Source organism: Numenius arquata, chromosome 14 (genome assembly GCF_964106895.1).
Source record: "Numenius arquata chromosome 14, bNumArq3.hap1.1, whole genome shotgun sequence".
Classification (NCBI taxonomy): Eukaryota; Metazoa; Chordata; class Aves; order Charadriiformes; family Scolopacidae; genus Numenius; species Numenius arquata.
Window position 1 is genome coordinate 15,623,616 of NC_133589.1, and position 287,763 is coordinate 15,911,378.

Consider the following 287,763-nt stretch of genomic DNA (forward strand, 5'->3'; position numbering starts at 1 on the left):
CTTTATCTATCTTGACTGTCTTAGTTGTTTTACGATACCAGATAGTTTTAGGTATCTCTGATGGCTTTTAGGATCATGGAACTTACTTTGTTTTGGAGGAACGTCTCTCATAGCTTTGTGGTCTACTTCTGTCCTCCCAGCTTTTTACTCTGCAGCACAAGAGGAGCAGGCAGATGGTCTGATATTATGAGACTGCATTAACCAACAGATGGGCTGACTGCTCAGAGCCGAGTCCCTCCGCCAGCCACAACAGCATGCTCAATGTTTACTCCTTTCACCATTTTTTATTGATCACTCCAATATTACTGGCTTGTAATTCCCGGTATTGGAGAAGCAGAGATGAGCAAATGACTAAAACCATCACAATGCAACTGGAAGAGAAAGCGTGAGATTTATATGGCCCTTTCAAGCTTACTTTAACGCTTTTCCCAAACAAGATGCACAACATTTCTCAACGTGTACCCATTTGTGTATCTTTTTCCTCTCTTCTCTCTTGGCCCTGAACGTGAAGAGGAGAGATTAAAGTGAGATCCAGGTCTCAGTTCCATCAGAGCGGGTAGGTCTGGAAAAGCAAAGCAACAGCAGCCAGTCAAGAAACAAAGGGACAGAAAACATAGACCAGGAGCAACAAAGCAGACAGATAAAATGCCATTCTACATAGGCAAACAGAACATCTTAAAAAACAGTACTGTGAGAAAACCAAAACACCCACTAGGTCTATGGAGCACTCACCATAAAAACCGGCACCTATTACGTGTTTTGCAGCTGCCAGTGAACTCACAGCATCACGCTACCAGCTGTAGAACTGACTATTAAAGAAATAGATCTTCCCTGATGTAGCAGAGCATCGTGGGTCCCACAGACTATGGACGGTCAGCATCTTTCTGAGAACTAGATCTTGATAACAAATAGAGAAGTGCAAGAGGACCATTAGGGTCACTCTTTCCACAGCAACCTTCTCCTCTTCCCAGGAAGGGTGACAAGGCCCTGCCCCAAGTCTTTTAGCCACTACAAAATATTCTAAGTCCCTCACACACTGTCTAGGTGTAACACAGTAACCTACAGAGAGGACTTAGAGTTTCATCATCAAAAAACAAGCCAAGGAGAAGGATCCATTCCCATCTAGCACACAGGGGCTCTTCCCTCCCCATCTCAGTGCAAGTCTTATGTTCATAAAGCAGGACATACAGACCTGAGGCTGTCAAAGACAAGTGAGCATAACTTCTTGCTGCTGGTAACATGGGTGACAACCCTCCCATCTCCCAGGCTGCCACAGCATGCACAGAGAGCAAGAAGAAGAGTGAAATATTTGTGCACAAAGAAGGAACAAGACCTGCACCATGGCTTCCTCAGTGAAAGTTCACACCACCCAAACCCCAGTTTTGCCCTCATACATGGTTCTTTTCCTCCCACATTGGACGACATCTGTCTAGTTGACTCTCACAGCCTCTTGTGGTTTCCCTGTGCTGTTCAGCAGTTCAGAGACCTTGGGGACAATCATGGTAAACCACGTGCTAACAGAACCACTCTCTTCCTCAAGTGACAGTGTTATCTAGCAGCAATGCCAATGAGGAGGTGAGAAGGATGCACACTCTCCAGGACAGTGTTGCGGGGACACTGATGTCCCTTTCAGTTGCTCAGCAATGCAGCCCCAGCTTGTCCTTTGGGTGCAGCGCTCTAGATTCCATCTCAGCCAGGTCTGATAATCTCAATAGTTATGAAGGAACGCATGGTGCTCTGCTCCATTGTTTCTAGCACATAAAAGTGTTTTGTTACATCATAAAGTGTGATGTAAAAAAAAAAACAACAACAAACCACAGAGCCTCCACCTGCTTGTATCAGGATTTCTAAGGTTGAATTGACAGAGGAGTGACTTGAGATGATGTCTCATCATAGTTCAGAGACTCCTCTCACTATCAGCACAGATGTGCAACACTGAGTTAGGAGGAACGTGACAAGTATAAACCTTTTCAAGATCTCTTTGGTCATCTGCACCACTGTCCAGTCTGATTACTTGCTCGAGGACAGCATGGCACAGTGTGACGGTTCAAAGGAGGCTGCTTTGGTCAGATCCTTGACCTCATCCCCAGGAAGGCAGTTCTGCTATTAGAAGGCTGGTGAGTGAGCAGTAACCACAGATCATCTTCAGCAGGGAGCAGGGACCGCGGCCGTGGGTGTTTCTAAGGAAGATGAAATCCCACGGAGGCATTCTGCATATGTGTTTACCCCAGCCAGGAAGCTAATTTTCTGTCTGAAGGGGGCATCAGAAATCAATACAGACTCTGGACTACTGCTCCTTGGGCATTGCTCAGGGAGCACTGGGGCTTTCAGCAGGCAGTGTCACCTAGCTTGGCAGGTAATACATTCATTTATGGGGTCTTTTATGCTGGCATAATTTCCAAGCCAGTAGCCAAAATGCATGACTAACATTTTCATGCACACAGTTCCTGCCTATGCTGCATATAACATAGTTAACGTGACTCAGCAATCTCCTTCAGGAATAGCACTATGATTTTCCCAGAAGAGATCCTTTACGAGGAAACAGCTCATGTTTATGGATTAAAAATGCTTTGAACTCTAACAGCAATTTCTCTGTTGGCCACCTCTTCAGTGTTGCCTTGAGAACATGTACTAATATTGGATCTTTGACAGTCATTTTCATGACCTGACCAGCCCGGAGAAGTAGCCAGAAGGGGATTTCAATATCATTATTTCATCTGGAGATAGGACCTCACAATCTGGCATCAGAAATTGTTGGCATACTGAGCTGGCACCAAAAAGAAACTTTTCCAATTTGCTGACAAGTTTGCAGTCATACATATGTAACATAAAACTCCGTGGCAGCATGTGAATGTAGGCGGTTGGGGGTATAGATGTGTATTTCAACTCTCTAGAACTGGTTTGTTGGCTGTATTAATCTCAGAAGCACAACAGTAATTGAAATTATGGTTCCAGAAACAGCAGCAAATGTTTCTTTGTCATCCTGCACGTAATCTCATTCAGATGGTATCCAAGTTCTTGGTATTTCAGTCCAAATTGCTAATGAATCTGAAAATGGCTTTAATAATGCAGCAGAAGACAACTAAGAAGCATCTTTCCATGGTGTGGGGAAAGAGCACAGAAGAGCACGTCAGTAATTTCTTGACATTCTTGAGGTCAGAAGCTCTCTCACAGAAAAGTTGGACTCAGCAACTGCTGCTTTTTTGTGCCAGGAAATTGCAGTGGATTTGAACAAAGCATACTTGATGTTTTGATGTGGATTTTCGCTCAGGGTATTGTGAATGGTCCTTAGTTTTTCTTACTCTGAAGGGAAAAGGCCAGATGCATACCAACAGCATAACCTCTGACAACAACAGCAGTTACCCCAGTTTCACATTTATACTCATTAACTTAGATACCAAACAGTCAAAATCAGCTCAAAACTCCTGGAAGTCATTAATCACACTGTTCTTTGGATTCCTTAATCGGGAATTCACTGACATGCGGTACGATGCCTCGAGTTGTTTAAGCAGAATTTCTATGGCTTTTTTCAGAATTCCTATTTCAAAGGAAAGTCAGCACTGGAGATTCCTGACTCAGAGTGCTCCTAGGTGAGAGGTAATAGCGTGTTCATTTACAGTGCCTTCCCTGGTGATCATGGCTGACTTGAAATAAATTCAAGTTTTGCAAAGAACTTTTGAGCCCTGAGGCTCATTGCAGGCCGAAGTAAAGTTTCTTTACCTCACTGTCAGGAAAATAGTCAGTTTGGTTCATTCATTCAGAAGTGTCTGCAACATCCTTTTGTTAACACGCTGTCTCTGGCAGATGCACTTAACACGATCACCAGCTTTGCAGAATTGCACTCAGTAGCTATACATCTTTCAAAATGTTGATGCTGCCCTCCACTGCCTGACAGCAACGCAAGGAACGGATCTTGTCAGATAGTTCACGATGTACTTGAGTTCCTGAAATTTCAGCAATCGGGTGGGTAACAGTTATCTTTTCAGGCACAATGGAGAGTATGTTCACTTCACCTGGGGTTGCGGAAAATGAATTTCCTTGGCATGTAACAGTGCTGATTGTCAGTGGCTAAGTCCATAAGGAGGTGGCACTGATGCTTTCCACCATGAACTCCACAGAGAAGACAATTTCTTAGCACACTGTTGAGGAAATAACAGTAGCTCAGAGACATGAAGAAGTTCAGTTATGTCCCAGCTAATTTACTGATCTTGTGAAATCGGAATCTCTGGACAATGACAAACACAGATGAAAAATGTGCTTTCAGCAGGGCTATGTTCTCACATTTTAGGCAAAGCTGGTGATCATATAGAGTGCAGATGATATGAAGGTGGTATGATTCCTTCTGAGGTATGATGTCAGTTGACGTATGTGAAATTTTTTGGCGAGTCCCAGCTTTGCCATCTCAAGTTCCAGGTGAGCAGCTCAGCCCAGGTCCTGTACTTCCAGTGCTTTTGCTTCGCAAGGAGGTTGTCCTGAAGACGGTGACCCCTTTACCTCCAGGAACAGCTTCACAGTCTGTGGTGTTCAGCTTCAGAACAATCCCACCTGTGACATACAGGATAACATCTGCAGGGCAGGAGCAAAGACCCAAAGTACACAAAAGTAACTCTGTCATTGTCAGCTACTCTGTCGAGGATGTGATAGACTGGTTGGTGTAAAGCACCAGAGTAAAAAATGGCAGGATAAGGTGTACTAACATGTCAGGTGTGGATGGTACTGAAATTATTGGGTCACCAGGATCTGAGTGCCCATCTACCTGCAGCTTCTCAGACACGAGGCTGGGAGCTACGGGCCAACACGTAAATCATGATGTGTAACAGAGACATGAGAGAACAGCAAGACAGATTACAGTCAGCTTCCGGACGGGACAAAAAGGAACGTGCAAACCTAGCACATCTTTGCTAACCTATGAAAAGCCCAGAAGACATAAGGAGGACTCGACAGCTGCCATCCTCTTATTTCAGGGAACCCTGGAAAGATTGACTGAATACATGCATCTTGGTGCTTGCATGCTGGATGGACTCCTTGCATGCACTCATGCCTGTGAGAATGTGTGTACGGGATTGTAAGTGAAATCAGTTTTGATTTAGTTTTGTTTTAAAGTAAAAGACTCTCCTTTCCCAGGAGGTCTCACATTGCTGCCGCGATGTCGCAGCATTATTTCCTACAAGGTGAGCAGGGATGACACACCGTCTGACAAACGCTGCCCAGAGTGAGGAGAAGGCGGTTCAGAACCTGAAATCTTTCTGAATTAACAAGGAACATCCTTGGCATAACAGGCGCAGCCCAGCTGAGCTCTGTACACAAACTCACAGCATTTTCCCTGCACACGTAACAGTCAGTTTGATGAGCAGGCAAGGAAAAAGCATAAACGGGATGAAGACCAAATAATGAGAGAAAGCAGGTGATTTATAAGAATACAGACAACTCAGATACAGGCCAGCCAGGTAGGAGTCTCCAAATGAATCAAGTGCTGACTCTTCTGAAGGAGAGATTTTTTTCACAAAAGCTGAGTTAGGCCAGACAAATCCCCAGAGCAGAGGACACAGGCTCGTGGGAAATAAGACAGACAGAAAAGGTGACAGCAGAGAAGACAGGAAAAGAGAAAAGTCCTCTGGAGAGCTTCTTCCCTGTCACCTGGAATGACTGAGGTCTCCTGAAGAGAAGAAGCTCTCTTCTTTGCAGGAAGGAGGCTTTAAGAGATTGTAAGTGGAAGTAAGTGATGCCAAGTGACTGCCTCATGAATCTCATGTTGAGAGAAGAACAGTGGGAGATCACTTCACCATCAGCACAGAACAGAAAGACACTGTCTCCTGAATTAATAACCTGAATCAACTGTTCTGCTTCTGGAAGCCACAGGAAGATGCAAAATCCAGATATAGCTTGCATTTTCTGGATGTTATTAGTTCAGACGAAATTCAAAATCAAAGCAGGCGGGACAGGACATACTCAGAACTATGCAAACACTGCATGTGTGACTTACCTTCCCCCACATTAAACGCATTTCAAAAAGGCACAGAGCAGATAGTCAGTGTACACCATGAAATAAGACATGAGAGTTAGACATAGAGCTCCTTTTCAGACAGGAACAGGGCTCAAAAAAGAAGAAAGAATTGCTTATGCCTTCCATGGGAAACTCACCCAGTCTTTGTGTCTCACTGGAAAAAAGTTTCACAGGACAGCAAAACCGGGCCCCTCTTCCAGTGTTTGACTGCCTCTTTGCTTAGCTCAGTCTGGAATCTCTGATGTTGCAAATTTTGTCTTATCCTATTCCTGTTCAACATTAAGAGTCTGGCTCTGTCACCTATATCCTTCCATTAGGTAGCTGTAGACAACAAGACCTTCGCCTTCTCTTCTACAAGATAAAAAGGTGAAGCTCTCTCTGCCTTACCTGGTACGCCATGTGCTCCAGCTCCCTCACCCTTCCTCACTGTCCCCCATGCCATTACAGCTCTTCAAATTATGACAAGCCTTCTCCAACAGATCAGGTTTGAAGATCTCCTTGCAAGGTTATCCTGCTGGGAAAACCACTCTTGTCCCCTTTGACCAGGTGGATCCCGTTCCTCTCAGCAGTCCTTGTTCCTCAGAGGGCCCTGTGGAAGCCAAAGCACTCCCTGTGACAGCAGCCAGTCAGCATTCCTTCCTCCTTCGCCAGCAAGATAAAGAACACCAACTGAGCCCCTGTACCCTCCACCCTCATGTCCCAGAGCTCTCCTGTGGCTCTGAGTGTGCCCAAGGCTGCCTCTAGCAGCGTCCCCTCACTTGCCTTCCGGACATGTTAATGTGGCCTCTCCCATGGAGACATATGTGCGCCCCTTCAGCTTCCTGTTATTTCTCAAGCACACTACACTTGTGTCTACAGCATCCAGCTTCAGGTACTCTTTCATGGGTGGGCAATAGATAAAACTCATATAGAGCTGATGTGCATCAACTGAACCCCCAAGTCACCAACCAAACCCCCAAATCCCTTCGTGCAGAGCTGCTCTCCAGCCTCTTGTCCCCCAGTCAAAACACACATTCAGGTTTACACTATCCCAGAAGCAGAATCCAGCATTTGTCCTTGTTAAACTTCACGGAGTTGGTGATTTCCCAGCACTCAAATCTACCAAGATCTCTCTCTAAGGCCTCTCTACGCTTGAGGGACTCAACATCTCTTCCTAATTTAGTATCACCAGCAAACTTTTTTAACGTGCACTCAACTCCTGTGTCCAGGTCATTGATAAAAAGATTTAAGAGAAGTGGCCCTAAAACAGAGCCCTGAGGAACACCACTAGTGACTGGCCACCGGCCTGATGTTACCCCACTGACCACAACTCTCTGAGCCTGACCCTTCAGGCAGTTGTTCACCCAGGGAAGCAGAGGACAGAGCCACACCACAGTCTGGAGCTGCAGTCACTGCTGCAGCCCTGCCCTTGTGTGTAGATACCAGCAGTGAGTATCCTCAAGAGTCCAAACAGGGCAGATATGTTGTACATTACTCTTCAAATTTGGGCTGAAACATTTATGAATTAGAGCTCATTAGTTCAGGCTCTCTGCTGCCGCAGTTGATAGGTCAGGTTTACATAATCTAACTCTTTCCAACTCGTACCATTTCGTCATTCTCAGAGAAACTTCATTGTCATAGAAACTTCTGTTTGTGAGAAAAAGAGGCAAAATCCCTTCTTAATCCTGCTGTATCTCAGAACAACACCCTTGCTGGCTCTCACTAGTATTTCTTTTTGGGGGAGTGTGCCAGTTGCCCCGATACCAAATTGACTAATAGGAGTGAGATAACCAGCTGTTTGCTGTTGATAGATGCAATATTACACAGAAAGTCACTGTGAGGAATTAAAGAGTTTATTTATTACTCTCTCTGCAGTATTGTTTAAAAACTCAAAAGGTCAGATACGGTACCAACAACTAATAGCACATATTAATTAGTTGCAATTATAGAAAGACAGGTTCCCAGACAAAAGGCAAGCTGGGATCATCCTGGTCACTAAGAGGACACTCAACTATTTGATAAAAGTGAGTCTGCATAGGTGGTTTGATAAGCTCAACCATAGGCATTATCACATATATATTCTGATAGTGAGGAGAGAATGTATTAATCCAAGTGAAGCCTGTAGCAGTCTCTATGGTTACAGCTAACGTTTTCTAATATAAGCCATTGTCTTCAGATGCTTAGCTTTCCATGTTTCAACTGCTTAGGCTGAAATTTTCCATCACTGCTCATTGTTTCCAGGTGAATTCTCTAGCAATCAGGTGAGCAAATGTACTGAAGAATTCTAGCAGATTCGCGTGCTGAAACAGCGATTGGAAATCTGGCAGGGGCTCAATATTATCGTGTTAGCATCCTCTCAAATTTACCCCATGGCTTGGGGACTTTAAAAGACTCAGCAGATCCTGCTAGAAGGCTTGTGTTGAATTTTCCTAATGTAATGTCTACAGTGGATGAATTGGTCTCAGCCGGTCGCTACCAAATGCTGCCAGAACCACTCACCTGCGCACGACCCAAAGTCCTGCAGAACGCGTGGGTCCAACGGGGCGCAGCAGCTCTCCCTGTCACCCGAGGGGTTGTACCTAGGGGTTGAGAGAACAGAAGGCAGCCCAAGTTTTGTATCTGCAGCTCTTCAGCTGAGTGTGTTATAAATAACTGGCTCCACCCCACAGGTATCCTGGCAGCTCTTGTGTATAGTCCCAGGGACAGAGATCTGCGCAGCGGCTCCAAAGGCCCCGAGTCAGAGCAGCCATTCTGCAGGACACCAGTTTCTGGGAAAGAGACTATGCTGTGATAAGCATTTTAAAAGCTGGACTGATTCTGCTCATCTAAACCATGACACAGGGACGGAAAATGGATTCTGTGTCCTGTGCTTTGGGTCATAGGAGCCAAGAGGTTCTAGATATACCCAGAGAGGTCCTTTAGCCAAGCCAGGATATTAGGCAACAGCTTGTTCTTTCTGCAATATCTTTACCACCCTGCCATTATTCAAATCTTCGTTCACCACTTTTTCTATTTTTCTAGAGTTTGGGTGGTGGTTTGCTAAATTTAAACTTTCAGATTACTCAATTACTCCTAGATATTCCTGATTTCCTAATTAATTTTTACCAACTTTACCTCTTGAATGTATTTACCAAGTAAGTGATGGGTTGCTGCTCTTGTTCCTTGCAGGTGTCCTGTGGCTATCGGTAGTATCCGAGGTGTTGTACATCATGCTGTTAGTCGTCGGATTCAGCCTTATGTGCCTCGAGCTCTTTCATTCAAGCAGTGTGATAGATGGGCTCAAGTTAAATGCCTTTGCTGCTGTCTTCACTGTCCTTTCAGGTACGAACCTTTCCTTTTCCTTTTGCCTGAGGAGCCAAGACAAAACTTCTAAAGTTGCGAAAGAATAAAAACTGGGGGCTACAAGACTCTTTTATCCCCATTTAACTATCACATTTATCACACAGGGATTGCAAGATAAATTTGCCTCTTGCCCAGGAGAAGCAGAAGTACATGTTCCTGGTTTCACAAGGGCAATGCAGTAATTAGCCGCCCCCTGGCCCACCCAGCCATTCCACACCCACAGCCTGAGCCTCCATCTTCTGCATCATCACACTTATTATCCAATAGAAAATGAAAAACAAAGAGTGTTGAAAATTATTCTTTCTCTGTTAATTCTAAAAGTAGGTGATGGCTTGATGCTTCAAAGCAAAGAAAGAAGCCCCATCTTGTTCATTAGCAAAATTAAGAATGAAAAGGGTTCTAGTAATCTCACTTTGGAGCAACCCCAAGAGTAATCTGGGGACACGTACATCCCTCAGAACAAATGTTTCGGGCTATTTTCACGCTCGGTCGGTACTTGGAGCCCTTCAGTCAATGAACTGGAGGAATTCACTTCCCTAAAAGAAGTTATCAAATCTATCCATGCAATTAAATGCCCCTTCACTTCTGCGCTGGCTGAAAACTCCCCAGGATTTACACAAGCAACCAGGCACAGCTGGCTTTTGTGAGCGCTCCTGCGTGGACCTCTCTGGCAGAAAGAACTTCTGCAATAAAAGTGCATTTTATTCTCCTGTATTTCAAGCTGAAAGAGATTATAACATGCAGTGTACGTTTCTGCAAACGAGTTTCTATCTTCAGGAATAGCTTCAAATTGTGAAATACAGTTAGTGGTATAAAACTTAGATTAGAAGTGGAGCTGAAAGGACAAAAAAAAAAAAAAATCGAGTAAAAACTGCCAAAGCATATTTTTCATCTTTGGATGTAATTTGGGTTTTTAAAAAATCAGTTCAATTTTCAAAATCAAACTATGTGGAATTCTTCAGCATCCAAACAATTATTTCCATACTGTTTCTCTTTCTTGTCACCATTTACCGCAGTTTTAAGTTTTGTAAGATTTATGAAATTTTCTTTCCTACACATCTTTCTATTTTTATTTTTCCTTCCCTCTTTATAAGTACATTGCCACGATGTTCCAAATATAAACTTTAAAATTTTACAGAGAAAAGTGATAGAAAAATAGGAAGAAAAAAAACCTCACCAAAACCCCAAACCCCCAAGCCCCTGCTAGTTGGGTTTTTTTCAGCGACACAGATCTCAGAGGAAAGAAGACAAGCATATTTATTTAATCTTGGCGTATTTATAATGAAACAGCTTTACAGAAATCAGATAACAAAGAGGGCTTTGCCTTGGAGCAACACACCTCTCATTAGATTCATGCTAGAGTTCCCTCCTGAAAGTGCAATGGGATCTTCAAATTCTCATAGCTCAACATCTAAAGGTTAGGAAAAATTATTCTTCACAGTGTGGCCATTTGTTACTGCTACTTAACCTCTTATGAGCCATTAAAAAAAACCACCACAACACTGACGTTTTGGTATTCTTCATAACCTTCTGCAAATTAAACAACTTACATAAGAAGTCTCTTATGGAATATTTACAATAAAGAATTTTAATTAATGTGATATATTCCATAAATAGTATTTTTAGTAAAGGTATCTGAAAACGCTTTAAAATATATCATATTTCCCAAATTTAGTTCCTTAAGCTCTCCTAGAAACAGCTCTGGTCCTGCAAGGCTAATGATCTTAAGCCAGCTATAAGTGGTGAGTGTTTCTGCACTCCCAGTCACTCCAGTCCACCATTTGATCAGGATTTTCCACCTGGGAGCATCTGTTGCCCTGGACCCCAGGGGTGGACAAACAGGCATTTTGTCCTCTTTGTCCAGCCTTAAGCAGCCAGTTAGAGGAAAAGATGGTCTTGTAAATACAGCATTTGTTGATTTATGTTACAGGCAGGCCATTTTATCCAACACGTGACCATTACATGTACAACATAAAATATCCTAGGATATCCCCACGGAGTGCTTGGCAAAGCATATCTAAAATAGACCAAACTGATGGGTGTCATCAGGAACAAACCAAAGCAAAAGTGCATGAAGCAGCAGAATGAAAGAAAGACTCATTTTGCTATCGCTTGTAGATGGCACAATGCCACTGACAGCACAGCCAGGTACCTGTCTGCCCCCGACCCTCCTCCCCATTAAGGAGAAAAAGCAATAAGCGCCACATTTTCACTGTGATCACGGTGTTACAGCAGGACTTGCTGGTGACCTCCTACTCACCTGCGTCAGGGGACTGCCATCCTGGCCTCCCACGCGGAGTGAACATTGCTGAAACCCCATTAAGGTTTTGCACAGCAGGCCGGAGCAGAACAGCCTCGCCGAAGGTAGCCCTGGCCGTGTCAAGCCTCCTGATGGCTCCGAGTGACTGTGACATGTCTCAGGGCAGTCTGTAATATTTTATTAAGGTTGAAAAATTACTGACAGTAGGTATAGGAACAGCAACCCCCAAACTTTTAAGATCAACGCCATAACTGTCAGCTGGAGAAAAATCCACTGATATAATAAGTACAGCAAGCTCCCTATGAATTCTCAAAATTAAATCTAGCCAGAAACAAGCAAGGTGTGTACTGGTTTCCTGTGCTCCCATTAGGCCGCCCACCCTGCTGAAATATCATTTCTTCCAGTGTGAATTGCACTTTCCACCTCCTGACTTCCCAGTCTGTCACACCGACACGAAGCCGCTGAGCAAACCACCACAGCTTCTGGTAATAAAATGTCTTCTTTCAGCCTCTGCACTTGTTTGTATCAAATATGCCATTTGTCTCGCTGAAGGTCCTGCTTAACATACCCACAACACAAACATGACATTCCCCGACTTCCCTCCCCCAGCACTGCCCTGAATCATCCGCATTCTGGTGAGACTAATGAAGTGCTTTAGACTCTGAAAGTCAGAAGGAAAGGAGAGCCAAAATTTGGGTCTGTGTAGGAAAAATCAGGATCTTCCATATGGAGGGAGGGGAACTGTGGAAAAAATTAGGTGGTCAGAGATATCAGGAAATGGTGACTTTGGTTAAGGAGCAAAGCGTAGCATATGGGCCCACGTTGTACCCCACTGTGGCAGAACATCAGTATTTTGAAGTGCTTTGAACTGTCATTGCAGCACAAGGGGCTTTTGGCATCTGTAGGTCCAAGGTCTGTTTGGGAAATGAAGATCCTGCCCCATGGTTTGGCCAACTGCCCGAACCCCTGCGTGTCGTGAGCTCGGCTGGGAGCATCACTCAGCACCGCCTGGGTACTAAAGCAGATACATCCCGAATTACTGTAGCTAGAAAATTCTCCAAGTGTCAGAGCTGCTACCGGCCACCACTTCTTGGAAAGTGGGGTTTGATGTTCCTCAGAGGGATGTCTAGAGCTAGAAATTCAGGCATTTTTTTCTGCTGAAGGTGGAGAACCGTGCTGGCCAGCCAATTGGCAGAGCAAACTCAGTGATCTAACTCCAGCCCTGCTCTTCTGCGTCGCGGTGAGCAGAGTCTCTAATACAGTCTTCACCCAGTTGTAATTATCTCAGCAAAATATAACGATGTCACAAAAGCAAGCATCATCAACATTCTACCATCAAAAGTATTTCTAAGGTATCCTCTCCCCGAGCATCACCAGGAATGCGGAGTTAACTTCCTTCTGTAACTTCCAAGTGGTTTCTAAGTGTTCAAATTTATAAATCTTAGCAACTGTTCAGATAAAATGTCATTGTTTGGCTTTAACACGTGCAATCTTGCAGTGCCTACAGAAGCCTCTCTCCTTGTTTTCTTACCTGAGACCTGTCTGTGCTGGGCTAAGTGAGATAGCTTGTGGGTGGCATTACCCCTGTTTTGCAGCAGCAAGGGTGGTGGTGATGCTAATCGTGCAACATTTTCTTCAACGACTTTCTTTCTTTAACTCTTCTCTTAATTGAGAATTCAGTATGATGTGAAATAATGAGCTCTCAGTCACACCTTTCCTCTGCCCATGCAGCTCCCTCCTCCACGGTAGAATAGGAGGCATAGAAGTACAACAAAGACTTTTTTGGAGCTTTCAAAGCACTTCCAGCAGTAGATATCTCAAGAATTATAAAAAAGAAAAAACATTAGCACAAAAATTCTTATTATAATCCCTGCTTCTCAGGTCTCTTGGGGATGGTGGCACACATGATGTATACTCAAGTTTTCCAAGTGACAGTCAGCCTTGGGCCAGAGGACTGGCGACCACATTCATGGGACTATGGATGGTCCTTCTGGTAAGTGTCACCACCAGTTAATATCTTTTCATTTTCGAGTTGTTCCATCAGTCTGTGGGGAGATTGTACGCATCATCTCAAATTTCCAGGAACACGCATGTGAATTTCCAGCTGCCAAAATGGTAGGAGCAAAACGCCACCAGGGCCGTATGACTGTTGAGGTGTTAGAGGAGAGTTATCAGTGACTGCAGCAGCAGCAGCTGTGCCTATCAGCAGGTACACAGCATTTGTAAATAAACAGCAGCCACAATTACCAACACAGATTGAGCACTCTCATTAAAGTTCAATTTAGGTACATAATTGCCATGGCATTTCAGAGACTTTTAGCTTTTCTTTTGGTTTTGTTTTGTTTTTAATTAATGTCTCAGTTGAACCTTACAGTGCAAATTTTAACACAGCCGCAGAGGAAGGCACAGTGCTCCTGGCACCATGATACTTCCCTGTGGATGGTGGGGAGAAGGATTGGGAAAACCGGACATGACATTTTGGAGACTGATTTTATTTTTTTTTTTTAACCTTTTCCATGTATCTTCTAAAAAATCACATAAAAATTATTTGGCCAAGATACATCAATTGTGTTGTATCGCTTGCAAGTTTATAAGAAGCTTAACAAGAACAGGATGCTGTGGAGAATAGAAATACCTGCAAACAACATTCACATCCCTCCAGAGGCACCAGCCTCTCCGGATGGCTGGGGAAAATACTTCCTTTTTTTCATTTCTAAATATAGCGTATTATTTTCATTCTATCTCAAAGCAGAGACAACAACCTTTGCTAACACCAATAAATAAATACACATACTTCTCATGCACAGCACTGCAGGGAATTATTAGTCCTTCCTTCTCCCCTGACTATACTGTGTTTCATGGGAGGAGTTACCAACACTTTAGTAACATGTTACAAAATATAAATGGCATTATATTTAAAATACAGCTTCTTTTGTGTATTAATAATGAATATTTATTGCATGTAATGATGAACACATACTACATTCATATATTTATAATATTTGTATAAATATTTATAACAATTCTGTCATATCAATTGTATAATGATTAATGTATTTAAATAATAGGCGTATTCTCTATTAATTTGTCTTTAGTAATCCATTTTATAGTTCACTGCAATACTCAAAATTCAGAATGCTGTTAAATGTCTGGCATGATAAAACACTCTTTAGATTACTCTCCTTCACCTGGTGCGAGACAAGAGTCTCCATGTCCCAGAAGGGGCACTAGAGGCTGGTGGGTGCCACAGGGTGTTGGGAGCCTCCCCTTCCCCTCTCCGTGCCTGGGCTCCGAGCTGTTGGGGGCCCAGCACCCCATCCTGCCATGGCAGCTCTGGGCCCAGAGGAGACCTTGCACCCCCTGCCTGTAGCTCCCCCCAGAGCCAGGGCACAGTGGGCTTTGCTTTAAAGAGCAGGACTGACCCTGGAGGATGCTGGAGATGATACCCATAAGCAGACAAATGTGTGGGAGCAACCTCAGCTCTTCCCATATTCCTGAAGAGGGACCTCAGCTTCACTCTGTACAGTGACTGTTGGCTCACCCTCACCTGATAAAGCTATTGCTGTCACAAAGCAGCTTCTCAGACTGGGTAATCTCTCTCCCTCCCCTAATACTTTCCAAGGCAACACACTTACCTATGCAGGACACCGGGCAAGGTGCAAACATCGGCTCAGTCACAGCTCCCCTGGGACAGGTGTCAACAGCAGCAGCATTTCCAGCCTGCAGTGGTGCTCAGCAGCCCGAGGAATGCCATGGCGTTCCTCACACCACGCCAGTGACTTGTAGCAACCTGGAAAAGGAAGGTCTGAAAGTCAAATGCAGCAAAGCCAAGGCCTCTTCCTTCCAGCTAATACTGAACCACCGCTGCTGTAAGGACTACAGAGCCACAACCTCCCCTGGCACTGCCCAGACTTGAACTCCTTCTTTAAGAAGGGTTAAAAACAAATGCCCACCCAGCCTGGTGGAGTTTGGAAACTCTGCACTTGCAGGAATTTCTTTCTCTTCCATCTGGGTTCAGGTGATGGCCTGAAGCATGAGCTTTAAATACCCCTGAAGCAGTAGTGCAAACATCAGCATTATTTACAGCCTTCTGTGAAAAGTACCACTGCAGCATCCTACCAGACAACCCATCAGAGCACAGAGAATTGTAACACCTCTGAAAAGTGGGGCCAGAGAATGGCCTACCCGTGGCCAAGAGATCTAGATTGCCTTTCCTTTCCCAAGTGCCAACGGGAAAACTATCTTTTCTGTGACTCTATTTCCCCTCTATTGAAAGGGAATGATAAAAATGCCTCTCCTCAAAATGAGGAGGGGCTGCTTGTGATCTGCTCAGACGTCCCGCTGCTCGTCCCTGTTATCTTACCCCTTTCCCAAGCCGTTGGCAAAGCCTGAGCTCTGGCACAAGCCAGGAGTGGGCCTGGGGATTCTCCAGGCAGGGGGTTTCGGTGGCTCTGAGGATCAGGGGATGTTCAAGCTCGGCCCCTCTAGAAAGAAAACAAATACAAAAACCTGAGCCACAGAGGAACTTGAGAGCACAGCCCCGAGCTCAGCTCCAGAGGCACCATAGGTGCAGTCCCACCATGGCTGGGGCACAGCTGGCGTGGAGGGGCATTGCTGTTAAAGAGGTCTTCACTTAAGATAGGATGTAAGTCTTACAGGTGGGAGAACCACACTTAAAAATAAAAACATTTAACCAAGGGCCATAAAAACTAAACCATATAAATCCTAATTGTCTCATTATGATGATTTACCAAATGCCAGACCTGAAGTCACATTGAGAGTCTTTATTCTGTATTTCCTTCTCTGAACCTTTCAGCGTTTCTGAGTTAATGATTAGAAATTACCAGAAACTTTCACGAGAAGTTTTTCTCCGTATGTCATTCCCCAGGCACCAACCAGGCACAGTGAAGAGTGTGGTTTCAGCTGGCTTCTTCCATGACACTGTTTAGGAGCCCAGCTGGAAACGTTTGGAGGGGTTGGAGTTTTTCCACACGCTCGAGTAGGAGGAAGACACTTGCCAGCCTTCTCTGTGCCTGGACACTCGCACAGAGCACGAGTTCCCTTTCCACTTCTCCACCCAACCGTGGGAACCTAAGGGCACTTCATCACCCCAGGGTTCCCTACACTCCCTTCTCATGTGATTGCATCTGGCAAACAGGTCCAGAAATGACTAGGAAAGGGCTGCCTCCACACACTTCATTGCCATGGGAGTCCCTAAAGGACTTGTTATGCACTGAATTTTGAAATCATTGAAATGAGCCATTTCTGTTTACTTGAACCACTTTTTTTTCCAGATTTTTCAGTTCATGAATATGTGTTCTTTTTCAAGCTTTTCCTAATTTGAAATGAGAAACTGTTTCCTTGTCTGCAGATCCTTTGCAGAATGGGAAAACAGCTCACGCTGAGGGTTCTGTTGGTAATGTGTATTTATAAGATAATGCTACTGTGGCTGTGTTCTTTCTGTTCTGCATAATTTATAGTAATGTTCCATTTGGTTGTAGAAAAGGTGAAAGCGAGGCGCAGGTAAAGACTGTAGCCGACACAGATGATTAAGTTAATCCCAATTCGTTAGGAAGCCACTGTGAACTCTATGTAGCTGGAGCAGGTGGGCTGAATGCCAAGTCAAGGGGAGCCTGAACGCAGATAAGCTCTGCAAGCAAAAGGGAGAAATTCAGTGCCTTTTTATTGTAGCCCCATTTCATGCTCAAAAAGCACCTAAACTCCTTGAGGCCATGAGTTCCCCCCAGCCACATCTGAACTTGAGATCAGCAAGGTAAAGGCTGGAGGAGAGATGTGCAGGGAGAGCAGAAAGCACCCAGGGGGAACCCAGTCGAGGAGCAGGGAGCAGAGCAGCTCCCAGCTGAACGTTCCCTGCCAGGAGACCCCAGGACAACACTTGCTGCGGCTCCAGCCTGGCATTGGGGCACTTTTTTTACTTCCACTTTCCTTCTCCCTCTGCCTCCCCATGCTTTTGGTCGGGATTTGCAGGTGTCCTGCCCCTAGCTGACCAAGATAGGCTGGCACTGCCTGCATGCTTGGGCACTGCCCTCAGATTGGGTCTCTCCACAAAATGGAAGTGTTCTCTTCTGTTCTGATCAGGCTTTCAGAGACCAGAAATAAGCCAGGAATTCTAGAAATGTCCATGAACCAGGAAAGAAGGAAATACAGTAGTCTGATGAAGGCATAAAAAAACAGAATAGAAACCATCCCTGCAGTAGTGCAGTACAGAGTCGGTCTCCCATGGATACTGGAGAAATTCCGCTGGTCCAAAAGAGGTGCTCTCTGGGCCATTACTTCTTCCAGGAGGTCATTACTGCTCCATAGGTTTTAGCACTTGTCTGCAAGGCTCTGACACCTTTCAAAGGGAAATCAAGAGGCCTTGGACTCTTTTGTCAGAGGGCACCGAGTGTTCACATTATCACTCTGCCACACGGTTCTCCACGGGATGGCAGTTTGCCCAGCCCCCTGCCTGAGCACGGGCCACTTGAGGTAAGGTGAGGAGAAGGGGTTTGTCACCACGGACTTACCTGCCTAATCGCACCCTGTGTATGTGTGTCTCTTGGCATCAGAAATATAACGTGAGCTGCTGTCTTAACCCAGCTGTCTGCTGGTTTCTCTCTCCACAGTCTGGCATGGGGCTCTTTCACCTGCTGCATGGCGGCCTCCGTCACTACCTTGAACTCTTACACTAAGACTGTCATTGAGTTCAGACACAAGCGCAAAATCTTTGAGCAGGGCTTTCGAGAAGAGCAGAACTTCCTAGACCAGGAAGCCATGAAGTACTTCAGAGAAAGGTCAGTGCAGTCAGTCGCTTGATCAGTGGAGGTTTTCACGGACTCCCCTAGTCTCGGAAAATCCAGGCTCTCACCCGTCTCAGCACATGTGGGTGAAGTCTCTGAGATACTTGGAGAAGATGTGTGTTAAAGACAAGCACAAAAGATCCACCTTGATTTGTTTTTTCTTAAATTTTGTGATGTCCCAGTGCCTGCCTTTTCTTATATACTTTAAAACACAAGACTCACAAGTCCTTACAGTATGCATCTGATTCATAGGAATTCATAAGAAGTTATGCTGCCAAAGCAAGCTGATTTTGCCTCTCTGGAAAGGTAAAATTGTGGGAATATAGCAAATGTTGCAGCCACCCTTTCTCAGCACGTGTAATAGGCAATTCCCAATAACCCTACCGGCTGCTGAGACATGTTCCAGCCACCACTAGGCCACTCTGGATTTGCCATCTTCCATAGTCACATACCTACCACCCATCCTAGGCTCCTCCACACAACCCATCATCCTCCTGACCTCCTCCACACAAATACAGTGCATACATCATATCGCACTGCAGAAACATCCCCGCAGTGCCACCCACGCTGCTACCAGGGTCTCAGATGGACTCTAAGTCCTGATGCTCCTCCACTCTGCCCGTCACCGCACACTGCCCACCCACCACGCTGCTGACCCCATGCACTCTTAGTTGGCCCATGAGGCAGCACTGGGCTACTTGCTGCCCTCGCTCTTTCATGAGAAGGTTAAGACTTTGCTTAAAATTGCAGAATGCAAAGAACACGCAAATATTGACCTCACAGAGCAGGCAAGGTATGATGGACTCCATAGGGGTACCTTCACAGAGTGAGGAGCTGATAAGTACAGAGAATCCTCACTGAAAGCCTGTTTTTGGAAAGAATGTAAAGATATTTTGGGGATAGAAAACAGGAGGAGGATTCATTCTTGTTCTTCTGACCAATCTGACCATTCCTTGGTGGTGGAAGAGAGTGGCTGGGAAGCTCTGAGGAGACAGAAGATTTGAAATGATCAGACATTTCAGCAACAGAGCGAGGAGCTCTCCTGAGCAGGAAGTACTAGAGAACTCCCATGCATATTACTTTGCTTCGGTTACCCCAACCTTAACTAATAGTTTCTGTTGTTACAGTTATTCCTCTGCCAACTTCCAAGGTTTCCCTCTACCTTTCAGACAGCCTGGAAGGATAAGAAAAATTATTCAAACAACCTAATTTTGCACTTGGAGATGACAGTGAATTTTAAAAAATTCTGTGTGTGAGAAAAAATCCCCCAAACAGAGTGAAAAGGAAGGGGTCAGCATATGCCTTGGGAGAAATCAACACTCGGTGAGGGAAAACACTCAGCTGGATTATTGAAGTGAGAATTGTAGGTGAGAGACCGGCAGAATTTTAAGCAAAGAGAATATGTGGAGTTATATTGGGAAATGCTAAGGAAACTTGATAAAGTACCACTACTGCCCTTTCTGCAACAGTAAATAGCAAAAAACAATGGCATGGAGGACAGTAACCCTCTTTATCTCACATAGGTATTGTGTGGTTTGATTCCGGTTCCTCTTGCACTCACCGTATTACACAGCCCCGTTTTTACACGCATGTAAATAATAGCACATAACACTTTCAATCAAAGCCATGTTGGACTAGTTGTGAGAGACCTTGGCCCCAACACGCTGCATAAACACGGGAAGGGCCCCAAAGAATGACAACAAGGCAAAGGCAGCATCAAGGCTTTTTCAGGTCTCTCAGGAAGAAGGTTTGAACTTGCCCAGGCAACTAGCAGGATATTTAACACATATATGCCCAAGGCAAGTGACAAGTCCCACCGTGGCCAGTACAAACCAGCGTGATTTTTAATTTTTAACTCTTATGTATCATTCAAAACAAGCTCCATACTAGGCAACATGCAAACAGAACAGCCTGCTCCTTGTGTCTCCTCTGCATACCGGTCAGAGCCACCCTGACCAGTATACAGGGACCATGCTTTGTCCCTACCACTTGCTTTACGACTGAACTGCGTATTTTGTTCTGTCCTTCCGCCTTCCTTGCTGATTTTGAATTTGTGTGAACAATTCACTTGTTGGTCATATCCTCCAAGCCCCTCCACACACACTTGGCAAACACAGCTCAAGCACGTGCTGTTCCCAAACTTCATGATTATGACTTTCTTTTTTTATATCGCATTATTTTAATTGTTGTATCTGAATACATAATAAGAAGCCCAGAGACAGTGTTACCATGGGATCATTCCAGAGATTTAAAGCTGTGCAGCATTACTTCCTTTTTTTAAGTTCGCATATTCATGATCAGCTTCCCTACTGTGACTGGGAATACTCTGAGACTGCAGGGGGTCTGGGGATCATCAATTACCAGCACAGCGTTGCTCCATGCTGTGGGTACCAGCAGTCCCAGCAAACACACAACTTCCCCTTGCTCCTATCTCCCTTTGCACAAATAGAAAATAACTTAAAATTCTCTTTCCTTCCTGTGCATATACCCAGGGATACTTCACATTCCCTCCTACTACTCCACCTCCATGTTCCTTCTCATATCTCATAAATAAAACCCTCCAGCCTTTCTTCCTCCCAGCTACTTTGTACATATCACTACCCTCTTTGCACGTTCCTTCGCCTCTGTACACATCCAGCACTCACTGTACACACACATCCAACCTCTGTGCTGAACAGACTTTGTGCAATAGGCAGTTTTCTAAGAGCAATATATTTCTAGTGAAAGTTGAAGCTTTATCATTATTCCCAACAGCTGCAGTTTACCTTGTGGGAGACAGGGAAGAAAAGCCTTAGCCCCGTTTTGCCTGATAAAAGTTTTTTGTTGGAGTATTCTTCTACAGGCCCCCGCTCCCAGAGAAGAAATTTGCTTTATGAAAAATACTGAGAGTAAATTACTGCTAATCTTGCAAGTACTTTGTCAAATATAATAATTGTATTTCACCTAATTTTAATTGCATGTAACTGCACGTAACAACAGAGGATTTAGTAGAGATGCACTAGATGAAGGAGCTGAAATGCTCCGTTGAGAACTCCCAATTTGATAAGTGTGCACCATGTGCAGGAGCCACAGGGGATGAGCCCCACCAGTGCCTGGTTTGCTGCCCTGACCCCCACCGCCGTCTCCATCAGCTCATTCCATCCCCTCTCCTCGCATGTCAGCCTCTCACAGCCCACGTCACTGCTGCTTGATAACTTCCACATCCTAAGAACTGCCTCAGCTGTGAGGAGCATAGGAAAGACCTATAAAATCACATGAATTTATGTGTGCACCCCAAATGCTGCTCCACAGCCTGGTTCGACTCCCCCTCAAACAGCACACATCGGTCTCCAGCCCGACGTCCGCACATAAGCACAACCAGGTTGCAGAGACAGTTTACACAGAGGCAGACAAATTCTCTGACCACCCCCAACCACAAAGACACAGACTTTGTCTCTCAACAGCTGAGCATCTTACTGTTTCTATCGGTGGGAAAATATTTAAACAGCTGCTAAAAAAAAAATATCAAAGATTCACAGCATTATATTCAACAATTATTTCCTTCCCAGGCCTGGGATACTTGAAAAGTCCAGACAAAATAGACTGTGTAGTTCACACCATAACATCAAAAGATATTATAGCTCTTCAGATATAAAAGGTGTGATAGTCCTCAGAGTAACTCTAAGCAGAACAAGTAAATGATACAGGCTTGGAGGCATTATTCATATATTAAGTGTTCTATAAAATTATCAGTAGAATTATCTGCAACATGTCTGCTTTCAGTCTTTGTCCTGTTACTGGTTGTCCTCCCTTTTTCTCTGGTTTTCCTTTTACCTGAATATTTGTCTATAACATTTGCTCATCTATTTCAATTTTTTAGTTTATTAGGTGTCAGTTCATAATAGGTACCTCTCTTCCCTCCCTCTCGATTTCTTTCTGCTCTGTTTCATATGAATACTTTTGTCCCATATGACCTTGAGCATGGTCCGTCATCTACAGTTCACCCCAGCTAGCAGAAGAGGAACCCTCCACATACCTTCTGCTTCCTTTGCTCTCAGGATCCTTCCAGATAAGTCAAAGGGATAAGGATTCTTTGTCCTCTCCTATATAGTCTGATAAGCTCTATGTGACCTTCAGCTGAAGGAATGTCAACATGCCAGGACCTTCTCCTCTTCCGCCGCCCAGCTATTTGGCTTCCACAAAGCCCTGCTGCACGCAGACAGTGGTTCCAGGACCGCTGTGCCTTTGCCACTGCCTGCTGCCAGGGAGGTGTAGCTGCTCCCCATGGGGTCATGCCGTGACATCCCACACTTTCCTCCCTGCCCTGCACAAGTGTTCCTCTCAAGGCCATGGGAAAACAAGGCCCACAATAGGGGCCTGGGGTAACCCTTCCAGCGCAGTGCACCCAGACTAGCAAATCTTCATCTTCCTTAGTGTAACATCTAATACATGTGCAACCATCCAGCTTGTGCACTCGAAAAAGGCAGTGAGAGGCAGGCAGGATGGGAATCAGTAGTAGATGTAGCAGTTTCAGCAGCTTTGTCCATATGGCTGTGTAATAATTAGGACACATTCACAAGAACCGCGCTCATTTAGACCAACCGGCTACACCGACACTGTCAACATCCATTCAGGCCAGGACAGTACAGACAGGTTAGTCACATTAAACGCCTTTCCCAAGTTTGTCCTGAGTTTCTCACCTTCCTTTTTATATATATTAAAAAAATCCCCTTTCAGCCACTCCCCACCATTTTTCCCTGCTCCCAGAACTCTGGTGGATTTTGCTTTCATGTAAAGAACAAAAACTTTCCTCTCTGCTTCTTTGGTATGCTGGGGGGAAAGCAGAAAGTGTTAGTGGGGCAGATGGAGACGCTGGGGCAATAGTCACAGCTGCTGGAGCAAGGATGGTTGTAGCTATGGGGAAGAAGACCTGGGTCAGGGGAATGTAGAGGCTTGGGGTGAAAGTAGGTGAGGACCGGAGTCTGGGGTCAGGGACAGGGAACCTGAAAGGGTGGAAATCAAATCCAGGTGAGCTCTGCATGGAGAGAGAGTCACTGCCTTGAGCAAGGAATAAAAAGTTATCCCTCCAGCACTTACAAGGGGCCTACAGGAAAGCTGGGGAGGGACTCTTGATCAGGGAGGGGAGCCATAGGACAAGGGGGAATAGTTTTAAGCTGAAAGAGGGGTGATTTAGATGAGACCTCAGGAAGAAATTTTTTATCCTGAGGGTGGTGAAACCCTGGCCCAACTTGCCCAGAGAAGCTGTGGCTGTCCCATCCCTGGAGGTGTCCAAGACCAGGTTGGATGGGGCTTTGAGCAAACTGGTCTAGTGGAAGGTGACCCTGCCCAGGGCAGGGGGTTGGACTTTAAGATCTTTGGTCTTTAAAATCCCTTCCTACTCTAACCATTCTATGGTTCTATGATGTGAGAACACTTGAAATACCCATTGCCCCCTTTTACTGTTGACAAGAGGAGGAGGAGTAGCAGCTTTTGGAAATGCATGCTTGCCTGGTCCGGCTGCGTGAGGCCCAGGGTGTTGGGTCCCATTGGAACTAACGCTACTGCAGAGAGGGGTAAGGACGTTTGCCTGCCCTGGCACCAATGGGAGAGGGGACCCTAGAGATAAGCGTAGACCTGTCTCCAGTCTGACGTCCAGCCTTGTGCTCCCCGTCAAGCAAATCTCACTTATTAGGTGCTGTTAAACCGACATACAAATTTAGCAAGTAAATCTGGAAGATTCAGCCTTCCACAGTTCACTCATCCATAGCACAACATTTGCCAACTTGCAGCTGTCCATTAACAGCCATTGTGGCATTGCAGCTGATTTCACAACATTTTTCTTGCTGACTGAGCCCTTACTCTGATCTGCAAAACCAAACCAACATCAGGCAGATGCTACTGGTGAGATTCTAGATTGAACTGAGTTCAAACAGCCATAGATACCCGTGCAGACAAAATGTCTCTGCAGGAATAGAAAATGCAGTTTTGAAGTGCTAGGAGCAGTTTGAAAGAGACGGCAGGACCAAAGCCATTGCAGAGACAATAAATCAGGACTATTCCAAACACTACGAGAATCAGAACTTTTCAAATCATCATTCACATAAACTGTTGTTTCCTTTTTTGTACATTTCTCTAATGCATCTTACTCACAGCTTGCTTTCTCTAACTCCATTGTACTCATACCAGATGTCGTGCAGATCATACCGATGCTTCCCAAAGACATGGCAGCCTTTTGCTCAGATTTCCTCTTTGGTCACCTGAACAGGCTTTAAGCTACTCACCTACCGTACCTCCCATTGACAGAGTCAGTATCTTTTCATATGGACATCAATAAGAATTGCCAACCTGACCATTCACCTTTCATTAGCACACAGGGGTGAGTGTAACGTTCTGCCTTGGATTTATTCTGTACTTTATTCTGCAACACAGGAAGGTTTATCTGCAGAGCTGTTCCTTCTGGAAAATTACACGGACTGGCACTTAAATGGTGTAGCACTAACAACATACCCACTTCCAACACACACGTACTGTACAATGCTGTTAGTCCCCGACGCTTAGATTCATCCTGAAGAGTGAAAGAGCGGGAGAGACGCAGCCCTGAGCCCCTCATTTCTATTCCCCATGGCCTCTTTACATGAGCTTTCCCCCGAGGGGGGCAAAGCCAAAGGAACCGAGTCCTTCCCGAGACCATTACGATCTCCATAGTGGGCCTGGCTGGCTATAGATGGAGGAGCCCAGGTATGTTGTACTCTTATTGATTTTGACCCTTCCATTTCCGTACATTTGGGAGCAGCCTTTGTTTCTGTTAAAGGTGCTACTTCTATATTCTCTTTTCCAGGACTGAGGAGGAGAGGGCTGAGGCTGGGGACCTGAGGTTACAGTGCCTCCATAGCTGCTCCCCAAATAGTAAGTGACCATGGCTCGAATATGTCCGATGCACAATGGCTTGTACCGTCCCCACGCTGGCTCCTCGGGGTTAAGAATAAGTTTTGGAGTAGGAAGTTATTTAAATAGAGGTTTGTAACTTTCCCAGGCAGCATTGCCTAAACGATAATCAGCTAGCATATGAACAGTACCAAATTCTCCAGGATTCAATTTAGGATGTGCACATATCCTATAATTTTATGTTATCTCAAGAAGCTGTGACTTCATAGTAGTTTAAAAATATGCTCTAATTTACACCTGTATAACTTTCATTATCACTACCTTTTTTCATCTATATTTATCACCAATTCATGATGATGCATGCTATTGAATATAAAAAAAGATTGAAAGCAGCTTTGGTAGACAATAACATTAGTATAATTAATGCCATTTCTTGCACTTACTTAGAAAATTGCTATGCTTTTATTCAGCGTTTGCAAAAAATCTTACTTTAAGCTATGGGAGTCAGTTGGGGGAAAGTGGTGTGCAGTTTCATGCATCTATTTCCTTGCAAGGAAAGCAAGTGATTCCTCATTCAGCAGGAGGGAGACTTGGGAAAGTGACTTGCTGACTCTGCGCTATTAAAATTTGGAAACCTCACAGCATTTTGCTGCCTCTGACTTGCCGAGATGCACATCTCGGCCACATCCTCATGGAAGCCTGGTGTCCATAACCCTAAGAACTGAGGGTCCTGACCCCTCATCAGACCTGCTGGAACAGCTCTCCAGTCCCACGTCACTGCAGGTGGTCTCCCCACAGGCATGAGAGTGCCAGCACTGCTCTCTAGCTTGGGTTGTCATCACCTCACTTATTAACTCCTGCTCCTTGAAAATGTTATGTCAGTTATGGACCTTTCCACAGGTAGAGCCACATCCTTCATTTTCACAGGCCTGAAAATGTCTATTAGTACAAAATTGATCCGGGCCGTATTTCCCAAAAAAATTCCCTGCCTGCCAAGCTACTGGCTAGCGCGCAGACATGCTTATTTTGTTATGAAGACAGTCCAAAGGTCTTTTTTCCAAGGAACAAATAACAATTCTTGACATTAGGTGTTCCAAGGAGTAGCAACAGGGCTCTATTGGTCCTACGCCCAGCCCTGCCCCAGTACTTCAATGTAAAGGACACACAGCTTACCTCCAGAGGTGCTGGCAGCACTGTGAAAGCAAACTGCAAACGAGAAGTCCGGTCTCAGGTTAAAGAACAGTGGCCGTGCCTCAATATTACACCAGTTTCAGCTTCACGTCAGTTACCTACCATAATGAAATCAGATCAATATTAATAAAATAACAAGTGAAGTTCTGCTCTCAGTTCACAGTTTACTTATGAATCCAACTTAAGCTTCAGAATCTTTATTATTCATGCTTATTAGGAAGGAAACACCATTAGTTACTGCTGCTCAGGATGGCACAAAGCCTCATGACCTTCAGATGAAAGTCTCGTCCCTGGAACAAGCCTCACCAAGCCATAGCTGGCCTGTACCTGACCAGAGGATTCTCCTTAACCTCGTTCCTAACTTCATTCACTCCCACCTTCCTTTGTCTCATTACCCATACACCGGGCTCATGGCCAGCAAAGAACAATTAATGGCAACGGGAGAAGTGCTTTGCTCAAGTCCAAGCAGCCACAGAGGTTGCACTGGCCCGTTGGTTATCCCAGGACCCTGCTTGTACGAGAGAAGAGGCCACATCACCTAGAACAGGCCAAGTCCTCACTGTTGCTTGGTCAACTCACCACCTGCATTCTGCTGGCAGAGTAAATGCCAGCAGATTGTTTTGAGCCCTTTTTGAACCCTTCGCACAAAGGCACTCCTGTACCAGTAGGACAGAAGGACATATCACCACAAGTTATTCCTGCTGCTCGCTTCAACCAGCATGTCATTCCCTGGAGGACTTGCAGCTGCCCTCCCTTAGAAATGCTCTGAGGCTGCTCTAATTTGAACCAAAGAGCATGTAAGGAATATTCACTCAACCTTGGACACCATGATTTTTTCCTGTCCTTCCACAACGATAAAAAAGGGAACCTGGTCCTTGTTGAGAGGCAGGAATTTTTGGGGAGTGCTACTGAAGAGTGACACAGTAAAAACTTTAAATAAAGGAACAAGACTGAGCAATCGTAGAAGACAAACACCAACTGGCCAGGTGATTTTAGAAGAGAAAATATTAAAGGTTTGCGAGCAGCCCAGGAGCACTGTGAGAGCATAGGTGGCACAAAGGGCCTTATGCCAGGCCAGGACCAGGGCAGGATCTCAGGTTTCTCTGTTGGCAAGACTAAGCTATCTGTTTTAAGAAGTGGCCTTAAATTATAAATTTCATCAGAAGCTTGATTCCAGAGGAGTCTTGATCAAGGCAATGCAATATTCATTCCTGGTAATTCTATCTTAAACCATTTAATGTCCATCACTAAACTATAATTTTCCTTTAACAGGGTTTAAACTTGCCTGAGCTGGGCTAAGAACAGCATCAGGGAGCTCTAGGTATAAATTAGCATCCTTTGCTCTCACCAAGTCGCCTTCCTGTGCAAACATATGGCGCTGGCCCCTATACATCTGAGATCCCCAGCCACGTTTTGTTCATACCAAACTTAGTGTTTTCATTGCAAAGCTCTGAACACTTTTAATAGTCTATTTGCTGTCATTTTTGACCTTGGAGGTCTCAACTTTTTCTTTCAGATGTGCAGGGCTGGGAGACCTCAATGTACTGGCTGTGCGGTTGCTACACAAAAATTTTTTGTGAAAGCAAAGTTTCACATCAGGATTTTTTTTTTTGCTATTATGCAGTTATTTATTACCAAGAAATTCTCGCTGTTACTAGGCTCCAGACAGCAATTGTACCCGATTTCAGACATCTGTATGTCCATGTCACTTCCACCCTCTCCTCCAGTGTTCTCCCACCACTAGGTGTTAATATGATGAACCTTCTGCTGAGATCAATGTGCCGGGGACCCACGGGGCAGATGGGAGAGGTATGGGTGACAGAAGTAGAACAAGGTGTAAGAAAGATGCAGGAGAAATGTCACAAAGGGTAAAGAGGGACAGATGTGGTGGCAAAGACAAAGAGGAAACAGGTAGCTCAGAAGAGACCGGACCCGAACAGAAGACAGCATACTGTTGCTGTCTGTGGCTAAAAGCCATGGTTGTCATTTGAGTCAGATAAACCCAGGGTCCAGGATACCAGCTTTTCTTTTAGAAAACTGGAAGACTATTCAAAAATGTATTCATCATTAAAAAAAATAATATAGTCACTGTTTTGGCAGTGTGGGCATTTTAGGAGGGTCACCTGACAAAGAGGAGGCCTTGAAAAAACCTATTTTATTCTCATATCAACACCCTGCAGGCATTTCCCCTGGGTCCATCCCACAGCTCTTCTACCATCCTCCCACCCCGACTGTCTACAGTGAGATTTATGCAACCAGCCCCAGTCCTTCGCCGTAAAACATATTGTCATTTTTCTCTATTCAAACAAGATCATCAAAAGAACTCTCGATTTAAAACATGGTGGAAATGATTCACAAAAAAAGAATATCCACTGTTTTTTCTCGGTTGCAAGTGCCACAGAAGGAAAGCGGTGCTGGATTTGCAGGCAACTTTCAAATATCTCCAAATTCTGTGCTACAAAAAGTCTATTGCACAAGCTCAGCTGGAGAGGGCAAGGCACAGACGGCAGACAAGGTCACTCTGACAACGGGGAACATGCTTTATATGCTGAGCAGCACAGGGCTGGAAGGAGGCAGACAACAAGGGCTTGACGCATTTGAAGTGTCGCTCAAAGTTGAGTCAAGGTTTCTCCTCATGGAGGTACCTGACAGCTGCAATCACCTTCCTATTTCATGTCAGCATTGATTTCGACTCCAGGTCTTGCAATTCTTCCTGTAATTTATTCACTTCATAGTGACTCACTACATAAAAACAGGTGGAAAAAAATCCCCTCTGATAAAGCACCATGGTTACAGATCTCAGATCCAGCCTTGCTGTACTGAAAGCAATGGGAATTTCACTCCTGTCTTTGGCCAAACCCTTGCCCACGAGCAGACTCCAAAGTTACAGGGCTCAGTTCCATCCTCCTTTACCTCTGCTAAAATCCAGACTGACATTTTGCTTTAACAAGCTTCAAATTGCTTCTTAAGCACCCGGCTCCTCTGCTTCTGAGATAAGCCTGATGATAAAAGTAAGTTCAGTCCCATGTTTAGCACTGCAGCCAGTGAAAATTAAAGGATGGAAAAGGAAAGCAAAATGAAGCGATAGTTTATAATACTTTTTTGTTTCCTCCAGTGCACAGGTGAATTGGAAATGTTTCTTATATAAATTGTAGTGAGATTAGTTATGAAACACGCTTTCCGTCACTCTTTTAAAATTGCATCTCCTACAGCTAATCCTGGATTTATGAAAAAAAAAATAAAATCCAAACCCAAAAACAAAACACCACAAAAAATCCAACCCTGTCCAACACTGCTAACGAGGTGGAGTCTTTCAGATTGTATGTGCACCCAAACAGCCTTTCAGTTACTGTGCGTATATCTGCCCCCCAGAATGTAGGTAGGGATCATTGCTCACTTAATGTTCAGATAGTTTAACACTGTAAAATATTTGAGGACAAATACGTATATTTTTAACAAAAAAAAAATTACAACACGCATTTATTTTAGTTGCCTTAAGCTGGGGTTTGCTCTTGTTGGAATAAGTTTCCTACACTTTGCTACAGCAAAAGGTATTTCCTGAATGTGGGGTTCTGTAGTGAAGATCAAGGAATGCCTGAGATTCGGCTCTGATTTAAATAACCAGTAATTTTGCGTCCTTTGTACCAGAAGATCACCGTTTTCCATTCCTCTCGGTCTCAGAGCAGCCCACGAACCAGCAGACAGCTCTCTCCCCACCCGCCCGTGCGGGGATGCACTCCTTCAGCCAGAAGCTCTGGCTTAAGATCCTCACAAGTTTACCAGGTTCCTGGGGCTCTCTGGTAACAAATAAATAACCAGCTTCACCTGGGCCAAATTCCAGCTTTCTGAACATCTCCACAGCATGACCAAACACGCTACGAGCCATCCTTCCTTGTCGTTAGGAGAGACTGAGAAACGGCAGCTCAGTTTACAAAGCCAACACAACAAAGGTGCCCAGCTCCAGCTGCCCTCACTCCCACAGCCCGCTCTTCCAAAGGCCTGAGCTACCCTTTGGGATTTATTGGTAGCCATCCATCCGAGCCACAGGGCTGCAAGTAACACTGGGTTTCCTTTAAAAACCCTCTTATTTACGAGGGACCCTCCTGTAACAGGCACTATAAAATCGGTATGGAAGGGGAAGGCTCCAATGGAAGAGAAGGATGAGATGGGACTCAGAGGGGAGGAAAAGTGAAAGGAGAAAGGGAAACTGTGGGGGAAATAAGTTATTTTCATAGTTAGGCAGAATCACTGAATCACAGAGTAACACAGGGCAGAGAGGACCTCTGGAGAGCTCCAGTCCAGCCCCTTGCTCACACGATGTCCATTAGGCCAGGCTGGATCCGGCTGCTCAGTTCCTTGTCCGGTTGAGTCCTGAATACCTCCGAGGATGGAGATCCCAGTAACTCTCTCTTGGCCTCTGTCCCAGTGTCTGAACACCTCCAGTGTGAAAAAGCTTTTCCTCATATCTGGCAATTCTTGTCTTCCACCCCTGTTCAGCCAGTTTATGAAAGCCAGGCAATTCTGTGGAAGGGTGCTCCCACAGACATGTATGTTCTTGTTTTCTCTCCTGCCTTTTATATAACTCATTTTATGCTTCTTTTTTGGCTTGGGTTTTATGCAATAGCTCTGCTACTGTCTGCTTTTCCAATTATAAAACCTCTAAATTTGATTTAAACCTGATAATTATGCTGTGATCTAGCAAAGGCCTTAATTAGCCCTACTGAAGCCTAGGTGTGAGGCATGCTCTTTAGGACCTTAAAAAATTGGGATTTAATTGCATCCAACACTGAGAAAGATGCAGGGAGAAGTGAATATGTAGCGAATTCAAGCCACCGGTACTAACAGGACAGGACTCCACGCACTACATCTCGTATAACCCATCCAGAGCAGGATTTTCTGCTGTCTTCCACCACAAGAGGAAGATGACTATACCAGTTGGTCACTGGTATTGCTACAAAAGTTTGTCATGTCCTTTGGCTGTTAGAAATCCTGAATCATGATCTGCACAGCGTTCCCCTTCAAGGCAATGCTTCAAGGCATTTCTAGCTGTATTCACTACCCATCAGGACAATTCCGGTCTAGGGGGGTACCTCTTGCTCTCTGGCCATCAGTCTTGTCAAACTAAGTAAAACTTAGCCATAGGAAAAAAAAAAAAAATAAAGCATTGGGATCTCTCCTGCCTGGCAGCAGCCAGGAGACAAGTACAGGAAGAAATATTCAGGAGGGGTAGGCTGGCAACCCATGCAGTTGGCATTTCCAGCCACCTGAAGTAGGTGGTCAGCCCCGTACACAGTCTACAGGTTAGGAGGGGGGAAAGAAAAGTCCTTAACACGCCGAACTGTATAAAGGAAGTGTCCTGTAATGTCACCACAGGAACAATTATGTCATTCTGTGCTGCCCTTCTGTTTTTATCTTGCCTGTTTGTTCATCCCCTAATTCACCGTGTAACCGTGCAGAGCTACCAGGAGACTAAAGCCTGTGGGTCCAAGGTGAAGGCAGGTCTTCACACTTTGCAGGGATGATCAAGGGCAGGTGCTGTGGCCACCCACAAGCCAGGTTTTACTCTTCCAAATTCTTACTGGGATTTGTCACAGTCAATATGCCAGTAGCTTTCCTCCCTTCCTGTCCTTCCCCAGCACCAGATCCCTGGTTGTCACAGAGCTGTGTGACTTTTGGGAAGGAGAACACTGATGTGTCAGTGATTATCACACTGATGATAGCTGGCGAATGCTTAGTTGGCACCAGGGAGGAACACATCCTGAATTTATGTGCCTTATTCTCAAACACTTTGTTCTTGGTCATGAGAAGCAAAGAGTTTTATACAGACATTAGAAGCAAATCAGCCTATGGGGAAATGCAGTTATGGGAAACAGGCTTAAAATTGTCCCAAAAAAGGCCTAAAATTGTCTTATAAGCCTTTAGCCCAGTCCAGAGGAAAAAGTCTGTGTTTGTCTTTCTTTAGGGCTTCACAACACCCAGCTCTAAATGTCACTAGCACGCAGAGGAACAGGAGTGACCATAATGCTCAGAAAATACCCCCATTTGCTACGTCAAGCTCTTCCAGCGACATATCAAGCAGCTCTTCACTTTCATCAGAACCGACCAGCCAGATCTCCATGGTTCAGGATCAAACCCTGCTGGACATTGCCTCCATCGCTAGATCGGCCCCGGGAGAATCACCAAACCCTCAACCATTTGAGCAAAGAGAGGAAATTTTAGCAATATCGTGTTCCAGTCCACTCGGAGCAAGGACTATTCCAGCATCTCACCCAGCCAGCCCCAGGCTCAGTCTAACCCCCAGCTCAGCCAAGCCACAGCAATACTCTGACTCCTCACCGGTCAGTCCAGGGATCAACGCAACCTCCTTCTACACCTTCTGTCCTCACACAGCACAGAACGTACGAGCTTCAGCATCGGATCACACACTGACCCCAACCAGGACAAGCACAAGGCCTCCAGCAACGACAACTCCTGAAGACAGTTCCCAGTCTCCTGGCTATTCTAAAACTGGATTAAAGAATACAGGAAAGGGTTTTGAATCAGATCTGGAAGATCCTGATCATGAACGGTATGTATCCAGACCATACACATGTTTAAGTCCTCAAATGGCTCAACTTTGTATAGGGTCATTCAGAGCCCCTCATAAAAAAAAATTAAATATCTTTTATGATTTAGATGTACTCAGTCTTTGTTTTCCAGTAACTACCCAGTGCTCCCACTAAACCCTGTTATCCAAGAAGCAAAACACCATATTTTCCATCCATTCATTTAGCTCTCCAGACCTGATTTCAGACCATCCCTGGGCCCAGTTGTCAACCTCAGCTCCTCTAACAGGGCACAGCTTTAAGATGCCTCATTTCCTTCCAAAGGAGAAAGCACATCTCTCCCTGTAGTAGCAGAGAGAAACTCTGCTGGTACCATGAAGCCTGACAGATAAGAGCTGGGGATGGTATTCGGTGACATGGCCGGTGTCTCCCTTCCCAAACCTCAGGCTCTGCGGTCCGACCCCAGAAAAGCTGGGCCGATTTCACTCCTCTGAACTCCACACTGTGTCTGCCACTTCTTTCCTTGGCAGGAGATTTGTAACCACGAAGGAATTCCAAGCCATGGAGAAAGAACTTGAGGATGTAAAAGAAGAACTGAAATGCCTGAAGTGGAAAGTGAGACACATTGGTGAGACTGTGCAGCCACTGGCCGAAGACAGCAAACGTTACAACGGCTACACGCTGACGGAGCTCAAGGCGATGGTGCAGTTTGAAGATGACCCTTACAAGGCTGCACACAAGATCCTAACCGCACTCTTCAGCGATGTCTACTTGCTACAGCACTCAGTCACTGAACAGGCCTGCAACTCCCAGTCTCTGCCCAAGCCCAAACTAGACCCAGAGCTGTACACGGTGTACTGTGACATTCTGAAAAGCATATTCCCTGGAATTAGCAGCCAGACCTTGAGGGAAGAGACACAACACGTGCAGAAAAGCACCCAGAAAGAAGTGCAATAACACCAGAGCCCACAAGATGTTCTGCAAAGTGAGAAGTCTCTAATGATTTTAGAGGGCTGAACTGTGGTAGGTACCATTGGTTGAGTCTATCCCTTTTAGGTGTGAATCATCCATAAAGGTATTGGTGAGCTCTGAGCCCTTCATGCCACTTGCCCAATGAGACAGGGTGGGAAGGCATTCTGCATATTTCCCACTTTTTAGAAAAAAATTGGCCCCTTGGTGTCTCTTTCAATGTATAGACATTTCCTTGTTTCCAGCAACTACAAATGCTGACAAAAGAATCCAGAGAAGGCACCTTATGTCCAAGCAAGGGCCTTCTCCCAGCCCCAAACAGACCAACCAACCAGCATCTGGGTAGTTTCTATTTTCTAGAGTATATCATTCATTAAATAACATTACTTGTTAGAAAATTGTGCCTGTTCTTTTTTATTGATTTTTTTTTTTTGTCTAAAAATGCTTTGCACATCAAATCATAACTTGAAAACACACTGGGATGAGACCTGGGCATGCAGCAAACCACCTCCCCTGCCCATCTGCACCCTGGGTTACACAGGAAGAACATGGACGGGGCTTTGAGCAGCCTGGTCTAGTGGGAGGTGTCCCCCCATGGCAAGGGTTTGGAAGAAGATGATCTTTAAGGTCCCTTCCAACTCAAACCATTCTATATTCTATGAACACCAGGACACAGATGTTGGCAGCTGCAGTGCACCCCAGCAGGTCTCCATGCCAGGTAACTGGGGGCCAGGGTTTAATATGCCATATGTCCCTAAATCACCAACCCACCAGTGAAACAGGTAGAGGTCTATGACCTCCAGCTCTCCCAACCTCCTATGACTGAGCTGACAGAGCAGCTCACACGCGTTAACAACCATGCTTTGCCTTCCTGTGACAATGACACTGAAAGGCTGGTCCCTTGCAAAGGCCCCACAAGGTGATGACTGCTACGGAGCCTGCCCCAAGGAAGGAGGCTGCTGGTCATGGAGAACAGAGGAAAATGTCCCTGAGCCTCCTTCCTCCCTGTCTGGTACCCAGCAAAGCACAATGGATGAACAACAGTTTGTCTGTCAGGTTCTGCTCACAGGGCTGGCCTTGGAGCCTGTTCTGTAAAGACCTGGAGAGGGTGGAGGGATGTCCCTGTGCCGTTTTGCTCAGTACCAAAGGAAGATATTGCTTCCCTACCCTACTGGTTCAGCCACTCCCTTTCAGAGCCTCATTGACACTTGTTGGAAACAGTCACTTCCTGGGTCTCAGTATGACAATACAATACATCAAAACCCAGAACATGTCTGTCCCCAGTGCCTTACCTGCCACAGCAGCCCAAGTGATTGGCCGCAGGGAACCAGGGAAAAAAGCAACAGGCCGTACCCACTACAGATTCCCTTTCCAGACTCCCTGCTTCCTTCTTTTCCTCTGCTGAGTTTGCACCTTGAAGGCAGCTCTGCCTCTGTGAAGATGGTTTGCTCTTCAGTGACTACATTATCTGCACCGTTGTGACCATCTCCGGTACTTGAGCCACTTTCCTCAATGTTTCTACAAGGAGAAAAATACACTAATTTTCTATTCATTTTCCCGAGCTTTCCTGTTGTTTGTATGCCTGTGCATTACCAAGTCCTTTAATCCTTTTACAAGCCTTAGCTTTCCTAAGATAAGCTGGCTTTGCTTACCTAGGTTTGCTGGGGAGAGAAGCTCAGCAGTCTTCCCACCGTTCTGAAGAGCTTTTCTGCGTCCAGTCTATTTTTTCTATAGTCACCCATTCCTAATGCAAGAGGAGGACGAGGGCTGGACGCCTACACCTGCAGAAAGAGACCTTCTTGGAGGGTGACAGAACTGAGTCAGCATAACAGAAATAAGACAGCAATGTCTTAAATACATAGGCCTGAAAGCTATTTTTTTGCTTTCACTTTTAGCACCCTGTGCTTGCCAGAATTGTGTCCTGTTACAAGCATACTCTGTCTTAAGAGTTTAGGTCTTGCTGCTTGCTATTCAGACAGAAAGGCAATTACACAGTCCCATTATTCTGACAGTTAAAAAGATTCTGCCATTGTTCTTCCTGGACAATTCACACTGATTTGCACTGTGCCTGCATTGCTCCTTAGCCCAAATAAGCCCTCTCTCCAAAATGTTATCACCTTCACTTGTATAGAGACAGGCAGGGAAGGCAATCAGACACAGAGTGAAAAATTAGGCTATAAATCCATGTTGCATTCCATCTATTCTCCAATAAACTATATAACTCTATTTTTTTTCCTTGAACACCCACTTTCAAGTCTGAAGACCCAATACCAAACCAAATGATTTTTTGATCTCCTTTCTTAACTACAGGCATTATATTTGCTATTCTCCAATCACACCCAGGCCCAGAGATTCATTAGTGTTACTCTTATTCAAGCGACATGCCCTGTCTGCTATGCATTCATCCCTGCAGGAAACCCGGGGACCTGAGAGCCACAGCACAGGTTGTCTTTCCCTGTGCCATCTCCAGGAGCAGGCGTCTAGTCAGAAGTGTGAGGACATAAATACTTTTTCCAGCCCCAGGCGAGCTGTACTTTGTACTGATTGATTGTGTTAAATAAGCAACCTGTTAATATTCACCATGCTGTGGCTCGATAGGCTTCAGTTGGCAGAAGAGATTCTACAGCAGTTAAGTTGTGTTAAACAGAGGGTCCTGATCCATACAGGTCATAGAGTCACAGAATAATTTAGGCTGGAAAGAGCCTCTGGAGGTCAATCGGTCCAACCCCCCTGGATCAGACAGTATTCCAGTAAAAGAAACCAAACAATGAAATCTGTGCTTCAAAATCTGAACCATTGCAATACAACAAACATCTGACAAGAACCAAAAAGAAAAAAGAAAGAAAAAAAAAAAAGAGAGCAGCCATACAAACAGCCTGCACTGGAATCGCTTCCAGATCAGATCCACCACAGGGCAGTCTGAGACGTTTTCTTCTCCCGGCAGCGCTGTGCTGGGACATCATCTAGACAGGAGCTCTCCCCAGGCTAATCAGCCTGTAGAAACTTAATTTACATCTGCATCAGCGGATAAGGAAGATAAATGGCCAAGTTTCTGTGGCATTGTTTTGGAGGGCTCTTTACTATGGTTAGATCTATATGCGTTGCCAATTCCTTTTTCAGACTTCTCATTAATATTTGTAATGTATAATTGCAGTCAGTCACTGAATCATACCTTTTATGACCTCATGCTTACCCCTTCGTACTGTTAATAATATCCCTGCATAACGTGAACCCTTTCTGCAAAACAAGTCCACCAGCCCTTCTGGTTTATGACATAAAATATAGCAGAACTAGTTTTAGGCAACTGTCAACATCTTTATATTAATTATCAGCATCATCTGTACTGAAATGTGAGTCACAAGGGTTTGGGTGGTGCTATTAATTACCATTAATCCCTTCTCATGATGTGCACTCTATAGATTTATACACCTAGTTTCTCTTGCACACTCCAATTCAACCTGTCTTTATTTTCACATTAAATCTACAATCTTTGTTTCCCAAGGAGAAACTGCCTCTGGGGACCCTTTTCCATTTCTTATATCCGTATGCTTCTATGAGCTGGAGCCCTCCCCTAGAGCCCTCTCCTCCCCTTGGAGTTTGACAGACAAACAAGTGTCCAACAAGTCATCCCCAGACCCTTATTCTCAAACCACCAGCAGATGACCAAGGTGCAGATCTCCCTAGGGCCTTACTGCTACTCCCCCAGGAAAAAGAGTGACACCGGGAGATCCCAAAGGACTTTGGACAGAATACACAAGGACAGAACATGCACTGATCTATCCAAGCACTGTACTGACAAATGCAGATCTGAGCTTCCTGTACATTTATTGTGAAGAGTACATTTTCTCAGTGCCCCAACGAGAGCAATTAAAATACGTATCAATGTCTTGCTGGGTCAGTAGGTTTTGATCAGATCTCTCAGTTTGTGTTAATATTCAGATACGTTACCATCCCAGAGAGATGAATAATAGGAGCTATTTCGTGTCTCTAACAATATTAAACATAATGAAGAGTCTTACTATCATCCCACATCCTTCTCCATGAATTCTGGCCACAGACAGATCTCGTGTTGGTAATGGAAATGTCAGTTTGATTCATCTGTTCACCAACTAAACCTTACCAAATAGTTTCTAGTCTATAGCAAGCCATCCAAAAACATTCCTTTGCAAACAAGTCAGAACCAGCATTCATTGTAGATTAATTTTTTACTACTGATTAGGCTTATACCATTTCAGGTAGCTTTGCTACTTACTCTATTTTTAGCAGTGCCTCCAGCAGGCCAGGAAAGAGGCAGATCATAAGACTTCTGCTAATCTGCAAATCTGAAATTATAGTCGGGAGACTGAATTTATGATTATACAGCTAGATGACGACAGCAGAGATGACCTTTCTGCAATGCCAAAAGTCTTATCCATGCTGATCTAGGCCTTTAATCAGTGGGGGAAAGTATAGATTATTACATGCCACAGGAAAAACTTTTTCCCTATTAGGACAGGCAAGTATTAAACCAGACTGCCCAGAGAGGTTGTGCAGATTCCATCCCTAGAGTTTTTTCCAGGCCGAACTGGTTGAAGCCCTGTGTAACCTGGACTGACTTTTGTAAGGTGAAGAAAAAGAAAAAAAGGGTTTGTAATTGGAGAAAGCAGCCAGGAAAATCTTTGATGAATGGGAGCACAGAGCCATGAATAACAGGCAGGAACAGCACCATTGGTGTTTTACACTTGCTAAGGCACGCTCTAAGCAAGCGGGGTGACAGCCGTCGGTGCCGCAGCCCGGGTCGCTGTGCTGTTGACTCATTTTCCTGCCAACCACGCCGTGCACTCGGTAAAGCTGCTGTGCCCGTGCTGCCTCAGTCCTCGCCCTTTTTGACAGGAGATGAAAGCTCTCTCTAGCTCAAGAGAAAAGTTCTTTCCCCAGCTTGTGACAGACAGAAACGTCTGTTCTGGCAGCCACCTTACGCTGCCATCGGGCAGAAGAGAAACCTTAGTGAAAAAGGTAATAGGGCTCAACTGCTCCCAGTTCATTGTCTTTACCACAGGAACCAACTCTTCTCCCAGGTACAATGATCTCCTTGGGTGAAGAGTCATTTCCCTGAGAAACCCTCACAGCCATAGCAGCTTCTGTGTTCTCCCACCCTTACGCCTACCCACACCTGCTTTCCGAGCCTTTGACCAATACCTGTTTCAGCTCCGGCTGTACCGACTGGGATACAGTATGGAAATGAGTTCAGTCTGTAGTACTTAGTTGGGCTCACACTCTCAGGAGGCAGCAGCTGAGCATCAGGCTCCTCCTGGCCCTTACAACAGCTCTGAGATGCAGTGTCCAGAGCTAAAACTTCTCTCTATAGTGTCCAGAGCTAAAACTTCTCTCTATATATACTTGCCCCCTGCCTCCTCCAGGGCCAGAAGACTTTCAGGCAGCCACTGGCTTCTTCAGTGAGAAGATGGAGACTTCGCTATTTCTAAGTTCCTTTAGCTTTCTCTGACCTTCACCTCCACAGGCTCAGCCCAGCATGATGACCTTTCAACAACCGCTGTGAAAGGTCCTGTTCCAGTTAGATCCAGGTAAGCTAAGGAACACAAGCAACTGAGCTCTGAAACAACAGATCATGTGTGAGGAAGAGGAAAGAGTTGAGCACAAGTTAATTGCATCTATCTGATATATCTCCTTAGACTTATGGTTCCCCAAAATGCCCATCCTCTTGGGAAAACTGCACCAAATCTGTGCGTGCTGACATTTTTGGAAGTCCCATGAGCAATAGAGCAGAGACACGCACTAAGAATTTGTGAGTCAAGTTGATTTTAGTCACACCAAAGAGAACCGAGCGAGTTGAAAGCTAAAGGCAGGATTTCACTGTGGTCTCACTGTATAATTGGGACCTTCCAGAAATAAACAGCACACCTGGGGAAGGCTGCCAGCAGATCATGAGGTGGTGGTTTTCCTCTCCTAATTAGAGACAAAGCAGTGAGCTATGGGTGGAGGACCATGTTGGAAGCAATAGTCCAGGCTGGGAAACTCCTACCTTGTGGATCATTGGGACGATCAATCCTCCCCTTCAACCAGCAGCTAAGAAAGGGAACACCAGAGAGCCATCAGACAGGTCTGTAGCCTTATTTTCCCCTTTTCCAGTAATTTCTAGGTCAGTAAGAAAGAAGTTGCAAATTGCAAATGTTTCCTTTTATGCCTAGATCTCAACACCGCAGCACTTCACAGGGTCCTGAGCCAGGGTGACTGGAGCTGATGGTATTAGACAAGGGTGGAAAATTGATCTCTTCCCAGCAAGATTTAGAGGCCAGTCGGACAGGAAATTACTCCAGCTGGGCACTCTGTGCCCATCTCTCAGCTCTTCCTGCAGCTAGGAGATTCACTCTATAATTGCTTTCTTAGTCCACATTTTATCCTCAGCTGACAGAATTCCATTAGGGTGATACAAGCTGCGTGATAAAGGGATGTTTGTGTCTCACATGGGCTGTAAGTCATTTCTCAGCAAACAAGCAAATAGTCACAGAAACGGGCAAAGAGACCACTGAGCCAGGAACCCTCCTCCTTGTGCTCCGAATACCAGGACCTCAGCACTCAAATGGAAGCAAACACCCTTCCAATATGTTATACTCCTCCCTGTTCCTCCGAGGAGACACGTCAGTGCACATCTCCAAAACGAACATTTATCGCTGCAGCATTTTTGAACGGACAATGATCAAGCAGGCAGACATACAGCCCAGCACCCTCTACAAACGAGGGCCCCGTGCAAACAGAAGCCACTGTGGTTGGTGACACCACAGATAGCAAGTGGCCTATGTATGGGAAACTAATGAAATGAATGAAATTAATACATGAAAATTAAATGAAACTCATGTTGTAATACATCCGAGCACACACGTCTGAAGAGTAAAACAGGTTGGTCACACCTAGAGCAACGATTTTGAACAGGACCTTCACGACTGTTTTGGAACACAAAAGGAGTGACCTTCTAAGCATAATGATGCAGCTAAAAGATAGACACGATGAATAAAGCTAAAAGGGAATACAGGAAGGTGCATCAAATGCTGTAGTGTGCATAGTTACAGTATCTATAGTACTGGTGAAGCCATTACTAGTCAGTGTGTTCTGGAGTTTACATTTTTTGAAGGCTATTGGAAGAAATCTGGCTACTCTAGTGACTCTTACCAGAAGAGTGGCTCCTGTTAGAGCTCAGTCTCCTGGATCAGCAGCCCCAGAACACTGAGGCCAGCCTAAGGCATCCCCCCCCAACATGTCTGCTCACACCAGTGCTGGTTCGGACTCTAATCACTCGCTGTATTTCCCAGGCCAGTGCAGAGGTGCACCCAGCAGCGAGGATCGCCAAAGCAGGCAGCAGCAGGGAATGGGAAATGCTTCTGTCTTACAGAGTAAAACCCACTGATTCAACTGAAGGGAAAGCAGACTTCATCCCCTGCATGAGCCAGAATTCAGGTGTCAATACAGCACTTTGTGTTTGCTCTTACCTGACCTAGGCTGATTAGTGAGTTTTTTTCTGGTAACATAAAAGGGTTTAAAGACTCAACATTTACCCTCCCTCACCCATTGCTCTAATCCTCAGGTCACCACTGGCAGCGAGTCCTACCTCTGGCGGTGCTGGTGTGTTACCTGGCATACAAGATCTCTGTCCAATCTCACAACACCCAGTCACTCATTGATACTGTTGGGCTCTTGCAGAAGTTATCACTCTGGCAAACGTCCCTGAAATGACAGGACCAAACATCACTATGGGAAAAGACCAACACACCAGGAACACGGTAAAAGCCCGGAAGGACCAGGAAATCTTAGAGAAAACAGCATCACCTAAGCACGATGCTGTGGTGCAATTTTATGTCCCGGTCCAGCCTAAGCCATAAGGGCTCAGTTTAATTTAGCTGCTGTATGTGGCTCCTCATGTAGCTCTTAAGGGTTCATCCTCCAAAATGAGGATGAGTCTCCTGACGCAGTAATACACAAGCTTCCATGTCTTCTACACACCTGCATCACTGCTTTCTCCCTTGTCCACAGGACAGGTGCTTCTCGCTGTTGGTTAAATCCTACTGCATTAAACCACAAAAAGGCAGAAATTGAAAACAGAAGCTGCAGGCCTTCCCAGGCACCCTGGTTTTCAGATTACACTGTGAAGACCGATAAAAATATCTTTTTAAAGATCAAAAAGTAGACAGCATGACAGGTACTTCCTCACAGACTACTTCTTTATCCTCTGCCCTTCTCAGTGTCATTGTGGGACAAACAAACTCGTTTCTGTTATCTTGATCCAACCCATTTAAAGCAAGTTACTACAGGTAAAAGTGAGCAACTATAACATTGAGCGGCACAGAAACTGGAACTGGGCAAAAGTTTAATAATTTACATCAAAGGCTTCAGCAAGAATTCATATTAATCCTTCCTTTTCCTTTCTCATGCTTTTGACAATGTCGAATGATGCTACTGTGCACATTCTTGCTGAACTACTCTTGCTGAAATTGTGCCTGACATTGACTGAAGTGCTCCGTGGGGATTTTCTTGATAGCATGTTTACTCTTCCTCTTTTCCCTCCTGTAAATGCTAGCCTGACATCAATGTACTTGTGAATAGTTAGTTAAAAAAAGGTGAAAAACAGAATAAAACTTTTTTTTTTTTTTTAACCCTGATTCACTGTGGAAATGGGTCAAGTATCTATGTTTGAGCATATAGGGCTGATAAGGACACTTAATTATCTTTGGTTCTATAAGGGGTCATTGTATCTCAGCTCCAATTAGGAAGGCAAATGCTGACATCTCCCACCCCACAGAGATTAATGAAGTATTTTCTAAACATCATGCTACTTTCTATATATGACTGACTAGAATCAAGGACTTCATTAGGCCTTGCCTTGGTGATGTGTGTCATCCCAGAGCAGACAGCTCTGGCAAACCCTTCTGTCAGACAGAGACACTGCAGGGCAGGGTGTTCCATGACTTCACAATTTTTTGGAAATATTTTAAAGACTTTCATGGTCTTTCCATAGGGTGGCAACTGTGGGGAATCTCTTGCATGGGTAAAAGGAGCTGCTAGGAGAGATTGTCAGAAGGTACAAGCCAGTGCTCTCTGTGCCAGACCAGCTGCACTGGATACAGATTTCCAGAGGCAAAAGGTGTGAAAACTGGCTGCACTTACCAACTGACCAGTGAGGAAGAAGTGGTGGCAGACAAACAGACAACAGACAGAACTGTGACCCACCTGAGCGTGACCAAGTATTTTGCAATTTACGAAACCTGGACTTACGTCAAAGGATTAGGATTGAAACATCATTAGTCCATCGCATAGGACTTGAGATGCTGCAGACAGACACAGGGAAGACAGATGAGCATAGAAAGCCCTCTCCCCCTTACCTTTTCTGATCAATAAGAAGGATGCTATTCTGTGCCAGGAAACACGACGGGTTTCATTTCTCTTCACATTCAATGCAATTTTCTCTGAAGAACAAATAATGCGACAGGCCTCATCTAGAAATTGCCTACATGAAAAATCTGTGATTGTGCCTTAAGTCTTAAAACCCTTGCTGTAGTCTCTCCTCTTCCACACACATACATTTATACCTGTTCTTAGCCCGACCAATAACCCTCCTTTCAGTTCCTCCTCTTCCTCGTTTTGGAGTTGCATGTGACGGTTACCTGATTTGGAGAAAAAGTTAAAATTTGGTTCTTGGTAGAGCTACACTGGTGAACACACCAGTGTTCTCAGAACAACAGAGGGTTCTTCTGTCAGCGCAGTTTGGGAAGAGCCTTTAAACGCAATATACTCACACATGCTATAAAGACCCTTTAAGTACAATATACTCACGTACACTGTTTTACATTTAGAAGTAAAGTGTTTTGTATTTGGTACAAAATACATTTTGTTGCTCCATCAACACATAGAAACTTGGGAAACGCATTGCTGTCGTGTCTTTTCAGCTTAGTCAACAACAGTTAAGTAGTACACTTTTTATAAGCAAATATACAAGATACTGCACTCCTCAATAGCGCAGAAAGGGAAAGAGCACATTTTGATCCTGTATCAGGAGCTGCAATAGTGTATCTCTGTTTTGCGTCTAAAAGCATATACTTACTTCAGTGTTCACTTCTCTCATGAAACAATGAGAGAGTGCTAATGACAAAGGAAGACTCTTCTATAGAAGAGATTTACAGGTTGTCACAACCAACAAATTTTCAGTGAAAAGTACATTTGCATAGCTACAAATCTTGCAGCATAATTATTCGGTTAGAGTTTTTGTTTAAATGACTACATACGCAGGGTATTTTGTGTTTAAAAATGCAGTTCACTCCTTACCTTCTGCTAGTTAAAATGTGTTTACCATTTCTCAAAAGCGATGATCTGTTGCTGGCAACAGATCTGGCTAGTGCAGCACAGGGGTAGGGCCTCCTTGTTCATATAACCAAATTCAGGCAAAATAAGAGAAAAGAGCATTGCTCTGTAGCAAGGGGACTCTGAAGAATGTGTAGAGCACCTGTCAACGGCGCTTCAGGCAAAACACCTATTTTGCTTTTTTCATAGTAGTGAAATAATGCAAGAAACAATGACTTCACTGCAAAAGATGAAAGAAGTGGCAGCTGAGACTTACTTACTAAACTTTGACAAACCTACTTCCTGATCTCCTTTTTCTAAAAGCATTCACCACACTTCTCCATACGCAGTGGAGCCTCTCCAGATGTCAGAAACAGCGTCAGCCCCTAGAGAGAGCAACGGCATCAAAACATACAATGGCAGCCCAGAAACAGAGACGTAAAGAATGCACTCTAGTAAGTGCATTTCCCAAAGAACTATTTACAGGCATCAGAAACAAAGCAAACACTTCCTTCTAGTGAGGAGCTTCGTGACCATCCAAGCCGGGACTCAGGAATTAAAGCTTGAGAAACGCTCTGAAAGATCTCTTGTTATAACCACCCTGCTTCGCCCAACGTCTTGGTACCTGGCAGGAACAGTCATTACTTAGCAATAAGGTTCTCACGTACTCCTTTATGTCCCTTCTTCCCTGGATTTTCAATTAAGAGGGGGGAAAAAAATAATCAGACAGATAATGACAACTAAAAAAACCCAGGAAACTGAATTCATGCTTTAAATTTCATTACTGAAGAAAATTTCCTCTAGCGAATAAAACTTCCTCTCGTAAGACAGGAGGTGGTTCAGCAACAGCAGATGTGGAAATCTTCCATTTGGATGAAACATATCTCGGAGATCTAGATTGCAGTTATTTAGTGCTGGATGTATTCAGGACTTTTCAGTCACAATCCCTTGTTATCTTTTCCTCCTCTGCAGTCCTTTTTCACATATGCAGGTTTTTGGACGCAAAGCTGTTAGGGAAAATTGAGCGCTGTTTTAAGACTGTACCTGTATTAACAGTGAAGCCACAGACTAAAATAAGGAAGAAACATTCCCATTTTTCTTTCTATCCCAGAATGAAAGCAAGCAAAGCTACTCTTCTCAGTAGTGGTTCTTACACCGAGCACTGCCAATTTTTTCACAGTCCCATGGAATCCCTTTCCTGTGGAATCTGGTCCGAATTCAATGTTGACACTGTTCTGAGTGGGAGGTTGGACCCTCCCACAGGAGGGGACCCCCTGAGGTCTCCTCCAATCCAAATCATTCCACAAATCTCCTCTATCAAGCACTGCAGCTGATACAGTAAGTGCTACAGAGGAGCCATAGGACATATGGCAATAGGCAACCCTCAGCTTATGACTTCAGAAGCATTCTGTGTCCTTAATGCCTGGACAATTGATGTGATGGCTGTGGACACGACAGCTATTCTTTATTGGACATCGGGTAGGTCTGCACTGGAGCTGGATGCCATTAGAACAGACACAGAGATGTTCAAAATACTTTGGACGTGGCTAGTGCTGACATACTAATAACTTGGAAGCTGTATTTGTACAAGCAATGGCATTTCAAATCCTTCTCCTACAGAACTGTTATTAAAAGCCATCAAACAATTTCTGCAACACTTTCTAGAGGAACTAATTGGAGAAAGTGTCATGCTCAGGAGAGAAAACCAATCATGAATATACCAGCTTGGCTGAGAATTTGTAATGTATTTAGGGAGCTATTCTGAGTAATTTACAGTGAATGACTAGGACTCTTCAGACTATAAATACAATCTACTCTGTCTCCTTGGGAAAAAAGAGGTTGTCTTTTTAATTATCACTTTGTAAGAGAAAAGACCAACCAGAAAGACAGTGGGAGGAATAAAGTCAACATGTTTTCCCCCTTGTTACACTTATCGTGATTTTTGTATTTGCTTGAGGAGCAACAAGCAGCTAATTCCGAGACACACACGTATCATCTCTAAAGCTGCTTAAAAGGACAGCAGAGATGCAATGAGCCTGTTATTCCAAAAGCTATCTATGAACCTGCAGAATTAACACCAGTTTTCAGTTTATCTTCAGTTTCTTTCCTGAGGACTTCTGTGTATGTGTTTTATAATCTATGACTACATGCCACATACATCTTTGATTTATACAATCCACTTTCAGATTTAGACATAGAATAAAAAAACACCAGAGTATGACATTCCGGGTTTGCCTTCCTGTGGCAGAAAAAGTAGAGCTAAATATATAAAAGAAGTGTAAGTCACCCCACTTTTCCCAGTTTAGGTCTATAAGAGTGCTCATTATCCATACTGTCTCTGTAGACAGTGAGGAGAAGAAAACTGGAGAAGACAGAACTAACCTGGATCAGCCACAACCTGCTTCTTTTTGCTGTTGGTGACAATCTCATTTTCATTCATCATTCGTACATCCTGATCTCCCACATGATTGCTGAAAAGATTAAAATGAGTACAACAGCCAAAACAATCAACATTGTGAAAAGTTATGAGAGCCATGGAGAAGGTTACCAAATAAGTTATTTAGGTCCCGGAGGCTAAACAAAGCTATGAAGCACAGCCACATTATATGAGACTATCTAGAAAGGAAAGGCATTGTGTCTGCATCCACCTGAAGGATTTCTTGCCAGTTTTAATTAGTGGCATTCACTCAGGCACATACTCCAATATAAATATTATATTCACTCTACAATTTTCCTGCCTGCCTACACAGCTTGAACCACATTAACCAAAGTGAGATTTCAAATCAGTGCTGTACAAAGAGGGTATAAAAAAATCCCTATATGGAACTTAACGCTGTTTTGTAATGTTGGTATAGCATTATTTGAAAATTTTCTGAACTAAACAAAATCTATTTACTGTGACAACTTTTGTTTGCAGGCTGCTGCAAAATTTTAACAACTTGTTTTTGGGAAAGAAGCAATAACTTCAAAGTTAAATTAAATTAAACAAATTACAGGAAAAAAAAAAGTGAGCTGAATGGAAAGTTAAAGAAAACATCACTAATAACATCTCCCTTTCACACAGACAAAAACAAAACATCCATGCCTTTGGAAAAAAGCAGCGTATTTTTCTTTCCTCTACAAATACTGCACAAAATAGGTTTCTATTTTTGGAGAAAAATGTAATGTCTCCCAAACTGTCAGAGTGAAACAGGAGAACCAATACTGAAGTAAATCAGAACTTACGCTATTGATGATAATATCAGACTCCGGTTCAGAGTTCATAAAATACTGAACACTGACATGTGAAAGAGAATAGGCCAAAAATCAGAAGCAACAAGAGCATTTTTAAAATAGAGGGATATTATCCAGCACGTAGTAAAGGATTTGTCTTCTACTGCTGAAGTACCCTATATTTTAGCAAGGTAGTAAGTGGAAAAAAAGGAAAAGAACATTGCAAAACAGCCTAAGAAGTTAAGCCCAAGAAAGCTCCTGCGCAGAGGTCTAGAAAAGAGCCTCAGCATGTTCTTGACTGGAAAACAGATCATGCAGTTTGCGTGACCCCACAAGTATACGCCTCTTAAAACTAAATCAACAAATATGTCTTCTAAATGTGTGCAAAGGAAGTTATGTGAAAAAGATCTATGATTACAGCTGGTGCTTCTCTACTTCCAATAAAATAACTTTACTCATAGAAAGATGTTAAGCTGAAGAAAGTAAAGGTTCATTTTTCCTCCTCCATTTTGTATCCAGCTGAAAATTTTCTCAAAACCCTTATTTCCTCAAGACATTTTCATTTCAGTAACTTTTTCACATGAAAAATTGCCTACTTCCAAATTTAACCACGACAACACAGTCACTTGTACAAAAACATGAGGCTAACACAATACAGCCAAACAATAACAACTTATTTCAACATCTGGCAGTACCAGTGGCCAAGAGCCAACGCTCTAGAGAAGCACTGGAAAACAAACCCTGTAGGTAAATGTGAACTTCTGTTCTCCATCAGGGCAGCTTACGTTCCTTCCACTTATTTCTAAATATTTGAATATTCTTCCGAATGAATCGTGCCATTTTTGAATGCAAAACTGTCACCTTTTTTTCCAAGTGATGTATGTGCAAGACATTCTATTTGTTAGCTGTGCAATGTATAAGGAAGTGTTTATTTCTATAAGCTTTTGATTTTTTCACTTTTCAATCTCATTTAAAATAAATTATTCTTTCAATCTTTATTTTCCTTGCTAGGGACTGGTTTTTAGATCCTATCAATCCTGACCTGCTAAATATAAGTGCGTTTTTCACCGCATTTCATATTTTCTGTGAGATTGCCAACTTAGTGGTTTCAAAGTGTCATTCCTCTGAATGCAATTCATTTCTCATTTACGAAGTTTATTATTTTAGAATGTTTATGAAATAGTAGAATTCTGGTTCCTTAATTAGTATCTGTGTCAAATCAGGGGACTGACTTTTCTTTACTTTTGATATTTGGTTCTTTTTTCATTAACTTCTTTTTTTTTTTTCTCCATGTAATATCTCTGAGTTTTATTATTTTTTCTCTAAGGAAGCCTAACTTCTTTCTTTTGTGTTTATTCCTATAGGCTTCCATGAAAATATATGTAAATATGAATCATAAATCCCAGGAAGCGCTTAAAAATGCTTACAAATAAAGCTAGTAATCTGGTATTTAAAAACCTATCGGTTATTTCTCATTAAGTAAGGCTGAGTATGCTTTGGAAGGGAACTTTCTATAGCAAAGAAAAAGAATAGCAACTTTCTATTGCTGACATCAGTCACACAAAAACATTTTCTGAAAACAAGATTCTTTCTTCCAGTCAAGATCCACTCACATACCTGATAACAGTTCTCTTCTCCTGATGGCAAATCTTCTCATCATCTGTAAAGAGAATGGTATGATACGGGACCACTGGATCACAGGTTGGCAGGATGCCCGATACTACATGGGTCACCATATCCAGAATCCCATTGTAGACCAGCAAGTCATCCACCAGAAGCTAAAGATATTTAAGAAACAAACAAACAAACCATCTAGAAATCAGGCAGTGCTTCCAGCAATTGTCTCTCTCAATTAACTAGAAATCATTTTGCCCCATTTGTTTCACAAGTCTGGTCATAAGTTTAGCTTTTGGTCCCTAAAACTTCCCTTTCTTTCTATCCGCTGCTGCGGTTTGATTATTTTTTTTCCAAGTTTTTGTCTTCTCACTGATGTTTCTAACACAGCTTTCAAGGAGGTAATTAAAAATGTATTTCATGTTCTACATAATTGCCATTCTATTAACTGGAGTGAATCACTCTTAAATCTAGAATTAATGAATCTCACCTCACTTCAGCTGTCTAAAACTTGGATTTGTAGTTTAAACGAGTTTTCCAGGCCTGCTCTACAGTCACTGGAAAAAGAAAAGCATTATCCTATCTTAAGACAATTATCTAAGGAAAAAAATAAATCAGATAAAGTGTTCTTTCCCAGGAAAAGAAAGGGAGGACAGATGACTGGCATAGATTAGTCATTTTAGTATTAAAATGCAGAGTTAAGTAAGATGAATCCCATCCTTCGAGATTATATGGAATCACACTTCTGTACTCATTTTTCACAGTTTACTGCAATCAAGCAAGCTGACTCACCAGAACATACAAAATGCATACAAAAATTACTTACACCGAATTCTTTCACACCTCTCTGAGGTGTTTTGGCATAATTCCATAACTTGATCATTGACACAGTAGTAGGTACATCAAAAATGACATATACTCTATTCACCTGCAAAAGAGAATTAATTTATATTTATCAGCACAAATTCCCCAAAGAAATGAAATTCTTGTGTATGTAGCATCAAAAGAGGTCCGTATTTAACGAGCTCAAGGACAGGATCTAAGTTCAGGTATCATCCCTGTTGGTAACTCGCAGATGTTGTCTCTACCCCAGAGCTGCCCTCTCAAATGTAGGTAAAACTCACCAGAAGATGACATTTACACCTCAGCCTGTCATCCTGGACTGCTCGTCAATCGGAGGAGACACTTTCAATGAGTATTTCATCAACCAAACACAGACACGTGCTTCAGGATAAGACAAGCTGGTGTTCTGTTCTATTCCATTCCATTCCTACTGAATACGAATGGAATCCACCTTTCTATTTGCCAGACTAAAATCTCTCCTATATCCCCTGACTTTGAAAGCTCTTGCACTAATTCTGCAATTTCTGCGTAAGGTACACTAGTAGGAATATAGACACAATTCTCCAGATGCTTCCTAAACAGTTATTGATTGAGGTATTGTTCATTTTACTTTCAGTGACGTTAATGTCAAGATGTTAAGACCAGAGATCAGGCTGTAGGAAAGCAATCTCGCCTGTTACAGTTAATTCTATGCTATCTCTCTTCCGTTTATGAGCCATTATATCAACTTTGGGTCAAAATATCTTAAGCTTCATCTCTAGCATCCTCTGAAGTCTTAATCCTTTGATGCACTGGAGAGATATTTAGTTGTATTAAATCATTATGCATTTTTTCTACTGGAGAAAGGCAGATGTTATCGATAGAAGTGTTTATATCTGATCTTACAGAAGACAATTTGGGCATAGTCTCCAATAGCAATTGTCAGTCTCACGGCAAATGATAAATTTGATGGAAAATACATTCAAACAAACAAATAAAATAACAATCAGTAACAGGGGAACAAAGAATTCACATTGTACTTACATTAGTAATAAATTTGCAAAAGACAAAAAAACTTTTAGAATTAGAAAGGAAGAAATATATTCAGAAGGGAAAAAAAAGGCTATGATATAAAATTTCCTTAAGGCTTTCGAACCTCCCAATATAACAAAGAGTTAATTTAGCTTTCTAGGCAAGTGGCAAGTTTCAAAGCGGCCTAGCAATGAGGATGGGAGTACCCACAGGCTTTGGTTCAGCAGCCCAGCTACCAGGAGGGTCAGGAACGGGCTGACTGCTGAATGCCTCTGCGCTTCCTGGCTGTACAACCGTTCCATGGGAGATGGAAGAGAGAAAAGTACTATGTGGATCTTGCAAAGATATAATTTGCTACAGTTTAAGGACAGAAAGTGCCAATAAATTGCTTACTCTTCCCTCCTGCATATCACACTTTATCAATTTACCCTTTTATTACTGATATCTTATGTTCTTCTACAGTACTTTGGTGTCAGACACGAGACAGTGTATGATTTTGTGCTGCAACTCCAGGTACTGTTATTTTCCTTTTAGCAAAATGAAACAGGCTCTGCAAGCGTGTCTTTTATAAGGACATGAGCAAATTCAGATGGCTGTCAAATCAATCATTCGTGACGATATAATGGATATCTGAGCATCCCATCAAATTAATTACCAGGATTCAAGGTGTGGGATCTACACAGTAGGAGCCTCAGGCATTACATACACCTTCCATTTCCCTAAGAAAGGCAAGTGGTCAGTATTCCCAACTGTACTTAAAAGCTTTATCTTAATTATACCCACTGCATTACAACATGCAATGATATATGAAGTATTTTCAAAATTGACTTAATTCTTTGCTTTTAATATTTTAATTAATAACTGTAACATAGGGAGTAAGGATTTTTCCAACACAGTAAGCTACAAGATATCACATGTCAGGTTTACATTTTGTTACTTTTCAAATCCACCCACTTCTAAGAAATAAATACATCTTAATGACGTCCATAACAGGCCCATAAAAACGTCCTCTCCCAAAACAAAGTCAGAACCCATCTAAGTTTATCTACTTTTCCTGTTTAGATATTTGATATCCCGTATTCTAAACACGGGGCTTCTAAAAGGGCTGAATCACTTGGGGCCTTAGGACATGAAATACTAAGCCTGTCATCTCTAATTTATGAATTTGAATTCAACATGGATAATGAGATTAAAAAAATTCTCACTGCTGGAACAACATTCATTGCTTTTTGTAAAAATGAATTTAGGATCCCAGTCTTCTCCCATCTGAAAGGTGTTTATTGCATAAAACATGCATATTAAACTCCTTTGTCAGTATCTTTATCATAGTAACTGAAAAAGCTTCTACAATGGAAATTCTGCTGTTGCACCATGGAGACAGAAGGAGATTACAAACCTGGGAAATCTATACAGCTGCTATCTGTGCAGTGAAGAGAAAAGGGAATAAAAAGAACCTCTTCTGAACGGCAGTGATTTAGCATCATTTACTAATGTCAAATTTACCTTAAAATTATGTATGCTTCCCTTTTGCTTTATGCTTTTAGCTACATCTACGCACATCAAAAAAAAAAAAAAGGGAAAATGTACCAAACCAGGAAGAACTGGTGCAAGCCACATGTGTCTGCCATCGGTCGTGTCATTTACTCTGTCAATGAGTTTGTCTGGAGTTCGGACATCTCCAGATACATCTTCTAAAACATTGACACTATCTGGAAAAGCAGCAATATCTGAAAAAAAAAAACTTTAAGCAAAAATAACCAAAAAATACATTTCAGAAACACCATATTTAAAAGTTCATGCTTGCTCTTCCAGACTCCACGAGCAAGCATTTGCCAGTACAGCAGTAAAACTTAAAAATACTCGGAGTACTTCACACAGGCAGCTGAGGAACTCGGGGACATGTTTTTAAAAGCAGGACAACCCTTACAGATTCTGGCATTCAAAATTGTTTTTAAAATAGGAGTAAATTAACTAGCTGCATTTAATTTATTTTCAAATGTGTGTTTATGACTTTATCAATGAAGTTCCCTTATCAGGAATAGGCACTTCCCAGCTTCTTTGTGACAAAGCCCCACTTTTTTTAGCACAAACTTGTGAAAACTCCTCATATGAAATATATTGCAAGAAAAGTATCCTTGCAGGAGGTAGTCATCAGTCAGACTAGGTTTTGCTTGAGCTCCTCAAGGTTTTTGATAAAAATCAGTAACTGTTGAATAAGGCCTTCTTTCAGTTCTTTGAGAAGGAAAGATTAAACCTTCTATTGAACAGGCTTTCTGGGTTACCAGATTTTCTCCATAAGAGAATGTTTATGTTAAACACATATGTATGTTGAAGACATACAAAGAAATGTGGATAGATAGCACTGTCTTCAGAATTATAAATCCCTTGCAATCCAGTTTGAGGGACATTAATCGCCCCTTGTCTTGCTTTCTAAAAAGCTTGAGTCTGTAAGTATTTATAAAGAATTTAAGCAATAACACAGCAATGCCTCAACCGTTTAAGAAAAGCTTGCTCCAGACTCAGTACTGAATCATCACATTTAGTACTGCAGTAAGACAAATATGCTCTTTTTGGGATCCTAATATATCCAAGCAACACTGCTGTACAGGCAGAAACGGGCAATCATTCAAAACAAGCTGAGGTATCTTTACCTGTACTGTAAAGACATACCATTTAAAAGCTAAGTTAAAGATCCCCTGCTCTTAAAAACAATCTGTTATCACTTCTCAATTTCAAAATGCTTCTTCTCCATTACTGATGTTTCAAGTTCATCACGCATCATACAAGATACCAATAAAAACAGCTCTCAGGAGAGAGCCTTTATTCCTTTTTCATTGTATCCTCTATTTACTAGGCAATGAGGACCCTCAGAGATGTACAATTCATGCAGCTTCCATGCTCTTTACCTAGTTGGCCGAGAAACTCTGTTTCTTCCACGTGAACGAATTACATGAATTACACGTTGGGGTATGAAGCTTTCAGCTCTAAGAGGCTTCAGCTGATACAGAGCACCGAGGTGTAACCCTGATGACCATGAATCTTTCAAACACATCCTTCATTCCCTCTGTTGGTTACCCAGGGAACAATGAATTAAATTCAGTCTCAGCCCTTATCTTCACGACTGGATCAGGTGTCTAGAATCGCCTAAGGCTCCAGAACAAGATTTATGAAAAATTTATTTCCTGTGGCACAATGAAAGATTCCACAACAAAGAACTGAGCTCCACCTTTACTTATGAATTTATAGCTCATCAAACTTTCTGCTCCTTTCATACTGTAGAGGAAATAAATGTTGATAGCAAGAAGTACCATATCCTTCTTCAACTTTCCCTTCTCTAACCCTGTCCTGCTTTGTTCAGAGAAGAAACATTCTGAAAGTATATAGAATACATTAAAATATATAGAAATAAGTATTATCACTCAAATACAGAGAAATACAAGCAGCGTAATCACAGGGGATAAACTGGCAATTTGGAAGAAGCGGCAAGCGATGCCATGTGATAACGTGCCAGGGAGCAAACTGTGTACGTGGTTGGTAGAAGGATACTGTTTTCAGTTAGTAGGATCTGGTCTCCGTGTTCATTGAACAACTCAAGTCCATTCAAACCAATGTAGTATGGATCGCCCCAGCTTGTCAGAAGCTGAAACTGGAAAACAACTAAAAAGCAAAAAGCTGCTAAGGAAAATTTTGATACTGATACTTTGTCCTAACAGACTACGTAATTTGCAGTTTCAAAAATCACTGTGCAGCCCACATCCCGATGTCAGACACTCTTATTTGCAGTTTAGGAGAGGGAGGAAAGATCCGTTTTTCACTTCTGACTTCACTATGTCTTAAATCTCTCCAAATGTACTATTTTCATTTAAGACCAGAACTCTGCCATCTCTGACTGATAATACGCACACAAATAAACATCTGCAGGTGGCACAACTAGGCAAAAGTCTTACCTCTATGTGTTTACATGTATACATGTTCACATATACATATATGTTCATATATGTTCTTTCATCACATGAAGCACTATTGAATTTTTTTTTAATGTGTGTCTTACCTTCTTGTACGCTGAAACTTATTAACACCACAGCTCCTATTTGGAGCCTTTAGTGCCGTCCTGTTTTTCCTGAATATGCCTTTGTCTGGTTCTGAATTATACGGGTGATAATCAGCCAGCAAATATGTCCCTAAATTGAGTGGCAGAAAATGAAATGCTGGAGTCTGTGCTGTCCATGTCTCCAATGGAGCATTTGTTTGTATCTCTTTGCTCTACCCAGACACTGTTTTTCATGAAACCAGCAGGAACTTAGTACTCCTGAGACCTCATTGTCTCCAAACTTGGTTAGAACAGTCTAAAGGATTTAAAAGGCCTGTCAAACAGATGGATGGCATGACAGTAAGGATTATCACAAAAGGCTGTTCTTATCTAGGAAAATTTAAGATTAAAAAGCCACAAACATTAAGAAAAATGGCAAAAATATTACACAGTTCTGGTCAACCTTAATAAAGATATAAAATGAAACAAACATTCAAAAATATGCAAAACCAACAAAGATTACTTATAGCTTTGACAGGCTGGCTGGATACTGTGCTAATGGACCTCTAGCTCCAGCTTGCATGGATTATAAAAGGTGGGAGAAAAAGCTATGAGAGTATCTGAAAACAGGTCACACATTCATATATTATGTTCCATTTATTTATTCTTAATTCACACTTAAAAAGCTCCGGACTCATAACCATAGTACATAACTCTAAAATATTCTATATGACAAGTAAGAAAATGACAGAGAAGGATACAACCACACGGCATTAATGGTGCTTCATAGTCCATACTGGCTTGTTCCATTCTCTTTGAACCAGTCCTGCCAAAAAACCCAAGACAAAATAGTTTCTTCGTATACCCTTGGCTCATTCAGAAAAGAAGAGAACAAACCCAAAGAGCTGAGTCTCCACAAACAGCCCCTCCCACCCCCTCTGCCTGTGATTATGGACTAGATTATCCTCTGATCTCAATAAAATCTTGTTAACAGAATATAGTTAAAATCCAATGGAACATTATGCTCTAAGGACTTCATATTTTCTTCCAGGTGCCTCATACAGTTGACTTCAACAGAGAATATAAAAGAATACTAAACAGTTAAGAGAAATTGTGTGGTTCAGATAGCAAAAATGTCCTACTTTACCTCCTTTGTACTTTATTAATCAGCTGGGGCTGCAGATAGTCAAGAAAGAGAATTTCTTGGGCAAAGTCAAAATGGCAGTTGCCCAGTCCCTTGCGGATAAGAAAGCCCTCCGGTGGGGAGATGCTGTGACCATCCAGCAACACGTGGACTACCTTAGCCTTGTTTAAAATAACATAATGTAAGATTAGATGACATACGTTACATTAACATAAAATAAAAATAGATCCAAAACAATTGCATTCACTTCATAGGCTGAACGAATTTCCATAATTTTGTTGTATTTATTTGATTCCTCTATAGTATGACATTCTTTGGCAAAAGAAAGCCTAAACCAGCAGATACCAGTTGCAACCCACAGCGTGCAATTCAGAGCATCATAGCTGACACTGATGAGGATGGGAGAGGTGAGGATTTGGGGGGAAAAAAAGGAAGAAAAAAAAAAAAAAGAAGTGTTGAAGAGATCCTTCAGTTACTGCATCGCACTAGATCTCAGCCAACTGAAGCTTCCTTTCTACACTGAAAGGGTTATCAAGCATTAGAACAGGCTGCCCAGGGAAGTGGTTAAGTCACAATCCCTGGAGGTATTTAAGACGTGTAGATGTGGCGCTGAGCGATATGGTTTAGTGGTGGACTTGGCAGTATTAGGTGTACAGTTGGACTTGATGATTTTAAAGGTCTTTTCCAACCTAAATGATTCTATGATTCCTGAGCCTGCAGCAACACATACATGTATCCACAGAATGGAGAGACGCGGCTTTCACGTCAGCCTATGTCACAAAGGTGATTTGAAGAGACAGAGTCGTCCTTCTCTAGAATGCCCTGCTGGATCAGGCCTGATTGCCCAGCACTGGCTGAAGCCTTTAAGAAATCGCATAGCCTGGTGCTCTCTCGAGAGCAGACTCTTTTGGGTCTCTGTTGTATTTACAGAAAGCCTGTGTTTCAACACTTATATTTATCTTTGTGGCAGGTGGCACTTGGACTTTTCCAGGATCACGCAAACTCGTATTCCAAGCAGCGCTGTATGTAACCTAAGGGCATATGAATAAAGCAAAGGTACCTGTATCAAGCAGGAAGAATTGAGCCTTGTCACATCCTAGACGCATGAACGTCATACACAATCTCTGAAGATTAAACTAAATAATTCAGGCACAGTTATTCAGATGATGCAGGAGCCCTGCCTGGCCCCTTTCGTCCTCCCCAATTAGCACCATCTGGTGTTGTACACGTGATCCCAGTCACTAACAATTCAATCCTGCAGCAACAATTATCCCTGCTTCTTGCCCTGAGATACCTTAAATATAACTTAATGTTAATCACAAGCAGCATTTATTGCACTCTCTCACTAACTGCTGGTTAAGGAAGGAATAATACCTGTAAAATATAACAAGATGGCCTTATAACTGGCACTATGATTAAAGCTTACTGATTAATGAACTGAAACAAAAGAGTTAGTTAACAAAAGACAATTCAGTCTAAAGGTAAAGTTTTCTAATCTTTGGATTTTATACTGCCTGATGTACATATGATAATTTGAGGTTACCTGAGTTTTGTATGCAAATATTTAATTTTCATTTTTATTACTATTTCTATTTAAAAATACATGTAATATTGATAGTTAAAATTCCTATTTCAGGTGTCTTTCTGAAAAGAACTTAAAAACATTCAGAGTTTTCCACAAAGCCTATATATGTATATTATAAGTGACCTGATATTCGTAACAGTTCTCGTATTTGTAAACGACTTCTTATTCAATTACCATTTCAGTAAGTTCCACACGCAATATCCTAAAAGCAGATAATTTTCAGGAAGACTTTTTTTTTCCTACACAAACATTTCTTGATTTGAAAATCTCAGGTACTGTATTAAACTAGAGGAGGTGCCCAGTTCATTTCCAAACAGCATGAAGATTAATTAGGAGGGAACATCTGTATGAGTACCAAGTATGGAGAAAGAACTATTTCTTGTTTCATCTTTAATACGTTTGGGAGCAAAGAAAGGAAATATCCTTTTCATATCAGAAACTCTTCTGCAAGTTACTTCCCAGCTGACTCAGTCTGCCAGGTTAAGGAGAGGAAGTGAAAAATCCACTGAAATACACTTTAGTTTAGGAAACACGTATTGAATGGGAAGTCTAGAGACTTAGAGATGAAATCTTACCTATTATACCACAGCTGCTTATATTTATGTGCCCTTTACAGCCCTCATTTCTAAGTAATTTTCATCATCTGAGAAGGCACTCAACCGTCACACATAGCATTTTACAAATCGCATAACAAAGCTTTCACAAGGTAATTTTTCATAGAGCTGGAAATAGCACACAAGCCTTCATTTTGACAGTTCATTGCCATTACCCTCTCGTACTAAAGCTGTGAATAGAATCCACCAGTCTACAGCTGCCTCGCAAATCACTGTATCTCATACCCGGGGACTGGTTCTTAGAAGGAATGGCAATACTTCAAGAGACAGATGTCACGATGCCCCAGGTTTACAGTCTAAAGCCTCTTTACCGTGACCCAGCAGATACCTTGTATCTTCAGTTTTCCAAATAATTTATTTCATCCTTTACAGGACTGCAGGTATGAAATCATTTAAATTGTTCCCACTAACTGTTATGGGACTTACAGGTGTGCCACCTGCATGTGTTCTTTAGCAGACTCACCTCTATTTTCTACCTAGCAAAGTAAACTGTGAAAACATACCTCTCTCTCTTTCTTTGACCTCCAAAATTCCATGTTAAACTTTAGAGATTTGGCTATTTCTTTCCCTCCTTTAATAACTGAGACACACATACAAGGATTTGATTTGGTACAAAAATTCCCGTTCAAACTTTTCTCCTCTGCTCTGCCTCGGAGAAGCTTGGGCTTACAATGGTGGTGGAAAACATCCCACATCACCACTTTGTGTTGCATTTTGCACACAGAATCATAGAAAGATTTGGGTTCTATCCAATCAGAGCTTCTTCTCAGAGCAGAGGAGCCTGCAAACTGCAATCAGGTGGCCCTGGGCCTTGTCAAATTCAGTTTTAAAAGTCTCCCATCCCTCCAATGCTGTCCCAGAGCTGGACCACGCTCATCGGAAAGAGTCCTTTCTTTATGCCAAATCACATCAATCAAGTAACAGATTTTACTAAAACCCCCTAGTTGTTATATAGGGGGTATTGTTTAGATGGTAAGCTCAACATGCTCCTGAACCCTCCCATGCGTCAAACAGGTTGGGTTAATGCAATGTACTACAAAATCAGGTGCCATATATTAAAATCTCTATATCAATGGTGACTTAAATGAAAGATCTTACGCTCTGGCCCTCTGGGAGTCTTTGACCAGTCTTTGGCACTCAACACCACCTCATGCTGATATTAAAAGATGTTAAGGCTCTGTTGTGGAGAGGGAACCCTCCTATTTAGGCAGTGTTCATGTTAAAGCAATTCCTTGGAAGGTAAGCTGACGTAAAGAAGCAGTTCTGCAAGTTTTGCCACTATCTTTCCCAGTCCTATGAAGGATCCAGACCTCCAACTTCAATTCTAGAAGTTTTTCCAGAACTTTGCTGATGCTTTTTGTCCTGTCTCTATTTCAATACATACCAACATTTTTCTTCTTATCTATTGACTGAGTTTGGACTCTCATTAAGAATACAACAGTTATATGTGAAGAGGAAGATCTGGAAGCAAATGGATTCATAAACTTTCTGTGCAGTGAACAGCAACTACGTCTCCATTAACATTATAAGTGCACATACAGCTTCTGAGAAAAACCTGGGGAACGAGGGACAGCCAAACTCAGAACACCAGTGAGACCTGACAGGATCTCCACCAGATGTCAATTGCCAGTCAATTCTGAGAATTCAGTATGAAAAAATAAAACAAGCAATTTGGAAAAAGAAGAGAGGAGGTATGTTATACAATTTTAGCTAAACTATTTTAGCCAAACTGTTTGAAGATGTCAACTTTCCCTAATAAACGTTACAGCTCTAGAGACTCTCCTTGCTTCTTGGAAAAGGCAGTATTGATTGACTGGCCTTCTGTAACTTACCTAAACAGAATTTCATTTGGAGAAGTGTTCTATCATTTCCTGTGTTCCAGGAAATAAAGAATCATATGGTAGGCCTAAATACTAGATACTGAGAGGATACCACTTCAGAATCATATATCTTGAAAATAATATGTGCTATTGTACGTGTCTCTTAAAAAAATCAGCTGTGAAGATTTCGTTAAACTATCTCTGGCTTTTTTTTCCAATATTTGCTGTTTGTGGAGACAGAAATGCATTATACCTGCCACAAAATTCAGACTCAGACAATCTAGAAAGATTTATGGTGTTCCATTTAGGCAGCTATATTCATTCATCACAGTACCAATTTTCCAATGCACTGCTGTATATTTTTGCTGGCAGTGCTCCTTTTCTTTTACTTACCCCTCTATAGGTATCCTCCGGAGATTTATTATAGTTCCAAAAGCGAAGCCCTGCAATACTTTCAATTTTATCAAAATGGATTGTGAGCAGATGATCTTCCCCAAAAGAGAAGGGAATGAGCCACATATGGTCATCCTCTACTGTGATATTAGTCCCATCTATTAATCTACAAAGAGAAAAATCCATTAGCTGCAAAAAAAAGGGAAAGCTCGCTTTTCTCATGAATATCAGGTACTTTATTAGGTGTTAATTTTTTTCTAGATGACACTTCCAGTTTCCAGGGCTTATTGTGCCCATATGTACACAATTAAAAAAGCACAGTAAACCTGAAAAATAATATGCAATTGTTCAATTACAGACAGTGAGGGGAGAAAAAGCAGTATTTCGTTTAGCTGGGTGCATTTAGCTGGAAATCCTTTGGTTTTCCCTGTGTGAACAGGGGTGGGCAGAGGGAAGCTCAACTACCTTCATACCAAAATGGCTGAAGGCAAAACTAAGGTCCAGACACAATATAACTTATTAATATAGTTCCATGCCTAAAGCAGTAGCTCTGGCTCTCTGCAGTGTGTTACTATGCCAACGCTACTCTACTGAACCCGACAAGGAGCTGGATGGCAGCTGGATAACCCAGAGCAGAAGCAGTTTGTTCACATCCTTCTTCGTGCACTAAGGCACATTCCTACTTTTCTAAAAGGCTTTCTACCGGCATGACAGTCTTTTCATAAAAGCACAGACTTCAGGCTGACTAGACAAAGTTAATTCCATTCTTTCCTCATCCTGACTTTAGATTCTTCCACCACAAACTACAGCACACAAAATGGAGTAAAGGAGAATACGAACTAATTGTCCACCGTAATTACTTTGGTACACTCCCCTATGTACTTACTGTTTATGTAAAAGTTTAATGGAAGAATGAGTGCCAGACTTGGCAGTTCCTTAAAGAAAAAGATTTGAATAATGACTCTTTCACAGAGGAACCGATTAGGGAGCCCATGACAGAAGATACAATCCTTGACTCGGTCCTAAATAATACACAGGACCTATTCAAATACTACAGTTGAAGAGCACTCCAATGTACTCAAATTCAACATTAAATATGTCAAAAAAAAGAGCAACAAAATAAAATCCTTACACACAGCAGAGAGAATATTAAGGGATATTGTACTGGAAGCACAGAACAAATGTATCGTACTTACTAAGAAAGATGTTAGAAAGAGGGAGGACTTGAAAAATCAAAGCCAGCCTGGCTCAGTGGAAGGATAAAGAAAGTTATTGCAAGTCATCTTTCAACAAAATTCATGATCAAAACCCCCTAAATTGATAGGACCATAAACCCTGAAACGCTAAATGCGTATGCACAGGCCAAAAAAAGCATGAAGGCTAGCAAGGAAAAGGTATCATAAATAAAACTCCTCTAATACATCAGGAGCAGAAAAGCCTGCCAGAAATTCTGTAGGATCACCAGATGACCAGGCTGTAAAAGGAGCATTCAGAGAAGATAAGACAGAAGAGCAAAATGAATTCTTTGCATCTGGGTCCACCATGGTGGATTATGGAGAGACTCCACCACCAGAATCTCTTCATCACAGGGGATCTCATGGGAAAATTTCTTAGATCTTGATGCCTACAGAAGAGATTTTCATACAAGTAGGCAGAAGAACTGAGGAATTACATACAAGTAAGCTTGACATCTGTATTAGTCAGATTAGCAGAAATTACAAAGAACAGTGTTAGTGTACGTGTAGATAAATACAAGATTCTAAAGGAAGATTCAACAGACTTTGAAAAGAGAAGTCCTAATTCATAAATCTATTCAGACCCTAAACGTGCCAGAGGACAGGATTACAACTGAAAATACCCTTTAAAATGGAGATATGACTCAAAAACATCCAAATGCCAAATTCTCTCCAGACCTATAGCCTATGATTTCAATACTGCTACCATCTAAGAAGTGCAAGTTAATTCAAGGAAGTATACTTGTCAATGAATAAAACTTTCTTGGAGTTACCAAAAAAGAAGCTGCAGAATTGCCAAAAGAATGCCTCCTATTCATGCAATTCCCTAATACATCCTCATCCTTTGCTAACTAGAAAATTTTCATTGAAATTATCCAGAAATCCCGCATAAATATCACTGCATATGCATAGACAGATGCTACAGAACACCCACGTTTCTTCCTGGAAAGTCCTTAGCAGAGATACCAACCCGGCAAGTTATCATCTCCCAACTCAAACACCATCTTTTGGAAACATGTCATTCATGTTTTTACAACAAGCTGTTCCTGGGTAACTTGTGAAATCCAAGAATGAGCAGTGATGGTATGAAAATCGTGTTTGCATTTACATGTGTTAACATAATAAAAGTTTATATAATTCTGTCACTTTATAAAGTCTGATGTAAAATGCATCTAAAATTGATAAAATTCCAAAACTGTTGGTGGAAACAACAGGCACAAAGGGAAAAAAAATAAAAAGCACTCTGCAGAAAATGCTAGGGACAATCCAACTCTTTTGCTACTTACTTTTCCAATGTTCTGGAATCTCCTGTATACTCTGGAAGATCGTTTAAGTCTTGAGGTGAAGCAGAAATCTGTTCTGTACTTATTTTTAATGCGTGACCATCCTTTCCTATCACTTCAAGTCCTGTCAGTCCGAGGTAATGAGAGTCTCCCCACGTCATGGTAAAATTCAGTTGCAGGCCTATATAAAAGAATAGACATATATCTACATATGTATTTACTAGTGTGAAGCAAGGAACCAATATAAGCATGCATGCAAGCCCCAACAATTAGCAGTATATGTGTTTTGTTTAGATTAAATAATGTTCTATGCTGTATTTGGATACCTCCTGGTCTGCGTGCCTGCCTCTGTGGAATAGCATAGTTTCTTCTCCAAATCTGTGTAGATTTAGAGTATCTTCTACATTTAGAGTATCTTCTCTACATCCGTGCTAGACCCCTTCAGTGGGCTACCAACATCCTGTTCACTTGTAACTACCCAGCCCCTGATCAAGCACGTTACTGTCTCCTTACATAGATTGTAGGCTGACAGTAATTCAACGATACATTTAAGCAGTTACATGACAGATTTTGTGATTATGCAGAGACAGAGAAGGCCTATTAGTCTGAAGTCTATCACCTTTTGCCAGCCAAATGGCTATATAGACTTCTATAAATCCACTCTCACATAAATCCATAAACTGTTAGAGAACACCAACTCATAGTTAAACCAAATCCCAAATTTGGTTTGTTTAAGCTAACTAACTTCACATTTGAACTGGACACACAGAAGTATTTTAGTGGGACAGTATTAGTGAAAAGCAGCAATGTTGATTAACCTGCATCTCTGGAAAATAAATAGGAAAGAAAAATTGGGCAGACAACAGATTGTACGTGTATCCACCTGTTTCATGCCTTACTGAAAAATATAAATAGCATATACAGATATAACAAGTAATAGTCCGATCTGATCAGGTTCCATAAAAATCCATCACTGTAAATTAAAAATATCTTTCATTTCACATGTTACAGAAGCCCAGAAATAATCAGGTTGGATAATGTCTAAAGAAGCACCAGTAGTCATGATACGCCCTGTAAAACAAACAAGCATTAAAGCTATTAAGCCATCCAGTCCAATTACCTATAAATAGCCGTAGCAATTTACACGAGACTAAGTCTTGATATACACATAAATTCACTTGGGTGTAAGATCTCTTTAGCATTTGCAAGGACATGAAGAAATAAATAGTTCCATTAGCTGACAAGTTTGGAGATATGGCTACGTTAATATTAGATGCTATTCCCAAGGCCATCGCTAAGACTAAACCTGCTCAGTGTACAAGCATCCGAGAGTTCTCAGGCAAAACCAGAGTATATTTTCAAACAAAAGGGAAAAGTGAGGGTGAAGCAGCTACCCACACAAGGTTTAATATTCACAATATTCACCACGCCAATGCCTTCAGAGAATCTCAGAATGATGCGGGGTGGAAAGGACTTCTGGAGGTCTCTAGTCCGACTCCAACCTCAGAGCATATCTATCAGATCAGGTCTATCGGGAGCTTATCCAGTGGAAATTTGAATGTCTCCAAGGCTGGCAGATTTTCAAACCTCTCTCAGCCTCTGTTCCGGTGCTTGACTGCCCTCAGGGTGAAAAAGATTTCCTAATATCCGGTTGGAAATTCTTGTCTTCTACCTTGTTTGTGCTGTCTCTCAACCCAACTCTATGTGCATCCCTGAGAAGGGCCTAGATCTGCCCTCTCTCTGCCTTCTCAATAGCTGTAGACAGCAAAAAGATCTCCCCTTCACCTTCTCTTCTCCAGGATGAACAAGCCAACCCAGATCTCATGGTTTTCTCACATGCCAGGTACTCCAGCTGCCTGATCGTTTTGGTCACCCTCCTCCACTGGACTCACACTAGGATGTCAATTTGCTTCTTGCCCTAGGGAGCTCCTGACCTAACACCTTATTCCAAATACAGTCTCACAAGCGTCAAACACAGGGGGAGAACCCCCTTCCTCGCCCTGCTGGCTGCACTCTGATTTTTACATCCCAGGAGGCAATAGCCAGTACTGCAAGGCCGCAATCCTGACTCTCGTTCAACTTGTGGTCTTACTAGGACTTCAGGCCCTTCCATGCAAAGCAGCTTTCCTAGAGAGCTGGCCCCCAGCCTGTGCCATGGGTTATTACATCCCCCACACAGGTCTTTGCATTTGCCCTGAACTTCATGAGGTGACGTTAAGTGACATCATGAGGTTATAATTTCTTCAGCCTGTTGAGGTCCCTCTGAAGAACAGCCTTGCCCTCCAGCTTATCAGCCACTCTCCTGTTTGGTATCATCCACAACCTTGCTAAGATTCCACTTTATCCCATCATCCAAGTTCTTTAAAAAAATACATTAATCAGAGTAGACTACAATAATGATCCTGGAGGGACATCTCTAGTAACTAGTCACTAGCTGGACTTCGTACCAGTGATAATTTGGCACATATAAACCAGATAAACTTTGAGGCACTATTTCTCTTTGACATCATGACTGGCAGCAGGATGAAAGAGACAAACACTGCCTACAACAGGTCAAGGATACAAATCCTCAGTGACTCCATGCACCATTTATTACCAGGAGTCCCAGATGAAAAAGGTGGTACTGATTCTAAGTTTTGCACAATTCCCAGTAATTTCCCAAAACAAGAAGCAGAAAGAGGACTCTCAACTCCAGGTCTAAGGGACCACCCCACAGCATAAGGAGAACAAGGAACAATATGCACAGGCAGGACAGGGTACAAAGAAATCATTGGCAAAAGTCAGCTCGTAGCTTCGAGTTGGTTTTTTGCTTTTGTGCAAGGTAGTTTGCTACAAATTACTATCTTTGTAATTAACGGCACTTTTTTGTGTGTAAGACGCTAAATTGGAGTTTTTTTTGCATTTCATAGAACATGGAAAGCCTCCCTGAAATGCACCTAGCTTTCTCCAGCTCTTTCTCTGCAAGAACTCATGGCTACTAGGACCTCTTTGTCTGGCAGAGAAAAATTAGCCCATCAGCTGATTAAGAATATCTTGTCAGTGCTATAGACTGCATCTGCCGAGCTCTGAACAACACCCTCACTATCTTTTTCACTCACTTTGAGAAGCGGGAGGAGGGAAAGGCATCTTAAGTTCACAGATATGAATTGATTGTAGACATGCTCATAGATCTAGAGACAGGTCACAGATTGCAGGTATTGTTCACAGATATATGGCCTCAGAACCCAGTTTCTCTTGTGCTGGTCAAAGGACCAAGAACTGATACTGAAACTTCTGGGCCATTCAGAAGCTCTCTGGAAAATAATTTAAAGGCCCACAGAGAGTTGGTTTTGTACAGGATAAAGAAATCAGATACTTTAAGTATGGATGTAACATTCTGGTGTAGCTTTACTGTAGGGTTTCTATTGTCAATCTGATCTGAGAAATTCAGTCAGTCTATATAAATATATAGGATTGGGAGAGAATTACTTGATAATGGACACAGCTATTACAAATCCCATTCAGGGACTAGGCAAATGCCTAGTGCAATTTTTCCGAGATTACAAGCCAACTGTTACGATATAATATTCTAAACGCCATAGTAAACAAAGCTTCTGCCTTAAATATTCAGTTACTTTTCTTTATTCTAGACCTGACATCTGTCACAAAATTCTGAACAGCTCTGACGAGTCAGATCCTCCTTGATAACATGTTGGGGGGGGGTGTGGTTAAGCAAGAAGTAAATGTACCAACTTACATTTTCCAGTAAATATTCCCGATTCCTTGGATATACATTCAGAGAGAGGGTCTGGCTCTTGAACCTAAAAAGTAAACAGACAGGTACAGTGAACATGTATATCATATATACATTACAGACATATCATTTATAAAGTGGGGGGTTTTGTCTATTTCCTTTTTGGGGGTGTTTTGGTTTTTTGTGGGTTTTGTTTTGTTTTTTTATGTCCAGCCTTTTGTATATTAATTGCCCTTTTGCCTCAGCACTCAGGCTGTCCTGCAAATAATGGAAAACATGCCCAAAAATGCAGAAGATCATATGGGTCATTAGAAATTCAAGACTATCAGGGTGGGTTTTTTGTTAGCGCATATACAAGTGTTAAATGGGAGATTCCCTAATGCGGGCAACCTATTCTCAAAGAGCCTGAAATTCTTAAGTCACTCTTATTTACTTGCAGACTGCCATTAGCTAATGATGATCTGCTGTATTTGCAACATGCTGCAGAGACAAGAAGTCTGGAAGGAAGTTAAGATTTTGGAGAGTGCCACCAGAGTTTCTTCTCAAGAATCAAGGGGCAGAACAAACAAGCAAACTTGTCCAAAAGCTTGCATTTGTTCTCTAACAACACTATTTAATAATAGCGTATGCTATTCAACACGGCAAACCCGAAAGTGAATAAACAGATGATAAAATTTGCTGATCATGCAATTAGGGTAGTAAAGACAAAGGACAACTGCAAAGGGTTGAAGATAGATTTCATTTCATTGAGTGGGCGTGATAAAATGGCTTGTTATGTTCACTGTAGGCAAATGTAAAAATGCTACACACGAAGAAAACAATCCTAAATTTATACATACAGTATTTGGCTCCAAACAAAATAACAGCAGATTAGAATGAAGTCGTGGCATTATTATAAGCAGTTCTAGAAAAACATTAGCTCAATCCTCATTAGTGGTCAAAAAGCCAAATAGCAAATTAGAAGTCCAGACTCATTCTCTATAGTTTCATTCATCATTAGACTTCCTGTCATCCAGAATACATCAAATGGACCCATATTGTGCCTAAAAATATATAAAAGGCTTGTCAACGCTTTCCCCCTACTGTTATATTAGATCTCTGCAGTATAACCCCTGACATGCTGGATCTTACGCGCGTGTGTTCCCAGACTGCGATATACTTCATGCAGTAGCAAATGTCTGTCTGGTAATTAAGTAGGTGAAACTGAATAAGAACTGTGCACTGAAATAACACACACAGATAACCTACAGAAGGCAGAAAAAAACCTCCTATTGGGAGATACCTTCCTCACAAAACAGGGACTCTCTCTTTGATGTCTGATGCCTTTTCCTCAGAACGACTTTAAAAGATCAGTCTGGGAATTAAAATTTGCAACTCTACTGAATATCGAAACCCATGGATGCAATAAAGCTACCAGTTTTATAGAATGCAGGATAATGCCCTCCCGTGCAGGCCATAAAGCATCTGTGCCAAGCCACCTTATCACCGCTTTTCTCCCTCTCTTTTTCTTCCCTTCTTGGCCACTCAGATCCCTTCATTCCACTGGTGCCCACTATCTTTTCTTTCAAATACCGTCTAATTTTCTATTTCAACTACTTCTGCTTGTGAACATTGTTCTACTTGTGTTCTGAGATCCTTACGGCTAGAACAAAATACCACCATAGTACAGGAGTTATTGGAAAAGCAATAAAAAGTAGAAAGTATTACCATGCTCCTATGCCTGACCTTACTGTACAGCACCTTCCACGTGAGGAATAGCTAAAGTAGGACTAACCATTCTGAAAAAGAGGATTTCAAAGAGGTTGTAACAGAGGGGCATAAACCTCTCGAGTGGCTTGAAAAAGAAAACGGGAAATAATTGCTTAGTTTCTTCCAACACAAAAATTACAGGACATTATAACGAACCTAGAGACAAAAAAAAAGAGGTTCTTTGTGCCATGGTGGGAAACTTACCCCTGAGCATTGCACCTTGTAAAAGTGCACATGGGTTCAAAAAGCTAGCGGGTGAATTAACACAACAAAAATCCATGGCAGGATAACAACCATAAAGGTTAAGTCAAAAAGTTCTCGTGTGACAAAATTTTGAGGGCTGGACCAGCGTTTCAGAGAAACACCACTGGATGTTTGCTCTATTCTCTATCAGCTATTGGCCCACAGTCAGAGTCGGGTCAAGTGCACCAGTCACAGCTCTGACCTGCTATAAAAGCTGAGGATTACTGAATTCATGGGAAAGCCAGGTGATCATGGATAACATTGACAAGAAAGCAAGACACTTCTGTAAGAGCTTTTGAAAAGTTCTGTAGTCAGTGCACTGAAATACTGTTTCACCCACTGAACGTGATATAGGCAAAAAGGGCAAATGATCAACTGGTAGAGACTGTTTAAACGCAACACTAGTCTGAATGACAATGTAATACTGGGGAAGACAAGTCATCTAGTAGATCTGTATCGTTCTGATAGTCTAAGCATCCACCTACAAGGTGGTGAAGGTACCAGCAAATACATAGTGACAGGGAGATCAATGGCTCAGTCACAATAGCCGTTGTTATTTCATTGCTGATACAGCATGTTTCAAAGTTAGGAGTGTGAAGAGCATCAGAGCTGAACAGCAAAAAAAAAAAAAAAAAAAAAAAAAGGCAGAGGCTCTGAATAAAGAGCAGACAATCCAGGTCTAGGCTTCTGCAATGGAAGATGTCCTGGTGAATGCTCACAATAAACAAGCGACCAAGAAAAGAAAGATGAACTTCAATTTGTGTTCATGAACTCCTGCATGTACGAGATATCTGAACAGTTTAAGATACCCCAAGCAAAGAGAAGACCAAAATTACTGTTGCCAGTGTTAACTAGCACTGGTTAGAGTCACTGACTCATGATCTCGGCAGCGAGATCAAATTCCAGTGTCATGACATTGCCTTTTGTCTTATAAGCCACCAAGAGAAGAGGACAAGAGAGGACAGGAAGGCTTGACAACAGCACAAGGCTCAATAGGAACCGTATACCAGCTGGAATTGGGATTGATTCAGCTTTGATCTCCTCACAGACTTACAAGAGCGTGTCCTCTAGAAAAATATAACCTCATTGAAGCAACAGCAGGTGCTCATTAACGTTCTAAGAAGGTAGAAGATTGGATGGAAATCAGGTCAAATACTGCCTCACACCATCTTGAGCAGAAAATCTTGCAAGATCTTTGCTTAAGACACTGGATTGTTGGGCTGGAATGGTATGAGGCAAGACTCCAGTGCTTGAAAATATAGCCTTCCTCCAAGTAGCAAAATACCCACTGTATGGAATAGTAATGGGGCGTTTTTATACTGCAAAATGCACAGAGGCCTGTGGAGACTCTAGTCAAAAAAGAAGAGATGAAAAAATATGGGGAGGACTTGACAGCGGGAGATCCTTCTCACGTAAGATACTTAATTTGCAGAGGAAGGAACAAGCAACAGTATACTCTGTGTGGAAAATATGGGAAAATCTTTGTTTTGGAGTAACAGGGAGCACAGCTCTCATTACACAAATAACTGCATGGTAAAAATCACCAACAGTGGCATAAAACTTCAGGAGTGCCTGAATTAAGAATTCCCTCTAATCTCTGTCCAAGTAAAGAAAAAAACCCCAAACAATCCAGTATAGTCTTATTAATTAATCAGGGAACCCAAAATTTGAAGGACCTTTGGGGCTTAAAAAAATTGCATAAATTATTGAGCTGGTATATAGAAAAAACAATCTTCAAAGTAGACAAATAGGTGCATTAGTTGTTCTGCAGAACTTTACTCCATCATGGAAATCAGTGTCTAATATTTCTATGTCATGTTTCAGAAAGACATTTATAGAGGGTTCTGAACAGAGGCCCCTACCTGTTGGTTCTCTGTTCTTAACCCCGCTTGTGTAAAAGGTCTTTCATCTCCCTCCCTGTCAGCAGTCGTGGGCCTCTTGAGCTCTTCCTCGTATCTCAAGGAGCTGGCATTTTCCATTTCTCCATCGTAAGTCTCATCATAGCAGTATATAGCTTCAAGAATGTCATCATCGGTAGTGAACAATATAGTATCCCCAAAGTGCTCTGGAGCTGAAGGCAACGTACAGAATTAAATGGAGAAACCACACAAGAGAATATACAAGGGTGAATATACAAGAATTATTAGAGTGATAAAATTTAATTTCAGTCCTTCTTTACATTTAATTTGCAGTACTGTCTAAAGATAATATATGGTAAATTGATACTGACTACTGATATAATTAGTGCGTTCATTCCCAAACTTACACTGCACAGCAGAAAAACCTAAAGAACTCAGTCAAATTTCAAATGCATATAAAAGAAAATGGAAGAAAAGCTCCTCCATCACCTTGTCCAAAACATCCTATCTGTGAAAACAAGTAAAAATCTGCAACTTTTAAATGTCTAGTGACTATCTGATGCTATTGAAATATAGTCTTGTTATTAAGACATTGTTAAGAATAGAGATTATCTCTATATGCTACTAAAATTCACAATATCATTGAGGAATTAGCGGGTTTTGTATTACATTATGAAATTAAAAGAATTAAGTACTATACAAAGTGCCAGCTTACTTTGAAATGGGAAGTGATAACAAACAAGATAAATGTATTTGTTTGTACTGTACTGTTGTTTCCACAAAGAAAATAAGAAATGATAGCATACCTCCAGACAACGTTCCTGAAGCTTTCGCAATTTCTCCTTTAAAGATGCATTGTTCATCTAACACCATTATAATGTCTTTCACACCTCTGAAAGAGTGTATGCGAGATTTATTATAATTCCAAATCCTAATCATAGCTACTTGACAGGAATTCGCAAAGTCAATAAAGATGAAGTGAGGTTTTCCAGGGGTAAATGGTGCTAGCCAGAGATGCATATCATCCTGTGTCCGATTTACCCCATCAATTAGGTTGGTTATTATTCTGGGATCGTTGCCATAAGCTGGTAATATATTTATATCAGGTGGTTCAGCCGTTATTTTTGAAATCTGAACAGGCTCTCCTTTAGAACTGAAAACTTCAATTCCATTAAGACCAACATAATGTCTGTCCCCCCATGTTGTTTGAATATCTATCACTAAGTGCTGCCCGTAAGGTAAAACAGGAATTTTAAAATCATTTCCATCATGTGCCTCCATGACATTTTCTTCTTCTTGCCTTTTTGGTAGTGTTTGTAGTCCCTCTTTTCTCACTTGCTGATATTCTCCAGGTCGGTTGATTTTCTGTTGATGGAGAAATTCATCAAAGATATCCCCTTGAAAATCCATGTTAGAGATTCGGCCACGATGGGAATAATTAAACTTTACCAAGGAGTTCCACGACTCCTGCAGAGTGTCTTCTTGTTCACTGTGCCGCTTTGCTCTAGAGGTTGCTATGTCCTTGACAGAAAAGTCTTCATCTGAAAACAACATTACACTGGCGTTTAGTACATAAACAGGACTGAAAGCAAACCACTGCAACAAGGACTTTCCAGAATTATGTTGGTCAAATTTGTGTTCCCTTACTGTGAAATTCTGTTATCCCAGCACTTTTATATTGCCTCTCTGTTATGAGGGCTACATGTCCCAATTTCTCATCCCCATTTAGACATAACAAAAACCGTCACTTTTAAATATTGAAGAGCAGAGCACGTGCCAAGAAACAAAAAAGCAACTAAGTTTGAGACTGCGAATTCTTGACTCAACACTAACAGAAATTGGGATTTTGCCCAGTGATACTTATTGTGTGGCTGTCACAATAGTTTAAATCGTCTGTCTGCATTTCTGCACATCTTTCATACAGTTGGAAATGGCTGAACCGGTGAAGTCTCTAAAGCATTACAGAGAAAAGCTAGTGCTTCTCAAAATCAGCTATGTGTATAAAGAAAAGTGAGGAGAAAATAAGGAGGTTCTGCGTACAAGGAGCATGAGGTGAGCGTTGAATTCTACGCAGGTAACGTCCAAACATTTCTCTCACTTTTCAGCAAGTGTGAGATGTACAAGGGGGATAATGACAAAATATCTAATGGGAACGAGTGGGGCAAGAAATTAGAGGGGCACAGTGGGAGCAGAGCATGATCTCCTTGTGACTGCACTGAGGAGTTGCTTAATTTCCATCTCAAAACAATTAAGAGCGGATAATAACAAAGATAATTTTCAATAAAGCTGTCACTTATGTATTTTCTTCAAATAAATGAAGAAAAGCGAGTGGAATACTAAACAATTACAGGCCCACGGGCTAGATTTTACTTCTGTACAACGTCCTTGAGTGGATACTAAAACAAATGGTTATCAAGAATAAACACCAGTTACGGTAAAATGCAAAATAATGTTTTCCCAAAAGGCTGCTCAAGACTAACTTTTAACTTTGTTTCTGGAAACACTGGGAAAGAGGCAATGTTCCTAATCTATCTATGGCCAATAATCATTTACGCTGGAGACAAGCGAGATAAAAATAAGAATTTTAAAGCAGATGGGAAACTACCTGAAAGAGGGTTGTCTTCCAGAAGGAAAGGCTGGAGACCAACCTGGCCACCTCTCCCCACCCCACAAGGGAAACACAGATAGGAAGCAAAGACACCTATTTCAGAGAATATCAGTCATTTGGAAGTCGCTTTCTTGTTCAAACCATTGTCCTTATGGATACTCATGGGGTGGGTAATCCCAACCAGTCCTTCCCAGAGCCTCACAATTTACCTGAAGAAGATACTGTGTGTATATATATATATATATTCACCACTTTAAAATGACAACGCTTGAAAGTATCAGGATGAGCATGTGTAGAAGAGTATTTAACATCCACTGGCTTTCCTTATTTTGGAGGTTTTTTCCCTTTTTTTATTAAACTTTTTAAAATGTTAAGTACTTCAAGCAGTACAGAGGTTACAACTCTGGAGTGCTTCTACAGCAGTTCAACAGGAGGGATTTTCCCGGGGAGGTGAACAGGTTTGTTAGCTACATTAAGGAGTGACAACAGAAGTGGAGCTCTGAAAGGAAAGCCGAGAATAGCCCGAAAGCAGAGGTCAACAGCTAAAGGCTTACAGAGTTTGGCATTTTTTTTAGAATCTAAAATTTATTATTTTTATCAGAGCCCTGTGAACAATAAACTCTGCATGTAGATAAATAGTATCCCACTTGCAGATGTTACAGACGCATTCCCAGCCTTCTGCATGCCCGAGAGGATTGTATGATGGAAGCTATCCCAGAGTCCAGAAATAATGACACCTCAAACGTGCACCTCCCCTAGGGGTTTAGGAGGGGTGTCTTGAATCACAAAGTCCCTTGTCTGGTTTCTGATGGCAACATGCACCATACAATTCCTCTCAAAACTTTAGTAAACTACATTTTGGGACAACACTATCTTGGAAAAACCCCACCTTTCTTCTCCCCCCGTTTCGTTAATCTCATTTTTATTCCCTGCAGTTATAAATAGCAATCATATTTCCATGCTGCAATCACACGTTTCGTTTCCCAAATCATTCTAAAAGCTCCCTTCTGTATCTGTTCCACTTTGTAATCAGCTTTCCTGAAAGTGGATGATCAGAACTGCAGTTTTCCAACTGACGTCTCACGAGTGCCTGTGTTGAGATATTAACATTTCCCTAACGAACAGAAATGCCTCTGCTGATACATCCTGGGAGTGCATTGCTGTAATCACGCCTGCGTCACTCCAGCATTTCATAGTTAAGCTGTTATCAACTACTTGGCTAAGATCCTCCTCTTCCTCAGTCATTTGCAATTGATGATTACTCAGCTTACAACTTAATTTTTTGTTATTAGTCCCCAAATGACCCTGCAAGCAGTACTACTGAATTGCGTTCCGTCGCTATTACTCCAGTCCTCAAGTTCATCTTTCTGTGCAGTTCTTTAATCTTCTTAACTCATAATATCCCAAATTACATGCTGTTTGCAAATTTTACCAGCACACTCCCATCATTTCCTTTGCACATTAAACCAGTTATCAAAGAAAAATTGTATGTTTTTATAGCAACATTAAGTCAAGGCAAGTATGCACGTACGTGCTATTTCTAATTTCCATTGTTCTCGTTATTCTTCACTTAGTGACCAAAGGGGTGCTGTGACATTGCATATGAGCTTGCGCAGCCCCCCCTTTGTCACATACTGCTCTTGGGAAACTGCAGCTCCCCTGGCCCCCTACCAATTAAAATTCCCCACTCTTAGGGAAACACTTAAAACTCTTTCCCTGTTGTTAATGCTCACTCAGCTCCACTTTGAAGCTGGTTTTACCCTGCCCAGCACAGCACAGCGAGAACAAAAGCGGCCGGATGGCATGCAGTTTTCCCAAGGACAAACACATATGGGGAGTTTTAAGCATCAGATGACAAAACCTGCTCTGAGCAAAATTAGAGGACATTATAATTAGAACCATGATCACCCCCATCTTACAGTTTACATTAAAACTCCTAAATTGTTACCACTTTTACAACTCAACAGAAATGACTAAGGTGGGATTTATTTAGAGTTTCCATAATGTTGACAAGTTTTTTAATCTAACTGAGATACTGTAAAATGTGTGAAACAGTAAACGGGCTGCAGTGAGTGGGTGGGTGAAGGGAAGATGGCAGTACTTTTTTTTGAGGTATAATTTCAGATATATTTATGAAATTGTTGTTTTCTCCACAGAGGAGCACAGAGGAAAAATTCAGACATTCTAAGTTTAGAAAGAAGCATTTTCCCCGCCTGTGTCTGAAAATAATCAGGCAGTACCTGCTGTAGAATTTGAACTGGCATTCCTGCATTTAAGCATATTTCCTGTCCCTTATGACCATCACTTAATGTAAACACCACACCCAAATACAATATAGAGAAGCTACACTTTCATGTAAATTGTTCTGATGCTAAATCACTCTCAAAATTGCAATGTGTATTTTTGTAACCACCTCTTCCAATTCTCTGGGCCTTGTTGTCCTTGTTCTGCCAGACTCTTCATTTGAGATAAGTCATTGAATGCTGAAGAATTCAATTTGACATCGAATGCCAAAGAAGGGGTATGAAGGGCCCAAAAAAAGTCAGTGACATATGGCTTGAAACTGAAAAAGGGAGATTAAAAATATACCCTGAGCAATAAAAATCCAAAAAAAGTTGGTTAAAAGCGAGACAAAGTAGATCTTGTAGGTAAAAAGTTGTATTCTTGTGTTATTTACAGCTGTTAAGCACAAAAAAAAGCCCACGCTCAGAAAATTTCTTAGCCATAGATTGCTGGAGGTTGAGAGAGAACAGGAACCTCAGAACGTGCCCAATTTTCATACTCTTCCCTGGGAACACACAGTTGGCTATGGCCAGAGGCAGAATGCAACTTCCAAAACTGGATCCTCCATCTCCACCAGGATCCAGGAGAACTAAAAAAGGTTTGGAGAAGGATGACGAGGATAATCAAAAGCATGGAGCAGACAGCAGCTAAATTTACTAGGGATTTGAAAGAGGTATGTAATGTAACAAGCAGAGAAGGGAAACTATGGGCAGTTTTCCACTTGCTCCGAGTGGAGTATATTCAGCACATATTCTCATTGAGAAAGGCACAAACCTACTACACAAATAAACCGTAAATTTACTCACTACCTTGAGGTCACACCCTTCTTTACCTTTTTGCAGATTTTCATTGATATTAGTAAACATTTGCTGTCTGCAGGACTGTTAATTTTTAGAATATATTTTACTGAAATTTAGTCTTCAATCTTCTCCAAATAAATTTAAAAACACTAACTCAGAATGTACATTTTTCAGAAAAAGAGCATTTCACATCAGGTATAGGACAAGGAGAGAACCTCTGAGCATTGTCATAGTAAGACTGAGAAAAACTGAATACTGCCAATAGCAAAAGTGAATTCCCCTTTCTATACCTCCAGGAATCTCAAGAGATCCCTTCCCACCCAAACAATTCTGTGCTTCTGCAAAATGGAGAACACATCAGCGCTTGCACTAGGGTTGCTCTTGTGAGCTCTTACCTTTGAGAACAGCATCATCTTCTCCAAGATTTATAGTGTTTAATCCCGCCTTTTTTACACATCTGACACTTCTCCTTCCACTTGTAGGGTACTGTAAGCTGCAGCAATTTTTGTTAGAAAGCTGCTCTGAAATGTCCAAGCCCACATCCCCATCCTTTCTGGTCAGCATCTGGGATCTCTCATCCCCATTTGCATTTCTACTACTGGATCTTCCCAGTTCATTTCTCTGACATTTAACATTCTCATTAGTCAGATCTGACTGTGTTTGAAGTCTCAAGCCTAACGCATATTCTGTAGCAAGCCAGGGAGGCTTCCGCTTACTGGAAGCGATTTGATTATTCTCTGTTACTTGGGAAGATGACTGTAACCAAGAAGGAATTGCATCTGTAGAGTCAGACAATTTTCTTCCTGTCAGCTTTTCCATTTGCTCGCTCAAAGTTAGTTCATCGTCAGATTGAACGTGCTCCGTAACTGCTTGTGCTGTTGCGTTCTCTTTGGCATCTTTTATACAAATTTGAGATGGTAACATTTTTGGATCACGCTCCAACTCAGTCAAATTTTTCTTTGTAAAGCTGACCGAGTTCATCTTATGCTCAAGAAGATTTTCTTCTGGCAGAGACTTCCAGTTTGGTGAAACGCTGTTTGACTGTGAGCATTTAAAATGCAGGTCTGTTTTCTTCTCTGCGACTGCAGGTGTATTTCCTTCTTTCCTTTCGTTTGCAGAATACGCAGAGGGATCTTGCTTGTGATCTGTGAGGTCAATTGTAGTGCTGTGGTCAGTGAGGGGATCTCCAGAGGCTCTCTCTAATTCACCGTCAAATACAAGGTTCTCATCAACATATAACTTCACCTTCTTTGCTCCAACATTAAGGTCCTACAAAAATACAAGTATGAAGATTTCAATTAAGCTGTTGAAGCATTCGATATCACTGTTCTGTAACTCTGACATTTGAACACTTAATCAATAAACAGATGAAAATGATTAGATGCCCATATCAGTAACCTGCTTTGACTACTTTTTAATCAAATGCTCAAACAACTGAAAAATACCGTGGAATATTTAAGGTTTTATTTACAAGGACTGAAAACCCTGCTAGACAGTACTATGAACCATTTTGGCTGACAAGGCTTAAATATTTAGAAAAGCTTGAGTAAAGAAGCCTAGATTAAGTATAATTACATTTGATAAGGATATAAATTTCAGAGGCACATTTTGTTTCAGCATCTTTAAGATTCACCACTTTCATGACAACTTGCACAGCGAACAACGAGCCAGATCAAAGCCATGAGATTTAAGAAGAGTTATAGAAATATAGGGCTGAAAAGGACATACGAAAAATCATCTGGTCCATCTCTTTCTACTGAAGAAAGTAAAATATCCTATACCATTGTGAAGAAAACTGGTTTTAACAGTTTTCAAATGATCTGCCTTGATGGCTCATTCCAACACTTAACCAGCCTTTTAAATAGAAGGCCTTTATCTCAGACACAACTCTGCCACTCACAACTTTATCTCTATGTTCTCCTTTTCCGTGATACCCACTGAAATCCGTTTTTTTTCATTCAATTGAAGTCAGAACTAATGTTCTTTCTATTCTTTTTATCATTTCCATCTAACCTTTCCTCCCTCTTGACAAAAATACTGGTATCTCCAAAGAAAATATGGAAGATGAGACAAAATCCATCTCCTTTCTACCCACTAAATTTCAGTAACATGTCCATCACGTGGAGTCTTTAAAGACTCTCTGTTCTTTTCTTATTTTCACGGAAACTGAGAAGCTTTTCATGAAAAGTAAGAAGTTTCAGTTTCATTCCTCCTGCTTATCTCCTGGGTGTCAGTTCTCCTTGAATACTAATTTAAATTTTCCTCCACTCCCAGCCTAAACCAGTTACTCTGTCACCTTCAAGTACAAGTGTCTCCGGTTCTTCGCTCCTGCACGCGCTCTTTACCACTTACAAGTCTTTCTAGTTCCATTCTACTGCTTTTCAAATAATAACATGTATGAGGCAAAAAATGTAATATAGACCTACAACAGAAGATGTGGGCATAACAAGAAAGCTCCAGTTGAGGGAGGGGAGTAGGTGTAGGAATGCGAGTCGCATTCCTGATACATTCCTGATAGAAAAAGATAACCTTCACTAACTTCTCAGAGAACAGCTGTAAACCCAGTTTAATTGGCCATTATGTCATGGTTGCCTGTGCTACTCCTAGAGTATCATAAAGCGTTATATGTCTGTACTCATGCATTTAGCCATAAAACATGATATTTCTTCCCCTTGAAGAAGGACACTGCTAGATTAATCTAATTGGGGATCAAAACACTTTAATAATTACATATATTAAAAACTAACTACATGGCTTTGCCTGAAATTACAATGGGGAAGAGCAAGACTATAAGGATGCCCAACTAATGTTATTTTTTGAATCTTTGTATGTCTGAACTGTTAATGTCTCCCTTAAATGCTAGAGATAGTGGCTATTCACAGTTGAATTTGGGATAACGGCAATGTTTTTACATGATACCCTGGTCTTTTCTGCTGTTATGGATACTCAAACCTTAGTTCTGTGTTTTCACCTGGAAACAGATATAAACCGCACGGAATACAGAAATATACACATGTATATTTTGAAAAGTATTTGTCAGTTTCATCTTTTTAAGTCAAAATCGCCAACCTCTTAAGAACAAAATGTTTTTAGATGAATCCCACTCCACCCACCGGTACCAGAGGAGGATGGGTAGACAGAGAAAACATTACAGAATTACATGATGGAGCTTATTTTCCCTGAAAGAGGGACAGTCAAGCACAGAAAAGGGCCAGTCACTTCAAAATTACTATTCTGGTCAGTAGGAAATGACTTCCTTTCTCTGAAGTTCTGGATTATCTGGGACAGGTATCATAGGAAGATTCCCCAAACATGGGATCTGGACTGTATCAAAGTGAACCAACCAAAGCTACAGATATTTCTAAGGCAATAGTGACAGAGTGAACTGGGGCAGGTGAGAACCACCTATTAATGAAGAACCAGTAAAAGCTAATGAAAATCTCTTGCACCAAAATTCTAAGCAGACTGAGGCTCTGGCAGGAAAAATATGAACAGAACTCAGGGACTCCAAGAACAAACATGTGCAGACACAAGACTAAGAACTTCAGGGAGAAATTTTTCACTCTGGGAGTGGTGAGACACTGGCCCAGGTTGCCCAGAGAAGCTGTGGCTGCCCCATCCCTGGAGGGGTTCAAGGCCAGGTTGGATGGGGTTTGGAGCAACCTGGTCTGGTGGGAGGTGTCCCTGCCCAGGGCAAGGGGTGGAAACTAGATGACCTTTAAGGTCCCTTCCAACCCAAATCATTCCATGATTCTATAAACCGTTCTTTTTCATTTCCTCCACCCCACTTCTGAGCTTCCGGTTGCTTAGTGATCAGATGTGGTGCAAGAGATCAACAGAATGGTTGGCTTCTCCCAGTACCACCGGTTAACTCTCCTCGAGAAAAAGGAGGATGGAGAAATCCCTTCCTCATGAGTAATTCCATCAAGAAGCCACCCCGGAAACCAACTCAATACTTCACCCAAGGCAGGTTTTTCTCCTCCCAGAAGAGTAATTAGAATAGCACGATGTCTCAGAGTAAGCAAGTAGGTATGATCAACTTCAGAGAGAAAAAAATGAAAGATTTTGGGCAAATAGTTCTATGATTTTTCTTGATGTTCCTTCCCAGCTTGCCCCTTCAGCCCTCCCACAGTGCCTGCTGGGATAGTGCTTTCCAGTAATGCAAGAGGAATGGGATTTCTGGCTGTTTCTGTGATATTCGTGCACAAAGGACAAAGCTTAAAGCCAGAGGCACTTTTCTGTGAATTACACCTGGACAGAGGACTCGAAGTTCCCTCTGCCTGACTTCCCACAGAAGAGTGAAAAAGAAGGAGCAACAGGAAACAAGTCAAAACCTAAAAGAACTAAGTTCTTCTAGAAAGCTAACTCTGCTGGAAAAAAAGCTGCTGCATCCTTACAGGCAAAGCACCCCAGTTGTAGCCCAGCACTGAAAAAAAACCCCCAGCTCAAAGGAGTGGACATGAATATACATGCAGGAGGAACAGGCATATGGGATATTGCTCAAAGGAGAAAATGATCCAATTGGAGGGCAACTAAGACATTAATGCTTCTTAGTATTAAATCCATTCACAAATTTGTGAAGAGGCATTATATCGGATCTTATGAAAAGAGTTCTAATAGCATCAAGTAACGATGTAATTTCAAGGCTGCAGCAATTATTTACAAAATGCCTGAATATTTCAGACAAACTTGAAAAGAACTGGGTGCCCTCACATAGACTTCATCTGTTCCTGCAGACTAAAAATTACCTCCTTTTTCACAGACCTCATCTGAAATACATAAACCCAAAATGAAGCATTCTCCGAGACCTTCCTTGTAATACACTGAATCAAGGAATCCATCACAATGACGTAATCTGACTTTCACAGCTTCCTTCAGCCATATTTTTTCTACTTCCAGACTCAAGTTCTGAAACTCAAACATTTTCAACAATCTAAAAGCACTGGCCCGAATTAATTTTCTGTCTTTTTTTTTGAAGAACTACTAGGGCATCTCTCACTTACGGGGTTTTTAAGGGAAAGGAGGTTAGAATGATTACCAAAAAACTACACAGAAATCTGGCTCTGGATTTACATTACCAGGAAGAAAATTGTTACCTAATTGTATTTTCGGGTTTTGTACTTCTCAGACAAAACTTCCCCATGACAAATTACAGAATTAGGCAGAACGGCTTTGTGTTATTCTCTCATCTTAAGGATAATGACACATTTCTTTAGTTAGTGTCTGCACTGCCACCAAAATCCATGGGATTATACTCCTAATGGATTTTACAGCTTGCCTCATAGTGGTTTATTAAAAAAACAGTGCCTTAAAACACAGAAACACATTTATGTGTATTTCCTGCATTATATTCAATAGATTTGGTAACAAATCATACTATTACCTCCAAAACCAGCAGTCCCTTTTGCACTCTCTAATGATGATGGAACATTCTGTAGCCCACGTTTTAATAGAAAAAGCTATTAAAACTCCAGAAAATAAATATAAATCATGTTATAGCAAATTTGTTTAAGTTGTCCCTTCCATGGTCATTTCCATATGTATAAATTACCATATGTGCTTATATAAGAACATAGATGAGAGCAAAACCAGAGGAATAAAGCCTCTTATTTATAATCCAGGACAGCAAATCTTCTTTGATCCAGTACCTGGGATTTTTTTTTCTTAACATTGCAGTGTACAAACAAGAATAATTTCCATGGTGACATTCAAACACACAAACAAGAGACCATCTGCCATGATATGTCTCTCTTGTAACACTAGATTACTTGTTTTGTTATGAACACAGTTAGTATACTTTTTAATTAAAGTGGCAAAGCCAAATCGAGCAACAGTCAGCCCATTTATACCTATATACATGAGAAAACACATATTTAAACACATATTTATTTATACTGTGATAAAACAACTGAAAATCCTGAATATTAAGATGTACTTACCTTCGTATCTTTATTTCTCGCTACAGTAAAGGATTAACTGACACAACATGCAAACCTTTCATTACGTCTTTGGAGATCTTTATTAGCTTTGAAAGAAAATATTAATTGTACCTATGAAAACGTTAACACTTACGTTGCTACCACTTACAATTAAGACAAAAGCTAATTTCACAGTAGATATGGAATGCTTCTAGCTCCCTGTTTCACTAGAGAAAATGGTATCTACTTTGATTTCATACTTTTGGAAAGAAGACCAATCTGAGTTTCCCTAGGCAAAGTAGAGCATACAGACAGAGGAGTTGAGAAAAGACTACTTACGCAGGGAGTTGTTGCGCTGTAATTCCAAATCTTGATCTTGGATATACCAAAGCCATGTGACCGGGTGGGATTGCGGATAACAAAGTAAAGTTGGACAGGCGGATGGAAAGGGCACATCCAAAGGACGGTTTCCTTGGTGGTCTAAAAACATGTACAAGCAGACTGTCACTAATACTCTTTCTCCTAAAGAGGTATACTTAATTAATGTACCACTCCAAAGAAAAATATTTATCGATTAGAAAAGTAAGCATTTAATAAAATCTACTGTATTAAGAGCAAAATCTTAACCTCATTTCCAAGGAATAAATCCGACCCTCCTGCCTGCTCACAACAACCTGACAATCAGATAAAGGTCAGCTGCTTGCTGTCCCAGTGCGACATCTGCACACTCCCAAACGGCAGGCTGCCTGCCATGCTTTGTAACGGCAGGGTCAAAGCAAGCCCAGTTTATTTTAATCAAATTAATCAGCTTTGCAGGCACTAGAGGGGATCACTGAGCACAACAGACACTGTATAATCATTTTACGATTTCTTAAAGTGCTTACACTTCTGTTTTGCCCTCTAAAGAGGGGAATCTTATAGAATTTTATTCCATTCCTCTATTTTAATCAGGCTTTGCAGACAACTAATTTCACTTACAGATTTATTTTTTAGGGCTATATATAGGACTCTAAACTTGAAATATTATAAGAAATTTTCTAAGATATCACAGAAACTCCCAACATGAATCTGGCAGACAACTGACAATCAAGACATTTTAAGTACCAAAGAATACCTAACTCTGGACACTGTTCAGAACTGCTACCTCTACATGTTCAGAAATGGAGGAAAAGGATGTGTGGCAGCTCAGGAAGAAGTAAAGAGTTTCAAAATTAAAATGTTGACTATTAATATACTTGATGTCAAATGTTCCCCCAAAACAGAGACAAACGAGAGTACAAAGTAAATATATATGCAGACAACATCAGTGATCTGAGTTTAGCAGATAAATTAGCTCCCCTTCCATTTTCAAGGATACACAGTACATATAGTCACACAGTAGGTACACAAAGGCAGTATTTTTCCACATCCTTTCACTTTGAAATAAGACTTTCAGTTTTTCCAGAAGGCAGTAACTACAAAACTTTCCTATCAAGTACTTTAGATGTGTGCCTAATGACAGTAAGGACAGAGCTCTCTACCAGGTTCTTCAAAGGTATCATCAACAGATCCACTTCTGAAAGTGGTCATCTACATATTCCAAGCTCTGATGGCTTATAATGTCTCTGTCCCAGAGGCCTCTCAAAATGCTTTGGGAGACTGTTGTTGTTTTGAATGCCAGTTTGGGGCATAAACAGCCTTAAGAGTGCCAGACAGGTTTAAGCTTTTCTGTATAAAAAAAGAAAGAAGCCTCTTAACATCAAAGAAATTAAGGATAGCCCTCAAACCAGTGTGAGCCCAATCCCAGATCAACTTCAAAGCTATATCATGTTACTCAAGTGATACTATAAAAAAGAATGATTAAAAAAATCACTTCCTAACAGGAGACAATATCTGATGACCATCCATCTCCAGACCTCTCAAGGTGGGACAATCAATAGGTTCTGGTGTGCACTGACACAGCACCAGAGGTGGGTTCACAGGAAGGCACCAGATTCGGCACCAAAATGCATCTGGAGAGACCTACTCATGCTTTGTACTAAGTTTCTCTGTAAAGTTGCACACGATCTTCCAAACAATAAAAGGCATATCAGAGCCAGGCCGAGGATTGCATCTTCAGTGAGAGGCAGCTCTAGAGATCATGTTGTTTATCAGTGGAAGTAACTGCTTAGGACCAAGGATACACAAACTCACAAGTGTTATAGTCTCTGCATGTCACAGATCTGGCACCGGAAACTGAAGGCACCTTGATGAATACATTTCAGAACTCACAAGACTGTGGAGGACTCTCACGTTCTATCACTAAGAGTGAAGGTGATGTCTTTGCCTTGACATGATGTACTCGAGTCTGGAGTTACTGTTTTTGCAACTAGCACTGAAAAAATCTAGCCCCAAAGTTCTTTGACCCATCAGGGTGAACCTGACATGTTCAATTACATTTGAACTGGATCAACGGAAAAAAGTGAGAGTGAGAACCTTTGCTCTTAGATTTTGGGGAGGCTGGCCTGAGACACCAGTTTGTGTGGGCACTGAAGGTACACCCCACAGAGAGTAAGGAAGGCTTAAGCACTGTGAAGAGGAACGATGCGAGTCTGAGGGCTCACCACTGCAAAGAAATGCCTTTGTTAGATATTTCTAGAAGTACAGTTCCCTGTCCTTGTTATTATGAGGTTTAAAAGACATATATATGCATATCAGAATCAAAAAGGTTTAAGGAAAACACTTTCAATGAAATGCCTAATCTCTGTCTTATTAGGCATAATATCCCATCAGGCACTACTTCCTTAGTTGAGAGCACCTGATGCTCTGCCAAGCATTTTTTATTTTTACAGCATAACACGTAGTACCTGGGAGGATGCAATTTAAGTGTTCTTCTTAAAAGTCTGCAAGGCTAATAAACAAACTAATAAATAAATACAATCCGTGATCTTCAGTAAGAGTATGTCTGTCCTCTAAATGATCAAAGATCACAGAATCTTCTTGCTTGGAAGGGACCTTTGAGATCATCGAGTCCAACCACAAAAAAAAAAAAAAAAACAACAAAACCACAAACCAACAAAAGACCAAACACCAAAAAACAAAACAAAAACAAGAATCACACAAAACAAACACCCCCAACCCCACACCACACCCACCCACAAACAGACACAACCCAACAATTTCGGGCACTAGAGCACGCCCTGAAGTGCCACGTCTACACATTTCTTAAATACCTCCAGGGATGGCAACTCCACCACCTCCCTGGGCAGGCCGTTCCAGTGCCTGACCACTCTCTCAGTAAAGTAATTCTTCCTAATATCTCATCTAATCCTCCCCTGCCCCAACTTCAGACCATTTCCTCTGGTCCTGTCATCATTCCCTTGGGAGAAGAGGCCAACACCCACCTCTCTACACCCTCCTTTCAGGTAGTTGTAGAGGGCAATGAGGTCCCCCCTCAAGTGGAAGTGTTTTAACCGTAGCAAAGTGGGTTTTCCACAAAGTAAATTTTTACATTAGTTTTCATTCTGTTGAAGATATTAGTTGCTTAGAGATTCTTTAATTTCTTGGCTTTTTTCTAATACACCCAAAACCTTTCCTGTACGGTCTGAAACGTACACAGACTGGAAATGCTGGTTTGACTTCCGAAGGAAGCTGCAGTTCAGTTATTGCATTCTAAGGCCATACTCCCTCTCCAGGTTGCATCTTCTCTGATGCAATCCCTTTCCAGCTTCAAGAGAGATTACAGTGCCACAAATCAAAGGAATATATTAATCCACAAAATATAAAAGCTCATTACTTAAGAATAATGGGATACAGAAATATATGAGAAATGCTGAGAATAACAGGTTTATAAAGGATTAATGAATATATTACTACATAATTTATAATTATCTAGAAAATCCAAGAGTCACTACTACTACTGCTGTTATCTGCAGCCTATGAAGGAAAACAGGTATTTATGACACCCAAAAGACAAATTTCAGGATAGAGTAAGAAAGATGTTTCAAATAAAAATATTTGTCTGGAAATAATACTCCATACTGAGTTTCAACTAAATTTCAAAATAACCCGTATTTGCCCTCTTCTATTCTCATTCACTCTGCAAGCAGAAAAGTATCACTAGCATGAAATAAGTTAGTCTATTAAAAAAATATAAATTCTAAGTCATTTAGTGTCCTCACCGCACTAAAATCCTAGTAATTTTCCCTAGAATCCTATCTCTGGAGGCCCATGGAGACGAAGGACATACAGTGAACGTGCAGCACAAATGAAATGATGGCTGTATGAGGGGCTATGGACATTTGGATCAGGATTTCACCCCAGTTACTGCCCTCTGTCCACTGTCTTCAGTACGAGCACCTACTTCTCGTCTTATCTCGCAGAAGAGCCATGAAATACTTTTATCACATCACACATTTTTCTTAATCCCTTCTTCAAAACTACCTACCTATGCATTCTTATTCTTTCATGATCCTTCCCTAGGTTAAAGGATAACAAGGGACAGGAGAAAATAAGTACGTTTCCTTCTTAAGTGTACTTAAATTCATATTAAGCAACTGGAAGAAGTTAGCAGTGAAGCTCCCACACCTTTAGATCACAAGAATTACTTAAGTTAATCAGCAGACATACTGTAAAAATGTAAAATTCCCTGTCCTTAAAGTTTTGTGATCTTGTTCTATGGTTATTATGATTATATTACAGTACATTAAAAAATGAATGTGTTCTCCCATCCAAGACAATACCACAGAGTTCATATGAAAGGAGGCAGAGCTAAGCTGCCTCCTTCCAGTTGCTCAGTTAATTGTCAGGCAAATTAATCAAAACCTGTCCTAAAACAAAATTATAACCAAATACCAACATCTTGGACAGGAAATCTGAATTTCTTAATTAAAAAAATGCATAAATTATTTATTATTATAAATAATGTTATGCATAACTTGTTATGCAAGTCAGGTTCAAAATGCAATCATGTTTCTAAACAAAAACCTAGTGATGGAATATTAAAGAATTATTATAATGAGAAATTGTCACATCCAGGACTAAGCTGTCTTACATTTAAGTTCTTATTGACCAAGCAGCACAAATTCCCTGGGTTGTCAGCATTTCGAATGTCCACATCATGAGGAGACACAAATATCTTTTCGTTGCATAAATCAAAGAATTCCACCTCGCTCAGGCCCACGTTTATTGGATTTCCCCAGTTAGAAAGAAGTTCCATGGTCACATAAATGGCATCACGTACTTCCACACTGGTTGTCATCTGGATTGAAATGAAATATGGTATAAACGTAAGTGGCAAAACAATAAAATGTGGAACAAAATAAATCCTGGTTAGTCAGAAGGAAAAAGCTTGCAAACTCAAGGCTATCTGGATGACATTCAGTCATTCAGGGTTCCACCAATTCTGCCCCACATGAACTAATAAATCTACGGCAGGGTAAGAGAATAGAACTTACCAGCCTCTTACAAAGCCTACAGATAAACCAGCTCTCTGTTCTTTGCCCGGTTCCTTCGTCATTCTGATGAAGGGTGATGAACCCTGCTATAGGTTTATTAGTTGACGTGGGGCAGAATCGGTGGAATACAGATTATTCAATGTACTTTGATTTCAGTAATACTGGGAAGCATCAGTTATGGTGCATATACCCACAAACCTTCTCTCTCAGCGTGGAATCTGCTTCAGGTTTGTCATCAGGCAGGAGTATGTCATTAGCACAGGCAGAATGGCTCTCGGGCTCCGGAAGGGCTTTCAGAAGCTGCTTCTGTTGTCTGAAACATACATATTCTTCTATGTGTTACTTGCTCATAATTCTTGTATTTTTAAGAAATAGTTTTGTTGGTGCAAAGGTGAAGAGATGAACCCACACACCCCATGGCAGAATCCCATGTACCCCCATCCTGAATGACAACTGTTGCAGCATCCCCTTTAGACACACCGAGTTTGGTTGAAACACCGAGCTCCACTTCTCAGCTGGTTCTGAGGCAGCCTGAGAAAGCAATATTCAGGAGATATAAGGACAAACAGAGGGAGATGGTTGGCAGTTCCCCAGTCACAGATACTGGCCCCAAGGCTGAAATCTTCTCCCTGATTTGCTACTACTTCCATGATGTCTCAGGTATCTAAAGGTTATCAGGTGTAGTGGTACTACACTACGTTGCACTGGAAAATACCTCCTCAGGAAAGGAAGCTAACCTTAAAGGAAATATATATATACCTGATTCCAAAAGGACAAATTCTCTCAACAGCTTTTGTCACTGCAGTCCGTGTCTGGCTTTTTTCTGGAGGTTCAGCCATCGCAGAAACAAGAGACGACACAGAAAATTTCTTCTAAGTAAGAAAAAGATGAACATGTTTTATTCATATCATTCTCCACATAATGAGTATCAGTCTGCAGCTCTGGAATAAATAAGAGTTTAGGCCCAGCTCTGGTCTCCGCTAAACTGTAACTCCATAATGAGTTAAAGCACACTTAACAGAACTGGTTTTAATTTGCAATGAAAGAGCTGAGCTTGATATTCTACGGAGAAGAAAATGAATGTAAAAGCATTCTCTGATTACTATTAAAAATATATACGTATATGTCTGAAATCTCATTGTATAATTTGGTAAGACTCAGAGTTGGCCAAAGCTTTGGCACAGGTCTGCCTAGACTTTCTCCTTCTCCAAAAAAGGATCATAGAGACTTTAAACCCCCCAAAAAGCTCAGGTTCATTAGAATAAAATCTTGATTTATTGTTTTAAATCTAGAACTCTCAGTAGTGACTATCTAAAAGAAAACAGAGGGAAAGTCCTGCGATTCTTACAATGTTATGGGCTCTTTCTCTGCCTGTACCCCACTTTGTAAGTGTACCCTGCTCCCTTTGATATTTTTCCTAAAAATGCGTTGGTAGCTTGTCAGAGACAGAACACCCAGCACAGTGAACAACCAGTCAGATGAGGAATGGCAGTCCTTCTTTTCTTAGGTCACTTCCATTTCTATAATTTTTGAAGAGTAGGAGAACTTTAAAATGCTTAGAAGTTAATTACTTTTTTAGTATTAAAAATGCTGCATTGTTATATATTTAAATATCAAAGGCCAAGTTCCACAATCCCTTAATTGCAAAGTTAAATTACTTCTGGAAGATCATTTAGGTCAGCTTTAAGACTGAGAACTCACAGTGGGTTTTTGAAAGTCCATCTCAACTGCCAGGGTAAAATTACATCTATTTTAAGTATTATTTCATTATTTTTCATTTAGGCACAACAATATTAAAATAAGCCCTAATATTAGCAGTAAGATACATTATGTGAGAATATTCAATGGAATTTGTTCTCTCAATCATATAAATAGCTATAAATATCTCAAAACTAAGAGGAATAAGATTGAAAAGTTGACATAGATGGTGAAATCATATGTAAAGTACTTACCTATAGTAAAAGAACATTTTCACCTTTGCTCCTAACCCAAACTCCCCAGAAACCTAGTGTTGGCTGAGTGATGGCAGTGGATACATATTCATCATAGCATCAACTCACAACTTCAGGGAGCAGCAGCTTCGCTTAAAGTAGTCAGCTGTCTCTCAGAATTCAAAAGAGTAACTCCAAGAATGTCTAGGCATCTCTCTTTTCCTTCCTATAAAAATGACTCTCCTAAACACCAAACTGGAAGCAGTCTTTGAGTCCACAAACACTGTCTGTGACAGTTTTCTAAATTTCAGTTTATGCTCAAATTTCTTTAAGTACTTTCTTTCTGTTAAGAGAACTGGATTATTGGTTATGCTCAAAGTTTAGCTAGGATTGTCAACACAAACCTCCTTATTCTTTAACTTAAGAAGAAATAATGGTTTGACCTGAATCAGAAGGGAATGGATTTTTGCAGATTTCCTTATGTATGAGCTTTTAATTGCTTTTAAACATGGTTGTTGGAGATAAGAGACGTACACCCATTGGTGCAGAAAACCCAGGCTAGCTCCTCCTCACTAAGAGCTAGCTAGTAGTCTCCAAAAGCAGAGCATGGATTAACAGGGAACAGCACCCATATTAATGAGTCCAGTAGAAAGGTAGGATTTATTGGTATGGAAATCACACATTATCTTTCTTAAGAAGCTTCCAGAGTGAAAATGGTTCAACTGGGCCTGCAGCTGTGCATTTGACTGTACAGACATATCATTTGCTTGGTCTATCAGTCATGCAGCGATCCCTGAAATCAAGAGAGTGCTGTAGGATGCTATCCTGAGGAAGCAGATTAAAGAAAACCACCCTATGGAAAAATAATACAAATTCAATTGCACTTAAGAGGCATCACCATTCATTCACACACAATCCCAACGTATAAGAGAGATTGTAATTCAAGGGGGGTTTGCTACTTGATCAAACAGCCCTCTCCTGTATTCTGTTGTACCTTTTGAGGGCTTGTGAAAACCGCCTGCCTTTGCAGATCTCTCTGCAAGACTTCATTTTCCATTTGCATTGCTTTAACTACAGCTGAAACCGAGAAATCAGGATCCTTCTCACACACGTTCTTTCGAGTTGCTGAAAGTGGTCTTTCTGGACGACTGAATGGTCCTGCCGCCAAAAGAAAGAAGGAACATTCATTCATTTGACTGGACATACAAGTATGGGACGTGACAACAGCAAACATCTGAAACATCCGATTCAGTTACTGACACGGGGCTTTGCTAGTAGTCTGTAACCATCCTAAGCGAGGCCGAATTGCTCCAATTTGTTTTTAAATTAAGATTCCAGGTCACATCTACTTTAGACAACACCTAAAACAGTATAGTAAGAGGAGGAATACTGACAAATGAGAAACATAATTTTTATGCTTTAAGATTTTTTTGTACTTGCTTTGTTCCAGAATTTAATAGAAACGCCTTGTAACAGTTCATTGAAAAAGAAGTATATATAATTTCAGCACACCAGAATTTTTCAATGTAACTGGGGTGTTCAGCTATTTTGGAGGAATCCCCAGAGACTTCTAGCAAAACAAGGGGAGTCAGGAGTTGCTACTTGCAAGACAAAATAAATGACCTTATCACTTAAGTAGTCATCAAAATGCCCATACGCATTCCAATCTTCCCAAACATCACGGAGAAACAGAAATGTCACAGCCTATAAACAGGTTTAAAAGAAAGGAAATAAAATTTAACAATAGAGGATGAGATTGAACTAAAACAGAAGCACAGTGGTTATATTCAAAGGAGAAGCACTGAAGGACTTCAAAAGTCAAGGGAAGAAAAGAGACCAAAGTTGTACAGACATTTAGATCAAGGGAAAATATTGAAGAACACGCTGCTATGAAAGCGTGCTCATACCGCTGCAGTGAGGTTTACTAAGCAGGAGAGTAAAATAGCAGTAGATGCTTGTGACATGAAGTCTACCTTGAAAAGACAGCAAGTTAAAACTGAACAGAGATTTGCCTGCATTCACACTCTTTAAGCCCTGTGCCGTCTGTGCTCATAAAAACTTTCAACAAGCATTAGTCATCTCTGCAAATACAGAGAACAGAATAAAGTCCTTTTTATTTTTCTGCACTATACCATCCTCCTGAAAATAAATTCATTTAAGGATTTAAAGTGGTAGATGGACAGAAACAGTTCTAACAAGCACTGTTATAACCTGAGAAAATGCTACACACATCTTTGGAAAGCCGTCAAAGCGAGCATCTGCTCAGACAGATGGTGGGTGAGGGTCTCAGTAGCTACAATAGGATTTATTCTGAAGCCAAAAAGAATTAGTTTCTTTTCCTCAATTTGGTTTGTTGCCAGTTAAGAAACTAATACTTTAACTTTTCAAAACCATTAGCTTTACTGCTTTCTTGGGACACATCGGGATATTGCTTTTTTGAAGAGCATCTTAACCACAGGGTATGCTAAGTCTCAAAACTCAGTTTGACTTGTTCAATTAAGGACTGTACTGAAATAGCAACTGCAGCCATGATTTCAGCCACTAGACTTGGGGTTTGGTTTGGGTTTTTCAGCCCAGGAAAGACCACACCTTAGCAGCAGATTTCTAGAATAAGCAGCAGTGCCTTCAAAATGGTGTTCTCCAGTCCAGGAAAACCATTTTCCAGTATGGTCCTAGATACTGGCATATCTGCCTGGCACTAGAGACCGATCTGCAGTGTTCAAGGTGTGATTCAAGTACAGTCCCAAGCAGCAGAGCTAGTTTTGCTGTGCTGTGGAAAACGATGCCTTTATTGCTATAAATGCATTGCATTAAAATCTTCCACCAAAGCATCAATTGCTGATTTTGAGAAGACACGTGTCTGTTAATAATATAGGGAACAGATCTCCAAAAGCAAAGTGGGAAACACAGAGCAAGAACAAGGACTGAAAGGGAGAGGAAAAAGCCTTACTCTGTGGAAGCCAAAAGAGAAGGAAGGCAGTAGATGTAGAAGAAGGTAGAAGATGTAGCAGAAGACTAAAGTATACAGGCTCTGGACTTTCCCGCAATTCTACTTAAGTCAAAATGCTAGAGGTGGTAAAAACAACAAAAAGCCTACCCACCACCCCACCAAAAAAAAGTACAACAGCTAAGAAAAATCACATAATGACAGATGTGTGCTGAAATTACAGCCGAACCAGAGAGGAAAAAATATGAAAACTCTCCTTATTGACATTAGATAATCTTATTTCTTACTAGAACAAACTCTTTCATGTCTTTCCTGCTGCAAGAACTCAGCAGAGAGCGGCCGAGTGATTTTATTTTTTACCACAACTGGTCTGACAGGAATGTACTTTTCAGCATTATCTTTTCTTTTTGCCGAGAGAACTCGTAGTGGCTTCACATCTGCAAGATAATAAGGGAACAGAAATAATCAACTTCAGAGCTATTTAGGAGCACCTAGCCAGGGAAAACTGATTGGGTCTTAACTGTTAAAATTTCGCTGCTTTAATTATGCTGGCAAAGTGACAACCGCCATCCTACCTCCCTTTCACTGATACTGTCCTATTGGTGTAGAAGTACATATAGAATGATAGAATCTATATGCATGGCTTGCACTGACTTTGTGAAACAAAATAAAATATATCATCATAAGGTACCAATATATCACATTAGTACCACCTGCCTTACTGTCAAGAAAAGCAAAAATAAAAATGAAGTCCCAAGTCACTTATTAACATCGTTATACCATTGAGACATCGGAGGCTTCCAAAGAAGACCTGACAAAAATAAGTGGCACAGAGCCAGACAGATTTGTTTTCTCAAATTAATAAATTTTTCATCAGAGATGAATAGCAGGTGCTATGACGACAGGTATCCAGCACCCAGGATGGGAAATAGAGGAAGCTGAGACTGGGAAAATTTGGCTGCCTGGGTTACTGCAAAAACAGTTCAAAAATATATTAAAATAATAATAATAATAATCTCTTGAGAAATCTCACAGACAGTTTGAGACAATCTTAGTTCAACTGTCGAGGCCTGATGGTGCAAATGGGTTAACCACAGCTATATCTTCGTCTCTGCAAAGAAAAAAACCAAAAACATTTCTTAACCTAGTACTAAGAGGATCAAGTCTTCCAAATCAGGAGATTAAAACAAGAAGTTTGCAGAAGAGCATGAAAACTCCTGAGAATATGGAGTAACCATTAACGATTAACCAGCAGCAATTCCCTTAAAAGTAATGATCTCCAAGGATTATTACAGTACTGTAGTAGTGCATAATACACAGAGACTTACTACTTTGATCCTGGTTGAACTCCAACACAGTAAGGGCACCAGAATCAAGGCTAGAGCATCTCCCAGCATCCTGATGTTCAGAAGCTTCTTTCTGCAATGATCTACCACTATGCAACTGGAGGCCTCCAAAGCTTGTGATTGTTTCCTCAGTGGGAGATGGCTCTGAAAACACATCCTCTTCAACAGAGTCATAATCATCACTAAGAGAGGTTTCTTCCACCCTTTTCTCTTCTACACTGAGTTGCAAGCTTCTTCTCAATTCCTGGTACAATTCAAAGAGATTTGTCAGAAAAGCTCAAACATGTATTTCAAAATAAACCAATGTGGCTGCCTCTTCCTCCCATAGGAGAAAGAAAAATCTTTTCATGAACTCAGAGCCATGATGCAGCTCAAAATATTCACATTCCTCTGTTGTGTCTTCACTCCTCTGATGAGGAGTAAAGAATTTTTCTTACAAAATCTTTACAAGATTTTTCTTGTAAGGAAAAATCATCACACAACTCCTTTGTTCCTTCTCATCAGTTCTGTAGGCCAAGGAATTTTTACGTGCAAACCCAATTTTTAGGAACGAGCTACAAACAGGAGGTAAGTAACGGAAAGGGCAAGGGAATATATTTTCACAGTCTCACACAGTTAGGTTTGCTATCTGAAGACAAGCTGCAATCCAGATTTTCCAAATGCCTTCACAAGACTGCAAAGCTAACAGAATACCAACTTCTTTATAAGCAATTAGATAGATAATAGTCCTGTCTTGTAAACATCTGTACTTCAGAAACAGTAGAAAAGAGTTGTGGTCTAATGGACTAAGCTTCCAGTTTGTACAGATCTTTTTAAGTGGACACACTGTAGCAGGATTTTATATAAAAACTAATCTATTTTGAAATTTACTGTGGACAGAACTGCCCTGCCTCTCTCAGCATGTGCCATAAACAGCATAGATTATGCTGGAGAGCCTTGTGTTTTTACAAATGCAAAAAGAAAAGACCTTGCCTATCTTAAATGCTCTTTTTTTTCCTACTTCGTTGGTATTAGAGTTTTGAGATAAGGATAGGTAAGCAAACTGTACGCGTGAAATGAAAACCTGAAGCTATCTTAGGTACAAACGAACTGTGACAGCGTATGTGCAGTTTGCAAATGAAAGCTTCAAACTGCTCTTCTGCTACAGATTACACTCATTAGGAAATCCATGTTGACAGAAACATATTACAAAGAGCAGGCAAACTTAGGTTAAAAAGAAGGTCTATAAGCAACCTGAGGCTTGATATTGAGCATGTCTTTACAACAGTCAAGACTAATATTTCTAGCCATCTGACAGGGAATCGTACAGGCTTTCTTTTAGTTTGAAACCTCATTTTAACAAGACATTCAAGAAAACAAATTATAGCTTCAGGAAGAAAAGTGCGGTATTGGTTTAAAATTATTAGCTTACTACTTACACATAAATGATTATAAATATCCATCTCTGTAAAAAAGTTACTGGTTTGTAGAGTAAAAACAAATCATAGTCTCAAAAGCAATACAGGAAAGGTAGAAAGATGCAAGCTCAGAAATACGCTTGGGAAGTTTGTCTGATGTCAGTGGTGAGAACTGAAAACAAATTCATATGTAGACACTACTCCACTACCCAGAAGAGCTTTACTGATGTCATTAATTGGTTAGGCAGAAAAATATTCATACTTTTTTGTTCATTTATTCATTTTTTTAATGACAGGACATTTGTGAAGTGTGCTAGAACAAACTGCGATTAGTGACCAAATGGAAAGCTGAACTGCCAAAGGAGTCAATACAATAACAACCCTTGACAGAAAACAACTGTATTGATTATAATATTTTTAAAACTTTACTCTGACTTCTGTTAGGTAAAACAATGACATGCAGCAATTTTAGCAGGATAATTCAAAAATTAACCTAAACTCAGAAAAAGTTGTTGCTTAAGCTTTCTCTAACCTGACAGCCAAGAGAAACGTTCATGTGGACACCCATTAAGTGAACTGAGTCTCCTTGCATGAAATACCCTGGTTCTATCCAGCACAGACCTCTTTGAATTAGGACTGAACACGTTACAGCATTGTTGACTGAGATAAGATCTGCAAAGTAGTTTTTCTTCTCATTTTTTCCTTCCTTGTGTCACGTCTCATCAATGTGAAATCCTCTAGTGAAAGAAACACTACATACTGGGTCTGCATGCTCTAGTCAGGGCTGATACCTGGGCCTGTTTACATTTCAATTGACACCACCATGAACAATAATAGAAGGCAACCACCAATTGTACCTGGGTGCAAGGGAGAGGATCATCACCGTTCGTCTCCACGCTCAAGCTTTCATAAGGTTCAAAATCCTCAGAGTAGTCAAGAGGAGGTTTAATGCAGAGTTTAGCGCCCCGTTCTGTTTTAATCTCCACAGTTTTCTGTTAAAAGAAGCATTCAAAGAAATTAGACATCTTTTGTGCTATCAGCTGTACAAAAAGAATAATCAGCACATTTTACACACCAATATCTAGATCAAGCAACCTTTTTCCCTTCTGTTCCATAGCAGGTTTCTGTCCTCTCTGAGCTCACCTTTGGGCACCTGCATTCTGGTTTAACTGCTCAAGTCAAACTCCCCACCTGCTGCTGTGATCCCCAGAGTGGGTGAGGCCCAGCATGCATCAGGTGTTTGGCATCAAAGTGAGTGGGTTCACCCCCTCACCTCACCAGGGAAGTGAAAAAAAACAGTAGTAGGAGGGATACAACAATCAACAAAACAGCTGAAGTGCAATCACTTAAAGCCCAGGCAAGAAGTGCTGGTGGAACAACCTTATGGCAAAAGCTCTCAAGCTTCTGGGGAATCAGCATCCCCTGAAATGCATCTGTGAAATTCATTTACATAAACAGAGAACACATGGGGAACAAACACGAGGAGTTAGAAGCTTGTATCTCGTTACAAGGCTATGACCTCACCGAGATTGCAGAGATATGGTGGGATAGCTCACCAAACTGGAGTGCGGCAATATATAGATACAGGCACAGGCTCTTTAAGAAAGACAGGCTGAGAAGGTGAGAAGGAATTGTCGTCCCTTATGTGGGTCACTCATTACTTAATTATCTGGTGTTCATGCACTCCTCTGCCATTTTGGAAGCACCAGGAGCAGAGATGTCCCAGATAGAATATCCTAAGGCAACCTGGCTTTGGATAGAGGGTGTTCTTTCAATGAGTCTATCTTCAGGCCTCATAGCACACCTCAGCACAGCCTAAGTTGGACAGTTTTGAACATGAATTTCTAGGTCCTCTAGCCAAAAAACCCACAGGGAAAAATTACCAGGGAAGTAAACTGCTGTCTGGCACAACCTTAATCTTATTCAGTGGTTGCACATTTCCTTAGCTAAATAATTCCAGTTTTTTATTAAGATACTATAAATCTGCTACCCTCCCATCCAATTGGATAAAAGATTTTAGGTATCATTCTAAGGTAGTCTTAAGTAGTAGCTTGTTTTAAGCAGTACAGCTACCTACATTTGGCTAACTTTCCAATCCAGGCAAGAGGAGATACCTCCTCCTTCATCTGGCTCTTGTGATCAGAATGAGGTGGGTTATGACGAGCCACACATTTGGCAAATTTAGCAAACAAGTTGTGACAGGCCAGTACGTAAGCAGTGATTTACTGAGAGAAATAACAGCTGAGAACATTAATTCAACTAAGCAGGAAGGAGAAGAAATAAAGTAATGCAGCCTTAAAACTTGGATGTGCAATATTTGCTGAAAGAAACAAAAAGAGAACCTGCATGACATGATCCACAGTGACACAGACACCTGATCCCCAGTCACTCAAGCACAGACTGGACATCCAGCCAGGGCAATTCCTAGTCAAGTAGGGTAATTATTTGGGTGACATGTCTCAGTTGCTCAGAATTCACATTTGTTCTGTTAATTAAGTCATACTCCTTGACAAGGGTAAGTCAGATCCTTCTTTAGGCCAGGAGAAAAAAAAAAGTCATTGAGGTTTCTCCAGTGAACCCACAACTATGCAGCTAATGGCTCCAAATTTCTTATAGGCCAGATTATTTTTATTATCTATATGCATTTTCCTCTCTTCTGATCTATGAGAATCTGTCACAGATTATAACTCAAGCTATAAAAATTACACGTCTGTGTCCCTTAATTCTATTGCAGGGTGGAGGAAAGCAGTGACAGGCAGGGCTGTATCTCCAAAATGAGATTTTCCATGCTTTGCACTGGATAAGCTCCCTAGGCTTCCCATCAAAGATGTCAAGCAACAGCTATTCTGCTGGAGGACAGACTGAGCCAATCATGTCAAGGCTACAAAAGTTTCCGTGATGGATGTCACTGAATCTGGACCCTTTCAATGAGATTTGCCTCTTCAGGCTTCAAAGCAGACAAGAAATTGGTCAGGGTATCATTTCACATCGTCACTCAGTGCCCAGACCAAATCAAGACTCAGATTCTATGAGAGTCCCAGCTGCCCACTGTCTACTAGTTGCAACCAATTTGCCTTAAAATTACTTACGATCTAAGAATTAGTACAATGATGCATTCATTCTAACTGTTTCTTACCTGAAGCCAAGCTCTGCGTTGCATCTTGCTTGGTGCAGTCTGTGTGCTGCATTCTTGCAACTCACTCTCTTCTAGCTGGGCTGCTTTTTCAGAACAGAGAGACGAGAATTAGAAGACAGAAAATAGAAGTACAGTATTTGACAATATACACCTCAGTTTGCTTTTTTTTTTTTTCTCCTCTCCCCGGATGAGGACAGAAGAGAAAGTCTTTGACATGTGAATGGTATCAAAGGCATTCCACTTGAGATACTGGCTAGTTGTGTATTAGTAGCAGGAGTTTTGAACCTCTTTGGGGACAGTCATCATCATGTGTATTCAAGAGAATAAATTTTTCTAAAGTACATTAGCTTAACTGCAAGTGAAGCTCCACATTCATTGATATGAAAGTATAGATATATGTTCTAGGGTAGGGGCACACATCATTCTAACTCCTAACAAGCAGGCTGCCTTAGGAAGCCAGCTGAGCTCAGAACCCATAGTACTGGAGGCAGACTCTGATAGACAGGGTCCCGATGAACAACAGGTGATATGCTGGGTTTACAAAAGAATTATGTGTATTTACTCTCAAACCAAGGAACCATAAGGTATTGGCAGATTAAACTGAATGTATTAGGTATTTAACATACTGTGCAGAGAAGGATTCTTCATGTACAAGTCATAGATAAAAGACAAACAATCATTTTCCTTCATTTCTAAGGCAAGGAAGAGTTGGTTCCTGAACTTCTGTAAAAATTCTGTGTATGGTCAAGCAGAACTATGGGTTCCTGTGCTGGAAATGGTCCCAAATTACAGTGGGACAGTGAATTTTTGAGAAGGTGCTTTGATTGAGACAAAGAGACAAACATCTTGCAGGTCGCATCAGCATCCTTAATGTAGCAAGGACATCACCAACACTCTCAATAGCATCCTAAATAAAAGCATCTCATTTCCCATGTCCAAGACAGATTTACAGCTTCCATTTCTTCTCAGTGGAGAAAAACAGCTGATGCAAAACCTTTTTTCTGTAAGCCATAATTTAATGGTCACCCTAAGCCAACAGAAACCGGCACTACCAATAAAAGAAGCAGTCGTCCTACAAAGGTCACAGAATCACAGAAAGATTTAGTTTGGAAGGAATCCCTGGAGGTCACCTAGTCCAGCTTCCATTCAAAGCAGGGTTTACCTCAAAATTAGATCAGGTTGCTCATTACGGCTCTCAATACCACATTTTCTTTTTTGGGTTGGACAACACCACATGCACCTGTGCAGTGAACTGTTCAGAGAATTGTTATGGGCAAGTTTTAACCGAGGAAAAACAAAAAAGGAAGATTACTTTTAATTGCAGTCACTTGTGCAATCTGGTTCACCATGAGATTGCAAAATGCTGGTACAAGTGGGTAGGAGAGGACACAGGGTAGGACCGTTCTTGGGCGAAGAGTGCACGGTTATATCAATTTAGAGTGATCATAAAATTAGAGAGCAAGAAGAACCAGATGTTGTTCTTGCTTCAGCACAGTGTCTTTTAGGCCTGAAACAGGACTAAGAGTGGAGGGGAAAAAGAATGGACTGCTCCAAGGAAAAAAAAAACAGCCCTTCCACCTAGAGCTCCTGCTAGTCCATTCTGCTATTCCTAAATAACTCCAGAAATACTTTGCAGTCATTAGCATTGGTGCTGATTGCTACGGGGCTCTTCCGGCACTGAGGGTGAACTGTCCCAAGATTACAATCCTGGAAGTGTGGTCTGATTCAGTTACTGCTTTGGGGCAGAACTGGAAGCATCTTTCACTTCCTAAGAAATCCATCTCTTCTAAGCAACTGCCCAGAATGTCACTCGTGTGTGCTATAAATGTAAGTAGGGAAAGGGGACAGGCACTCACGCTACCACTGCTGAGTATTTGGTTCTCAGAATTGTTTGAGTGGTTTGTGATTGGATTTATGCGACCAGGTCTCTCTAAACCAGGAAAAATAGTAGTTCAAATCCCAGGCAGAAGCTGATGGAGCTGAGCTAGTTGTCTGTGCTACAAACGTTACTTCAGAACAAAAACTTCCTTCTCACAGCATGGATGGGATGTGAATATCAACGACTACTTGTTTCAGCACACAAAATAGATCCACTGGTGTCATTCCCTCGAAGACTTGAGCTGACCGTGCCTATTCTAGCAGCCAAAAACTAAGTAGCACACCACCAATATATTTGTCATAATCAAAGGAGATGCCGTGCTGGCCTTAAGCCACGTCTTTGTGACCACGCTGACATTCACTGAAGTACATACACGGTTGTGAAACTACGTCTGGGTTCTGCACCCTAAGAAATGACAGTTTACCTAGAGAGTATACCTAGAGTATACCAGCTTCACCGCCTTATAAGTCCATCATTTACTTTAAATTCATTTTCCAAGCCTAAGTGTTAAAAGTTTATCAATCACTATTATCATTAATTACTCCTAGGGTACACAGACAAAGAAAATAGTCCAGACAAAAAGATTTACGATGACACTTTCAGGAACCACAAAGAGGGATTTGTGCCCATTCTGCATTATTAAGTATCACACAATCCTAATTTTTCAGTGAAGACCAATCCCATAGATGGATGCTTTAGAAGTAATAAATGATGTAATAACTCTCATGGGAGATGGATAGGGAAGAAAATTCAGTGCTGTATCTCAGCTAGAAATCCTTTCTGTAAGTAAAATCATATTCAATCATTGAGAGGAAATGCCTAGAAATGAAACAGACCACAAAATTGCTAGGGTACTACCCCCAGGCAAGAAGCTTATACAGATCACCAATGACTCCCACTCTGGACTCCAGTGGTAAAATCAAATGGAAGAAGAAAAATGACAGGATGATGATTCAGTCAGTATCTTTCACTGCAGTTACACATTTAAAATAACAGCATCAGAAAGCTAAGAAACAGCAAAACACTGAGTTCTCTTCTGCAGAAATAACACTACTGTCTCCGAGTTGATGGAGCTGAGGGAAGGAACAGAGACTGCCACTGGATTCTTCAAGTGTCCCTAAGACAAGCTGGAGTGTTCTATCCTAACTGAATCAAATGGCATTAAGCAACCATAAAAATAAACACCTCCGGTAAAGCTTAGAGATAACAGCTGCACAACAAACTTTTCGAGGAAATTTCTCTTGACAGAGTTCTGTTACAGCTGCTGCCACAATATCCCTGTACAATGTTGGGACCAAAAAGTCAAAGACGTTGCTTTACACCCTCTTTAGCTACCTAAAGGTATGTCATCCCAGGGTGACAGAGAACACAATTTCCTTCTTTTTCCAATATCCAAGAACACGAGCTTTTTTGCCTCCTTACACACAAGTTTTTACTTTCATATAGAACAGTGAAGGTAGGTGACCAGCTGATTCCCCACCACCATCCCATATAACCTGCAAGAAATTATACAGCAGACAGCTAAGCCTGAACACACTTAAATTTGAAAACAAATAGTGTGTACCCAGTGTAGCAGGAAAACAGAGACAAAAGAGATCAAAGTTAGAGTCAAGGTTACTGAAAGAAAAGTTAGTTTCTGGAATTGTTGAGATTAATACACTTCAATCATAATAAATTCTAATATTAAGTAACCTTTTAAACTCTTTGTCTTCATTTTTAAGTGAAAAACTATCTACACAGCAAGAGATTAAAAAGATAAACTCTAAGAGACAGGTTGTAGGAAGCATGAGGATAACAGACTAAGGTTGGTAAAGTGCTTTACACAGGGATTTAGTGAAATCAACTTTATTTTCATTATGCTAAATAGATTAGAAGGCCAGTAAGCTCACACTTTATACCTTCATACATGCAAAATTATTCCTGTCACTACATTGCTCTCTATGACTGACAGAATTAAATTAGAAATAAACCACACATTTTTAAATAAAGCCAGATAATCACTTGCAGAAAATGGAAAAAAATTCTTTACTTAAAATATTTAAATAAAGATTAGCTGTCTTTTTAAGATGACTATTACAACTTAAGCATAATTTATGACCTTAATGCAGCTATTACTGGATATAATTTGATTATAGTCTGTCATAAAACATCATTTGTCTACAGGACACCAGACTTAGATACCATTAAAGTTCATCAGATTTTTAAAGCCTATTAACTGTGTTATGTATCAGACAAAGGTATATCGTTATTTTACACTGATAATTTATGTACATTTCTAATCTTCTAGTTTTAGTTATAACTGTTTAACAGATGGAGAGGCGAGGAAATTAAACTTTGGAATTAGTTAGGGATCAACTAAGAAATTGATGGGCTGTTGCAGAGACCATTTCTTACATACCACCAGCTTAATTAGTCTGGTGAGAGAATCCCATGGAATTTCATTCCACCGAGCTCAAATGCTGCTGTCTCCTTATCACAGCCCGACCAGTAACCTCACCCACTGACTTAACTCTCAGGAGTAAATGTTTAAAATAGTTCTAGACTAGAACCTGTGTAAAATTCTCACATAACTCACCATTTGTCCTGGTGATCTTTGTCTCATTCTTAAGGGAGCCACGTGAATTGATTTTTTTGCGGTAATTTCTCAACTCTGAATTAGCTCCATTCAGATACAGAGAAAATCCTTGTTCTAACTGCTCCAGTTTGATTTGTATGGGATCCTTTCTTTTTAAACGTCTCAGTAGCCTGAAGTAGAAAGGATAATAATTTGTCATTACACAGAGCATATACAGATGTCAGATTAGCGATAAAGACAAAGACACACAATGACACAAAGCTAAAAAACATGCTCATAGTTCAAACAACAATTTCAGAATCTAGCTTCCAGGACCTGTTCCCGTTCTGTAATGCTGGTATGAGCACCCGCACACCGTGACAAGAAATTTCACCAAGCCTCTCCCTTCTGAGGTTTTTATCTTGTTCTCTCTCATTTCACACTATTTTTTCTGTTTGGTATTTAGTATATTTAAACATTCTTCTTGAGAATATTTAAGAGTTTTACTTAGAATACCAAAAAACTTAAAAACGATTGAGCTTTTGTCAAGAAAAAAAATAAGAAAGAAAAAAGATTATTTGTGTTTTGAAACTTGAGGGGAGAAACCCCCAATCAATGATGCAGTTAGAGATACCAGAAACTTAAAGTCCGGGTAAAATAATAGTAAAACAAATGCCCTTCCCCAGGCTCAATTTCAGTGAAACACCTACCCTCCCTCTTCCAAGTCTTGCCTGCCCTCCCGTCACCATGGGTTATGCTCAGTCCATCCTAACTCCTTTGGTGAGGTGACATTCAGGCCAGGAGGTTGGGGCCACGTGGGTGACAATTTCCACCTGCCCCTGCACGCTACTTCCTGGTTTCCCTCTGACTCCAGGGTGGGTCAATCCATAGGCCAAAGTCCCCCAGGGGTGTATCATTAAGTAATTTGTTTTAATCTTTTTCTAAAGCTGCTTTAGGAGAATACATATGAAAGAAACCTGTGTTCACAAAAATTGGCTGTTCTTCTAACAGAATTGTTGCTGTTGCAGGTTTTTTTTTGGTGTTTTCACCAAACCATTTAGTTTGTTATAGAATTTGAGTAAAAATCTTATGGCTTGTAGTGAAGGAGGGGATCCAGCAAGAAAGTTCTGCAAGCCCTTTTGAATTAACCTATGAAATTCATCTGTCTAGGGCACAATGACAGGAAGGTTCATATGAACAAAGATTAAAAGAAATATTTTGAATTTGTTTGAAAGATATTGAAGTTGTCCTCACCTCCCACCTTCACAGAATCTGACTTTGCACATTTAACTTTACCAATTTTTGCATGCAATTTTCTGTATTTTTGACAACGTAAAAATTTTGCCTCATAAAAACATCCTCACACAGTGTGAGCTTCCAATTATTTTGAATCTAGAACCTCTTGCTCTATAAACAAAAATCTCCCCTATAACCCATGGAAATAATTACTATTTTATTAATAAATTTACCTATACTTTCAAGTGTGCTGAAGAAATATTGTAATCTGCTCTAGAAATAAGAACTTTGATGTATTTGGCAAACAGAAGACAAGAGAATCACCTGAATGCTTTAAGACACAGCGACTCGGACTTTGCATTACATGTTTAAAAACCACGTTTTAGTTGGTTTGGTCTGGTTTTTAAACTAATATTCACAACTGCTGAGATTAGATACTATATGAGATAGTAAATAACAGATATTACATACTCAATGGTGGTAACAATTCTGTATCTTACCGGTTTCTTTGCTGAAGGGATATTAAGTATTCATCATGTTTTTCATCAAAGTCAGTCACCATATCCCTAATATATAGCTGAAATTAGAACATAATTGTCACTCTGAAGTATAGAAATGATTTATTATAGAGTCCTACTGGTTTGTACCCTAAATAGACAAGAATGCTATAAACTGAAAAAAGTTCCTCCTTCAACAAAGCATAAAACTGTCAGCATAGTAAACAAAGTTCCTGAAGAACAGAGGAAACGTTACTTGTTTTCCTTCTTTTTCAGAACCCTTCACAATCTACTGAAGAGGCTAAGAATACTAAAAACGGAAGGGATATGCCACAGTGAGTTTATTCTCCAAGAACTGAACAAGCAAGTCGATTTTGGGGCACAGGCTGAAAGGGCCACACCCAAAGCCCAGCTGTAGGAGAGTTTTCCTGAACTGCTCTTGCTCATCCGGTCAGGTAATTCTCGCACTTATTCGCTGCAGAGGTTGTACAGGTTGAAAGTGTTTAATTAAAGATTTTACCTTGCTTGCTTTTCAGGAAATATGAACTTTTCCAGCAATTCCCCCCACGTTTCCCAGAGTCGCTGCTGCACGTTGTGGCAAGGTGCCCTCTCATACGCTCAGAAGTTTAAACTTGCCGCTCGTACGTTTAATTTAGTTCTGTGCCAAAGAAAAGAAACCCCATATTTCGTCTCTTACCGACCGCAAAGTCTCTCCGCTAACACACCGCCCCTTCCCGCGCCCTCTCTGAGGTAAGGCGGCGCTGGGGCTGACCTCTCTGGAGCTTTCCCGCACGACCGAGCAGGACCTCGGGCGAAACCCCCCCGCAACCCCCCGAGCCCCCCCGAGCACCGAGCCCAGGAGAAACCTGGGGGCAGAGCCCCCGCCAGACAGAGACCCCTCAACAGCGCGGCGGGAAGGAAGGGCCGGGCCAGGCCGCGCCGCCGCTGCCGCCCTGTTTGGCCGTTTCCTTGGTAACCCGTCGCAGGCGGTGTCCTCACTTCCGGCGCGCCGGGCCGTACCCGGAAGCGGCGGCGGGGATGGAGGCGCTGTGGGCGCTGCTGGACGAGGTGGCCCTGGAGGGGCTGGACGGCATTACGCCGGGCGCGCTGTGGCACCGCCTGGCCGCCCGCTCGCCGCCCTTCCCGCTGCCGCTGGAGCCCGCCACGCAGCAGCTCCTCTGGGCCGCCCTCAGCGCCCAGCCCGACATCAGCTTCTACCTGCTGCCGCGGGCCCGCCCGCCCCTCCGCCTGCACGACCGGTGAGGGCCGCTCCGCCGAGCAGAGCCCGGCACGGCAGCCCCCGCGCCTGTTCTCCCGCGGGCCGCCGGGCGGGAGGCTCGGCGGAGGGCTTGCCCCTCGGCCGGGTATAGCTGGGGCCTGGTCCTCCAGCCGCCCCGATGCACCCCCGCCGCCCCCGGCTCCTTCTCCGGGGCCGGCCGGGCCTTGCTGAAAGCAGCCGGCTGACGGGGGGCCAGGCGGAGAGGGGTCTGAAGCCTGTGTAGGAGTCCCGGCGAGATTTCTGTTCTAATGACTGTTTCCATTTAGGCACAAGCAGAATTTATGTGTCCCAGTTCACCAGGGTGGATGTACCCGTTGTTTTCTGTAAACTAGTATTTATATATATTATTCTCACTGCTTCGATATCCTTGAATTCCTGGACATCGAGTAATGTATTCCCCTCCTCTTGCCTTATAACGCTGCAGGCTGATAAGCTTTGGTTTTACTTGAGGAGTGCAACTTAATGTTTTCCCAATTTAGAGGTTTCAAAAGAGTTTCATTCTTCCAAGATATTTCAGAGGTATCAGCGTTGTTGGTGACAATCTTCTATTTCTGTTCCAAATTCCCCTTGCTGGGTTAAATGTTGACTCTGCTTTTGTTTCAGGTACGAAGAAATAGACCTTGAAACGGGGATACTGGAAACCAAAAGAGATCCTGTTCTTTCAGATGATATTTATCCTGTCCACATGATTTTGGATAATAAAGATGGCATACAAGGTTCCTGCCAGTATTTTAAAGAGAGAGTAGATATCACTGATCAAATAAGGAAGGAGGACTTGCAGCCGTGTTACACTTACATAGAAGCTGTTGAAAAGTGAGTGAAATCCTTCTATCTGGCATTAAAAGACTTTTAACTAAAGTTTTAAATTTAGTCCTCACTTAGTTCGTGTGGATTATGTCAAGAATGGTGTTTGGGGGGAGAAAGTGATTGATTTCTGTGTTTTTATGAAACTAATAATTTATTACTTTCCCTTCTGTTTCTTAGATGGGGAGAGAAACTAGTCATTGTTGCTTCCCAAGACCAGCGTTACAGAGCTTTGATAGGCTGGGAGGGAGACCCTGACTTAAAGCTCCCCGACTTCTCCTACTGTATATTGGAGCGTTTAGGTCGTGCGAGGTGGCAAGGAGAGCTTCAGAGGGACCTCCACAGCGGGGCTTTCAAGTAAGTTTGTATCTTGCTGTATGAATTAAATCAAAGCTAAGAAGTTCCCACTGGCTATTTATAAAGACCTGCCCATTTAAGAATTCCTGTGTATGGATTGAAACTTTTCTCTGTATTGGTAGTGTCTCATCCTTACTACCAGGAGCGCTTGGTTCTTGGAGCCTTTATTGCTAGAAGTATCCTGGTCTCTTCCTCGAGTTTGTTATGCTTCCTGATATTTTCTCATGGAACCAGAGATGGTCTATTGGGTCAATACACGTTTCTAATTTGTGAAAATTCTTGCTTTGTCTAAACCATTTTCTCTTCAAATTTGGGATGGAATGATGATTTCCATTTCCTTTTCTAAACTGCTGAGTAAGCATCGTATCCTGCCCAAGTTGTGAAGAGATTCTTGGGTGCCCACCTTTTCTCTCCCACATTTCCCCTGTGTGACATCTTCCTCTGTAGGACCTGAATGGGAGCCTGAGTTACCAGCCCCCAAACTAAGCCGTGTATTTTGTTGATGGAGGAGCATTACACGGCGTCTTAGGGAACTTCTGGGTTTGTAGTGCAGTGCTGGAGAATATTAGCATTCCTGGTAAGGATTCAGTGCTTTTAGGAGATGAAACATATGTAGCTCCCAAACCACACTGGCATTGGTTTTTGCCACTTAGGAAGCTCTTGTAGGTAACCGAGATGATGGGGGCGGAGGGGAAATCCTTTTGTGTCAGCTCACGGAGGAGCGAGACGAATAGCAGAGCTATTAGCAGGGGAGCAGTGATTGTGGTGTAGCCATGAGGTAAAGAGAGGGTGGAGAAGGAGGGCATGGGGACACAATACTGGTTCAGCTGTCTCATCAGACTGTGTCATGACACTGATTGTGCGTAGAGACTGTAGGTTATATTTCTCTCTGTTTCTTTGGATTAACTATGAAAATCAATTTCAGGTTATCTTAATTTGGGCACTTCCTAATTTTGAGAGTGTCGCTTTGAAAGTTAACATTATGTATATCGCTAAGACCGTGGGTAATTTAGATAAAGTGTTTTGGGGTACTGCATAATTGGAATTTTTTTGCAGAAGTGCCTATGCCTGTAGATATCTTGCCATCTTTTCTTTAGAGTGGATGCTGGAAAAATTCATTATCACCGGAGAGTATTGGACAGAAACGGTCTCATAACAATGCAGTCCCACGTCATAAGACTGCCAAGCGGAGCACAGCAACACTCAATTCTTCTACTTCTGACTCGCTTTCACGTTGATAGGTACGTGCCACTCGGGTGTCGTACAGATCTCCTGGGCAGGCTGTGACCTTTGACTATGAGGAAAGTTTGTTCTGTTGTCACAGAACCATCAAAGTTTCCTAGGGTTGACTCTTCCCAACTTCTTTATTAACTCCTCTTCCAGATGCTGGATGGTTGAAGTTTATATAGTCTTGGTGCTGTAAACAATATGGTGTTCTAGTGCCTGTCACTTGCCTACATAAGCGTAACACTGCTTGTAGCACTAGTCATCCTGTTAATTTTGAGTGTTCTCACTTCGAACTACTGGAAAGAGTCCAGCGAAGGGCAACGAGGATGATTCAAGGATTGGAGCATCTCCCTTATGAAGAAAGGCTGAGAGAGCTGGGACTCTTTAGCCTGGAGAAGAGAAGGCTGAGGGGAGACCTTATCAATGCTTATATGTATCTAAAGGGTGGGTTGAAGGAGGAGGGAGCCAGACTCTTTTCAGTGGTTGCCAGTGAGAGGACGAGGGGCAACGGGCACAAGCTGGAACACAGGAGGTTCCACTCACATATGAGAAGAAACTTCTTTATGGCGAGGGTGCCAGAGCCCTGGAACAGGCTGCCCAGGGAGGTTGTGGAGTCCCCTTCTCTGGAGATTTTCGAGACCCGCCTGGATGCAGTCCTGAGTAACATGCTCTGACATGCTCTGGGCAATCCTGCTTCGGCAGGGGAGTTGGACTAGATGATCTTTATGGTCCCTTCCAACTCTAAAAATTCAGCGAAATTCAGTGAAACACGTTTCCAATAGATTTTGTTTGTTTGTTTGTTTGTTTGCCTTTCTTGTTTATAGTTAGAGCTTGTGCTTCTGTGCATTGGCAATGAATGAACAGCCTGGATTTAGTCACGGTTACCTCAGTTGGGGTCTCAGTGTCAAATTCTCTCACGTGCTATTCACAGAAGAAGAAGAAAGCTACAGTTCCTAAACCAATCTGAGAACACTTCAGCATACTTTCTCTCGTGACTGACATTTTTTAAAGGTACAACTCATGTTTATAAAGCTATACACATGCATACACGTAAAATCGTTTTCTTTTCTTAATTAGGAGGAGCAAATATGATATTCTGATGGAGAAGCTCTCAAGTATGCTAAGTGCTCGTTCAAACCAGATGGAAACATTAGGAAACTTGAGAGAAGAATTGGTGAGATTCATTACTCTCCTCTAAATTCTCAGTTACGTAGAATCTAGATGATTAGTGTCAAAGACAGTCATTAATACTGCCTGTTTTTCTAAAGTTGCACAATATTTGGGGGTAGGGCATTGTAAGAAGGATCTTAACCTACTAGATCAAGTTACTGTTGCTGTTTGTGATAAGCAGGGAGTTCTCTTTGATCCACAGTTTTAGAATAGCTTTGTTAATGGATATCATTGTGCAATTCTTACTTGCATGATGCTGCTGGTGCTTGTTTGAACAGTGGAGTTGAAGGGATAGGACACGATCCAGAAGCACCTCATGCTCTGCCTGCTGTCTGCACTAGCAGGCTTTTAAGATCCTTCTTTGACTACCTACCCCAAAACACTGTTTCAAGAACAGGCAGTATGCATGTTTTTGATACTATTCACCTAGAGGTGAGACTTTTGGGCTACAATGATTTTTGCCATTTCCCTTTCCGTTAGGGTCTTTGTGAGAGAACTTTCAAACGTCTCTATCAATATATGATGAATGCTGGCCTAGCCAAGGTAGTGTCCATCCCACTGCAAGATATACACCCCAATGGAGGACCCTACAAGACAAAGAAAGGTAACTAGAACTGTATTTTCCCTTTCTTTTTATGTAACTACATTGATGCCATTCTATCTGTAAGCTTCAAATCTTAAATTAAAAGATGCGTAAGTGAAACTCTGTCTGTGCATTTATGTGGAGAAGTGTGTTAATAAAGCTACAACGCTGCAGCCCACTTGAGTTAAGCCTTTGTTCCAGGTCTTTAAGAAGTGGCTGCAGGGAAGTTTGTTGTATATCAGTGTGAGCTGTTTCAGTGGATTGTGACTCTTTGTAAGACTGCTCGAGCCCATACAAAGGGAGCGGGCACAAAGAGGAGTCTGCTGACCTGTCAGGTTGAAGTTGAATGACAAGTCAATAAACTTGACAAAAATATATAAAAAGTTATATAAACAAAAAAAGACTATTATGAAATAAGAAGCTAAAGAAACAGACCATCTTAGTTATGCCTTTTGCTGAAATTGTGACTTTTGCTGAATGTCATCAGAATGCAAAGTTTTTCTGGAAAGTTTCATATCAAATTATGAAAGTAAGCTTCTACTGTGCTACCTTGGAATTCTTTCAGTAAGCAAGACAGCCAGCAACTATTATTCAAAAAAGCCATAGTCTACTAAGGGATACTTTAATGGATAACCACCGCTGAATTCAAAGTTAATAGGTTTGCACAAACTGCTGATAGCTTCCAAACGTGTAATGGAAAGATGAAGAAGAGCAGAACTGCATGAAGAAGGGAACAAAAGAAAGCAGCTGCTCTCAGGAAAAGATGCAGATAAAACTTGCGTGGGGAAGAAACCTACAGGAATTAATAATAGAAAGTATGAGGAAGGAGAGTGTCACCAATGGAATTAATGCAATTGCCTAAGGAAATCTAAACCAAGTCTTTAATCACAGGAAATCCTAAGTGGCAGATTTGCCAGGGTTAAAAAGAAAATAATTCTAGAAGATGAACAGTGTGTTTTTCAGAGAGGTAGTGAACTGTTCGTGGGGGAAAAAATCTGATGTGAACTAAACATTGCAAGTTATATAGTCTTTGTGAATTGGAGTGATCATAAAGTAAGAAGTGCAAGAGCCAATAAAACCATGAGAAATTCAAGAAGACAAAAGTGAATGCCAGTTGCATGAAGTTGGATTAAGGTTCTTGATAAAATAACAAATTCCTTCCAATCTTTTAAGTCTGGGGGAAGGAAATCTCTCTGTAGGGAAATTGTGTTACGAACAAAGAGAAGCAGCAGCCAAAAGTAAGTGCAGCATCTAGCACGGTTCAGAGAGAAATCTCCCACCTTGTACTGAATAAATACGGGAATGATTAAACGAGTTCATTGTCATAAAATATAGAGGTCCACCTCTTTCCCATAAGAATATCCGAGGGAGTTTTACAGAGGAGAATTCATTTAAGTTCAGAGTTTCAAGGCGGCAGTGGTGATCCTCAAAAATGTTCTAGAATGGATCAGTATACAATAAAATATACAGGAAAAATGATCACTAAACTGTTACAAAATATGTATTGTACCTAGTTAATGTATTTCTGGTCTGAGCAAGTGTCTCAACGTACAGAGGCTTGTACAAGAGGGGTACCTGTAGCCACACCATTCAGCATTCTCGTTGAGAAAACCCAAGATTCTCTCTTACACTGTCTTCAAGTAGGTTATATTGCACCAAGCTGCATTTGTTTATAGTCTTTCTGACACTGAATTAAGTTTCAGAGATGTTCTAATGAGCTGGAGACATTTGCAAATAAACCCCAAAAGACTAGATAGTATTCCTAAAAAGTAAGAGTTTATAATCAGTAGTAAAAACACCTAACTTGCAATTAAAGTATTTACATAGAAGATAAGAAAATACAAATCCATCTATAAACTGATGATAGTCTTGATTTATAAACTTGGTGGCAATCCACAAGGCAGTCGACGTTTCGTGTTTTGTCACAGGCTGGCACAACGGCAGCTGCGTTTACTACTTAAGTTTGTCATGAAAAATGCCACCTGTTGAATCTTTCACATGAATGATAATCCCATCTTACAGACAAAAAAGCTGAAAATCCACATAAATGCCTTCAAAAACACTAGGTATTAAAGTAGGATGAATTAATAATAGCTGATTTTCATCGGAGATCAAGGCAGTTTAATCTCTGGAGTTATACAGGAAAGCAGATAGAAATATGTGGAGGATCATCACTGAGGATGAAGCCAGAGCATCTGCTATGGGAAGTACATTACTGGGCAGCAGGAGCTAAAGTAAAAAGAATTGTTTGGGCTTTGGTTGCTTGTTTGTTTTAGAGTTTTTTTTGGTTTTGTTTTAGGTTTTTTTTTCCAAATACTGCTTCAAGTGAAAATTAATGGGCTGTAGAAGTACAGAGGATGTGATAACAGTGCCTGCAGCCTTACCAAAATGTCAGCACTTAATTACTGTCCTAAGCAGTGTCTTAGGGTACTGGCAGGGAAAGGATTCAGACTGAGCAAAAATAATGGAATCACGTGGCCTGGAGCTCAGGCACATGATTAAGTTACCGTGGATTAACTTCATGTCCGCTGGGCTTCAGTTACTGATCGTATATATACATAAGATAAAATTCATTAACTAAAAGGTTAATGATTTCACCTAAGGCTTTCACCTGGCGTTTCTCACAGCAGGGCTGTACCAGAGGAGTGGAGAAGCTGTAGATGTTCCCACCTGCTGCTACAGGATGAATTGGCTGCTTCTGCAGTAGCTGCTGAATCACTGAGGCTTTAGGAGCCAGCAGCAGACACTAACCTACTTCTGGCTTAGCACTGGTCTCTGAAAGCGTTCAGCAGGAGCTGAATGACACTGATGGTAGTGGGTCATCCTTATATCAGGGAGCAGGATCTCTACAGCTCTGCTAATGTCATCTGTCCCTGCTCTTCTGTGAGATCCCAGAAGGGCCGTGTAGGTGGAGAGTCACTACAGCACAGCCAGTGCACAGGGACGTGTTAAGAGTGGAACTGAATCGTGTATGAGATACCTGTGGCTGGTGGGCAGCAGTGTGTTCTGCCCTTGGATACAACAACCTGAGGTTTTATATCTCTGTGTTTGTTATGTATAATTATAGTACGCCGTGCATGTTAATAAACCTGGCCATTCCCTGCGTGCAGGGAGCAGGACTTTGGGCAAGAAATCTTGTCTCCTCAAATGTATGGTTCTCTTGCATTATGCGATCTGCATTTATAGAAAGTAAAAAAAAAAAACCAAACCTTTGAGCGTTGAAAATGGAGGGATTTTAAATCCAGTGAGTGATGTCACACTCAGATCTATGTTCTGAAGAACAGAACTGCACATCAGCACTTAGTGCTTTCATAGATTTATTTGTACTACTGAAATTTCTACTGTTATTGCAGTGTTTCCCGTTCTGCTCATAAATCACTGTATTGGGCAGTCCTGATGTTGACACAGACACGTCAGTATTTTGACAGGTTCGTAAATAGGGAAAAGCTGTTGCAAACCTTTCCTAGAAATAAGCAGTTGTCTTTTGTCTTTCATGTTCCCCATTGCACCACTACTGCTTTGTGCTGCTGAAAGAAATAAAATCATTTAAATATGCACACCCCCCTTGCATTTTGTTAAGAGTTGTTACTAACATTCGTGTTCACAGGGACTGATGTCATGGTCCGTTGCCTTAAATTACTAAAGGAATTCCGGAAGAAAATGGAAGATTATCATGATGATGATGAAGAAGAGATCATCACAAAAGCTGTTCCACCTGTGGATATTGTTTGTGAAAGGGATATGCTCACCCAGGCTTATGAGCTAAGTAGGTGATGTAGTAAGGCATGCTAAAGATTTTTCTCATTGCCTTTCTTACTCCTCGTATGTATAAAAGAAAGGTATATATTGGGGGGTGTGTACGTGTGGTTAAGTTCTGATTGCTTTTTATGTATCAGAAAGTGTCAGTTTTTCATGGAAAAGATGAGATTTATCTTCAGATTAAAGTGGAGTTATACGAGCTGCCACCTGTTACCCCTCCCTGGAAGCCCATCAACTATTCAGTGCCACCATGGTAGAAACAGGACATTGGGGTGGGATGAGAAAAGGTGATGAAGAAAACATTGTTCCTTCTTCTCCTACCTCTTTTCCTTTCATAATGGTGAAGATAATCTGACTGTGGAAAGGTGACAGGGGAAAAAAATCACCCCTGTTTTTAATCTGAAGCTGTCACAGTCAAACCTCATTCTGCTGGGGCACTGCTTTACATGAAATTGTGTTTAATGACAGTATTTGACTGTATATGGTATATATTGATTGTATATGTCTATGAAAATGTCTTTAGTTGTTAGTGGTGAATGTTAAATTTTATATTCTGGCATATACAGTTATTCAGAGCAAATATGAATGTATATACAAATGTATGTGTATATAATTCTGTCCGATTATTTCCCTGAGCTGTTTTCTGTTTATTTTGTTCTGAAACAGTTGAAAGTAGGGGAACCAAAGGTATTTCTCAGGCAGAAATTCGCTTGGCTATGAATGTGGGGAAGCTAGAAGCAAGGATGCTCTGTCGCCTTCTGGAGAGGTACAAAGTTGTCAAGGTAAGGTTAAAATAAAATAATTTAGGTACTTATTCAAACTGGAGATACGGTTGTGGTTGCTGTGGTAGTATGTTCTAACACTGTTAACCTTAGATGATAGAAATGGCAGGGATTTGAGAATTGACAGAGTTCTGGTAAGATGGAAAAAAGTATTACTTCAGTTGAGGAAAAAGTATACGAGAGAAGTGTTCAAAAAGTACTAAAATTTTAACCTACTGTAATCTGAGGACTAGGTCTAGTTGTTAGAATGTAATGTATCTGCCCTCCTAGCATATTTTTTCTTTATTGTTTCCTGGTTGACACTGAATAGTTCGCTGACCCACATGTACAACTATTTTATATTGGTTTGTGACCGGGTGCTTAAGTAATAGAGCTTGAGGAAAAAGTGCACGTGGTCCCATATTTGCTGTCTGTTCTGAGCACACGTTCCGGAGATCCACGCCAGCTGGTGGGATTCTACCGGACGCATCTTCACAGCGTTCTGGAGGAGCGCTGTTCCCAGAGCCGTGACACAGGTCTGCCCTCCAAAAAGAGACGGGGCAGAGAAACTGGCCTCAGCCCTGTTTCACCCAGCCTCAGCCACTTCCCCAAGTCATTCACCATAATCAGCGGTAACCCAAGTGACCTGGGGGCTTGTGCTTTATGGAGATGAACATAAGTGTCTTTCAATTCAAAATAGCCACTTTGCTTCATTTTTGACTATTAGACAGCTTCTATTTTGCAAGATCCTCTACTCAAGGATCTTGTCGGAAACCCTCTGTACGTTTAAAATAATTTATCTACTTGACTTTTGAAAATACCAGCAAATTCTGGAAAAAAACCAGTTACTTTTGTAGACCTTACGGTGATTAGATTCCTTAATTTCAGATAGTTCAATATTTTTTTCATTTCAACAAGAGGAACAAATTCTGCTGTCACTTCTCACATGCACCCACTTGTCCCTTTTCACAAAGGCTGGATAATTGCCATCTTCCCTCAATAGAGATTTTTTTTTTTTTTTTTTTTTTTTTACTAAGATCTTGTCATTTGGTAAAAAGTTCTATAGAATTAAAACCAAACAAACTGTATAAACCATTGGAATATCTAAACGTACGTTTTCCTGAGTCACCCGTGAAGATGAAATCTTCCTTTATCGAGTTTGTAGATACCTGAAAGCGCCCGTTGCAGCAGACAGGGCCACAGCGGTTCCGCTCGGGTCTGATTCAGTCCGGTAACTTCTGCATTGCAGTTATTTCACAGAAATATTTTTTTTTTCTGAAAAGAAAATTGATTTCCAGTCTGAATACATATAGTTTGTTCTTCCTTAGACTTTTCTACATCCCACACACTGTAGGCGTTTCGTTCTAGTATGCGGGTAATGCAGTTTTACTTATTTTACTTATTTTTCAAGCGTGGTATTTCTTTTGATTTCTATATGTTAAGGTTAGTCAACATTTTTGTTATTTTAGGAAGAAAAGGATAATAACATGATATCTTTTGATGTGAGGGGACAACAGTTAGAAAATTTTCCAACTGTTGATGCTGGAGATCAGAGTGCAAGAATGGAGACTTGAAGTGGTAAAGTAACATTCTAACTATTTCCTTAGGGTTTTATGGAGGATGAAGGTCGGCAAAGGACAACAAAGTATATTTCGTACATTTTTGCAGAGGAGAGTGATTTAAACCGTCAATTTGAGAGAGAGAAGGCTCGGAGTGAGCAGTTAGCTACAGTTACTTTGGCTCTAGTGCCAGAAGATTCCCCACCTGTGGAAGATGTGTCTCCTGGAGAAGATGATGCTCCCGTCTCGGAGTCTGACAATGAAGAAGAAGGGAAAGATGGCAAGAAGAGAGGAAAAGGTCAGAAGGCCAACTCTGGTTCTCTGTTGAAATTAAGTTTCCAAGAGGATGCCCATCAGTCAACACCAGCTAAAGGTAGATCATGGTTCTGAAATTTGGGAAGAGTGTTTTTCTTGTGGATCCTGTTATTAAAGAAAAAAATAATATGCTATTAGCTTCTACTAAAGTTTTTGATCATATATTTAGTTTTACACTTACTTGATTATTTCCGTGCTTTTTTGATGTTCTCCTTCCACCAAAAGTTTCATGTTTTGGAATACTGTATGTGTGGTGATCTCTGGAGATTCTTAGGGCTGAAGTGTGCTCTGGTGTTTGCACCAAGGAATGTTTCTATCATCAATCACTGGGAAAGTAAGTCTCCTTACCCCTGTGTCATTTCTCCCCGTTTCCCCATGCAGATGCAATGAGCTCACACCCCTTGCTCCCTGGGTATTCAGTTATTTTTCTGGTGGCTTGAAGAGCTGCAAAGGGTCAGACAAATTCTCAAACTGTTGAATGGAAGAAGGCTGAGAGAGTGTAGCAGGGAGCCCATGGTCACTAGCGGTCAGGGTGGCTTAACCTCCTGAGACAAACACCATCCTTGGGTGAATTTTGTATCTGCCTTGGGTGTTCTATGATGAACTGACAAAGTATCTGTCATGGGCTCTGTTTTTCAAAATATTTTACAGCCCAGGCCATGCCCATCAGAGATTACCATCTCTGTAGATCTTTAGCTTTTAAAGTCCTTGAAGTCTTCAGAAGGGATTTGAAAATATTTCTTGAAATATTTTTCCTCACTGAGGAAAAAGGTGGGCTGTGCCTCCCATTAAAACGCATCATTTCATTCCATTGGAGATGTAAATGTCATCTTAGGTGTGGGAAACAGCACAGGAGCTGACAGACCAGCCAGTTAATGTTTTATGAATTGAAACATATAAAAATTCCTCCCCTTGTAGCAGCGGTTTTTTCAGTTGGAAATATCTGGTATTGAGCCTTAAAGTCTGTGTAAAATATCTTTGTTCATGTATTGATGCAAACCTTCAAGTGGGGTGAGTTTACGTAGAGTCACACTGACTTCTCACTCGCGACCAGATGCGATGGTAACTGACTGCTTTCAAGCAGTGATAGGTTTGGGATGACTTAACCCACAGCCTTACTCATCTAAGCATATTGTAAAAAAAATGTCTTGTCTCCTGAAGCTAATTGCTTCATCTTTATCTTTTGTTATTTGGAACACCTTAATGTGAAAGCTAATAGCCTTTGGGGGACATAATTTAAAAGAGCGGATGTTGGTTTAATTATTTATTTTAACTATTTGAGTGCTCCTACAACTTCTCTAATGAACTCCAAGGGCAGAGAGGAGAACAGATCTCCATTTCTTATGTAGATTATCTTTGGAGTAATATTAATTCCTTATTCTTGTTCTGCTTTGAGTCAGAAAAGTCAGGTTTCTGGCAGAACTTGAGAATCTTTTTGACAGAAACTCTCCTTTCTTCAAAGAGCAGTTTCTGGATAAGGTAATCCGGTCCTTCGTGGTCTTCTAAGCCTGCCTATGAAGAGGCTTCTGCTTGGAGAGAATTATTTGATGACAGGGAGTTCACTTTTTTAAAATCCTTACTTTTGGAGGCTGAATGCAGTCATTCACGATCAAACCACTGCTTCCAGCAGGGTAGAAGAATAAGTGAAAAATGTAGAAGAATGCTTTTAAGTGCAGTTACTGGGGTGCATGGGGGAAGAAGGCCCTTTATAGAGGGAGAAGCTGAACATTTACAGGAAACTGAGAGCAGAACAATTACGAGGCTGTTTGCTCTTAAACCAGGGTCAAAGCCAACAGCTGTGAAGTCTCAGGGGAAGAAGCTGCCTTCCCCTCAAATTCTTGAAGAGCCCGATGAGCTCCCAGACAACCTTTCAGGGGAGAGTTCTGCTTTGGAAACTCTAAAGCAGGAGACCAGTCTTTCCACCTCTGCTCATTGCACTGATGAAGATGGGGATGTGGCCGTGGTGGAGGAGGTCAGACTTGAGGACCCTAAGGTAAGATCACGTCTTAATATCTTCTTGTTCGTACGGCTGTCTGAGCTAAGTTAAGCTTTTACTTTTGAATTTAATTTCAAAGTACATTTTGGCTGCATTGTATAAGTGCAGATTATTCCAGGAGATAGGAAGGTAGATGTCTGAAGTACAGTTCTGGGTTACTTCCCTGGTGCTTTCCAAATTCCCTGTGTTGACTTAATGCTTGTCATCACTTAATGTCTGTCTGTGCACACGAGTGCTGCATATCATCTGGTCTGTCTGCTCTGAACCAGGAGGAATAAATGGGATTCAACATGAAAGCTGTGTAGCCTCACTGCTGCAGGGCTGAGCTGGGGAGAAGAAGCCTTTCTGAGAGACAGGTTATGTTGGTTTGGACTCAGCACAGTGTTAAGGCAGTTATTTCACTGAATTTCACTGAATTTTTAGAGGTGGAAGGGACCATACCAATTCCCCGTTACCAGCTTTCTAGGCCAAAACTCTCAAGTCCAAATGGGATGGACAGAGAAAGTGTGTAAATCTCTGCATCTAACTGCATGGAAATCTTAGTTTCTGCCTTGGTTCCCTGCCAGTGAAGGGGAGATAAAAGATAATCCCCATCTGACTAGTTTGTTACAAATAAATACATCAAAACTCTGAATTCCGTAGACGCTACTGTGTGAGGAACCAATGCTGGGCTGAAGACATTGAATGAATGTACATTTTTTATTTTGTCCATACTGTGCACTAGAAGATGTGTGGCCAAAAGAAGGAGAAGCGTTCCAAAGCTACAGCAGTGGAGAGATCTCATGAAACGTACAGGCTGCTGAAGCGCCGAAACCTCATTGTGGAAGCTGTTCGAAACCTCCGGCTAATTGAAAGCTTGTTCACGTGAGTCCGTCTGAAAACAACCGGGGGCCTGATGTGTTTTGGTAGTAGAAGCACTATTTTAGCAAGCATCTGTATGGAATCATTGGTGGCTTCTCTTGTCCCTGACGGCACTATCTGCAATAGTGTTGGAGATGATGGCACAAGGAAGGTGGGGAGGTTGGCAGTTATACTGAATCTTAGAAATTCATGAGCTGTTAGGAAGCATTAATAGATCTCTGCAGATAATTACACAAGTGAATTTCTATACAGTATATGTCCCATAAATAGAGATCGGAGAACTTTTTTCTCCGTTCACAGTATGCCAGTGCTTGGGGCCACATAGTAAGATACAGCACTTCCCTGCTTGAGGATTCTTTCATCTGCATAACTTTTATTTCCACATGGTTTCAAAAATTGTTCACGTTATTCTGTCATGGACTGTAGAGACTCATATCTTCCTGTCAGTCATCACTGGTCGCTGGGATTCTAGCAGGGTCCTGAAAGTTTGCTTTTCTTTGCAGTTATATCTGGTATGGTTATGTATCTTCTCCTGACTTGCCTAATCTGGACTAAAGATACTTCCCTGAATGTTACAACGTCTTTCAGCCTTTTAAGATTCACCTCCAAAGAGAAGTGGAGGTTCTGGTGCTCTCCTGGAGTCCTAGCTTCCAAATTGGCAGGACTCTGTTGTCACAGATAGGATTACACCATCCGTCTTCTGTGTCAGCACATAAGATCCTGGCATGTCAATACGCACAGGGCTGCCTGCTGTAGGAATTTAGTAAGAAATCATGTCCTTATTCTCCTCTGGTTTGAGAATTTTGAAACCATCTGTCACTTAGTTCAACTGCGGAGTGTTGTAAAATTAGAGCCTCATCTTCTGGTACCTACTTTACCACTGATTCATCTGGTCACATCTAAGTGCAGGCTCAGAAGGTATTTCAGATCTCTGCTGTCCCCTTCAGTGCTGTCAAAAGATAGCTCACAGGTTCCCTCAGCACCGGGGAAAGTTCTGCCCCTCCACAGGCTCTGCCAAGGAAATTTGCTGCTGTTGTCACTGCAGTTTTCACTAGCTTGTGAATGCATCTGTAGTTTCTGAGCTCTGAACGCCACTGAGTAGACTCGTTCTGCCCCAAGTTGAACTGAGCTCACAAGTGGAAATACAAACTGCATATGTTTAACACCGCTTGAAAAAAGCTGTAGGTTTTCCTGACGTTAGGGAGGCCAGATTCATAATTGCGCTATCACCACACACAGAGAAATCTGGCATCGAGCATTTGCTGTCATCAGAACAGCAGTCCTCAGGTAAAAAGGATAAGCTTGATTTCAAAGGAAACGCAGCTGAAATTGAAGGCTAAGTTACCAGTTACCTACAGCAAAAGGGAAAAGTGAGCGGTAATTGCTAAGTAGGGAAATCTCCATTCACCCCACATCCTCTAACAAACTGCTTAAGCCCAGCAACGCTCCAAACTGTCTAAAATGCAAGGTATTTTTTCAATCTTTTAGGCTTCAGAAAATGGTCATGGATCAAGAGAAGCAAGAAGGTGTCTCCACTAAATGCTGCAAAAAGTCTATCGTACGGCTGGTACAGAAGCTTGCGCGAGAAGGACTCCTCAGACTCTATCGTACCACAGTCATTCAAGATGGCATTAGTAAAAAGGTGAGGGCATAAACCCTGGCAGCAGAAGCAGCTTTTCTCATGACCTTCTGATTTATCAAAATGTTTTGGGCCGTTTTACTGAAATACGCGGATGACTACTTTTTGTAGCAGAAGCCACAGTCAAGCTGCCCAGAAGCTACACGTCCCAAACTAAGCTACTGTGAAAACCAGATTAGTGCTTTCAATTACTGTGCTGCAGATAATTGTGAGACCAAGGAATAGTCCAGAGATCAAAGTCTCTGAACCTCCCTTCTGAGAGCTTCTACTGCTTCTCAGTTAAGCAATTCCTGGTTCTCTCCTGGCACTGTCAGGCTGCAACACAGTTCTACTTAATCCCCTTTTGAAAGCCAGGAGCGTATGAGAAATTGTAAGTTAGCGGCTGAGTTGAAATTTATAGAATGTGATCTATTTTTTTACAAACAAAAATCCACTGTTATTGAGGTTTATGGAAGTAAAATGTCTGTAGTTGTAAAGCTGAGGCTTGTCATTGTAACTCTAGTGTGAAATGTTCATAAGCAGGGAGAGAATCTATTGCAAATCACCTGCTGCACAATTACTGTAGAGCACATAAGAAATCTTATTAATCTGAATTGTGTGTGTACGTTCAGCAGCAATATGTATTAGCTTGGCCTTCTGAGATACGGCTTTTCATTTATTCCTTTCAGCTGAATATTTGCAAATTTAAGTGTTTGTTCTCCAAATATTTCAGATTTTAATAACCAAAAAACCTGAGGTTTGTAGAAATGAAAGTATTTCTTTATTGATACAGAGACCATATGGTCTGGCCTCTTGCTTAATACAAACTGGCAATGGGGGGTTTGCTCCAGACGTGTTAATGTTCTGTGAATTATTAAACTTTTGTAGGTTTCAGCCATTGTTGCTACTGTTAATTAACTGTCTATTAATATCCGATAATTTATGCAGCTGATTATGAGCCATTATCCCCATAAATACCTCTTGTTTGTTTTCTGCTGCTCTGAATAGGTAGAGTTTGTTGTGCATCCTTCAGTGAGTCCTAATGACCCCCTTGTAAAAAGCGCCATTGAGCAGGTGCGTTTCCGGATCTCCAATTCAAGCACAGCAAACAGGCAAGTTGCACCCTTGGTTTGTATGGGTGGTGGGGAGCTTGGCTTATCCAGTACGTGCAAAAATATGCAGAGGCAATAAAGACAAAGTAAATAAAAGAAAAATTAGCTGCCTCTTTAACAACAGAGAAATCAAAGCACAAAGAATAAGCAAGATGCTGAGTATCTCTCAAAGTCAGGAAGAAAGGAATTGAACTCTGATCCCCTCGACTTTAAGCGTTAGCTTCAAGGCCTTGATTTCTCCATGTTCCTTTTGGTTCGTGTTTCAGAGGGGCTGCCTTTGCCTGGTGTCACACACCCAGCCAGTCTTCTACAAGAGCCCCGTTTAAAGAGCTTCACCCATTCATGGAGAATGAGGCTTACTCGTGGGCAACACTAAGCTGCTTAATTTTCAGCCGTTGGTTAGCAGCAGATTTGGGCCCAGGTTAGGTCTGTAATCCTGGTGCAGTGTTTGGAAGAAGTGTAGGATTCGCCGTAGCTACAGAGAGAGAAATAGAGGAATTAGGGAGAAATTCCCACTCTCTCTTTTGAGATTTAAGCACTTTCTTGTGCATGTGAGGTATGGGCAGATAAATCACCATAGGGAGACTTCTAACCAAAGTATAGGCATCAACTTCTTAATTTGCAAAAGGTTTGAACATCAGATCTGGCACTGATACCTGGCTGCTTGAGGGCTTTCTTAAGAGGAGGAGAATCTGAGGGTGTTCCACATTGAAATTCCGCTTCTCAACACCTTAGACATAAGTGTAGGCTGAGGTTGTCACCCAAGTGCTAGTCTGCTGGGCAGCAGAGAATACAAGATTTGTGGCTTTGGAGACAGAGCATAAGAAAGGAACGTGATCAGGGAGCCTCATAAGGAGACCAGTTCTCTAAGATGGGATTTTGGTTCCTTTTTTAGGGACTATTTATGCATTCTCAAATGAAAATCACAAGCTTCTATTTGCACTTTATGCCTGAAAAGATTAATTTAAGAAATGGAATTTCATATCAGTAGAGAGAGGTGTGTGTTAAATTCCAATGCCCAGCTTATCTTTTTGAATAAGCCCATAAAAGGACCTTTTTCTTTCTCTCAAAACATTCTTACTCAGTGTCATTTAGTAGGAGCAAGTGCTCAAGGTCATCCTCCTTTTACAAAGAGGAGAGTTGCGTTTCTTTTAGGTATCAGCCCTAGTGATGCCACCTCTCTTCAGCTTGGATAAAATAAGAGTGTCTGCTTAATTTTTACCAAAATGCTGATTGGTTTTAATGCAGGATTAAAGTTCCCCAGACGCCAACATCCCAGGACCATGCTGAGGAAGAAAACCTGGGGCAAGAGGCAGCTCCTGATTCAGGAGAAACGCAAGAAAGCTCATGTAAAGCTGATAATAATAATCGGGCAAGGAAAACTGATGAAAAAATGGGCATAACACAGCTAAAAAACTATCACCCTGTTACAGGTATGGCTACGTTTGTTATTTCTGTCATCTTCCGCTTTCCCATTTATTATTAATAATCGCTTTCAGAGGTTGGGCTCATCTACGATACAAGTGGGTTCTTTCTTCTTTAATAGAAGAAAAATTAGGTTTACGTTAAAGCAGTCTCGCTATCCAATGTTTTTCTTAGCTGCTTATTTTTTTACAATTGGGAACTGGAGTATTTATATTCACTACTACTTCATTACGACTTGTAACTTAAATTTTGAAACTTATATTTACTTTCAACTGCCCATCTTTCCTTCCAGTTTTCTTCACATCGCTTTTGCAGAGATGAATATTTCTCCTTTCTAACCCTCTTTTTATTTCTGTTTGGTACTTAATCTTCCCTCCCAGTTCCAGGCCTTGGGCGTTCTCTTGGCTTTCTTCCCAAAATGCCCCGTTTAAGAATGGTCCACATGTTTCTCTGGTACTTAATTTATGGACACCCTTTGAATGGAACACAGGACAAAGGAGGTAGCGATGGTGAGAAGAAAGGCAGCAAACAGGGGCTGGATGTGAGCACAGCTGTACTTGAAGCGCAACCAGATGGGACCTTAGAAATTACGACAACTGTGGCGAATCCTGAAATCTCTGCACAGGAGACTGAAGTAGAGCTGTCTAATCATACAGGTAAGAAGTGGCACATCCTGACTTAGCCGTGGCTGAACACTTGAAAAAAAGGTAAGTCTGCCTCAAAAAAGATTGAAAATCAATGGTTTAGATAATTTTCATGTCATTTTAGATTTTCAGACTGTGAACTGCCACGTGTTGTGCTCGAACACTCACAGTAAAGCTGTTAGTATAACTGTTGGGTTTGTCCTGGCTGAGTCTAAGCCGGTGTTCTTATTCCTAGTGTATGTGGATGATGTGTCGTGGATGCGCTATGTCCCTCCTCTCCCAGTTCACAGAGAGTTTGGATTTGGATGGGCTCTTGTTAGCGACATTCTTCTCTGCTTGCCCCTCTCAATCTTTGTTCAGATAGTGCAAGTCAGCTACAAGGTACAGTGCTTTTTTTATTTTACATTTGTTTTACTTTAAAGTCTGGCAACATCAACTGTACCTGTGAGCAGTAACAAATATCCTCTTAGTCTGTTTTAACAAAACTGGCCATTGGAGAGTAGACACTTTAGTTCTTTTACAGAAAAGTTAGTTGCTTTTACAGCCACACTGAAAAAAATGTATAGCCCTGTAATACTGCAAATTCTTAAACTTGTATTTTGCAAAGAGCTTTTTATAATCTCAGTGAATCTTCTGCCTCGTTGATTAACAAGAATAATGTTTAAGCATTTTACAAAAGCAGTAACATTTGCTTAGGAAATATTTCAGTAGACAGTTCTGGTAGCAAAGCCGAGTACCTTAAAGGATGGTTATATTTTGCATTTTGATTAACTTCTAAAATAATTCTAGGTGGATGGTCTGGAAGATTTTTTAAATGATCCACTAAAAAAGCACACTCTGATCAGATTTCTTCCAAGGTCAGTCCGACAGCAGCTCCTCTACAAAAGGTAAGCAGATGAGTCAAAGTAAGTGGCTCTGGGGAGGAAACAACAGCGGTTGACTGTTTTCTCAGTTATTTCCTGTTTGTGTCAAAGAGAACTTTGTTACTTAAGACAAGGATCATCAATCTTCAAAGGACAGCGTGCCAAATTGTATTTTTCTCTCCCAAATAGAAGGTAATAAGAAACTAATAAACAATATTCATGCACGCTGTCAGGCAGTGTTTGAGAGCTGGGAGGTTCTGTCCTTCATAACTCATCAGCAGGATGTTACTTCTGTATAAAACATGCTCCTGACTGCTGCTAAATTCAGAATTTAATGGAGTCTAAATGTTGCTGTCCTTCATAAATCTTTCAGATGATGCCACGTTTCCCAGTTCCTGCCTCTCACACATACCATTCAATGTCTGCTCCTGCTCTCAGTGGCGTGTCTGCCATTGTTTGCCATTCCTCATTTGGGAGATTTAAAAATTGTGATTGGACTGAAGATAGGAAGGGAAAGCAATATTAAAGTGATTTGAATACGTGGAATCAACAGCACCGTGTTAGTTTCCCCAGAAAGTCATTGCTAATGGCACGGATTTGGGTGGTTGGAGGCTTATACAGCATTTTGCAAACCTGCAAACGTGTGGCTGGTGTGAGTAGCGCCAAACAACAGCAGCTGTCCAGACTCGTGGCCAGCTCAGGTTTGCAATTCCCAACCTATTACCTGCTGAATATTTGTAACAAGGAACCTGAATTCATGGTATTTTCTGAAATCTGCAGGCTCCATCTGATGGGTTCATGCAAAACAGTATGACATATAACCAAGTTGTCTTTGTGTTCCCTCCCCCCCCCCCCTTCACTAAAACTTCTAATTCAGCCAAATTTGCATCAGTATTTCTAGGCTTGTAGAATGATCTTTCTGAGCCCCAGAGAAAACTCCTGCCAAAATAAAATTCCCATTGAACTGCACAGCAAAATGTAGATCTTAATGAAGTTAAATGTGGCTAAAGTTAATTTTTGACAAATTCGCTCTCAGAAACTACATATTGCAGAACTTCCCTGCAACTTCCAGAATTCTGCCGTAGAAGTAGATACACAGCACGGGAAATGTTGCACTTTTTGCTCTGCCAAAGCTTTAAGCAACTGAAAGCAGTGTCTTGGGGCAGTATTTCTGACCAACCTTAAATACAAGGATCATTGCCCAGTTCTTTATACATACACATGTGAAGGTTTATCAGCCCATATTTAGTAGTCAGGTTTTCATACTCGTGTCTTCTTTTCATTACATGAAATTGTCTGCAGACCTGCTGGTGTTCTGACCTTGTATAATTCATTTTTACATACGGTATTTCTGGCTAATATTGTTCTTTGCTAGCAAAATTTTAGTTAGTATTTGGCTAAAATGAACTCTGGGATTTGAGGAAAGGAAATTTGGAGCTTGGGGATACTATGTTTTCCATGGGCTGACAATTCAAACAAAAATACCACTTCAGAAATTCTAACACTCAGTATTTCAAAAAAGCAGTGGCTTCCTGAAACTTCAGGTTGCTGCATGAAAACGGCATGTTTTCTGGTATAATTTTTAATGTTTTCATGAATGCTAATTGTAATACTCTCAATATTGCTGCAGGAGGTACATCTTTTCAGTGGTAGAAAACCTTCAAAGATTATGTTATATGGGACTGATACAGTTTGGCCCAACAGAGAAGTTTCAAGACAAAGACCAGGTAATTTAAAAAAAAAACCAAAACATTTAGCCGTTATTCTTCATGTGTTTTGTCCAATGACATGCAAGATTTGGGGTTTGTAATGACCTTAAATAGTTAAGTAAAATACTGATGTTTTGGATAGATATGCAAACCTCCAGATTCAAGTGACATATAGCAAGTTGTGCAGATAGTTTTTACCTCTTTCTCTGGAACGACACTACCCAAACGTATAATGCTGAACGTTGCACAGAGTTAATGATGTAGGAGGTTCCAGGCTGGCAGCGCTTTATGAAAAATGAGCTTGCCACATTCTTTTCCATCAAGGTGTTGGGCATTGGATGTCTGACACAGAATAAAGTTGCTGATCAGAGTAAAATAAATGACAATCATACGCATCTTTTTATAAAGAGAAAGCACATGCAAAGGAGAAGGCAGTCCCAACATATACTTTATGAGGATAAGAAAGATAATTAGGCTCCAAATCCTGAAAGAGAGCTGGTAAGAAATAGTCACTCTTTGTGGAAACTTGGAATATCCTGTGCACAAGGGGGAAAAGAAACTGTACTAAATCTAGAAATGAAATTTCTGGAATGCTGGCAAAGGCAGTTTGGGAATACAATGCAATAGGGTGGGGATGGGGGTGTCTCCTATCAGTACTGGCTCAGAACAGCAAAGTCTGAAAAATGCGAGGCAGTCCTACAGTAGATTGTGTCCTGTAAATTAGGAGGTTTCAATGATTTTTACCTAACAGCTGGAAACATACTGTATTTGACAGGTCTTTGTGTATATGAAGAGAAATGCTGTGATTGTTGATACCACTATCTGTGACCCCCACTATAACCTGGCTCAAAGCAGCCGCCCGTTTGAGAGACGCTTGTACGTCCTGAATACCATGCAGGACGTGGAAAACTTCTGGTTTGATTTGCAGTGTGTCTGCCTTAATACACCGTTGGGTATGGTATCAGTGTACATTCTTATCACCTTTACTGTTTATGCTGCTCATACCACAATTCCTACTCCTTTCCTAAAACTCGAGGCAGGCTCTCCTTCGTGACTTCCGCTGTTCCATTCTGTTCTGTTGCCTGGTTGTGTATGAAGAAAAGCTCAAAGTTCTCTCTATGTAATTCTATGAAGTTGAGATCCACTTGAAATTTTCAGAGCATTGTTAAAGGAAAAACATTGCTGTCCTGTTAGAAGTATCAAATTTGATAATAGCCCTGTTAGATTTGAATCCAATTGTAAAAAAGCCTTTTTGAAAATAGTTACTAGTATATTTTTGCCATAGCTCTCAATCATTTTAAACAGACATGCCTTTTCCTTAGAAAGATGTTGCTAAACATTCTAACAGAGAGCCCAAGTAAGATGAGGAAAGTTAAGGGATTTTAGGCATCCCAGGTTTTTTTGAGTTTATTTTTGTGCTCAGTCCTTTTACATTTTTTAATAGGATATACAGATACAAGAAATATACTTTATAAAAAAGAGTTGGAGGTCAGAGATTTCTCCTGAAACCCTGACCAATGCTATTCTGTATGTCTGTAATTTAGTCACCCAGGTAAGAGGATCTATTTGTAATTTTGTCTTGCATTTGCATGGAAGCAGTTATGTACAAAAGGCTCCTTAGATATTTGTTAAATGGTAGCGTGTTTGTGACTGTTGCAGCTTTTGCAGGCTGGTCAGACCACGATTACTTCTGGCCCCCAAAACATGGAAATGATACAGTTTCACCAGTGTATGTGTTTATGGAAGCTTTTCCATTAAGTATTTTCCATGTTGAGCCTCGAGGGGAAAATTGCTCTGTCCTGGGTTTGAATTTATATTGAGCCTCTAGATCGGATACTTGCCTGCGATCTGGTCCTGCCGTGTTGTCTTTGTAGCATGGGCAGCCAAAAAGCAGTAGTAAGCCTGAAATTGTGGTGTTTTTCCTGCCTTTGAGTTCTGTTACTATAAAGCCATCCCGTGACTCCTCTGCTATATCTTGAATGTATCTCCAACATGAAGGTGTCAGCCGTGCAAACCGTTCACACTGTGTTTCATCAGTCACAACCTGCCACATCATTTCTTGAGGATTGCTGACATATTTGAGTATCTGAAAGGCTGTGATCCACGCAGAGAATATCAGTCAACTGTTGAATTATTTTGCTTATAAAGGGTACTATTTACTTCCCATTACTTCTGCTCTGAATACAATTTTGGACAAGTTAGTGGCTTGTACTGGAAATTAACTGGAACGCTGTTAGTCTCTCTAAGAAGGCAGCATGTTTCATTGAGAAGTGGTGAAAATACGAGTACTGTTTGGGAGCAGTAGTTTGCCGTAGCAGGGTGGATTCAAAATGGGTTGAAGTCTTACTTCCCATGCTGACAGCCAAAACCATTTATATGTCTAGGAGTTGTCCGCTGCCCTCGCTCAAAGAAAAGTAACCTTCAAGGGGAGGAGACTGCACTGGATGTCGAAATGGAACAGGAGTCGGCAGTGGATAAACACAATCTGGAACGAAAGTGTGCAATGTTGGAATACACCACGTATGTCATCTTCATCCTTCTTTTGTTGCTTGAATAGAGTGGGCATAAAGAACTGTTCTGGTTTTGAGGATGTTACTCGGTAGCAAATGCAGCTAAGAATCTAGCATTTCAGTTGGGGGTTGTGGGGTTTTTTTGTAATTCAGAGGCTGTCTGATTATAGATGTGTGGTTTGGTATCACGGTTACAAGTAACCTGTCTACCAAGCGAGTTTTCATGCTAGAGGAAGGGGTAAAACAGATTCAGATTTTCTTCTGAAGTAGTACAGGCAAGAGTCTCTTGTTGCAAGAGTCTTGGGGAAAGCAAAGCTGAGAGGGAAGGAGTGCTTCCGAAGTACACTTAATGCAAGGGAAAAGAATTGAAGATTCTCTGTTCTGTGCTTTATATCACGGTATCTCAACTACCCTGTAGCTTCAGTAGCTCCCCCATGTCACATTCTGAAATCTGTCCTTTTGTGTTCCATTCACTGCATGTTGTTTACAGATAATTTTTAATATGGTATCGGTGTATGCTGGTGAAGTCTGGATGTGCTCCCTGGAGCACTTCATCTCCTGCCTAATCACAACCACAGTCCTTGAGAGGGCTAAAGGGGGCCTACAGGAGAGATGGGGAGGGACTCTTGATCACGGAGAAGAATGATAGGATGAGGGGTAATGGTTATAAACTGAAAGAGGGGAGATTTAGATGAGATATCAGGAAGAAATTCTTTAGTGTGAGGGGGGTGAGACACTGGCCCAGGTTGCCCAGAGAAGCTGTGCCTGCCCCATCCCTGGAGGTGTTCAAGGCCAGGCTGGATGGTGCTTTGAGTAACCTGGTCTGGTGGGAGGTGTCTCTGCCCAGGGCAGGGGGGTCGGGACAAGATGATCTTTAAGGTCCCTGCCAACCCAAACCATTCTGTGATTGTCACCTGCAGCCTGGGACAGCCGTGCAGAATGTCAGCTATACTGCTTTAGATTGACCGTTGTGCACTGGGGTTTAGTTTTGTCCATATTCTATTCCATTTTAATAAACAGTGTGTTTTAAAGTATTTTCAGTTAGTTCAGCGTTACAGGTGGATATATCAGTCATCTTAAAAAAAATAATGGAGTTGGGGGAACCTAATTCCACTGATTCTTGCTGATAGAAAAAAAAACTCTGTTCAGTCCACTTGTCAGCTTTCACATAAGGTCTCCACTATATGGTAAGAGAGCTTTTAAATTGGCTCTCTGGGCTTGACTTGCATTTGGGCTGGAGAGGACTGCAACATCTTTAAGGTCAAGAAACGGTTTTTGGATTTAATTGACGGTGTAAAGTTCTAATGAAAGAGCTGTCTATTGAAAGCTTGACTGAAATGATTTTTTCATGGTAGCTTTCAAAAAGTCTTTTGTAAGGTGAAACAGGATTGAAAAAATACTCTTTGGTGTTATTACAGGATTGTCAGAGCTGTCGTATTTACTGCATATGCGAAGCTTATTCATAGTTTGATTTTTTTTTTGTTATTATTTTTTTTAGCAAGTAAGTTTGTCTCCACGATTTCTTGCAAAGTGTCGTATCTATAAAGATGAAAAAAAAATTCTTTTTTTTTTTCATTCTGCACTGTAACACCACACTAATAATTAAGTAGTTCACTCGCGAAGGGTATCAGTTCATCCATTAGACGCTATTCATTGTTAGTTTCATCCTCTTTCCAGGGAGAAAATTGCAATACGTTGTTTTCCTTGCTTGTATGTGCATTTAAGCAGGCTTTAATGTATTTGTTAGAAAACTGGAGAGCAGTGCTTGGCAGTTGGTGTGAAAAAGGGTTATGATTGCCTTTAGTTCTTGTGGAAGATTTTCCTCACACTCATCTTGAGAAAGTTTTTCACCTGAGCAGGTATTTTCTCTAGTCCTGTGGCAGGAATGGTGCCGAGAACAGAGTTTAACATGGCCATCAGAACTTAATTAACAATAATGAAGATGCTCTGAGTGTAAGCCTTAAACTGAAAGCTCAGTCTTTAAATATCAGGGATTAAAAATGAATGGAAAAGCGTTGTTGCGCTACTTCTGGACCAGGGTTAAGGGAATGAACATCTCTCTTTCTCTGCTTTCCCAGCCCTGTTGAAATTGTAAGGGCAAGGGGGAAGCTCTGCACATGGTACACACATCATTTAAGAGCAGCTGAGAAGACATTCCCTACAAAATAATTAGTGTATATCTTGTTGCTCTTTTAGAGGCAGCCGAGAGGTGGTTGATGATGGAACTATCCCCGGAGATGGCTTAGGAGCCGCAGGTCTGGATTCCAGCTTTTATGGGCACCTAAAACGCAACTGGATCTGGACAAGCTACATCATCAATAAGACTAGGAAGGTGGGTATTTTAAAATTTATATACTCTAATGACTTTTCCAAATTTTAAGATTCTTAAGGTTGAGATGCTGATAACAAAGTCTTAGTGCTTGCATGCTTTCTCAGTCACATGTCTCAGTAAAGCTTTGCAATGCCAAATGCCAAATGTGGTCAGTCTTGGTGCTGGAGTGAATGAAAGAACTGGATGTAAATTTTATCTGAACTGAATTTGATGGTACATTCAACCAAAGGAGAAATACTTCCCTAAGCAAGCGATTTAGATTAGTGAGTGGTACCTCTTATCTTTCTGGATAGATAGATATCTACCTTTCTGGATAGGTACCTCTTATCTTTCTGGACTTTCTTATCTTTCTGGATGTAGAATTTGTCAGATGAAAACCGACACATGCAGAATAAGGAAATACATGCAGAAAAAAAAAAAATTAAAAAAATAAAATCACTAGGAAGCTCAACAGAGGCAAATAAGAATGTCCTGTCTCTGCTGGTTGCCAGTAAAAGATTTGTAGGGAAGGTTGTAAGAGCAAGGGAGTTGCATAGTGGTATTTCCTCAGAATATTCTCCCAGCTGTCTGCACGTTTGGCTCAAGGCCATTTTAGATTTGGGGGTGATGTTTCAAAGCAGTTAATAGCTTTTTCTTCTAGTATTAATTTGTCTGATTGGTTTTTTTGGACACATGTAAATCTTTAGTATCCACAACCTCATGTAGCAACGTGTTTCAAAGTCAGCACTCCCTTTTGATGGTTTAAGCTCCCTAATAATTGTAGTACTAAGGGAAGCTGTAAAAAAATATCATTCTCCGTTAGCCTTCTGTTTCATTTGATTTTGTAAACATCTCTCATGTTTCCGATCATTATCTCTTTTTTTAAAGACTGGCATCTACTTAACTGTTCCCAGCATGGAACCTGTTCTGCCTTTAATCGTTCTTTTTGCCTTTCTTTGAACCTGTTCTAGTTTTGCTATATCCTTTTTAAGGTGGAAATAGAATCACATAGTGCTTTCAGGCTGTGGCAAACTGTGGATTTTTACAGCTGCATAGTCTTGCTTTCCTTTCCTTTCATAATAATTCCTTACATTTGCTTTGCTTTTCGACGATTACCAGGCATTGAACAGGTACTTTGACAGAACTGCCCTAAGTAGTGGTCAAATTAGAGCCTACCAGTGTGTATGTAAAATTAGAGTTGCTCGTTTTTGCCCTCAGGCAGGATCATTTCACTCTTAATTTCATCTGCTGTTCTGTCACCTGGTTGTTCAGCATTAACAGAACCTCCAGCAATTCTTCAGTCTCGGCTTTCCTCTCCACGTCTGTCACCAACTTCTGTCACTGCTGAATTCCACACAAGAGAAATGGGTTTTGCTGAGAATGACAGAACTCCTAATACATTGCAATCTGTTCTGGCGCAGGTTTCAGATGGACAGAACATGGTGTAGGAGGCATTTACTCAAATGTTTGTGTTTGCATTTTGGTTTCATGATTTTTAGAAGTTCCTTTGGAATGTAAAATGCTTGGAAAAAAATACCGTTTTACAGAAAAGTCTGTTCAGCCTCTGTAGCAATGAAGGAATCAAGCATTTCTTTTCCAGTGATGACTTCTTTTAAACTCGAGAACGTTTGCTGAAGTTCTGACCTTCATGATCTAGTGGTCATTACAGGATGATTTAAGAGAAGCTTTAGAGCCATTCAGATGTGTGGTAGTAATAAGACAAATGAATTCTTCATTGTAGCCAGGGATCTTCTCCTTTATACTGAAAATTTATTTCTGATGCTTCTCAAAGGATATAATGTGCAGTGTTGTTAAAACCAGTTCACTCCCTTTGCATATCACCTTTTCTAAAGCTGTGTTGTCTTAGGAAAATACAGTTTCTGAAAACGGACTGACAGTGAGACTCCAAACCTTCTTAACGAAACACCCCCTTCCGCTCAGCACTGGAGGTAAGGTGTGATGCTGGTGGTGGTGGCATCTCTAACTGTGTTACAGCTGTTACTGTCATGGAGGCTGTGGGTTATTCCCGTCTCCTTACGCTAATCTAGGATGCTTCTGGGGCAGTAAAATAGATAAATAATTTCCTTCCCTATTTCTGGATATATGGAACAATAATTTTTTTTTATCCAGTATTGATGACATGGGTTGTTCCTGTCTCCTTACGATGATCTAGGGTCCTTCTGGGGCAGTAAAATAGATAGGAAAATAATTTTCTATAGAGCAATAATTTTTATTCTTTGTAATTTCTGATGTGCAGTTTCAGAAAGTCTAGAGGGACCAATGTTTTGTATGACTAGGCACTGTTAAAATAGTATAGCCTAACATTCAAGCTGAGGAGGAGGAAATGCTTCAGGTTGAATATAAAGCCTCAAGTCAGTTCCCTTGTATTTGTGCACTGTACACTCTCTAGGTTTCCTAATTACTTGATGGGTCCTCATTTAAGTGGGATTTTATTCTGTGAGCTGCTGAGAAGTGGCATGAAATGACATGATTAACAAAGGGCAAGTCTGAGAGGGCATCTGTCTTCATATACTGAAACTTTGGCATTTGCTCTTTATACCTTAATATTGAAGAATATAATTGCTATAAAGCTCCATGACTGTAAATATCTGTCATTTTAGGTAACAAAATTAATATTTTGGGAGAAGCAAAGGTAGGATCTGAGTCACTTGTCCAGAAAGAGGAATGTGTTGAAATAAATACAGAACCAACCCAGGATCGAACCAAACGAGTGAGAGGTGGGAAAAGCCAGAAGAGGAAGAGGCTTAGGAAAGACACCGGAAAGAAGACAAAGAAGAAAAAGAAAGGTAGGTAACTAACACAGAAAGGAAAAAGCAGCATTCTTTTTCATGCCTAGGCCTGCTGTGGGGTGCTCTATGAAGGCTAATGTGACTGTCACAGCATGGGAAATGGAAACTCACTGGCCATCTCTTTGGGCGGCCTCCCTCAGTGAAGAGGTGGTGATATCCCGGGGCTGTTACTAGCTCTGGAGAGAAACAGCAGCCTGCTCCCACTGCTGCCTGTGTGCGAATCGTCATTGCACTACTCCCTCTACAAACTCAAGAAATTATAGTTGTGTCTGTTCCACATCAACTCCTTGCAATTCACCATCAGCTTTTGGTAGCTGGCTTAAAGATTCTTCATGGTATGATGCTCTGGGTAGTCAGTTTGCTAACTAAAGTGCTTGTTTTCTCATTCCTGGGAGAGGTATTAATGCATTTTACTTTCTGAACTGCTACTTCCTTCTCTGCTTTTGTCTTTCATTCTTACAAACCCCGGTTGGTGCTGATACAGCCTCTGATAGGAGTTTGAATTAATCAGAATATGTAGTACTGAGATAACCGTCTTTTTTTTTTTTTTTTTTTTCTTTTTTTCCCTGGATTTGTTAGAAGAGGATTCTGTAGAAAAAAGCAAAAGACTCCGCTACCATGATGAAGCTGACCAGAGTGCCCTGCAGAGAATGACACGCCTGCGTGTCACCTGGACAGTGCAAGAAGACAGCCTGCTCATGCTGTGCCGCATTGCTAGTCATGTGCTAAATGCAAAGGTATTAATAGACCCATTAGATAGAGGCCCTATAACCTGAACACACATTTCATCAGTCCTAGGAATTCATCCTGGTTCTAACCATCGTTTGTGTACGTAAAAGCTGAAGTTTAACTCTACATTTGTTCTTCACACAGGTGAAAGGGCCCTTTGTTCCATGGCAAGTAGTTCGGGATATCATGCATGCCAGCTTCGAAGAGTCCCTCGATAAAACTTCTCATTCCGTTGGACGAAGAGCTCGTTATATTGTCAGAAACCCACAGACCTATCTTAATTATAAGTAAGAAGATTTCTGTCATATGTTCTCGGAATAGGCTAAATTCTCCTGAAATTAAGTGAAGGGATATGGTCTTCCTATGTTTTTGTCTTGTTTCACGTGACTTACAAATGTCAACATTTTGAACCCTAGTGCTATCAAATCTGTATTGAATTGGGAAAAGTTCAACTATGTACAACACCCACAATTGTGTCTGTTGCAGAGTTTGCCTTGCTGAGGTTTACCAAGATAAAGCCCTCATTGAAGATTTCATGAATAGAGAAAATAATTATGAAGATCCACAGGTAGGAGGGAAGTATTCTAAAAGGTCACAGAGTGCTTTACACTGTTTGGATTACTGAGTGCTTGCACTGTTTCCATTACTGTGGTTTCCTGTCTTCTCTCTCCCCTGTACCCTTAGCTATTGTATAAATAGCCTCATCGTAAAAAGGCAGCATCGCTGCTGGTTTGGGAGTAAAGTGGACACGGGCGTCTTTCCAAAGGCACATAAACACCACTGCTGTGCAACAAAATTTTATTTTTTCAATGTGCTTGTTTATAAACATCCATGACTGAGCATCTATAGGCACTGGGGTTTGGGTTTTGTTTTGTTTTTTTAATCCTCTCAGTCTCCTTGTTATCTGAGCAAGAAAACATTTTTGCTCTGTAGTTTATTTTTTATTCCTGTTGCATGTGGAAATATCGCCTTGGCTTCTGTGGATGAGTGCAGGAATATAAGCAAATTTTATGAGAGAAGCCTTGATTTGATCAGTCAAAAGATTTTATTTAATTTTTGAGCTTTTTATGGCTGAAATCAACCACGATTTCAAACTGAAAGGTTGTTTACACTTTCAGTGCAAACAATTCCATTTTGAATTTCAAAACATTTTCAGAACTGGGACAATGTCATGGGAAGATTTGCTTTGGTTTTGTCCAGGAATGACAATTCATATTATTGTCAGAAAATAGTTCTGTTGTTAGATTGATGTTTGTTTAAATGAAGAGTTGTTGTTCACTGATGAGATGTTGCTGAAATAAATGCATGTGTCCCCACCCCCAAACTCTGTCTTTGGAAGCAAATAAAAACTTGTTTCCAGAGAGGTACAGGACAGTTCCTCTGGTGTAAGAGGTGTCCTCCAAGCCATGATTGTACAAACAGACTTAATGGAGAACATGATGGAGCCTGAAGGAAACGAAGAGAACAAAAGACTTAAGCAGAAGCTTAAACAAAGCTCTAGCAAGAGATCTTACGCTGTTAATGCAGCATAAGTCTTTTTAGAACATATGTTCATGGTGTGTTGCTTGTAGCTGTGAGCTTAATTACAGACAGAACCTGCAACTGTGAAGTAAGTCAGCAAACACAACCTCCACAGAGCTTCTTTGATTCATTCTCGTCTGCTGTACTGTTTCTGACTTGATAATTCAAAAGCAGTTATTTCTGCTAGAATTTTCCATGAACGCTTTAAAAGTAGAGGGTCTTTTCCCACTCTTAAGAAATCAAGGTTGATAACATTTCCATCTCTTCTTTTCTAAGGTTTGTGCAAAGGAGTTTAAAGAGTTTGTGGAAAGACTGAAAGAGAAATTCAGTTCAACCCTGGGGAATCCCAAACTTGAGATTCCCGATACTTTGCAGGAGCTCTTTTCCAGGTATTTTAGTTATGGGCTTTTGACTCTGCGCATGGGCTGAGACAGCGAGAGAGGAGGTTCAGAGTAGACCTCTTCTCTTCTCTGCTGTGCATGATTTATACCCTGTTACTCGTACTCTTAGTTTCAAAAGAAGTTTCAGTAAATACAATAAGCAACATTTCTTTCAAATCCATACTTCCTATGTTGATAACTGTTAAAACAGAGGGGCACTCAGCCTTGTGTAGCATTCTGCAGCCCCAGATGGTCAAGGTTTTTTTGTGATGAATGACATTTGGAGAGAAGTGTGAAAATTTACGTCTCAAACCATTTTATGATAACAAATCTAGCACCTTTGTAAATTTTCTTACTTTGGGAAGAGCTGCTGATGGTAACTGGAAGTCCAAAACCTCAAAAGAATAGTAAATCCCTACAGTTCTGTAGTGTCTCCTGTCCATGTGTTCTGTCTCCTTGTCAGCAATATCTTAGTGGCGTGAGGGAGATCGGTCTGGACAGATCTTGTAATTTGTGACACCTCTGCTGAGGCTGCTGGAGCAGACTAGTGCCCCTGCGCTGTTTCAACACTGGCCTCGTTAGCAGTTGTGCTTGTCAGCCTCTGGGTTTCAGGGCTGATATAAATCACAGAACGTTACTTTTGTTTCAGTGTTTTACTTTCCCTTCCCTGAACTAGATTTCGAGTTTTGGCTATCGGAGAAGACACAAGTCAAAACACAAAGGAGGACAGTCTAAGCAGGTGAGTAGCAGTAGCTCTGTTTTCTCCCATTAGGACTCCAAGGTCATGTCAGCCCCCACATCGGTGAAAGTCATATACAGTCTTCTAATTCAGTATGTTTTACATCTGTTGCAGTGTATAAATTTATTAATTAAAAAAATACTTTCACAAGGCTATAGGGGCCTCTGACTTAGATTATAGATGTGATGAATAGAATGACAGCAGCAATGACCTTCTCAAAACAGTGGTTTGTTATCATTAGGACAACAGTGTATGTTTTCTCTGTGGGTGCTGTATCTTAAGAGGAGGAGATGTTATCAAAGAGAACTTCGTTTGTGTCAGATTATCTGGACTGATCCAAAAATTCAGGGTGGAAGGTTAGAGAAAATGTAACAGGCTCCTTTACATGAATGATCCTTATCTGTAGTGATCTCATGCCTTTATGCGTCTGTTTCAGAAGCAGGTGATTGAGTTTGTGTGTTTTTGTGCTAGTTTAATAGTTAGGTACCTCGTGCTCAAAAATCACCATGAATAAACTGAATAAACTCTTTTTCTTTTTTTTTTTTCCTTTTTCTTTCAGTGTCTATGATATTCATTTTCTAGTGCTGCAGAATCTGATTCAGAGCACGTTGGCACTCTCAGATAACCAGATGAAATCTTGCCAGTCATTTCAGGTGCAGTATCTGGACCAAACTTTACTGGTCATAGAATCGTTTAGGTTAGAAAAGACCTTTAAGATTGAGTCCGGCCATAAACCTTACACTGCCAAGTCCACCACTAAACCACGTCCCGAAGTGCCACATCTACCCATGGTCATAAAACCCTAAAGAGTTTCTCCTTCCTACTTTGATATGTGCCATTTTCAAATGGGAGAAAAGAAACCCAGAAACTTAGATTTGTATCCATTCTGTGGGGATTATTCTCCTCTGTTTTTAGGAAATTATATGTTCTAGGCAGATTTTCAGTATGTTGCTTTTCTCTCTGAGGATGAGATTGCAAGATGTGATGTTGAAGCAATCCCTAAAAACCATATGAAATAAACTCCACATCCCTTCCATTGGGTCAAACTGTAGCATGATTTAGTGCCCACTTGAACAGTTGGAATTACGCTCTGGAGGAGATAGCACAAAGACAGTCCCAGTATCCAGCTGACACTGGTGTTGGGGAGCCTCTCCTTCAGCATTGGAGACCACAAAAACACATCATGTATCAGTCAGGCACTTAAAAAAATAAAGTTAGAAGTTCAAAGGGAGTTTAATATCTCAACAGCAGGCACTAGAAAGCCAAGCTCATAAAAGCATGTGTTCCTGCTAAAATGATGGGAAGAATCTACCAAAATGTGTTGCAGATGAGCATTTTTTTACATGTATAATTCTAGTGGGAGCCTCATCTCATTTTGAATATCAAGTGTTCTATAGTATTTAGTTAATTTAATTGGCATTTGCTGTGGAAAGTCTGGAAGCCCATAAAAGGAATAGAATAGTGTAGTTAAGTAAATTTATCTGTATCATTTACATTCTGGCTGGTAGCTCCATATTCATTTAGTTAATGTAAAGCTCAAGTAGGTGAGTCTCACAGTGGATTCAGAGCTAACCCTGCCATTTACATTGAACGGGGTTTTTTTGCAGACATTTCGCTTGTACCGGGAGTACCGGGATGACATCCTTGTGAAGGCTTTCCTGGAGTGTCAGAAGAGAAGCTTGGTCAATCGCCGTCGAGTAAACCACACGTTGGGTCCAAAGAAAAGCCGGGCTTTGCCTTTTGTACCCATGTCCTATCAGCTGTCTCAGAGTTACTACAGGTGGGTGTCAGAAGAAAGGTAACTGTTTGTTTGAGCAAATAATCTGCCCGGGCATGCTTGGTGTGGAGGAGAGGACATGCATGAAGTACCTAGAGTGAAGAATCTGCCCATCATGGCTGAAGCTGAAGAAATGAGGGTTACATCTATGGAAGTTAGCCCTTTATCCAGTTAGCCATCGGGGCTGTACAGGGAATAGAGCCTTTATGAAGACGTATGCAAAGGAGGGGAAAGGCAGCACCAAAGTTCTAGATATGGTAGAAAAATGTCTTTAGCACTCTTGTGTGCACTCTCTAGCATTCTTGCAAGCAACTCTGATGGTTGCTTGCTTTTCCTCTCAGTTACTTTGTGCTGCGCACAAACAACAGAGTTTAACTGTAAATGTGTTCAGTGCTCAAGCAGAAGATGACATCGTTGTTTTGCGTTTTCTATATAGTACCTGACCTTTACGTGGTGCATAAATACCTGGTGTTCTGCAACTAGGAAAAGGACTGTGAAAGTAGATTTAGAAGGTACTTGATGACCAGCTCTAGCACAGAACTTCAACTATTTGGCTGCTCTGTGCTACCATGGGTCTAAAATTTATATACAGTAAGAACAGATGATGAAAGCTTTGTGCTTTGAATTTGCCTTTTTTTTTTTGTCCAGAGTTTTCACATGGCGGTTTCCCAGTACAATTTGTACAGAATCCTTTCAGTTCCTGGAGAAGCTCAAGGAAGCTGAAAAATCAGACCAGCCAGATAACTTCTCATTTAAAGATCAAGAAAACAAAGCGTCAGAAGGCATGATTGCATTCCCTATGGACGGACCTGGTGGGCAGTGTGTGGCGATGCTTTCCCTGTTCTCCCTGGGACTTGTATCCGTGAATGTGAGAATCCCAGAGCAGATAGTTGTGGTGGACAGCACGATGGTGGAAAATGAAGTAATAAAAAGGTAAACACTGTTATTTCTCTCCGTAAATACAGTTTGGGGGTAACTTGAATGAAATTGGCAGGCATTAGCATTTTCTGCACTGTACTGTGGCGTGTTTTACTGTGATATTGTTTGGATTTTTATTTCTGAGGGAGCGTTTTGAAGATTTAATGGCACTTTAGTTAGCGCCTGTCATTACAGCCTTGGACTGCATTTGTCTTCACATGTGTGACATTTAAATTGCTAGGCACTTCATTGCCGCTGGAGCTGATGTGGAAAGGGGAGCAGTGCGTGCTAGATGAACATTTTCATCAATATTGTACCTTCCTATTTCAAGGACTAGGAAGGATTAGTAACAAGGTTTCAGCTTTATCAGTGAAACCTGTCTCCACAGTATTTGTTCTGTGTCTCGTCTTCTCTTTGATATTTTTCTTTTTTAAACCCCCAGTAGCTGAATATCTCTGAAATTGAAACTCTCTCCCTAGGCAGTCTAATCCTATGAATAGTTATCCTTAAAATCATTATGTATTTTCTTAGAGTGCAACTAAAATCTCTTGCTGTAGTTTAACCTGTTTCTTCCTGTTATATTGCCAAATTAAATGGAAAATACTTTGTTCTCTTTAGAACAGCCTATTACCTATTTGAAGATTGTTATCATAGTTCTCCTCCCATAATATGCTATTCTTTAAAATGAGCAGCCTCGGTTCCTCTAGTTGTGTTTTGGGGATGTTATTTGTGTTATCCAGATCTCTGTCTTTCTCATTATTTTCCTCTGGACTGAACTGTGATGTCAAAAGCCAAATGCCATGCTTACATCACGTTATGTAGGTGATACACCTGCTAATACAGCCCAAACTAATGAATGGCCATGGTTTTGCTCTGCCAAAAAAAATGATTCTTGTGATTCACTTTAACAAGTTTCTTTACCTAATTAATTGTTTCCCCTCAGGGTGGTGACAGGTGCATAGTACTATAATATAACTAACATGCATTTGTCCATAGGAGAATTGCTTCCTGCTCTTTTCTGGACTGTTTCTCCAGTTTGCTGGAGAATGAATGTTCTGTTTGCATGTTCTGAATGCAAATCCTGGCTTCTTATATACTTGCAGCCTCTCCAGTTCGGTGATCCTATGCAAATTTAATAAGCTATTTTATCACCCAGGTCATTAGCAAAAACACACTGAAGCCTGGACTAGTCCCAGTTCTGAGTACAAGCGTCTGAGTCCAGTTTTCCAACTGGTTACATACTCGCACTATTTTTTCTAAATGATGCGTTCCCTTTTGGTTTTAAATATGTTTTAAGAGAACATACTTAAGGTCTGTCTCATCTTAGAAAAGGTTGTAAGGAGCCTTTGGTTGTCTCTGGCATAACCTGCTTAAAACAGAGACAACTTCAGAATTGGATTGGCTCGTTCAGAGCCTTCACCTCGTTTGTTTCAGGGAAATTTATCCTGGCTGCTGCTACTATTCTCTCTTTACTTTGAGGCTGTCTGCAGTTTGTTTTGTGTTAGTTTTTTGTGGGGTTTTTTGGTTGTTGTTTTTTTTTTTTTTTTTTTTCCTTTTTAAAGTAACTGAAGTCTTTGGTCTGTAATTCTTTCTTCTCCTTTTCTCCCTTAAAAATAAACACTGTCTGCCCTACACTGCAGTATCCCTTATGGTCTCAGCCTTTGTGCTCTGACAGATGTTCCCTCATGATGAAGTGTCTGCTGAACCAAAGTGTCTGCAACCAAAGAGGTTCAGCTGTGTAAGCCGAGATATTTTTGGGTTCATTTCAACACGTTTGGGAAAAAAAAAGAGAGAGTTTCCTTTTCCAGGGACCTTTAGTGCATTTTCTTTTCTACAGTTGCTTGTTCTCAGCACTTTTAATCAGCCTGCTATGGACATACACACAGCTGTTCATGACTAAATACTGGAATGCAGAATAGCATGTGTTCTTGGTCTGCTCACTGTAATGAGTCACTTTCTTATCTTGGGAAAAAACTCAACAAACAAACAAAACACCTCTATTTGCTGTAGTTTGGGAAAAGAAGGACTTGAGGATGATGATGACGATGACGATGACTTAGATGACAGCTCTGGCGGCAAACGGAAAATCGAAGTAAAAGCTCGTCAAGCATCTCATACCAATTACTTACTGATGAGAGGCTACTATGCCCCTGGAATTGTCAGCACCCGCAATCTGAGTCCCAGTGACAACATTGTGGTCAATTCCTGCCAGGTGAAGGTCAAGCTGCGATGTACACCAGTGCCGGGAAGACTGAGCTCTCCAGGTTAGTTTCTGCTTGGCCTAATTTGCGCAGAAGTGGGTTGGAGCAGGAAAGATAGTGAACTCACGAGTCAAGGAACTGATTCGAACAAAGCCTCTTAATAGGAACATCCTTTTTTTCATTACACATGCGGTTTGCCTGGTATTCCTTTTCTTTCTTTTAACAGAAAAAGACTTTTCTGACTTAAAACACAGGTGATTGACTTAGGGGCACCTTTTGTTGGTAACAAGTCCTTGCCTGTATTTCATGTTGCGTGAAACTATTTATCCAAAGAGGAAGTCTGTCCTCTGCTCTGTTATCCCTTCTCCAGGAGGTTTTTTTAGTCCCTTCTACAATTTAAAATACCATATTATGTCACACCCAAGTTTTCCTTTCTGTAAAGAGATAAAAAAATCTTTCAGAGCTCCTTGAATGGAAATTCACATTTACTCGTCTCATGCAAAGTGCCTGAAATAGTGGTGTCCAATCTCTGGCCTTGTACCTACAGTAATTTAAACATTTTGATAATATTTAGAGCTTGAATATTTGCAATTTATCAGCACTTCCCTTTCTTAAAGAGCATTTTCCTTTAGCTTTAATGCAAATGTATCCAGGATAGCCTTTAGTTGTTTAGCTCTTAATTTAGAAGGTCTAGTGCTGCCCCTGCCTATTCCCATCGCTGTTGTGGGAGAGTTAAAATAGAAATTCTTTCTCCTATCTCTGCTGCCACACATGCCCTCCAGGTCTGCTGAGCTGACGGCTCATTACAGTTCTCATTTTCCCTTGGCTGTCAAAGCAGTGTAGCTGTCGTACGAGTGTCTCACCAGGCAGGATGGAAAGGCAGCCTGCAGATAAAAGGGTGGGGAGCAGGGAAGAGCGGTGCCAAAGCCACCCTCTAATCATCCGGGACTGCAAAAAGCTGTAACGCTGCTTCAGCCGCTGAGTATTCTGTACAGCGGGGGTCAGTTTGTGCAGTGATGGATCTGTCTCCAAACACAGTGATGCTTTGTTATAATAATTGACATTGTCAGCTTGTAGTTTATACCGTATTTGGCCAATAGCTTTCTGCCATGGATCAGCCCTTTCCAATTTTTCGATTAATAGGGTCCTCCATAGCATTTCCTTGCCCTAGACTTTTCACTTGACCTTCTTCAAGAAAAAAAAGAGCTGATTTCCTCATTAACTTCAAGTTAAGCTGCCCCAGTGTTAGAGAGAAAACCAGTAAGTCTACACTGTCTTTCAGCAATACTTCACTTAGATATGAGGGCAGGCCCTTGTAAACCAGCTTGCTCTTCTGCTACAAGTCTTTTCAGAGACAAATATGTAAGGCAGAGAGAAAAAAGGAAACTGCAGCAATGAAGATGGAAAACTGAGCTCTGCTTTTAATTGGAAAAGTATATAGCACCTCTAATCTGTCTGTCTCAGATTATTTATCTTTGTGTAGTGTACTGCATAGCAACAACTGCTTCGCAGTTTATACGCTTGTTTTTCGTTTGCTTTGCAGTTTCTTCTCTGCTTGATAACGTGGCTGTGGGAGTCTCCTGCCTCCCTGAAACTTTCACCAGATTGATAAAAGTCCAAGAAGAAAAGTATGAGGTTGATCTGTTCCTTCATGAGTGTACAGAAGGCTATGGCTATAATCCCAGGGATGTAGCTGCTGTGTTGGAGATCCGTAACGCAATAGAGGAAACTTCCCACTTTGGAATTTGCAAAGCTGAGCTGAGCAGACGTTTCTGCAGCTATGAAGAGGTGGAACCTGAACGCACCAGGAGCTTGGAGCAGTACATTCAGGTGGGTTTACAGCCAGCTGCTTTCCATACATTAATGTTTGCATGCTTAGTATTCCCCTTGACTAGGACAGTCTCCCATGCTGTAGGAAGCAAATGTAAATTGAGCAAAGCTATTTATATTAGGCAAGAGATCACATAGCAATACCTGATAGCAATCTTGCCTCAGAGTTAGGAAGGCCAAAAATTAAAGCAGCCCTTAATCAAAGATAGGAATGAACTGTTTCAGAAACATAGAGGAACCAACATTCACCTTTGGAAGCAAAATATTTTTTCCCAGTTACATTTTAACTTAAACTGAACAAAAATGTCTTGTGCTGCAACTTCAGAAAAGTTTAAGGGGTAAAACATCTTTTCAACTTCAGTGCAGCAGGACAGAAAATTCAATATTCTATTAAGCTCTTCCTCTTTCTTTGCTACCAGCTAAAGATGGCAATTCCATCATTATTTGGTTTAACTGACATTTTCCAGTGAAAGCTCCTGAGATAATTTGTGTTGTTGGTTTTTTTGTTTGTTTGTTTGTTTTTTAATAGGACCTTATTGAAATGCAGCAGGTTTTAGAAGTAGGAGGCCATGCTGTAAGACTGGTTGCAATAGTATTTGCCAAGCCGTGGCTACTACATTCAGTCTGTCTGAAGAATAAACCAGATGATTCTGACCAGCAAGGTGCAGACCCCACTCTCCCAGAGGTACAGCAGGATTCCCTGCCAGTGGAACCAAAGAAGGGAGAGGAATGTTCCAGAGAGGAGGAGCAGCTGGAAAAAGACACAGGATCTGTCAGCGATGAAGAACCCCCAAGGAAGAGATGTAAGACTCAGAATGATGTCCTTCAAGACGGCAGTCAACTCTGCCAGGGTGCACAGAGTGGTTTGAAAAGTGCAAATGAAAATAACTTTGATGCAAGTTTTACTGATCCTGTTACAACGAAGGAAGCTTTAATCACGGATAAAGAAACAGGCTCCCCGAGAGGGCAGACAGAACACCTCGCTGAACACCCAGCCTGTGCGCCAGATGCTGTGAGTGTGGACACTAACAAGGAACAAGATAAATCTTGCTCTGAGGACAAAGAACTCGAAGTAGAGAATGATGAGCTCAGCGCTGAGCCTAGCCTTGATCAATCAGCTAGCGAGCAGGATGATGATCTTTCCTACTTACAGGAAAACCCAGGAGTCTCTAAAGGTATGTAGGAGCACTCTACATCAGAGAAAGAGAGAGGAGCTCATCATAGTTACCCCAAACAGGGAGCTCCATTTCATAAGCCAATACCAGGTTCTTTATGAAACTGTACCAGAGAGAGAGGTTGTCATTTCTCACAGACGAAGTGGCATAACTATACTTGATCTTGGAAGGTCTTGGAGATTTCAGATACATCAAAGATTCCTTCCTGTGCCTATTGCTGGAATGTTCATGACTGGTCCAGAAATGTGCTTTCCTTAGAAAGTCATTTCCATGTCTTACTCGTCTCCAAAAACATATTCGGAGCTGAAGTTTCTCTTCTCTGGCTTCAGTCCAAAGGCTAGACATCTCTAAACCTAGAAAACACAGTGTTCCTGGTGTACATTTAACTAGAACGCCTATGACTGAAAGTTGTAAAGTCATTAAACCGTTCACCAGAAAGCAGCACATGCCAGTGAGAAGATTAATAGCCTAATTTGTAACCCAATCTGACTTCATTTTCATTTCCTTTTTACTGCCAGTTTTCTTTTTTAATAGCTAGTCGTTCTTGCCAAGCTTTACATTAAGTAGGTTGTTGGGGATTTTATTTTGTTTTTGTTTTTATCAGCTCGGATTTCAGATTGAATCACAAGCTAACTGCTTGTGTGGTATTTTGCCAAGATCTGCCATTACCCACGTTTTCAGCTGCAGATGCCGTGGGAATCAGTGCAGTCTGATCCGGAGCATCTCAGAGCTTGGTATTGTTTAAATGGAGCCTTCCTGCAGGAAATAGACTTGGAGCTGTCTAAACAGCAAAGACTTGAGCAGCTCTTAATGTGGAACTACTAAAGTACTGTTTTGGATTTAACTTCCTCTACTTGTTTGTAACACAGGAGGGAAAAAATAGTAGTTACGTTATCAAGCATAGAGTTCTTCCTGATGAAGGCCAGCAGAAGGGTTTACGTGTGCTGAAGCCAAAGCTGTTAGCCTCTGGGTGTGGTAGAAGTACCTACATTAAGTAATTGTGTAATTAAAACCCATGACATAATGCATAATGGAAGTTGCAGAGACAACCTCCACTTGGAAACTGAGCTCTGCTGAAATCTCGAGTTTGTGCTCTCGAGTCCTAAGTCGACAGCTACTCGGGCTTCTGTTCAACTCCTGTGACCACCAGGAGCGTTAAATAAACCGGGGTGAGTGGTTGCAAGCTGAGACCCTACACAGCTCTCTGTGTGAAACTCAGTTCTTTCAGTTCGTACAGTTACCTGTTGTGCAGCCACCTTATCAGACTTCTAGGAATAAAACTTCTTGCTGTGATTTGGGAATGGAACCACTAAAGGTGTGGTTGGAGTAGGCAGATGTGGTTGGGAGAAGAGGTGTGGGAGGAAAGAGTGTGCTGCAGGCAGGTCAAGGCAGCCAGAGTGGAAGCTTAGAGCTCCCCATGCAGCTGAGAACACATGGCGTAGTTTGTGTTATTTTCTCGCATAAGCTGTTGGATTTTATGGCTTAGCCACCTTTTACTTTCCTTCCACTAGATAAAAATGTTTGGATTAATTAAAAACTATGTGTTCTTTTCTTTCCAGGAGGTTCTATGACAGAAGTATCCCAGGCAGACAGGGACCGGTGAGTAAGAGATGTCTGCACAATAACTAAACGCTTAGGACTTCCAAAATAATGTCTGGAAGCAAATGCTTTGGAAACCTTAGTTTTATGCTCTGATGGGCAGTGAGCACTGATGATGGAAAAATCCCATTGTTCTTGTTAGTGCTACTCATGCTCATATACATGCTGAAAAAACTTCTCTGATGCATGTTTTTTCTCCAAAACCCAACTAGCTCCAAATATCAGAGGAACAAAACTACTTCTGTTTCACAAATAAGTCCACTGCCAGAAAGTCTTAAGCTTCCATGTGCCCAGGAAAGGCCTGGAGAAACTGCAATATGGGAAATGTGAAATTTCCATGCAGGGTCTGTCTCTTAACTCCAAAATGCTAGAAATGAGGAATTTCTTTCCTATGTGAGCACCGTTGCTGCTGTTGCAGATTGAAGCAGGTCTTGGATAACTTTTGGAGGATATTAGAACTAGTAAGAAACAAAGCCTTCCTGGTCATCGACTCAAGGTAACTGTTGTGTGGTGTAGCAGTGCTAAAAGTGCTCCTCGGGTGGTGAACACCGAGTGTGAAATGCTTCAGGTCTGTGAAAGTGTCTGGTAGATGAGCACCAGTCTCTGCCCATTCTCAGAGCAGATGCAGAACTTACACCTATGTGTAAATGAAAATGTGAGCAAATACTGGCAATGGATGTAGGAAGAATCTCTATTATGCAGAAATTATGCAAATCTAGCTAGAAAAATAATTCCTGACAGAGCTGAACTTAATTTGTCTTTGGCAGGGCCTGCGAGAACGTCTGCTTCATCGGGAGACCGTGGAGGATTGTGGATGGAAATCTGAATAAACCGGTGTGTAAGGGGATGATGGAAGCTGTGCTCTACCACATCATGACGAAGCCTGGTGTAACGGAAGGCACGCTCTTGCAGCACTACACGGGGGTGCTGCAGCCTGTGGCTGTCTTGGAGATCCTGCAGGTATGTGAATCACCAGCTGTGTCAACTTCAGTTGAGTTCAGCTTCCACACATAAGAGTCAGCAATGACTTTGCTGGAAGCCCCAGGAAAACGGGATTGCGAAGGAACCGTGAAAAACAGCCTTCTCCTTTTAGTGTAAATTAACCAAAGCCAGAGCAAGTTACTGCTCACAATGAGGAAGGAAAGAAGGAAGGAAGGAAGCCTGCTTTATCCATCCTAGAAATTACCCTATTACTGATTCTAAAATTTGAGCTTGCTTCTGAAATGGATGTACATGCAGTTGAAATTGTAGCTGGTTACTGAGGAGTGGTGGCTTGTCACTGTGAAATATTAAGTTGGGCTGTTTAATGCAGTGTTAATCACCCATAGAGTTTATCTTAATTTTTTCCTTATATACCTTTCGGATGGGTAGTCTTTGACATGAGAATCAGACTGAAATGTCTCTTTGCTAAACAGAACTGTAAATCAGACCTTCTGTCCTGACAGACCTACTTAAAGGCAGCCATCCTTAATCGTAAAACATTGTGGTGAGACGATTTGAGTTTCTTGTATTTTTTTTTCCCACGTCTTGAAGTTTGATTGCTGCCGTTGCTACTTTGCAAATGAAACCTTGATTATTTCTTTTTTCCCTGACAATTATTCAAAATCTTAAGTAGAGCTGTAATATTGCAGTCCTTTCCCATAAGTGTGACTTCCCTTACTAAAGCTGGAAATTAATATTCCAGCGTATCTGTGCCAAAGGCTCATGCATTCTGGTGACAACGCAAATTGTGTTTGCTACCGATCATGCACGGAGCAAGCACCCTGTTTCCGAGCTGTCCCATACGTCGTGAGGGTAGCTGGGACCAGGGACAGACAGAGCAGCCGCAGACAGGTTTAAGACGTTGGTACAGAGTGTACAGTGGTGAGGCGCACACATGTAGGAGAGAAATACAGATTCCTAGGCTACTTCTATTCAAATCCACCTCAAGGAATTACCTGCACGTTTTACAGATTGGAGAACTTGAATCTAACTTCTCTATCAATAAATTTGATAAGAACTAGTTTTGAAACCATACACAGAGCTTATATTTGTAATATACCGAATGTTAGTAAATCTAGATGCATACCTATGTGAGATTACTGAACACACGGCAGCTGTTTTCAGCACACACAGCACAATAGACTGCCTGGCTGGGTGCTGCTGTGGCAACAAACGTTAACCCATCGGCAAGAACTGACTCAGAAGTCTGGGATTTACATCTATACCAGCCTTAAGTGATTTATAACTGGTCCTAAACGTTGAGATCTATTCTTGAACACGTGTTCTGGCCAGCCGTTGTGCTAAAAGTAACAAATGAGCATATATCCAGCCACATGAACTTGTGGTGTTGTGCTGTAATCTCTGCCATCCCTGTGGTCTCCTGAGGGGGTGAAGTGAAGCCACTTTTAATATAAATTGTCTAACGTTTCTGAGAACACTGTAGATAGAACAACATTCAGTGCATTATGTTTTTTTGCCACAACTGCTCAAGACTAAATACGTGAATTTTTCTGCAGGGTCTGGAAACTCTTGGTTGCATCAGACGATTCTACATGAAAAAGCCGTCCCCGGTGTCGCTGTTCTCTCAGCCAATTATGGAAGAACAACTGGACAATCCCAAATTGAGCGAAAGCCCAACGATATACTACGAGCCTACGATAGACTGTACCCTCAGGCTGGGACGAGTGTTCCCCTGTGAAGTGAACTGGAATAAATGGGTGCAGATTATCCCTGTATGAAAGAGGTAAAGCCGAGGCACATTAGATTGGTTTAGCCCCTGGGAGTGAGCGTTAATGCAGACTAAACGTTACAATTTGTGCTGCATCATGTTTTTATTAAGTTATTTACCTTTCTACTTTTGAATGTATTTAAACCGAGAATAAAGCTTAATGTTGAGATAAAGTGGGATCAAATACTATTTATAAGTATATTCCTTTTTTACCAATAATTGTTTGTAGAGCATGCAGTTTGCAGTTTCTGCTTTATCTTACGTGGTTTTCACAGGGCAGAGTAAAGGCCCGTTTTTCTTTTTTTGCTCCCCCTAAGGCCGCAGTGGTAACATCTTACTTTTTGCTTTGCCTTCTTTTCAGCTGCACAGGAGCTGGCTCTCTGCTAGGGTTTGGTAACTATTCTTTAGCTTAGTTATCTTAAGGTCTATCTCTACTCCGCTCTGGTGAGACCCCACCTGGAGTACTGCATCCAGCTTTGGAGTCCTCTGCCCAAAGACATAAACCTGTTGGAGCAAGTCCAGAGGCCACAAAGATACTGTGAGGGCTGGAGCCCCTCTGCTGTGAGGACAGGCTGAGAGAGTTGGGGGGGGTTCAGCCTGGAGAAGAGAAGGCTCCGGGGAGACCTTAGAGCCCCTTCCAGTCCCTCAAGCGGCTCCAGGAAAGCTGGGGAGGGACTCTTGATCAGGGAGGGGAGCCACAGGAGGAGAGGGAAGGGTTTGACATTGAAAAAGGGGAGATTGAGATGAGATCTGGGGAAGAAATTATTTGCTGTGAGGGTGGTGACACCCTGGCCCAGGTTGCCCAGAGAAGCTGTGGCTGCCCCATCCCTGGAGGGGTTCAAGGCCAGGTTGGAGGGGGCTTGGAGCAACCTGGTGTGGTGGGAGGTGTCCCTGCCCAGGGCAGGGGGTGGCACTGGGTGGGCTTGGAGGTCACTTCCAATTCTAGCCATTTTATGATTCTTTGATTTTAAACACTGTTTTCTTGGTGTGCATGGTATTAGTTTATTGTATGTTTTCAGCAGAACCATGGCCCTGTGTGAAGGGCCTTTCCCCAGTACCACAGCACACGGCTCACACCACCCCAGAGGCTCCGACTGTCGTTTTCAGTTGTCCCGGGTCAGGTTTTAAATCACTCACACGGCAGACGGTTTCTGACATGTTTTATTGCAGGAGAAGACACCCCAACCCCTCCCAGCGGGACTGGCGCGCCCGGGGCCCGGCCCCTCGCCTCAGCGGGGGCACCGCGTCCCGGCGCCCGGCCCCTCGCCTCAGCGGGCCGGGCCCGCGCCCCCTCAGGCGCCGGGCGGGCCGGGGCGGGCCGTGCCCCTCAGTCCCGCCATCGGTGCCCGCACTGCGGGTTGCAGCACTTGTAGAAGGTGGTCATGGGCTCGTCGGCCGAGCGCGTCTGGATTTGCATGAAGTAGGCGCGGGGATGCTCGCACTTGGGGCAGGGCTCTGCGGGGCGAGGCGCGGCGCCATCAGCCGAGGCCCGACCCATCCCGCCCCGTTCTCCCCCCCCCCCCCTCCCCACCTCCATCCCCCGCCCGCCCCGGCCCTACCTGCGGTGGAGTCCACGTTCTCCCAGGCCGCCGCGCCGCCCAGCACGTCGTCCACCTCCTTCAGCCGCGGGTATTTCCTGCTGGTCACCTGCGGGGGACGCCGCCGGTCAGAGGGCCCCGGCCCCGCCGCCCGTGAGGGGGCCCGCCCGCCCCCGCTCCCCCCGCCCCCCCCCAGCGCCCCGGCACCTTCCGCGTGACGTTGCGCACGTAGGGGCAGGTGGTGCAGGCGAAGCGGTGGCAGCGCGGCCCCTCCTCGGCCACCAGCACGTTACCGCAGGCCGGGCAGAAGAGCAGCATCGCCGGTAGCGGCCGCCGACGGCCCGCCCGCCCCTTCCGGCGCGGCGGCGATGGCGGCCGGGGCGGCGGAGGCCGAGGAGGAGCTGGCGCACGCCGAGGTGCTGGAGCTCTTCCAGGCGGCGCTGGCGCGGCTGGTGCAGGACCCGCTGCTCTGCGACCTCCCGCCGCAGGTGGGGACGGGGGCGGCGGGGGCCGGGGCCGGGCCGGGGGGCGGTGGAGGGGTCTGAGAGCCGCCTGTCTCGGCCGTAGGTGACGGCGGAGGAGATCGGCTCGCAGGTGGCGCTGGAGTACGGGCAGGCCATGACGGTGCGAGTCTGCAAGGCGGACGGCGAGACCATGCGTGAGTCCCGGGGCCGGGCGGAACCGGGCGGGGGGCCGGCGAGGGGCGGCGGGGCGCTGACGGGGCTCTCCCCCCTCTCCTCCAGCCGTGGTGGTGGTGCAGAACGCCTCGGTGCTGGAGCTGAAGAAGGCGCTGCGGCGGCACGTCCAGCTGCGGCAGGCACGGCAGGGCGGCGTCCAGCACCTCAGCTGGTGAGCGGGACCGGGACCGGGACCGGGACCGGGACCGGGACGGGTTGGGGCGGGCTGCGAGCCCCCATCTTCACCGCTCTCCCATGGCCTACGGGGGAAACGGGCCTGCCTGCTTCCTCCTGCTGCTCCCACCAAGTGTTTTTCCCCTAGGAAGTACATATGGAGGACGTATCACTTAACCTACGGCGGAGAGAAACTGGCAGATGACAGGAAGAAGCTGAGAGAGTGAGTGATCCAGGCTCTCCTGGGGGGTGGAGGGGCCTCGCCGGATCCATGGGGCATCTGCCACCGGCAGGGCTAGTTTGGGACTTCGAGCCCTGCCTCAGACAGGTCCCGCACATGAAACAGGCTGGAAGGTGGGACAGGCCCTGCCCGGGCAGATTGAGAGCCCATCTGCGGGACAGGGGGGGCTTGGGTAGTTCCTCAGCCACATCCATCCTGTGCTGAGTGTGTTCATCCGATTTGGACCGCACCGAGGCACTCGGAGACACTGCCCCTTAGCCATCCATGCCAAACTCCCACAGAATAGGTTATGTTTACTAAACTTGTACCTGAGGGATCCTGCAGGAACAAGATCAGTGAGAAGAAGCATGAGCGTGAGGGGAGTAGAACACAGAGAAGACCAGGGATGGCGTCGTGCGCTTGGAGCACATTAGTTCATTTCCAGGGAAAATGGGAGTGCTTGGGGAGCAGCTACTCAGCAGAGGATGGGGTCAGGACACATTATGTGGTGGAAGGGACCTCTGGAAGTCATCTAGTCCCACCCCCTGCAGAAGCAGGGTCAGCTAGAGCTGGTTGCTCAGGGCTGTGTCCAGTTGGGTTTTGAATATTTCTAAGAACGTAGACTGCACAACCTCTCTGGCCAACATGTTCCAGTGCTCGGTCACCCTCACAGAGGACTTGGCAGAGCTGCTGAGGTAGAAAGGAGAGTGGAAGAATGGCAAGCAAACAGCAAACCAAGAATAAGCATGTTGGGCTCTGGACCTGCTCAGCCAGTGATAATATGTTAACAACACTGACAAATGACTCCCATGTTCCCACACTTGTTCTCAGGGCAAGGTGGCAGGAGGTGCTTCTGAGCCCTCTAGCTGTTGCTTACAGTTTGTCTGAAGTATTAAAAATGTAGTAAGACAGCCCTAATCAAACCTGTCTTCAAAAGACAGCCATGAGTGATAGATGTTGCCTTTAAGGGGGTGTTGCAGTTAAAAAGGCAGCTGGTCAGATCCTCCAGTGCTGGCAGCGTGTTCTGCATAATTTAACTCCTCACAATCGTAGGAGTCCGTCTCTCCCTGGTAAAGAGGAGGCTGTAGGATTTCAAAGGTTGTGGTTCCTGGGAAGCTGGCATGTAACAGCATAGCTTTCTCTTCAGGTACGGCATCAGAAACCGGGATGAGGTCAGCTTCATAAAGAAGCTTCGAAAGTAACCTGTCAGGTAAGTCCTGAATATCCAGTGAGAGCTACCAATTCTTCCTCTTCCCCGGGCCTTGGTGTTCAGGCTCACAGCAGCTGGTGTTGCTGCTCTCCGCTGCATAGTGGAGCATTTCTGAATGCTCGTGTCTGCCTCAGGCTTGTGCCCTGGCTGTGGGCTGTTTCCATAGCCTGGTCGTGGTGTTTGTGCTTCTCTCAGGGCAAGAAATGGTAATTCAGCTACTTTAGTTAACATAGATCAGGAGCAGCAGCGATATCTCAGTGCCATCTCTAACCCTACTTCATGTTTAGATTCTGAATCTGCTCCCACAGTGTCTTGAGACTCATTAAATGCAGGGTTCCTTCGCTGGCTGCTGTGATTGCTTCTAGGAACTTGCTTGCTTTTAGGCTCCTAAGCAAACACAGCATGTTCTTTGCTGTTCCACAGCGGGTGTATTTGGAGCCATTTTTCTCTGTTACTGCAAGATCTAAGGAGTTAGGAAAAGGGACCTCAGCTTACTTTATCCTGTAGTTTTTGACTCCCAGTTTCTCCATTTTTCTGGTTTATAGAAACTTGAATTCAACTGATTGATTGCTCTCGGGAGACAGGACACACCACTAGATGACTTTTGGTCATGATACTTCCATGCAACCGATGCATTTAAGAACACTTCCAGCACAGGAAACATGAGTAGTGTGTATATCTACCTGTTTGTAACCTCTGTAGAGGTAATTCTGGTATTACACTGCTATTTTTAGAAAGTTGTGCCCACAAACACAAGATGTGGCCAAGATTCTCAGGCTTAGTAAGCTTAAAATTATGTCTGCTTCTCCTCCACATCCGAAAACACAATCACAGTATCTGAAGAGCAGTGGTAATAACAGCTTTTCCAAACACTTGGGTTTTTGTTTTGCGGCTCCAGTGAGCTGGGTTAGAAACTGTTGCTTTGCGACCACAGGAACTTTATTTTCTTCTTTCAATGCTGCCACATTTGCAGCATCCAGTGTCATAAAACGTGTGCCATGACGGAAGCCGTCTGCCCCACAGAGCCTATGGCCAGCAGTCACCTATGGCACTGGCCAAACCCCCCGGCCTCTCCAGGCCTGGTAATGCGGTGATAAGGGAGCCCAGCATGTGGTAACTCTTGTCACAGCCAAATGTTTCCTTTCTTTAACAGAGAGAGCAGAGAATCCAGCCCTATCGAGACCAGACTGTGGATTCAGCACTTCCCTGGAGGAAAAGGTTGCAACATTTCAGAGAGAAACAAACTCCAGTTGAATGGACATTCTCACATGTTTTTTGCAGTTGCTGTTTGAAGTGTCGGCCCCTGAGCCGTTTGGGGAATGCATTTGCAGTGATTAAAGAGACCTTCTAGTTTTCTAAGACCTTTAAGGCCCTGGTTTCCAGCTGTAAATCTGCGTCTGACTGTTTTGGGTGCTAGAAAAGGGTTAATTTCACTACGGGTACGTGAAACAGCATAGGTGAGATGAGATGAAGTAAAAAAACATAGCCACAGACTATGCAGAACAATTAACAGTAGCTAAAACGCTACCTTACCGTTTAATCACCACCTTAGCAGTAGTAAACAACTCTGGTTAAAAATGTAGTATTGAAACTAGTGTAATAAAAATAATGGCAGCAGAAAAGGTTCAATACAATTGAACAAGGCACAAATGTTCCATTTTTCAGAGTCTTCTGAGATAAGGCAAAACATGCCTGCCAAGTGCTAAGGAGACAGTTTAAATTAACCACGGGCAGGGTTAGAAGTGTCATTGGATTAGAGGCTTTGTCCACATGGAACCGGCACAGCAAACGCAAAGACAGTCTCTCTCCAGTGCCTGCTCGAGAAGCCAGTCTTTGCCTTTCAGTGGAGCTGTGCGTCCAGGTCGTATTTCTCGCAGAATTTGTCTGTGAATGGTATACAAGTGAGGAACTCGCACCACTCGCACTTGATGGGGTAGAAATAGAACAGAATCACAAGTCCTGAGAAGAGTGCAATGAAGATGAGCTGGAAAACTATAATTTGGCATCGCTTCCTATATAAATCAAACTTCCCAAAGCTTATGTAGGGCAGGAAGGCAAAGGAGAGGAAGAAACCACTGATAAATCCTGAAATGTGAGCAAAATTATCAATCCAAGGCAGGAGGCCAAAGGCAAAAAGAAAGAGCACCACAGCCAGCAGCTTGAAGAAAGCCCTCCATGGGCGTGCCAGGATTTGCCAACTCTGGAAGAGCTCCACAAAGAGACAGGCCAGAATCCCAAACTGGGATCCTGCAGGGCCAACCTGCAGAAGAAGAGCATCACAGGTAACATCAGGCATATCCCATCTGGCTTCTGCAGCCAGCTCCAGGCATTACAGTTATTTAGCATTCAACTCCTTGTTCAGCATTTCTCAGGAAGGAGATGCCACAGCCTCCAACTTCATCCTTATCACAGGATTCAAGGAGTAAAGGGGCCTGGTTTGATTTAGCATCAAAGTAGGTGTGAGGCCAGCAATCACCAGAAGAGACTTTATATTTAAGGAGGGCAGATCTGGTTTAAGTCACCAGAGGGGAGAAGGCCTTGAAGGCAATCTCCTGGTTCCCCCCACCCACCATGAACTTTTCCTTATTGAAGGACCTCGAAGACAGTCCTGGAGAGTCTGGGGGAAAGGTGAACTCTGCTCTTTGGCCTGTGGAGGATGTCTGGTATCAGCTCCAGCTTTCAATTCCCAGCCTCTCTTATCCTGTGGTTGGATAAACCCCCCATTCATCACGAGAGGCAGCCTTCTTACTGCAGGCAGACCGCACTAGTGACTTGGAAAGCCCGGGGTGCTCTGGGAATGTTATTGCTCAGCAGCCAGATGATGGTCTGGTGCCATCTTCTAGCCACAAATCTGCACAAAGCACGTGCTGCAGAGATGAGCCCAGCTCTGGTGTCTCTGCCGGAGAGGCACAGGCGTGTAGAGAAGGCTTGTGTTCAGGGCGAGTTACCAAGACCCTAGTCTGCAAGAGACCCACCTCTGCTCTGTAGGGTAGAAATATTGCACTGGCAAGGTTCCCAGTGATGCCACTGAGCAGGTAGATGATAGAGATGCGATGCCATCCTGCCAGCTTCTCTAGGTCCCGCAGGATCGTCATTTGGAAACAGACTGAAACCAGACAGTGCAGGATCCTGCCAAGTTCAGAGTACAGGAGCTGAAGCAGCAGCCACTGAAGTCACCCCTGTGCTTGTGTTCTGCGCCGAGCCTTGCTGGAGAGGTCCTTGTCTGGTCTTGCCCACACCTCTAACATCCCTCCCAGCAAACACAGCATGGTAAACCCCAGCAGGGACAACAACTCGGCACCCCCGTGTCCCCCAGGGAAGGGACCGCCAGAACAAGCCTCAGCAATCCCAGGGTTCGGGGTTCCCCCACCCAGACAGTGGAAGTTTTACGCCTGTGCTTACCCAGCATGGAGGAAAAGCGAGAGCCAGAGGCGGTAGAACTGGTCAGGGACTTCTGGATTCAGGAAAGGGAGGAGTCCACAGACATCATCCATGCAGTGCACCTAGGGCAGAAGTGGGGCTGTGAGGTGTGCAGCCAGCATGGCTCCTTATCAGGGCCAGGGCAGAGGCTGCAGTGAGCTCTGAATGAGGGGCTCTCCTCTCTCTGCATCACAGTCCCAGCCCTTGTCTCCAACACCAAGTTACACATGACCCTACCCCTTCCCTGTGGCAGCTTTATGCCCTCATTCTTTACCCCAACACACAACTGAGACATCGGTATTTGCTTGCCAGGAAAATGGCATTCACCCGCTGCTTCCGCAGTGGTCCTGTGTTGGGCTTTCACAGCTGCCAGCCCAACTGGTCTCCAAAGAGGGACAGATGCAGCCAGCTCTGCCACTACAGCCTGGATCAGCAGCTTTCCCCGGGCTCAGGGTGGGACAGGACACAGGATTCCCACCTACACCACACCAGTCATCTCCAGATCTTGCCAAGCTGCTAAGGGGAACAGGAGGCAGAAGGGCAGCCATACAATCAATCCCCCAACTCCACACTCACCTGAGAGCAGAGAGTTGCCTCCTCATGGAAATAGCCCCGCATAAATTCACAATACTCCCGGGAGGTTATTTCACACCTGGAGGAGGCATAAGTAGTCAAAACAAGTCACACGTGGAAGGCACAATGGATCAGCCTGTGCCGTCCCAGGCCACCCGCTCCCCCTTGTTTCATCCCAAATCTGCCTGTGAGAATTGATGCCTTCAGCTGCCCCTGATGTGCTGTGGTGTCTCTACAGCAGATGCACTAATACAGCCCCACTGAGCCCAGTGCCACTCTCCACACCCCCCTCTGGCTTCTCTCCCACAGGCAAACCCGAGTCCCTTCCACAGACTAACGCCTTGCACACAGGGGCTCTGAAACAAGCACTACCAGAGCTAGGGAAAGCTGTATCTTTGGGCCTGGGGGAGTCTGTGCCTCTGTAGCTGACAGAGTGGAAAGGGGGGGCCAGGCCAAGAGCATCCTGGTCATGACTTTCAGGGACAGAGAAATTCCTTGGGGCAGTACTGATTTTTCTCCTCAGCAGGGAAAGCCAAGCACTGGGCAACTACTTAAGCTGAGGACCAACATGAGGAAGATCAGCAGCATCCTCCTCGGTAAACCCAGAGCAAGGCATTTCCTGACATCTCCTTGAGTCCTCAGGGACTCCAGGCTGGGGCCAATGCAGCCTGCCAGGACCAAGCTGGCCATTCCCAAGGAAAAGTGGAGAACTCCCCAGGAGAAGTATTTAATCCTTTGGGATCTGAGTCCCTCCAAACTGCAGGACCGGTTAAGTGAGATACCCTGCCATGCCAAAGACTCAGGCTGGCTGTTATCTCTGCTCATCCCAGAGTCCTACTCCATCTGGGAGACCTGTCATGGCTCCCTGTCCAACTCCCCTTCCCAGCAGGGCTCTGGGCTGCATGTGGGAAGGACAAGGAGGACAAAGGGCTGTGTCTACAACTTGAAAAGGGTCCCCTGTGTCTCACCCCAACACCCAGCCCCTCTCCATACAGGTAAAGCTCATTACCTTCCTTTGGTCCCAATGCAGCAGGGCCGGCCTGTAATCACGCAGTCCATGTGAAGGTGGTTGGTATAATTCCCAGCACTGTTTTTTGTGCAGATCTGGAAAACAACAACAGGCTGCAGTCAGCCAGCCATGGCTTTGCTTGCTGCCTGGGTAAAGCCAAAACAGCCCCATGGGAGGAAGCCAGATGCACAGATGAGGGCCTCCCTTGGCCTCCCTCTGACAGCAGGATGGTGCCTGACACCCCATCTGCCTGAGCCTCAACCAACACCTTCTCTCTGCTGAGGGATGACAACAGCCCCAAGGATGAGTGGGTCTCCATTGCTCTGTTACCCTGGCAGGGCCCAGGGCTTTAGTTGGCACAGGGGAACTTCTGTTATTGGGAGGGCTTTGAGCCATGACTAGACAAAGCCATGGATGCCTTGACCCCCCCATTCCACCAACACAGCTGTGGCTCTGCACAGTGGGATGCAAATGTCATATCCCAGCTGCCCACACAGGCTCTGTGCCACCAGCAATGCTCACCGGCCACTTGGTGATGTCATCTGGCCACTCATGAGGCTCCATGGAGGCTGGCTGCTCACACACCCTGAAGCAACAGAAAGCAGAGATCAGCCTGAGAAATAACTTTCCCCAGCACCAGGCAGGATCCCCCAGGGAGCCACCACTCTGTCCCTGCCCCAGGCTGCGGTCCCACAGCTCCCCTCTGTCCCTGGCAAGGGGCTGGTGACACGCTATGTCAGATGAGCTAAGGCTGAGCTGATGAAAGCCACAGCCTCCTCCCAGTGAGCAGAGATCATGGCTTCCCAAAGGCAGCTGCCCAGCAGCTCACTGCCTCCTTTCCAGGGGGACACAACCCCAAAGGTGGGCACTCAGATGGTCTCAGCTCTACGTCAGCCCATGGTGATGGAGGACAGAGGTGTCCTGTGGCACACAGAGCTGGCAGGGCTGTGAGGCAGAGGTGTGCCGGGAACGGGACTGCTGTACCCCAAAAAGGGAGCCTGTGTGAGGAGGAGGTGAGGAGGGGAAGGGAGATGAGGAAGGCACCCACAGCTGTGCAGGTGGGCAGCCAACAACAATGGAGACCAGGGGCGAGCAGAAATATGATCAGGCTCTGCCTCCCTTGCAGCCATTGGGGCAGGCAGGGACATCCCTACCCCTATGTCCCCTGGTCTCCAGAGCAATCAGCTGGCCTGGGACTCCATGCCTCTCTGATTCTACCGTCACAGCAGCCCTGTCCCCCCTCCCAGGGCTAGGCAGGACCTACCTGGGGTCCTGATGACAAACAGACCCAAATTGCCTCTTGTTTCCTGCCAGCATTGGTGTGCTGGGGTGATGGGGCCACTTCACCCACACAGCCAGGGTGGACTGCAGGAGAGAGGAGAGGTGTCACCGTGAAGCCCAAGGTGGGAAAAGCATCAACAGAAGTGGCTCTGAGCCTGCATGGGAAGGGGTCACCACACTCACTGAGCACTCCTCCTCTGAGGTCTGCACGCAGCCCGACTTGTCGTTCCGCACACAGCAAGCCGAGTGCTTCTCCTTCTCCCGCTTGGCACTGATGAAGCTGTGCACTTGCTGGTCCTGCCTCATGCACGGCGAGAACTTGGCCCCCAGGTGGATCAGGGCCTCCTGGCAAAGATGGAAACACTCAGCTCAGCCAAGGGGCAGAGCAAGCTGGGGGGAACTGCGACGGGTACCCCTATCAGGGCTCCAGGGACCAGGGACAAATCCTGCACGATGAAGCCCAACACACATCAGGCACACCTTTCAGTATTTGCTTTCAAGAACGCAAGCCCAGCACAAAGTTTAGGATTTCCTTGTCCATGGCCTCAGAAAGGCCAGCACTGTGGCCGGGAAACTTTCAGACATGACAGCCTTTCCCGGGGGAATGGCATCAGGAAAGCTGTCACACACCATACAACTCCTGCATCCTCTCTAGCCCCACTCTTGGCTTCCTAGGAACCAGGTGCAAAGCAGGAGTGCCAAGGTCCATCCCAGCCTCCAGGTAGCCCACTCTGCAGGCGGCTGGCGCCAGGAGCACCTCTGCACCCTGCCAGTGATGGCAGGGCCCCATGAAGAACTCCAACCAGCAGCAGCTGGTAGCACCAAGCTCCAAGCAGCAGAGGGCCCTGGTCCCCAGGGCGGCATGGCTGCAGGGCACAGTCTCTCATCAGCCCACAACAGTCCCAGGCAATGGCACTCACTGAGCTGGGTCCGATCCAGAAGTTTTCCTGCTGAACGTATTTGACGTTTTCATAAACCCCTCTGTTTCGCAAGACCTGCAAGGAGAGAAAGCGAGAGCCCCGTGAGCTCCTGCCCACAGGGTCAGCAGGGAAAGCAGCTGGGGCTGGTGAAACAGCACCCAGGATGAACAGAAACCCCCACAGCTCTCTCAAACTGATCTTTTGTAGAATCACAGGTACAGCCCCGTCAAGACATTAATCTTGAGATTTCATTTTAAATGTTTATCTCCATCTACTTCAACTTTCAAGAAATCCCAAGGCCTGGAGACCCCTGGGAGGCTTGAGAGCCTGCAAGAAGCTTCACACAGCTCAGAAGCATAAGCAGCACTTACTGGCAGCATGGGCTCAGGTACTGGTGACAGTGCTCTGAAAGCTGTCAGACACATAGGTGAGAAGATCCACAGGGCACCCCCTGCATGGAGCTGTACAGATATGTAGCCCAGAGACCTTTAACAACACATGGGGAAGCTACAAACAGCTTCAAGATCAGCTCTCAAAATCAGACAGGTCAGTTTTGGTCCTGGCAAAAGCAAAATTCTGCACCTGTTGCAAAAACTTCACTCAGTTTGAAATATTTCCCTGCCATGAACATCCTTCTGGTCTCCACCAGGAGGGGAACAAGTTGTTTGAAAGGGCTCCCAGCACAGACACAAGTAGAGCCTGCAAAGACTCCACCGTGCTTTGTGCCGGATATAATTTGATATCAAGAGCAATGTGGCCACAGGAGGGAGAGCAGGCAGTGCAGGGGCTCACAGAGATGCTGCAGGCTCCCCCCCAAGGCTGGACACCCATCGTCCAGCCATCAAGGCCCTCAGGCAAGTAGCCAACATGCTGAAGACCACAACACAAGAGCCAGCAGCTGAAGACAATCACACTCCAGGCAAGTCAGGGGGATTTACTTACTGAATCAACAGTTTCATGCTGTGAGAACCCCACAGGGGCGATGCCGTAGATGCACACAGCGAGGATGGTGATGAGTGAATGCACAAAGGTGACCCAGTAAGTGAAGAAAGGCCTGGATGGAGGGAAAGGGAAAAGATCAGAGGCAGAAACCCAGGCACATTAAATCTATTCACAGAACACAAGAGAAAAGCTGCTTTTTTTCCCTCAGGCACCTCAGCGGGATCTGGGGTACAGGGCCAGGACCACTGAGGGATGTGCAAGACTGGAGGCAATGACAGGTCTTGCTGGCAGACAGACCCTGTTTACTCCAACTGCCCCATTACACTGGGCAAGCCACCCTTTCCCAAGAAAACATCCATGAGAACACATAAGCCTGATGTCAGTGAGTGCTGTGTGTCTGAAATAATGACTTTTGGGGAATGATGAGAGACAGGGATACCTCAGCCCTCCTGTTCATCACAGGACAGCATGGTGGGGCAGAGATCTGCAGTCTCTCCAGGCAGCGGAGATACAGACACCCAAAGCAACGTGAGGAGCAGGGTGAGCTCCCGGTGATGCTAACATGCTGCTCTCTTGTCCGGTTTGTACTGTACTTCAGGGGTACAGGCTAGGGGATCTTAGCAGCAGGTTTCACCCAACTACCCCAAGGCAGTGACCTGAGTCCCCAAGGGGTGACAGCAATCACTCCCTCCCTAGTTTTGCTGGCACCCCTTCTATGACCGCAGCTCTCACCTGTGATCATCCATGTCCTCAATCTGCCGCTTGACGTAGCTGTCAATGCGCTTGCGGTAGGTACGGTTCGTCAGCTTCCCCACCATCCCCAGGCCATACGGCCTCTTCTCCTTGGCAAAGAGCTTCCTGACAGGGACGGCGATGCGCTGGCCGCGCTTCTGCGGGCTGACACTCACCACCTCCTGCCGCAAGCGGACCTTGGGCTGTGACAGGGCCCCATCCTTTTGCTTCCTCCAGCCTCTCTCCAGTGGGCTGAAACGAAAAGAGGGACAGCAATGGTTACCTTCTGTGTGGCACAGCAATGGGGACCAGCCCTTGCCCGGTCTTTGGTGGCAGCAGACCTTCCGTCTGTCCCACCACAGCTGGGCTGAGCAGCAGCTGATAGAAGACAAGGAGAAGTAGAAGCTTCAAAGGATTATGCAGCAACAGATGACACAGGACTACATGCAGAAGGTGACACAAGGCATCTGTGCCAAACTAAGCCCCACTGACGAGGGGCTCTCAAGGCTTTAAAGAAGTGTTTCAGCACCAGGCTAAAATGGGGAGCTGCAGTCGGGCACACCTGCAGCCTCATGCACATCTGTGTCCTCCTCTCTTTCATTCCTCTGACTCTGCTCTCTGCTTTGAGATGGAAGTATAGTTTAGCCCAGCAGTGGAAATCCCCACCCTTAAAGCACTTTACTGTGACAGGACTGGCAAGTCAAACCCCCAAGGCCACCAAATTGGACAGAGGAGAAGAGCAGGAATCCAAGCAGCTCCCCAGACCAAGCAAGTGACACTGTCACATGCTGCACCACTGCCTAGCACTAGAGCAGGCACGTCCCTGATGCACTCTGGTCTGGTTTATCTCCTCTGGCTTCCTATATGAGCTCCTCTGCGCAAAGACAAGGGTTGTCAGAAATGGGCAGAGAAACCAGCTGACTGGTCAGCTGATTCTGAAAGATTACCAGAGCATCTTGGAGAGATCATGACAGCTCTGAAGAATGGACAAGCAACGGGATGATGGACAATCTGAACCTCTTTAGCCAAAAACACTGCTGTGAAACTTCAGCTGTTGTGAATATTGCACCTTATAGAAGCTGCATTTTATAAAGCTGAAAGTCCCAACTTCCCCCTGGGAAGTCCTTCTCCAGCAGAAAGTGCAGACTCCACTGCAGCCCGCTCTTGCCCTGAGAGTTCAAGTGGTTTCTGTGTTAACGGATGTGCTGTTTCCCAATACTTCCAGTGCTGGGCTATCAGCCTATGCCAAAATAAACACCTGGCCACCTAAAAGGACAACCGACTATGATTCTGGTAACAGTTCTCTGAACTGTGAAAGAAAAGTATTTTCCTCAATGAACAAAACTGTTTAAGGAGATCCAAATGGAGCCAAGAAGACCGAGACCGTCTCAGTGGAGTGACAACAAACTCCCACCGTTTGCTGCTTCCACTTACGTTAAGACTGAGTCAAGTTCTTGGAAACACTTGAAGGGAAAGCGCCAACACAGCAAGATGGGCCGTGAGCAGCAGAACCACAACAAGGACCTCCCTGTCTGCTCCCTGTTCACACCCAGGGAAGCTCTCTGCTGGGGTGAGCTGCCAGCTAATCTAGAACTGACTCGGAAACGACACAGAGCAATTACTCAGTACCAGTTACTCAGGTGGAAAAAATCTAGGCACACAGTACAGTACCACCCACATATTTGTAGGGTTCTCAGCATCAGTGCCACACCTTTCTCTTGTTTTAAGTGAGGAATGTAGCCCAGCTCGACACTCAGCAGTGCTTCACACCACCCCTTGGAGTGTGACAACAGTTCCTGGTGACTATGGCAATGGCAACAGCCTTCTCGTCTTTGCTACGTTCTCCATAGCCGAAGGCTGGGCCCCAGCACCCTCACAGGTGATTGAAAGTGTCTTTTGTTTCCTCAAGGCACGATACAGTCTCCAAAAGACATCAGGTGGGGCTGGAAGTTGCTGGAGGGCCTGCAGAGGTGGCCTCAAAGTCACCTTTCATGGGTAGCTGGGACAGGAGGTCTTAAGATAAGTTTAAAGAAAAACCCATCACTCCACTGCTCTTTGAGCTCTGCACCAAGCGCTCACAGTGCTCAGATCCTGGCTTCCTCCATGCAGGAGGTCCCAACTCTGAATGGGTTGGGCACCCCAGGTTAGGCTTTGACAGCTTCCTGGAAGATACTCACAGTAGCAAGTGGCTTCTTTCAAGCTCACTTTTGTCCAAGGCACCTCCTGTGAGATCTGTCTGATCCAGAGGTTTCACCTCGGCCTCTTTGATTGCAGCTTCTGATGGTGACTCGAACACTTCATCCGGATAAGTAGAGAGCTCCTCATGAAGGACTCCTTCCTGGGCAGAGAAACAGAAGTCCCATCAGAAGAAGCCAGAACCACATTTGAGACACCAGCCCCGGGAGAAAGCAGTGCTGCTCTCTGCAACACACCTAGAGTCTTGCCCTGGGGGGGCCACAGCCCTGCCACTCACCCGAGCAAAGAAAGAAGTGTCGAGCTCATCTGGAAAATCCACCGTGTCCTCCTCCAGGAAACTTGCTGGGGTGAAGCTGCGCCGCTGAGCTCTCCTCAGGGTGCTGTCCTTCACAGAGCGGCCCTGTAGCCAGAGAAAGCGCCATTGACTCACTGCCGGACACCTGAACCCCAGGCAGATGCAGGGCCACCCCAGCCGGCGCACAGGGAGCCCAAGTGCTGAGCTGGTTCATGCTTCTGTGTGGAGTTCAACAGACCTGCTGATGTGTGACACCTTCCTGGTGAGACTTACAAATGTTACCCCACTTCTTAATCCACAGGGCCCATCTCCCATGCAGGTGAGGCTTCCAACATGCTCCTCAACTGCATATTGTACAACATCTCTGACCAAACCATAGTCATGGGTGGTACTGGAGACAGCAGAAAGGTCACTGGGCCCGGGAAAGCAGACACGTGGCAGGACAAAGAGACTTGCATAGTAAGAGCCTCAGGTACTTCTGCTCTTCCATGACTGCTGACCAGGTACAGATGGACTGCCCAGAGGTCCAGGCAGCCTGAACTTCCTGAGCTTGGAACACTCTGAAGCTGCTGGTAAAGCCGCCAGGCCAATAAAGGGAAAGCAAGACCTGTACCAAAACCTAGCCATCATCCCTGCTTCTTGCAAATCCTGCTTCCTGGACACATGGCTGAAACGAACAGGAGATGACTTGGTTTCTTCCCCTCCACCACTGCTCTCCCCATCCTCTCTGCTCAGCACCTCCTTCCCTCTCACGGCAGAGCCCCATCCTGCTGCCAGACTGGTCCCTGTCCTCCCACAGACAGTACCTTCACCAAAGCCGCAGCTGCTCGGAAACTCATTTTGGCAACAGACTCCCGTTTCCGCCGTCGTGGGAGGCGATTGAACCCTGAGCGTGAGCTGGTGAAGGAGCAGAGCGATGTGGCGCCTGGTGTGATGGGTGTGTGGGGGATGCTGCAGCCATCATTGTCGTCAGCCATACGGAAAGCTCGGCCGCGGGCCAAGGGGTCGATGATCTGCAGAGAGAAGCAGCCCATCAATCCGTTTAGCGGACAAACCCTTCCCTCCCAAACTCTCCTCCTTCCAAGCAAACATCTCAAGGCCTGACAGTGGCCTGGCTCCTGGGACTGACCAAGAACCAGGCTGGACAGACCAACAAGCAATTCTACAAGAGGGAGATATGGAATAACCTGTTGCAAGCTAAGCCCTAGTTGTAAGCCTAAAACCTAAGTCATCAAACCTCTCCCCTTGACTTTTTTTTGCTTTTTCTGTTTTTAGGATTGACTATTTTCACCCAGAACGTTCCTGATTTTCACAGAAGACTCCAATCCTCCTTCAGCTCTTCCTAACCCTTCAGCTCTTCCTAACCCTTCAGCCCTTCCAACCCTTCCTGGTTTCATTCATCTCCTGTGCCAGTGTGCTCTACAGTCAGAGAACGTGCTGTCTGAACAGGAGTCTGAGAAATCCCAGAAAACAGCCGTACTCTTTCTCCAGCTAGTTTCCTTTCTGATACTGGACAGCCCAGGACTTAAACAGTATCCTGTTGAAGCTTAACTGTATATTTACGTCTCCTTCCATTAATAAAGTTAAAACAGCTGGAAAAAGCAGGCAAGCTTCCGGGAGCTGCAAGCCCTTCTTTGGGACTCTTCAGGCCAAAGCTCTCACTTCCAAACACACGAACCAAGCTAATGAAAATATTGCCTTCAGCTACAAACCTTGCCTCTGTCCTTACATCATCACAGCTGTGGTTTCCAAAAGGCTTCCATACTTTATCCTAATGTTTTACGAGCTTCTTTTAATCCACAGTGGCACACTCAACAGGAAGCTTTATGGGCTTACACCTACTGATACCATGTTCTGATTTAATGTAGCCCACACAGAGCCCAACGGTATTTCTGAGTCTCCTGTGAACAAAGACTAACTGCAAGACGCTTTATAAGGTGAAACTTGATCGCAAGATGCACATTATTCTCCTCTGCTTCAGTGATGCAGCCAGGCTTCAGGTCACAGACTAAGCTGCTTTGGAAGGAATTTGTTTCCCCACTTGCCCACATTGCAGTTGTACTCACTAATGCACAGTAATCAATCACACCCACTATTATCGCTGAATGGAGCAAAGGGAAAAGCTGGGATATTGTGGGGTAGTTGGGAACTGGATGTGCTTGACTGGGTCTTGTCCCCTGGGGTGACGCTTGAAGGTAGCAAGTAGGGGGCTACCAGATGCCCTTTGCAGGCACTCAAACCCATTTCTGGGGATTTGTGAGCAGAGCTGTAGTGATGCTGGTGCAAGAGACACTTTTCAGAGTCCTAAAACATAACCAGGTTTCTATGACGACAGTAGCTGTGCTGCTGCCTGCATTCTGCTTGGGAAAAAGATCCACTAGGCAAGTGTCCTGAGTGACACCAGGCCTGTTACTCTATTTGGGTCCAGAATACTGGCCACTCTGTCTACAACAGAATTTTGTCCTTGCAAAACGGCAGCAAAAAGCCCAAGCTGAGAGCTCTTGGACATGCTGCACGCATCTAATCACCACCATAGTCACAACGTGGCAAACACGGCCCTGACCTGTCACCGAAACAGCTGAGGGATCCCCGCCAACGAGACCAGAGAGAGGTGGCTGGAGGAGGGAGTCTGACAAACTGCATCCGAGACTTGAGAAGTGTCTGAGCACGGAGCCCGGGCATGTTCGGGCAGAACTAAGCCTGCAGGTAGGTCACAGCTGCCAAAGTGATAAAAGACACAGTGCAGGAAACTCACGATGGCCTTGACTCTGTCCCAGGTTACCCACCTTTTGCATGCCCAGCTGGCAGGGTCCGACATAGAGCGGAGGAGGAGTCTCTGTGCTTGTTAGAGAAATATTGTCCTGACTGGGCAAGTCCATTTCCCGGATGACCTGAGGTTTCAGCTTCCCATAGCGCAGGCTGCAGTGGCGGAGGCTCTTTCTCTGCCATTTCTGAGTCGCGTCGCTGTCTTTGCTCACCCCAAACCAGTCCGCTGTGCCTCTGAAAGATGCCAGCAAAGAAGCATTACGGTTGCTTGGACTATGCATGTGAGAAGGCAAAACCCCTGGTGGTCACTTCCAGCCTCCCCCAGTTCAAAGACAGGCAGAACTCTTCCCCACAAGCATCTTGCAGCCTGTCCTCAGCTGGTTTTAGCAACCTGACAGATGCTGGCCAGAAATATTCAACCATCATCAGCACTCTGTCTCTTAAGGCAGAAGAAAAATGACAGGATTCACTGTGCGTAAAGGACAATTTGTTCTGAGCTTTTTTTTAAAAAGAAAGAAAAAGAGATGGAACAGAAATTCAGAAAAGAACTTGGTGAAAGGTGGTTGGTTTTTTTTCTTAAAAAACCATCTATTGAAAACACTTACCATCTTCAGGCCAGCTCTAGGTCCCCACTGTGGGATTGTACTGTTCCCTGGCTCTGTAGCTTCTCCCAAGGGCCACCAGAATTCACTGTTCTCTCCCAGCCTCCTCCCACCCTCCCAGGATATCCCTAACTCCTCCATCTCATGCTCCAGGATTTATGTCCTCCTCAAAGATAACATCAATGGCAAATGTTTGCTGTGGTCCTCTCTCTGCTAAGGCAGATACACACAGTTCTAAGCTGCTGGTTGCAGACGTAGGAGCACAAGGTTGCAACCACGAGGCAGGTTTGCTGCCAAGTGACTGCTATCACCGAAGAGCAGTGGATCAGAAGCAAAATCCCAAGGAAGGCGGAGAGGGATGGGGATGAGTCAGACCAACAACCTACTTCAAATCCTGCAGGACAGCTGGTACCCTAAACCTACAAAGATCATCGTGGCCCTGCCGAGCCTTTCCTGCTGTGGTTAAACCTTCTTCAGAAGGTGACAAGCTGTGTGAGCCTACAGTTGGCTGGCCTAGGTGTCAAAACCCCAAATTCCTTTTAAGCCAGACCCGAAACCCCGGCCTCAGACCCCCTGCTCAGCGGCAGGATTTCCAGCTGCTGAGCAGCAAGACTTCACAGGTCACAAAGAGAGCATTAAAACACACTGGCGTAAAGGCTGGGTTAAATCTAGAATTAGGTCACACGGGGAACTGACTCAGTGCACTGGAGACAGGACACTACTCCTGTGTTTTGCACCCTCCCAAGGCAAAACACCATCAACCAGTAGCTGAAGGTGTTCTGCCACCATGCGAAAAGATGTGAATTTGAAACCCACAGCCTTTCCAGCTAAAACCTCCAGATCCAAACCACCATGCATTTGCCCTCAGCCTTCCCCAATCTCCCAACGTCCCAGAATAGACCCTTTGGCAGGCGTGAGGTCACATGGACCGTTGCTAGATCTCACTGACCCAAATGTCTCCAAATGATTCCAGGAAGTCAAGAGGGGCCAGATCTCAGAGATGGAGCAGGTAGCATGTCTCAGAGCCCTGCTCTGCTCCCACAGACCAACATCTCATCACAGCAATCTTCGTCTCTGTTCAGAGTGGACAGGCCTTGGGTCAGCACCTGGCCTGAGACCCAAACTGAGCCTTTAGCACAGAGGTAACGCTCGGGCCGTGCAGGTGCTCAGCCACAACACACGCCACAAAACAGTCTTACAACTCAGAGGGCTTCTCATAGGCTGCCATAACCAGTATTTCAACACCAAGGTGACTTTGGGTGACAAGCCTGTACATGGGGCCACTCCTCAAAGGGAGAGGAGTGAAGGTCATTTGTGCCCACATGAGCCTGCTGATGAATGGCCCATTGTGCCAACAGCAGGGCCTCAGAGCCCTCAGAAACTGTGCTCCCGCTTGCCTGGAAGGACAAGCACCACCACAGCTGTCTGGCACTGTGAGGACCACTCCTGAACTGCCAGAGACCACTGCTGATCCAGGGCCTGCTGTCCTAATCTCTGGCCTCAGTCAAGATAGTCCAGGAGAGCTGACTACCAAGTTTGGGGTATCTGGAGCACCCTGGGAAGATGCTGAATGCCCCTGTCCAGCTGGGGAGCCCCACCATGTGCTACAGACTCACTGCAATGAGCCAGCATCAGAGGTCAGCTCTCGCTCTTCTATTGTGTTGAGTTGACCAGCACTGAAAGCTCAAGACCAAATGCGACCAGTGGCCAAAGATGGACACGGTGCCAAAGCGGCATCTGGCCAAGGGCAGCAGTGAGGAAGGTAGGACAGGAATGGGCTCCTGGGCCCTAGGTCCAGTCCCTGCCACACACAAAGGCACATTGTCTGTCTGATTTAGAAGTTTACTGAGCTCCAGTGTCAGGGTGGTGGTCGATGGGCCATTGTGCCCTGGACTCCTGGAGTGGCTCATCTCCTTGGTGCTAAGTAAACGAAGAACCTCCACCTCAAAAAGAAGACAGTCACATTTGGATTAGAAAAAGCCATGGTGTGAACGGGGAAAGAGTGGATGCTGTATTCCATTCACCAGCTTCTGAGCCCCGTCTGGGCTAGCATCTGTTTGGTGCTCCTTCTTCTCCTTCCCCTTCTGCCCAAGGAGGTTTTAGGGCCAACATATGCATAGGCCACATGTTGCAGATGCTTGCAAAGGCAGGCTGGGCTATGGCTGCCCTGGGGAGATATTCCAGCTACGGTGAACGCCAGGAGGTTGACAGCTTGTTAGGAAAGGCAGGAGGGAGTGAGGTTGGCGGGTGGACAGCTTGTTAGTCCATGCTGCGTATTGACAGCTGCCTATGGATTTAGTGGGAGTGACAATTGTTTTTTGTTAGAAGCACACATGAACTTTCTCACTCCTGCCTGTTTGCAGGCCTTCTGGCCAGCCCTGGGAAGGCAACGTGGTCCCAGCAGCAGCCAGAATCTGTGCGGTTCACAACAGCCCTGGCACACACATGCAGGGGTGAGTTTCACACTCAGTGCTACCAGTACCTGAAGAAGGATCGGGGCAGGGACTGCCGCTTTCTCAGGGAACTCCTGCCCACCCGGTGCCCGTGAACGGGCAGGGTCTGACTCCTTTGAAACCGTACCTGTCTGCTGCAAAGAAAAGAGAGCTGAAGGGAAGGAGCCTGCAGGGCTGTGGAGGGGAGCAGCGACCTGCATCCAGCACCTCCCCGTCTCCTTCCAGAGCCCCATTGGCAGCAGCTGTGCCACAGTGCATGTGACAGTGGCCTCAAGTCGAGAGCATGGCCCAAGAGAAACAACCAAACTCAAGCCACACAACATCATCTTTGAACCCAAGAGCCTGCTGAATCCTTTTGGTGCACCTGCACCTCTGACATATGTCTCCCGCTGCTCTTGAAGATACCAAGGATACTGCAATCCCCCTCCAACCCCCAGACCTCTGCGATTTGCCTCCTTCTGCCCAGGTGCTCAGATCCCACTGGCTGGCTTTGGACACCAGAGTGTGAAACCACGGAGATGTCAGCAGGCTGAGATATGATCTGCTTAGATACAAGTGTCTGGTGCCAGTGTCAGTGCCCTGGGCCCATTCTGGTTGACCCTGGCAGGATCTTGCCTGGTGCATGAGTCTACCTGTGCCACATCTGCTGCTTTACATGGATATCTTGGACACCCCAGGAGACCAGAATTGGTGTTAGATGCCTATGCTCAGGCACATGAATCACTCCCATGCCATGTTCTGGACCACACAGGCTTGACCTTAGGCTCATACTTGATCTGTATCCTCCAAGCCCCAGGGAACAGGATGGTGTGAAGTCCTGCTGCCAGAGCAGTTCCACATTCTGTGCACCCTGAGGGCTGTGTTAAGCAGAAAACCTGGAAGTCTGCCTCCCTGGACTCACAAAACAAATCCCCAAAACACCTTTATGGATGCACAGCCTGCAATTCTCCATTGCATCGCTAGCTCTGCCAAATGGAGCACAGTTTTTAGGCCTTTCCTTGGTACTTTTCAGTTCCCTATCCTTGTTTCTGATTCAATTATTTTATGCTTTTATTGCTAGTGTCATGTCATGTGATCATCTCCTGCAGTTCTGCCCCTCAGAAAGTCCTTCCCCCTGCTGTACCTGCTCTTCTACCCACATCCCACAGCGCTCAGAAGTCACATCCCACAGAAGTCACCCACAAGCCGTGAGTCCTCCAGGAGGAAGAGACCTGGCCACCCTCTGTGCTGCACAGGGGCCTGCGTGACACAACTCAGCACCGCAAAATAGCATTGAAGCCCCCACATACATACTCTGAGCAGGAGGCTCCCGGAACTTCCAAACCCAGTTGTGCAGCTCTGGGCCACTCCCCGTGGGACTGCGTGTACTCCCAAGGTACAAAAGGGCTACACAGGCCATTAAGCACAGGCAGAGACGCAGCCCTCAACCTGAGCCCCAGCACTTCCATTACAGCCTGGGCAGGCAAGAGGAAGACATGTCACAGGGTCTGTTGGTGCAACAGCCACATGTGTTTGCCCACCACCCCAGTGCCAGACAGGACATTAGCATCTCCCTCAGTGTGTGGGAGCTTCACCACCACTCTCCAGCACTCCCTTGTTGCTCACTGGAGCTCCATGTGCCTTGTCTGTCTTATAGTAGCACCGGGGGGCAAATTTGTTCCCCCAGCACTGAAGTGGTTTGCAGTTCCTCAACCTCTCCACCCTACACACAAGCTGCACGTTGTGAGGACCTCTGAGGGAGGAGGTTACCCTGGTCTTCCCACACAACGCTTCTCGTCAGGGCCTCCGCAGCGCCCTCCCAGGGTATCCCCTCATCCTTGACATGCTCTTGTCTAAGTGTCCTGGTAAGGAGTGGGACAAGGGCATGGAGGTGAGGGAAGAGGCAGTCTAGGTATGCAAGGACAGCCTTGGACAGGCCTAGAAGCTGCCCATGAGCCCTTCATGGCTCATCCCTCCCAACCTCGCAAGAAGCAGGATCACAGAGAGCTGCTGTGGGAGAGCTTCACCACCAAAGCAGCTGGGGAACGTCTGAGGCAAAGAAAAACAGTGCGTGGGAGGCCAGTCTCTCCCATAGCTGGAAAGCTGCTCCTCTGTGAGTGGGCGAAGCCTGGCTGGCTGAAAGTGGCCCTGACCTGTGGAGCTCCAGGGATGCTCCTGGGATCCAGGCAGGTCTGACACACTGCCAGGGATACAAGCCAGGCATCTCAGGAGAGCAGCTGGGAGAGCCACTCCCTTTGGACAAACTGGGATTAGCCTTTGCCATGGAGAGGGAAGGAGCATCCAGCTCCTGTGTGGTCGTGTCTCAGAGACAAATGGTAACCCTCTGTGCAGGTGTAGGGGGACAGGGTTGGAGCAGCCTCTCCCTACTCTCCATCACCCCCTGTAGCCATCTCAAAGATCTGCTGATGAGCTAGTGCTAGGAGCTGAGCTGCTGAGAGCCCTGGGCTGCTCAGGATGGGCTTCTGCCTCCCCCAGCAACCATATGCTCTCAGATACTGCATCAAAGCAAGCCCAGCCCAGCACATCATACAGTCTCAGCTAAACATCAGGGCCTGAGGCACCCTGTTAATAAAACAGCCAGCTCCCAGGGGCACAAGAGCAGTTAAAATTTGTCTCTAAGAGGCAAGAACCATTCATTGTCCTGATCACCACAATCTTCCTCCCAGGACTTGTCTCCTCACTTACTAAAGACCGGCTATATAGCATCACTGGGCTTATATATTGGGAACCTATCTGCACCCACCCTCTTCTGAAATCTCATGATAGATAAGGAAGACAACCTAATCCTGCTGTCACAGTGTGCCTCTTCAGCGCCAAGCAGAGGACCACAAATCCACAAATAATGGGTGGCAACAGATGGCAGAATCCACTAAAGAAGGCTCCATGAACTCAGTGCCTCACCTCCTGATGGTCTGGGTGATTGAGGTCTGTCGTTGTAGCACCGGTCTCCTCACTTCGTTAGGCAGGGAGGGCACACGGGAGTTGTCGGCGGGCATGCTCACGCTCCGCAGAAAGGCCTGACGCCTCGTTGGCTGCAAGGAAAAGCAGGAGGGGAGTCAGTGTTCTCAGACTGATGCTCTACAAGGCCGGTCAGGTTGTGAAACATTTAGTCAGCAATTCAACAGCTGCCCAACACCCCAACCACAAGCTGGGTGCATGCAGTTGAGCAGCAAAATCAGGCTAACGAGGACTGTGGTTCATATTAGCCAGGAACAGATCTGCTGAATGGAACAGTCAGCATCAAGGACGAAGCATCTGGATGCTCTGGTGGGTCTCAGTCCAGGCTGGCTCTAGCCTGGCCCATGGACTGATGCCCATTTGTAGATGGAGTGTCTCACATGAGCTCCTGCAACATGTCCTCCTGGCTCTTTTCTAGCCAGAAGGAACCCAGATCACACACTCCAAGACCACTCCACAATGTGAAGAGAGGCACAGCAAGTGAGATTTGCTTCATGAGTGACTCTGGATCTGCATTAAAAGCCTGCAAGAGCTGTGGGTGGGTCTGTGCTGTAGCTGCTGCCCGGTGCAGGCTGAGCAAGCTGGGAAAGCCACATTGGCTTTGTTCGTAACCTAATTGTCGGGACACGCTCAGGTCTGAAAGCTCCTGGCATGTCTTGGCTGAATGTCACCTACCAAATAGGACACAACTCACCAGACTGTTCAACTCATACAACTGCCTCCCCAGGGCTGCTCTGGATTAATTTTTCATCAGCTTGGCAGAGCCACCATCTCCCATTCGTAAAATGCAGGCTGAGCAGACTGTCCCTCCGGCAAGCGAAGCTCTGATCAACTCTTTTTCTGGTCAGACACTATCTCTGCCTCAAGACTACTTGCTACTCCAGCCCCTCTACCCAGAAAGCTAATAATTTCCACTAACCTTAATATTTTTGTTACCTTTTATGTGAGAACAATGCATAGATACTCAGGTTATAAGCCAAAGGAGCCCATTATGCACTCTTATCCTGACAGCCTGTGCTATGCACACTGGACCTGCAGAGAACATCACCTCCGCCAGCTTCCATTGTGAGTACAGAGGGTCTCTCCAGAAAATGCCCAGCTGGATTTAGAGATTTCAGGTAAAAGAACATCCATCAAAGCCTTAAATAAGTGATTCAGAACATTTCAACCTGTGCCATTAAAACCCTGCATTCCACTTCTAATCCCGGCAGGTTGAAGCCCACTCACTTTCCTTCTGAGGGAAGACCAGATTTATCTGCCAGAAGCTGTCACATAATTGAAGTGCATTTTAGTCCCTGGATCAAGGAATGGCGAAGAGGCCAGTCATTGCTATTCCAAGCCCAACGTAAGTTCCCTCTTAAGACAAGCTTGTCCTCAACTCCCCTCCAGGGAAGCTGTATAACCCTCCATTCCTCTGATGGCTAAACTGTTCTTTCATATAAGCTCTGAAACCCAGGCACTGACCCCACCCATGGAGCTGGGCAGTAAGAACCCTCCGGCTCTGCCTTTGGTGCAGGTAGTCTCTGTTCCTGCAGTAAGGTCACACATGACCTTACTTCCTATTCCCAGCATGAATATGGATGTTTTACTCTCACACTTTGCGCAGTTCCTATTAACCTACCACCCCGTCTCTACTTCACCACTCTCCAATGTCGTTTCTTATACTTATTTCTCATCCCCCATTATTTTCTTACGTTCCTCATGCTGGAAACAGCTTTGTGTTGCCAGTAACTGTTCTTTCTCTGCTGCTACTGATGAGATCCTGTCATTATCTTGGCTATTCATAAGTCAGAGTCATTCCCTGCTCATTTCAGCACAAGCTCCAGCACTTCCAGGCCCTCGTGTTTATCTAGGAGTCCTTCACTCCTCTGGTCCCCTTAAGAAATGCTTGTTTGAATACCTCACTCCCATATGCCCCAGCCAGGACACTTTTCATAGTCCCCACATCCATACAGTCACATCCACTGATCTGAACACATCAGCAACCCACCCTCATCCCTCCCACACCCCCTTCAAGGGGGAGTTAATTACTGATCATAAGTTTACCCAACGGCTCTGCCCCTTCTCATGTGGCCTCATGACCTGCCATCACACGCTGCCTTTCTCTTAGCCAGGACTGCCAGCGAGCATGGGCAGGGGCATGCTCTCACACAGTGGGGCTCTGCACACCCCCTCCGTGGCTCTACAGACCCCCCGCTCCTGCCCCCAGTCTCTGTACCTGCACAGGCTGCGGCTCTTCTGGCACCGACACAGGCACTGGGATGTCCAGTTTTAACCATGGTGGCTTCTTCCGCTGTAAACTGCTGGTGCTGTCGTGTCGCGCCTCCGACATCGTCCCACGTTTGTCCTCAGGCCTAGGAGAGGGGAGGAAATCACAGTCAGGAGGGGGCCAGGCTCATCTCTGGCATGGCAGATGCCAGCAGGGCCAAGCAGAGGGTCCTTCTCCAGGCTGTGACTGGTGAGACCCATGCCCTACATTGGGTGACTTCCCAAGCTCCTCATGAGGGTTCAGGCATCACAGCTTGGTCAGCCAGAGGACACGGCGTATTTCTGAGACTTGCAGGACCTCGAGCCAGGTGCCAGAGACCACAGTCACAAGTTTGAGAGTCAACTTCCATTACAATTTGCTGAGACAACTGAGAGATCCAGATTCCTTAAGAACCAGTCGTGAATTAAATCTTAACAAGATCTGGATCCAGTCCAGCCAGCTAAGGAACTGCAGTACCAAAAGCCACTGACCTCCCTCTAAAAGCAGCTTGTGACTCACACAGGCACCCCTGCCCACCCAAAGCCAAGCACCATGCTTTCCTACCTAACTACTACTTACCAATTAGCAAGTGGCCATTTCTCATTGCTGGTTCTAATCTCCTTTAAATATAGTCATTTTCTAGAAACACAACATAGTGCACGGAGTCATACAAGTATAGCGTGAACATTAGAGAACTGGCATTAGTCCTGAACTAAGAGTGCTTTTCATACATAAATAATAATGATATGGTATTTAAATAAAAACCACTGTGTTACCAAAACACCAAAGTAACCACAGTGACACACTGTCATCTTGCCCACTCCACTACCCTGCAACTTTCTCCTCCTGTTTAGGCTGCAATCAGTGGGACAGGGACCATGCAGCTCTCTCAGGCTGGCAGGGCACCTACTTTACTGTACACACTCAGAAAAACAATTTAGAAAACAGATTTCATTGGAGGGACATCAGCTCAGATACCTCCACAGGTACCTTCCAACCTTCTTCCTCTCCTAGCACACACACAACCACAAGATAGCAGTGAGAAGCACGTGTGCTAAATAGGATAACAGATTTAATTCCCTCCCAGCTTCCTCCTTGTGTTGTTCTAGGCTATAGATCCCATAGGGGACAAAAAGAATATATATACATATATAAAAAAAAAAAAAAAAAAAATCAAGAGTCCCAGCCTTTTCCCCCACCATGGTGGACAGATGGAATAAGCATCCCGTTACCTTAGCAGGCACACATGATTTGAAAGGGAGTTGGAGAAAAGCTCTGTTTGGATTAAAAGTCAGTGCTCTTAACAATGTTAGCACAATTTCTTTTAAATGCACAATAAGTTTAATATGCAAGGATTCTTCCTTGAGAGCGGCCAAGTCCTAGGACAGGACCAGAAGCAGAGGGACCTCCATCCTTGGAGACATTCGACACTCAACTAAACAAGGCCTGAATTATCCCTGCCTTGCACAGCAGCCAAGCCAGAGAACCTGCAAAGGTCCCTCCCAACCTAAATTAAGCACTGGTTCTCCAAACCACGCGCTGCCTTTCATGGCATTTCCACCATATTCCCACAGCTCACTGCAGCTGCTCTGGAAAGAGAGCCACACGAACGATCGTCCTGGTTTGAAGCCTACCATTGCGAAAGATAGACAGCGGGGGGGTAGGGGGATGGGGAAATAGGTCAACAAAAGTGAGTGGGGGATGATCCGGATTGGGTCAGGAGAAGAGAATCTCATCTAAAAGGAGCTGAAGACCAGCTGCCGGCTCAGTCGTGTAAGCTGGGCTGGCTGCCAGGAGCGCCGCGCTCAGCTGAGCCGGAACGACAGAAAGGGAGGACTCAGCTGTAGGTGGATGAAGGTTGGGTTTCAGCAAATACCACAGGCCCCCAAAAGTCTGGGAATTCACAGTCTCGCCTGTACAGACATGCCCTTTGTACATGCGCCATGGTCCTGTGCGCACAGACGCAGTGCCGTGCATTGGAGGAACACAACTCCTGCCTTCCCTCCACCCCTCGCCGCAGGGGTGACTGAATGCATCTGTTCTAACTTCCTATAAGGTGCGAATAGCGAGCTCTCAGCAAGGGTAAATCCACTATGTGACAGCTTTCCGTCTAGCATATAGAACAGGCAAACTTGTCTTCATGGTGAGGCCAGAAAGCAAAGCAGATTTCTCACATCTGAAAAACTCCCTCGGTGCAAAGCAAAGAGCTGTGAGGGTCACAAACACCAGGGCTTTCTGAGGTGCTTTAATCAGAGACCAGCCAAGAGGGACAGAGCCACCACTCTGGGGTGACCAAACACAACCCATTTTGAACATAGGCCCCTTGTGACACAGCTCAAGAGCCTCCTCCTGTGAACGAGCAACTCTTCATCTTCCAGCATCTCTTCAATGAGCAGACATCACTCAACTTCCTTCCTGTCCACCTACAGAGCTGCCTCTGTGAGCAGATGCGCTGGGTATAAAGCACACAGACGTGTGTAAGGTTTGCAGCTTTATCAAAAGGTGAGACCAAGCCAGGAAGGCAGGGAATGAATCACTCTTCTATTGCCCAAGAGCTCCTGCACCAAAGTTTCGCTCTGTGACAGACCTTCTGATGAAATCTGTTCTCAGCATCCCCCTTCCTAAATTGCCAGGGACAGGGATGTCCACCCATCCAGCATTGGATTCACTGTGACCCATGCAGACTGGAGCGTGGGGACCTCCAGCAGCATCCACACATGCCACATGGGAAGAAGAGGACTGAGCATGCATGCACATGGGGTCAAGCCCGTGGCCTTACGATTATCCCCAAAGTTGACTCAACTTTGTACTTTACGTAAGAAAAAGATGTCTAGCTGAGATTCACAAAGCTGACAGAGGCCACGGACTGCTTACTCCCAAACTTCAGCAGTTAAGGAGTTCTTTAAAGCCTTCTTGAGAAGGCTGGGGACCCTATTTCATTTCATGAATTTTCCTTTGCCTGAAGGGTTTGAACATACATCTGTCACCCTCCTTTGAGGGCACAGCAATCAGGATCTTGAAAAGCAGACGATGCACAAATGCTCTACTAAAGAAAATAAGGCCCAGTATTACAGAAAGCAGTATCTTGCCTCAGAATGATCTTAATAAGTAAAATGGGCATTTGCTATATAAATATACATTGTCTCCCTTGTTCTTGTAAAAACAGCAAAGCATCAAAATGCATATATATTTGGGTAAGCACACACAGTTTTGAAAACCAGGTGAGTTTCAAGTGTGACTACAAGCAGAGCACCTAACTGCACTGCACGAAGACCACATGCTGAGTTTCACACTAACCCCTTGACTATTTTCAGGGGTTAGTGTCTCAGGATACATTGTCCGTGTGTTTAATGAGGCCAATGGGCTTCGTTTCTAAGTTGACCACATTGACACATATTTCGTTTGAACAGTCCCATAACCTCAGTCCCAATTTCTCAGTGTTTTTAAGAGGTCCCTGGCAGCAGCAGGATGGGAGCACGCACAGCACAGCCACACAAGGCCAGGCCAAGCGCCCGTCTAAAGGCAGTATCTCATTTCCAATAGAGGATGCCTGGCAGCGGGCACAGAGCATGGGATCACTCGACAGTCACATCTCCCAGGACAGAGTCACGGCATGTGCTATGAATAACCCAGAGGCTTCTTGTGCCAGAGATGTCTTTGCATTTGGTGGTTCTCCATCCATCTCCATATCCTTCCAATGATTTTTCTTCCAGAATTTATCCAAATCGTCTTCTAATCCAAGCAAACTTTCCATATTTATAACTGCATGTGAAAAATTGCTCCGGAGCTGAAACACGTGCTGTGTGACAAGCCACCTTCTTCAGTTTGTCTCTACACTTGCCGTTTCCTGGGTTCACTTGATACCCTGTGGGTCTTTGGCCAGAATAGCAAACAGCTTTTCCCTATCCTCTTTCTCCACACCAATCCTGGCTCTACAGATCTCTTCCATGCCCTTCCTACCACCCTCTCCTCCCACAAACACAGCGGGATCCACATCCAGCTGCTCAGTCCTTGGACAAGAGCTGTTCCAGACCCCTCACCTGGTGCTTGTGGTTCGCAGCATCTCTCAAAGTCCAGAAAGTGCTCCACCAACCTAGACACCAGCTAAGTATCTTCATCCTGGGTAGGTGGAAATGTTCACGCCTTCAAAGCTTTTGCAAACTGTCATTGGGGCTTAAAACTCAACTTTTGTAAACCATCAGGACAGCGACTCCAACACATGGCATCAAGAGAGAAGTCTCCACTATTGCCAAACGCACATAGGAGCCATTGGAGACAGGAGCAAGGAGACTGGTATGACTGGGAAGAGGTGGAAAGGCCCAGTATCCGCCTGGACATCTCCTCCCAGTCTCGGTGTCACCACCCGCACTGCTCAATCAGCTAAGAAGCTGTTCCCTCAGCACCACAAAGCTGAGGAAATCTGGAAATACAAACTCCCCTCCAGCACACAGGCTGAACGCGTGGCATTGACAAACCTCACTTCTTCTAACTGATCAGCTGCACGTGCAACTGCTGTAGCAGCACAAAAATGATTAATAAAGTCAATTTCAATTGAAATAAACAAACAAAAGAAAAAAAACTTGTATATCGCAGATACTCTGGGAAAGTCATCTTCAAAAGCTCCATGCCAAAGCAAGGTCACAGTCCTAGAACGAAAGCCAAATCCACTGTGCTGTGGGTCAGGCTAAGAAAGCATTAAATTCCAAAGTTGGCACATGATCAAGAAAAGCTGCTTAGTGAAATCCACCGACCCAAACAGAGAAGGAAAAGCCTTGTACAGAAGCCTGAGCATGCTCCTAGAGCTGACAGGCATCTCAAATACACTCAGAGATTTGCACAGTCATTTGAAAGACAGACCATCCTTCCATTTCAACAGACAACTGAAGCTATTCCCGTGTTGATTTTTTTCTTCCAAAATGTGAGTTTTACCAACATTCCCATTTAAAATAAAGCTGCTTTTCCCCACAAACATTCCAAATGAAAAAAAACCTAAGAACAACAAACCACAAACCAAAACAAAAACCCAACTTCATTTTACCCTACCACGTGAAGACAAACCACCTGCTTTTTCCAACACCACTGCTCCTCTCCAGCACAGCGTGTGCATGTTCCTGCAGACACCCCCAGGAGGTAACAGACACCAGGGCTATTCCGCTGCAATCCGATCACCGCATCCCATGGTCAGCCTCCAGCTGTTTTTCTCCATTTTTCAAACCCCCATCACTGCAGCAGCTGTATTTGTAGTGTCCCAGGTCAGTCCCATGTACCTAAAGGGGTCTGCCCATGCAGCTATTCCGGCTGAGGCCCAGCGGCAGGCATCCGGGTGGAGAGACAGCAAAGAAACTGGGATCCTAAATGTGTTCTCCAGACAGAGGGAGCCAGGGGAGACAACGGGCTGCTGGCTGTGCCTCTCTCTCCAGGAGCATTTCTGCTGGCACAGCAGGGAAAAGGCAGGAAGTCCAAGGAGAAGAGGAGCAGTGGGGTTTCAGTCTCGTGGCTGCCAATAAAACCATCTAGCGTGGATCAGGCCCAACAAGTTACAAATAATATCTCAAAAACCAAGCGTGAGCCAGACCTTTAAAACAAGCCAGATGGGGGGGCTGGGGGCAGGCGGGGACGGGGGAGGTAGAACAGGCCTGTGACCCCGCGCTCTTGGGTGCAACACCCAGGCTTCGGCTGAGACCACCACCACATCCCACCCTAAAACTACCTCGGAAATGAAACAAGGCCATCAGCACTGCTCTAGCAGTGGCCCCGGGCAGGGTGCTCTCCTGCTTTCCCGACCCTCACTTGGAGAGAAAGAGGAGAGCTTGGAGGAGATGCTGTAAGGTTTTGCAGACCCACAGACTGCCAAGCAGAAGCTGGGACCTGAGCAATCCAGGCACCTCTGAGCAGAAGCCTGACAGGGAGCGAGGTGGACACGCTTCCCTCTTAGCCCCGCACAGCAGGGAGCTGGCAGGGCCACCCTTCCAACACGCTGCCCCCTCTCACTGCCCTCTGCCGTGCAGAAGTTCTGCTGGAGTGCAGGTAGAGACCAGAGCTGCCTACAACATCCTGCACCAGATCACGCATGCAACGGTTCCCCAAGGCCCTTCTTTCCACCTGCAGGCAAACCAACGTGACAGCTAGCTGCTGCCCAAAGAGCAGTCTCGCCTTACTCCAGTGAGCCACTTTAAGGTGTTTTACCAGCACAAAACTAACCTTAGTATATTATTTCCTGTTGATCCAGCATCCTGAAGAGGCTCAGACAATTTCAGATATGCTCTATGCAACCTGAGAGAGGAAGGGTAAGACCAGCCTGTTCAGTGATAACACAGCACAATAGCAGCTCAGCTGAAACATCAAACTACAGCCCAAGCCTTTGTCCCTGCCCGTATGAAACAGAGCTGCTCCATCCCCAGCCTGGCAGGTCAGTGCTCAGGGGACTGCATTTGCACCCCCCAACGCGCACGCAGCACACCGAGCCCCTGCTCTGGTCCTCTGGAGAGCGACCAGACATGAGGACTGGGGAATAGCCAACCTCTTATTAAAAGACATAGCTTTCCTGCCAGTGTGGCACATTGGAAAGGCCTGTCCCTACCCAAACTGTCTTTTAAGCTTTATGTCAAAGTAGAACATGGAAGAAATGGATCTGGGGTAGTGAAAGCCTTTGCACAGGCTCCGATGGAAGAGAGGCCTTTGCCTTGAGAGTGAATTAAAGGCACACAGTCTTCCTCCCTAGTTTTCTTTTCAACCAGTACTCTAAAAAGGGCTAGAAAGGAGTGACGCATGTGAGCATGTGGCCATAAAACCAGCATGCCAGCAGACCGTGGAAAAGCAGCATGCAAGCACCACCACAGAGCCGTGCCACCAGGAACCCATGGCGGTGGGGTGAATCTTATGGGGAAGGTCTTTAACTTCTGTGGCTACCCAAGCAACCAAGGCAGTGCTGAGGGATCTCACCGTCAACCACTTAATTTAATTAGCTGAGAAATACCAGTGGAAACTTCCTGGCTTGGAAGAGGCCAGGCAGACCCCTAGACAGGAAAAGCGAAGCTACATTAGAAAAAACCCAAGGGTTTAGATTTCAATCAAAGTCCTCTAGAATGATACTGGTATGCAAGAAGCTCACAGAGAGTGCAAAGCTTCAACTTCTCCACTGAACTTGGAGAAGGCTCAGCTGTATACAGAGCCAGAGGGTTTTAAATATAGGTAATAAAAACATCTGGCAGCGAAGTCTGAATGTATGTGAGCCAATCCCATGATCAGGAAAGCAGATCTGGGGTCTCTCTGAGCAACCGATTTTCTTGATTTCCAGAAAAAGATGCAGGTCATGATGGAAATCAATCATAAATGAGCTCCTACTGGAACGTCAGCATAAAAAGCTTTCAAAGCAGCTTCATGCGGGACCTGAAGGGCATCCAGGTCTGGTGCCCTCGTATAGAAGAGAGAGGAAAAACAGGGAGCTCAAAAAACTCCTCTGATTCCTGTTAGTCCCCAGATCTGCGGCTGAACTTCTCCAAATACAGGTTAAAAGATGACCCCCAACTGCAATCTGCAAACACTCACACAGGCAACAGGCTGATCTTCGAGGTCCTTTTGTTGCAGGAGACAAAAGGCTGCAATAGTAATAGAATAGTAACAAGAACACAGAAGCCAATGCCCAAATTTCAAGCTATAAAGATGAAAGAGATACAAGCCAACAGAAGAAGCAGCGCCCCCAGCCCTCTGTGTTGTCCCCCTCCTCATGCTGGCATGAGCATCCCTGCAGCTGTCAGGTGATCCACACTGGGAACCGACCCACATTAGCTCAGCAAAGAAAATGGTTTGTTCCAGCCCAAGCTCCTTCCCTGATCCAAGTCACCACATGGCTCCACAAACACTTGTGCCAGCAGAAGGAAAGGGGAAGAAGCGGGAACAAAAAGAGCAGCTGGAGCCAGATAACTGGACTGCTTCTCAAGGCAGCACAGCTGAAAGCTATCGTGAAAAGACAGCCAAAAACTCACACTTGTAGCACTGTGGGAAGCTAACAATTATCACGAGGGAGGTGGTGGGGTCTGCATCTCTTGAGGCTTAAATAATCTGAGAAGTGCCCTCAATGCAGGTGTTGAGTGCAGCAGGAATAAAATACTAGTACATCATCAGAGGCAGAGGGACTTTTTGGTGGGGTTGTCAGATGTGAAAACATCCAAACCATCTACAAACTTCTCTAGAGCTGACAGCCAAGCCTCACCACGGGCAGCTTCCACAGAAGGGTTCCCAAGGGATGAGTTCCCTCTGCTCACCTATGGCCTGTGGCAGCCACAAAGCAATGAGGTGGAAGGGAGCCAAGTAGAGCAGACTGGGCAGAGGGGCTGCCTTTTCCATCTCCCAAGCACATATGACCCAGACGACAGAAGCAGGTTCACAGCACCAGCCAGCACCCCTGTGCCCAGAGCCCACACAGGGCCCAGGTGATGAGCAATCAGCACCCAACTCCACCTGCTTAAGTAAACCCAACACAGAGCCATCTACAACCTACCCGGATACCAGCAAGAGGAAGAGTCTGAGCATAAAACGTGACCAACAAAGAGGGAGGAGCAGTGGGAAACCTTCTGGAGAACTTTGGTATCTTCATTCTCTTTGTGTTTCTCCATGAACACACCTGCAGCTTTGCCCAGAGAACACCAGCCCGGCCCCTCATGCAGTAGCCATATTTCCAGCAGCCACATCCAAATGCTCTGGTCACAGCAGACTACTTAGAGGCTACCTCTGGGCATGGACTGGTGACCATACCTGCTAACAGCTCCAGAGGGGGTGAGAAGCCAGCACTGCCCAGCACTCCCATTCCTTGGGGAAGCCAGTAGTGTCAGCACTGCCTGGTCCTTAAAAGGAGCTGGTTTCTACCTAGATCCATTACCAGATGGCTGATGCATCTCAGCAACGCCTATGCAGGAAGCCAGGATACTACTGCTGGGCCAGTGCCACAGTGAATGTAGCCAGAATGGATAACAAGTATCACGTTAACAACTCAAATATTAACAATTCCAATTATAAGCAACAGACTGCCAGTACTGGAAGTGTATCCAGAGAAGAATCATCTACAGGAACCTTGTTCTTGCATCCTGTTCGAAGGTGCTGCCCGCTGGGTCACCAGTGCCCACGCTGAGCCAGCAGAGCCCTTCGTTCCGGGGTCCCCAGCAGCCTCAAAGCATGGTTGTCTCAGTGCTCTGCCTGGGTCCACACGTTCTTCAGCGCCACTAGAGCTCCTCATGAACAAAGCAGCAGGAAAGAGTGATCACAGAAACTATTTTAGTACACATTGAACTCATTGCAACAATTCAATGGGGCTCCAGAAGACCCTGTTCCGGATTTATTTTCATTACTAGTAAAACAGATGCGCTGTAAAGTACTGGCTGATCCACAAGTCCCGAGGACACAGTCATTGCCTCAATTATACAGCAAGGTAGGAGTAACAGCAATGCTTTTGTCAGCATAGCCATGACCCCACATTAGAAAACAAAACCACTGCATTTTACCAAAGTTATCATTTTTCATTGAAATCCTGCATTTGTAAGTTTCTTCTACCAGCTCTCACATTCATCACAGGCACCGTAAGGGCTCGGGGCACAAGAACAGCCAGGAACACAGCACTGGTACAACTCTCAGGACAGCAGCAAATGCTGGCTCTGGCTGCTTTCGGAACAGCTGCTGCCTGTGCACCCACCTCAAGAGCGATTCTCTTGGTAAAGTAAAGCCTCTTAGTGACTACAACATTCTTCATTTAGAAAACACAACATCAATAAACAATCGATGGAAAAGCAACTGCCAAAACTAGCAACCTCCCCTAAAAAGACCACAATACCCCAAACTAAAAATGATGTTGGACCAAAAGCCAACCAACCTCCATGGCAAAGACTCTCAGCACTAAAAGCAGCTAAGAATCACTGTTTGTTGTGCTAAATAAAAACCCCTCATTGGCAAATGAGATCAAAACTGCCACAAATGACAACATTTCCTATGGAAAGTTACATAAAACCACCCTGAATAGCAATCTTAAAAAAAAAAAAATCTTAGAGGAAATAACAATAACAAACGCTGGAGCCACCAGAAGACACTTTATATTCAGGAAGGATAGAAACCGTGGCATCAGAGTCCTTCAGGCCAGCTTTCCTTGCATGTTCCTTTGAAACTCAGAGTATCCTCACTCAACATCACACACCTGATCTTTCCAACAAAACCACGGTTCTGTTCACCTGGATACAAGTGAGAGAACAAGCCTGCATCCACCAGCAGTGTCCCCAGCTATGGAAATCCTTCAAAAGAACAATTTCACAGCCAAGGACTGGGAGCACAGCTGGTTCAGTTGGAGCTGCTCTTCCTAAGCATTAGTGATTTAGCCAGGCACACAGGAGAGCCAGCCAGCCGCTCTGGTGCTCTAATTTCTACTCTTGCTAGTGCTCGCTGGCCACACACCACCTCCGACTTTGTCTAACTGGAAAGCAGTTGCAGGAGGAGCTTGTCCTGCTCTGCAGGTGTGTGTGCACATGTGTACGCTCACGTGTGCCCAATGCACCAACTCATTTATAACACAAATAGAAATAATCAAAATTCCGACTTAGATTTTTACATTTTTTTTTTTGGTAAAGCAAAGTGAGCCATATTTCTTCAATCTGAGTGAATGGCACATTCTCTGTCACTGCTCTCCCTGAAATCACAGCCCCAGAGCAGGCAGAGAAAAGGAAGGTGCGCCCACACTTTTTAGCAAAACAACTCACAGCCTGCTATCTGCTCCAGTTCACTTTAAAGCACTGGGCTTTGAATTCAAGCAGCAGAGAAACATACCTCCCGTGTGCTGACTGCTACAGGGCAATAACTCCTGAAACACAGACGCCGTATTTGTCAACCCAGCCGTCCGAGCCCTCGAGATTTTAAAATTCAAGCTGTTATAACTTTCACTGAGTCAAAGCCAAGTAAGAGCCGGATCTGCAGAACAGTAAAAGCAGCGTCTTGCACAGCTTCAGCATGACCTCATACGGATTGTTCCTTTTTAAAGGAAAAAAAAACAAAACCAACCAACAACCACCTTCAAAGCAGGGATTGCTGCTGACCAGCAGAGCAAGGGGCTGTCTCTCAGCGAAGTGGAAACAGGAAGGGGAGGAGGCGGCAAAGGTAGGCTTTCCAGAAAAGGCAAGATCAGGCATGTCTTGATATCTCTTCTCCCCCTGGGAAGGCTGTACTGCGCCAGGGAAGTCTTTTGCAATGATACTTCTTAGTTCACCGAGAAGAAATTACATTTCCTTTAATAATCACTGTGTTTTGGAGATGCTGCAATTACTAAGGCAAGGTCTGTTCGTTGCTAAAGGCCTCAGAATTTGAGCACTTATCTCAGGCTATGAGAACATACCTGCTCAGGTCCGTATCATGACAGTTCCAACATTTCTATAATGTGCAAAAAGCGGCCTTAATTATATTTGACACAAATGGTGTATCTACTTATTTGAAGAGTGCACCCAAAGGAAATTTCAGCAAGAACAAGCCGTATGTCAATCTGACATTTGCAGTCTCTACAGCAAACAGAGCACACAACCAATGAAACCTGCACTCCGTAGCTTTAGGAGATTTCACAGTTGAAGTTAACATGAAGAATAAGCTCTCTGCCTTCAGCAAGGAGCAAACAGCCACTGTTTGTTATTCAAAAAGATTTGACGATAGTTTGGATGATTTGGTCAAAAACTCAGCTACGAATTGGCTCGTTGTGGCATCATCCCAACGCACGTTAAAAAAAATCCACCCACTTCCTCATTCCTACAGCAGCATGGACTGAAACAAGTATGAGAGATGTGATCTTCGGTGGGCTTTGACCAGTCCTGGACAGCAGCTAGAGAAGAAGGACCGAAAAAAAAAGGAGCAAGCAATTGGAAACTCCTGAAGTTTGACTAACAAGGACACAACAACAGGCAGTCTCAGTGCAGATACAATTTCCACCACTCCCTGTGGAAACCTTACTCTCTCAGGGTTGCCCCCAGACCTTCCCAATGGCACAGTGAAGCCTGCCTGTGAAAACAGAGAGGTGGGCAGGCAAACCTTGCCTGTCCTGCGCTGTGCTGGAGCGAGTGTCTTCATGACTCTATGCAAGCAGACCTGGATGGCAAGAGCACACACCACACAACAAATTGGTTTGGGGTCCTTCAAGGACACAGAAATAGGGCTGCCAGCACGACCATGGGAAATCCTGTCTAACAGATCCATTTCCTTCCAAGGTTAAATCTTGCCAGCTGCCTCCCTAATCTCTTAGGACTAATAGCTGCAGGGCTGGGATTGTCCCTTCCTAAATACTTTTCTGTTACTTGCATGGTGGGTGCTGACCTCAGAGGGGAGTCGCTGGACACTAACAGATGAAGCAACAGGTCCTGGTGTCCATTCGGTTCAACTGGTTCATCTGCTAGTTCTGAACGAGGCAAAAAACAAACAAAAAGACCAAAAAACCCCACCAAACCAACCAACAACAAAGCTAAAAACCCCACCACTGGGGAGACAACTACCTGCATGACCCTGGGCACCAAAGTTCTCCTTCTCTGAGGAAAGAGACCATCTTCACTTGACTTTCCAGCAGCACTGGGATGTTCTACCCATCACCCAGACACAAGTCCCACTAAATTCAGGTTGCAGCTCCCACAGCGCGAGTTGAGATGCTGTCATACTCTCAGCAGAGAGGATGCAACACAGGTCTCTCAGCAGGAGGGAAACACACACCTTCTGAGAGTTACCTGAAACTCCAGCAGGTAAGGTAGCCTTACAGTAGCAGTGCCACACCCCCACATTTCTTGTCTGTTTTGTTCTAACTAGACCATGATAAAGTCAGACTTGGAGCCCAGCACCTCTTCAGCTGAAAAGAAAGGAAACTAATCCACCTCTAGGCTCAAGGGAAATGTGAAGGAAGGAACCCATCCTTGAGTTTTAAGTATTTCTACTGAAATGTGTCATAAACTGGCAACAGTCTGGTGGCTGCAGAACAGCAATTAATAGAAGTGTCATGCTGGGTCACAATTAATGCTGGAACCTCCGAGAAGTGCACATGCTCTCCACGGGATGCCAAGGCCTCCAGAGATAACCAAGAAAAGCAGCAACCACAAGGGAAGAATCTTATCAAAGGCTGCTCTGCTGGCTAAGAGCTCTAGAGATACAGATAGAGAAATGACAGGATCTTCAGCCCACAGCCAGTCCCACTCAGCCAGCAGCACCCCCAGTAGCATGCGGGGTGCGCTGCCAACTCTTCTGCCGGATGCACTGAATGGAAGAGGAAAACAACCCGAAACTCCTGGTCATGTTGCCCATCTCAGGCCTTCAGCGCTAACCAGGCTGTGCTTGCACTGCAGAGAGATCCAACACACTGAATGGAATCAAATCTTTGCTAATTATATCTGAGCATGTGGGCTCTGTGCCCAGAATAAACTGTCCTATCATGCCACACTCAGCAGACCCTGCCTCTTTCAGGGGAACATGCTGGGACTTGCTGGCTACTCTCCGGGGCTGGATTCCAGAGGAACAGGACTGATGACCCCAAAAGGAATTCCTATTCCTGCCTGGAGACCTCGCTCAGCTGCAGCCTTGTGGCAGTCCCCACCACAAAAGTGAAACGAGCCATCTGCCAAGTCCAGTGACGAGGCCCTAGCCCACTGCGAGGGACGTAACTCCTGACTGAGGTGACACATCAGGGCCACACGCTCTCAAGCACCAAGCCACAGGAAGGACCAGCTTGCTGGAGAAGAGGTGCCCGCTCTGCTCTGCAGGTGAGCAGCGCTCTCTGCATCCAAAACTCCTCATCATCCTGGCTGAAGCCGACCCAGCACAGAGCAAGACATTCCTGAGACCGGGGCCAGCCCATGGCTTTCCCCAGAACCTGAAAATCCAGTTTGTAGGCAGATCTCTTGCAAGTGTATTGCTTAAAAAAAAAAAAAAAAAAAAGAGGCCTGTGATGGGAAGTCCCAGAGCAGAACTAGTTTTGTGGGAGTTGCTTTTACGCTGCGCAGCATTAACCTCCTTTCATGGGAACGCACAGGAGCGGGCACACCACTGAGACGTGACCACACGTGAGAGCCACCACCGTCCCGGGGGGCTCAGGACCGATGGGCCCAGAGGTCGTAACGAAGCTCGTTCCCCTGTTCCAAACCCACAGCACCTCTTGGGAGGCTGGCAAGGTCCCAGCTCGGGCTCCCCATGAACCCGCACACGGACAGCGGAGACCTGGGCTGCCCAGCCACGGAGGACACAAGAGGGACGCAGCAAGAGGGAGGGAGGATGGCTGTTATAAGAGCAACAGAGGGTTAAAACAAAAGCAGACAAGCTTTCAAGCACACAAGGGCTTTTAACAATCAAAACTCAAAGGAAGGAAGTATCTGAAAGTTCATCTGTCTCTTCCAACTATATCAACTGATCTAACATGAGTTATCACCTCCTCTTGGAAACCCTGCACCACTGAGACAGAAGAGCTGGAGAGCAACAAATACCCATGCACTGGAGATCCAATTCTCCTTCCAAGGGTCTGCTCCCCAGCTTGTCCCAAGAGGGCCCTTGCTACACCTGTGTTCACAGCACAAAGGCAGCTCCTGGTCTCTGCTGCTCTATCAGCATCGCTGCTGTTAACACCCCACGCTCCTTCCTGCTCCCGTGCTCCATTCAGAAGCGCCTTCGGCTTTGCTACCTTCTCCCTTCCCGTTACGTGTGACTATTTTTTCCTTTACTGCAGAATGCCCAGCTTTCTTCCCAGAGGAAATTAGCAGCCATGGGGACAAAAACAGGAAGAAAGGAAACAACTTCCTGCTGGCTCTCAGACCCGGCCTGGAGACATCCCTGACCAACACGATGCCAAGCCAACCTGCAAGAGAATCAGCAGCCAGAACCGAGTCGTGCACGGGGAATGCTCCAGCACCAGGAAAAAAAACTCATTTGTGCTGCCGTTCCCCTCGACTGAGTTACAGGAGAGAAAAGCACAGGTCTAATTAGGCACAAGGGGGGCACTTTGGCAGAGCAGGGCTGGTTAATTGCGTGTGTGTGCTACCATGGGGAAAGGAGAGGTCGCTCTCCGAGGAGCCCAAAGGGGCTCAATCCTGCAGAGGCATTGGTCTGTTTCGATCCCTCGCTCCGTGCCAGCAGCGCCGCGTGGAAAGAGCTCAGGAGCTGGAATCCAGCGGAAAACTAACGTTTCCCTGTAAAAAGCCATCCGTTTTCCACCAGCCCAATTCGCCCCAACACCGGCGCCCACCGGTACCGGGGGAGGCGGAGGGGTGGGAAAAGAAGCCTTTCTCACCTTCCGCGGCGTGGATTTCGCCTCAGCCCAAACCAGCCACCAACCTACGGCCGGGGGGTCAATTGAAGCCGCAGGAGAACCATCGACCCCCTTGACAGGGGGTACCCCAAAGCACCCCCCTCGCAGCGGGGCGGGCCAAGGTGTTCCCCACCCCGGTTCCCTGAGAGGGGTCGGGCCCGGTACTTACCTCAGGCCGCCGGCTTCCCCCAACCCCGGCCCCGCGGTCCCCGCCGAGGGCCGCTCCCTGCCCGGCTGAGGCGGCGCGGGCCCGCGCCGCCTCAGCCGGGCAGGGAACGGCCCTCGGCGGAGGCCGCCCCTCAGGATCGGGCCGCCAGCAGGGGGCTGCCGAGGGGCGGCTGAGGCGGCGGGACGGGACGGAGCCCTCACCTCACCTTTTCCCCGTGTGCCCCCCCCACCCCCCTCCCGGAGTATTCCCCCCCCCTCCCCTCTTTTCTCCCCTTGTCCGCACTCACCGTGCCGGCGGGGCGCGAAGGGCCTGTGGTGGTGGTAGTGAAGGGGGGGGGGGGGGTGTGTCGGGCCGGTTCCCCGGTGTGGTTTAAGGAACCGGCGCCTCCGAGCTCGGCCCGAGTAAGGAGCAGAGACTCCTCCCCCGTGCCAGGGGCCGGCCGGCCGGGCACGCCATTCACAGCCGCGGCATGCAAATGGCAGAGGGGAATCCAAGCGGGGACGGCGGCCGCCCCAGTCCCGCCACCGGGGCTGCGGGACGAGGCATCCCGCCGCTCTCCCCCCCCCACCCCCCCCGCCTCACGCCCTGACTCACGCTGTCGGAATGCGGCGGGGCGGAAACCACCGGCCCCGCAGCCCCCGCCTCCATTTTTTGGGGGGTGGGGGGGTGGCGGGGTGTCCACCTAGGGGGTGAGTATCGCCCACCCACACCCCCCACACCCCCCCCCCCGGCCCAGCAGCGTTGAACAGCGGGTCCCGTTAACCCCTGGGGTGCTCCCGCGGGTGCTGGAAGGGAGCCCCCGGCGCTGGGAGTGGTTATACGGCCGGGGTGATCCCGGTGTGTGGGTCACCCTGGGCAGGCTGATGGGGAGGGGACAGGGTGGCTGAGCTGCCCCCAGGTCTCTCGTAGGTTGCTCCCAGTCATAGATTCATAGATTCATAGATTGGTCCAGGCCGGAAGGGACCTCCAAAGGTCATCTAGTCCGACCCCCCCGCAGTCAGCAGGGACACCCCCAACTAGACCAGGTTGCCCAGGGCCTCGTCGAGCTTCACCTTGAATATCTCAAGGGAAGGGGCCTCAACCACCTCCCTGGGCAACCTGTTCCAGTGTTCCACCACCCTCATGGTAAAGAACTTTTTCCTAATATCCAATCTAAATCTCCCCTTCTCCAACTTAAAGCCATTGCCCCTCGTCCTGTCAGTGCAGGCCTTTGTAAACAGACCCTCCCCAGCCTTCCTGTAGGCCCCCCTCAGGTACTGGAAGGCCGCTATGAGGTCTCCCCGGAGCCTCCTTTTCTCCAGGCTGAACAACCCCAGCTCCCTCAGTCTGTCCTCGTAGCAGAGGTGCTCCGGCCCCCTGATCATTTTGGTGGCCCTCCTCTGGACCCGCTCCATCAGGTCCATGTCCTTTCTATATTGAGGGCTCCAGACCTGCACACAGTGCTCCAGGTGAGGTCTCACCAGAGCAGAGCAAAGTGGCAGAATCCCCTCTCTGGATCTGCTGGCAACACTTCTTTTGATGCAGCCCAGGATGTGATTGGCCTTCTGGGCTGCGAGAGCACATTGCCTGCTCATGTCCAGCTTCTCGTCCAGCAGCACCCCCAAGTCCCTTTCCTCAGGGCTGCTTTCTAATACCTCATCCCCCAGTCTGTATTTATACTGAGGATTGTTTCTTCCCAGGTGCAGAATCCTGCACTTGCTTTTGTTGAACCTCATGAGGTTCAACTGGGCCCACCTCTCCAGTCACCACGCTCCTTCTTGCTGTGTCACTGTCCTCTACCCGCCCCCCTGCCCCATCCCCTCCCCGCTCAGTCCTGTGTTTCCCATCAAGTTCTTCACACCTCCAGCCATGCCGTGAGCGCATCACCTTTCCTTCAGGAAACCTGGGGAGGGACTCTTGATCGGAGAGTGGAGCGACAGGACGAGAGGTAATGGTTTTAAACTGAAGGAGGGGATTTAGATTAGATATTAGGAAGAAATTTTTCACTCTGAGGGTGGTGAGACACTGGCCCAGGTTGCCCAGAGAAGCTGTGGCTGCCCCATCCCTGGAGGGGTTCAAGGCCAGGCTGGATGGGGCTTTGAGCAACCTGGTCTGGTGGGAGGTGTCCCTGCTCAGGGCAGGGGGTGGAACTGGATGGTCTTTAAGGTCCCTTCCAACCCAAACCATTCTATGATGCCTTTCCTAAGCTGTTTCTTTCCTCCCAGCTCAAACATTTCCCCCTCCTGGATGGCATCCTCCCACCTCGATTGCTCAGCCGTCCTTGCCTTTGTCCTGGGATTGTTGCCGAAGATTTCTCCATCCACCCTATCCGGAGCATCGGTCAGCATGTATTGCTCACGCAGGGCTTTGCTGGAGCTCCAGCGAAGCCGGCAGCACGCACATCCCTCTTCAGCAGGTCCCCAGCCCACCGCCGCAGATGCTATTGATGCTAGTGATAACTGGGGGGGCGCGTATTTCTTGCCATCTCACTGCCTCGTCCCTGCCGACCTGCGGGCGAGTGCGATGGAGAGGAGCGGGTGAGCCGTCGGCGCTCCCTGCAAAGGGTGAGCTCATCGGTACCGCACCCACCCCGCCGCGTGCCCACACACGGCCACGGCGGCCACGCGTCCGAGGCGGCCCCCCTCCAGAGAGCCCCGCTAACTACATTGCTTCTCGTTAGCTAATGAGCAAACACAGACCGGCCCCAGCTAATCCTGGCTGAGGTGGAGACCAAATTGCACGCAGAACCCTGACCGTCCGCAAAGCTTAACAGGGAACAAATTATTTTCAGATGTTTCTACCACATAAACAAAGAAAAGAAGTGTCCAGTAACGTAACGGAGCCGAGATGAACTCGCAGGCCCTTCATCATCTCCCAGGAGGAACACTCTGGAGCCGGAGTGTGACTCTGACCCACGCCTGCTCTTTCTTAGCCTCCTGCCAACAGTACGTGCATTTTGCAAGAAAAACACAGTTCTTTCACCAAAACATGATTTCTTGCTCCTGTACAACGCTCTTGCAGACAGCACTGCTAACCCCATCCCACAAGCTCTCGTTCCCCCAGTGCTTCCCTGCCCAGAGCCCCCGCATCTTTGGGGAGGGATATTTTTACACAACTGCAGGCATCTGCACTTAATCAGATAAAACCTACCCTCTCGGTGAAGAATAAACTCTCCTTGCTCCCATCGCCACCCAGGGTGTTTCTCCTTCACTGCACTGAGTCCTATCAGCCGAAAATCCATGGTGACTTAAGGCCAGCTTCTTGCTGCTCTCTTGGGCACGAGCTGCTGCACAGCAGCAGTCTGGCGTTGAGGGGGCATTTGTCGGCTGTGAATGGGGGAAGCAGAGCCAAGTGTCACACACCAGCCCTGGTCCCGAGCAGGTCATCCAGCCTTGTCTGTTTTCTTCCTCGTGAGTGCTTCCAGGGAGTGCTTCTGTTCGAAACGTGGCCTCCGAGGACCAGCTGAAGGACAGCTCTCTTCTGGTGCTTGTTCTGTTTAACATGAACATGTGATTACATGAATTTGCTTCGTTCTTCTCTGCTGGAAACTGGAATTTCCTCCCTTCTGCTTGAAACCCATGAGAAACTGTGATCTTGCCACAAGATATGGTTAAGACCCAATGAAACAGATACCCATCAGCACGTGAAGTGCAGCACTTTTACTGCTGCAGCTCACTTAAACCGCTCCTTCAAAGCGGGGTGAGCCCCACACCTGCCAACTTACAGCCAGGCACTTGTGGGTCTGCACCGGCCAGGAGTGGCGAAGAACAGCGCCTGGGTGCTTCACACCTTCAATGTCTCATCTTCACCAGCACCCCACGGCTCTCCCTCCTGCCTGCACACTGGTATGCGACGCTCCTTGGAGCACTGATCCTGTGTCATCAAGTATTAAATCGGGCTGCGCTGTATATTGATTATACATCCAAGTAGGCAAATGGTGGTGTTGGCACGTGCTCATGACCACGGCTGGACACGTGGCACCGGGGAGCCCTGCAATGCTCCGAGCCAGCGCAGCCCCTTCTTCCTTACCTTCTTACAGCCTGCGTATGTTGCCTAACAGTTATGTGAGGACAGCTGGGAAACACCAGGAGCACAGAGGTCTATTTTTATCTGGTTATCTAGACAGATGATTTGATTTTGACTTGCTTTGTTCAGGGTTTAGGCCAAGAAAGCATCCCAGTATCCGGCAAGCACAGCAGAGAGCATCAGATTGCAGCCTTCACGGGGAAAGCAGAGCTCCCCTTGCCTTCTGGAAACACACGGGCTTTGCAGTGCCTCCTGTGCTGACATGAAGCAGCGGCGCAGCCCTGGCAGCTGTCCTAGCAAACAGGGAAGAGGTCCAGAAAGGCCTGGGATTTCTTCTGGGGAGGATTAATAACACAGAAACCCCAAGCGAAGTCCCACGGAGTTTCAAATGCAGGTGGCCTGGCCAGGAGCCAGAGAGGGAACTTCCAGGAGTGAGAGGACGGGGATTCCCCTTGGGGAATGCATTTCCAGGGTGGATCGGAGATCACCTGCATCCCCTCGTTGGGGAACAATCTAGGTTCCTGGGTACCAGCGGCAGGTTTTCATCCCCAGCCCCATGTGTGGGGAGGATCCTGCGGCCAGGAGAAGTGGGGTTGGTACTGTGGGATTTGTTCACCAGAACTGCCACAGAAATTGTCTCCTTTTCTTCTTTGCTACCTTGCATCTCCTTTGTGTGGAGCTGGCATTGCTGGTTTCTGCCCCAGCCTCACGCCAGGGAGAGCAGCGCTGGCAGCTCTGAGCTCTCTCCCACGCCGTGGGTGCTAACGGCCCATCGATCTGCTGTGCTGGCGCAACATGCCCAGAGTTCAAATGCTTCCGCTCCAGATCAGATGCCAAGCTGAGAACGGTGCTGCTGACCTGCAAAAAAAAATATTGACACTTTTTGGAGTGCAAATGAAATACCTTTTGCTTTCCAAAAAAAAAAAGAAAAAAAAAAAGACTCTACTAACAAGCAGCTATGTTGCAACTTGAATTTCTTATAATCCACTCGATTTACATTAAGTTCAAAAAGCTAACACTGGGCAGAAAGTCTTTTGAAGCCTCTGTCACCCTCAGGCACCAGCAGACATTGCAGACATTATTATGTGGGATCAGGTGGTGGCAAGGAGGGACACAGAGGTGACTCCAGCCTGGCAATTTCATGCAGCTGGCAAGGCACTGGATGGGCTGAGCTGGCAGCAGGGCTGCTCACAGAGCAGGGATGGGGTGTTAAGCCAGGACTTAAAGCCCAGGGAAGAGGCCCAAAAATAAAACCAAGCCCCACTATCCTAACCCATAGCTTATTCAGCCCAAACCAGGTCGGATAATTCACCTCATTGGCACGTTCAGCGAGTCCACGTGGGACTGGGGACCAAAACCAGGGATGAGGGGGGAGAGGAGCCAAAATGATGAGGATCTGCAAAGGTGGTGGTACCCCAGACCACTCACAGCCACAGGAGCTGCCGCCCAGCAGAGCACGAGGAAATCACATCAAAACCCAACCCCTTCATTTTCTGCCCAGATTAATTGCAATTGATCATTCCCAGCTCTAGCCGCAGGGAATGTGTGTGTTTGCGGTGCCAGGAGGAGGTGGAGGAGTGGAAATAACATAAAACCAGGATTTCATGGCCAGCCTTTACAGAAATATTTATTTTAAACTCTATTTCACCCAGAAAATCCTTTTGGATCAAAATGGCAATTTTCATTTTGGTCAACCCATTGGGGGAATTAAAAAAAAAAAAAAGAAGGGAAAAAAAACACGTGTAAAGAAGGCTATTATTTCCAAAATACTTAGGAAATGTCACTTAGCAAAATAGCTACCTTCTTCCCAGTTTACTCCAAGAAAAAAAAGGAGCTTTTAATATATATATATATAAAACATATATGTTTGTTTCATATGAAAGGAATAAAAATGTCATGGGAGAAGTAAGATGAAACTTCCAAAATATCCGTTACGTAGCCTGAAAGACTCTTATCATTTTCCAATCCACTACTGGCAAGAGATGAAATAATATTGCTTCAGAATTTCAAAACTGGACAGATTTATTTCCAAGAGGCACACGAGGACTCTTATAAAGCAAACACGGAGTGTGGTCGCCAAGTGTGTGACCAAACCTTGTTCTCAGAATGCAGGCATGGAAGAGGCTGAATTAAAACTGCACAAATTACCTTTCAGTTGATGAACTGAGTTTTGAACAGTGACTTTCATTTAAATGTCCGTCTTTTGCTAACGGGGAATGGATGCCAGAAGGGACAGATGAGCCACAAGGACTGGGAGCTCTGTAGCCAGTAGTTGGAATGTTATGGTGGTGTCTGGGGGTCCTGCTTGCCCTCTGCCAGGTCTGGTTAGCAGCCACCAGTGTCACACTTGCTTCCAGTACCAAGCATTACTCATGCTGGTGAAGGAGAGGTGCACAAGAGGTAGGAACAGAGCACAGCAGCTTGACAGATGCCAAAGAAACCCATCCCCAAAGCACCACAAGAAGTGATGTCAGGTGGAGAAGCAAGGTTTGGTAGCCTGCAGCCAGTAACTGCATCCCTCCAGGCTAGCCCAGGTGGCTTCTAACCTGCTGCTGGGCATGAGCCTCTCAGGGGAACATTCAAAGTCCGTTCAGTTCAGAAAGGAGAGCATCACGGAAAGGAACTCAAACCAGCGTTAGCCACAATGAAGCTCAGCATTTCATAACTACCCATACTAACTAAAAGGGAATTGAATTTTAAAAACCAACCAAGCAAAAGATTTCCAGTTCAGGTACTTATAAATGAACTGAAAGAGCTCATAAAAGAGCTGAGGCATTTTGGTTGGTCTGTCAGAAATAAACTACATTTTTGAAGAAAGAGCAGACACATACTACCTTGATGTAAAAATATGAACTCAGTAATTGGAGAAAAAATTAATTCAGTTACTGACAATAACCTTGTAAAGAACGTGCTCAGCTAAAATAACAAGGCTTTGTACAAAACCAGTAAATCTTTAAACAAATCTTTAAGGATAGTTTTGGCATAGGCAAGTAAGAGACAAAGAAGAGGCTGAAATTTCAAAGTAAAATCCCCTCTCCCTGTTTCATTAACATAGATCTGCTCTCCAGCAACAAATAATTTAAGCATGCCAATGCTTAGCAAGAAATACTGTAGTTAATTTCACTTAAGGAACTATAATATGTAATGGAAAAACTATTCCAAACAAGCTAATTTCATGGGTTCTGGTCTAAGCTTTACCAGTCTCCCTGTGCTGTCCAGTCAATGGAAAAGCTACGGCTGGAAAGGCGGCTCCTCTTCCCAGTCTGTCACTGCTTTGCTGGTTTGGTCCTTCTGTGCCATTCCTCATTTTTCAGGTTGAAACAGGAGCTGAGGAAGAGGAGGGGGTTACCAGCTTCCAAAGGTTTTATGAGTTCTGTCTCTGGCATGTCTAGAGCGGGGCCTTGCCATTGAGTTTTGAAGACCTCTGAGGATGGAGGTGGCTCCACCTCTCTGGGTCCTGTCCCAGGGCCGTGCCCCTCTCACGGGGAAGAGCTGCGTCTTTGTGTCCCTCCGGTTTCCCTTCTCACTGCTGTAGCCCCCATGGGCCATGCAAGGTGGGTTCCAATCCCCTCCACCTTGTCCTCCAGTGTGAGCAAAGCCGCTCTCTCAGCCTTTCTTCCCCAGCCCTGACCATCCCAGTCGTTCTTCACTGGGCTCTCCAGTTTCTCTGCTTCTCCCCTCGACTGAGAATCAAAAGTGGGATGGGGTGATGCATGAACACTGAAACACTGGTGCTATGCACACAGGAACAGAAGGATTATTTGAAATTAAACACCACCAACAGTGAGTCTACAAACATCTGGTCAGTGCTGGCCTCTTCTCACAAGCAAATAGCGATAGAACAAGAGGGAATGGCTTCAAGCTGCAACAGGGTAGGTTTAGACTGGACATTAGGAAGAAATTCTTCACAGTGAGAGTGATCAGACACTGGAACGGGCTGCCCAGGGAGATGGCTGAGTCACCATCCTTGGATGAGTTCAAGAGTCGCTTAGATGTGGTGTTGGGGGATATGGTGTAGGGAAGAACTTTGTAGAGTAGAGTAGGTGGTTGGACTCGATGATCCCAAGGGTCTTTTCCAACCTGGATGATTCTATGATTCTATCTGTCAGAACACACCCAGCTGTAAAGATTCCCCGTTTTCCAGCAGACTTTTTGGTGCAGGAACTAAAGCCACCACTGACCTTAAATGAGGAAGCACTGGTGGAGCTGTCTCTGTCTTTCCAGACCTTCTGCAGGACATGGCAGAAAGAGGAAGCTGCCAGCAAAGTTTTTAACCAATATTCTTTTATGCTTGTGATAAGATGCCAAACCAGAGAAAGGCAAGAAAGGAATGAAAGCCAAGAAGAAAGCAACTGTTGATCTTGACTCCCACCTCAGACCCCTGCATGTTTTACATTTTATTACAAGCTTTTATTACAAGAAGTCTACACTTGGAGCAAATGATCCCAGTGGAGCGATACAGTTTAGCACTAGCCAACCTACAAATATCTGCCTTGCTTAATTTTCCTTTTTCCTGGCACGTTGAGCATTTTGAAATCATCTGGAGCTTCCTACTGCTTCAGGACTTGTAAGGTCCCAAAGCCAGTCATTCAGAAAACTCCTAAGTCACTCTTTGGAGAAGTTTTGGGTATACGCGTGACCAAGCCGTCCTCTCGGAGCCGCAGCTAAGGCAGACTGTCTGCCCCAGAGACCAGTTCCCTATTTCACTGGACGTGACAATTGTGCCAACGAATAGGGTCAAAGCTTCAACTAGACAGAAAGCAGAAGGCCAGCCTCCCGAAGGATTTGATAAAGCAGAGCGTGCCTTCATTCCAGATTGCTACAAAGCCCCTGGATTTCAAGTTGTCCACAAAGGAAAGATCTGTACAAAATGTCTAAGCCTTTGCAAAAAAAAAGTGTTTGGACACAGTCCATTTTTAACGTAACATACAGAAACTTTTCAAAAACTGGGTGGGGAATTGTTTCATAAAAGGGCAAATCCTTCCAAATTTCTTGCTTCCAGAACCCCTCCGAGCCCTGTGGAGGGACAGATAGATGTTTTGTTGGAGTCCCAGCGTAATCACTGCAGGGCGTGCGCGATCATCCGGGAAAGGGCAGATCTGGAGCTTCACTGCCCCAGTCCGATTCCTCCTGGAGCAGATGGGCTGCAGAGAGAGGGACTGGCCGGCCGGGCTCATCGTGGGATGTGCAGCTTCCCTGGAGTGGGGTCTCTCCTACGCTCTGACATCCACGGTTTGGATCACAGCCCTCAGTGCCAGCAAGAGAAAGAAGCTGCTCACTGTCTCGTTCCTATTCTCCCCCGAATAAAGCCTCGCAGGAAAGGGAAGGGATCATTTCATTTCTTAAAGGGCAGCTGACTCCCCTCTAAATGGCCACATTCTTGTCCCTCTCGCAGAGCGCGGCTGGTGCCAAACTTGGTCACAAAAGCGTATTCACGGCTTTTTCCTTCCTACACATTGAGGAGTTGAAAGCCAGTTTGGTACAAACTCTCCAAAATGACTTATTCAGCAGCTGCTCGCCAGCTTCCTGTTCGCAGAGGGGCAGGGCTGGAGCTGGGGGCACAAGCTCCCACACCACGCACGCTGCCGTGGGGACACCCTGCTCCTCCGGCGGTCCTCGAGCCTGGCAGTGTGTCAGCCGTTACTGATGAGGCTCGGCTTGGACACAGACCCCATCACCAGGCTGGCCTGGTGACCTCTGCCTTTGGTTTCATCACCAAATTTGTTTTCTCTTGAGGTCACTGGTCCCTGGGACATGTTCCAGCTGTAACGAGGATCTTTTCCCCAGTAAATAATTCCTGCTCTCTCCAAGGGAATGGAGCAAATGCTCAGCCTCAAGCTACTGAGCACTGAGGGCAGCCAGCTCCAGCCCTTGCCAACAGCCATGGAAACGATTATCCTCCCTGGGATCAAGAGGCTCAATGTCTTGCGTAAAAGCCTACAGGAAAACATCGGGGGAACAGGGACAAAGCTGCCCTTCAGCTCTTAGGTTCATTTATAGCAGGGAAATCAGGCAAAATGGACAAACTTTGCTGAACACAATGCCACCTTCATACTGGCACCTGCAGATCCTTCTCGGTACACTCTCAGCTCCATCACTCTTTGGGGAAGTAAAGGAAAGTCCAGGGCATAGGACTGTCCAGATGCTTTTCAGCTGGGAGCTGAGCTCCCAGGAGCGTTTTGGTGTGTCCCTGCTGGGGACATCATGGGTTTACCAAGGGGAAGAAATGCCTGGGTCTGTGCAGTATCACGGGAAAACCAGTGTCTGCTGTGAGTGGGTCAGTGGTGGTTCCTGGTTGCAGGAGGAGGTGATCAGGATGTTTTCTCAAGGCCAGCCTTTGGTTATGTGGTTTCCTCACCATCTGTGGCTTCAGCATGACTGCCAGCAGTATGGTTTCTCCTTTTGGAATCGTACACGGCTTTTTGCCGGAAAACGCCCATGTAGTGTCTGCAATCCCCGTGGCCATGCTGGCTGTGCAGCAGCTCACAGGGAGGAACCGAGAACATCTTCGTGTCCATGATGTCTCCAGTAAAATGACATTAGCACATCCATCCTGTGCTAATGGATATAGGCATATTCCTTCCACAATGCCACCATCATTTCAACCAACGTGTTAGAACTGAGAGAGCTGGGTCCTCATGGCCTTTCCCACCAGGCTGGTGGTACAAGACAGCAAGATTTTGCTCCAGTCGCCCCATGCTCTTTCACGGTTGCACACACCACACTGGTAGGCTCACACTGTCCTCAACTGGAATTATTCACTCAGCAACGTGCTGATATGCTGACCACCAAAGCTGCCTAATGGCTGCACAGATGATTGTTTGTGGCAGGTCAGTGGTAAGTGAGCTCAGATGTGGTCTCCTGGCAGCGAGGGGACCCTTTCTGTTCATGGAGCATTTGCGCTTTCAGCTGTGGCTATTTATACGTGTGCGAAACTGTTCACACCTGACCCTAGCTGCAGGCCATAAACATCACCTTATTGCAGCAGCCACGGTGACAAAGGAGCACGGGGCTGTGGCCACCTGTGCTGGGCTCCCCGCACCAGCCATGGGAGCGGGACAGCTGCCCGACCGCACGGCTGCCACGGTGCACTCCTGAGACGATGGTCAGAAATGCCTCTGCCAGGAGCAGCAAGCACTGCCGAGGGTGGATTAGGGCAGGAATGTGGAAGGATTTGATGGCTTAGACACCAGAGGCGAAGGACACGGGCACTGCAAGCAGGGAGCTGAGGTGTGTCGGTGCCCACACCTCCTGGACCAGGCTGACTGCCCTGGGAGAGGGGAGCCATTCCAGCCTTACCAGGCTGGAAAGTGTGGATCCCTCCTTTCTGGAAACGGACCTATCCCCACCATCATCCTTTCATGCTGTGTGGTTGCCGTGGAGATCACAGATGTTTTTGTGCCATGACTAAGTAGAAGTTTGTATCTAGTTGCAAGGGGAGCTGATTCACCAAGGTGACTCCATAACTTGGCCGATCCACAGGGTAATGCCCCGAGTCCCAGGTCTGCACACATGCTTTGGGCTCATTGCATCAGCCCCACTGGCAGCCAAACAGGATGGGACCCCAGGCTACTGGGGTAGAACTCCTTCACCAGACACATCTCCAGCATAAGACAGCTCTCCAGCCTGGGTGCTAGGCTGAGATTCACCTTCAGCATCTTGCACACTGATCCTATACAACCCCCCGGCTCATATCCAGGCTGTGCTATGTGCACAGACCGCTGGTACCGATTCTAAATGGACATTTCCAAGGAAAAATGCCTTTGGCAGTGCCAATTCTCAGTGAGCCCCAGTAGGACCAAACCCAAACGTTGAAATCTCTCCAGAAGAAGCCTTTGAAGGACAGGAGGGTGCCAGCACAGCACTGGGCGTACCGGGGACCAGGGAAGACGGAGAGACCACAGTATTCAGCGCTGCTGACTCAGACTCAGCAATCACCAAGTCTAATATAATTTTGCTGCACATCATCGCACCAAAGGAGCCAGCACGGTGGGTGAGTGATGTTGCAAGTGAGGCCAGTTTTCCACGGTGTGTGCTGTATTCTTACAGCCACTGATTCAGCTAAAAGGATGTTCCGCCCTGGGGCTGGGCAATTACAAATTTAACAGCTAGAGTTATAAGTCCATAAATATCTTTGTGGTAACCTTTCTCATTGCATCTGGGAAGAGCCCAAACAGGAAATCTCAGGTAGAAATGGGAAACAAAACCTCATCATTTGAGTCATCAATCATACGGTAAATTTAGGAGAGGAGTTAGCCTGAGTACAGAGGAGCCTGTCTCTGGCAGGGCTTCTAGAAATAGAAGCAGCAATTTCTTCTGGTTTCCAGGAAATCTTGTATTTGAGCTTGCTCTTCATTTCTCTGCTGGAAAAGGAATAAAGTCTGTCCTACTTTTGAGCAAAAGAGTCATTGGGAGCAGGCTCCCAGAACTGGCCTGGGCATAGATGCTTCCTTGGTGCCCACTGAAGCTGGGGTTGATGCAACGAGATAGTGCTTCTCTAGAAGAAATTAAAACAAAGAGTTTCTGTAACCAGAGCTTCAAATAAAATTATCTGTCTTCTTGTTTAGAGCTAAAGAGTCCATCTAAGTATTGAAAGGCAGTTGTGTTTTCTGTCTAGAGCTTGAGTTTTGTCATATATCTCAAAAAAGCATGACCCCGGTGACCAAACCGATGAGGAGCCACTGCTCAAAGTGAAGTCAGACTCTGAAATCAGCCCTCACAAGCAGTTGTTTTTCTGGCCTTTTGAAAATAACTCTTTTCAGATGTGCGATTGGGAATTTGCCAGGCTACTCCAGATATTTCCTCAGAGGTCCAGATGGTACCAGAAGACATGGAAAATAAGATATGTCATCCTTAAATAAGATTATTGACACTCTGCCTTGCTGTAAAGTACTCTTATTGTATTAGTGTTGTCTGGGTGCACGACCCATCGGTCTATAGCCCTTTGCAAACAGGGGGTGTTGTGCTAAGCGGGAGGGGTTCGTGCAGGGTTGCATGTGTCCATGGGGCTGAACACAGCCAGGTCCCCAAGCAGTCCAGTCTCCCTGGAGGAGATGAGAAGCATCTTCTAAACCAGGACTGTCATTTTCTTTAGCTGTAATGGTTAAAGCACTGTCAGAATGAAAATACAGTCAGCCTCAGCAAACAGCAAGCCCCAGCCGCAGCCTCTCAGCAGGGCAATCCTGGGAGCTGCCCTGGGAACAAACGCTTAAAATCTGCCATCTGCTTTGGGTGAAGAATTCCAGAGAAGGGGGTTTATATTTTTGCCATTCGGTTTCACAATGAGGAGCAGATTTTCAAGAATTCGTGCTGAAAGGAAATTCCAACACATTTGGAAACTAATTTTGGAAAACAGAAATATTTCCATCCGTTTGGGGGAAGGAGGAAATACGTGTCCCACACAGAGCACTATCCTCAGCGTGGCTCTGAGCACAGCGGGTTCACGATGTGCCTGGAGGACAGGGGGTCCTGGCCAGCCGAGGACACCACCCAGTGCCCTGGGGAGCACACGGAGGAGATGTCCCATCAGCCCTAGGACAACTGCCTGGTGACTTGGTAGCATCCACCTCACAGTTTTGTTTGTGTATCTCATTTCAGTCTTGAACACAAAAATGAAACAAGACCAGGCCCTGGAAAGCACTTGCTCAGGGTGTCTGGGCACAGCCATGGTAAGCCCATCTTGGCAGGCTTTGAGAGGAAAAGCTAAACTACCCCCCGGCCCCTCCATCTTCTCCAGAAAAGTGGTCCTGGAGCCCCTCAGGACACGGACGTGAGGTTTAGCAGGACTTTGGGAGCCACATGTGGAGCAAAGGCTGCCCACAGTGCCAGCAGCCCATCCGTGCCTCTCAGAATTCATCACCTGTATCGGAGTTCCCTGGAGCACAGCCCCTGGCTGCTCTTTGGGGAGCGCAGGAGGACCTGGACCGCTCTCCAGCTGCCAGAGCGGCAGAGCCGAGGGCTTGACTCATCTCCCTCTGCGGGATGGAGCTGGGATGGTGGGTAGCCTAAAGGACACTGTTGGCCCTCACGCCCCTCCCTGTGCCCTACTGCAGACCCCAGGAATGCTCCATGGGATAATGATAGCCCCGTGGAATTTGACCGCCCGCCGGACTCCTGCACACTGCTGCTTGCAAAATACTATTTCTGGCACCATCGCCAGCCCAAACCCCAAACCGTAACGCTGCAGGCAGAGTCTGCCCAATTCCCAGAAATTCCAGCGATGGATGAGGCAAGGGATTTTTCTCACACACCCACACAGGAACTTAGAAAAGCTAAATACAAATGCAGAAGCTATTGGTGGTGGTCACCTAAGCCCTACCTAAATGTCTAGCCTGGAGAAGCTGCTGTCTCCCGAGATGTGAAATGGTCTCAGGGCTTTTCTCAGGAGCTTTCTCCTGGCCTCTCTGATCACAACCTCTCCCCAGCTGATGGAGGTCTAGGTTGACCCATGTTATGGAGAAGGATCTGTCACTGAGCTGAAATGTCCCTGCCATGTTGCGAGGAGACAACTCATTGTGAAATTGAGGAATCTGAGTTTCTCCAGGGATTATTCTAATTAGACACTGGCTATTTTTACCCCGTATCATATGTTGGAACTACAACTTTAAAACCACACTGGAGCAGCCAAGTTAAATACTGTATTAGCCTTGAAAATAGGGTTAGTGAATGTAATGGCTAACAACAACATTTCCAGCAATAACGCTAAACCAGAGGGACTTACTGCCATGCTTCTTGGCTCAAGCTGAACACCAGGAGAATCAGGGATGAAACTGCAATTCTTGACAGAAGCTCACGGCTATCGGAGTCCGTCGGCAGAAGCACTGTCGTAGCGACTGCGAATGACGGGTGGCTGAAGTCACGCAGATAAACACTGTCAAATCCTGGAAACAAATTACATTTACAACAGCTTCTATATTCATGAATATCACTACAGCAGGTCTCATAAATTTTCTAGCAAGCCAGTGATTATGGCTAACGGGAAGGAGGCCAATGGCTTAGTGCCCAGAGTAGCTTGGGAATCCTGGGCTCCCTCGCAACTCACGCTGGGACCAGGAAGGAGCAACCAAGTCCTGCCTGACCACGGTCCCACAGTACCACGATGCTGAGAAGCCCAGCAAGCCTGGGAGAGCCACGGACCTGCAAAGCATCCAACGCTGGTGGGCTTGACCCAGGCTTATTTTTCCTGGGCCAGGTAGCAGGACCCTGTACCAGCACCCTGCTGCCTGAGCTGCGCCCTCACACTCAGAAAGCTGAGGTTTGGCAAAAGATCTGGGGGAAAGAATTCCTTCTTGTTCCCAAAATATCACACGTCTTCTACAGCTGAGGTCAGGCAGACCTCCAATTACATGAGCGCAGGTTTGGAAGGATCGGGGTTAAACTTAGCTCCAACCATAGGCAGAGTTTAGAGCTTACTTTACAGCTGTAGAATCCCTGCTCAGTTTAAAACCCGTGTGCTGTCCCCGAGGGTCCTTATAATGCCCTCCACTCTGCCCCTTTTCAAGGGGGGCCTGTTCCTCCCCAGGGGCCATGGAGATGCTCTTCCCCTGAGCGATGGTAACATGTCAGCTGAAGACCTGCATCCAGTTTGTGATGTTAGATGAATTTTCTGGACAGAGTGGCAGGTACATGCCCGTTCTGCTCCCCCAGGCCCCCCCAGGACAGCTCCCTGGCACTGGAGAGCCTTTGCACCTGAGTTTCCAGTGCTACTTGGGCAGAGAGGCTCCTTGAGAAAGCCCCAGCTCCAAGACCGACAGCATTCAGCTCCCAGGATCACAGGCATTTCACCAGGGTGAAGCTTGCTTCACCTTGAGCACAGCTCTCTGCAGAAGCATGGGAATTTAAACAATATTTTGTCCAGACAAGTTACACTCACTCATGCAGGGCAACAATCTCTTTCAAGGGGAGTGACGGGTTTTGATCTCAGGGCAACACAAGAGGTGATTGCGCAGCCGTTTGGCCTGCGGTGCACATTTTCCATGTGTCTCTTAGAAAATCCCTGCTCGCTAATCCAAGAGCTCACCTGGAAAGTCCCCAGCCTCAGCCTGCTTTGTGCACAGCTCTTGGAGGGTCCCTGCCATAAGGGATTTTCCTGCACGCATCACAGGGAAGGATCAAGCAATTTTAACATCACTGGGATGGTTAAAAACAAAGTTTGGAGCTTTTTGGATTTTTGGGGTTTTTTTTGTTTGTTTTGCTTCATTTCCTGTGGTGTGCAAATGCTGTGCCACTTTGGTATCTCTCCTGAGCTTTGGAAAAACCAGTCCCACAGGCACCAGCTGGAAAAAATGCTGCTCAGCAGCCAGTTTCTTTAATACCCCAGGTTTTTGGCTACTGTAGCCCTCTGTGCCAGTGCAAGTGGTCCATTTCTTACTCACTGTGGAACATCTCCATATCCCAGGTCTGTGGCTGCAATCCCATGTCACTGGTCCCACACTCCTCTGTGCCAGTGTCCTCCCCCTTCCCAATAGCTCTGAAACCCTCTTGACCTTCCTCCCAGCAGTCCCCAAAATAGTTTAACTTCTTTCTATTTTTAGAGGCCAGCCAGGCTCAAAACCCATTGCGGGGACAGTTTCTCCTGGCAGCAGAGACCCAGGTGCCAAAGTCAGAGGATGAAGCTACACCCTGGGAGCACCTCTCCATGCCATGGGAGATGATTCTTCTCAAACGAGACCACAGGGGCGTGTTGGCACGGGAGCTCAGCTTCTCTCGTTCCTGATCACACTGAATCCCGGCTACATACATTCCCCCAAAATAGTGGGATCAGCCACGTGCATGGTCTTCTCCTGGGAAAGGGCAGACAAACAGCACGCTGCGGGATGACAGGGCAGGACAGAGGAGTTACTCACAGAAGCATTTCCTTTCTCATGATCACTCAGTTTATCTTTGATTTAAAAAGGGGTGGGTTTTTTTAACTTCAATCACTCAGCCTGGGAAAATAGTATGGCAGTTGTTCTAACTGTCCAGCAAACTGCTTGTTGAAAGCATTCGTGAGGGCTCATCTAACCCACAGAAATTGCTCCAGACAGACAGCGCCGACTCCAAAAATATATCATACAACATTTAATTTCCAAACCTCTTAGTCGAAAAAAATAAAACTCAATTCCAATAGCAACTGGCTTGTATTGAATTTAGCGATGCCTGTGTGAGGTGTGTAAACAGCATGTGTAAATAACACCTTAGCTATTTGGCTGTAGGTCCAAACGCATCGAGCTATTGCGCTTCCCCCGCAGACCTGTCATCACACACACCACCCCAGCTGGCAAATCCTTGGCTTTTTTTTTTTCCCCTCTCCAGATGTTTCAATCTCCAGTTTGAAGCTGACATCTGGAGAAGTGATGTTGCAGAAATGCTACACATCAGCAGGCCAAATACGGGATATGCTATGGAAATGAAAATGTAGTGACAGCACAAAATGAATGGATTTTCAGATGCAAGTCAATAAGTGATGTAGGGTCTGTCAATGGTTTCCTAATACAAAAACAGGTGAGAAACCTTGTTATACTGAGAGGCCCCCCAGGAGAGATGTGATATTTGGCCAGCCAGAGTTAGTGAAAAAAGGCAGTCTCTGAAATCTGACTCTCCCCAGTTAGTCAACATCTCCCCAGTGCCCCTCTCTGCTCATCACTCCCACATCCTCGCTAAGCACCCTGGTCCTCTTCCACCTTCTCATCCTTTGTAGCCATTTCTGCCAAGACAAAAGCACATCTGAGATACCCCCTCCATGGTATTTTGGGGTTTTAGCCATCTCAAGAGATGGGGCTGCAGGCAAAGAGGCTCGTAGAGGGACATGGCGGATGGAGGTTTTATCTGTGGGTCTCTCAGCATCTGTCTCAGAAGCTGGACAAAAAGCAGAAAAGCAAAGAAGGCAGAAAGACCTCCTTCAAGGAACAGGTTCACAAAGAAAGGCTCAGAGTAGTCCCTCAGGGAACAGGCAACTGCTCTTTGAGCAGTGGGAAGAAAGAGCAGATTTTCTCGGACTTCTTTGTAAGAAATCTGTACTCATCAGGCTTGTGAAAGATGGCACATTTTCACCAGAGCAGCAGTTATCTCTTTTGGTGAAACCATGTGAAGGAAACCATTGTCATTGGGATCTTTGCAGCAAAAGACCAGCAAATTTGTGTGGTTTGAGCTGGGAAAAGTGGTGATTGTGTCTGACAACAGCAATGGGCTGCTTGATCCTTAAGTCATACAGAAAAATTACTGAAGTTTTTTGGTGGAACAGGAGCTCTGGAGGTCTCCAGTCCAACCTCCTGCTCCAAGCAGGTCTGGCTGCAAAGCTGAAGAAAGTTGGTCAGCACTTTGCCCAGCTGAGTTTTGAAAATCTCCAAGGATGGAGGTCCCACCACTTTTCTGGCTAGTCCAGGGCTGCATGTCATGGTGCACGGGAACCAGAGCTTCCCTTGTCACTACCTGTGGCTTCCTGCCCTTACAGGGTCCTTGTAGCCCCCATGAACAGCACAAGGTGCAAGTTTGTCCCCCTCCATCATCTCCTCCAGGGTGACCAAAGCCACTCTCTCAGCCATCACAGCAGCCCTTCACTGGGCTCTCCGTTCTGTCCTTGTCTCTCCAGGAAGGTGGACAGAAAAGTGAACCAAACATGTTGGTTGTATTGAGGCAGTTTCCAACATTATTTTTTTTCCCTCTGTAGACATGCAGAGGAATTCTCCAGCAGCTCAGACCAAAAAAGAAAACCCCAAACCCCGACTCTGGTCATTTTATTTACACAAGGAGGAATGCAGGAATTCTGATTTACTCCAAAGTATCTCTGGTTACCCTGTATCACTACAAATTTGTTAGGAGTAGAACTGGCTAACCCACAATCCCACTGAAGACACAACTGCCAGTTTTAATTGAAATAACTACCGCAGCCCACAAAATGTAGCAAGACACAGCTCCTGCTGCACTTTCAGAAATAGGTCAGCAGAGAGAAAAGAGAGAAAACAGAAAACTAGGAAAAAGCCATCAGCTAAGCACATGTGATAAATTTTCAGGAAGTAGGAAGACATAAATTGGGAGCTTACCTATTTTGAAAGTAATTCCTATTTTTTCAGTGAATATTTATATTGGCTCCATGTTCCTATCTTTCCAGTCAAAATTCTGTTTCTCACCACGTGAGGACGCATTTTAACATGAGGCCAAAAGGGATCCATATTCCAGCTAAAGCAACATGGATGTGCACATTGTACACACATGGAACTTGCCTTCAGGAAGGCTGCCTGGAGGAGGGCAAGAAAGTTTCAGATCATTGCAAGCAGATGTGGTGTCTGTCCCAACCAGCTCCCACACCAGAAAGTGAAAGAAGCCTCTGCCAGGCAGCGATCCGCGGCACGGGAAAAGGGGTTCCTGCTTGGAAAGAGAGCATAGTTTATGGTTCCCTATGGGAATGTATATATTCTGCTATGGGAATACAATCTGCTCCCGATTTCAGTTCTTGCGTGTCCTCTTTGGCCACCCATGACAGCGGAAGGGTGAGCAGATGGGGCAGGACCAGATTCAGCAGCGCTAGTTAGATCTGCTGCTTCGTGAGTGGCGAGACCTTTGGTTACGGCAGACATGCCCTAGGGGATTGCTGATTTTAGTACAAAAACCCCCAAACTCTACAGGAATGCCAGGAGGGGTTGCCTTAGCAATAGCATTGCTTGGCAGAGAGGTGACTTGGTTTAATCTCATTATCTAGCCTAGGTCATTCGAAAGTTGGTTGCAGAGAGGCTTGGAGGTCCTGGAAGAGCTGGAGCCCAATCACCATCTTTGCCCAATTTCAGGAGCCATTGCTCAGCAGAGATGATTCCTGAAGCATTTGATTTACCTTCAAAGCCTCTTAAAAAACACTTACATAGAGATCCAGCTTATACTGCCAAAAAGTGTTCCCATTCCTAGTTAGCTTGCAGGAATTACTAGTTCAGAGTAAGATCCCTTAGCAAAGGGAGTGATTTTTCATTATTAATTAAATCTATACTGGGTTTTTCCCAACATAATTTTATTGTGCAGGGTATGATCTATTTTTTTTGTTGTTTCTTTCTTTCTTGCATTTTATTTTTTTACATTCCTAAAGTAAAAGCCACAGCAAAGCTGCAACACAGACCTGTCTTGACTGAAGCAGTGGGTAAGGACAGAGACGTTAAAAATGAATGAGTGCTGCAGAAAGCATTAGTGATTTACATGCAAAAGCAAACTTTACCTATATTGTATTTATATCCCCCAACCGTTTTTTTCCCTGGGAATATCTGAGTTCCCATCTCTTCATTGAAGGAGTTTGTTTCCAGTGGCAGTTCTTGGAACTGGAGCGCTAAGTCTGATGCCAACTGAAAAATTGATATGCAGAGGATGCACTCCGCTGCTTTCCAGTTACTTGAATTCTCACCCCGCAGCTCAGGTTGCCTGCGTTTTTCTGGGAAATCCTGCAGCAGCAAATAATCACATCCAACCTAAGGGATTTGTTTGAAGACAGATTTGAGCGTTCAAGAACCTTTTTTTTTTTTTTTTAAATGAGACCTCAGACAGAAACTGGAGATCCATCACGTTGAAGTTGCTCTTTGAGCAGTGGAACAAAGCACGGTTTCCCAGGCTCCTGTGTCCCATTTCCCCGCCTTTCCGTAACAACCTCTGTCTCCTCTTGTCCTCCTGAGGACCTCGTAATGCTGCCAGCTCCCCTGTTCCCCCCCCACACCTCCTGTGTCCCATAAGCAGCATGCACTGCCTGGCCAGCACGTCTGTGCTCATCACCTATAACACTTCCCATAGCGTAGGGAATTGCTGAGCACATTCTTCTTTCTTTTTTAAGGAGGGATGTGATTCCAGATCTTTCCCTTCTACCTAGAAACTGGGGTTTATAAAATCTACAGGACCTCAGTCTGCAGATTCAAAAGGAAAGGAGACGATATACAGACAATGCGAGTGCACAGATTTTCTTATCACAGGAAAGAAGGTTAAAAGGGAAACGTAACAGCAATCTTAGTCACGACTAAACTTGAAAGGCAAACCCCAAGAGAAGGGGTGTCCGTCTCTTGTTCTGGCTTGTGAGCCCTAGGATGAGCCTCTCTCTTGCAGCATTTATAATCATTCTTTTAATTTATGAGGACACGCAAGATGGAGTTACAAATCACTAGGAATATAATTAACCTGCAGTGAACGCAGAGCTAATCTTTTTGTTGCCAGCACTGTTACACAGGCAGCAAAGCCCTTCTCAGATCCGATCCTACATACCAACAGTTCTGGTCAATGATTAGCCCTTGCAAAAAGCTTGTGACATACTCCCTCCAGTCACCTGTTTACAGCCCAAATGTTCTCAAGTTCTGCTATTTCAAGCTTAACTCTTGTGACCTTAGTCAATGATATTCAATCCAAGCCTCCTTACCATATCCTGCAAGGCAAACAACTCCAGGTCAGTTTTAGTAACCAGTGCTATGTCATGCCTGTGGTCGATGACTCTAAATATGCCCACGCCCATGTGTTTCCTAAATTTGGGTGTCTGTGATAGCAAACAACAGGGTCTGGGTGGGCAGTCCTGTTTCACCGAAGAAGACTGGGGGCATTTTTGCTCTTTGAACATTTTCTGAGCATTGCCTGGATGAATTTAGATTAGAAGAGGTCAGCTAAGCAGGATAAGGAAAACATGTGTGACTCCTGCAGAACGTCTCTAAGAGCTGGATGAGTCAGATAACAGATCCCCTGAGCAGGAGATATCTACCTCCAACAGCGGCCAATTGCAAAAGCTTACAGACAGTATAAAGCCAGGTCAAATATACAGCCATATTTCTCCTAAATACTCCACCAGACCCAGTGGTTTGTGGCTCAGGGACTTCCTGAGTTAGAGATGGTGTGTCTGTGTTTAATAGGTTGGACAGACTTTTCTTCCTGGTATTTATTCCAAAGGTTTCTTGAACCCCTACAATGCTTTAGTACACCCAGTGTCCTATGGAAATAAGCTCCTCAGTCTACATGTGAATTGTCTCTTGCTTTTTGATTCTCCCACTTTCCAGGCCCCTTCCTTTCCTTTTCAGTCTTTGTTCACCCTCCCCATGCCAAGTTTTGTACTGATCCTCTGGGGCAGAGAATGACTGGGTCCCATTCAGGACATAACCTCTGCTCTCCTTTGGAAAACACTCTGTTGTTTTCCCAGGGGAGCTAGTAAGTAGCTGACCAGTCTTTATCCCATTACACTCCTACAACAGAAGCATCACCTCTGCAAAGTTCCCTGTGGTGGTTACCGGTATATAATGAAATGACTCCCAGCAGCTCTGCTGTATTTGCAAAGGGCACAGGATTACTCCTGTAAAAACAAATGATCGTTATCAGCTCAACTGCATCCTAATTTGAACATTTTTCATCTGTTACGAGACATTGGCGGAGCTTATCTGAACTACTGCTAGCAGCTGGCATGTTGACATTGCACAGGACGCAGAAAAACTGTTATTCCTCAGCGTGTTACCCTGAGCTCAGCTTTGCTGATGCACCTCATTTGTGCCTGCTTCTCCTCTTCCTGCTCTAGGCTATGTGTGTCAAAGGTGTCTGTTGTTCTGTCCAGAGAGTACGGACATGGTAGCAGCAGCACATGGAAGAGATGTTAACCTCAACTGGTTCAGGGAGGTGGTTCAAGCACAGCTCTGCAAGTTACTGCACTGTGGAAGGGAAACTGCGTGGAACGAGAGAGGCAAGAATTAGTGGCTGGAGGCAAAGGGCCAGTGGAACTTCTTAAATTGGCTTTTTCCCTCCATCCAGCACATTCTGAGCACTCTCAGCAGAGGGGCTGTGCTGGAGGTGGCTAAGAGCTGCTGGGCTTGCAATGCTCTGACTCTACATACACGCATATACCCACACACATATATACACACAAATCCCCCCACACCCTCATGTATGCTCTTTTTCTGTTCTGCTTGATTTGTCAGGCATACTTGCAGTCCGACTCCTTGATTTAGGAAATACTGAATAAACTGTCTTTAACACCTTCAGAAAACAAACTACTGTGTTTATAACAGCTTGATGGCTTGGGGCAGCTCCATCTCACGCCTCCCAACCTCCTACTAGTTCAGCCAAGCTTTTGGTCTCCAGCTTCTCACTGTTCCTGCCCCGTGCAGCTGGGAGAGACCCGAGGCATGGCTGCCCTTATGGCACCACCAAAACCAGTTTCACTGGGGATACCATGCAAGCCACCAGTTCTGCAGACAGCGTCCTGCAGACACAGCCGCCTGCCCTGCTCACTCGGTTTTTGCATTTGTTTCTCTGCACTGAGCAATCTGGAAAGCCAAGCATTTCTGTCTTGTCAGAGAACAAAAATGTCTCACATACAAAACAAGAGACTCAGTCGAAGCCATTAATATGTTACTAAATAGGACTTGCCTGCCCTCTCCGGTCTGGAGCTGAGGCTCCCTGGAGGTCTGCTAATTTACTGTTTTCCCATTACATGCAGAGCACTCGCTAGCATTCTTTGCACCCTTAGTGCAAAGCGTGTGGAACGGTACCCACCACGGCTGTCACCAAATTTAGAATAAAAGACACACATCTGCTTACATAACGAGTTGAATGGGCCTGGTTCATAGAACTAGACATTTGATCCGTCCGTGGCTCAGCTTGGGTGTGGGAGATACCAAAGCAGCTACGAGCACCTCTCCCTTCTCGTAGCTGGTTAGTTCTGGTACTAATTTGAGGGCTGTGTGTACCTCCAACTTACTTTCGTACCTCAAAATAGCTCTGAATAAGACACACTGGCAGTTGAGGAGAAGTAGGAAGCAGCAGCCAAGACTGGATGTCGGGAGAGGCCAAGAGTGGATGTCACAAAACCCCTGTGCTGTTTGGAGTGTTTTCATCTAGGGGAATTCTTCAATAGCTGGCTCGTGCAGTGTTGCAGCTGTCTTGTAAATGCTGGTGAGAGCAGCGTGGCCATGTGAAGTGGCCGGGCAATGGCCATTGGTGGCAAACTGTCTCCCATGTCTCTTTCCACCAGAACAGAGGAGGCTTTCAGCAGATACCACTGAAGATACCAAGTATCTTACACAAAGACAACTTGAAAATCTGTCCCTTCTGCTTTCTTCTGCCTCTATGCTGATCTGCTGTCCTTCACTGTAAAAGGCTGGTAAGTCAGCAGTCTGCATGTCCTGGAAGCTGCAGGGAACCACCCTGCAAACACAGTTTGTGCTCCAAGGAAAGCCCAGCACGCTGTATGCATGCAGTGTGCGCTGGACCCCAGGGTCTCCAAAAGCCACATTTTCTAACCACGGATTCTAAGTCATTCCTCTCACATTAAAAAAAAATATTTAAAAAAAAATTGCCCAGTAGGGAGGGAAACTTTAATCTTCCCAAACGGACCGGCTTTTACAGGAGGCTATTTTAGGTGTTGATTCTGTAACAGTGAAGTTATTGGACAAATGAAGAACACGGCATATGCTGTAGCTTGGAGCCGTTCACATTCCTCAGGTGCTAAAAGCTTTAAATACTTCCTTTGGGCATGAAACAGATCTGCTGTCAAAGAAGCCAGCATTCCTTAGAGCGCCTGTCCCACAGACTCCCACAGGAGAAAGTCTGCAGAGCTGAACTAGTCTGACCCCAGGAAATACTTCCCACAGCTCTCATTCTTGCTTAGTTTCTCCTTTAATTTTCAGAATTTGCTGAAAGCCCAGTTTGATGATTGGTTATCTTCCTTTTCACGCACTTTCTTGGTCTTCCTTTCTTATATTAATACCACATTAAAGCTGGGACGTGAACCATGCAAGTCAGGAAGTCCAAGACGCCCTTCCAGAGACGCTCTCTCAGTCAACATTGTTAATGATTTTTAAAAACTTCTCTTGTCGTTTTTGCTAATAACGCAAACTGCTGATTTCAGACTGGAGCTAAAAGCATTCATGCAGCCAGCAGGTAACATCTCTCTAAGGAATCCTAACTCTTGTGAGCTCATCTTTGTCCATTTTGACTAAAAAAAACCATACAGACATCTCCAATTAAAGTATCAGTAACTTTTAGATATATGCCTGTTTCTTCCTCTTTCTTTTTTACACCACTACAGGAGCAGTGCTATCACACTTCACAACAATGATTGAAGGGCTTTTCAGCGCATTCTTGGTGTCGCTTTGGGTTCCAAAGTACATTAGCTCTTTCTCCGTGGTCAAAAAGAATGAATGTTGTGTAACAGACTCTGAATTTGCTCCATTCTTATTGAACAGGAACAGTAAAATTTGGAAATTCTGGCTTCAATTTAGGGTTTACTGGAACATCAAAGATTTTTATCCAGCTTCCTCACATTTCAGCTCACCACTGGGCTTAGTCCCCATTTCTGCCTCCATAAGGCCACCTTTAGCCACTCATACACACGCTGCACCTCCAAAGCTGTCGACATCTCCTAGAATTTTAGTCAGTTCAGTAATTTATCCTTCTTCCTTGCAAATTTATGAATGGGGTAGATACTAAGTGCTCCTCCTCTGCGTGGCTGGCTCCCAGCTGGTGCTAGCCTGGAATCAGCGTTTTACTATACAAATGCGAATAAATCCATTTTGATCCATCAGATTTTAACTCGTGCCCTTCATGCAAACGCTTGTTTATGAATCAACAGTCCTGACTGCACATCTCCAGGAAGTTTTGAGAAAGATGGTATTTTGACCCCGTTTTCACCATTCGGTTAAAAGCCGAAGCCAAGATTTTTTTTCTGCAGGCCAGATACTCATTCCTCGAGGAACTGAGGGAATAATTAATGCAGAATAATTAACGCAGCTCTCTCTACAGCCAGCTTGTGACCATTTGTATTCACCAGAATGTATATCCACCCCTTTATTTCTCTGAGCATTGTTAATATGAAACAGCAAGGAGTGTGAGAAGGGACGCTGAAAAGCAGGGGGAGTTCAAAGACGGCCTGCGGAAGATCTGGGGTCCAGAAAACCAAATGAAGGGAGCTCAGGAAAAAAAAAAAAGGCTGTAAATCAACGCGATTGCAGACCACCGCCACCTACAGAGCGAGCTGTCAGGTAAAAGAAGGATTTTTCAGCCCGAAGAGCGGCAGCGCAGCTTCGCCGCCGTTTACTCCCTCCTCAGGCCCGCCTCCCCTCAGGCCGCCCCGGGCACGCCCCTCAGGAGAGCTCCCGGCTTCCGCCCCTTTGACAGGCCGCGGCTCGGCCCAGGCTGGAAAGCGGCCGGGGAGGTCCCGGCAGGTGGGTTGGCGGGGCCGGGACGGTGTGAGGGAGCTCCGGTGGATAACGGCGGGCTTCCAGTCATGGCCCCGGCGGCGGCCCCGGTACCGCCCGCCGCGCTCGGCAAGGCCGGACGGGCCCGGTCGGGCCCGTCCGGCCTTGCCGAGCGCGGCGGGCGGTGCCGGGCCGCCCCCAGGGGAACCGTGAGGGGTTTTGTGCCGCCTTCATGGATCTTAGTGCTGTTTGTATGGTGTGACACGCCCGCCTGTGGAAACGACCCTTCCTAATACCATAAAAACCCCATTTTATTCAGGTCGCCATTCAAAGATGCGGCAAAGACTGTGTTAATAAATAGGGGGGGGGGGGGGGAAGGTAAAATCCTCATTTCTGAGCACAGTTCAAAGCGTGTGTGTGTGGGGAACGATGTGTGATCAGCTGGTTAAGTAAATGCACAATAAATAAGGCGGTGCTGTGATATTCCTAGCTCCCATGTCACTTTTTCTTCCGCAGACAGCGTCCTCTGGCATTTTTTTGTGCATAAGTAGGTAAACAGACTGTAAAATCAGTACCTAGATGCTGTGGAGATTTTGGGAGAAGAGCAATTTCACAATCAGAACATCGGAAGAGCAGCCGCTGTCTCGGAGAAGTGCAATGGATTGGACCCTGTGAGGAGCAGAAATACCCGGTCTGCGGAAACATGCTGCAAAACCTTTTGAAAAATTGAGGCTTTTCTAAATAATACTGTGGCACGAGCAGCTCTGCACCCTCCTGGGTGCAGATCTTTGACTCGGATTCTCACAAGCGCCAGTGATTTGCTGCTTTCCTGGAAGCAGCTGTTTGTAGACGAGACTTCTGCTTTTGTTCCTCTGTTGTATCATCAGAAGTTTTTTGTCTCGCTCGCTCTTAGCAAGCTATTGTCACATACAGCATGTTATCCGAAGCTGTGCGGGAAATTGTCCTCTCTTCTCAGATCCTTCTTTGTTTGTATAGGGCCCGAAGGCTTTGTTCTGGTGCTTTGAACCACAATAGTGCTGGACATTACATCAGCTATTTATCTTCACCTGCATTTACACTCGTATCTCTGCAGCCCGTCATCTGTTGAGGCTTTGATCCAGTGTTCTGTTTTCTTACTGTAACTGTTTAAGAGTGTCCGTAACACAATGCAAAGTACACTCAAACAGCGCCTCTGTCACAAGGATATACTGAACAGATTCATCCTAAGTGTAAGACAAGCCGTTCCTCTGGTTGAGAGCAGAAGAAAGGGACCTTCTGGCTAAAGAGGGAGGCTCGTAGCATGTGCATTGCATCACTCCCGATTTAGTCACCTTGAGCAGCACCTTAGCTGTGACTGTCTCGGGGCTGTGATTCCCTCCACGTGGCTTTGTTAGAGAGCTCAGGTTCTTTGTGCAAAGCATGAATACTAAGGCCTTTCTTTGAGTAGCTTGGCCTGAAATCTGTAGGAAATAATCTCGCTTTCTCTCTCTTTAAGTCAAAGACTTCTCATAGGACTTCACGCGGCCCTGCTTTGGAACGCTGGATGTTGGAGCAGGTTCTTTCTCTGAGCCTGAGCCCAGGGCTGGCTTCTCAGGAGGAGATATGAGAGCCCTCTGCTTCCCTGTGCATGCAGGGAGCAACTCCAGGATCGTTTTGCAGGTAAATCTTTGTGCCTTTGCTGCTTATGCTTTTCTTCCTGGTCTTTAAGTTACTGGTAGTTCAACTGGAACTCTTTAAGTGGAGCTGTCTTTGTGGATACGGTTCAGATGTTTGAGCTTGTGAGTCATAACTTTTCCTTTTTGTCGGTGCATTAGTGAAGGCTTTGGTGGAACATCTTTGGTCACTGAGTCAAAGCCCCATGCCTGAAATAAATTGTTTCTCGTGCGATATTAAGATTGAGGAAGGAATGTATTTTCTAGGGTTGTTTTATAAGATTGGTACCTAAAACTTCAGTATAACTAGTTCTGTATCCCCTTATATAGCTCTTCCCGTGTGCTTTACAAATCAAGAGTGTTCTCATGGCCGTCATAGAGATGGAAAAAAATAAGACTTACAGCTCTTGGATGATTAGCCCAATATACCCAACATACATTTGCTACAAATAATATAGATACAAAGAAAAAATGTAAACTGCAGATGATTTTGATCCTTGCGTCAGTTTCCTGGTCAGTGTTTGTGGCCTCAGTAAATGCTGCCTTGCTTAGCTAAATGCTGGCTTGGCTAACTCAAATCTCAGGAGGCTGAGCTAGCTAACAGCCATTGGCAGTATTATATTTAACTTGTTTGTTTTCATTTAATATGCACTTTTGGTGCTCAATTAAAAATAGCAGCTAGAATGTTGCGGGGGGGGGGGGAGGGGGTTGGGAGAACAAAACCAGAACAAAACAAAATGGCTTCTCTAAGAGAGTCTACCAAAGCAGAGCATAAGTTTGCTGTGAAGGCTTTTGGGGTTTTGCATGACTTTTCATCATTCTTCTTCATTTTTATCTTCCTTGTTCTTTACAGAAGTATGAGTAAGTTTAATTCAGAAAAGCTCAAGATGTCCAGTAGGCAGTAGGAGCCAGGACTGGAATTACAAGGACGTCTTGCAGAAAATGACATCCCCAGCATTCAGTAAGGTGAATAAAACCATTCGTTTTGCCATACTTTTGAGGTATTGGTAGGATTGCACATAGCTTTTCTGTGAAGAGATTGACTATAATATTTATAGTTACAGTATATTAGCTCTTCTTTCAAGAAGGTTTTTTTTTTTTTTTTGCCTGCTTCTCACTCTGTTCTCCAAGGAAGCTATATGTTATTAACTTACTTCTGGTTACTTATAGGTTAGACAGGGAAGGTGGATGGAAACCCTTCTTGCTGAGAACTCCTTGAAGGATCTAGCTTAAAATGAAGTGTCTGTGTAAGAGGTTGTGGAACAAACAGACAACAGGCGGAAACAAGTTGCCAAACCAGATGAAGCCCCCAGGGACAGTGCTGCTAACGGTGGTCCCTCCCTTCTTACTGCAAGCTAACACCTGTGGACTGGAGGGCAGCAAATGTGTCATTAGTTTTTAAAGAGGGTTCTAGGGGAAATCTGTAGGCTGCAGACCAGGAAGCTTGACCACCTCCAACCAAAGGAATAGAAAATATAGCAAGGTAGAATTATTGGACACCTGCATAAATATTATATAGTGGGGAAGAGCCAATGTGGCTTTTGTAATGGAAAGGTGTGCCTTAAAAAAAATGTTGGAATTCTCTAAAGGTCTAGATAAGCACGTTGAGAGGTCTGGCTTACAGTTTGTACTCAGATTTCAGGAAACTCTTAAACAGGAGCCCTCACCTGAGTGGCCCCTGACATAATAAGGGAGTTCCCTGTCATAAATAAACAGTTGGTGCAAAGAGGATGTGAGTAAATGGGCAGCCTTCCTGGTGGCTGGAGGTCACCACTGGGGTGCCGCAGGGAGGTATTGTAAATGACCTGGAAACACAATGTTTCAAGCTGGTTTTACGTTATTTGAGGTGGTAAAGAAGTGGGCTGATGGTGATGAATTGCAAGTGCGAACTGATTCATGTGGGTGGGGAGCAGTCCTAGTTTCACACACAAAATGAGTGAGTTTTTGGAGCTGTAATGACTAATTCTGTGAAGCTTTTCTTCATCAGTGAAGTCTCAGCTTGGATAGTTTTACGCAGGCTCAGGGAAGGCCGCACGGTTACTAAGTACACAGAAACTGTGCCTGGTTCGGAAGGTTCCTGCCTAGAGACACGGAGGAGGTGTGGAGAAGCATTGGGTGCTTACTGTGTTCTCCCCGAGGCTCCTGCTGTTGACCTGTGCTGGAGAGCAGGAGACAGGGAGACATGTCCTTTGGTCTGACCCAGCACTGACCGTTTGTATATTCCCACATAAAATCCGGACAAGTGGGAATCGTTATGAGGAATTGTCTCTCCAGAAGTGGCAATGTGTTCCTATGTGTTCCTTTTTCGTCCTGCTGTCAGGAAGATAAGATGTGCGTGAGGAAAACTTTGCAGCTACAGGGATCTGGACCCATGAGCCAAAAGTACATGCAAATTACTGGTGGGATTTTCTTTTTTACCTCCTTTTAGTGAAAGTTCATTAAATACATAAGGAAATACAGTCTTACTGGAGTAAAAGAAGCCTGTGTAGACTGAGTTGTGCCTTGACTACAGGGTGTAGCTGCCACTGAGCTGTATTGTACACAGATTTTCGGTGTCTTTCTGGTTCTGGCTTGCATGGTCCTTAAACGCTTGCCTGAGACAACAACTCTTAATTCTGGCCTGCTTAACAACTTGTAGCCAGTTTGGTTACAACAGATTTAGTAAAAGCAATTAAACCCACAGCTGATTCTTATTTGAGGCACAGAAGTAAAATTTGTTTATTCTACAAGCAAGAAAATCTAGATAGAAATGAAGATTTGCAGAATTTGTCTGTAGACTTACACGTTGAGAGATGGTGTCTCCTCAAATACACAGGGCTTTGGTGCTTGATATGTATGGTCTTCTACAGCGTGCTTTTTCACAGGCAAGAAGGGATTTGTATATACAAGCAACATCCTTTGTAGAAAATGCAGATTTTGAGGCACGGGATTTTATGTTTCATCTCTTGGTATGAACAAGCAGGGAGAGGAAAGGTAGATCGGGGTGTTTCTGGATTTCTGACATGGTATTGCAGTCCCCTCGTTCTGCATTTTTCCTTTTAAAGCAATCGCATTTTTGCCTGTGACCCGTTTCTCATGACTTTAAGGCAGTAGTATCCTACTGCTATTTCTAATGAGAGTGGAAAGTGCTGAGATCTGTCTAGGATCAGCCCATAGCAATGCAATTACCAGTGCCCTGAGGCTGCCATATAACATTTACATGAGAGCACTTGCAGCTTTTAAGAATTACTTAATTGGAAAGGCAATAGGTGCCAGGCGCATCCTGTTGCTGATGTCGCATTCCATAAGAGCACAAATTACCAAACGAGTTAATGCTTCACTCAAATTTGCCCTGTTTTCAGCATGGCTTTATGTCTGGCTGATGAACTGGAAATTCCAGTTAATACTGTCCGAGAAGTCTGGAGGGATTGTCTTCAGCGTGGGGCATTCCCTTGGCTGAGTCTTGTAGAGAGCCAGTCTGATACGGGGAGTCTTCCTCCTCCGTCCCTTCCTTCCTGCAACTCTCTTTCCTATTCACACCCTTTCTCCCAGACAGGACTCTCGTTTGTGGAGGCCACCAAGCAGTGGTGTCTGAGGCAGGCTGGTGACTTCTGACAAAATTTTTAAGAATTCCTATCAGGTGACAGCCACGGTTCAGAGCAGAATACCTGGCATGGGGCCGGTGGCTCTCTGACATCACTGAATGACTGCAATAAAGAATTAGATGTTTAGAACAAAAATAAAAGCACTCCACCTCCCTGCCAGTCATGCCAATATGACTTTTTAAGTTTTTTTTGCTGTCTATTTTTATGTGTTTGTGTCTGGATTCTTCTGAAGTGGTGTAACACTGTTGGGGAATTGGCACTGGTGATCCAGACTGTAGCAATGCTGGATTTGTTTCAGTGTAGTTCAAGGTAACTCTTGCTGGTGGATTTTTCTTTGTGAGAAGCATTTTGATGGTGAAGGTTTGTGTCATTTTTAAAGGCTGATGATCTGTTGAAAAATGAGTGGCAACAGCTACTTAATTATGCATATACTTTCCTTGCAGGGTCAGCTGTATAAAGGATTCTTTCTCCATTTCTAATTACGTATGATGTTGAACCTTTGGTTTTTTTCCCTTACATCTACATGTGGTTGAATTTCAGAACTGATGAGGCACCTTCTAAAACCTGGTGTCTTTGCATTCTCTTGTAAGAGTCCTTTTTTGAGGCGGACACTTCCCAAATTTAGTGCCAGTGGGGGACTTTAAAAAGTTTGGGTTCAGCTTTTTGTGTATTGAGTATAGGAAAAGTGCATTCCCCACTGTTTTCAGAGCCTTTTGCATAAAAAAAGGCTAAAGAGCATCTCCAGCAATGCCCCAGCTGGGCAATGGGACCAAGAGAAAATTGCAAATTGTTCTTGAATTTGAGCTAATGATGCACTGGGGGTACCATGATCTTCAGCTCCAAAATCTCTTTGCTTATTTCAAAGTGCTTTATTCAGTGAATAAATAAGTTTGTTCCTGTTTGACAGGCGTAAGGACTGCGGCACAGAGAAAGAAACATTAACTTTTTGAAGCTCACGTAGGAAATTGGTGACAAACCTAGAAGAATAATCTCAGGTTACGTGTTTGCCTGAAATACACACTGTTGACTGGAACAGTCTGCTCTTCACCTTTCTGGTAGGTGAATTTAAAGCTTATTTTGTGGAGGTTCTAACACATTTCTACCGCATGATCAACAAGTTTGTCACTGTGACTGTAGATAGGGCATCTCCTAACTCAAATGTTCTGCGTCCTGTGGAGTTTTGGACCCTGATCTGGTTACATTACTGTTTGAAATGATTTGATACATCATTTCTATGGACTTTCTGAGAGAGCACAATTTCTGAAGTGGGTGCTTCCTATTTTTATCTGTTTAACAGATTATGTTACTTCTATGTAAAAAGTATATAGTACTTGTTCATCTTTGTTTTCAATTTCGGAGTTTCCTAACCTAACAGCAAACTTATTTTTACTGCTAAGTAGAGCAGAGTCGCTTTTTATCTGTGGTTCTTAAAAGATGAATACTCAAACTGCAGTTTTCTGTTTGCTTATCAGTAGAGCCCGATATTTGCCCAGCCTGATGGAGACACAGCTAAAATCTGTCACCTGCTTCTGTGGTTTGCCAAGGCTGTCCGATCAGATATAGCTTCCAGATTCATTGTTGTGGGGAGATGTGTAAAAATAAGAGTTTGTGGAAATGAGTTGCTTTTAAATAAATTTTATATTCCTAATTATTTTTATAGCAATTTTCTAGAACTATGCCAAGAAAAAGAAAGCTGTTGGCTCAATTAAGTGCTCTCCAAAGCAACTGCAGTTTGCCTCCTTTTGATGCCCTGGGGAACCTGAACGCTCCGTCTGATGGGGATTCTTCTCCAAAAAGCAGCAAATATTTTGCGATAGAGAAAAAAAATTCTTCCCGGCTGGAAGCGGATTTTTTCAACCAGCCCTGTGTTAGCCTGGCCAAGTCCTTTCTGGGACAGGTAAGACGTGACCACTGAGATTGCGGTGCTGGAGCACGTGATAGCTAATAACTTGATGTAAAAGGATGAAATGCTTTTTTTGCCATTTGACTCCAGGGCTTTGCTATTTTAGGAATACCGCTCTCGTTTCTCCTCTTGTTAAGTTCAGTGGAATGTAAAGACTAGTAGCCAAATCTATTTTGGATGAAGTCAGAGGAGTCATTTTCAGGTTTAGTTTGTTGTCACATTTCAGAATTAGTTTTTTGTGGATTTTTTTCTCCCTTCTTTCTGGTTTACTGAAATGTACTTCACTGTTTGTGGTTTGAAGGTTGTTTCAGGCTCATGATTTTCCTTTTGGGTATTCCTTTATTTCTTTTTGGCTCTCGCTTAGCCCAGTGGATAGTAATGCTCTGCAGTCAGCAACATCTCCTCCTCTGCCTCCACTTTACTTCCTTGTGATGCTAACAGCATGGCAGGTCTTGGTCTTTCTTGACCAGTATCCACTGTCACCGTGTACTTGAATATTTCGTTCTTATCTGCAAGTTCAGCAGACCACTTGGTACTTTCTTTTATGCTGCCCTGTGTGTTTTGAAACTCTATCTCATGCTACCTGCTTTTATTTTTGCTGTTCTGCACAGGCTGTGGAAACATCTGGGACTCCACAGTCCCACACTTAAACTCTTTTCACTCCAAAAACTGCTATTCCTATCTTTTGTTTCTGAGTTTTCAAGCCATTACTTGTTCATGAAAGGACTTTCTCCCTTATCCCATTGCCGAAACTCTGAGGAATCTTTGGATCTTGTTGAAAGCCTTTGGAAATCAGAGTGAGGGAGATTAAACTTCTGCTTAATGAGTCCTTCAGAAAACTCTCACGCTGTTTCCATGGGAGAGAGTTCCTCCAGTGTTTTCCCTATAAAAAGTTCCAGTCTGGGACCTCATAAAAACCATTGCAAAACGTGTTTTTAGTTTCACTGCTATGGTCTTATCTTCTCTGAGTCTTTTTTATACCTTTATTGTCCACAGGGTGAACAAGGCTCTCTGGCTTCTCATTGGTTTAGATAACTTCAGGAATTTGTTCCACAAACTGTTGATTTTGGCCTGTCTTGCTGTGTCTAGCTTTTTTTTTTTTATTTATTTTATTTTCTAAGGATATTTTCTTGCTTGTAACAGGCACCTTTGCTTTGCTTTTTAACCCTGCTGGGGTTTTTTTTGGTCCATTTAACCTCTCTCCGATAGCCGTGCGTGTTTGCTATCTTTCTAGACATCCTGCTAAAGGCTCCCCTTTCCAGCTTTAACCTTTGGCTGCCTTTTTAAGTTCTTCCTAACAAGCTTCCTCGCTTTATGTAGTTTCCCCTTTTTTGCTGGTAAGCAGAACTCTGCTGGATTATTTTTGGATCTTAGCACTCGTGGAAGGATGCTGAACTTTAGACTTCATGGTCATGATCATGATGCAAAGTTGTTTTTCAGGGATAAGTCTTTGGAAAAGACTTTTGCATTTTGCTCTGCATCAGTTTGAGAGTTTCGTCTTTCCTTGTGAGATCCCCCATTACTCGCTCTGCAAAGCATTTGATGGTGTGTAAAAAAAAAAAAAAAAAAAAAAAGAAAAAAAAAAAAAGAGCCCGTATCCTGTCTCACTGTGATATTTACTTGGTCTCTGTGAGGATACCTGAAGTCTCCCAGCACTGATGCCTTTTTTTTGTCTTAATGACTCTGACATCCTTATGCACTTGGTTACCCAGTTATTTTAGTCCTAACTTTATACTTTTCCTATTTAGGCATAGAATTACAAGCCAGGCGATTTCTATGTTAATTTTAGATTGTCTTTAAAGTATAACCCCTGGTCTCCCATGAGCCAGTCTATTCTCTCATTTTATTACAATTGTAACTATAATGGTAATTTAGTGTTTTGTTCATTGTCTTCATTCTACCAAATTTTGGAGGTGCCTGGTATATTAATATTGTTTACCTTAAGCATGATACTTGACTTCTTAGAAACAAAAAAATATCCCAAAACATACACCCAATAAATGGCCACTCAATATGAGCTGTCATAACACCAAGATACATCGTTAATGAGAAATAAAAACCTCTATAAAATAGTTTACTGTGAGGTATTGTGAATGATTGCCATTTTTAAACTGTTCTGTCAATATTTGGTGTGTCTGAAGAGTTGGGGAAATGCCTGCGTGCTTTTAAAATCATAGCCTAACCTTCGCATTGCATCATCTTGAAAGAGAAATGTGGCCACATGGGTGTGCTTTTGGGGTGTTTACAGGCAGTTGCAAAACACCAGTGCTTTTCTGAAGTCAGTGCATTTTTCATAAAAATAATAAACTGATTGTTTTCAACAGTTTGAGAAGTGCTGTAGGGAAACCCGGATATACCAGAGTTGCAACATTAGAAATGCCTCCTGGAGCATCCGGACTGGACCAGGCCAATAACTGCATTAGTGATCCAGCACAAACATCTATTAGGAATTAAGCTTTGTTTCTTGAAGGTCATTTTTGAACAGCTAGTTTTCAGCTATGGAAGCACTGAATGTAGTATAATTAAACTGACAGCTGTTGCCTAACGAGACTATGCTGCAGTATTTCTTAGAAGTAAGTAAAACTAGAAGATTAGAAATCGGGTCAAACCACAAAAAACTTTGTAGGAAAACTAGCGATTGTTTCATTTTTAAAGATATTCTTTTCACTGTCATGTGGAATTTTTTTCCCTGCATCTGCTTTGTTTTATTTGAGGAGGTACCAGCAGCAAGGAACACACTGTAGGAACAAAGATCTGCTATTGTCCGCCTGAAGTCAGTTCCCAGTTCTCCTGCAACCCCCCTCTCTGTGGTGCAGAAAATACAGAAATGGCATCGATACTCTCTCTGGTCATGACTATCTCCATGTTTAAGGACTAGGACTTGTTTGAAGCATCTCTGTGGAGAGAGACTATCTAATCATAGTTGTTGTTTAATTGTCCCACTGTCATATTTCTTCTGATGGAAAGCATCATTCATGATGCTTCGAGGTTGACGGTGGTGCTTTTTTGCCTTAAACCTGAGGGATTGGGGGGGGAGAATACAGAAAATAACCATAAAAGCAACTCTGTGGGCTTTATTGTCTATAGGATTATAAATTGGTTCTTTGTGATACTGCCACATCTAGACACTCCAGGCGTTTTGTGGGGTGAATGGCAGGTAGGAACTTCTTGTACTGGGCCATCTCCTGGCCTGTAGAAGCTGGAAAGGTTCCCGTCAGCACACAGACTAGACTGCAAGAGAGAGAGCAGAGTTTGTGGTACCATCAGGTCCTTTTTTCCCCCCAACTTTTGTTTCCATAGCTCTTGCGCTGTGGTTATTTTGTACAGAGGGTTACTAACTGATGCACTCTGACCTCCCGTTCAGATTTTAGTTCGCAAACTTCCTGATGGCAGAGAACTCTGGGGGAGGATTGTTGAAACAGAAGCTTATCTGGGTGGGGAAGATGAAGCTTCCCACTCGAAAGGTGGGAAACAAACTCAACGGAACGCAGCGATGTTCATGAAACCGGGAACCCTGTACGTCTATCAGATCTACGGGATTTATTTCTGCGTGAATGTTTCCAGCCAAGGTAAGTTGAGGCTGAAAGAGTTTTAATTCTCGCCGTGTTGCAGTCACTCGCGAGAGCTCCCTATGGGCTCTGTGACGTCAATGACTTGCTGTCACAATCCTTCCTTGGCATCTGGGTTTTGTCACTGTGAATAGCGTGTAACTGTAGACAGAGGTGTATAAACTTTCAGCGTTACCAGCAGGGCCCGTCTCCAGCTGCAGAGTCACCAGCCCAGTGGGGCTTCTGTCCCAGCTGCGCGAGCTCTTCGGGCACAGAAATAAAGACCAAGGACTGGAGGAGAATCTTGCTGGGATGGAGCTTTCAGTTTTGATTACCTGGGCTGCTGCCTTATCCATGTGGTTCAGTGAACTTTGTTCCTCAGAGGTGGTGCAGGCTAATGACAGCCTACATCTTGGTGTCTGTTGTCATCACCAGGAACTCTTCTGTCTCCTAGCTTTATTTTCAGAAGCTGTAAAACAAAAGGTCTGAGATGGGCTAAGCTGAAGCAAGGAGTCACTGCGGGAGCATTTTAGCTGCTTTGCTGTATCTTAAAAGAGAAAAAAACCCCAACCAAATCAAAATACCCAGACTGTTACAGAATCTTCAGTCTTTTATTATTCTTTATTCTTAAGATAATATAATCAACCCCTAATCAAACAATGCTGGAATTTACTGCAACTCTCCTTCCACAGCGCCTCTTAACATGCAAGTGTTGCTTTTAAAACTTGGGGTTTTTATTTTCCTGTAAGAATGACAAGTGTTTGCCTTGCAATAAAGCTACTGGTTCATTAGACACCTTGAAATGGCAGCAGGTATTTCTTAGATAAATAATCATTTTGTTAAAAAAAAAATAAATCTCAAAAATAATTTTTCTTTTTTGCCATTTCAAAGATAACAGCTTAAAAACAAAACAAAACAAAAACCCACTGCTTGTATATTCCTAAGTGGAAAGCAAATGTTGTAACAGTGGCCGTTAATCCTGGGGTTTTGGCCTTTGGATGGGAGCCAGGCAGAAATCCAGGGCCAGGTTACACTGCGGGGGGAAGAGCCTGGGTCTTGCTAAAGGGAGGTCTGGAGTCTGGTGGCTGAACACATGCGAATTTCATTAGCTTGTCTCTGCCAGATCTGTTCAGATAATGAAAGCAGAATGGTTCTTTATTCAGGATAGGCTGCTTAGTGTTTAAAATACTAGGAATAATATTTTTTATTAAAAAAAAAAAAAAACACCAAAGATGCTTAGCCTTTGAATTCTAGAAAGATTTCATTGAAATTTATACTTTGGGAAACTTTCCCTTGTATACTTGTGTTTAGTTTTGTAGCAAATCAGTTAAAGAGCTTCCTATTGTGATGGACTTAGTTGGATTTTGTTGTTCCAAACTTATTTTCCATGAGCCTGTCACACATGCAGCTGTGCTGACACCAGAGCGAGCTGTCACTGCCAGCTTCATCAGGGACGTGCTGAAGTAACGAGCGTGGCTGTGCACCTCGTGTGTCACACATGTATCTACGTGAGCAGGATTTACTCCTTGAGTGTATCCACCCGTGTGCAGCTGTGCTGAAAGAAGGAATCGGAGGAGGAATCACACCCGAGATGCTTTTCTCACCTTAATGTAGATGGAGAAGCCTGTCCCGTCATTTGGTGTCAGGGAAGGACTGAGGAAGTTGTCTTTCGTGGTGGCACTTAGGCACCTGGGCAGAAGCAAAAGCATTTCATTCTCTGGATAAGGGATGGATCTTGGAAACTTTGTTTTGAATCCAGCTCTGGCTGTGCATTAAGTAGAAGGAAACGCTGGCAGCAGCAATGTCTGTTGTGACTTTAGTAGCACAGACCACACTTTGCCGATAGCGTGAACTTCTGATGTAAGCAGCGTCATCAGCTGTGTGCAGGGAATTCGATGCAAAATATCTAAATACTGCCAGGTCTCCCTGGGAATGCTGGAAAACCTGAGTGACTGACCAGGGGACTGTAAAAGGAATAGGGATACATTATTTCTGAAGATGTCACTTGGAAAGACTGAACACAAATTGCTGAGAGAACACTAAATGCTTTTCCCTTTCAAAGGGCACATCTCCAGTGACATCCCAGAGATGCATCATGCTTTTCTTGGATTTTGGCAGTGCAAAGCTGCAGAGCAGCGGGAGTTAAACAGTGGAGAACGTGGGATGATTACATCTATTCCCATATATCATCTTCTGCCTCCTGTCACCTCCCAGGATCGCTCATATTCCCCTCTCAGCTTGTCTTCCAAGCTGAAGGTTCCTACTCCACTCTAGTTATTCCTTCCTTAGGCTTTTGCTCTGAAGCCAGTCCGTAACTTTGATCATCCTGGTTTCCTATCCCTGAATCTCTTGCAGTTTTGTTACATATTTCTGTAGGTGGAGGGAGGAGCAGAACAAGTCCAGACACGCACATAAATTTCAGGACAGCCGAGGAACTTCCTTTATACGAGTCGTTGGGGTTTACGTCTGGGAACGCTGTATGGTGTTGCTGCAGCAAACGGGAGCAGTGGGGAAGGGTCTCGGGGGGTTCCCCGGTGTCCTCAAACACACACACATTGACCCCGTCTTAAGGCATTTCAATTTTGACCCGGATGCACGTTAGCAAAGTTCATACTGAATGACATGAGAATTAGGGGAAACCCTGAGGTTGATTTCAGGAGAAATCAGCTCTAGAGATTTTCCAAATTACTCCTGAAAGATGTTTCTGTTTGGCCATTGGGTGGTTTGCATCAAAATACTTACGCAATCATACACTGATTTTTTTACTATTTTTTTTTTAAACAAAGCATTTCTTTCTGAAGACTGTTGGAACAAGCACGTAGACTTAACTGAGATCTGGTGTGGTTTTAGGTGGTTTATTAAAGTTAGCACAAACTAATAACCCCAAACGAACTCTTAGCTGGCATAGATTAAACTGTCTAGTTCTTTAGCGCAGGCAATTCCTTGTGCTGCTTAAATTGCAGGATCCTTGTGGGAGGAAGGCATGTGCTTCAGAGAACTAGTACATCCTCTTCAGTACTGGCAGTGACCGCTGTCCTGCTGCTTCTCAGGCTCTTGAACCGAGTGACCGTAGAGCTGATTTGGAGCCACCAGCTTGATGAAAGTGACCGTCCTTTTACTGGAGAGAGACCGGAGCGCTGTACCGTCCCCGTGTTCCCCGTGTTTTGCTGCCGCCTTGGCACAGACACTGCATGGGACTGTCCCACACAGGCTGCTGGGACCAGGCAAGCAGCGTGAATTGGATGGTTGGAGCAGACTTGCTTTTAAAAAGTAGTTTAACGCTGACTTGAATCGTGCTGGGAACGCCTTGGTCCTTAATCGGCTCAGGGTCTGAGGCCTGTAAGACATCTGCAAAGCTTTATGTGCTGCTCCTGCTTGTTCCCTTCTGCTTATTGGTGCACCTGGCTCGTGAGACTCTGGCTCTTCAGAGCTCTCGTTTTGACACATCATCTTGTAGCATCATCTGTTTTAATACCAGGTGGAATAAACCTTCTCTTCTGTTTTCTGTATTTGGCTTATGCTAGATTCAGGCTCAGCGCTGTCACTTGGGGACCGGAAAAGGTGTCACCAGCAGAGCTCTGCTGGCAGAGGTGCTTGGTAGAGCAGCTACAAAAGCACAGACTTTACCTCGAGAGCCACCACCACTGGTAGTGTCCTCAGCAGCGTGTCCCCAGCCTAGCCTGGTGCTGCCAACAGCCATCAGGAGCCGCTCAGCTGTAGCCTGTTGTCGTCCCAGTTTGCTGGGGCAAGAAATTGTGGCTGTTGGCATGTTCACTCAACTTGACCTGACTGTATCTTTGGGTTCAGAACACCATAACGAGCTGAAGGGTGGTCTCAAATATTTTTTGTCGCTGAGGAAGGGGAGATCTTTTTGCACGTCACTGAGATAAAGCTGCATCGTGTGGGATTTTGCTGTGAGTGGCCTTCCCATCACTGGGTCAAATACTGCTGCTGCCTGAAGCCACGGCAGGCATCGCTACACTGAGGTTTTTTTGAGAAAACATAGGTGACAGAGGAAGAAGAGTTTATAGGAGAATATAACCACAAATTGTACAGTATATCCTGGCAACAGCACAGTAATCTTAGTACAAAGAGCCTTCCCTGGGGTTAAGAGGGACGTTGGGCTTCCCTCACTTTGGGAAGAGGGTAAATGCCAGTCAAGTGTCTGTTTGACTTCGCTGTGATTTGTGTCTCTGGAATTTGCCAAGGTGTGTTTATTGCCGCCAGATCTGAAAGAACAGCTTGTAAAATCGAGATCGCAGTGATGCTCTGCCCAGGCCCAGGGTCACACGGTGTGGACTTCCCCCTAACGTTCGGATCCTAGACTGGGACTTTGGAGGAGGCATTTTGGGAGCAGTGAGTCAGACGGGTGGAGAGAGGAGAGAATTTTCTTCTCTCCAGTGGCCAAGAGCTGCTTCCAAGAATGAGAGCTGGAGGCGTTCCAGGGAAGGAGCAGCAAACTGCACAGTGGGAGTGTGGGACTTCCCTATCATCTTATGATTTCTGGCTGTTCAGGGAGAGAACTGGCCTCTGCGTTGTTGTTAGATCCCAGCTTTTAGCTTTGAACGCTGCTTGTTATACGGAGCGGCTCTTAGGCATGGGAGGTGGATATTCAGTATCTCTGGTCTGGTGCTGCTGCCGCTGGTCTGTCAGTGGCCGTATCCGTGTTGGGCAGATGCTGAAGCCGGATGGTCCCTGCAAGTGACCTGGTGAGGATGTGGAGAGGGAGGAAGGCAGGCTGCAGCACCCTGGCAGGCAGGAGATGAGCCCGAAGGATTCATCTACTCCTTGGTAGACAAAATAAAACCTCTGATGTGCAGGTGTACTCAGGAGGACCCAAATATCAGCCTGGGGGTGTGGGGACAGGTAGGAGCAGAGAAGGCAGGAGCTCATCCCTGCACTCTTATCCTACCTGCTCTCTCCACCTCTTCCCAAAGCTCTTGTGGCTGCTGAGTTAGAGCAGAGGGCCATGTCTGTGTTGCACGTGGCTAGAAAGAGTGAAAACTCTGTTGGAAATGCAGAAAGAGCAACCGGAGACAGAAATGCCACCCCCCTGCCACGGTTCTGCAGATGTTCTGGGAGCACCCGCAGTTTCTCTGAGCGCTTCTCTCTTCACGTGAACTCCCAAGGACTCGGGCCAATTCAAGTCTCACCACGGTTTCCACTTGCATTTGTGATGGATGAAAGCAAGGAGTGTAATTAGTGATTGCTCAGACTCCCACAGTTGTTCCTGGCGAGAGAGGCAGTGTCCCGATGCGAATGATGTTTCTTTGTGCGTGGATGAAAAGCAGAATTAGGACATGGAGCATGTTCCTCAAAATCTAAAATGACCTTTGAGCTCAAAATCACTGTAGTGTGGGGAAGCAGTTTTTGGCTGCCAGATTAGCATCAATCCCCTTCCTTAGAGAAGGGAGTGCCTGGGACCAGATTGCTGACAGCTGTTGGAAGTAAGTCTGTTGCCTCCACCGAGCTGTACTGAGGGCTCTGAGTAGGTTCGGGGCAACAACCCCTCGCAGAGCCAGAAACCAGGTCCTCGGTTGATAGGCTCAGTTGGGAGCCCAGGAGGGTAACTTAGTGTGGGATTTGTACAAAATACGAGAGGGAATCTATTTTTGGAAACTGCAGGTCCTTAGGGATCGTGTCTGTGCCTACAAAAAAAGCCTTTGCCAGGCATGAGCGTGGCTCCAGATGTTTGAGGCTGGAGAGGGGACTCTTGGGGAGCGGCAGCCCCGAGCAGGCAGATGCTGGCGGGGAGGAATGCCGTGGGCGGCCCCGCACAAGGGGTGCTGTGTGGGGCAGCACACAGAGCACTTCACCAGCTGCTCCCCTCGCCCACTCAAGGTCAGGAGAAGACCTTCCTTACTGTCCAGTGGAAAATACCGAGGAAGCGTTTATGTCCCACTCAGGCTGGAGATCCTTGTCACAGGGGAATGTCTGTACTCAGAGCTGCTTCACTGTCACCAGAATCGGGGAGGGCAGCTGGTCACAACAGCTGTGGGTGGCTGGTGTTTCCAACAGCTCCTGACAGGGTGGTGGATCACATTTGAGAAGAGAATCTTTCTGTTTTCTTCACTTCTTGCCACGGAGGGGTCTCTGCTGCAAGTGATGCTCCCAGGGCCATGCATCCCACAGCCAGAGACGGTGCAGCCCTGTCCTGCCCCAGCTCCCCACCTTGTGGGAGCTTTCCTGGGACAAGGGTTTGGATCGCTCTCTGCTGTAGCTCTGCAGTTACCCAAAGCCACGGTGATCCCACCTGCTGCTTCGGCTCCAGTTGGGTGTTGGAATTAGCAACGCTTGCAGCTGGGGCTCCCTCAGCAACTGCTCTCCGTGCCTGTGGCTCGCTCCAAGGTTTCTCTTTGTCCGGTCTGACTCCGCGAGCTGCCTCTTTACTGGCAGCATCCGGCCTGGTTCCTCCTCTGCTCTGTTAGCTGGAGCTCTTGTAATCAGAGTTTATTATAAATCCACTGGGTCTGGGAGCAGCTTTGGGTAGCTGTGCCAAAACTGAACTGAATGTGTATTTATTCCTGAACATTGTGCTGACATCAGAAAAACCTCTCGCCCTCTGGCAAGCCCTGGAGCAGCAGCCGGACCTAGTCACAGCCAGAAGTGGGGCTGGGGAAGAGCGAGTCAGCGCTGATGACTAAAGGAGACAGGGCTAAGGGAGACAGGACATTCAGAAGAGCGAGGGAGTGCACTGACCCTGGGTTAGTGGCTGACTCCGGAGCCTGGCACTTCAAGTGAAGTGGCCTGAGAGAAGGGCAGACACTGTGTTTAGCAGCTGCAGGCGATTCCCTGCTCCATGGGGCCAAGCTGAGCCACAGGCCCAGAGCTGAAGTTCTCCTGCTGGTGGTGGTGGGGCTGAAAGCTGAGACGTTCTTGACGAACAACCCTGTACTAACACATGGTTCTTGTTCTGCACAGGGGAAGGGGCTGCGGTCTTACTTCGCTCTTTGGAGCCTCTTCAGGGTTTAGATGCGATGAGAGAGCTGCGCAGTGCTTCGAGGAAAGGATCCACGAAGCCGCTGAAGGACGGGCAGCTGTGTAACGGGCCTTCCAAGCTCTGCCAAGCACTTGGGATCGATAAGGCTTTTGACCAAAGGGACCTGACTCAAGACGCAGCCATCTGGATGGTACCCGGGCACGACCTACCAGGGGAGCAGGACGTGGTAGTCACAACAAGGATTGGGATTGGCAACAGGGGAGAGTGGGCACAGAAACCGCTCAGGTTTTATTTACGAGGAAACAAATTTGTGAGCGTTGTAGACAAGAAAACGGAGAAAGAGATGGCAGCCATGGGATGCTTCTCTTGCAGCTGACGAGTCTTGCAGGTGTGCCACCAGTCAGGACTTGAGCTGTGCTCTGTAGATGGCCTCAAGCTATGTCATGGTAGCAGCAAGGGCAGACCTAGTACCCTGGAGGATTTTAACAATAAATGTTCTTTATCACAACGAACAGGGCAAGGTGGAATTTTATTTGTGGGACAGACTGGTGTGGGTCTTGTAGCCAGAACCGAGGTTGGTTTTGGATGTTGAATGCCGCTTTCTCCCTTGTGAACGGGTCCAGGCTCAGTTAAGGTGGAAGAGCGGTGAAGGCTCACAGCTCTGAGGTGCTGTGCTGCTCCCATCACCCTTGGCCCCAGCAGAGGCTGTTGCTTGGTTGCTGCAGGGGAACAGTCAGAAGACAGGATGGCAGCAGGGCTGAGCGAAAGGACGAGAGCTGGGTTTGGTCAGCGGGAGAAGAGGAGGTAAAGGAGGGACCTTACTGTTGTCTACACATACCTACGAGGGTGTGGAGAAGACAGAGCCAGACTTGTTGGACAGGATGAGAAGCAGTGGGCACAAACTAGAAAACAGGAAATTCTCATTAGCTGTATGGAAAAAATTTTCACCATGTGGGTGGTCAAACACTGGAAGAGGGGCCCAGGGAAGCTGTGAGAACTTTGTCCTTGGAGACATTCAGACATCCACTGGACAAGCTCCTGAATGACCTGGTCTAACACATTTTCTTTAAGCAAAGGTTTGGATAAAAGACCTCCAGAGCCCCCTTCCAACCTAAACCAGTCTATAACATCCAGCTTGGAGAACAAGAATGGTTTTTGTTAGTTTTCCCAGCTGCTTTTGAGACCAGTTCACAACTTACCAATGTGTGAACCCCAACACAGAGAAAGAATCAATGCTGAGATTTCTGCGATGCTGCAGCCTGCCATGGGGTACAGGGGAAAAAAACCTCTAGGATTTAGGGCAGAACCTGCAGAACTGCAGCCGTGCTGGCAGTTTGAAGGGTGACAGCGACACACACAGCCCTCCCCCCCAACCCTTAGGATTCATATGCAAGAAAAAAAGCTCAAGTTTGTCAAAACCCTTGTCCCCATGACATGAAAAAAGCCATGTTTGGCCCCTTCTGAAGAGCCCTTGTTACACTGATCTCAGTAGCTCACCTTGAGACACAGTTGCTGGCTGGGGCCTTACAGCAACATTGATCTGATTTTTTTAGGTCAGGCCTTACTTTTGCTCTTCTACACCATCCCTGCTTGCAGCTGCGGGGACGACTCGAGGGAGGAAGGGACCCCCAAGTAAGTAGCTGTCACCTGGTATCTGGTGCCCTGTGGACAGGGTGTTCCCCAGGGCAACCGTGCCTTGCTGGTGGCCAATAAGTAACATAAAGCTCATGGTTTCACCCAGTTTGTGTGGGCTCTGTGAGAGCCTGCAGCTCTGGGAAGACCTCCAGCTTGTCTCTGTTCTGTAAGGGAAAGTCTTAAGGAGGAGCCTGACAACAACAGCCTTTTAACAACACACACCCCTGGAAGCCACCACCATGGAGGTAAAGGTGTGCCCCCCCCTTCCCCAGGTACACAGCTGTGGGGGACTGGCCTCACGCAGGGACAAGCTCCTCCTCTCCTCAGAAATGGGGCTGTCCCCTCTTGCTCTAGCCCTGGCACGGCTGAGGAACAGTCCTGAACCAGATCAGAACACACAGCCATCTGCAGACCCCTGTCTTGTTTTTCAGCTGGACAGCTTTAACCCAGGCCAGGTTCCCAGTCTGGTTCCTGGCAGCCACAGGGAGGGGACTGGAGGAACAAAACAAGCCCTGGGGGACAAGCCCGAGTGCTCTTAGCACCAGCCTCTGGCTGTGTGGAACTGCATCTCCGTGCTCTTGCAGCTTGGCCAGCCAACTTCAGTCCTGCTCAACAACCAAGCTCCACCTCCCCCAGTCAAAAACTGGAAGCCCTGCTAACCCACGCAGAGTGGCTGCTTGGTGACAGCCCTGCCCCAGGACGTACTAAGTAATAAGGATACTGGGCAGAGGAAATAATAAGCCGTAACATAGCGAGCGAGTCATTCTCATTCACGAGACCGTTTACTTGTGATACTTTGCCTTCCTACCTATGTCCTCACTGCTGCCGGATAACGGTGATCAAACAGAATTTCTCAGCGCCCGGGGACATTATCCTAAAATCCAGGCCAGCTCCTCTCTGCCCTGGAGCAGAGTCCGTGGGGCCAGGCTGCTCCCCAGCGGTGCTCGCGGCTGAAGCACCCACCAGTCACGGTGCTGGAGAGCAGAGAAAGCACTTCACGTGCAGCTGTGTCCACCCAAGGGTGAAGCTCTGTCGGTAACACTGCAGTGGATGTCATCCTGGTCCTCTCCCACAAGCCCTGGGCAGGGAGAAGGGTCAGGGAAGGGCTGTGAAGAAGGTGGCATGGGAGGAATCCAAGCTGAGCAAAGTGCACGCCATCCTGCAGCAGGCCCCAGAGCCCTCACACGGACCATCCTCACGGGGAGCAGATGGGAAATGGAGGCACGGAGGGGGAGAACCTGCTCTACGTCACACGGCAAGAAGGAACCGAATTCACCTCCTTTAGTTTTTAGACTGTCAGTATCCAGAGTTTCCCTTCCTTTGCCAGCAGAGTCATTTTAGAAGGGACTGAAAAACTGAAATCACGGGATCCTCGTGGCTAGTGACCACCAGCACGCTGCGGAATTTGTCAAACAGCATCAGCAGCTGGGAGCGACGCATGTTCTCGTTGTACATGATCTCCTCCAAGTGGTGTCGGCCTCGGAAATAGTGCAGCAGCCTGCAGGGAAGGAGAGCAAGGGAGGCACGTGGGCCAAAAAGAAAATGCACGCAGCAAGAACTGATACTGCCACCCTCAAGGTTTCCTCTCCCGTGGGACACACATCAGAAGGCGTTTGGGTTGCATCCCTCATTTACGTGAAAAGAGAATTAAATTGGCTCTTACCTTAGGCATGCCTAGTGCAGAAATCCCCTAGAAAAGCAGGGGACTCCCTCCAAAGGTTCTCCTTGTATCAAAAGGCTTCCTAGTGGGGTACATTTCCTGACATTGTCTATTTTCAACATAGTTTTAACTCCAGAAAGCAAGGAACCACAAGTGCCAATGAGCCTTGAGAAGTCAGGATGTGGCAGATTTACTTCTGCCCTCTCTTAGCGGGGTCTACACTGCCCTTTGTCACAGGTCTGCAGTGCAAGCCCGGGTACCTACACTTGATTTTAGAATTAAGAGGGTATTTTCCATCACAGCACCCCAAGGGGCTTGGTAACTCCAGGTCGTGAACTCTTGAGGTAGAGTCAGCTTGGGGTGGGTGGCGCAGTCACAACAGAGATGGAAATTTTGATGACAGGCACCACAGAGAAGCTCTGGGAGTTATAAAGCCCCCAAAGAGCCCCAAACCCCTGAAGTCTAAGCTAAAACCACACTCGCTTCTTCAATTCCCAGTTCTCTTTAGAAACAGCAGAGATACCCCTTTGCTGGCCACCGACATACTACAGCCAGCAGATGATCTCGGCCCTGCACAGTCAATCACGGCTGGAACGGAGACAAACCCCTGCAGCAAGTCCCCGATGGCTGAGGACCTGCTCCCCAGGGACCCTTCGGAGCCGTAGAGCCAAGCCAGCCCTCCAGAGTTTGCTGCTCGGTCTCCTGATTGTCATAACAACCACCTCCCAAACACAGGAACCGTCCTGCACATGTCACTCAAACACTCCTACTCGTCAAGGCCCAGACGCGTACGCCGGAATCGCTTCCCCAGCTACGCAGACAGATGCGTGCCGGCATGTGTTCCGCATCACGCTCTCCTCTGCGCTTCAGCAGCTTTCGCTCGTGTTTCCATCCCCATCTGCAGTTTAGGAATATGCCGGCCTGCTGCTTCCTGCCAACTGACAGTAAAAACGAGTGGAGCTGACAAGATCTGTTTTCCAGTTCATTCATACAGTCTTCCTGCGGGAACAGCCCTCGAAAGACACCAAATATCCCTTGGAGCGTTCCTGCCTGTTTTCGCATGAGAGCAGGATGGGGCCTCTCATGCTTTCCCTGCCTGGAGCTCACCTGGCTGCCTTCTGCTGCTCAGGCTGGGCCATCCTGTCCCCCACTGCCCTTTCGTGGGTGACTGGAGAGGAGTCACTGTGCAAGAAGTCTCCCTCCAGCACACCCTCGCTTTGCACAGAGTAAGATTTACCTCCAGTCTGCTGCCGTTTGTGTTTCTCTGCTCCCCAATTTGCCAATGTCCCTCCTCTCACCCCCATCTCGTTCCCCACACTTAAGCAGGGAACCTCCTTGCCCCATCCCTGCAGCCCCCAGTAGCCCCCAGCAGCCCCCAGCACGCTGCAAACCCCCTTCTGCTTTGATGTTCACCTGCCAGCTCTCAGGTTGGCATCATTACATAGAAGATAATTGCTCTGTCTCTGGACCTGCAGCGCAAACAAACAACAGATGGAGAAGCTCCCGTCGTATTCACCTTTCCTCTATCTGGGCTGTGCATTTCCCTTTTGCAGCATCTCCCACCGGGTATTTAGATCAGGCTAATTAGTTTCCTCCCCTGGGCTGATGGCAATCGGTGTGCACTGAGAAGTGGCCATTAGCAGGGACAGTGTGGGTTTTTCTGTGCATGTGTCAAAGCCAGCCCATTCCCTGAGGTATTAACAGTAATTTTTGTACCTTGCAACTTTTATTACTGTTCAAAAAGCCATTTTGAAGAGGATTTTAAAAGCTACATATTCTCTGCCTTCCATAAGGCTGCTCACTGTGATTGCCCATGCTCTCATCTCCTGGCACAGCTGTCTTCTGTGCAGATGATTACAACCTCGCTTTCAACAGCAACACACACTGAGCAGGAGCTTTCCAATAAATAAATCCATCCTATATTCAAAAAGAGTCTGGATTTGTAACTGGTCAATATGAAATACTTTCCACTCCAATAAAAGCTAGAGAGGATATTAAAGAATATCACAAAAATGCCGGCTGGAAGATACCTCCGAAGTCTAGTCCAGCATTCTGCTCCAGCAGGACCACTGCCAACGCTGGAGCTTTTTCCAGCCAAGCTCTGAAGCCCTCCAAGGCTGGAGATCCCCCCACACGCCTGGGTAATCTCTCTGGTGCTGCACCACCCTCCTGGGGAAGCAGTTTTCCCAAAAGTCCAACTAGAATCTAACCTGGGGGTCAGCTCCAGTGAAGATGAGCACTACCTTCATCTTTCTGAGCAGTGAACATTTATAGGATCCAAAGGGGACATAAGATGGCACTTCTTGGGGCAGTACCACTGCCTTTGAGTCCCTGTGAAGCTGCACAGATATGGCTGTTGACAGATGTGCACTTCCAGATCCAGATGTGGCAATGGAATATTATTGCTTTCCATTGCTCATCACTGTTTCTCCCCTCTTCAAGCTACAAGAGCTGCCCCTCTAACAGCAGTGTAGTGTTCTTAAATGCTAAAAAATAAATGGATTATCTCACACTAGTCATTCAAATAAAATAAGCCTATTTCTGACCAAGGAGATATCCCTTCCACCAGCACTGCTTGGAAATGGAGCAGAAGTGTCCACAGCTTAGTGGCACCAATGAGCGTTCCTCTGTGGAGTAAAGGACCTCCATCTCCCAATCTAAGAGAAAGAAAAAAAAGGCCTGAATGTGACTCCACACCCACAGCTTGGGAGAGAAGCCATCAGTGAAGCCTCAGACTGTCTTTAAAAGCACGGCTTAATGTGCAGTGAGGAACACTTTGTGTACATTACCGAAGATCTAGCTCAAAAAGAGCTTGTCTCCTTCTTAACTGTACTTCTGGAAGGACATGCCATCCCTCCTCCGACAGCACCTCAGGAAAGAACTTGGATTTCAATTCCCATCCAACGTTCCGAGGGTTAATGCAGCCAATGCTGGAGCCAAGCTTCAGTATTCCTTCTTTCCCCTCAAGGTTTCTGCCTTGCAAATACCGGCTGTGCATAGCAATGGACAGGCACAAGCTCTTCCTGCCATCTGTTTAACGAGTAACAGGCCTTCAGAGGCACAGACACAAGAAAACACATCGGGCTGAACTTTATTGCTCTGCTGAAAATAGCCCATCCCTTTTTGTGCACACAAAACTACACTTGAAGGGCAGTGGCAGTATATTTAGTGCACTAACGACGCAGTTATAGCAGGAGTTTGTTCTGGGAGGCCGCTGATAGAGCAGAGCCGTTTGCCACAGCACAGCCCTCATTAGGCTGCTCTTCCTCAAAATGAAGTGAAAAAGAAGAGCTGATGCTGTGACCTGTCTTAGGGTGATGGGGGAGATCAGCTCATCCACTGCCGCAGCTTCCCCACAATTGTTTACACTTTCATTAAGAGCAATAGGTTTACACGGACACTCATCCCTGATTGTTTATGGCACAAAAAGAGAGAAAATACACCCATAACCTCCAAATTATGGTGTCTTGTAAAACCACCGCTAACCAAGAGCGTCTGGCATCAACATTTCTATCTGTACACTCCAGCATCCTGCCCATAGGACCTACTGACATATCGGATCTTCTCTCTTCCTTGCTGTTGAGCAAGAGCAAGCTCCACAGTCGTCAGTTCAATCTATAGCAGAGTGGAAATTCAGACTGAGCAAAGCCACCCTGGGGATCTGCAGAAGAACCCGGTGCACGAGCAAACTGCTAAATAAACATTAAGACAGCTGCCTGCTTACGGCAGCTCATTTTAGGAAGAAATCAAAGTAATTTTTTGCATCTGCAATTCCAAAGCTTTCGAATGGCTGTTTTAACCAGATAAAGGAGCAATCACGAAATCCTTTTCTCTCCCCAGGATGACTGAGAATCTGCCATTGACAGTAAACTGGTCCAAAGCCTCCCCCACAAATTCTGTCTGAAGATATCACCAACTATGATATTGTTTTTACTTTCCTTTCTCACTGGTTTTGTAATGACTTATCTGGTAATGAGGGGAAAAAAAAACATTTCAAAGTTCTCAAACGGCCAAAGTGTTGCATCTCAATCAGAGAATATCCTCTGAACAGTTTAGAGAAGATGGAGACGAGTAATTGAGAGAGCAGTGACTACCCACAAGCCTGGGAGAGCTCTGTGAAAGCACCTGCAAACTTTGCCGCAGAGAAGGAAAGTTATTTTCTTGCTATCACAGTTGTTGTAGGCGACTCGACTATATCCATCCTACGGCAAGAACCGGGTTTCCAGGGGATTACCCACTGAATGTGGGAAGTATAGCAAAAGCTGCAATACTTGCCTCGGGTGGTTTTCTGCTCCACAAGTATGAAAACCAGTGAAAGTTGCATTCCAGTGATGCCACTGTGTTTTGAAATGCTTAAGAAGTATTTCCCCCCCACCCCTTTTTCCCAGATGGCTGGTTAGGATGTCATTCGGCTTTTTACCATGTGCACAAACACATCTTGCATATTTTTGTTGCATTGAAATTTGTAACAACAAAACTTGGTGCTACTCATCACACATCCTAATGGCTTTAACCTAACTAACCCAACCAAACGAGCAGCTCATCTCTGCAAAACAGGCCTGGAAACCTTTTTTTAGTCTGGTCTGTAAAAGTATTCAGGCTGGCTTTGTGTCTGCTGCTCTTTGTCTCATATTTGCATGGGGTTTACAAACCTTAAAATAAAGGATAGCTGGCTTGGAAATGTAAACGGGCACAAAGTGACAGCACCAGCATGACTGAGGCTTGTCTTTGCATGCTTAGGAGGTTTTTTTCAGGCTACATAGTTTTATGTCTCCCGTGTGTGGACACTGGGAAACTGGCAAACAGCAAAATCCGTGTTGTCCATCCATGCTCCCTGATGCTCCTTCGCACATCCAAGACTCTTTGTTAACAGCTCTTCTTGTGACACATATATTAGTTTTTGTTAAAAACTGATGTGCACAGATGAAATAGGTATAAGGGGAACAAACCCAAAAGAATTTATCCTCCAAAATCCCAAGCCAACAGGATTTCCACACCAATCCTTCAACAGAACAGCAAGAAAAAGAAAAAAAAGATTACATTCCACACTCCGCACTTCCTACCTTGCAAACATGCGAAGATCTTCTGGATTTTGGGCAGCAGGGACATTAAGGATAGCTTCCCGCTCATGTTCCAACAAGCTTGCTAGAAGATTCTCTGTCATCCTTTTATTTAGGGGTGAGTCCCCACCAGGTATCAACTCAGCACTGGAATTATCCATGCTAGGGCTTGTCAGAGTCATGTCGTCACTACTAGCTATCAGGGGAAGACAGAAAGAGACACAAAATTTTTTATATACCTCAGCATAATGATGCAAAGATTATCAATTCAGGCTGTTTCTATACAGTCTTTCCAAATAATCCCTTCGGATTTGTAGAGCAAATAAAGTGCCTCTCGAAATGCTACATGGATCTGCAATTAGTCATACGGCAACACAGCAATTTTCTCAATGGGAAAGTCAAACGTTTCAACAAAGTCATCAATTTATGTGGAAAATTGTACTTCTGGACACCATAAACAGTCCATAAAAAACATCTGAAATGAAAATTCCCAGCCAGCTCGGCTGGAATACCGTGAAGTGGTAACATGAAAAGCCTAACAGCACAGAAGGTGGGAGCAAGCAGAAAGGCAGGCCAAGAAGCAATATCCTCTTGTGAGTGAGCCAGAATAAGCAGATCACAGACTTATCTGACTCACGTTCCAAGATTTCTGCCCTAATTCATGACTTCTGTAAAGCTGAAAGTTGTACAGGGAATCTCTCCCAATATCCAACCTCAGTGGCGTTCTGAGAATGCCGCTCGTATCAGCACAGGAAAGTTTGGGGATTTCAGAATTGTATCTGATTTACACTCTTTAAAAAATGCTTTCCTGGAATCACCCTGAAGAATGGTACTGAGGAGATTAAAGAAATCAGGAGACATAACCGGAAATCAAACATTTGTGAGAACGACAGCATCTCCTTAGGGCTCTACGGCCCACAGAAACCAATGACGTTTGAAACAAATTCTCACAATTTTCTTTCCTGAAAACCAAATTTCATGCAGTAACAGGGGTGCAGCCAGAGGAACATTGCAGTTACTTCAAAAGTAGAAAGTTACTCTGAAAAAAACAGAAGTACCTCCGATAAAAATATTTTACATCACCAAATGAGAACCTGGCAAATTACAAAGCACAACTTGTTTTTAAAAACAAAAATTTAAGGTTTAAGAATTAGCCCTTAAGACTTTCACCAATGCCCAGCTGTAAATTTAAGAAGGGCTGGATGTAATTAGCAAGCACTCCAGCAAAGACAAGTTGTCTTGTGACCAAGGCCTGATTACTCTGGGCATTGCTAAGGGAAGCTCTAGAAGTGGGCAGCCGTCTGGACGGCAGAGAAAAGCGGGCTCGTACTTGGTGAACCAAAGCTGAGAGCATTGGGGGTGCTTAAACTTCGGCCTCCGACTCTGGCAGTAAAGGGCATGTCTTCATCTTGGGCTCGGAAATCCTCCTCGTTTGGTGGCACCATCAGACAGACGTAAGTGTGAAGCTGAATAAGAAGCCGGTGTTGGAGCATCCATATCACCATTTGAATGAGCTGAGTCTGCAGAGTGAGAAAGGAGGTATTAAACACCCATGAAATAAAATATGTGAGGAAAACAATGGCAAAGGTTGGGCTTTGTGAGTAAGAAGTCATAAAGAGAAACGCTTTCCACCCCACACACCAGTTTTCTCTCTTCTCCAATCACAGAAAGGCCACCAGGCACACATGTTCATCACACCCAAAGCCTTGGCGGATTCACAGGCTGTAATCAAACCTTTAATGACATAAAAACCCATGTCTTTATGCAACACTGACCAACACAGAGTCTTCAAAGGCACCAGCCCTGCCCCTTGCCATGGCTGCTCTGTTCCAGCCCAGCAGCCGAATGCCCTCACCACCAAATGTGGCCATACCACCCCACCTAGAGCTGTCTGGTCCTCCTGTAACAAAACAAGCTTAGGAGGTGCTAAAAAGATGGGATGGTCTTCTTTCTGAGAGACCGGACATGGGAAATGAGTCAGGCAGATGCAGGCTCTGATGTCCACGGCCCAACAGCATGAGCCCCGAGATCAGTTTGCTGGTTTCTAAACAAGACCCTCCTCTGGGGAGACCTTATAGCAGCCTTCCAATACCTAAAGGGGCCTACAGGAGAGATGGGGAAGGACTTTTTATCAGGGAGTGGAACCATAGGACGAGGGGTAACAGTTTTAAACTGAAAGAGGGGGGATTTAGATTAGATACGAGGAAGAACTTTTTCACTCTGAGGGTGGTGAGACACTGGACCAGGTTGCCCAGAGAAGCTGTGGATGCCCCATGCCTGGAGGGGTTCAAGGCCAGGTTGGACAGGGCTTTGAGCAACCTGGTCTGGTGGGAGGTGTCCCTGCCCATGACAGGTGGGGTTGGAACTGGATGGTCTTTAAGGTCCCTTCCAACCCACACCATTCTGTGATTCTATGAAAATCACTAATCACTGAAGGGTTAATCCCAGAGTAGTCAGAATAACGTTTGGGTTCCTCTAGAAAGCCAGGGAGAGGGCAGGGTGACAGGGCAGAGCTGAAGCAACCAAGAGAGGTACCTAGAAGTATGAGCCGTTTGCTGTCAGACGGGAAATTGCTGCAAAGACTCTAGAGATCCAAGCCCTACCAGGACTCAGTGATGCAGAAACAGCACTAACAGCAGCAGAAACCCCAGCAAGAGAGAGCAGCCTGCAGCTGCCAAGGGGTCCCCTCTCAACCCAAAGGGTTAATACCCCCCCCATTTGCTCATCACCCCTCTGCAATAACAGGACAGGCCAAGCTTATAAAGGCACACAGGTTTTCAGGGTGCGGACAGGCACGAGTTTCAGAAGTGCCAAGAGATGACACTGATTTTAAACAAAAAGGCGAAACTCCTTTGTGTTACAGCAGCTGAAGACCTGCACAATGTCCCCAGAGCGATGCTGGAAGCAGGGGACAGAGCAAGGGACAAGCACTTGTAGGTTCTTGGTGTGGCCTACTTGCAGGAGTTCTGGAAGAGTATTCAAAATGCATCATCACGTCTGAATTTCTGCACAAAAAGCCTTTTCATATCACTGTAGGCAACCCTTCCCATAGCCAACAGCTCTGAACACACTGATTCACTGACAAAAGCTGTTTGGGGATTTCATAGCAACCAACACTGTTTTGGTGAGAGAAACACTTGCAGAATGAGCTCAGACTCTGAGAAGGAAGCTTGCTCTGCTGGATTAATCATCAGGATAACGGGCCAAATCTCAATAAAAGCCCCAAACTGAAGTTCATCAGCCCACATAATTTTCCTTTTACCATCAATCTTATAATTTTCAGTTCCTCCTCTGCTATCAAATCACAAAAGAAACATCTTCTGTTTGCAGACAGACCCACACCCTGTCCTTTCAGGGATTACCGCTTTTGGGGGCTGAATGGATTTTTATCTTAAAACATATTATCTGGGATCGCCTTCAAACATATCCTTTTTGGAAAAGCCATAATTCATTTAATATGTTTAATAGAAAATCTACAGAAGAGGAAGGTTGGCAGAAGATACCAAATGCATAGTGTTCTGCTCACATCTGAAATCAGCCTGGAAGAGGGAAGAGGCTTACTCCGGTGATTACGTTGCTAAAAACTTTCCTTCCAGATGCAGGCCTGGATGGAAAGATGTCTCATATATTTTACTTAAATTTCCAACCTGCTGGCAGGCAGCAGTGTCTGATTAGCTGGTTTCACATCAAATGAAAAGAGGTCTGCACTTTTCACAGCACAAAGTAAGCCTGGAAAAATCCAAGGAGGCTGTAAGACAGGCTCTGCCAGCCCCTGCGGAATCTGCCAGGTGGGGCCTGACCTAGCCCAGCCTCCACTGGTCACTTTGGTGGTTCCATGAATTACAAAATCACCCAGTTGCTTTCATTACAGCATCATGTGCGTGGAAAGTCTTATCCAACTCTCTCTAAAGCTGCATTCGCACCTTCACCTCTACGCTCTTGTGCAAATATCTAGAAAGCCACCCCTGAGCCAGCAGCTCTGGCTCAGTGGAAGCAGCCAGGCGAAAGTGGTGTTACCGCGGCGCTTCACAAGGGTGACATTGCACAACGATGGCCAAATGCCTTTGTGCCACAAGCGTGAGGGCTGGAGATCGGCTGGGACTAACTTGAAAACTAGAGAAAACTGTTCTTCCTTATTGAAGTGAGCCTGAATGATCCCTAGATGAGAGAGAATGGTGACCACTGAGGGTTAACTATAAGCTAGCCTCCAGTGGGAATTCAGTACTTCTGAAAATCTAGTCCTATATAAAAAAGCCCAAGTGATGCAGCATCCTGCGCCGTACCCGAAGTGGCACACTTTGTGCCATCACTGCAAATGTGCTTCACACCACCGTATCCACTTTGTCCTGCCCACACATAAATACCTTTTCCAGGTTTAAACCTATTTCTTACTAAAAGCAGCAAGCGTTTTCACAGATTCGGTCTAGCAGAAGCTTTGCTATTATGTTTTGCTGCTTGTCTCTGGACATGAACACTGAATTTACGTCCATTCTCTTGCTGCTCCCCTTGATGGAGCTTCCAGACAGATCTGCAGGAGAGAAGGCTTCCTGGCACCATCCGCGTTGCTCTGGCTGTTGGAAACGCTCTTCCTCCCTCAGAGATACAGGGTTATCTTCATGCTTGGTCTCAGCCTACTCGATTAGCTGGGCTCCTTGCTGAAGCCAAAAAGGGCTGAGCAGCTTCCCAGGCAAGGCTCCGGACTGCCTCCATCACTCAGGCATCATCTGGCACTGTAGGAAGCCACAGCCAAGCCTTTTTTTGGCTGAAACACCAGGACCGTGACGGAAATATAAAAGGAAACATTTTTCGTTGCTTAATTTAACTAACAATCAACTTTAAATTTCATCCATATTCCTTTAATCCTTCCCGTCTCCCCATGCTGCCTCTTTCCAGAGGGGTCCTGTCTGCGGCAGCATCTGGAACGCTCCCGCTGGCACGGATCCGCCTGCAGCCGTTCCCTTTCTCTCCCCATCTCGCAGCGGGGTGAAGTTCGAGCATGTTGACATGCAAGGCGGCACGGAAGGCACTGGTAACAATGCATTGCTTTGTGCTTATTGACAAAAGCAGAGAAGACATGAAAACATGGGGACTATACGTCAGCCCATCTCGGACAGGCAGAGGAAAGCTCAGCCCCAGGTCTTGGAGGGACAAGATCCAGCATTCATTATTCTCATCCCTCTGGGAATCAAAGGGAGCGTCTGTAAAACTCTTGAGTAACGTGTTAAATAAAATGCATTTCCTGCAAGGATTCTTTAAGGCTTTTTCTTTCACAGGCCTAAAAAGCTATGGAAACCATCAAGATTATTGGGGACTAGCAGCAGAGTCAGGAAAGCGAAGGGAAAAGAGCAATCCAGCAGCACTCAATCCTGGCTTGCTTCTCACTACATGAGGATACCCTCCGAGTTAAAACACAGCTTGTTTGGCCTACCCAAGTATACGAGCCCCTTTTCTCCAGTCTGTATTAACTAGTTATTTGACACGTGGATACTTCAAGGACTGACCTGAGAACTAAGCGCTGCCTTGGCTCAGCAGGACAGCACCTCCAAAGCTGCCGGGGGAAATGGATATTTGCTGAAATACATTAAGTTTCTTTATCATTCAAACCACACTGTTTTATGAAATGAAGCTAAGCTATTAAAATTTCTCCCTATCTTACAGAAAACAGACTAAAGACCCCTGTTAACATAGGACAAAACATTTATTGTCTAATATTGCTGTTTTAATCATCATGTAACAGCTTTGAATTCTCACTTTGCTGAGAGCACTCAACCATTCCCTCTGTTTAGGCCTACAAAGCCGTATTTTTTTAACACGCCACACCGAAACCCCTTGGATTTTATACCTAGTCCAACTGAATATAAATGTGCCTTAATACTACTTCCATACCTCTGCCAACAAAAGCTCCTGTAACTAATGCCTTCCAGATGCCCAGCAGAAGAGTCTCTCAGAAGACACAACTGCCTGTTCAGGATTTGCCTGCAGCTCTCCTCCCACCCCATCCCCTGACACACGCGCTCGTTTTCCACCAAGCTCTTTCACAAAGCACGGCACGTTTCCCGGATGTGTAAGGCAGAGCCCTCACCTACCAGTGCTCTTGCTCCCAACAGGATGGCCAGGCTTATTAAAACAAAAGTGAAAAACTAAACGTATTTTGTTCAGCTGCAGCTGTCATACTTTCCCATCTGTTTTTTTCCAAAGTTATTCTAGCCCCATCAAGAGAGAATTAGATAACTACAATAATAATAACAATGTGCATTACGATAAAAAGCTATATTGTAGTGAAGGGGATGCAGGGAGGAAATGGGATGTCTAATTCCATAGGTACACTCCTTCTACCTTATGGGTGGAAAGATCCTCCCTGCTAGTCCAGATTTGTTCCCCGAGGCAGGGTAGGGAGATGTTATACCTCCTTCTGAAACAGATGAAGTAGCTGAGGCCATAATGCACAGAGGAGGGGAAGCCACAAAGCATTATCCTCATCTCTTGGTTTGCAAAGAAACCTAGTGTAGAGTAGCTGGGTGAAGAAACTTTGATACCGTAAAAAGAAAGCCTCACACTGAAAAGCACAGTAAGGCATTCCCATGCAGCAACTGGAGTTCTCCAGTATGTCCCCAGTGCACACAGTCTGTCAATGAACATGTGCTGAGCTAAAGGTTTTAGGTCACCAAGTGTTTCTGTGCGTTCACAGGAGGTTATGAAGGGGTGTGCACCATACTGAACCCCACCAGAGCTCCGCTCTGCTCTGGGGTCACATCAAGGCTGTGCCACACAAGCAAGAGGAGAGGACAGAGACAGGAACAAATAAGTACAGGTAGCAGAAGAAAGGACAGCTTCTTTGGGGTTGGGAGAGATGCAAAGTGCTTCTTTTTCAGTAAAAACACTAAAAGGGAAGATGAGTTTCCCTCTTGTATCAGCACGCCGGATCTCCTCACCCCATGGCCGCACCCTGATGAGATCCAGCACCAGCAGCATGAGCTGAACTGGCTGGTGTTCAGGACAGTCCCAGGCTGCACTGGATTGTGGCAAGTCCAGGTGATGCTACACAGCACAGTGGAGCTAACAGACAACTTACCACCATGAAAAGGGGAAAGTCACTTCTGCTTTCCTCGCCCACATCCTCAGCTGCAGAATCACCTCCCTCATTCTGTGCCAGCCCTGGAGCCTGCTGGTTTCTCCCCCTGAGCAATTCCCACCTGCCAACCCAGCAGAAAACTAGTGCGGTGGAAACCAGAGAATAGAGCCAAGTGGGACAGGAGCCAGCTCTAGTGTAAAGGGAAGAGGGAAAGGAGGGAGGTGTGTGTGTACACACCTGAGAGTGGGAAGGAAAAACAGAGCCTCCTCTCAGCAGCACTGAGATATCCTTAGATCATCTGAGCTGTGGGTGTGGGCTCGTTCTCAGGCTGCTGCAACATTGCTATCCAAGCAAGGCAGGTTAAACACAGAGAAAGGGAAGCTGGCATAGAAATCACTACGCCAATACCAAAACCTTTTCAAATTATAAGCACAAGACTACGGATAGATATATGGCAACCAGAGAGTTCAAGTGCAATACACTGCTTGTCATCGCAGGCAAGAAACGAGATCAAGAAGATGGGCTCAAGAAAAATTCCTTCCTCTGGCATAGGGTAGGCTGAGAGCAGTGGCAGCGCTGGCACACACCTCTCACTGGGCATCTCCCACCTACCTGACAGACACCAAAAGCAGAATGTTGACACGCACTCCATCTGTCAAGGCAGTCTTGTCCTTGTTCAGGGTATTGCAGGTTGGTTGTACCTCATATCAGGCAAAAAACACCACAGCACTCCAAGTATAAAAACGCCAGTGTCGCAGTGTTTTCATCTACCCGAAGGAATGGAGCGACTCCACCCATCTAACAGGAATCAAACAAAAATACCTTCATCCTCTTTCAAACCAGGCAGTACGACCTGGTATAAAAACAGGAGGAAGGGCCCTTTAACAGCTTTCCTATGTTGTATTGTGGACTTTATTAATGCCTTCCGTATGCTCTGCCCATCCAGTAGCACGTGCCAAAAGGAGGAAGACAATCCCATGCTTAAGATAAGAATCAAACGGGATGGATGCCATGAGACTGTAACAGCTTCTGCAGAAAATACAGCCCTTCCCACAGCCCTGACCTTCCAGTGCAGATGACCTTCAGAAATACAGAGGCAGTACAGTCCGCACAATGAAAAGCACAAGATAACACACCACTAGTGAAAATCTTCAAAGTTAAAAAAACAACCAGCCCTACTCCCCTCCTGTGTACACAAAAAATAAAATTACAGTGAGAGGTCCCAACTTTGTAAATTTTTTTCAAGGGCAAAGCAAATACAATTTGACAATATTTACAGTTCAGAGTACAGCATCTTTTATCGCTGCACAGCGGAACAAAAACCCACCCACATTTCATCAGATTAATTGCTCTATCGACTAGATCTCTGTTAATTAAAACTGGAGCCTGACCACCTCAGGATAGGGATTGGATTCATCTCTATTAAAAGGCTAGTTCCAAACAAAACAATAACACAAAGAGTTCGACATAGGTAAATCAGAGTAGAAGAAAATACTTTTCCTACATTAGTGTATTGATATGAAAATATCTAAAAACTGCCTCTAATGTAAACTCCCCCCAGAACTGTCTCATTCAGCTTTATAAGAAAGAAGCTCGCCGTGACTGCCAGCAGCCCCACCAGTGAGTGGTGTCTGCCCCATCTTCATGCACATGCACGTGCCAATGCGGCCCCAAGTCTTCTGCAACCCCAGTTCTCAGCTCCCCTTTTCAGACTGTGGAAGGCCCTTCTGTAGCTTTGCACAGGATCATCCTTCATCCTTCACCACCCGCTGGAAGGATGGCGAAAACAAGCCGTGCTGTTCACCTTCAGACCCCACCACGGACAGGAGAGCCCCAGAGAGAAGACGCGCACTCTGGAAGAGCCATTTTAGCACCCCAACAGCTCTGGCAAACACTGATCGAGCACTGGGGTTTCAAGGCATAGTTGCAGCACTAAGTGGCAGATTTTATTTGGTATTTTAAACAAAAGTAGGATGTCTGAGAACAGTCAGAAGTATTGAAGGAGAAGTATTAAGGGAAGTGATTAGTTTTAAAAAGAGTATGAGAATAAGACTGCCTCCTGAAGCTAGTGCAGCTAGAATAAAAGTAATGATATTAATTCAGCTTCAATTTTCAGGACACAGAGTAGTCTGTTAACTACAATGAAGAATTGACAAAATGGTAGTGCCTGCCCCCCCTGCCTCCCAAGGTGGCAGCTGACCAGTACATACTATTGGAATTAAGACACCTCATCATTAGTTATCTTTATCTCTGATCATAATCTCTGCCAACCTGTAATTACAACAAATTCTTCTCACAATCGTGCCTGTGTGTGCAATTGATGTTAATCTGCCAGATATATCAACAGCAGCTCATTTCACAGAGCCAGCAAGGCACCGAAGTATGAAGGCTAGCAAACAACACTGCAAGAAACCAGCTGGAGAAATATGCCCGTGCTCCCTTTGCCACAACGAGCCGTGCCCAGAGGTCCAGGCTTCTTCATCTGGGGATAGAGCAGTGTCAGCCATGAGACCTCACGTTACTGAGCCCTTTCTTGCATTTCACCAGTTCCCAGAAATGCCGCAAGCCACGATCTATGTCTAAGCAAAACAGCGGCACACAAATCCCAAATCCGTATATTATTACCCCACATCTGAACATTAAAATGCTAATGCTGGAACACAGGGACTTGTGTTGACTACACGCTGAGTCTACTTCCTGTAACAGCCTTTAAACAATTCCAGTTTCAAATCCAAAGCTAAGTGAATAGACAGTTTGCTCTTAAAACTAGATTGTGAACTTAAAGCAGATGGAATATAATAAAATTAAATGCGATTGTGAGGAATCCACAAACGTGCACTCAGCCATGCTAATTTATGAGAGTCTTCAACAGACCAAATGGAGTTTCAGTTTTCCCTGCTCTATCACTCAAGGAACATTCTGGCTTTTCTTTTAGGATTGTGCTTTGCTAGCACAGAGCATCCGCACGGCTTGAACATCCCCACAGCTTTTTGGCATGTGGATATGAGAAAACGAATCATATCGTTGGAAACCCAGTAATTGGCAACTTCTAAACCCACAAGAGCAGGTTCCTGAGTAAGTACTCCAAAAGCAACACCATTCCTTGTTCTCATCAGCAGGAGAAGCAGCAGCTCCTGTGCACTCCCCATCTCACCTCCTGAACAGGCGGCGCTAGTGGATTCTTGAACTCTGAGAGTGACACTGGGAGGGAGAACTTGGAAAGCATCGATGGCAGGTTGTGGCCCCGGAACTGACAAGCAAACGCATCTGCTAATGGCGAGTAACTACAGAAAAGAGGGAAAGGCAGAAATCAGTTTTATATTGCTGGTCAGCATAACATTTATCCATTTAAGCATTGCAGAAGTGCCAATTCCCAAATGAATATTCTCTGTGATCAAGAAAAACAGTAAGGATAGTTTATGGCATGTTGCATCCTGCAAAAGTAAGCAAGAAGCACGTGCACTTTCATCTTGGCGTTACATTCAGCTCCAGCACATTATTCAAGGTGTGGAGGGAATCCAGAAGAGAAAAATAAAAATTATAAAAAGTCTAGACCTGCGCGGTCTCTGATCAAAGGAACAGGGATAGAGCAGTCCGGAGAAGACAGGGATGGGCAGGAAATACACACAATCTTTGAATATGCAAAATGCAGCTGAGGATGCGACTGTTCTCCCTGCCTATGCTGGCAGGACACGCAATGTGACTGATCAGAAGTAAGGGAGAGTCAAGTTAAATATTAGGAAAACTGCCCATCTTCGGATTTCCACCTACAAAGGTCTTCAAGAACAGCACTGCCATATACGACAGGCACAGTTGATCCTGAATGACCTCAAGGTCCCTTCCAGCCCTATTTTTATACTTCCATCACAGAAGTTTTGATTTAAAACTATTTTCCTATAACTGAGTTCCAACACAGACTCTAAAAACATCTCAAAATCCAACAGAGAAAGGGTTGCCGATCTTCAGCAGAGCAAAAATACCCACTCTGCTCCTTCCACATCTTCCCTGTGCTGCTGCTGCCTGCTCTCAGAATGGCTGCGCTGCCTTCTGCCCGCAAGAAGGCATATGGGTATGAAAAAATAAAACACCATCACGTGAAACAACGCAACAGTGATAGCAACACTACCCTGACTTGATACTTTTGATTACTTTCAGGTGACGCTGTGTGCCAGATGAAACACTCCCTGATTTAACTTAATCATAAAGTGTTTTGTTTTGTAAATGTTTCCATATTGCATCAGGCTCAAACAGCCTGACATGGACATTCAGTGAGCAAGCGTACTAAAAATACCAAAAGTAGCTTCACGAGGTAAATATTGCTTCCAAGGCCCCCATCACTGCACAAGCATATTGATCTGCTCCGATGTCCGTTCCTACCGCACATGAACTCCTATAGATCCTACCCTAGGAAGAAAGATCCTACCCTATATCCAGTAAGACAGGGAAGGAAAACACAACTGCACTTCTTACCGCCTTCTTGCTACAGTCACTCGTTTTCCTTCTACTTACAGGCAGACACTGGCGTTCGGAGAAAGCATGTAGACGTTGTTTTCACACAGCGGATAAATAATAATTGCTTTTCCCCAGTAAACGAGATGTGCAGCAAGCTGGAAAACCTGCATTGAGAAAACAGGGAAAAATTAGGAGAGCAAAAAAGCAAAACTGAAAGTCTCAGCAAGAGTTCCATACAATGACAGAGAAGTCTTGCTTGAGCTGAAATGAAAGAAAAATGTTCCATCCTTTCACCCTGCCTGCAGAATAAATTCAGGGTTTAATATAACATGTGGCACATCAAAAAAGCATTTGACAAGGTTATGAATTTCCAGAGGTTCGCTTCAGATTTCTAAGCAACTTAGTATTTCCTGCCTTAACAGAATTCTTCAAATTGCATCAATAGAAGTTTAGCTACTTTTCATGCCCCAAAAACCTGTTCTTGTTTATGCACAAAATGCATTAAGTGTTACACATGAAAAATAAAACGAAAGAATCAGCCTCTACCGTGACACAAACATAAAGGAAACCAACACTACCTTTTTAATGCACTGAGGTATTTCAGTAATGAGTTACACAAAATATTTTAATGTGTCAAACAAGTCAGTGGTCGTTAATGGCTCTGGAAGAGCCACATAAACAGCATCTCTGAGACATAAAATCCAGCCTGTATCATTAGATGCATTTAACTTTGCTTTTTTTGTGGAGAACAAACCTACAGGAGCAGTAGGGAATTTCCAGAGTTCATCTTATAGCTATATAATGCCAAGTAACACCACAGGCCACTGTAAGCAGACTGGAAATTTTATTACAGAACAGGACCTTTCCCTTCAAATAAGAGAAGGCGCAGCCCTATGATCAGAAGCATCTGAGAAGACAAGCTGTGCTCTTCTCCAAGCATAGATCGCATCCTTGGGTCTGATTTGACCCTTAGAGGCATGGAGCAGCTTTTCCCGTCTCCCGTATCATCTAATATAATCGTCAGGCCCTTTAAGCAAAGGGCCAGGATGACCACATTCTTCCGCAGTGGTCTCTCCATGGCCTCGTGTCTCACGTGATTCCCAGAGTCTCATTCCCACCTCCGTTTCCAAGGGCCTGTCACATCACCCTGAGCAATTCAGATCTGAAATCTGGTTGTCAATCCCGGAAAGGCATTCAGAAGAGCTGCTGGCTTGGAGAGACTGGCTCAAAAGTTTTGCCCAAACCAGAGCTTCTTCCTGGGACGTTGCAAAGTCTGTGCACTAATGTACTAAAGGAAATCGATGGGTAGGTTTGCAGAGGCTTTCAGAACTCTTTACCAGATAAGATCTTGGCAGATCCAAGGAAAGCAGCAGTATTTGGCCATGGCAGCTGTAAGCTTTCACTTGCATTTTGTGTGCTTTTATTTGCACAAAGACATCAATGTGGTGGAACCAAGACAGACCCCTGTGGCATAAGCCACAAGTACTATTTGTTCTGGTTTTAACTACTGAAAGGGAAGGCGCAGAGAAGACAGAGCCACTCTTCCCAGAGGGTCACAGGGACAGGAGGCAACACACAAGGCAGAAGATGGAAATTCCCATTAGGTACAAGGAAAGTTTTTCACCCTGATGCTGGTCAAATGCTGGAGAGAGAAGTTGTGGGCAGTATCCCTGGGGGCATTCAGAATTTGAACAGCCCAGTTCCTCAGCAGCCTGCTTTAATGGACTTGCTCTGGGCAGTGGTGTGGACTGGAGACTTCCAGACACCCCTGCTACCCCACAGCAATCTGGGATTCAGATGTGGTCGCAGGAGTACCATTGCTGCACCCCTGCCCTTCATCTCTCCAGCCCTTCCCCAAGCTCCAAGGCTCACGCTTCCCCCATGCGCTCTGCTCACAGCGAGAGAACTGATGTGCTCACGGACCACAGAAACCCACTTGCACACAGAAAGAAAATGCCTCGTGAATTAAAAGAATTTCAGCTGCTGCTGACAGTTCCCCATACCTGCAGCAATGCCAAGTCAGCATCTTGAGCCAGTTGCTGCAAATTCTTCACAGCAGAGGTAGTTTTAATTACTCTCACCAGGGCAGGAGAGCAGTCCAACGGGAGCTCATTAAGCAATGACTTCTCATCATTTAAAAGTAATAAGGCATGGTACGGCCTGCAGAAAAAAGGAATACATTTGCACAGTAAACTGTAACTTTTCCTGAAGGCTTAGTTATTCCCAGGCCATTATACTCGGTCAATCTACTTGTAAAAAAGAACTTCTAATATCATCCTTTTGCTGTAAGTGGCTGCAGAATAAGCTTATTTTTGTGTCACAAGACAAAATGCTCCCCATAAAAAGGGGCTAGAGGGTTATATAGTAACTGGATGCTCTAGTGACTAGGAAAAAAATGACTGCACTGTGCTGGCATACAATTAAGCCCAGAGAACTAGTCTGAAAACTGCTCATCTGCATTACTGAAATACAGACTAGAGTAGAAGAAAGGCAGAAAGCAAGAATTAGTTACTTTTGCAGGTAAAAAAATGTAAACATGGAGAGCAGGAAATAAGATATCATGGAACCTGGGCTGTCTGTCTTCTAAAAGCAAAATTAATTCTGAGTCAACAGATTAAAACGAACACGCCATTCCTCTGACTGGAAACAGTGCAGACCTCTCTGGTAACATCACCTCCCATTTTCAGTACAACTACCCAATGCTAACGCAAAAAGGCTGTGGCTTCCCATCCCCACATACACAGCAGCACGGTGGTATCTTGGCATCACCTTCAGGGAGTCCTGTCTCAGCCCTCATCCCCACCACCACTAACTACAGCTCAGCATCACGTCACCCCCCAGCTCTACCGGCACAGACATTTGCAGCTTGGAACTGGACCACACCTGGAACTGGAGGAAGAATCAGCCACACTCAGAGGGACAGAGCCTGCTCTTACCTGATAGACTTCAGGCTTCTCTCAATTGCTTCAGGGGGTATAAAGTTTGTGGCAACATAATGGATTTTATGAGGCAGGCAGAAACTCACTTCCAGCCAGTTGTTAATATGTAAACGGACCACCCCTGTTGTGCAGAGACTGAAATAGGAAGAAAATAAATACACATAGCATTTACAGCGTATAATAGATGTAAACAGTGGTCCAGATTCACCCCTGCACAGGAATTGCATCGGGATGAGAAAAGACTGAATGTACCCTGTCTATCCCCAGACTGGCTGAGGACCAGCCGACTTCTCACTGCCAAGGCTTCCTTAGCTTGTACTTATAGAGCATTATCCCCCGTGAGGATTTGGGGGGGTTTGAAAGACTTCCCCCACTGATCTGCTCCTCTGCTCTTAACAATGCAGCAGTATCTCAAGTTAAAAGACTTGAAGATCTACTGCAAAGTACTGGAAAATTCCCTAAACCAAAGCTGCAAAGGGCAAAGATGAACTGGGCACAATGTCTTCATCACCAATTTCCATCCTCCTCTCCATAAGAAGAGAAAAGGAGATGTCCATACTGGGCAAGAAGTGTTTCAAGTAGCACGTTTCCACAATAACCAACTCTTTCAGTTCTGCTTAGGTGGTTTGTTTCCTACTAACCTGCTCCTGCTTGTCACATGAAATCACAAATGTGCCTGTTAAATGGTTTCTTCATTCTAGGAAACCACAGGGACTAAGCTAAGCCTTTAAGCTGACTTCTGACAACGGGACCGGAGTGGAAATGATGGATGTGTCAGCAATGACAATGAAGTCTACCCTCGTGTTCAGCCTGAAAGCAACTATAAGCCTCTTTTACTGAAAAAAACCCAGCAAGCTGGAGATTAGAGCAATGAACGTCATTCAAGTAGTCTGCAAACCTAGACAACAGATGAAATATACCTGGATAGGTAACTATACTTATTTTAAGTAGGTGAACATACTCTAAGCGTAACATACCATCGGGAGCTAAGCTCCAACGTGCAAACCTCTCCAGTGCCGCCCAGTTCACAGGCACGAAACACCAGTCTGGGAACAGCTCCACTAGAGCCAGTGGGACCCAGAAGGAAGGAAGAGGCAGGATCCAGAGCATCTTTTCATGTATACTCAGTTAGGAACAAATACAAACTTTTAAATCGATCTTAAGCAACAGCTAATCCTGTCTGCACTGGAGTGCTGAAATTCTCAATACGTCCTCTGATTTTGAACTTTGTTCCAGAAGAATTTTTTGGGGCCTAAAACAAAATTTTGAAGTTTGCATTCAAAAATTTCAGTCTGAATTTTAAATTTAAGTGTGCTGAGACTCACAAAATGACTTTTGTGTCAATAATGCCCATGAATTTCCCCTCTACACCAAACAGATTTAAACACGTGCCAGGAACAGGCCAGGAGCAAATACATGTCTTGGAAACTCTTTATGTGGCCATTTAAATACCTATACCTAGCATTCATTTGTAGGCCACAAACTAACATTCTCTTTTTCAAGTTCATCTGGTTGCATACAGGGTTTTGAGAGACCTGAAAATTCAGCTTTAAAACAAAAGCATTGGGTAGCTTTGGCTGCCAGTGTAACTATTCACCAAACCACAACAGAGCAGTGAGAGAGCGAACGCGATCCCATCCTGCCTCGTGCATGATCAGACTCATTAGGGGAAATCTCATGGCAGACAATGCTTTTCTAAAGCAGAGGCCGTGGTTCTGTTCCCAAATCTTGTGCTGACCTCCAAAAAATATTGATTTTTCAAGTTGTAAATGAAGCAGATACTATATATGTTCTCCTTTTTTTTTAAAAAGGAACTGAAAGGATGAATCCACTCTCTCCGGCGTTACCAGCTCACATCTGATCAGAGGCTCCAAACCCCGAAGGAACATGCAAAGCACAGCAAACACCTCCGTTTTTCTTGCATTAAATGCTGCAACTCTGGTAACACTGCTTATCCCGCCAGCCGTATGCCAACTGCCAGATAAAGCTGGATTCTCTCAAAATACATCAAGGTAAAGGGCATCCTGAAGCAGCAGTTACTCACGGTATCTGCTGGGCCAAACACTCAGAAAAGAAAACCTGACAATAAATGACGGGGACAAGCAAGTTAAGAGACTACGTGAAAGCTACTGGGGCTGATAAAAAAGGTTCCTGAAAACAAGTAGAGATACATGAAAACATGAAACGCAGGGATATTTTCCCTGCATAGTTTAACATTCAGGAAACAGAAAGAAATACAGTTGGTTCCTCTCATTCTTTGGTCCAAGTGCACCAAGGCAGAAGCTTTAATTAGATAATTACACTCTCCTCAGCATAATTTTGTCTACAGTGCACTATACAACAATAGCCTAGAATTAAAGACAACAAGAAAACCAGATTTTCAGTTCTGATCTGAATCTTAATTTCATTCTTCTACATTTGCATTCAACTGTACAATTTCAAGCCTTTATTATATCTTTATGTTCATGATTTCTCCTTCACCTGCAGATGGATGGAAAATAATTTAAGTCTCTAGGAATTTGACAAGGAAGAAGCTACACCCTCCAGCAGCAATGTATGCCACTGCCCTTAGCCAGCCAACAAAGTTCAATCATTTCACCAATATACACGCAAAGATTCATGCAACATGAAATATAATCAAGTCACAGAAAGTGAAGTTCGGATCCACATTTACCTTCATTTTTACAGATTTCCCATGAAGTCATCTATTTAGCAAGGTTTTTACCGTGAGCCTCACAAATCCCCATGAGCCTGCCCCAGGCTCCTTGGCTGGGGACCAGCAAAGCCAGAAGCCACCTTCTTTTAGGGTCAGAAGCAGAACAGCAAAAAACAGCAACAGAAGAGAATACCAAGAAAACAAGTTTCCAAAGTGGCGTTAGGGAGTCACCTAGCTCCAATTCTGCTTTATTCTTCTTAACCAACTAAAATTGTGGAGCAAACAGTCAAGGAAGACACAGGACTGTGAAAGGTAAGAAACTGCATCGGCTGCAGTGCACGTCCTGAACCTCAGGGACCCAGTTTAAGTAGTTCCCAAGAGGAAACCTAGAATTGCACAAAGCTGGATGGGTCTTTGAGCAACCTGGTCTGGTGGGAGGTGTCCCTGCCCATGGCAGGGGGTTGCAACTTGATGATCTTTAAGGTCCCTTCCAGCTCTAACCATTCTATGATTCAAAGGTGCAGTAGATACACAAGGAATTTACAGAAGCTAAATCTTTGTTCCGCTCTTTGCTTCTTTCCTAACTACTTTTCACATTTTATGGGGATTTTTTGCAGCATTACTGCACCCTGAGCTTTCTCACTGAACTAGCTGCTGTAATTCCAAAAGCTCTTTTTCAGAACAGTTCCATACTATATAAGGGCTGTTTGGCCTTACATGCATTACTTTACATCTCTCTATACTGAATTTCCTCTGCTGTCTTATCAGACAGATCACTGGGATCCAGAGACCTTGCTGCAACTTTTCCTTTTTCCCCACAGGCTTCAAGAGTAACTAGGCAAAACCAGCTTCATTCCCCATACTCTCACTGGCTATTAAACCCTCAAAGACATTCCATTTTATCCCACAAAAACTTAGTTTCAATGCTTTTTTTTTTTTTCTCTCCATCTCTGGTTAGATAATACATGATGAGCGATACTGAGGGATACATGACAAGGGATTAGGATACTGAGAGGGGATATCATCATCTAAAATTAGAGAGAGGGAGAAGGAAATACGACAAAGCTGTTCAATGTCTCTCCATCATAAGACCTAATGATACCAGAAGGAGCAAAGTTCAAAAAGAAATAGAAAGAAACACAGAAGCTAGTTAAGCCATGCACCTCCTTATCAGAGGATGTCATGGCTATTAAATATTTACTCTGGCTCGGGGGATTGCAGACTGATTCCGGGAAGTGAGATCAGCTGAAGGCTGTTGAAGATACAGAAACCACCTCCAGAGCTGCAAACTGCAGGAAGCTGGGGAATATTTGGGGGAATATCACTGCTCTTTTGCTCTATTCTTCTGCTCTGTCCTGAACAGCGACTGTGAGCCGCTGCCCCAAAATGGGAACCTGAAAGTTGGTCAGTATCCCACAGAATTGCAGACTTTTTTTTTCATTACTATTGGCAAAGACAATTTCAGCTCATTTTGCAAAAGGGTTACAGATTTTTACATACACACACCTCATTTTATGTCTATCCTATTTATATCTGAAATTAATAATACATTTCTAGTTTGGTGTGGGTGAGTTTTGGAGTTTGTTTATATTGCTAGAGATTGTGACTACTTAGAGCTCTGAAATTATTTCACGTTTCCTTGTAAAGGACACATTGACCATCCTTTGGTCAGGTAACTACAACTGGTTTGTATTTTATAGTACAGCTACCCAAATCACATCTAACAATTCATTAAGTCTCATATAATTATTCCACTTCTCCCTGAGCTGCTGAGACAGGCTAGATCTACCAGTCAGTTCAAGTCCCACTAGGCTAAAAATGTATAAAGGCCCTTTGTGTATTAAAAAAAAAAAAGAAACAAACAATCCTTTCCTCCCTGAAAACCTCCCCATACTTTCATTTTTACTCTGATGTAAAGCTAAGTTTGCTAAAAACAGGCAGGCAGATAGCTAGTATCAAGCTAACATTATCTGCAGATGTTGCAGATAAAGCTTGGTGAAAGCTGCCTTAATTCCCTACATTGAACACTGGATTAAGAGAGACACCCATTGTAACACTGGTTAATTTGTCAGCACTGGAGGTACCAGCAACTGGAGACTCTTGGTTCTGAAGCCATTGCTTTTTGTTCCACTCCAACACTGGAGTTTGGGGACAAGATGAGCGAAGACTCCCAAATCTATTTTCTGAACTGAAGAAAAGAGAAACATTCTGGTTTTCACCATATAGAGTCAAAAAAGGTCCCAGGAACTAGATGGTGATTACCTCTAAACTGTCAGTTTAATAATACTGCTGCTGCATTAAAGCAGCAATTGTGTTAGAGTCAAGATGATCCGGCTATTGATTCCTGCCTTATAAAATATGGGCATTCATTCAAAACACAAGGGGGATTTTGAACTACAAAGGGATTCATGCCCTTGTGCTTTTGTACAAACCAACTTGCTATAAGGGATGTGTTGGGTCTTGCCTGAAATACCTCAGCACCATCTACAGGAAACCAAGGGCTAGACAGCACCTCGGGAGCTACCCTGAGAGTTCAAGAGGCCTTTGGCTGGAACTGCAGAAATCAGCAGGCACTAGGAAACGCTGGCTTGAGCGAATCTCGGAGAGCTGGGGTTCCATCTGCAATTCAAAGTGCTCTCTCCTCTCTGCTGTTCTCCTAGGCCAAAGGCTACGCCAGAAAGCTCTGTAAATTTAAAACAGCACATTGTCACTGCATGCATCTGAAAGACTTGCTGTTCCCAGCAGTCTTTTCTGCTCTAAAAGAAACAGACTGAATCTTTCCATCTCCTCTTAGGTCATTCTCACTCCTCCACACTCTCTAGGTGGCCCAAACTTCTTGAAATGTGGTACCCAAAACTGGATACAGTGTTCATTACAGCAGGGGGTTTACAATCCTGAGCTGGGCTGGTTCCCATCTTACAGAGAAGGCTTTTATTTTATGCATTCCTATCTATTTGCTTTTTCTGCAACCCCATGTCACTTGTGACCAACCCTCATTTCATAAAAGACCACACAGACTTCACTCTGGAGCTGCTGCCTCTCAGAAATTCTTCATCTTGGAGCTGCAGAATAAAAATCCTATTTCTAGACTTCTAATTCACCAAAAAATTATTTTAATTCTATGCCTGCCTGGCAAGGTACTACTGCAGGTGTAATAAGCATATTTCCTGTTCTCTTGTATGAAGCATTAATGGAAAAATACTGCAGAACACCCCCTTACTACCCAGCCAGTCGACGACACTGCTAACTCCTCTTCAAATAGAGCTTTCCAATCAAATGCACAGACATTTTGTATTTTTACCAACAGCTTATTTCTTAAATTTACTTATGCCAATGTCATGCAAAAGAGTCAAAATATAACTGGCACCACTTCTCCCTGACTCACAATGCCTAGGGGAGGGAGACTCTGCCTTATTTTACATCTGGGGGGCAGCACCAAAGTGTTTCTCTCCGTGGTCAGTCTATTCCTCCTTATTTGATGTAAGGGATGTATCAGCCCACTCTGTCAGCTTGGGCTGTATGCTCCTCCAGTCACAGCTCAGTGCCACAAGATGTCACTGTGTCACTAAAATGTTTGGAAACAAGAGCAGGGTTTGCCCAGTCACAAATACACGGATAGCCCTAGAGGAAGAGAGAAAAGTAGCAGGTGAATTTTAATATTAGTATTACAGGCTACATAAAAAGTGCCTTATTTTGAACTTTAGTACAGGTTTTGTGTATATTGTTCAATACAACTCTCAACATTCCTTCCAAACAGGCTGAAATTCACAGCTCTTGAACATAACAAAGAACAGCTTATTAGAAGTTTTCTAATGTGCTTTGCAATCATTAAATTATTTAGGCTCTTGATGCCTTACCTTACAGGGCTTTGCCATTATTCCCTTTGTACAAGGGGAACCACAATCCAGGGAGGGTAAAGGGTTTGTCTGGTGTCACACGATGTGCTCTACAGTCAATCAAGGAACTCAAGAGTAATTTTTCCAAGCCCTGACAAGCACCCTAATCAAGGAGCACATCATCTTCCTCCCCACCAAAACCTTCAGCGCTTCTTTGTCAAGGTCCTTCACCATGTGCAGACCCTAATCGGAGGTGCCCGCTCTGCACGAGGAGTCAGCGCTGACAAGGTGTCACAGCAGAAGTGTGCTGCAGGAGGCTGGTGCCGGCTCCTGCTGAAATTCAACACTAACTCCACAGTCCTTTGAAATCCTTGCCAGAGCTTTGAATCCAGTCAAGAAACAGCACGTTACACTTTCCATTCTGCTGAAAGTCTCACCACCTAATCCAAATTCACTGTCCGGACATGCACAGTGTAACCAAATGAAGCCAGGGCATTATCTGACTTGCCATCAGTGCCAGCTGCAGCATTTTTCTCTTCGCTACAGGTTTAGAGTACTTCTATGGGGATATGATATTCATATTACGGCACTTTTCAATTCTACAATTCCCTTGTCATTATGTGGCTCTGTGCTAAGCAAGAAAATAATGATTCTTAAACCTGTGACAGACATAACCAACTTTTAAGAACCATAACACGTCCAAAGGGAAACCAAGGTAATGATCAGGATAGCAATTCTGCAAACATTTCATTTGACAGCTAGCCTTCACGTTGCTCCACCTGGTCTAAAACCCAAATCCCAGCGGGAAGAGGTGGATAATACCCTAAGGAACAAGGCCAAGAGGTTTCAAGTGAGAAGCAGCCCACAACGAGCTAAGAAGGAAACCCCACTTACCTGTCATATGTCTCTTTGAGATCCCTGGCCAGTTTGCACTTGGGTAGGATGTGATGAAAAGGTGACTGTGGCCCTTCCGTGGCTATGGAAAATTTCAGAACGAGAAAGCAAACAACTGATTTCAAAGCAAAGAGAGTTTCCTCTTCCCCCACTAGGTATCAACCAGTACCGTAGGGACAGAATCTATATCTTTTTAATCTACAATTATCTTTCAAATCTTTTACAATAACTCAAGCTACATGTTAAAATAATAATAATGAATTATTGCCAACTTCTCCTAAACCTAAACTCGGTGAAGCACATGTAACTGTGAATTTGACAAGTGATGATTTTAAGTGTTTTTGTTTTTATACACGTTAGTTTTAATTTTTAATGCTTGCAGCAAGATGATGCATCACTGTCAGATAGAGTTCACCTTAAATAGAGCACGTTATTATAGTAAATTGCTCTGAAGTACAGTCTCTAAAACTGCTCTGTAACTGTTTGCTAGCCATGGTAACAACGTGTAAGAGTAAGGTTTCCACAAAAGTCTGGTGACTCAGCACACAGCATTAAAGCGTGGGAAACCTGCTCTAGGTTGGGTAAAGCAGGCGACATGTGAGTTCTTCCATCTCAGCCTGACAGGCAGATCCAAATGGGATGTTTCAGTGCACATTCTCTGGGGATTGCGCTGAACTCAGCTAGTGAGGAAAGTAAACAAGCTCCTTCACTTCTAAAGCTGACATCTCCGCATAGGGAAAGTGATCTTGGATGAGCCAAAATGCAGTCAAAAGCTGTCAGAAGGCTAAAGTGCACCTAAACTTGTTCATACTGATCCCAGCCACAAAAGAAGTAAGAAGGCCCCATCAGCACTTTTCTGAGAAAGTGCTCCTGGACAAACATATTCCTGCACAACGCTAAGCTCAGCACTCACTCTCTGACATGGCAGACACTTCATCCTGAATAGCCAAGATCAGTTTGGCCTCCCTGGTCAGGTATTGGCAGCGCCGCTCCTCATGCTGCAAGACTATGGCGATTCTTCGGGAGAGGTTGTGCAGGCAGTTTATCACGGATGGATCTGCATTGGCCTACGGGCAACACAGAAAAGAAACGGGTCGGTCATTCAGGCACACTCACATACATGGAATTACAGTGATGGATAACAGTCAAAATAATTATCTTCAGTAAATATCAAAAGTCAGCCTCTTTCGCAACCAGTGAAAGAAAGCAGTTTTCTTTTTTGAGCCAAAGCTCAGAGATGTCCAAAGTTAAAGGGAAGACTCAGGGATTTCTAAGCTTGTTTATGTGCATCAAATGAACACAGAACCTGGAGTATGACCCTCCTATCTGCTTTATTTTTTCCAGTTGTTACTGGGCCTTTTGCTAGAGGAGAGACCAAAGAACTCAATTCCACACAGCAAGAGAAGTGTCAAGCTGTTTGAAAAGGCAGAATATCATAATGTTCAGGTTAAATTCCCTGGGAGTATAAGGACTGCAGTGCCTTTAACATAGCCCATTCGCTCCACGTTGCTATACCGATGATTGTCCTATACACTGAAAAGACAGTAACTGGGTAAGAATTACCAGCACATGATCAACAATTTGATCGCAAACCAGAATGAATTGGGATTTAAGTTTCCAAATATTTCACAAATATGGCTTATTACTAACACTGCGTTCGTGCAAGTTCCAGAGTGAAAGTGCTGGAAAAACCTATCATGTAAGTACAGCTGACGGGGGGGGGAGACTCGGTGGCTCCAGTCTGACTAAGCAGCTGCCTCATGTTTGTTAAGACATTTAAAGGAATTTACAGTTCTAGCAAGCGATAACTTGGCATGTAAACTAGCAAACCGTGAGTCATCATTTTTGGATTCCAGTGTTCTTGCTGAGTCACGACACGTTGGTAACCCTGAAGCTTAAACACAGCAGGATCAGTGCTGATTATAGCACTTGGGCCTTTGCCGGCTCTGTCTGCCCACTGCAGATGGACTCTCGTCGTTATCTCAGAAGGCCTCCACCCACCCTCTGCAGGGCACCACGCCACACTAGGAAAAAATTTCCACTTGCTTCTTGCACAGCACTTTCCAGAAACTTGACAGCTCTCTGTGAACTAAGAGTGTCTCATTTGGCAAATATGACTTGGTGCTGCATTACCACACAACTACATCATCATCACAAAATGCAAAAAAGCAAGTTTTCCTAGAAATTAGATTCTAGAAAAATGCAGGCTAAATATAGTCTTTATTATACTTCACTAAGCTCTTGCAATATTGCAAATGAAGGAGCGTTGGTTTCAACACTTCTGCTTCCACATGACTCGATGTGCGTGAATGTTTGTGTTTGCACAAGCATCTACACACATACTTACCTACAACCAAAGCACGGTGCTTTACCAATAGACCAAAACACCAAAGCTCTTGAAGCTAATGTCTCTTAATGTATGAAATCTAAAATCAACTCCAGTATTGCAAATTTGGCACTTCCTGACCTAAAAACATCCCAAAGCACAACACTGGAACCCCAGAAGAACTCAGTGAATCATTTCTTGCATGCTTCAGACTGAATGCTGGGATAATGGTCTTTTGTGAAACCTTGCTTTTTCAGCTGAGGACAAGGCATCTGGACTATGGCCACGTCCATGTTAGTCACCACTGGAAAGCCAGCAGTAAGAAAAGTACTAGTGCTAAAAGCAAAAAAAACCCCGTCATTTCACAAGCAGGGAGCTGGAGGCTTTTAAATCATGACATTATATCCGGTCAAGCAAAAAATCAACCACTTCCATAAAGATGGCTATTCCAGCTCCCTCTTTCATTTTTAAAATGTTTCTTCATAAGTGTACATGCCCAGAAAAATAACATGATGGCTCCACAGATACAATCTGTGGGCTGGGAAGTGAACGCCAGAGCTCAGAAAACAAATAACGCTCAAACATAATGAAATTTCTAGGGTTTTATACCACCAAATTAGCCAAGACAAGATCCCTTAACACAGCAGGCCTGAAAAAAATTCCAAGCAAAACCTACGTATTTGCTCCAGGTTCTTGCTGAGCATCAAAACCTACTTATTCTTTACTTGTACCTTCTTCTCATTTAGAATGCTACAGCCGCTGCTCCCTGGCACTCTCCCTTTCCAACGACCTCATTGCTAAGAGGAGACAGCTTTCAAACACCGTCCATTTAATTATAAAAAAAAAGGCACTGAGCAAAGGTACATGTCTCAGTATGACCCAGCATGAGTAAGGGCTCAAAACTGTGCTGTTCTGAGCCAGAGTAGGTTTCTGAATGACTTGAGTTGACCAGGGCCAAAGTGGGGACCTGACTCTTGATGCTGGCCAAGTATGAGCCGCTGTCCACGCTGCCTGCAGCCTTTGCTTCTTTCTTCAGAGCAGAACCAACCACCAAGTTCCAAGCTGCATGGAGTCACGAGGGCTCAGCAACGGGCTAGTGCAGCTGGATTGATCTGGTCCTATCGTGGGAAGGAGCAGAGCAGCACCTGACACAGGATGGTCAGACCCAGGCTGGCTTCATGCACAGCTCAGTGGGACAAGCCTCAGTTGCAGGGCCTAGAAAAATCACGGCAGATTTACCAGCTTACTAATAACAGAAGACAAGACACATAGAGGACCTGCAGCTGGGTTCTATCTATTTTGCAAAGTGGTTTCTTGCACACTTTTACACGCTGGGTATTTAAAACCAAAAACTCTAGAAAATGTCCTGAAGAGAACACCTGTACTTGTTTTCCACTGGGCCAGAAAACTTTCCCACTTGTCAGTGTCATATTCTACATTGTTTAAGTTTGTTGTTTCAAATATCCCAATAAATCAGGCACTGAATGTTTTACAAGAGATTACTGGAACGTGAGCCTACTGCGTTCTCTTACACATTCGAAGCACATTCCACTGTCAGATGGAATGAAGACAGTCCTTACCCTTAGCGCAAAAACCACATTGAAGAGAATCATAGTGGGCATCTCTCTCTTTGGTGATGGATCAGTTTTGGATACCTGAAAAATATTGGAAAAAAAAAAAAAAATCTCATAGGCTAGTGTCAGTTAGATCCAGTAACAGAGGGGAAAAAAAAAAAAAAGAAAAAAGAAAGGAAAAAAAAAAAGCCTAACAGTCAAATAACAACTTTGCTGAGAAAAAAGAGCAGACAACAAATCAAATAATACCATCAAATTTCATTTGTAAAAAAGAAAGTGTTTAATAATAATAATATTATTATTAAAGTGTCACAGTTATTCTACAAGACTGCCTTTTCTGAGAAGCTGTGAAGACTTAACTAAAGCATTTTGGTCATGACCACCGAAATAAGTATCAGTTAAGACAGCAGTCTTACAGGGTGTCTTTACCATTGCATTTTAGCATATTAGGAACCTAGTTTTAAATTCCTTACCACAATTGTTATAAATATTGTTAACTGAAGAGAAATCCAGAGATTTCTCATCCCAGGCCACACCTATTCTTTCCTTTCCTGAAATCCCCATTTGGATTGCATCATGTTACAAACTGTGGCTTTTATCAGAAAAAACATGCTCTAAAACTGCGGTACTAAAATAAAAGGTTAGATTTTCGCTTCCTGCAGGATTTCAAACACATTCTCCAGCCCCCCCTACTCTTCCTGCAGCAGAGAGCTTCAGCCCTAGGGCAGGTACAGACTTTCTGGTGGGAAAGAACAGTGGAAGCAAGTTGAATTTGAACATCCAAGCCCAACAAGTCTGCATCGAGCAGCGAGCGTCGCCACAAGATGGAGCACAAATACAGAGGACATTCTTGCCACCCCGAAGCTCCCTGCTGAACACCCATCCATTCCCAGTGAAACCAGCTATAACCTGCTGGGCCACACACCCAGCAATCCTTGTATTCGCCCTCTACCCAACAGATGTACCTATGTAGCTAATGCAGCATCTGAGACGGGGAAAACACAGAGGTGGTGACAAAAGCAGGGCTGCATCCTCCCCTCCTGACAGGTCCCAAGCATCAGCAACGAACTGCTCAGCAGTGAACTCCAAAATCTGAGTGCTTTCCCTCAGTAGTTTTAAAAATTAGAGAAACTAAAAGAAAAGAAACACATATTTTTGTTTATTTTTCTAAAGTACAAGTGAGGTTCTATCAAAAAGGCAGCGATGGGAGAGTGGTAAAGCCAATTTACTGTGTTTATTTATTCCTCTGGAGTTATAGGTTCCGGGATATCTTGTGAACTTCAATAAAGGCTCAAAAGCATTTCCGAGTGTAGGGACTGATCCTGTTCCTTCCTTAAAAAATCAAAAAGACTACTGCCATTAACATCAATTGGGACGCAGGCTAGATTTCATACCACCTCTTGTCCAGAAAAAAAGAAGAAAAGACTAAACTGGAAAAGAAAATGCTGAAGGAATTTGAGGAATTCAGAATATTGCTACATAAGAGGTGGTCTGACACACAGGATTAAATATTCATGCTTTTGTAACTCCTGAATCTCATTGAAGTAAGAATTTGCTGAGCCGCCCCGTGGATTGACTTACTGCAGTATGAACTCTGAAGAAGCCCAAACCAGAGACTAAGGTGTCTTTGCTCCATGGGAAAGGAGCTCCATCTAGCTTCCTCCTAACTGCAAAAGCATCCCAGATTCAGGCTCAAATGCACTAGCAGAGATGGCTGCCACATCTAGAACATTCTGGACATAGAAAGTTCTGCATGCCTACGGGGGTGATAAGACACACCCAAAAAGAAGATCCTAAAAGAAGTAACATAAAAGTGTTTACAGCACTTTAAAACTTTGTTTATTTAGACAAATTGACAATGAAGAGACATTTCATGCAATTAGGATAAAACTGACTGGAAAGTGGAAAGAATGTATAGTAGTATGTGGTGAAAAAAAGCAAATACAAGTTTTCAACCTTATTTACACCCCAGTTAGGAAGTCGTGCCTTTCGGACAAGATTAGCAAAATAAAGGAATCTGATACTGAGAGAGATCAGGGCCCTGAGGGCACCAAAAGGTCTTAATGGCCCTGACCAGCCCCAGTTGGGTCCCCGACAGGAGGGGGGGACCCAGGAGCCCCATTTAAGCTCAGCCCAGGGCCCATAGGTGTGTCTGTCTCTGGCCCTGTCTCCTGGATGGACCTCAACATACGTCATCGTAGGTAGCCTGTCTCTGGGATGGACGCTTGCTGGACGGACATTGCAGCCTTCTCCTCCAGCCCTGTCTCTGGTCCTGTCTCCTTTTGATCCTGGCTGGGATCCCTGGACAGACCCTGGGCCTCATTCATTGCTTGCCTTGTCTGGGGCTGGTGATGTACCCACGCAGCTTGGGGACACTTGAACTCTATCTTCCAAAACAGGCTTGACCATTTAAGGGCTGAGTCTTGGTGATTCTCCATCACATTCCTTGTAGACTCACAACTGAGTTTCAAAAGTGGAACACCAGCATCTTTTGATGCTTGAGGCCAAGTCCTCACTTGGATTAAAGCAGTCTGGTCCTCTAAATATCAAGCAGCAGTTGCCAACAATCTGTTTGCACCTCTAATTTTAGATAGAAAGGATGATAGAATTGGCAAGCAAATTTTTTTTTTTTCTGAAAAAATTAACGACTCAGTAAATTTGATGAAAAAGGAGACCAAAGCAGTTCAGGGACAGAGTTTGGTGTTGGATTCAGAAACTACCAAAACCTAGTTCATTTTTACAGTCTATCAGGAAGAAGGAATGGGACAGGGAATATTTTGCACATAGAAGCATGTAAATTCTTTCCTAGATTTAAGCAGGACCTTTTCCATAGCCTGGGTGGCAACCACTCTCATTCCAAGCAGCTAAAACACAGGCCACGGAGGAAGGTCTCAATGCAAACAGCAGCCTGACTTAGTCCACAGGAAAATTTTAGACCTCTTTCAACACCCTACCTATTCCAACTGAGCCTTGTGAATCACCTTCAGCGCCAGTAAGAGTTAAAATTATAGAGTTAAAAACAAGGCTGACGTAGTTTCTAGCATTTGTGAAGGCTTTTAGTGTGGGGTGTTGTTTTTTTTAACTGCCGTATTAATTAGAGGTGCTAAAAAGCTAACTTGCAATAACTAACATGGTGAGAAACAGCTTTTTGAGCTGCACTGCTTAGTATTACTTCTCTTTACCCACACTGCTCCCTGCGGTAACCGGGAGGGGGTTTCTGAGCATCACTGACACAGCTCCCTCCCTTTGCCACTCACTGTATCTACCTGTAAGTAAAAGACAGCTTTGAACACCAGGAAGTAAAAACAGGATCAAAAGCCAAGGTGCACATTCTGAATTCTAAGTTTCCTGGCTAAGCCAGGCAGTTTGAAAAGGAGGCTGGTCCCCAGAACGGACCTCGTACCGTACCTGCCCAAGGGCATGCTGAAGCAAGGTGGGATGGCCAACAAAGCGAACGTTATCGATCTTCAGTTCAAATTTCTTGCCACACATATCTGACTTGGTAGCCAAAATCGTTGCCAGGATGACATCCGAAAACCTTGAAGAGCAGAGATAGAAGTTATTACAATTTTCAAAAAGCATACCCCCAGAACATTCCTCCAAATACAGATATATTTAACTTGTGAGTTTTTAAAGTATTGTAAATTGTGTCTAAATTGCTGTACCTGGAGTACCACCAATTATGGAAAATTAAGAACCCCTTAATTACATCTCTCAGATCATCACAATTATAAAACAGGAAGCATTCACGACAAAGACTGCAGGGTCATGCTTATTTAATTACATGCTGAGCAAAATACACTGGAAAGATTAGATGCAGTTGGCTTAAATATAAAAACAGCTCAAGTTAGCCATTGCCTGGATTTAGCTGCAGGTTAATGAACTTACTAAGCAACTACATATTGACACAGCCTGTCACTCAAGCACAACAGAGATCTTTAAGCCACCCAGTACGGCAGAGGGGAAGGCAAGAAAGAGCTTATTCAATTAGAAGAAACATACATCCAACGCTTGTCTCTCCTTTCCCAAACCTCATCAGTTACTCACTTAACAGATCTCAACCTGCGGTCAACAGACCACCAGCACCTTCTGAGAGCTGCCTGGCCTCACCTGCGCCTTCTCATTTCATAAACCAAACTGAGACCGATTTGTGACAGGGCAGGTCCTTCCCGGCACTGACCATGGTGTTACTGGACTGCTCTGTATTGCTGGTGGGAAGAAGGCAGCTGCGAGACAGGGGGGCAAGTAGCTACAAAGAGTCTGCCCTGTAAAATACAGCTACTGCTGCAAAAATGGGTAAGAAACCAGTGTGACAAGGGAGGAATTCTGCAACTGCTCTTTCCGATGGCTTTGAAACATTGGTCTGCTCTCTACAAACACTCGTTTTTCCCCAGGGTGTCCCCTGAGACAGTGGAGCTCAAACCCACAGGGAAGGGGAGCTCAGAGAACTTGCTGGAGAGAACTTGTTTTTCTAGAATAGGAGCAGTGTAAGGTTTGATATTAGCAAGTTCTTTCTTCCTCTGATTTCTCAGAAGCTCCCATTTAACCAAATGAATTTCAAACCAGTTTCTGATGAGAACAGCTTTTTAAGAATGAAAATGTTTATTTCATTTTCTTTATTTACATTCAGGAGCATGTGTCCCTGTCAGACCACCCCCCTCCACCAGGCAGGTATCCCAGATAACCCAGTATCACTCAGAGAAAAGGGCAGACATGGGTGTGTGCTGCGCTCACCTTATCTCTTGGCCACAAGTGAGCCCTCGATGCCCACAGAAGGAATTCATGTTCCATATTCCTGGTTCACTCGGAGTGAGTTATGGAGTACGACAGAAATTAAGCCACATGCACACAGCCAGGTCTTTTGTAATTATCCATCTGCATATGACCCAGGGGGCATTTCTTTTATTAGACCTACATATCCTGAAGAGGCAGGACAACACAGGGGCTTTATGAGCTGTCAAAGCCCCTGGTGGTTGTGCAAACAGGTCATCCTGTGCTTACATTTGGCTTGTGGAAGGAGCAGCTCTGTACAAACTTCCAAATCCCTGGCTGCTCTGTTCCCAACACAGCTAAGAGCAAGCAGAGAGATGGGGAGACTAGCCGGAGAGTCCTGGGGCCACTGAGCCCACGCTCCTCAGCCACCGCACTGCACTGGGCTGCACAACACACGGAGATGGTGAAGAAAGGGCAAAGCGTCCTCAAACAGGAGCTGGACTGACAGTCCTTAAGAGATCACATTCAAAATAGGGAAAAAAAAATTCACCACGACAGCAGTGAGCTTTCCCCCCTCTTTTTGCCCTCTTCAGCTGTGCTCATTAATAGGTTCATCATGGAGCCAGGAAGACTGTAATAGCGATGGATCCAAAACGAGCATATGCTCTGGGGGGTGGAGGGAGAAGGAGGGTAAACTAGAAAATGCCTGCTTGCTGGTAAGAAATTAGTTACTCTTCCCTCCCCCAGCCTTGGCAAAGGATACCTTGGGAGCTGGAAAACTGATCATTACGGTGACTTTCACCACTGTTAAGATTTGACTTTTACAAGGAATTACACCAGCAGATCTTTTAACAGATAAATGTGGTGCTGAATGTAAGAGTTCAGCAGTTCCCCGGGAGAGCTCCTGACACCAGCAGCCCTGTCTGCCTTCTACGTGGCTCTGTGGGGAGGAGGAGATTAAAAGGTTGATTTTGTGAAGTCCTCAGCATCTTCTCACTAGCAGAGACTTCTCTTTCTGGGAGAGTACTGCAGCTGCAGCCAGAGGACTCCCTCAGGAAAGATAACCCGGGTTCTACCTGATGGGTAGATACACCTGGTATCACCGCAGGCTCTCCCAAGAGTGACCTGGGCTCCAGCCCCATTCTCCTCGTCTGACAGGCTTGAATTACTGTGTTTGCTGGTGTGGGGTTTTTCCCTCAATCCTCTACACAATATATACATTTCTTAGGCCTCAGGACAATAAGGAGATTGAGGGACAGCAGATGCGTTAATCCCATCATTTCAATTCATCACCTTATCTTAAAAAATATCACTTTTACTTTAGATATTTTATACTGATTTTCTCATCTCTGGGGTGTATTAAGATGACCTAACGATACTGACTTAGCAGAGCCCAAGAGTTTGCTAGAAGCAGATAAGGTTTCGCAGTTGGGCAGTAACAGTCTCTTCTTCTTTTATGAGATTAGTCTGGGCACTGTGATTTCCAGAGGAAAGCAAACCTCTCCTGTACTAAGAATCTAGCAGGTGGAAAACAAATACAAAACCCAAAAGCTTTGATTTGCCCCAAATATCCTCCCACTCCTATCACAAGCTCAACGTAGCAGCAACAGCAGACAATCCAGCAGTCGATACAAACCACACTAGTGCCGATTGACTGCTGTCACCAGCATCTCCTCTGGAAACCCAGCTGAAACAACAACTGCTTTAGTTTTAGCACACGGAAAAGGAGGGGGAAAGCATCTCAAACACCAATTCATTTTTCCCCCCCAAGAAGAGACAATAACTTGTAATATGCCACAGGAATTCAAAGCAACGTTCTTAAAAAGAATTCTTCTTTGAAGTAGTTTCTAATGGCAGAGGAGTATCTAGGTGACCACCTTCATGGTAAGCAGGGACTAGAGATGCAGTTTAATACTTTTGGGGCTCTGGGTAGAGATAAACACTTTTCTCTCCACAAATTCAATAAGGGGGTACAATGCAGTCATCTGTTTTAGCTTAGTGGGGCACCAAGAACAAGCAACCAGAGCAGCTGCTCAAAACCAGGTCTCTGAAGAGCTCTCCGTAATTACTGTGGGATTAAATAGTTTACTCACTGATCTGTACTGTTAAGTCATTGCTCATGAGAAAGCAATCTGTTTTAGGGCTCCTTGTTGGAAAAACTACAATGCCAAGGCTACAATGTTAGTTGCCTTCATGGAGGATCACAACTTCTCAATTCACAAAAGGGACAGTACCACACCCATTCTGGATACCCTACAGGAAGCACAGAAATGTTAGTAGGACCTTTGTAATTATCCTAGCATAAACCTTCAGCAATACGTTGCCTACAGACATTGTGATTTAGCATATAATTATCTCATCATTCGGTGTAAAACAAACCAGAAACAAAGCACAATTAAAAGGATGGTGAGAAAAGAAAGCCATTCTAGACAAAGGTGATTGTTTAGAACATTTGGTCTTACCCCGAAACCAATTGCTCATCAGTTAGAGGACATTGGTCTCTGAAATGGGAACATGGCCATAAACACAAAACAAAAAACACAAGGAAATAAACGAGGCAAGTACACAAAATACAAGAAACAAAAGATATAATATTAAAAACTAGGATGAACTATTAAGGGTTAAACTCCTGTAAAGAAAATGTAACTATTGAGAAGAGTCAGAAGTTAATGGTGAATTCCTGGGATATACAGCAGGCTTGGACTGACAACACGGAGAAAACAGGCAAAGGCATTTTAGCCCTCTCACTAGCACTGGCTGCTGTAATGCGTTCCCACCATATGTTGTTGCATTTAAACGGAGCTGTACTTACACCGTACTTTTTAATTCATGCTTACCTTAAGAGAAAATAGAAGAGGTTGCAAGTCTGATTTAGAGCATATTCTAAACTTCAGTTTCTAGACTATTACCGGCATTTTCACCAAAGGAACGTCCCGTGCAGCCCCAAATGACCCACAGCTCTTCACAACTGGTTCTGGTGCTTCCGTACCCCCAAGACTTAGAAAAAGAGGATGCCAAACAGTTATTGTTGCGCACAGCCAGGGTTCTGCAAAGGGCCTTGCATACAGAGGCCCTGCTGCTCCTCACCAGGGATGGAAACAATAGGTACAAGCCTGGCCAGAACCACAGCACAAGTATGAAGTCATTCTCCATCCCTGTCTGCCCCAGGCAATAAGCAAAAGCTTAGGAAGAGCAGGCTGAAAAAGTTTTCAAGGCAAAGAACCTGAAAACCTTCCTTACAACAGTGTGTACAGTGCAAGGCTCTATTAACAGCTGTACTCACTTTTGTATCAGGGAAAAAAACAACTATTTTCATTTTAACAGTCAACTTTCTTTTTTCCTTCCAAAGAAAAAAAAAGGGCTTTTTTCCCTGAAACAAACTTCCTAAATATACTGAAAAAATGAATCTGATAAAAGGATTATACTGTCCACTTTAGAAATGGGAGACAAAATGAAAATCTCCAACACTTATTTAATACAGAAGACAACAGATTTCTACCGGTCATACTGAAAAGGGAACCTAGAGCAATCCCAAATGACAAACTACACAAAGGGGTGATATTACAGGAAGGGTGTTTGAAGGGATGGACGGATGAATGGAAAAGCACAGGCTTACAGACAGGAAGCCTTTCAGAACAAATGGAAGGAAGAACACTGGAGTCCAGTGAAAGAGGAACAGAGGATACAGAAATGTTATCACAGGAGAGCTACTGTTTGTTAGACAGGGACATTCAAGTCCTTGTTTGTCAGTAACTTGACTTCTTTTATAACAGACGCATTTGGCCAATTAATGACATCAATGCTGTCAAACTTGCTAAACCTCCTTCAGTTAGTTGTGCTGCTAAAAAATGCGAAGTCTGGCATAACATATGTTACTATACGTGCATCTTCATTAGCATTTTTGCTGTCGACTACACCACCTTCAGAAAAACTACAAAAAAAACATTTCAAACCAATTTAACAAAGCCTTATCTTCTGGCTTCAAAAGAGTAATTGCCTCACATTTTTTTCAGTGGGGAAAAAAAAATAATAAAAGAGATGAGACAGGCAGGCATCTCCATAAGCTGTGAGGGGTATGTATTGCTCGTAAAGCACTCAAAAACTGAAGGATGTTTTTGAAGAGAGCAAACGATGAAAGGCAGAGAAGAAGCCAGCATAGAGAGACGCTTGACAGGCAATTTGTTTTGACAGTGACAGATTCTTCTGAATACCTTTTTGTTGCATCATCACCATCAACACACCTCAACCACTTCTGCTGCTTGAACTTGCTTTTAAAAGGAAGAAAAACCTGTATGCTGAAGATCCAAACACTCAGCTCCATTGAGTAGGAATTAATATAAGCGAACACACAGCAGTAACCTAGAGGTAGGATTGTCATTAATAAGCTGCAATTGTCTATAGAAAAAAAACAAAAAGCATAATAATGACCAGGAAATTTGAGTCTGAAGGCTAACTGAAATCCAATTATGCATACAAATGTGCTACATGGAAATGGAGAGTTAAGGCACCGAAACTGACCTAATTTTGTCCTTTCTGAGGCCATAAAGACATATATCTCAACTGCTCCAGGAGAGATTAGCTTAAAAGTAATTGATCTGGGTTCCAATAGCTCAGAAAAAAAAGCAATACTGAACCTTACCTAGGATATAATTGGTGCTAAATTGCCAGTAAATTAATGACAGCCATCTAGTATAAAAAAAAGAATGAATCCAACCCTCACAAGATCTATTGCAGCAACCAAATAATCAGAAATAACCTTTGCTACTGAACCTGAACACATGGGAAAATCCCAAACCTCCAACATTATCAAACTTGCCATACACCGTCAACTCAACCTAGCAGTCTGCCCACTCCAAAGCCTCCATTTGTGCCACCAAAATCATCTACAGATGATACTGATAACATGGTGATTGAAAGGAATCTTTTTGCTGACTCTTCCTTGAGGAAGCCTTCCAGAAATAATATGAAAACACTTTAATAAATTATTTTCATCAAGAAAAACTCCAATCAGAAAACCGGCGCCACCAGGAAACAGATCGGACTTCATGCTGATGAAATCTCTGCATGGACTAGTGAAGGGAGTGTTCCAGGCAGGGAACCGCTACACCATGGCACTGCCAAAGAACCAACTTACAGGAACAGAGCTGCCACTGGGGGAACAGCTCTCACAAAACCAGATGCTCCATTCCTGGTCTCTCCAACCTCAACTTCAATGGGAACATACAAAACACATTCCAAACAGGAGCCCGGGAGCAAAAATTCGTAACACTGGTGAGGGGGGAAAACCCCATGGGCTCAATGACAATACTGGTTTTACAGCACATGATTGTCGAACTCCTTCCTTTCCTTGTTTACGAATCACATGCATCTCACTCTCTCCAACAGATCTGCACCCTTCTGCCTTCACTCTCCCCTTAGAATCTCTTCTACTGCAAGGCAACAACTTCTGTTACTCCCAGAATGATCTGATACAAATAGAAAATCGGAGCAACCTGTTGTACACAGTTTTGGAGATCCCTTTTTGTTTTGTGCTGAAGGAAGGGCCTGTGTGCCCAATACTTGTATATTTTTTCCACCTGTATCAGTAAGCCCAGCGAAAGATACTAACTCTGTCAACAACCTCCTCTTGCCTAATATAAATTGACAGTATTTAGTATATAAAGAACATCAGTGATTTCTTCTGTTAGCTGCTATCACTGAAGAGTTTAGCTTCTACATCAGCTGTATGGGATGCAGTGTATTTACAATTCTGATCACATTGGAATTGGGAAAAAGCTTTTCAATAGTAGTGACAGGACAAGGGGTAACGGTTTTAAATTGGAAGAGGAGAGACTTAGATTAGACATTAGGAAGAAATTCTTTACTGTGAGGGTGGTGAGGCACTGGAACAGGTTGCCCAGGGAAGCTGTGGATGCCCCATCCCTGGAAGTGTTTAAGGCCAGGCTGGATGGAGCTTTGAGTAACCCGGTCTGGTGGGAGGTGTCCCTGCCCATGGCAGGGGGGTTGGAACTCGATGATCTTTAAGGTCCCTTCCAACCCAAACCATTCTGTGATTCTGTAATAAACAGACTGGAAACAAGCATAATTTTGAAAGATACTTTGAATTTCTGAATGCAGGTACCCAGCCACGTAAGCAGCAGAAGCAGGGTGCTGGACATCGATATCTGGCCTCTAGCAGAACCAACACTTTCAGAGTAACATAAATGCTCCTCTTCTTCTATTTCCCTTTCATCTGCCTGGCAGCTAGAGACAAATGTGGAGGAGATAATATTAAGAGACCTCCTGCTAACAGACCTGTGGTGACTGACACCTCAATTTCATCTAAGTAGATATAAGGTTTATAAACACTGACCTTAGTCAGGTGCAGGCACCGTAGCAAGAATTTGTACCTACTGCTATATACAAAACTGTACAAACGACAATCTATTTTTTCTGAAGACCATCACTGCAGAGGGGGATTACTGTCTTAATATTCTTTCATTCAGCGCTTCAGCGCTGTGATACGTCACGCTTAGTGAGCTCAGTTGAGAGGTCATAAATTCTTTTAAACACTAAAAGCTTAATAACAAATACTTGACAAGAAGATTAAGCACCAACTTTCGAGCTCAGAGATCTGGACACCACTGCAATGAAATAATTTAAATCTTCGTTTAATGTAGGTTACATGCCAGCACATTCAATCCACTTAAAATCAGTTTCAGGAAAATACTAGCAGTTTTCTCATCTGACCATAGTTCGAAATGATAAAAGCTTTTCCTACATCACTGTAGTAGCCAAATACTGCACCACATTAATTAACCAAGCACCAAACTAACTCAGCACCACAGGCAACACCCAGAGAATGCAGCTCCACATTAAGTCCTCTGTCCAACCTGCCAAAATGGCAGAGGCAGCAAGAATCAGTACCAGCCAGAAGCTGGTAGCGCTCCAACACCGTCTTAATCTATCCAGGGAAAAACCAGAGCCGGGGTTTTAAAGAGCAACTAACAAAATCCCTGAGATAACCAGCAAACGTGTGCACGGAGCCTTCCTAACGTGCGTACGAGCTGCCGTCCAGAGCAGAGTCTGAAACACCGTTCACCAGTTACCAAACTTACACCACCACGGCTTGCTCCCGCTGGAGTCGTGCCCTGTACCGTACTGCTCTCCCTGGAGACACGACAGAATGCTGCATGGGAGGTTTCAAAGACACCAGAAGAGGCAAGAAATAGGAGTGAACTCAAGCAAAATGTGTTTTGGTAAGATCCCAGCCCTAGAAAAACATATGAATGTGATGAAGTTTACTGTCATAGGTGATTTTAACTTCAGCTAAACCATTCTCAGTCATAAAGTTAAGAACAAGCTTACATTTTGCAAGGCTGGGATCTAAATTTATCTTCTGGGGGCAAGTGACAAGTACTCCTTTTTTACTCTTATATGAGAGAAGAGCAGCAACTACCCCCTTTTATTAGTACTGGAGATTAAAACACACACCGCAAAAATAGGCTGCATAGGGAAGAGTGTGGCTAGTAGGTCGAGGGAAGTCATTCTCCCCCTCTACTCTGCACTGGTGAGGCCACAACTGGAATACTGCATCCAGTTCTGGGCTCCCCAGTTCAAGAGGGATAGGGAACTACTGGAAACAGTCCAGCGAAGGGCAACGAGGATGATTCAAGGATTGGAGCATCTCCCTTATGAAGAAAGGCTGAGAGAGCTGGGACTCTTTAGCCTGGAGAAGAGAAGGCTGAGGGGAGACCTTATTAATGCCTATAAGCATCTAAAGGGTGGGTTGAAGGAGGAGGGAGCCAGACTCTTTTCAGTGGTTCCCAGTGAGAGGACGAGGGGCAACGGGCACAAGCTGGAACACAGGAGGTTCCACTCAAATATGAGAAGAAACTTCTTTACGGTGAGGGTGACAGAGCCCTGGAACAGGCTGCCCAGGGAGGTTGTGGAGTCCCCTTCTTTGGAGATTTTCAAGACCCGCCTGGATGCAGTCCTGAGTAACATGCTCTGACATGCTCTGGGCAATCCTGCTTCGGCAGAGGAGTTGGACTAGATGATCTTTATGGTCCCTTCCAACTCTAAAAATTCAGTGAAATTCAGTGAAAAAAGATCTGCAACTGAACTATGGGCCAACAGATGAAAAAAAACCTCTCTCTTTCCCAGATTTCTCTCATATCTGATAGTGATAAATTTAGAACCAAGCAGCAGATTTCGAATTTTCTACAAAAACTAATTAGAGGGTCCACTCGTACGTACATGCATGCTGAACAACACACTGCCTATTTTCAGTGCGTTTGTTACCCACTGATTTCCTGTAATTGAAAAACTATCTTTAACTCTCAGTTTCCTTTTGAGCTACTATTTCACTCCACAGACACAAGGGCAGCTACATCTGGAGAAACAAAATTAGTTACTCATTAGTGCACAGCAATTCCATACGACAATTACATGAGCTAGGGAAGAATTTGAGGCAACTGAATAATAATCCAGTTAGAGGTAGGCAGGTAAAGAAAAGTAGAATTTTGCCAAAGTATTAATACTTCTAGCTTTGAAAGAGTAATACTGCCTTTCTAACAAGCACAAAATACCTGGCCTATACCTTTCCCAGAAAACAACAGACTCAGAAGCATTCCCTCATGAGGAATTCCTCATTACTAAACACTAATTTACTCATAACTTAGCATTAAAACATTTTTTGGCAGGTCATCTTCTATACAGTCCAAGAGAATTTGCCTGCTGAATTAGCAGGCAAGAGAGCAAGTGGACATCTCTCCTCTGTTTCAAACTCTGAGGCAAGGAGAAATGTTTTTCCCTACCTGGAGTCCCCATCTTGATCTTCCGTGGTGTCACCAGAGCTATTCACAGCATATCGACTCCTTGGCTTATCTGAAACAAAGCATAAAGACATCTTTTTCAAGGAACAATCTCCTTAAAGTTTTCATTAAAATAAGTCCATTAAAAGAATACTTGTCTGTGCCCTTTTTAAAATTATCTATAACACAGATTTAAAAAAAAAAGTAATATTAAAAGCAGATAGCCCCTTCCTTTTTAGGCAGAAGTACCAGATCTTGTTTTTTCTATTCTCATTCAAAAACACATCAAAAAACAGGAGAAAGAGGTTTTCATCTTCAGGGGGTGAAGAGGAAAAAGCAAAACATTCACAGAAACAAGTTTTCTCTCAAGGACCAGGTAGCAGTTTGCAGTTCGAGAGAGAGTGGAAGATAAAATTCCGACCAGTGCATTCCCCTCATTATTGCTCAGTTTCCAGGACAATGATAATGCTCCAGAAGCCCCTGCTGCAGTCACAGGTATTGAAATCCTTTACCAACAAAAAGCAAGAGATGGGAGGGAGAAAGCCAAAAAAACCCCACGTTTTCAGATTTTACCTATAAAAAGTGACTCACAAGCTAAACAGGGGTGTCAAACCTTTCATGACATACGGTGGTTAGCAAGCGACCCACACCAAACAGCCTCATCACTTTAGCGCCTTTAGGCCACGCGCAAGACACTTGCCCACTGGCGCAGCCGTCCTGCCTCCTACCCCCACGGAATTCCCTATTGTTCCTATTTTCCAGAAGAAATGAAACATCCTCCACCTCATTATTTAACACACAGGACTAAAGTCTCCTAATTTCTACCCATTATCAGTTAAAGCTCACCTTGTGTCTTCTAAATCCTGTCTCCTAGTCAGTGCTTTCTCTCCTCACCCTGCCTCCTCCTTCCCCTACAGCTCTTAAAACACACACCGCTCATCCAGGAACACCAGCAAGGCACCAGGTCGATAATTACACATGGATAAAATGTGGTTCAATTAACGCAGGGTGTGAGGTCTGTCTGGGCACCTGAAGGTTGAGGGTCCTGAGGTGTGTGAGGGGCTGCCAGACCCCCATGGATGGTCTGAGGCCTGTGAGGGGCTGCCAGGCCTCTGCGGAGGCTCTGAGGCATGTTAGAGGGTCCTGAGGTGCGTGAGGGGCTGCCAGACCCCCATGGATGGTCTGAGGCGTGTGAGGGAGCCGAGGCGTGTAAGGGGGTGTCAGGACCCCGAAGAGGGTCTGAGACGTGAGGGTCCTGAGGCCTGTGAGGGGATGCCAGGCCCCCACGGAGTGTCTGAGGCGTGGGAGAGGCCTGAGGCCTGTGAGGGGATACCAGGCCCCCGCGGAGGGTCTGAGACCTATGAGGGGATGCCAGGCCGCCACAGGGTGTGTGTGAGGCGGGGGTGTGGGACACCAGCCCCCCACCGGGGTTGTTGAGGGGGTGCCAGGCCCCCCCGGCGCAGCCGCAGCCCCCGGGCCCGGTGGGGTCGCGCACTTACTGGCCTGTGCGGCGGGGTGCTCGGCGCCGCGCTGGAAGGGGAAGCGGAACAGCAGCTTGTTGCCGCGGCTGCCCGAGCTCACCAGGATAACGCTGATGGGGCTGGTGCTTTCGCCCATGCCGGCACGGACCGGACCAGACCGGCCCGGCCCGCAGGAAGGCTGCCCGCCACGGCCGGGTTCAGCTTCCGCTTCCGCCCGGCGGGGCGGAGCTGCCGGGGCCGGGGCCGGTGCGGGGCCGGGGCCGGCGGCTGCGGGACTCCCGTCTGCGGGCAGAGTGGAGCCGGACCGCCGCGCCTCACAACCCGTCCCCCAGTACAGCCCAGTGCCCCCAGTTCAGCACAGCACCTCACAGACCCGGCCCCTGTACAGCCCAGTGCCCCCAGTTCAGCACAGCACCTCACAGCCCTGTCCCCCAGTACAGCCCAGTGCCTCCAGTTCAGCACAGCATCTCACAGACCCGGCCCCCAGTACAGCCCAGTGCCCCCAGTTCAGCACCTCACAGCCCCACAGCCCGGTCTCCCAGTACAGACCCGGCCCCCAGTACAGCCCAGTGCCCCCAGTTCAGAACAGCACCTGCAACCTCGTTCACCAGTACAGCCCAGTGCCCCCAGTTCAGAACAGCACCTGCAACCTCGTTCACCAGTACAGCCCAGTGCTCCCAGTTCAGACCAGCTCCTCATACACCCCCCAGCCCCATTCCCCAGTACAGCCCAGTGCTCCCAGTTCATACCAGCACCTCACCCCCGGCTCCCAGCCAGCTCAGCCCAGTGTCCCCAGCACAGCCCATCACCCCCAGCCCATCTGTGGTGTCCCCTCACTCCCCCAGGTCTCCAGCCTTGGTGCTGGCCCTGGAGCCCTGGTGCAGGGGCTGCCAGAGGCCTGTCGTCCGTCCGTCCCCCCCCACCCCCAGTCCCATTTCTTTGGGTCATTTCTAGTGATTCTGCCAGTTCAGCCATAGCGAGTCCAGAACTTCACTCAAAGCTGGTGGCAAATGGCAGTGAGGGCTCATCCCCTGCTGGTGTGGTCACCATTGCAGGGTGCCCACAGGAGCCAGGTGGTGGAAATCAGACCCTTCAGTTCCCCGTGCTCCTGGAAAGGCACACTTGGTCATGTTCCTCACCTTCCTTGCAAGATCTCAGGGGGCTTCACAGCATTGAGACAACTAGGACAAGAGGAGATGGCCTCGAGTTGCACCAGGGGAGGCTTAGGATGGATATTAAGAAAAATTTCTTCACAGAAAGGGTTGTCAAGCATTGGAAAAGGCTGCCCAGGGAAGTGGTGGAGTCACCATCCCTGGAGGTATTTAAAAGACAGGTAGACATGGTGCTGAGGGACATGATTTAATTGTGATTTTGGCAGTGTTGGGTTAATGGTTGAACTCAATGATCTTCAAGGCCCCTTCCAACCCAGACAATTCTATGATTCTGTGATTCTATGAACTTGCCCGGTGGTTCCTGTAACCTTACTCCTAGCTGGCAGCTGTCTCGCTGCACTCGTCTTATTTTGTGTTTAACTGAGATCAGAAAATTATCAGCAGTTATGCTAGAGGATGTCCTGGGGTTTGCGTGTAATTTCTCCTGCATTTGATTGCAATATTTGGATATTCGAACACTCTGAGATACCCCCGCTTGCTCTACGTCCCCCCCCCGGGGACGGCAGGCAGCGGTGGGTGGCCGCAGAGGGAGATGAGCAGGGGGCAGGGCGGCCGTAATCTGCAGGGCCATTCTCCTCCGGGAGGCCGGCGATAACAATTGGAGCAAGAGAAGGTGTCACTGAGGGGGGAGAGTTGGCTGATGGTGATTAAAGAGCAGTGGTCTTATCACAGCAGAGCATTCCTCCTGCGCCAGCCCCGGGGCAGCCATGTTAAAACTTCCCGGCGTGACTGCTTCGAAACATAATTTTACTTTCTTAACTAATAAATATTTCTCGTAAATACATACCTCTCATATCCACATATTTCTCATTTCCGGCTCTTGGAGGCTGTGGTTTAGTTAAAGCAAACTGCTGCAAGCTGGTAGGAAATTAGAGAATAAAGCCAGGACGTAGATTCCACCTTTAAGATTTCCAAAACTTGACACAGCCAAATTTTTTCAGAGTTAGAGCAGATGAACGTGCCTTATCCCTTCCCTAATCCCCAGGAATTCCTTTCCGGGGGGAGGCCATCCCTGTGCAGAGTGCAGGCCTGTGGGGAAAGCTACCCCTGATCTCACTGTGGTCCTGTTCAACCAGTCACTGGATCTACAGTCAGGGTTGACAGAAATTATAATCCCACTTTTCTAACGAGCAAACAGGCCTGTTGCCCGCTTCTGCCTTTTGAAACGAGAAACTGGCAGCCTGCTTTTGGAGCAGGATTGAGAAGGAGCTACGTTAATACTGAAAACCACCTTTGGTGACATTAGACAGGTTCATGGCAAATACTCATCATCTGTACACGGGTGGACATTCTGCCAGGGGGTTATGAACCGTAACTGTGAGCAGCAGCAGCAAGAGAGGAAGGCAGGTCTGGTGAGGGTTCCCAGAGGACTCTTCATCATGGGTCCTGTGACCAGGGGAGCACCAGCGAGCATGTTGTCCAACTCCTGGTGTCCCTCAGGCCAGGACCTCTGTGTCTCACCACCAGCTGGAGCACCAGGATGGAGGAGCTTGGCTGAGGGGTCTCTGCAAGGACAGAGACCGTCACTCTCCACCTTACATTGCAGTACGTGGCCGAGGATCACGCTTCTCCCACCAGGCATGTTCCTGAGGAGCAGGAACATCCCCAGTGCAGCAGTTCCCAGCGCAGCCCTGATCCTGGGCAGGTGATGAGCTCCTTCTAGCAAACCACTGTCATCTTTTGGCTGCTCTGGCTTTTGTGATAGTGCAAAAGTACTCTCAGAAAATAAATCTAAATTCCATTAAGATTTCAGCAATGACCAACCCTCCTGTGTGGTCATCACTCTAACCCTCATGTCTACACACAGACCTTAATCCTACAGTCATGGAGGATCAATGTTCAGGGTAAACAGTGGGCAGCAAAATAGGATGGAGTCCTGATGGTCTCTGCCTTATCCCTGGGTACATCTGGGTCACTGTCGCTTCCCTCGTGCGTTGATTGAGTGACCTCTGATTAAAAGCACTCTCACTGAGGAGAGCTTGGAGCACAGCCATGCATCGGGCAACGTAAGAGGCAGCACTTTGGGGAGGAGGCGAAAACATTATATAAATGTATATTTAACATCTTTATTTTCATAGCAAATTTTCTAGGGGAAAAAGGCAAGTTTTCTAAAATGTGTGTAGCAAGGGATGATGAATACAGGCTCCCTTGGTTCCTGCATCCATTTAAGCTGTATAAACTGAATATTGCCTTTTCCTGTGCCCTGACTGAGGGACTGTCCATCCCAACAGAGGCACTTTTAATGGG

The 287,763-nt window shown here is 44.7% G+C and overlaps 7 protein-coding genes across 9 annotated transcripts; 3 read left to right on the forward strand and 4 right to left on the reverse strand.

The window, feature by feature from the left end:
- Positions 1-49,091: 49,091 nt before the first annotated feature.
- On the reverse strand, positions 49,092-104,669 carry KATNIP (katanin interacting protein). Its single transcript, XM_074158447.1, has 23 exons — positions 104,599-104,669; positions 102,884-103,053; positions 98,430-98,512; positions 96,151-96,285; positions 93,879-94,140; positions 92,838-92,987; positions 90,598-90,761; positions 88,432-88,544; positions 87,871-87,985; positions 87,270-87,476; positions 82,598-82,738; positions 76,736-77,609; positions 71,456-72,190; positions 70,653-70,861; positions 66,802-66,865; positions 63,069-63,246; positions 60,548-60,713; positions 56,139-56,296; positions 55,753-55,817; positions 54,508-54,618; positions 52,549-52,688; positions 49,934-50,035; positions 49,092-49,271 (listed from the first exon to the last, which is right to left on the reverse strand). The coding sequence occupies exons 1-23, from the start codon at positions 104,658-104,660 to the stop codon at positions 49,092-49,094; spliced, it is 4,584 nt and encodes a 1,527-aa protein (XP_074014548.1). The 5' UTR covers positions 104,661-104,669.
- A 964-nt stretch (positions 104,670-105,633) lies between these two features.
- On the forward strand, positions 105,634-150,028 carry GTF3C1 (general transcription factor IIIC subunit 1). Its single transcript, XM_074158279.1, is given in 37 exon segments — positions 105,634-105,854; positions 106,478-106,687; positions 106,859-107,035; positions 108,133-108,276; positions 109,340-109,436; positions 109,913-110,036; positions 113,623-113,781; positions 114,441-114,556; positions 116,143-116,496; positions 118,220-118,402; positions 119,130-119,269; positions 120,755-120,908; positions 121,893-121,996; positions 123,245-123,429; positions 123,802-124,077; positions 124,301-124,446; positions 124,855-124,952; positions 126,559-126,655; positions 127,413-127,590; positions 129,022-129,157; positions 131,344-131,479; positions 133,326-133,407; positions 134,080-134,265; positions 134,848-135,005; positions 135,142-135,284; positions 135,484-135,565; positions 136,795-136,907; positions 137,575-137,637; positions 138,197-138,290; positions 139,245-139,417; positions 140,063-140,347; positions 142,343-142,596; positions 144,077-144,363; positions 144,893-145,538; positions 147,098-147,137; positions 147,905-148,097; positions 149,636-150,028. Coding segments are annotated over 37 exon segments (6,456 nt in total). The 3' UTR covers positions 149,858-150,028.
- A 1,146-nt stretch (positions 150,029-151,174) lies between these two features.
- POLR3K (RNA polymerase III subunit K) lies at positions 151,175-151,703 on the reverse strand. The gene is made up of 3 exons (XM_074158810.1): positions 151,593-151,703; positions 151,407-151,494; positions 151,175-151,302 (listed from the first exon to the last, which is right to left on the reverse strand). The coding sequence occupies exons 1-3, from the start codon at positions 151,701-151,703 to the stop codon at positions 151,175-151,177; spliced, it is 327 nt and encodes a 108-aa protein (XP_074014911.1).
- Positions 151,618-155,284, forward strand: SNRNP25 (small nuclear ribonucleoprotein U11/U12 subunit 25). Its single transcript, XM_074158809.1, has 6 exons — positions 151,618-151,873; positions 151,953-152,043; positions 152,129-152,234; positions 152,385-152,459; positions 153,604-153,666; positions 154,820-155,284. Exons 1-5 carry the CDS (start codon positions 151,754-151,756, stop codon positions 153,656-153,658), a joined length of 447 nt encoding a protein of 148 aa, XP_074014910.1. The 5' UTR covers positions 151,618-151,753; the 3' UTR covers positions 153,659-153,666; positions 154,820-155,284.
- RHBDF1 (rhomboid 5 homolog 1) lies at positions 155,164-191,582 on the reverse strand. Its single transcript, XM_074158808.1, has 18 exons — positions 191,517-191,582; positions 176,032-176,167; positions 173,757-173,887; positions 167,821-168,034; positions 165,841-166,047; positions 165,017-165,139; positions 164,721-164,881; positions 162,544-162,795; positions 161,812-161,923; positions 160,870-160,944; positions 160,133-160,294; positions 159,933-160,033; positions 159,191-159,254; positions 158,669-158,763; positions 157,663-157,738; positions 157,069-157,169; positions 156,642-156,795; positions 155,164-155,926 (listed from the first exon to the last, which is right to left on the reverse strand). Exons 2-18 carry the CDS (start codon positions 176,143-176,145, stop codon positions 155,507-155,509), a joined length of 2,562 nt encoding a protein of 853 aa, XP_074014909.1. The 5' UTR covers positions 176,146-176,167; positions 191,517-191,582; the 3' UTR covers positions 155,164-155,506.
- Positions 191,583-218,788: 27,206 nt separating this feature from the next.
- On the forward strand, positions 218,789-235,761 carry MPG (N-methylpurine DNA glycosylase). The gene is made up of 6 exons (XM_074158511.1): positions 218,789-219,283; positions 220,130-220,242; positions 223,768-223,915; positions 224,521-224,757; positions 228,128-228,332; positions 235,233-235,761. The coding sequence occupies exons 4-6, from the start codon at positions 224,536-224,538 to the stop codon at positions 235,625-235,627; spliced, it is 822 nt and encodes a 273-aa protein (XP_074014612.1). The 5' UTR covers positions 218,789-219,283; positions 220,130-220,242; positions 223,768-223,915; positions 224,521-224,535; the 3' UTR covers positions 235,628-235,761.
- A 1,880-nt stretch (positions 235,762-237,641) lies between these two features.
- On the reverse strand, positions 237,642-284,502 carry NPRL3 (NPR3 like, GATOR1 complex subunit). 3 transcript variants are annotated; one of them, XM_074158348.1, is made up of 14 exons: positions 284,363-284,480; positions 282,867-282,936; positions 276,531-276,569; positions 272,764-272,893; positions 269,362-269,436; positions 266,369-266,522; positions 265,456-265,537; positions 258,067-258,204; positions 257,134-257,290; positions 255,188-255,294; positions 253,833-253,962; positions 244,937-245,126; positions 243,610-243,802; positions 237,642-238,384 (listed from the first exon to the last, which is right to left on the reverse strand). In XM_074158348.1, the coding sequence occupies exons 1-14, from the start codon at positions 284,478-284,480 to the stop codon at positions 238,219-238,221; spliced, it is 1,749 nt and encodes a 582-aa protein (XP_074014449.1). In that variant the 3' UTR covers positions 237,642-238,218. The 3 variants fall into 3 exon arrangements, with proteins under 3 accessions (XP_074014449.1, XP_074014450.1, XP_074014451.1); XM_074158349.1 differs by lacking the exon at positions 276,531-276,569 and having other exon boundaries at positions 284,363-284,502; XM_074158350.1 differs by lacking the exons at positions 269,362-269,436; positions 276,531-276,569 and having other exon boundaries at positions 237,648-238,384.
- Between the last annotated feature and the right edge of the window lie 3,261 nt (positions 284,503-287,763).

Excerpts from the sequence above, each read along its gene's own strand:
- KATNIP (XM_074158447.1), bottom strand. The coding sequence starts at position 104,660 with ATGGTGACTGACTTTGATGAAAAACATGATGAATACTTAATATCCCTT. Across the intron at positions 90,762-92,837 it reads ACATGAAAGAGTTTGTTCTA|GACCATTCAGTCGTCCAGAA; the intron begins GTAAGAAATAAG and ends TTTTGGCGGCAG. Across the intron at positions 70,862-71,455 it reads TTCAGGAACGTTGTCTGGAG|CTCCAGAGCACTTTGGGGAT; the intron begins GTATGCTATCAT and ends CGTTGCCTTCAG.
- POLR3K (XM_074158810.1), bottom strand. The coding sequence starts at position 151,703 with ATGCTGCTCTTCTGCCCGGCCTGCGGTAACGTGCTGGTGGCCGAGGAG. Across the intron at positions 151,495-151,592 it reads TGCGCAACGTCACGCGGAAG|GTGACCAGCAGGAAATACCC; the intron begins GTGCCGGGGCGC and ends CGTCCCCCGCAG. Across the intron at positions 151,303-151,406 it reads GAACGTGGACTCCACCGCAG|AGCCCTGCCCCAAGTGCGAG; the intron begins GTAGGGCCGGGG and ends CTCGCCCCGCAG.
- NPRL3 (XM_074158348.1), bottom strand. The coding sequence starts at position 284,480 with ATGGGCGAAAGCACCAGCCCCATCAGCGTTATCCTGGTGAGCTCGGGC. Across the intron at positions 282,937-284,362 it reads GCACCCCGCCGCACAGGCCA|ATAAGCCAAGGAGTCGATAT; the intron begins GTAAGTGCGCGA and ends GCTTTGTTTCAG. Across the intron at positions 255,295-257,133 it reads CTGACTTGGCATTGCTGCAG|GTTTTCCAGCTTGCTGCACA; the intron begins GTATGGGGAACT and ends TTCTCAATGCAG.
- SNRNP25 (XM_074158809.1), top strand. The coding sequence starts at position 151,754 with ATGGCGGCCGGGGCGGCGGAGGCCGAGGAGGAGCTGGCGCACGCCGAG. Across the intron at positions 151,874-151,952 it reads TCTGCGACCTCCCGCCGCAG|GTGACGGCGGAGGAGATCGG; the intron begins GTGGGGACGGGG and ends TCTCGGCCGTAG. Across the intron at positions 152,460-153,603 it reads GACAGGAAGAAGCTGAGAGA|GTACGGCATCAGAAACCGGG; the intron begins GTGAGTGATCCA and ends CTTTCTCTTCAG.
- RHBDF1 (XM_074158808.1), bottom strand. The coding sequence starts at position 176,145 with ATGTCGGAGGCGCGACACGACAGCACCAGCAGTTTACAGCGGAAGAAG. Across the intron at positions 168,035-173,756 it reads ATCACCCAGACCATCAGGAG|AGGCACAGCGGACTGGTTTG; the intron begins GTGAGGCACTGA and ends GGCATCTTTCAG. Across the intron at positions 155,927-156,641 it reads TTCTACCCTACAGAGCAGAG|GTTGGCCCTGCAGGATCCCA; the intron begins GTGGGTCTCTTG and ends CTTCTTCTGCAG.
- MPG (XM_074158511.1), top strand. The coding sequence starts at position 224,536 with ATGCCAAGAAAAAGAAAGCTGTTGGCTCAATTAAGTGCTCTCCAAAGC. Across the intron at positions 224,758-228,127 it reads CCAAGTCCTTTCTGGGACAG|ATTTTAGTTCGCAAACTTCC; the intron begins GTAAGACGTGAC and ends CCTCCCGTTCAG. Across the intron at positions 228,333-235,232 it reads CGTGAATGTTTCCAGCCAAG|GGGAAGGGGCTGCGGTCTTA; the intron begins GTAAGTTGAGGC and ends TGTTCTGCACAG.